Raw genomic sequence first — 245,060 nt, 5'->3', positions numbered from 1 at the left:
ACTAGCCCATGTCCCCATCATCTTTTACCTGGAAAATTAAACCAACCTCATCGTTTTCCCGCTTCCAGTCCTTCTCTCCTACAGTCTCTTTCCCCTGTAATAGTGATCCTTTTAAGGTAAATCATATATGTCACTCTCCTGCTTATAGACTTCCAGTAGCTTTCTATCCCACTTAGAACAAAATCTGAGGTTCTTGCCATGGCCTGTGTAGCCGGAATGAACTGGTCCCTGGTTTCCTCTCTGTCTCTGTTTACTTTCATTCATACCCTGCCCAATGTGCCCCGGCTGCAGAGACTTTCTGGCTGTTTTTCACATGCCCCATTTTTGTCCCCATGTCAGAGAATTCCCCTAGAAATATTTCCATCTGGAATGGTCTTCCCCGGTGGCCTTTCCTGGTCCCCATACTCGGTGCCACTTTCCATTCTGCCACTGCCTATCTATCCCTCTACCTTACATGATTTCCTTCCTAGTTCTGATGATTTCCTAATATTATGTTATTGTATTAGTCTGCTCAGGTGGGCGTAACACAGTAATACCACACACTGCATGGCTTAAACAACGGAAATTAATTTTCTCATGGTTCTGTAAGTTGGAAGTCCAAGGTGCTGTCAGGTTTGGTTTCTGGTGAGGGACTCTCTGGCTTTTAGATGGCCGCCTTCTTTCTTTGTCCTTACATGGCAGAGAGGAAGAGAGGAAGCCAGCTCTTTGGTGTCTTTTCTTATAAAGGGCACAAATCTCATCATAAGGGCCTCACTCTTATGACCTCATTTAACCTTGATTATTTCCTGGAAGGACTCTGTCTTCAAATATTGTCACAGTTGCATTTAGGGCTTCGCTGTAGGAATTTGGAGTGGGACACAGTTCAGTCTACAAGTTACACTTTACTGTTTACTGTCTGTCTCCCCACTAGAATACAGCTCGAATGGAGCAAAGACTGTCTGTTTTGTTTAGCACCATACCCCTAGTACCTATCAGTCCTTGTCCCTTGTTGGCTTTCTGTGAATAATTGTTGAATAAATGGATCAATAAATGAATGGATGGATGAAGTGATCCATGGAAGTAATGTCAGCCGAAATCAGTATCTGGCTGGCTTATAATTTCCTCATGTTTATTTTTTGTGCGACTCTCTATTTTCCTGGGATGATTTTTAGCAGGACTTTAATGAAAGGGGACCTGGGTCCTGACTTAGGACTGCAAGGCCCTCTTCCTGACTGTTTACTCAGTTAAGGGAACCATCATCCAGCTCGGAGGGCATCTTTTCCCAGGGACAACCCTGGCTGCCCAGGAGCTGCCTGACAACCTGCATTCATTATCATTGGAATTCCTTGGCTCATTATACTGCCTGAAGTCATTGAAGACTAAATAAAACTCTTCAGCGACCACAAAAGAATTTAAGGAAAAAAGGGACAACTGGTTCTTGCAAAGAGAGGAGAGGGGGTACCAATTATTTTACAGCATAGGACAATTTGAATAAAGGTGGATATTGAGGGAAATGTTACTTTCCACAAGAGATAGTTTAATAGACAACCCTTTAGGTCTAATGCCTTTGAGATTATTTTTATTTTTATTTTTTGAGACAGAATCTCAGTCTGTTGCCTAGGCTGGAATTCAGTGGCATGATCCCACTTCACCGCAGCCTCGACCTCTGGGGCTCAAGCAAACCTTCTGCCTCAGCCTCCTGAGTAGCTGGGACCACAGATGTGTACCACCACCTCTGGCTAATTTTTATATTTTTTTGTAGAGATGGAGTTTTGCCATGTTGCTCAGACTGGTCTCAAACTCCTGAGCTCAAGTCATCTGTCCACCTTGGCCTCCCAAAGTGCTGGGATTACAGGCAGGAGCCACTGCATCTGGCTGCCTTTGCAATTAATTTTACCGAAGGAAAAATAATCATTTAGTTGCATATGGACAAATTAGTGAATTTTCCTTCTTCTCATCCCAATAAACATGTTTTTTTTTTTTTATATACGTACACTTGGCTGATGCCAAGTTCAGTTCACTTTGTTTCTCTGAGTTCTGTTTATGTAAAGGTTTGCCCTTTTGACATCTTCCTGATCTTTCAGTGGCCTTGTAGCATGCTAATGAGTGGAAGATCTCTCAATGGACTCTCAGTGTGGGAATCTGAATTTTCATGCAAAGCCTGATGTTTTGCAAAATGTCGCTTGTTCAGGTGCCAGATAGACCTTTTTTACAAAGCTAAGCAGTTCACAAAGAGTGCTTTATGCCTGTCTTCTGAGGCCAATGTACTAGGACAAGTTTCATAACCTGTGTAAATGCCTCAGAGTTATGTCACATTAACAAGGGCTTGTGAAAGCTTGTTGATCATTTGTTTGGCTTTAGCAATAATGTTTGTCAAAGAAATTTTAAAAACTAGCTTTATTAATATTGCTTGAAAAAGAAGACAGAATTACACTTTGCGAAGAGGCCATGAAAACAGCCACTTTTTATGGAAGAGTTCAGAGTGCCTCAGAATTGGAATGCTTTCAGTTCATGGAGGGGGGTGGATATGCCACAGAGGAGGGAGACATAGACACTGTACTCTTGTTATTTTGGAGAAGCAACATATGAGACTGTGAGCAATCAGTGAAAGGCAGCAAAAAATTGATTACATGATGCCATGTGGAATCCAAGAGAAAAGGAACACAGATGAAACAAAACAATAAAAACGTTCCTTTTTCTTTCCCAACTATTGTAAAACTGAAGAACATATTTTTTTTTTCCCCTCAAAGCACCAAACACTGAAAAATAAGGAGTGTTGAGAGTGAACAGAGGGATTAGTTTTTAAAAAAAAAGTAATAGGGAAAATTGGAGTAGTTGAGAAAGATTTTATAAGGTGTGGGTTAAGAGAAGATGAGGGTTCATTCATTTATTCAGCAAATGTTTGTTGAGGGTCACTTTTATTCATAGTCCGAGGAGAAACAAAAATAAAATGCATTCTTTACTCCAAAACAGAAAGCCATACATAAAAGATGAAGGAATTATCATTCTGTCATTTAAATCATAAACATAATCTGGATCTAGATAATTGGCATTGCGCTTGCATTGTTTACCATCACCAAAAGATTATCAAAGAAGAGAGGGTTTGGCATGTAACCTAGCCAGAATTCCCAATGTGACATTTTAATCTTACTCATGAATTATTTGCCAGATTTTTGAATTGCGTTAGCATAATAAAAATAACGTATGGGAGAAATGAGTGTCATATGTTGCCAGGACAAAATTAATCGCTGTACTCATTTTACAGAGAATTTTGCTGAGCCCTCCATGTGTTCTCTCAGGTGGGAGATGACAGTAGAGAATGTTGCATGAGGCAGAAGACATTTCTGCAAAGCAAAAGCAGTATGGAGCCGGGCGCGGTGGCTCACGCCTGTAATCCCAGCACTTTGGGAGGCCGAGGAGGGCGGATCACGAGGTCAGGAGATCGAGACCACCCTGGCTAACACAGTGAAACCCCGTCTCTACTAAAAATACAAAAAATTAGCCGGGCGAGATGGCGGGTGCCTGTAGTCCCAGCTACTTGGGAGGCTGAGGCAGGAGAATGGCGTGAACCCCAGGGGGCAGAGCCTGCAGTGAGCCGAGATCGCGCCACTGCACTCTAGCCTAGGCGATAGCAAGACTCCATCTCAAAAAAAAAAAAAGCAATATGGCGCTCATTTATATTTGATCTTAGCCGAAAGGCTGAGAAGCGATATGGCATACATTTATAAACATAGACTGAATTGGTTCAAATGCTGACTCAGCCACATGGAGTAGTTAGTTCAACATTTTTTTTTTTTTTTTTTTTGAGAAGGAGTCTCGCTCTGTCCCCCAGGCTGGAGTGCTGGAGTGCAGTGGCGCGATCTCAGCTCACTGCAAGCTCCGCCTCCCGGGTTCACGCCACGCCATTCTCCTGCCTCAGCCTCTCCGAATAGCTGGGATTACAGGCGCCCGCCACCATGCCCGGCTAATTTTTTATATTTTTAGTAGAGATGGGGTTTCACCGTGGTCTCGATCTCCTGACCTCGTGATCCGCCCGCCTCGGCCTCCCAAAGTGCTGGGATTACAAGCGTGAGCCACCGCGCCCAGCCTACTGTTTTTTTTTTTTTTTTGAGACAGTCTTGCTCTGTCACCCAGGCTGGAGTGCAGTGGCACGATCTTGGCTCACTGCAATCTCCGCCTCCCGGGTTCAAGCGATTCTCCTGCCTCAGCCTCCTGAACAGCTGGGACTATAGGCACCCGCCACCATGCCTGGCTAATTTTTGTATTTTTAGTAGAGACGGGTTTTCACCATGTTGGCCAGGATAGTCTGGACCTCTTGACTTCCTGATCCGCCCGCCTCTGCCTCCCAAAGTGCTGAGATTACAGGCGTGAGCCAAAGTGCCCAGCCTCAACTTTTTTTTTTTTTTTTAGAGACAGGGTCTTACTCTGTCACCCAGGCTGGAGTGCAGTGGCACAATCCTGGCTCACTGCAGCCTCTAACTCCTGGGTTTAAGCAATCCTGTAGCCTCAGGCTCCAGAGGAACTGCCACCACCAGGTGCGCACCACCACACCCAGCTAATTTTGTAATCTTTGTAGAGATGGGGTCTTGCTATGTTGGCCAGGCTGGTTTTGAACTCCTGGGCTCAAGCAATCCTCCTGCATGGGCCTCCTAAAATGCTAAGATTACAGGCGAGAGCCACCACAGCTGGCCACACTGCTGGACTTTTAAGTAAATTTATTTTTTAATATATATTTATAAAATAAAAGTTACATTTGTACTTGAGGAAAATATACAGGAAGCTATGTTGTATTTTTTCTTAAATTCAAGGCAAAGCACAATTCTTTCTATCAAAAGGTCCTAGAAGGCTGGGCACCTGCAATCCTACCACTATGGGAGGCTGAGGCAGGAGGATTGCTTGAAGCCAGGAGTTCAAAACTAACCTGACCAACATAGCAAGACCCCCTCTCTATAAAAAAACATTTAAAAAGTATCTATTTCAAGGATACTAGCAAAAACGTGAAATGATATGCAAAGATTATTATTTAGTGTGGCATTGTCTGTAGTGGCAAAGGATTGAAAAAAAATTAAAATAGATTTGAAACACATAATGTAGTATGTGATTACATGTGAGATCTTTAGCACTATTTTAGTTTCACAAACATCTTTGGTAACTGAGTTGGTTACTGTTTCCAAAAGTCCTGCTCGATTTACTTGCTTTAGGTGAAGATTTTTTGTTTCAAATGTAAAAAATACTAAAATGCTTAAAAATTTACAAATAGCAGCCGGACACGGTGGCTCACGCCTGTAATCCTAGCACTTTGGGAGGCAGGGGTGGGCAGATCGCCTGAGGTCAGGAGTTTGAGACCAGCCTAACTAACATGACGAAACCCCGTCTCTACTAAAAATACAAAATTAGCCTGGCACGATGGTGCATGCCTGTAATCCCAGCTACTCCAGAGGCTGAGGCAGGAGAATCACTTGAACCCGGGAGGTGGAGGTTGCGGCAAGCCGAGATCAGGCCATTGCAAAAAGAGCAAAACTCTGTCTCAAAAAAAAAAAAAAAATTACAAATAGCTGTGGATGCAAGATACTTCAAGCTCTGTATTTTATTTGTTAATAATTTTGCTCTTCTTTCCACTTTAATTTTGAGACTGTCAGGCTTGCCTTTATTTTCTCCACATATGAAAAAGTGGAATTCTAGTAGTCTTCAAACTGTAGGCTCTAATGGCTGCTAACCAGGAAAACGTGCCATTCTTCCCTATAACTGTAAAAAAGACATTACTGTGTTATTTCTTTTTTTCTTTTTCTTTTTTTGAGATGGAGTTTCGCTCTTGTTGCCCAGGCTGGAGTGCAATGGCCCGATCTCAGCTTATCGCAACCTCTGCCTCCCAGGTTCAAGCAATTCTCCTGACCAGCCTCCCGAGTAGCTGGGATTATAGGCATGCACCACCATGCCCGGCTAATTTTTTATTTTTAATAGAGATGGAGTTTCGCCATGTTGGTCAGGCTGGTCTCGAACTCCCAACCTCAGGTGATCCGCCTGCCTCGGCCTCCCAAAGTTCTAGGATTATAGGCATGAGCCACTGTGCCCAGCAGAAGGCATTACTGTATTATTTCTAAAAGAGAAGTCTTGCAAGATCTGAGAACCTCAGTGATTAGAACCATGGCTGGTGAAAGTCACCTTTTAACCTCCACATCATAATTCTGATTGGTTATCTACCTGATAAGGTAAAATCTTTTTTTTTTTTTTTGCTCTGTCGCCCAGGCTGGAGTGCAGTGGCATGATCTCAGCTCACTGCAACCTCTGCCTCCCAGGTTCAAGTGATTCTCCTGCCTCAGTCCCCCGAGTAGCTGGGACTACATGCGTGCACCACCATGCCTGGCTAATTTTTGTATTTTTAGTAGAGACGGGGTTTCACTATGTTGGCCAGGCTGGTCTCGAACTCCTGACCTCAAGTGATTGGCCTGCCTTGGCCTCCCAAAGTGCTGGGATTACAGGTGTGAGCCACTGCACCCGGACAAGATATGATCTTAAGGCTTAAATTTAGATTAACAATTCCATTTTCTGAAAGGTAATTAATTTAGTCTATGATCCTGTAACAGGATAAAAGTGAAAAATAAAGAAGGGTATCCCCATCATCTCCTCCAAACGTGTAACACTGACTCTTAGGATGCTTTATGACATAAGACCTTCGGATTTATGAATTATTGTGTGTACCACATATTATGTATTAGTGAGGCTTAACATCTTTCACAGATGAAAAACTAATGGAATTTCTAATATGTTCTTCCTACAACCCAATGGATCATCTTGCCTGCTTGCTGAAACCACGTTTGAGACTATCAGCATATGAGATAAAACATGCTCTTGAGTGTGCAGTGGGTTCCTTACCTCCCTTGCTAAACAAGTGAGAAAAAGAGAGCCAGCATGGGGACACCCATCTTGAGTTCCCAAGAGGCTGCAGCTGGAGGATGGCTTGAGCCCACGAGTTCTGGGCCTTAGTGTGCTATGGCAATGGGGTGGTCTGCATGAAGGCTGGCTTCAATATTGTGACCTCCTGGGAGCTGGGGACCACCAGATTGCTCAAGAAGGGTGAATCAGCCCAGGTCAGAAAGGAAGCAGGTCAACAAAAACAACAACAACAACAACAAAAAAAAAAAAAAAAAAAAAAGAAAAAGAAATGGATTTTCTTCTAAGCCATGCCACCATGGCAAGCACTGGTAATAAAATCGCCCAACACTAGGAAGAGTTTGAAATCATTCTAGGAGGCCAGCGTGGTGGTGCACGCCTGCAGTCCCAACTACTTGGGAAGCTGAGGGTGGAAGATTGCTTGAGCACAGGAGTTTGAGGCTGCAGTGAGCTGGGATTGCACCACTGTACTCCAGCGTGTGCAAAAGAGTGAGACAGTGCCTCTAAAAAATAACATGAAACAAAAAATAGAATCATTCTAGGGTAGCTGATATGTATTTTCATTTGAAGCTCTGATTGCAAAACCTAATTATTCAAAATTTAGTCTTAGCTTTATTTTCTTGTTTAGCTTAAGTCCTTTAATGCCAGATCTTTGGTGCTGCTGGGTCAATAATTTGGCCTGATCATGTACTAGGTTTAGGTACATAAACCTTATGTACTTAAGTATTGTCAGAAACCAGGTTAGGTCTTTGAGTAGCAGACTGATTGAAAAGGATAGTTCATAGGGGATAGTACACAAAACATAACTATTCAATTTTGAGCAAGTTTGTTGCCAGTGTCCCTTTAATCAAGGATTATAAACTAGGGGCCAGTGCAGTGGCTCACCCCTGTAATCCCAGCACTTTGGGAGGCAAAGGCGGGAGGATCGCTTGAGCTCAAAAGTTCGAGACCAGCCTGGGCAACGTAGGGAGACCTTGTCTCTACAAAAATTTAAAAATTAGCCAAGTGTGGTGGTGCATGCCTATAGTCCCACCTACTCAGGAGGCAGAGGCAGGAGGATCCCTTGAGGCCAAGAGGTCGAGGCTGCAGTGAGCCATGACCATGCCACTTCATTCCAGCCTGGGGAACAGAGTGAGACCGTCTCTCAAATAAGTAAACAAACAAACAAACTAGGGCTGGGCTACAAGCCCCACCTAGTAGCCTCTCAAAGAAAAGAGGTAAAATTTTAAAAAGCAGAAACAAAACAAAACAAAACAAAACCCCAACAAAAGTTTCCATGTCACAACCTTCTTGTAAAGATAAACTACTAATTATTTCCCTGAAACCCTCACCTGGAGACAGGAGGGCTTAGTAGTTAGTAAAGTCCCCATCAGCAATTCTCAATCATTGGAGAATTTATTTAACAAAGAAAATCACTTGCCATGTTTATTTAAAATACAGATTCTTAGGCCCTGTCTTAAGAACCTGGTTGGCCGGGAGCAGTGGCTCATGCCTGTAATCCCAGCACTTTGGGAGGCCAAGGTGGGCGGATCACGAGGTCAGGAGTTCGGGACCAGCCTGACCAACATGGTGAAACCCCATCTCTACTAAAAATACAAAAATTAGCTGGATGTGGTGGCACACGCCTTAATCCCAGCTACTCAGGAGCCTGAGGCAGGAAAATTGTTTGAACCCGGGAAGCGGAGGTTGCAGTGGGCCAAGATCGCGCCACTGTACTCCAGCCTGGGTGACAGAGTGAGACTCCATCTCAAAAAAAAAAGAATCTGGTTTAGGTATGGGATAGCACCGGCTTTAACAGAGACAAGACAGACTTCTCAAAATGCATTGCCATGTTATAGCTGAGCCATTTCCCGTCCCTATTAGCAATTCAGCCTGCTTATACGGAATGATTGTATGATTGTATCACAGAGTTAGCAGCAAGTAAGCTGGAGAGCAAATGAGACTTCAAAGACTACTGATAGGGGACTCAAGATTTAAAACAGATATGGAGATACCTGGACTAGCCCCTACCCTCAAAGAAGTTTGAGCTATGTTGGTCAAGACAGAGAATTATTTTTTTTTGTCGAGACTGGGTCTCACCATGTCACCCAGTCTGGAATGCAGTGGCTATTCACAGGTGCCACAGTGCACTACAGCCTTAAACTCCTGGGCTCAAGCCATCTTCCAGCGTCAGCCTGAGTAGCTACGTGTATACTCAACTAGAAGGCTGACTCGTTCTTATAAAATCTTTTTTATTTTGAAATAATTAATTCTGTTTTTAAGAATCTTCCCTCGTAAACTATTCCAGTACAGTTTTTAAAAGATCATTTTCCCCCCTCTTCTAAGAGAGAGTTTGTTCTAAATATTATCAACGTATTTTCTGGCACTGACCTAATTTTTAACTCCCTCCCCTATCACCTATACTAAATATGAGGGTAATTATGTTATTTTACTCATTGATATAATAAATAGGATTCTGTAATTCATTAAAGAAATGAATTCTGGCCTGGTGTGATGGCTCATGCCTGTAATCCCAGCACTTATGGGAGGCCAAGGAAAGCAGATTACTTGAGGTCAGGGGTTTGAGACCAGCCTGGCCAACATGGCGAAACTCCATCTATACAAAAATACAAAAACTAGCCGGGCATGGTGGCATACGCCTGTAATCCCAGCTACTCAGGAGGCTGAGACAAGAGAATCGCTTGAACCCAGGAGGGAGAGGTTGTGGTGAGCTGAGATTGCACCACTGCACCTCAGCCTGGTCGTCACAGCGAGACTCCATCTCAAAAAAAAGTATTTTATGGCTTTGATCTTCTTAACAGGAGACAGATGCAATAAAAGGAAGTTAACACATACTGGTATCAAGTACTGGACAAGACTTTTTACACACAGTAAAATTCATGCACTGATATAACCACTTTATGAAGTATTCTCTCCACAAAAGAGGAAGAGAGGCTCAAAGACGTTCGCTGACATGTCTAGGATCACATAGCTAGTATGTGGTATAGTAAGAAATGTCGTGTTTGTCTCAGGTTCTTGACACACAGTTCCTAAAACCTTAGGAACTTCCCATGTGATGGGAGTGTCTTGTTACTTTTAAGGAGCCCTTTTTGATCACCCTATCTCTATATGGATATAATTTATGCTGGATAGAGTTTATGCTAATGAGGTTACTTAGGTGGAGCCCCTAGATAGCCTCAGGATGGGGCTGCTCACTACAAAGACCAAGTGATTGATTAGCTGGTTGGAACTTTCAGCCCCACCTACTGACCTTGGGGAAAGAAACGGGGAGAGGGGTCTGAAAAGCAAACTATAAACTCTCTTGGGATCTGATGAGCTTCTAGGTTCCTGAACCTAGTGCTGGGGGAGTGGCATGCCCAGAGGAAGCCTAGAAGGTCTGCAGGCACCCCCTTGCCTCCCACCCCCACCATACCTTGCCTTAGGCAGCTCTTCCAGCTGGCCATTCCTGAGTTGTATCCTTTATGATAAACTGGTAAACATAAGTAAAGTGTTTCCTTTAATTCTGTGAGGCATTCTAGCAAATTATTAAACCTGAGAAGGGAGTCATGGAACCCCTGATTTATAGCTGGTTGGTCAAAAGTACTAGATGCCCAGACTTGCAACTGGCATCTGAAGTAAGCGGAAGCGGTGTTGTGCAACTGAGCCCTTTACTTGTGGGGTCTGATGTCAACTCCAAGTAGACAAGTGTCAGAATTGAACTGAATTGTAGGACACCCAGCTGGTGTCAGAAAATTCGTTGGCGTAAGGAAGAAACACCACACATTTTGGTGACCTAGTGTTCTGTGCTGTATTGGGTATAAGTGTTTGGTTTTTCCTATCTTGTACACAGTAAGTTAAAGAGAGGATTTTGCACTGGTCTTGTTGGCGTGTGCCTGGTAGTCCCAGCTATTTGGGAGGCTGAGGTGGGAAAACTGCTTGAGCCCAGGGGTTCAGAGCAGCCTGAGCAGCCCCATCTCTGGGTAGAGAGAGAGGAAAAAAAAAAAAAGGATTCTGACCTAGGTCTGAATTCAAAGTTCATGCTCTTTCTCTATGTGCTGCTTCCTACTAAAATCTATAAATAACCCTAAAATAGTCAATTATATTAGTCTTTTCTTAAACTATCTTTGGCCAGAACTACTAAAAAGGAGGAAAAGACTTTTATGGCCCTTTTCTGTTCTTGTTCAGATATATATGTTTAAAATGTGTACAACAGGATAATGAAAAAAATAAAGGAATTTCATAATCTGCCACTGATTACATGACAACACTGCTTGTGGACATTTTATTCACTTTAAAATAAATATTGTGCTGTAAACTGTTCAGAAGTGAAATCCATATTACAGTAGGCAAGTATAAGGGATAGACAGCACAGTGTTTTGTTAGAGTAAACCATTCTGAGTCTCAGAAGCATCACCAACAGTCTACATCAGATAGATACTGAGAGTAAACATACTCATAAGAAGAAAAAAGAAATAGATAAAAGTTCTGAGAGAGAAGCAACCTATTATAAATAAGAGTTTCTTGAGATTAACAAGGGTGAGGACAACTTCCATGTGAGCCTCTGCCATGTGCCCAGTTTCTAGTTTAACAACTTGCAGAGAGCAGTTGCTATATAAAAATCTGTTGAAAGGATTTCAGGCATGAGAATTTACATATTTTACATGGTCTCTCATTTACACCTATCAATTTCTTTCATGATCTTTACTTCATTAGCTACTTACATATACTATAATTTACATAATAAATCTATTATTTAAAAACTTTCAATAGGTACAACAATTATGACATTTGATTAGGCTGCACTCTAACTTGCTTGGATGAGATTTATTTTGGAATCACAGTATCCAAGCAAAGAAAAACAATCAATTTATAAGACACAACAAAAATGAAAAAAAGCAAGACAAATGTCTGCCTTAGAAGTTTATCAATAACCTCTTATATACACATATATATTCACAAAGTAGTTGAGAGTCATTTTATACCATCCTTTAGAAGAGGTCCAATGGCTGAGAACTCTATAATGAGACACGGTGGGACAGAAATTATCATGACTTTCAATGATCTTTTCTTTCCCCTAACTTTAATATCCTTTAGTTAGGGAGAGAAAGAAGTCCATTTTCATCTGCTGTATCTAAGATTTTACAGATCACTGGAGATTCAACCTAAAGAAGAACAACAAAGCCATTAAAAAGTTGCTAAGCTGAATACTTTTCAGTACTATTCTGCTGAATGGATACATGTAGTTATATTTGCTAGAGGCATGAGTCCTTGTTTTAGATAAACATCCAACATTATTTCTACAAATTAAGCTTCTTGAAAAACAACTTTTAGTCATCCATAACAGAATATGAGATAGGTGGAGGAAATATTTTTAAACAAGCTGGGGAGGGAAAAGGAACAAAGGACAGGAGTAAGAGAGGAATACATAGCTCTTACACAACAAAAATGATAGAACATTATGGCAAAATAATTAAGTGTATTTAAAACAAAAGGTAAAGAAAAATGTAACCCAAAGATGGAACAGATGTTGAAATTATCAAATGTTATAATAAGTATAATAAACATGATGAAGAAAACATGTATGACCAGATAGGAAATTTCAGTAGAGATAAAAAAGAACCAAGTGGAGGCTGGGTGTGGTGGCTCATGCCTGTAATCCCAGCATTCTGGGAGGCCGAGACGGGCGGATCGTGAGGGTAGAAGATCGAGACCACCCTGGCTAACACGGTGAAACCCTGTCTCTACTAAAAATACAAAAAATTAGCCAGGCGTGGTGGCACATGCCTGTAGTCCCAGCTACTGGGGAGGCTGAAGCAGGAGAATCACTTGAACCCGGGAGGCGGAGATTGCAATAAGCCGAGATTGTGCCACTGCACTCCAGCCTGGGTGACAGAGCGAGACTCTGTCTCAAAAAAAAAAAAAAAAAAAATAAAAAACAACAACAACAAAAGAACCAAGTGGAAATGTTAAGAGGTAAAAAATACATCAGTGATAAAGTCATTCAATGGACTGGACACAGCAGAGGAATTAACAAGTTTGAAGACAGCTTAATACAAATGACCCAAATCGAAACAAAGGAAAAAAAGTGGGAATAAAGGAGTGTCTGAGATTCTGGGACAATTTTATACTAACATGTCTTATTGGAGTATCAGAAATAGAGGAGAAAAAGAATGGAGCAGAATAAATCTTTGAGGAGATAATGTCCAAAAATTTCCCCAAATTGATAAAATATATCAACCCACAAATCCAAGAAGCTCAGTGAACTCCAAGCAAGATAAACACAGAGAAAACCACATTTAGGCATTAGATAATCAAAGGTAGAACCATAAAGTCTTTAAAAGGAAATATAGGAGAATATTTTCATGATTTTGGGGTAGTAAAAATTTCTTAGAACACAAAAAGCATTACCTATTAAAGAGGAATAAATGATAAATTGAATTTCATGAAATAAAAAATTTTCGTTCACCAAAAGACATTAATAAGAAAATGGGCTGGGTGCAGGTGGCTCACACCTGTAATCCCAGCAATTTGGGAGGCCGAGGCAGGCAGATTACTTGAGGTCAGGAGTTCGAGACTAGCCTGGCCAACAAGGTGAAACACTGTCTCTACTAAAAATACAAAAATTAGCCGGACATGGTACCATATGCCTGTAATCCCAGCTACTCAGGAGGCTGAGGCAGGACAATCGCTTGAACCCAGGAGGTGGAGGCTGCGGTGAGCCGAGATCATGCCACTGCACTCCAGCCTGGTGACAAGAGTGAGACTCCATTTCAAAAAAAAAACAAACAACAACCAAAACCCAAAAATCAGCCAGGCATGGTGGTGCATGCTTGTAGTCCTAGCTACTTGGAAGGCTGAGGCACAAGAATTGCTTAAACTTGGGAGGCAGAGGCTGCAGTGAGCCAAGATTGTGCCACTGCATTCCAGCCTGTGTAGTCGCTGATGCCTATAATCCCTGCACTTTGGAAGGCAAAGGTGGGAGGATTGCTTGAGTCCAGGAGTTTGAGACCAGCATGGCCAATATGATGAGACCCTATCTCTATTAAAAAAAAGAAAGAAAGAAAAATGAATAGGCAAGCCACAGACAGAGAAAAAAATATGTGCAATACAAATACAAAGAGTAAATATCCAGACCTCTGTTAAGATGTGTTGAGAAGTGAGGACCTGAAATGTTCTCAACACATAGAAACAATAAATGCTTGTGGTGATGAATATTCTGAATACACTGACTGGATCACTACATATTCTATGGATGTAACAAAGTATCATATGTAACCTGTAAACATATACAAATACTATGTATCAATAGAAGAAAAATCAACTAAACAAAACACCAACAAACAAAAAGTGTTACACTGAGTCAGAGTTCAGGTACAGAAATATTATACACTATATGATTCCATTCATGTGGAATCCAAAAAAGAGACAAAACTAATCTACAATGTCGTAAATCAGAAATGGGTATCTTTGAGCAAGGCTAAGGGGTGTTTACTGGAAGGGAGTACGACAGAACTTTCTGCAGTGACATACCTTGTTTTGGGTGATAGTTACATGGGTGTATAAAATTATCAAAACTTATCACGCTCAACACTTAAGATCTGTGGATTTTATTTCATGTAAATTATATCTCGATAAAAAATGTCAAAAAAAAAAAAAAAACCATGTCAACTATTACACGAGTGGTATGTGGGCCATATTACGCCTTGGAGACTACTGAAGGTCCTTCCTAAACTTGATGCAAAAAATTAAAACATGGCGGCCGGGCATGGTGGCTCACACCTGTAATCCCAGCACTTTGGGAGGCTGAGGTAGGTGGATCACCTGAGGTCAGGAGTTTGAGACCAGCCTGACCAACATGGTGGAACCCCGTCTCTACTAACAATACAAAAATTAGCCAGGTGTGGTGGTGCGTGCCTGTAATCCCAGTTACTCGGGAGGCTGAGGCAGAAGAATCGCTTGAACCTGGGAGGCAGAGGTTGTAGTGAGCCAAGATTATACCATGGCACTCCAGACTCAGCCACAGTGCAAGACTCCATCTCAAAAAAAAAAAAAAGAAAAAAAAAATTAAAACATGGCTCAAAATTGAATTTTTGATTATTTTCTTTTTAACTTACCCCAAGAATATATTGACAGGAGTGAGGCTCTAGCATATATACAGTAACAGCATGAGGCGAATCTGATTCTTTACACCTGAAACAGAGAGAACTTTAAGGTACTGCCCAAATCATTTAAAGTAAGATCACTGTTAATAACTGTACTCTTAAAAATCTCATTCAAGTGGACCCTGTATGATTTAATATAATTTTATCAATAATTTAAATGGTATACTTTCATAATTATTCATAATTATACTGTTTACATAAAACTTTTGTCCACAGGAAGCAGTTAAAAGACAAAGGCATACAGCATGATTTGATGGTCTAACTTACTTTAGTTTTACAGTCACCTGTCTTGGTTTGTCAGTTATATCACAAATATCTCCATTTCCATAAAAATGTGACACCATCCTGAATCAGAGAAACACACAAGTTTTATTAAACTAAAATCTCACTAATAGAATAACTGTAATGGGTAGGGTGAGAAGATGGTTAGAGGGATCAGTTTTGCCTTAGTTAAAAAAAACCTGACTATAAAATATTATTTAAAAAAATATTTTTAGGGTTATCTCACAGAGGCAGTCTCTTGGATTCTATAAAGAGAATATAAGAGAGAGATACTTCATACTGGCTTAGTTAATAATAATTATTTTCAACTTGCATATTATTTATTTGTATACAAATAATTATGGTTAGATTCCTTTAAAAAATTGTTTTAAAGTTATCAATTTCCCTAGCCCACTATATTGTTTTGTGAAACAGTTCTTTGCTTCCGTCCTCCATCAAGCGACTCCCATTAAAATACTGTTCGTTAGGCAGTGTAGTATAGAAGACAAAGCCTAGGCCAAACTGTCAATCTCAAATGAGCGGGATCCAAAGAAAAGCTTCATTTTACCAGTCTAACACTCATGCTTCAACATATATTGTACATGATACCACAAACTGTTTTCACATAAAGCATATACCTACAAGGATAAGAAAAATCAATCTGTTTAGTATAATAATTAAATGTCTATGTTTTAATTTTGCTGACTTTGACTTTGATCAGCCCGAAAAGTCAGTACACTCTGAAAACAATCCAAATCATCTCTTTTAGGAAGGAAAAGGTAATACCCAAGAAGGAACAAGAAAGAATAATTGAAAACATACCGAGTAAGAGTCTGCAAGAAAAGCTAACGTGTAGTTATTCTTGGGGAATGAGATTAACTTACTGGTGTTTTGACAAGATATACTCATATATCCTAAATGAGATGTGAGGTAGTTTTTAAAAAACAGCCTCAGTTCTGACAGAATTCAGCCATTGTTACTAACACCACTGCCACTCTCATTAATGTATCACCCCCACTGTTAAGGGCGGCAGCCCAGGTTTTGCATGCTATTGCCGGCATTCTCCTTTACATAAATTACCTCTTAAATGACACAATAATCATATGAGGCAAATACCACTAGACAAAAGTGAGAGATAAAAAAGATGATGTAATTTATCCAAGGTAGGAAGTGATGAGCCAGCATTTGAATCCAGGTAGTCTGACTCCAGGGACTGTGCTCTGAACTATTAATTACACTGTGTTGCTTCTCCAAGAAAAGAAAACTAACCTAAAAGATATCCCTTGAAAAAAACTAACCAGGGATTTTACTTAAATGTTTGAATTTTTATGTTTTTCAATGTTTTGGGTTTTAGAAACTCTAGTAATTAGCACCAAAGGCAAGTAAAGTGAATCTTTACCTGACTGTCTGGGTACCATCGTCTTGAAGATGATAAGCTCTAGCAGTATTCTTCTTAGCCCATTCAATATGCTCTTCTTGGTTCCATGTCCCGACAACCACAGAGGTTTTCCCACTATCCTTGTCCTAATACGGGAAAAAATATTTGTGATAATGTGTGCTTGATATCATCAAGTAGATATTTATGCTGATGACCTGACCTTCTTGTAAGCTAGTTTTTATCTGCACAGTGGATATCTATATTTAGGTGTAATGATGTCAGTCAAATTCAATGAGTGGAAATTTAAGCACATTATCTTCTTTATTCCTTGTTTCTCTGAATAACATAACTAATTTCTAGTCAGGATAGCTCTAAATGTAGTTATTTTTGGCTCTTCTATCTCTTTTCTCTTCTACAGATCAGTCCCATCAGTTCTTTCCTGGAGATTTTTCAGCTTTAGACTCTTCCTCTACTTTTTCACTGCCAGCAACTCACCCCACAACCAAGAGTTTAATCTCTCACACCTAGATAATACTATCACATACTACTGCAATTCTTAATTACATCTTTGGCCTCTATCTCTTCCTCTGCAGCATAACTTCATCCTACACAATGTTATACTGATCTTTACACTATTCATTTGGTACCATACTTATTTCTCTATTGGAACTGTCTGTCCAGAAACCCCTTTTCCCATTCTGCTTTTATTATTTCTTAAACACTAACTATATACTGTCTTATATGTGGAAATCCTTCCTTCTTTCTTCTTCCTTTTCCTTCGTACCTCCTTGCATTCCTTTGATTTCTTTCTTCATAGTGTATGCCAGACAACCAAGCTGGGCACTAATAGATATCTGGTTAGTAGAATTAAAAACCCCTGGCTGGGCGCAGAGGCTCACACTTGTAATCCCACCATTTTGGGAGGCAGAGGCGGGCGAAATCACCTGAGGTCGGGAGTTCGAGACCGGCCTGACCAACATGGAGAAACTACTTTACTAAAAATACAAATTAGCCGGGCGTGCTGGCGCATGCCTGTAATCCCAGCTACTTGGGAGGCTGAGGCAGGAGAATCGCTTGAACCCGGGAGGCAGAGGTTGCAGTGAGCCAAGATTGCGCCATTGCACTCCAGCCTGAGCAATAAGAGTGAAATTCCATCTCAAACAAAACAAAACAAAACAAAACAAAACAAAACAAAACCCTATGGTGGCAAAGGAGCAAGCAGGGCCAATGCCCAGTGGAGCTTAGTGCCTAATGTAAGAGATAGCTAATAAAATTTGTTTTTAGCAACTAGATTAAGTTCCTGGATAGGCAGAAATTAGAGCAGCAAAGTGAAGTGTTTTAAGAGGTTGGATATGGAGCCAGACTGCCTGGGTTGGAATTCCAGTTTCCCCAGTTACTACCTATTTGACTTTAGGCAAGTTACTGAAACTTTGTTTCTGTTTCCTCATCTTGGAATAACAATAACCACTTCTTAAGGTTGTTATGAATATCAAAAGAATTAATATGTGTAAAGTACATAGTGCCTAGCATACAGTAAGCACCTTATTTGCTAGTTACTATGATTTTTAGTATCTCTCTAAACACCTAACAGAGTTCCCTAGAAAGTTCCGGTTATACAACCTTGGCTAAAATAAGTTTGGTAAAACCTAGTGTTGGCAAGTGTATAGGAATGTAGCCATTGTTTATGGGAGTGTAAACTGGTCTAACTCTGGAAGGCAATTTTCCAGTATGCAGATACTTTGACCAAGGAAGTATGTTGATAGAAATGTCCCTTATGAATATACTTACAAAAGTATACCAACAGAACTATTTAAAAATGTTCACTAAAACATATCACAGCAAAAACTGGAAACAACTTAAAGGTCCATTAGCAGAGGTCTGGTTAAATACACTGTGGTACAGACATAATACTCTGTATCTGCTGAAAAGAATGAAATTGATTGTTGCTGACATGGAGCAATCTCCAAGATACTAAGTGAAAAGAACAAGTGGCAGAGCAGTGCATGATCCCTTCTCTATAAATAAAAAAGTTATACCAATGTCTATATATATATATATGCATTTTTTTTCTTGTGGAGGGCTATGAAAATGTTAACAGTAGTTAAACTTTTTTGAAAAGTGGTATGATGGCAGAGGAGACAGATACTTCTCATTTAAAATTTCTGGCATACATTTCTTTAATTAAGAAACTCATCAGGTATTACAAGGGTTGTAGTTCAATGGTACTTTTTCCTTTTTCTGTATTGTTATTAAAAAAACAAACATCTGCAAAGTAGCAGGAATAAATGGAAAGAATACTTAAATGAAACCTTTCAGGTTTAAGTGAAAAACAAAACAAAACAAAACAAAAAAACCCAACACATCCTAGTCTATGGATGCCTCATTCATTTTGGAAGATTTAAATGTGGAACGTGAATTGACAATCTGTCCCAGTATGATCTGTCTTGGAATTTGAGATCAGTTGAAAACATTATGAGTGGGCAAATATATGCTTTTCTGTTTTGGGTATTATTTTCTCTTTTAGAAAATGAAAACGGCCTTTTAAAGCAGCTAGGTCCACATTCATTAATTAAAGCTTGTCTTCAATACCTAGCAGCCTACTTTACTAAACAAAGTGTAAGTAGGACAAGTAACATAATTGGAACTTGAACCTCAGAATTTAAGCAGGCTGGCTCAAGTATGGGAGAATATGGTGAGTTATAAAATTATAAATAAAAGAATAAGAACTCAAAAAGTATAATCTTAAAACTTATTTTAAACTTAGATGATATGGTATTTTCTTTTTTTAAAATTTTTAAAATTTTTTGTAGAGAGGGGTTTTGCTATGTTGCCCAGGCTGGTCTTGAACTCCTGACCTCAAGTGATCCTCCTGCGTTGGCCTCCCAAAGTGTTTGGATTACAGGTATGAGCCACTATGCCTGGCCCAGGGTGTCCTATTCTTTTGGCTGAGAAACTTGCTGTATTTACCCAATTTTTGTAACCCTAGTGATAATGTATGATCTTATCACTTATTTTCATTCTTTTTTTGTTTGTTTGGCTTTTTGAGGAGTCTAGCTTTTTTTTTTTTTTTTTTTTTTTTTTTTTTTTTTTTTTTTTTTTGAGACGGAGTCTCGCTCTGTCACCCAGGCTGGAGTGCTGTGTTGTGATCTTGGCTCACTGCAACCTCCTCCACCTCCCAGGTTCAAATGATCCTGCCACCTTAGCCTCCTGAGTAGCTAGGATTACAGGCATGCGGCACCGCTCCCGGCTAATTCATTTTCTTAATTTAAAGATGAGTTATAAGAATGATTAATTTCTTGATCAAAGCAAAAGAGATATAGCCACAACAGCTCATTATTCTACTAGGCTCACAGTAATAGAAGCATATGAGTAATTAATAAGCAATATCACTTTAAGGTTACCAATTTGGTTAATACCAACTGTTCTATTTTCCAAAATTTGGAGATACTTTGATTATACTAACCATATTAAAATCATCTCATAATTAAAAGTTATACCATTCCCCCTCTTTTTTTCTACAGCAGATTCTTAAAACTTTAAACCATCTAGTGGTAGAATGACATATAAATGCTATTCTATACCTCATGGTATTGATGCACATGTTTGCCATAGCAGAATTCATATTTCCACCAACCGACACCCTAAAAAAAAGAAAACATATTAGATCAAGTTAAGCACTGGGCCTCTCTCAATAATGCCACATGACAGTAATGGAAATACATGCTATTTTTAAAACCTGAAAAAGCAATAGTATGGTTGAATATTAAAAGAAAACATTACTGAGAAATTAAAGACAAATACAGAGAATATGCACGGTCTTGGTAAAATTTTAAATACAATAAAACAAAAATTCCACTAGTAACTGTATTTCCCACTAGTACTAATAGTCAGGGTCAAAATTTTTAACTTTGTAAAGGGAGATGTTGGCCAGGTGCCGTGGCTCATGCCTGTAATCCCAGTACTTTGGGAGGCTGAGGCAGGATGATTGCTTGAGCCCAGGAGTTTGAGATCAGCCTGGGTAACATAGTGAGACCCTGTCTCTTTTTTTTAAAGGAAGATGTTAATTCAAGTTTGAAATGTGATTGCTACATAACCGAAATGTGGGATATACAATCACATGCTCATTCTAGCAATCAACCAGAATCACATATGATTGCCAGACAAAAGGTCAAATTTTTACCTTGTGAAATAAACAGAACATAAAAGCTATGGATTAGATTACAGAGATGTGGGGGTATAGGACCGCAAAAAGAAAATGTTCTTTGGGGATGAAAGGATCCTGTCGTTTCTCTATAGAAAAATTCTTTTCAGTGCTGCTGATGCCCACTGACCACAGCTGGCAGGTAAAATTGTAAAATAAATATTTAAACTGAAGATTTATTTCTCACCCCATGAAAGCAGTAAGAACCACTAAGAAACTCTTTTATGAGTTGGTCATCTGTCAATTTGGATATGTGGGTTGTCCCAACAGTGAGCACTGGCTGAGAGCCAATAGCAATGGGCTTGTGGATCGCTGGAAATCTCTCTTCTTTAGTTGATTGCAAATCTTCCTAAAATTAAACACACACGTTTAAGGGTTTCCATGCCATACTTAATTTTTTTTTTTTTCAGTTATGGCTTAACTTATTATTTTTAAATGGCAGAAAATTTGAAAAATAAATTGTCCACTTGCTTTTAATACATTTTAAGACAATGGACTTTGCAGCACTTAGCATAGGGAAAGCTCTAGACAAATGTTAGTTTCATCTATCAGGACCATCCTAAACATGAAGGGTTAATTTCCATTTCATATATTTTGTCTCATTATTCTTTTTTTTTTGAGATGGAGTCTTGCTCTGTCACCCAGGCTGGAGTGCACTGGTGCAGTCTCAGCTCACTGCAACCTCCGCTTCCTGGGTTAAAGCAATTCTCCTGCCTCAGCCTCCAAAGTAGCTAGGATTACTAGGATTATAGGAGCCTGCCACCACACCTGGCAAATTTTTTTTTTTTTGTATTTTTTTTTTTTTTTTTAGTACAGACGGGGTTTCACCATGTTGGCCAGGCTGGTCTCATCCTGACCTCAGGTAATCTGCCCACCTCGGACTCCCAAAGTGCTGGGATTATAGGCATGAGCCACCGCGCCCAACCTTGTCTCATTATTCTTAATAAGTACTTTGCTACTTGCTAAGCTCTGTGTCCCTACATTTGGTTTTGGAAAATGTGGTCACTAAGGGTAAAGAAAGAATAACAAACAGGGTAAAGAGAGCTGGGTTCGAATAAATATGAGTATTAGTTACAATTATTAAAATGTAACAGGAGCATGCCTGTAATCCCAGCTACTCGGGAGGCTGAGGCATGAGAATCTCTTGAACCTGGGAGGTGGAAGATGCAGTGAGCTGAGATCACGCCACTACACTCCAGCTTGGGTGACAGAGTGAGACTCTGTCTCAAAACAAAGAAAAAAAAAAGGCAATAAGGGCACAGGGGACAGTAGACTCACAGAGGAAGAGGTGGCTTAAATAGGCTTTGACCAAGAACTGAAATATGAAGACTTCACAAAGAGAAAAACCCTTAATCAATTCTTGAAACATGAAGAATAATTTGTGATTTATGTGTTTATCTGTGTGTTCTGTGACTATGTGTGTATATATGCATATAGACTTGAGGAAGAGGTAAAACCAAAGATGTGGGGGTATGATATTTAAAACTAAAGAGAGAAGCAGGTGCTATATGGTAGAAAACTAAATGCTGAGAGATTTGGACATCATTTTATAGGATTTAGGCAAAGATGTGCTGTGACGATATTTTTAAGTATTACTTCAGCAGTGGCAAGGAAGAAGGAATAGCAGGGACAAATCTAGAGGAAGAGAGTCAAGTTAGGAGTTACAGTAACCCAGGTGAGACATGAAGAGAATCTAAAGTAAGGGAGTGACAGGGCTGGATGTAGAGAAAAGGGTAATTATTATTAAAGAGGTTAAAAAATTAGGATCTGGTGGTTAAATGGGTATTGACTGGCAAAATGATCCTGTCGCTGGGTGCGGTGGCTCATGCCTGTAATCCCAGTACTTTGGGAGGCTGAGGTGGGCGGATCATCTGAGGTCAGGAGTTCGAGACCAGCTTGCCCAAGACCAGAATTTAAAAAGTGAGTGCACCGATTATAAATGAATGAATGATTTATAAAAATTAGATAGTATATGGGTTTCCAATAAATATATGGTGGATACTATGTCTCCTTTTTCACTTGCTGTAGTTACCGTTAACCAACTATGGTTCTTTTGCTTCTATTTCAGCTTGTATGAGTCACTGGATGGTTACTCCAGAAAACAATGACCTTATTCTCTCTTCCTCCCAATATTAGGAAGAACAAGGACTGTCAAGATGCTGTCTTATTTTCTGAAAGGTCTCTGAACTTTACTGTATACCTTTCCCACATACAAAGCCTACTATATTTTGGCATTATTTTAGGTGCTGAGTATTAAAAATGAGGCAAATATCGCCATTACTTCAAAGGAGTGAGGGTCTAATAGACTAAACTAATAACCTGGGAATACATGAGACCTCTATTAAGGTTAATGAAGAAAAACAATAATGCTGCATAGTGAAACCTGCAGCTGAGATAAGGGGAAGAGATGGCAAGAATAGAAGCATGACCCTTTATTACTACTACTTCTGGACAGAACCTCTATTTTCAAGGAAAATTATTCTAATAAGAATAGGATGGTAGTTTATATAGTAGAGCAGAAAATTCATTACATGGTCTCCTAATAGTCCAGTAATCTCTAAATTAACGTAATAGGCAGAACATCAAACCAAAACTCTGATAGCCAGATTTATATTTTTGTTTATAAAAGAAAAAAATTCTTTATCTGTATGGTAAAGGCTGACCCACACTTAAGAGGCAAACCATATGCTAAATATACATTTTCAAAAGAAAAGTTATGTGTAACAGATTTATGAAAAAGTGATTCTGAAATAAAGATTATCAGATTTAACTAACTACTCATCCTACAGTATCACCTAAGATTTTCATATGGCACATGTACCCTAAAGATACTAAGTATCAACATCATTGATCATCAGAGAAAAGCAAATCAAAACTACAATGAGATATCATCTGACCCCAGTTAAAATGGCTTTTATCCAAAAGACAGGCAGTAAGAAATGCTGGCAAGGATGTGGAGAAAGGGAACCCTTGTACACTGTTGGTGGGAATGTAAATTAGTACAAACACTATACAGAACAGTTTAGAGCTTTCTCAAAAAACTAGAAATAGAATTACTGTAAGATCCAGCAATCCCACTGCTAGGTCTATACCCAAAAGAAAGGAAATCAGTATACTGAAGAGATATCTGCACTTCCCTGTTTGTTGCAGCACTGTTCACAATAGCCAACATTTGGGAACAACCTAAGTGTCCATCAAAGATGAATGGATAAAGAAAATGTAGGGTTGTCCAGGTGCAGGGGTTCACACCTGTAATCTTAGCACTTTGGGAGGCTAAGGCAGGAGGAATGCTTGAGCTCAGGAGCTTGAAAGCAGCCTGGCCAACATAGCAAGACCCTTTCTCTACTAAAAAGAATTAAAAAAAGGGTACACATACACAATGGAGTACTATTCAGCAATAAATAAGATCCTGTCGCTGGGTGCGGTGGCTCATGCCTGTAATCCCAATACTTTGGGAGGCTGAGTGGGTGGATCATCTGAGGTCAGGAGTTCGAGACCAGCTTGCCCAACATGGTGAAACCCCATCTCTACTAAAAATACAAAAATTAGCTGGGCGTGGTGATGGGTGCCTGTAATCCCAGCTACTCAGGAGGCTGAGGCAGAGAATCACTTGAACCCAGGAGTTGGAGGTTGAAGTGAGCAGAGATTGCACTGCTGCACTCCAGCCTGGGCAACACAGTGAGACTCCATCTCCAAAAACAAAAAGAATGAGATCCTGTCATTTGCAACAACATGGATGGAATTGGAGATCATTATGTTAAGTGAAATAAGCCAGGCACAGAAAAACAAACATCCCATGTTCTCACTTATTTATGGGATCTAAAAATCAAAACAATTGAATCCATGGAGATAGAGAGTAGAAGGATGGTTACTATAGGCTGGGAAGGGTAGTGGGAGGTTGTGAAGGAGGTGGGGATGGTTAATGGGTACAAAAAAACCTCTTAGAATGAATAAGACCTACTACTTGATAGAACAACAGGGTGACTATAGTCAGTAATACTAAAAGAGTATAATTGGATTGTTTGTAACACAAAGGACAAATGCTCATTCTCCAAGATGTGATTATTATGCATTGCATATCTGTATCAAAATATCTCACGTACCCGGCCACACGGGGTGGCTCATGCCTGTAATCCCAGCACTGTGGAAGGCCGAGGTAAGCAGATCACTTGAGGCCAAGAGTTCAAGAACCGCCTGGGCAACATGGCAAAACCCCGTCTCTACTAAAAAAATATAAGAATTAGCTGGGCATGGTGACACGTGCCTATAGTCCCAGCTACTCAGGAGGCCAAGGCACAAGAACCACTTGAACCCAGGAGATGGAGGTTGCAGTGAGCCAAGATTGCACTGCAGCGAGCCAAGATTGCACCACAGCACTCCAACTTAGGGGAAAGAGTGAAACTCTGTCTCAAAAACAACAACAACAACAAAAGAGTATATGTAAATATCTCATGTACTCCATAAATATATACACCTGCTATACAAAAATTAGAAATTAAAAAAAATGCTGAGTATTTTTATTTTTTTATTTTCATTTTTTGTTGAGGCAGTGTCTCGCTTTGTCGCCCAGGCTGGAGTGCAGTGGTGCAATCTAGGCAACTGCAAGCTCTGCTGCCCAGGTTCGAGCCATTCTTGTGCCTCATCCTCCCGAGTAGCTGGGACTGCAGGTGTGTATCACCATGCCTGGCTAATTTTTTTGTATTTTTAGTAGAGATGGGGTTTTGCCATGTTGGCCAGGCTGGTCTTGAACTCCTGACCTCAAGTGATCTGACTGCCTCGGCCTCCCAAAGTGCTGGGATTATAGGCGTGGGCCATGTGCCTGGCCTAAGCTAAATATTTTTAAAGCATTATCATCTGCAGCTTTAAAAAATTCAATTTTTCTCGACTGGCAGATTAAACATATTATTTAATTAATTAATTATGAGATAGGGTCTCACTGTTTTTACCCAGGTTGAGTGCAACCTTGAATTCCTGGGCTCAAGTGATCCTCCCACTTCAGCCTGCTGCATAGCTGGGACTACAGCTATATGCTATCACGACTTTTATACCACTGGCTGATTTTTTATTTATTTATTTTTTTTTTTGTAGAGACAGGGTTTTAGTTGCCTAGTCTGGTCTTGAACTCCTGGCTTCAAGCAATCCTCCTGCCTCAGCCTCCCAAAGCGTTGGGATTATAGGCATGAGCTACCATGCCCACACTAAACACATTAATTAAAGAGAAGTAAACTGGCATTTTTTCCTTGAAGAGTAATGAAAGCTGGGATTTATGAAGCATTTTGATTGAGCTAACTTTTAAGTATGTGCCAGTATACTTTACTATCAAAAGGAAGACCAGAAGAGAATTCTAGCCCAAATCTTTTAATATAGCATTTCAAATTAAACTGTGGAATTAATCACCTTTTCCTCCTATCAGAATGACAGTGTTGGTCACAACATGCACAAACAGTCCAGTAATATTTTTGCAGAAGTACTCAGGAGGAAGTGAAGAAACAAGGCTTGCAGCCAAGTATTAGTTTCTTCTGCCTTCTGGTTTAATGAAACACCCATAGGTAAAACAACCAGTCTTAGCCATGTAAGTGCTATGATGGAGGACTGAATGAAATACAAGACCACAGAAGAGGAAGTAGTTATCTCTTCCTGGGTTAATCCACTGGAAGTTTTGGCTCATTTCCAAAGGAAGTAACATTGGAATCACAGCTTCAAGCATAAGTGGAAGTTCATGAGCAGAAGGGGTGGGAGGTGACAACACAAGAGAAGAAGAAAACAGTATACTGAAAGTCAAGGAGGGCCGGGTGAGGTGGCGCACGCTTGTAATCCCAGCACTTTGGGAGGCTGAGGAAGGAGAATTGCTTGAACTCGGGAGGCGGAGACTGCAGTAAGCCGAGATCATGCCACTGCACTCCAGCCTGGGTGACAGAGGGAAACTGCGGTACTTTTAAGAAACTCTAAGTTGTTCAAAACAGCTGGGATAAAGGGAATGGTGATGAAAGATGAGGCTGGAATCAGACCACAAAGGGGTTTGTATTACACGAGTGATTATTCTATCCTGAGATGTAGTATGTGTTAACTACCAAGAGATTAAACACATAAGCAAAGGGTAATTTCAGAAAGAGCATTTTATCAGCTGTGTGGGAAGAATTAGAAAGGGGATGTGTTAAGAGACCAGTTTCCGGTTCCAAGAAATAATGAAGTCCTGAACTAATGACAGGATGGATTTGAAAATGAAAAGCCTTTAGAATATAACACTGATACCTTTTAGTGAATGATTAGAGTTAGAGATAAATGAAGAGATACAGGTAAGAAAAATGACTTAGCTTTCTAGTTGGTCAATTGGGTAGAACACAGGAGAAGGCAAGAAAAGGGTCAGCATGAAAGAGAAAAAAATGATGAGTGTGAGATTAAAAATGTATATGGCTATGCCCAGCAGGCAGATGAAAATGGAAGACAATATATTAAAATGGGGAGGCAGTGTAGAGAAGTGGTTAAAAGGGCAGCAGTGAGCTGAAGAATTAATAATGTATTAGGAGACAGAGATGGGTTTTAGTCTATTTTTTCAAGAGGGTTAGCTGGGACAAATACCTAAAGATTAAATTATAATGAGTAGGATGTCAAACTTTAAAATATTATGAAATTATGAATATAAGAGAATATTAAAATACTTTGAGTAGTACTAGAATAAGGAAAAGGATTAAAATCAATGAAAAGAAATGAAATTCAAAAGGTTGGGCCAGTAAAATAAATTACTACCATTATACTACAGAAATCATTAAAATACTGACATATGCTCTGAAATTTTAAAAATGAAGCACCAAAAAGCTATCATTAGACAATTCTCATACCTCTTTATTTCTCCTAAAAGGCACCCTTAGTATTTCTTCCTGCTGCTCCAGCTGCCTCAGGGTGAGGGGCTTAAATGGCGATCCTGGCAGTGATTGACAAAATATGTCATTCACAGGAGATGCTCTGAACCTATTCAGTAGGAACAAAGCATTAAAGCTATGCACAGAACACTTTAAAGCATGTGTGCATTTTATGTTTAAAATATTAAATGCACATCCTACCTATATTTAGGATGACTGCACAAGAGTGGTGTCAAAATGACAACTTCATATTCACAAGTTGTAACTTCAGCTACTGAAAGAATTTCATGCTTAGATTCAGGATGACATATGTACATCACAGTACTTGATCTGGGCCGGTTCTGTTTCAAACTACAAGGTGTACCATTTCCCATTCCCACAGGATAGTATGGTGTCATCTGACCTTCGATATTTTTAGTGGGAATCTTAAAAAAAAAAGAGTATAAGACAGACTTTTCATTAGACATGGAGATGGGACTGGGGGTGGGAGAGGAACTTATTATTCTGAAAGGAAGAAAACTACATTTTACTTATTAACTGAAAGGTAATATTTCTATATTTTAAGTTCTCCTTCTAATATTATTTTGATTCGTAAGTTTTTATTTGAGCAAATATGTATTTTCAGAGCTAGTTTAATACAGCAAAAAGATTATTTAGTGCCAAAATTAACATGTTAAGTAAATGCACATTTATATAAAGGGCTACAAAATAATGATTAATATGAATTATTCTCAACAGTTCTAAAGAAAGAGACTAAGATAAAATATAGAAACTTACTATACTGGGATGCTCAGAGCTTTCTTTTCTAAACTCTCGGTAAATGGCTCTGTTAGAGTTTTAGATTTGATAGCTCTGAAGGCTGATTTGCCAAAAAATACGGTTGTATAGTAAAACACGGTATTCTAAAACAGAAGCTTAAATACAGTACTGACTGGTTCATCAATCTGCTTACTCTTCTTCCCCGTTTTTAATATTAACAGCAATACTATCCAGCATGTAAACTCCTATATAAATATACTCAAGGCCAGCAAAAGACACATTAAAACATTTTCATGGAATGAAGGAATAAAGGACAGAACCTGAAAAGACAAGGATCACTAAGAAGTTAGCTCCTATACTTTTCTCTACATAAACACAAGAAAAATCTACTCTAAGAACTTTAAAAAGGCACTGTTAATAATATGTCCAAACAAGCTCTTTGGAGGCAGGGATCTCATCTTCTATCACTTTAGTACCCTATCAGCACTATGTCCGAAACCAGCAATAAATAAATGTTTTCAGGAAAAAATGTTTTGAGATTTCCTTATATGTATGTGATTTTTAAGCTAGTGTCTGAAATTAGAAAATCCTGGGTTCAAATCCAAGCTTTAAATTTACTAGATTTATGGCTTTGAATAAATTTCAGTTTTTATCATTTGTAAAAGTAGAATAATAATATACAGTCATGCACTGCATAATGATGTTTTGGTCAACAATGGACCTTATATAAGACAATGGCCCCTTAAGATTGTAATGGAGCATATACAGAAATCTGATACATCGTATTTGATATCGGCATTGCGGTAGCAGAAATGACTGATACTCAGTAATGGTACCGCAAACTTGGTTTTCTATGGGAAAAAAATATAAATAAAAATACACATACCATGTAGGTCTGTGTAAGTACACTCTATTATGTTTGCACAATGATAAAATCACCTAACTACATAACTCTTATAATGCACCTCCACTGCTAAGCGATTCATGACTATATATTAAAAGGTTTTTGGGAGAATTAAACATTAGCTTTTGTTACATGTCTGGCAGTGTCTGGCTTATAAACTGGGGCTCAAAAAAGTTTTCTTCCCTTAGCATTTTCTTCCTCTTCCTTTATCATTTTACACTTTGAATTCCATCTTTTGCTGTCTTCCAGAGTCACAGTAAATAACTATTTTAATCTCAAAGGTAGTCTGTAAAATTAAAATCTTTTAAAATAGCAATGTTATGTGTGTCTGTGCTTAGCTTATCAAGTCTCTCCAAAGCTACCCTTTTAAGTTATGGGCATCACTTTTAAATAATTTTCAAGGCCTCTGCCATTTTACTTTACTTCTAAAAAAAGTATCAGTATGATATTAAGCCATTTATGGAAATATCCTCTATTAATAAGTTATTTTAAAAAACTCTATAAAAATTTTTGGGATTTAAAAATTGTGATTAGGTTTCCTGAGGAATTATTCTTTTTAAATGACTCTATGTTACAGAAATCATTTATCCATTCTTTTTGTTAACATTTATGAAGTGCCTATAATATGTCTGACACTCTGCTTTGAACTGTGGGGTAAAGAGATAAAAGACTGTCCCTGCTTTTAAGATTTGCAGTTTGGTAGCTTGTTATTTACATTATAGTTTACCTGTTTTGCCCACAGGAAATGGGGACCAGAACTCTTAATAGTTTCCAGTGTTATATAGAGAGAACCACTGCTAAGCAGAGAAGTGATACAATGCTATTACAGAATCTTTCCCAGATACATCAGTGATAGATTTATTTTTATATAATCTTAAGAGTAAATAGAAAGACCACAGTGTAACTTTTCTCAGAAAAAATGAATATACTGCAAAGATTCTTTGACCCAATCCTTCGAGGTATTTGATAGATGAAGAATAAGAACATAAAGCTATATTCTGTCACTTAGGTTATATAAATTTATACCTCACTAAGTGTTAAGAGTAAAAAAATCAACATCTGTCACTTGCCTCATTTGATTTTTCCTTTTCTTCTGCTTCTCGTTCTGTGGAATAATAAGTGTAAAGAATGAGCAGTGACATATGTGATACAAATTAAGTTTTCAACCACCTTTGTAACCTTACACTTGTTTCTAAAGAAGGTCCAAAACACATACGATTTTTATCTTACTACTTTAAAGGTAGTTTCCTTGAAATGGTTTTTATGAAAGGAAGTCATATTTAATCTTTACCTAGGAAATACTCTATTTCAGGCAGAAAACTGGCCACAATAATTTTCTTTCGAGGTATTTTTATCTCAGTGAAAAATTTAATATTAAATTAATTGACCAGTCTGAATATAGAATAAACATATTCCACAACTTGAGAGATATATCTATTTCTACATATAATAACTTTGCTTAAGCCAAGCAGAAGAGTAACACTATATAAATAAAACACTAACATGCACCTGGCATTGTTTTCACTATTTTCTGCTTTAATAAACATGTTTTTTCCTTACTTATTTTAGTAAAGCTTTTAGGCTGTGCATGGTGGCTCATGCTCATGCATACAATCCCAGTACTTTGGGCGGTTGGGGTAGGGGGATCGCCTGAGCCAGGAGTTTGAGACCTGCCTGGGCAACATGGCGAGATTCCATCTCTACAACAAATACGAAAATTAGTGGGTATGGTGGCATGTGCCTGTGGTCCCAGCTACTTGGGAGGCTGAGGCAGGAGGATCACTTGAGCCCAGGAAGTCCAGGCTGCAATGAGCTGTGTTCGTGCCACTGCACTCCCCCCTGGGTGACAAAGAGAGACTGTCTCAAAAAAAAAAAAAAAGGTGAAAACAAAGACTTCTTTGAAAGTTTTGTAAGGGACAGTTCAGAAACCTATTTCAGTATTTTATTTTATTTTGAGATGGAGTCTCACTCTGTTGCCCAGGCTGGAGTGCAGTGGCGCTATCTCGGCTCACTGCAAGCTCCGCCTCCCGGGTTCACGCCATTCTCCTGCCTCAGCCTCCCAAGTAGCTGGGACTATAGGGGCCTGCCACCACGCCCGGCTAATTTTTTGTATTTTTAGTAGAGATAGGGTTTCACTATGTTAGTCAGGATGGTCTCGATCTCCTGACCTTGTGATCCTCCTGCCTCGGCCTCCCAAAGTGCTGGGATTACAGGTGTGAGCAACCGTGCCCAGCCTATTTCAGTATTTTAAAATTCATACAATGTCCAAAAAAAAAATCTCTTAAATTCCAATTTGAACATATATTTTAAACCAAATTCCAGCATTACTGTCAAATCACTGGGTAGACACCAACCTTTTTCAAACAGAAGGTTCTTGGCCAACATATTCCCAAGGTAGTACTCGTGAATATTTATTTTCTACATTGGAAAGTAAAATAAAAATATACTAAGTATTTTGCAAAGACATTTTTAAGGATACAACTTTAAAACTATCAATCTCATTATTAAAGTTCTCATCTTATAATGTTTCATAATAATATTTTGAAGAAAAACACACCTGACCAGTTTCTTTCTCTTCGTGGTACTGCCGAATGTGTTTTCCATGACATACTTCATAAGTCCAATAAGACTCAATCTAAAAAAGATGGATATATTTCAATACACAAAAGCCACATAACTCAGCTGAATTACTTTCTGACATTTGAAGCAGCTGAGACTTCCCCTAAGATTTCAGAGTAAGCTTTCATTAAATGACACTTATAATTATGCCTCAAAAAAATGTGAAATTTCTGAAGTCTATTCATTATTTTCGCTAGCTCTATGTGAGAATTCTGTGAAGAAAATAGGTCTAGAATACACTTGGGGTCTGTAATAATTACCTGGCTTAGGGATAATTTTCTACATAGCTTAAAAAAGAACAGTTAGCATTTTAAATTAAAATTCTATTATATACTCGGCCCGGTGTACTGGCTTATGCCTGTAATCCCAGCACTTTGGGAGGCCAAGGTGGGCAGATCACTTGAGGCCAGGAGTTCAAGACCAGCTTGGCCAACATGGCAAAACCCCATCTCTACTAAAAAATACAAAAAAATTAGCGGGGTGTGGTAGCACATGCGTGTAATCCTAGCTACTTGGGAGGCTAAGGCAGAAAAAGTGCTTGAACCTGGCAGGCGGAGGTTTCAGTGAGCTGAGATCGTGCCACTGCACTCCAGCCTGGGTGACAGAGTAAGACTCTGTCTCAAAAAAAAAAGAAGAAGAAAACTTTATTTTGAACTGAAAAACATTCAAAACAGCTTGGTAAGTGACATGATTTGTTATTGGCATTATTGGGTATCTGCTGCATATACTAGACAGGAATTTAAATGAAGAAGATATTATTAAGAAATAACTAGCTGGGCACAGTTGCTCATGCCTGTAATTCTAGCACTTTGAAAGGCTGAGGCAGGTGGATGGCTTGAGTTCAGGAGTTTGAGACTAGTCTGGGCAACACTGTGAAAAACCTCATCTTTATAAAAAATACAAAAATTAGCAGGGCATGGTGGTGCTCAGCTACTGGAGAGTCTGAGGTGGGAGAACAGCTTGAGCGTGGGAGGTTGGGGCTGCAGTGAGTCGTGATCATGCCACTATACTCCAGCCTGGGCGACAGAATGAGACCTTTTCTCAAAAAAAAAAAAAAAAAGAAAGAACTTATATTTATACCTAACTTAACATCTGATACAATAGGAACAGAGAACCAAATACTGTATGTTCTCATTTATAAGTGGGAGCTAAAAAATGAGAACACATGGACACAAAGAGGGGAATAACAGACTTGGGGCCTTCTTGAAGGTAGAGAATGGGAGGAGGGAGAGGATTAAAAGAAAAAAAAAACAACCCATCAGGTACTACACTCATTACCTAGGTGACTAAATAATCTGTACACCAAACCCCTGTGACATACAGTTTACCTGTATAACAATCCTATACATGTAACCCTAAACCTAAAATAATAGTTAAAAAAAACCTGATACAACATAATAAAGAAGAAACGGTATTTTCAAAGGTCTGTTGGCTGTTGGTAATCTATTTTCTAGTCATCAAGTAAACATAAAATACATACTCTGTAGGAACAACTGCTTTGTTTAAATAGTGGCTCCAAAAGCTCTCTTGGATTAGGGCCTTTATAATCCTTTTCTTCTTCCTAAGAAAGAATTGGAGTTTAATACTTACAGTTTTTCTAGAATTTCACCCAACTTTGCTGTTTGGGTATTAACTCATTACTCAAATCACAAATGCTTAGAAATAAAAGGGAAAAAAAGTCAAAATGTTTAACAAGATCCTATGGTATGCCATTTCTTTCAAATGAACCCAAGTATAAAATATGGAGCCATAAAATAATCTTCACAGAGTTCATGCTTTCTTAAAAAAAGTTTTTTTAAAATGTATTTTTGTTTTTCATAAGAATGGAAGGAAAAAAGGTTTTTAAGTATCAGTTTCCTGAACAATTCTTATAAACCTATTTCAGAATTTTTAAATGCTTGTACCCAAACAAATTCTTAGCAAGGAAAGCCCTTAGAATAGCTGAATCTTATAGGATATATTGGAAAGTTTTAAGGCACTTTTCAGTTTTCTATGTATTTTTACATTTCAGATTTGAATGCCGTGTGTGTGTGTGTGTGTGTGTCTCAAGGAGACTTAAAATAGTGGTCTTAGATTTCAAATCTGAACAAAACCCAGTAAAGGACTGAGTTTAATATTTCTATTTTCCAGATCATGAAAATATTACTGAATTGGCTTAATACATTTACTGCGCGGAGGAAGTGAGTTTCAAATTTGTTCAAGGTTCCACAGCTAGCTATAGCCTATACCTCAGCCTCCTGGCTCCTAGGCTGGTGTCCTTTCCATTTTACCATGCTGCCTCTCCTGTTTCATCTTGAAAGAAGTCATTGCCTTGAAGGATGGATAAGAGGCAATTAGGGCATTTTAGGAGAAAGAAAAGGGCATGGGCTAAGATAATGAGAAAGCATGGGGTACCTACAGACTTATTTATAAACAATCATTTATTTAAAAAGTCCCATATACATTTAAAAATTGTATCTTGTTTTAAAACCCTAATTTCTATAAAGAAAGCAAGTGTGGAGTTAGATTTTCATTCAAAACATTAATAACTGGTTGCAGCCGAGCGTGGCGTCTCACACCTATAATCCCAGCACTTTGGGAGGCTGAGGTGGGCAGATCATGAGGTCAAGAGATCAAGACCATCCTGGCCAACATGGTGAAACCCCGTCTCTACTAAAAATACAAAAATTAGCTGGGTGTGGTGGCGTGTGCCTGTAATCCCAGCTACTTGGGAGGCTGAGGCAGGAGAATTGCTTGAACCTGGGAGTCGGAGGTTGCAGTGAGCCAAGATCGCGCCACTGCCCTCCAGCCTGGTGATAGAGTGAGACTTTGTCTCAAAAAAAATAAATAAATAAAATTAAAAAAATTGATTGCTAATTTTTCCCAAGATAAACTGCAAAATCAAAGAATTAAGGAATATTAAAAGTGATTAATATTTTTATGCTAAAACAGCATTGAGAAATCTGTTATTCAATTTTACTTCAAAGTATGTAGTTACAATGTTTTACATAAATATTTTTGGTGACAGGATTATCGATATATTTATAAAAACTTACCTCATCCCCACTGGTCACAAGGGGAAGTATGCATTTATATTTTTCTTTATGTGCAGTTGTCATGATGACATAATTATCTTCTTTATACAAAACTCCAGTTGTGGGCTGCAAATAGAACAAAAAACATACATTATGTTCTCCGTGAAATTGTATCACACTGAATAACTTTAGTCCTACCTGGAAGAAAGATTCTTTAAACTAATTTAACATTTCAACAGATGATTATTTTAAAAGGAGGGAAAATATGCTACATACATTAACAAAAATTTTAGATTCGGGGGGTACATGTGCAGGTTTGTTACATGGATATATTGCATGATGATGAAGTCTGAGCTTCTAATATTCCTGTCGCCCAAGTATTGAACATAGTACCCTAGTACTTCATAGGTAGTTTGTCACCCCTCCCTCTCTCCTGTCTTTTGGAATCTCCAGTGTTTATTGTTCTCGTCTTTGAGTGTGTATTCAACGCTTAGCCTCCACTTACAAATGAAAACATCCGGTATTTGGTTTTCAGTTTCTGTCTTAATTCACTTAAGATGATGACCTCCAAGCTGCATCCATGTGGTTGCAAAGGACATGCTTTCATTCTTTTTGGTGGTTTTATCAACATATTTATTAATTACAAAATGAAGATAATAAACTTTATCCTGTGTCATAATAGGAAAATAAATGAACAAAATAATGTTTGGAGTATAAAGAAAAAAGGAGGAATGCAACAGATTGAAGTTAAAATAGTGATTATACTTGGGAGGCTGAGGTGGCAGGACTGCTTTAGCCCAGGAGTTCAAGATCAGCCTGAGCAACGTAGCAAGACCCTGTTACAAAAAAAAAAGAAAAAAAAGAAAAAAGAAAAAAAAGGCACTAAGAGGTGGCAAGGAATGTCCATAGATACACCATCACTGAACACTTATTAAACTTTTGTAAAGGGCCAGAGAGTAAATATTTTAGGCTTCGTGAGCCATATGGTCTCTGTTGCGCCTCTGCCACTCTAGCAACAAAAGTACACAAACAATATGTAAACAAATAGGGATGATGATGTACTAATAATTTTTATTTATAAAAATATGTGGTGGGACAGCACAATGGCTGTAGTTTGCTGACTTCTGGCATATATTGACAAAATTATCCTTAAAGCTTTCTACACTATGAAACCAAACAAATTCACATTGGTTAATATGAGTCAACAGAATTCAAATAAACACTTCAATTAATACAATTGATATTATTTTAGTAAAAACAAATCTCTGCTTCCTGATAGCAAATATGATACTCATTTTACTAAGGCAGAGATTTTTGTTTTACGATACGTGTTCTAAGATAATTCAATTCTCTCTTCACTTTCCTCTTATGGTACTGCGCAACTATGGTACTCTTTGGCTATTTCTGGCAAGGAGAACCTCTTCTTATTAAGGACCTTCGTTCTATTCTCAATTTAATAATAACTTTTTTTTTTTTTTTTTTGAGACAGGGTCTCTCACTAACCCAGGCGGAGTGCAGCGGCATGATCACAGCTCACTGCAGCCTGACCTCCTGGACTCAGGCGATCCTCCTGCCTCAGCCTCCCTAGTAGCTGGGACTACAGGTATGTGCCACCATGCCCCGGTAATTTTTCTGTGGAGATGGGGTTTTATCCTGTTGCCCAGGTGGGTCTCAAACTCCTAGGCTCAAGCCAGCCTCTGTCTCTCAAAGTGTTGGGATTACAGGCGTGAGCCACTGTCCTGGCCTAACAACTCTTAACTATAATAAAACCAGTACTACTTGGCGCCAATGTAATCCTAAACACAAAAGCAAATTACAGCATTTTCCCCAAGACAAAAAAACAAAACAAAGCAGTAAGTACTAGCTTTATTGGTTCTAGGACAGTACTCTTTTAAGTATTTTACATTCATTAACTCATTAATCCTCAAAACAAGTATTATACTCATTTTTACGGAAACAGACACTAAGGCCCAGGGCTTCAACAATTTGTCCAAGGTTAAAAAACCTAGAAGTAGCAGAGGCCAGAGAATTCAAACAGATTGGCTCCATATTCTGTGAGCTTTTAAATATTTTAACATATTTGAATCAGCTTTTACAAACTTCTCCTAGATTACTATGCAGACTTGAATTATGGCCAAGGATACTTGTTTAAAAAGCCACTGTAAGTAAGATGTGCACCTGTAATCTCAGCTACTCAGGAAGCTGAGGTGGGAGAACTGCTTGAGCCCAGCCTGGGCAACTTATAAAAAAAAAAAAAAAAAAGGCCTGGCGCGGTGGCTCACGCCTGTAATCCCAGCACTTTGGGAGGCCGAAACGGGCGGATCAGATAAGAGGGCAGGAGATCCAGACAATCCTGGCTAACACGGTGAAACCCCGTCTCTATTAAAAATACAAAAAAAAATTAGCCGGGCGTGGTGGCGGGCGCCTGTAGTCCCAGCTACTCGGGAGGCTGAGGCAGGAGAATGGTGTGAACCCGGGAGGCAGAGCTTGCAGTGAGCTGAGATGGCACCACTGCACTCCAGCCTGGGCGAAAGAGCGAGACTCCGACTTTAAAAAAAAAAAAAAAAAAAAAAGAGCATTATAGATGATAAGGGAATCAAAGAGATTTGAAAGTAACAGTTGCAAAGCTAAACTTATGATAAAGAATTTTTTAGAAACATTTACTCAATTGTGCCAGTGATTTGCTGTAAGACATAACATTTGTAATTCCTTTCAAAATGGTCTCCAAAATGCTTACAATGTAAAAAGAAACTGTTTGGAACAACAGCAAAAAAGGGAAGACAATTCTTGATATAAATAATTGTCTTTCATTAGTTTAGGAAAGGCTGCTTTCCCAATAAAATAGGCCAAATAGCAATTCTATCTGAAAACTCTTTGCTGAAATAGTGAGTCACTTATTGGGACCATAAGATATATTTTTAGCAAACTTTACTTTTTAGTAACAGGAATTATGGAGAAAAAGTTAATCCTTTATAATTTTTCTAAAAATTTTGATCCACTAAAATCAGGATTCTGATTTTATAAAACAGGTTCTTACTTTAAGAAAACAAAATATAATAAATTCTGAAATGTACAGAATTAGGTACTATAAAAAATTTACTTTATATAACAAGGTATTTTCAGTGGAAAAGGAAATTAGCGATTTGACATAAAGTCAAATTTTATTAGAGATTTGACATAAAGTCAAATTTTAATATAGTGATGCTGATCAGAGGTGCTGGGGTACTTTAAAAGTTAAGGAACGTTAAAAATATCTTGGCGTGAGAGGAACTCCTAATGTTTGACGTGGGTCTGGAGGCATTAGGTTGGTTAGAGGATGAGAGAACTTCTATTCTGGTAGAGGCTATAAAATACACTTGTTGATAGAACCTGTCAATGTATATGACATGCTATAAACCATGGAGTTGGTCAAAGAGTAGTGCTTGGGAAAATCTGAGTAAAATATATTCTATATCAACAACAGAAGTAGACAGAAAATTAGACTGATTTGTGGTTTAATTTGGTGAAATCTATGAACTCTATGAAGTAATGAATAATTAAACATAACGACACAGGTGATACTTCAGAAGGAAAATATATACACAAAAACAAAACTGAGTGCTAAACACCAATAAGCAAAGAATATAATAATTATTAACTAGTTAATGTACACATCAAAAATTCACAAATTTTTTGGCCAGGTGAGGTGGCTCATGCCTGTAATCTCAGCACTTTAAGAGGCTGAGACCGGAAGATAGTTTTGACCAGGAGTTTGAAACCAGCATGAGCAACATAGGGAAACTATCTCTACCAAAACACACAAACAACCCCCATTTTACAGTTTTGGTGCTTAATACTTTTTCTAAGCAAATCTGAAAGCAAGATTGTAAATGATTATATATTGTTTCAATATATCTGAATGGGAAGACGATTTAAAGCGGATAATTTTAAAGCTTAAAAAATTCAGATCTTCTAATCCAGTCTCTTTCAATTTCAGATAGTAGGCAAACAAAGGACCTTATCCTATTTCATACAGCTGCATATTAGTTAGATACAAATGTCCAACCGGCGGCCAGGCACAGTGGCTCATGCCTGCAATCCCAGCACTTTGGGAGGCCGGCGTGGGCGGATCACTTGAGGTCAGGAATTTGAGACCAGCCTGGCCAAAATGGTGAAACCTCATCTCTACTAAAAACACACAAAAAATTAGCCGGGTGTGGTAGCGCACGCCTACAATCCCAGCTACTGGGGAGGCTAGGCAACGAGAATCGCTTGAAGCTGGGAGGTAGAAGTTGCAGCTGAGATGGCGCCATTGTACTCTAGCCTGGGTGACAGAGCGAGACTGTCACAAACACACACAAATGTCCAACCAACTGGCCCATTAAAATAAATGGCAGTGCCAGGTGAGGAGGGCAGTGGTTTCTTTTTTTGAGACAGCCTCTTCTGTCGCCCAGGATAGAGTGCAGTGGCGTGATCTCGGATCACTGCAACTTCTGCCTCCAAGGTTCAAGAGATTCTCCTGCCTCAGCCTCCCAAGTAGCTGGAACTACAGGCACGTGCCACCATGCCTGGCTAATTTTTTTATTTTTGGTAGAGACAGGGTTTCGCCATGTTGCCTAGGCTAGTCTCAAACTCCTGGGTTCAAGTAATCCACCCAGCTCAGCCTCCCAAAGTGTTGGGATTATAGGCGTGAGCCACTGTCCCCAGCCAGTAATTTCAGTTAAATGCACAGGGAAGCCTTAAGATTATGGAAGTATTAAAAAAATCAAAAGACCAATGATAATGACTATTGTGGCTTATTTTTACATAAAGGACATAGGCCTTGTGCCAATTCATAGAACAGTATCTCTAGATTTTTCTCAAAGTAACACAGACTTAAAGAAAAAAAAGGCCAGACGCAATGGTGACCACCTGTAGTCCTTGCTGCTCAGGAGGCTGAGGCAGAAGGATCGCTTGAGCCCAGGAGTTCGAGGTTGTAGTGAGCATAATCATGCCTATAAATACCTACTGCACTCCAGCCTCTAAAAAAAGAATTTTTTTTTTTTTTGAGACAGAGTCTCACTCTGCCACACAGGCTGCAGTGCAGTGGTGCAATCTGGGCTCACTGCAACCTCCACCTCCCGGGTTTAAGTGATTCTCCTGCCTCAGCCTCCTGAGTAGCTGGGAGTACTGGTGTGTACCACCACGCCCAGCTAATTTTTGTGTTTTTAGTAGAGATGGGGTTTCACCATGTTGGTCAGACTTGTCTTGAACTCCTGACCTCATGATCCGCCTGCCTCTGCCTCCCAAAGTGCCGGGATTACAGGTGTGAGCCACCGTGCATGGCCAAAGCATTTTTTTGGAAATAAAATTGTTAGATATGTGAAAAGTTGGTGTAGCGTATGCTAAGACTGAAAGAAAATGTAATGACAATTTGGTAGTGACCTCTAAAAATGCTAGTTTTAGTTGCTCACTTATAGGTCAGTAAGTTTTCAGGGCTGCATATCAGCAAGTTTTTTTTTAAATTAAAAATAAAACACAGGTGCAAGAGTAAAAAGTTTTAATGACATTAATTCTTCAAACATCTGCCATATTCACTCCAAGTGTGCTCTTTGGATACAACAACAGAGATTAAAGTATTCTCATCCAAGCCTGCTAAAGTTATATCTGATTCATAACAAAATTTTACACAGATATTTCAATATATCAATATTTCATGGCATTAATACAAAGAGAAATTTGATGTCCCAGAAAAATATTTACCTAGATAAATTCAGAACATTTGGTTCACACATGTAATCCCAGTACTCTAGGAGGCTGAGGCAGGAGGGTTGCTTGAGCCCAGGAGTTCGAGACTAGCCTGGGCAACATAGTGAGACCCTGCCTCTAAAAAAAAAAAAAATAGCCAGGAGTGGTGGGGTTTCCCTGTAGTCCCAGCTACTGGGAAGCTGAGGAGGAGGATCTCTTGAGCCCAGGAGGTCGAGGCTGCAGCCAGTGGTGCCCGTGCCACTGCACTTCAGGATGGGCAACAGACTGAGACCCTGTCTCAAAAAACAAACAAACAAAAACAAAAAAACCCAACCCAAACCAAACCAAAAAACCCCTAACACTTGCAAATAGAAAGCTATGTGGTTATAACATCCATTAACTTGATACATCTTGTTTTGACATCATAATATCACTTACTGTTTCAATTAAATGATAATAAAAGAATATAATAAAGTATTGCAAGTTGAATGCCTGAAGGTAATTGGAATAAAAAGTTAAAAAAAAGTTTGCTGTTTCCGGGACTTCAATTTGAAGTAAATGAGTTAATTACTACATGGTAAGTGTCAGAAGAGTACAATATTTATTAGCCTGCAGTAGGTACACGTGGACAGGAAGACTTTTCAGCGGTCCACTCCTCCAAGACTGAATTTTCATTTCCGCGAGGTTATAAATATGTTCTTCACTACAGGAAAACTCAACATAGAAGCTCATGTTCTGGGGACTCAACAGTCGTAATACATGAAAACTGTAAAGGATATTCTGCATAAAGGGTCGTTAACATCTCACAGGCCAAAGAGCCCTCTCAGAAACAACTCTGAAAGGAAAAAGTTGCCCTGGAGCTGTGCGTTTGCGTATGTCCGTGTGTGTATACAACCGAGGGAGAACGAATACGAGAGAGGGAACTCGAGTCTGAAGTACTGTGATGTGGGCAGGGTGCCATGTAATACTGAAGAAAAGAAGTCTGTTGGTGGAGTAAGAGCCACAGTTAATTTTCCAAAAGGAAGATGAGTAAGTGCACCTGACGTTATTCTACGAAAGCTGCTTCTGCAGGGTGGGAGTGTTGGGAAGCAAGATCTAGTGCGACAGAATTAAAAATGAGGAGAGCAGGTGATCGCTAGATCCCTAATGCTGAGCAAGGGGGACGCATCCACATAACGTGAGAACGAACGAATGAATGAACGCGGCATAAAAGCAGCTTTGGCTTGGGGAAGGTAAGAGTCTGCAGAGAAGATCTGGGGGAGAAAAAGCAAAGAAAACCGAGGGAAGAGGCCGAATCCTTAGTGTCAGGAGGAGGGGTGGCTGCAGGGTTAGTGAGGGCACTGACCAGAGAGAACTCGGTGCCGGGCCAGTTGACTCGGAAAGGGATGTCATCGCTGAGTTGAGGGAGCGCTCGGCCGCCGCCGGACGCTTCCAGGAGGCCGCAGAGGACCAGTAACACCGGCCCGCCCGGGACCAGACTCCGTACGCCGCCGCCTCCTTCCTCCATCCTCCGCCGCCGCTTTCTCCAGCCACCGCCACAACCTCCTCTGCTCTAGGAGGAGAGGAGGAGGAGGAGGAGGTGGAGGAGGAGGCGGCGGGAGTATAAAGCGCCCGGGTTTCACCGGCCCAACCGCCGCCACGTCTCCTTCCGGAGAGCCCGGCAACGCCGCCTCCGCCCCCTTGAGCCTCTTGTCACCGTTTCCGGGGCAGACGACATATCAACATCCGGGGGTCGCGGAGCCGTCCGCCTACGGGGGCCGGGACGTCGCCTGCGCGTCTCTCGTCTTCGGAGCGCTGCAGCATCGCGGTGGGGATCGAAAGCGGGGGCTTCTGGGACACAACGTCTGGAGACGCGGCCTCGGACCAGCCTTTTCGGTGTGGAAGTGGCATCACGGCAGGCCGGTGAGTCTCGGAGGCGGCAGCCGCTTCCTGAAGCCACTCGCGCTGCTTTCCAGTGGGCAGGCAGAGGTTTGGCGCACACGGAGTGATAGCGGGAAGACAGTGTGAACCGCGGGTGCAGGTCCTTAGATGAGAAAATTCGAAGTAGCGATGAGATGTGAGAAATGGCGGTGTTCCTGACTGACCTGCCTTCTTGCAGCTTTTCTTCTTTTTCTCCGCATTTGGCATTTGTACACTTCATCTTTCCCGCCTGAGGCTTATCGCCACCTCTTCTGCTTTGGACCGGGGCCATCTCGTTACTTAACAGCTTCTGACTAACGCAGGGCAGTTTGTTCAGCGACTGCAACTCTGTGTCAGGGGAAACCTGGGGTGAGGTAGCCCGCCATCTCCCGGTAGGAGAATACCGCGAGCCTCCGAATTTGGCATGGTGGGAGATTCGTGGAATGGGCAGCTAGACATCACAACCCTACATTTTTTACCCTCCATCTCTAGATTGAAGTGTTGGGGTGTTGTTTTATCAAGGAAGCCGGTAAGGTGCCTTATGTGAAGTTTAGCGCCAGATGAGTGTGTGTGTTTATGAACTAAGTCACGTCTGACTGCATCCCCAAATTAGACAAAAAGTTTTGGTTTCACCTACCCCTCTTTAGAAAAAATGCCACTGTCTGTTTTGATCTCCGATATAATGGACATACAGTGTTGGCTTTAGAGAAATTACCATTCCCTTCCTGCGAGGTGGGAAAAGCTCGACAGTCTTGCTAGATCTGTTAAAGACTGGTCGCCCCCACTTCCTCAGATTTGAACCAAATCAAAAAGCAGGAAGGACAGTCCCATATTCGATCTTAAAAAATTTTTTTAAACATCAGGAATCCATAGTATCAAAGAAGATAACTTTGTTCAGAATTGTTATTCGCTAATTATATTTAGCACTTCTTATTAATGCTTAATGTGTTCCAGACTACTGAGATTTTTGTTGTTGTTGTTTGTTTGTTTTGAGACAAAGTGTCGCGCTATCACCCAGGCTGGAGTGCAGAGGCATAATCTCGGCCCACTGCAACCTCCGCCTCCCGAGTTCAAGGGATTCTCCTTTTTCGCAGCCTTCCGAGTGGTTGGGATTACAGGCGTGCGCCACTACACCCTAATTTTTGTATTTTTAGTAGAGACAGGGTTTCACCACGTTAGCCAGGCTGGTCTCGAACTCCTGACCTCGGGTGATCTGCCCTCCTCGGCCTTCCAAAGTGCTGGGATTACAGGCCTGAACCACTGTGCCTGGCCCCACTGGGACTGGTAAAATGCCAAATAAGTGGGTTTCTGTCTTCGGTCACACAGTCTAGCCAGGGAGATTGTACAAACAAATAATTGCAAACTGTTATGGTAGTAATAACAGTCAATTTTTTTTTTTTTTTTTTTTAGCATTTATTCTGTGCTAAGCACTAGTCTTAAGTCATGAAGGAAAAGAGATGTATTTGACTGAATAAAAATGAAAACTTTCTATGAGGTCCTGTTTTAGCATTTAGGGCTATAGTGATTGAATCTGTGTTCAGTAGAGCTGATGTTCAAGTAAGAAGGGAACTTAAATAAGTAAAATAATTTCTAGTATTGCTAAGTGCTGCAAAGAAACTAGGGTTACGTGAAAGAGAATACCTGTAGGATGTGTTGCTTTTAGTACGTGAGTCAGAGGAGACTTCTGTGAGGAAGTGACATTTGACCTGTGACTTGAATGATGAAAAGAAGGGAGCCAGACAAATTTCTAGGCAGAGGCCCTGAGGCAGGAGTGAGCTTGATGTGTTGGAGTGATAGAAAGAAGGCCAGTGTGGCTGCAGTGTAAGAGGAAAGTGGTGGAAGAATTTTGAGAAACAGAAAGAGGCCAGGGAGACACAGCTTTGTAGGCAGGAGAGTGGACAGGACCCGATGTACATTTGTGAAGATCAATGTGGCTGCTGTGTGGATAATTGATTGTAGGGGGTCTTGTGGGTTGAATTGTGTTCCCCAAAAAGATATGTTTAAGTCCTATTCCCTAGAACCTGTGAGTGTGAACTACTTGGGATAGGGTCTTTGCAAATGTAGTTCAAGTAAGGATGAGGTCATACTGAATCAAAGGGGGCCCTAATCCAATGACTGGTATCTTCATTTTTTTATTTTTATTTTTATTTTTTTGAGGCGGAGTCTCGCTCTGTCGCCCATGCTGGAGTGCAGTGCCGTAATCACGGCTCATTGCAAGCTCTGCCTCCCGAGTTCACGCCATTCTCCTACCTTAGCCTCCCAAGTAGCTGGGACTACAGGTTCCCGCCACCTCGCCCGGCTAATTTTTGTATTTTTAGTAGAGACGGGGTTTCATCGTGTTAGCCAGGATGGTCTCGATCTCCTGACCTCATGATCCACCCACCTCGGCCTCCCAAAGTGCTGGGATTACAGGCATGAGCCACCGCGCCCGGCCGACTGGTATCTTTATAAGAAGAGGGAAATTTGGATACACATGGACACACAGGGAGAATGCCATGCCATGAAGGAGGAGGCAGCAAGATTGAAGTATGTGTCTATAAAACAAGGAATGCTAAAGATTGCCAGTAATCACCACAAGCTAGGAAGAGGCAAGGAAGAATCCTTCTCTAGAGCTTTCACAGAGAGAATAGCCCTGCTGACGTCTTAATTTCTGACCTCTAGTTTCTAGAATTGTGAGACAATCAATTTATGTTGTCTAAGCTGCTCAGTTTGTGGTAATTTGTTACAGCACCCTCAGGAAGGTAATAGAGGGTGAAAACCAAAAAGTAGTTGAGACAAGTCTCAACCAGTTTGAAGTTTATTTTGCCAAGGTTAAGGACGTGTCATTGACAAAGACAGCCTCAGGAGGTCCTGACAGCATGTGCCCAAAGTGGTCGGGCTACACTTGGGTTTTATACATTTTAAGGAGCCATCAGACATCAATCAATACAAGTCTTCTATGCTTTATTTACATGTGTGAGAGCTGGAAATATAGCTTCAGGAGCAAAATGAGTTTATTTTAGCAAATTTGTAGGTTGATTCTTAAACATTGAAAACCTATCAACTATTTACCATATTATAATTAGGCAATCATCATTCACTATAAAACTAGTAAGTATGATTGCATCTGCAAAGAAAAAATGTAATTCTACCTCTGCCAATTAAGGTATCCTATTAGCTTCCTAATAATGGCACCATATTTGCTAAAATAAATTCATTTTGCTCCTGAAGCTATATTTCCAGCTCTCACACATGTAATTTAGACTAGTTGCTTTCCAAGTCAGTTGCATACCTGTTTACTGAATTTTCTTTGTATCACGCCTGGGTTAGGTCTAGTGCTTTATCTATTCCGTGTCCTCATTTGTCACAGATTTTTTCCCCACCTTGTTGGGGTATAACTAATTTCAAGCAATTTTTTTTTCAGAAAGGATTAAACAGGTAATTTAATTTGCACAGACTTCATATGTCTGAAAATGCCTTTACCTTGCCTGCTCATTTAATGATAGCTTGGGAATAGACTTAGTCCACAATCATTTTGTTTTCTTCAAAACTCTGAAGACATTCTGTTGCTTTTTAGTGTCTATTGTATCTGATGACAAGTCTAATGCCAGTCTCTTTTCTTTTGCAGGTATCATACTTTTTTCTCTGGAAGATTTTATTAGACTGTTTTCTTTATCATTGGTTCTGTGATATTTTATCAGAGTGTTTCTAGGTGGTGAATCTTTTTTCATTCATCCTTCTTGGCACTCTATGAGTCCTATTTTTCACTTCTGGGAAATTTTCTTCAATTATTTCTTTAATTATGTTCTTGACATTTTCTCTGTTCTATTCAGGATTTAGATAGGTTCTTCCAAATACATTTAGATAGATTCTTCCAAATACAGAGGAAAAGGATAAAAAGAAAAAATATATAATATGAAGGATCAATCCAAGAGGTCCATTTCCTTGACTTTCAGTTCTTTTCACTTTCTTTTTTCAGTGGTTTTTTTTCCCCACAGTTTCTAGTTACTGATTTTTAATGGATGCATTGTTCTCATGACATGAATTTCTTTGAGGATAACACTTATAACTTTTAAATATTTATCTCCCATTCCCGGAAATAGCTCCACTTCTTTCAGGTCAGTTGTTTATTTTCATCCTTTTCTGTTGTGCTTTTCCTTAAAAAAAAAAAACAAATTCTTGGCGGGGCATAGTGGCTCACGCCTGTAATCCCATCACTTTGGGAGATCACCTGAGGTCTGGGAGGTCAAGACCAGCCTGGCCAACATGGTGAAACCCTGTCTCTCTGAAAATAAAAAAATTAGCTGGAAGTCTTGGCAGGCTCCTGTAATCCCAGCTACTCAAGAGGCTGGGGCAGGAGAATCCCTTAAATCTGGGAGGCGGAGGTTGCAGTGAGCCGAGATTGTACCATTGCATTCCAGCCTGGATGACAAAAGTGAAACTTCATCTCAAAAAAAAAAAGAAAAAATTATTGAGCTCTTTTGAAGTGAGCCAGGTACTAGCTGTTGGGTCTAACTTTAGGGTCCTTGAGTGAAGAGCAAGAAACGAGTTACCTCTTTCCTCCTCTCCTTCCACCCTGTACCCAAATAAGGAATGCTTTGTTATAGAACATGAAGATGCTCAAAGGCTTCCAGGGTAGACTGTTAAATTAAAAAGAGCAACAACAACAAAATAGATGTGGTTTTAGCCAGAAACAAATACTGTTGCTGCCAGGCTTTTTGTGTGTAAAGGGCTGTGGTAAAAAGTTTGGCTTGCTGTTTCATATAAATATTATAATAATTATGATTTTAGTCCTACATCCTTCCTCTGCTTGTTTCTAAGATTGGTACCTCTCCAGGCTCTGCTGGCAAGAATGTCTTCTACATTGCTATAGCCTTCTCATGTATGCATGTGTGTTTGTTCTGGACTGCAGTTTTCTCTGCACTGGCTTAATCCTCAGCATAATCCTACCTGCTTTCTCTTCCAGAATGAATGAATGCATTTCAGTGGGATTTTATTAGGAAGCAGAGGAAAATGTATGTGCTTATGCTTAGTTTGCCTTGCATAGAGTGAGTAATCCTTTTTTTTTTTTTTTTTTTTGAGACAGGGTCTCACTTTGTCACCCGCGCTAGAGTGCAGTTGCATGATCACTGCTCACTGACACCCCAACCTCTGGGGCTCAAGCGATCCTCCCATCACCTCAGCCTCCTGAGTAGCTGGGACTACAGGTGTGCACCAGCATGCCTAGCTAATTTTTTTATTTTTTGAATTCTTGGTTTCCCAGCATGTTGGGATTACAGATGTGAGCCATGGCACCCAGCCAGTATTTGTGGAATAAATCAATGCTGTTGAAAAAATTGGGCAAAGCATACTGTTGTTTAAAAAGAAAATTATGGCTGTAGGAGATAGGTAATTAGGTGAATCTGTTAAATTCTGTTTTAAAAAGTCCTATTTTATTTTGTCCTAACTAAAAAAGAATCTCAGCCGGTCGTGGTGGCTCACGCCTGTAATCCCAGCACTTTGGGAGGCTGAGGCAGGCGGATCACCTGAGGTTGGAAGTTCAAGACCAGCCTGACCAACCTGGAGAAACCCTGTCTCTACTGAAAATAGAAAATTAGACAGGCGTGGTGGTGCATACCTGTAATCCCAGCTACTCTGGAGGCTGAAGCAGGAGAATCACTTGAACCTGGGAGGCAGACGTTGCGGTGAGCCAGGATGGCGCCATTGTACTCCAGCCTGGGCAACAAGAGTGAAACTCTGTCTCAAAAAAAAAAAAAAATCTCAAAGGGGTTAAGCCCTACCAATGGAGGTACAAAATGAGATAACTACCATCTCTCCTTTTTTTTTTTTTTTTTGGAGACAGTCTCACTTTGTTGCCTAGGCTAGAGTGCAGTGGCATGGTTTTGGCTCGTTGTAGCCTCAACCTCCTGGGCTAAAGTGATCCTCCCACTTCAGCCTCAGTAGCGGGGACTACAGGTGTGCGCCACCATGCTTGGCTAATTTTTTTTGTATTTTTTGTAAGAGATAGGGTTTTGCCATGTTGCCCAGGCTGGTCTTGAACTCCTGGGCTCAAGTGATTTGCCCCCTCAAGCCTCCCAAAGTGCTGGGATTACAGGTGTGAGCCACTTGCCCGGCTTCCTTTTTTGTTCTTTTTAAAATTATAGGCCTTAGTTTCATTTTGTTCCTATTCAGTGCCTAGCACAGTTCCTGGCATGTTGTAAATATTCAATAAATGATACTACATTTGTTTTACTTAAGCTCTTTGCCTCTCATTTTCATCATCATAGAAAATAAGGATTAAATGAGTTAATATACATAAAGCACTTGGAATAGAATCTAGCATATAGTTAGTGCTACATAAGTGTTAACCATTATTCTCTGACACATGAACACCTTTTTGTTTTTTCTATGAAGCTTTCTCTGATTCTGCTACTTTGAATTGGTAATTTGCCTTTCTGTATTCTGCTTGTATTTTATTTATTTGTTATTAGTTTTAGAGACAGAGTATTGCTGTGTTGCTCAGGCTGAAGTGCAGGGGCATTATGATAGCTCACTGTAGCCTTGAACTTCTGGGCTCAAGAGATCCTTCTGCTTTATCCTCCAGAGTAGCTAGGACTGCAGACGTGTGCCACTATGCCCAGCTAGTTTTTACATTTTTGTAGAGACATGGTCTCACTATATTGCCCAGGCTGGTCTCAAACTACTGACTTCAAGTGATCCCCTTGCTTTGGCCTCCCAAATTGCTGAGATTACAGGTATGAGCACCATACCCATCCCTCTGCTTGTATTTTATATCACATCTTTTATATTAAATAACATAGATTTGTTTGCTTGTGTGTTTCTCCACCAAATATGATTCTTTATAGCTGGGGACTATCTTATTTATTTTGGTGGTCTCAGTGCATAGTCATTGCTTGCCACATATCATTAGTTCACTCATTTGAGCTAGGTCTTAAAGAATGAGGAGGGTGGTGTAATTGGAGCACGAGGGGCAGGGGAGTACATCAGTGGGAAGTGAAATTTGACAAATACACTGATACCAGATTGACCAGATAGTAAGTAGTTGAATGCCAGATTAAAGGATTTGAATTTATTTTATATGCAGCAGGAAGACATTTTTTATTACTGACCTTAGTTCCATATTTTAGGAAAGTAATTCTGAGTGCACAGTAGAGCTTGTATTGGAAAGAGGAAAAGAGATTGGAAACAAGAAGAATATGTAAGAAACTCTGGCTCTTGATGTATGGTAAGGCTCTTTAGTTGAGAATCTTTCAGCATGTAACCTTTTACTATCATGTAACCTTTTAAGCCTTATCACAAAAGGGCTTCAGGGCTTCCTTGGTGACTTCGTTTTGACTTTGTTTAAAGAAAAACTTTAGACAAAATGAATTTATCAGAATTTATCTGTGTGTTAAAGGATTAATGAATGAGGCAGCACCCAAAATTAGAAGTAGTTCAGGGAGCTCTTGTTTTAACAGAGTATGCGGCAGACCTTTGCAGTAATCCCAGCATTTTGGGAGGCTGAGGTAGGCGGATCACTTGAGCTCATGAGTTCAAGACCAGCCTGGGCAACATGGTGAAACTCCGTCTCTACAAAAAATGCAAAAATTAGCCAGGCATGGTGGCACATGCCAGTAGTCCCAGCTACTTGGGAGGCTGAGGTGGGAGGATTGCTTGAGCCTGGGGGGTTGAGGCTGCAGTGAGCTGTGATTGTGCGACTGCACTCCAGTCTGGGCAACAGAGCGAGACCCTGTCTTGAAAAAAAAAAAAATTACTTGATTGTCATAGCTACTTGTTTGTCTTATTTGGGTACAATCTGGCAGAAAGTTGCTCGTTAGAGAATAGTTGTTGGTTTCTGATTAAAATTAAGTTGTGACATCCTATGGATTGGGAGGAAATATTTGCAAGCCATGCATGTGATAAGGGGTTAAAATTCAGAATATAAAAGGAACTCAAATGACTCTATAGAAAGAATACAAATAATCCAGTTAAAAAATGGGCAAGGAACCTGTATAGACATTTCTCAAAAGAAGACATACAGATGGCCAACAGATATATGAAAAAATGCTCAACATTACTAATCATCAGGGAAATGCAAATTAAAACCACAATGAGATATCACCCCAATACGTGTCAGAATGGCTACTATCAAACAGATGAGAGATAAGTGTTGGTGAGGCATGTGGAGAAAGGGGAACGTTTGTACACTGTTAATGGCAATGTAAATTAGTACAGCCATTATGGAAAACAATGGCGGTTCCTCAAAAAACTAAAAATAGAATTACCATATGATCCAGCAATCCAACTTCTGGGTATTTACCTAAAAGATTGGAAATCAGTATGTTGAAGAGATATCTGCACTCCCATGTTCATTGCAGCATTAATCATGATAGCCAAGATACAGAATCAACCTAAGTGTCCTTGGACAGATGAATGGATAAAGAAAAATGTGGTTTACATACGCAGTGGAATACTATTCAGCCTTAAAAATGAAAGAAACTTTGTCATTTGTGACGACATGGATGGATTGGAGAACATTAAGCTAAATGAGATAAGCCAAGTACAGGCAGACTAACAACATATATGCTTACTTATATATTTAATCTAAAACCGTTGAACTAAAAGAAGCAGAGACTAGAACAGTGGTTACCAGGGGTGGGGGGAAGGCATGGGGGAATGGGGAGATGATAGTCAAAGGGGAGGAATTTTTTTCTTTGAGATATGTTGCACAGTGTGGTGAATATAGTGACTAATAATGTACTTTATACTTGCTAAGAGTAAATTTCAAAAGTTTTCACTACAAAAAAAATTTGAGGTCATGGATATGTTAACTAGATTGATTTAATTATTCCACATTGTATTCATAAATCATCACTTTGTACCTCGTAAATATATAACTATAGTCAGTTTATAATTAAAAAATAAAAAGCAAAGATTAAGTTTTGTTTTACTGTTTACATTGGGCTTCAGTTTGCTTACATAGGAACCCAGAGTCCTAGGACCATCTTAGCCAAATGGCCTCCAATTAAAGATTGCTTACACTCTTTTTTTTTTTTTTTTTTTTGAGGCAAGAATCCTGCTCTGTTGCCCATGCTGAAGTTCAGTGGCACCATCTTGGCTCAGTGCAACCTCTGCCTCCTGGGTTCAAGCAATTCTCCTGGCTTAGCCTCCTGAGTAGCTGGGACTACAGGTGCCTGCCACCACACCTGGCTTTTTTTTTGTATTTTTAGTAGAGGCGGAGTTTCACCATATTGGTCAGGCTGGTCTCGAACTCCTGACTTCAGGTGATCCACCCACCTTGGTCTCCCAAAGTGCTGGGATTACAGGCGTGAGCTACCACACCCGGCCAAGATTGCTTACACTTTCTAAAAAATGTTATATTGTTTTAGTAAAACAAAGGGTAAAATTTAGTAAAAAGGCACAAACACATTTTGTGTATATTGTGAAAATACCATCTATTTCCTCCAAAAGCTTATAAATTGATATGAGTATCATAAACCTGTTTATTTTTCTCCTGGACTAAGTATTGTTCAACATTTAATGTGTATTATGTGCAGGGAGGTAATGTGGGACCAGATTTTCTGGTTGGGAAAGCAGATAGTACTGGTTTTAGTACAGTAAGTTTCCATGCTTGTGTAGCACAACTGGAGATGCCTTCATGTAACAGACATATGAAGCGGTTGAGAGAGCAGGCTGGAGATTGGAAGCTATCTAAGTAAAATTGAAGCCTAGGATTTGATGAGTTTGTGTATCTGATAAAGAATAGTGTAAGAGTTGTAATTGGAAACACAATGAAATGTTTTTGTCTTTGGCTTTAGTGACATGGGATGCTTGATCACTAGTGTCTGATGCACCAGAGAAGCATGAAAATTGAAATCTTTGGGTTCAGTGAGGAAGTGGTCATTGGAGACTTGATACTATAATGATTGGGTGGTATGGCAGAGTAAAGTTGAATTGGAAAGGGATTAAGATGAGTTGATAAGGAAGTGAAGCACTGTGTAGTTAAAAAATTTCTGTGAAGAATAAGAAAGCTGGAAGAACACAAGAAGCTGTAGGATTAGTGGTAGTTTTTTCAGTTACAGTGTGTGTACATGTGTGAGCGAACCATTTATAAAGAGAAGGAGGCTCAGTACAATTAAGTAAAACAACCAAGAAAATGAAACTGAAATATAGTATTTTAGAAAGGTAAAATGAACCATAAGAATGAAAAGCCCCTGAAATCCAGTAAAGCTAATTTTCATCATATAAATTTGGCATACAGAAGAAAAATTTTAGTATTTTAGTTGTCTTTGGAAGAGTTAAAATTCTTCGACATAATAGCCACAGGATTACAAAATCTTTGAGTCTGTAATATATGCTTAGAGTGAATTCAAGGTTTTATTTTAGTTTTTTGAGACAGGGTCTTGCTCTGTTGCCCAGCCTGGAGTGCAGTGGTGTGATCATGGCTCACTGCAGCCTCAAACTCCTGGGTTCAGGCGATACGTCTGCCTCAGCCTCCTGAGTAGCTAGGCCTACAGGTGCATGCCACTACACCTGGCTAATTTTTAAATTTTTTATAGAGATGGTGCTCCTCTGTTGCTCTGGCTGGTCTGTAGCTCCTAGCCTGAAGTGATCCTCCCTTCACAGCATCCCTTCACAGCACCCCAGAGTACTATGATGACAGGTGTGAGCTAGTACACTGGCCAAATTCAAGGTTTTAGAAATCCATAAAAATAGATTGCTAAAAGCTGAATAAATTAATAGACAATGCAGTGAGTATTTTTGCTGAAAAAAGATAGGCATAGCAGGAACATTTGATAGTTTTAGTGTGATGTGATGAAAGAGAATTTTAAAGCACATTTATCATCTAATTGCCTGGAAAGAAAGAACCAGGCATGGTAAATTACAAATATGATGCTTACATTGATATTCACAACTACCCAGGATGTAAGGTTATGCAGTTACTCATTGAGAGAGTATTCTCTGAATTTGTAATTTAAAAACAAGATGTATCTATGGAAAAGAGAAATCTAATATAACGAAATGTTGACTGGAAAATGTTTGAAAAATATCTAATAGACCAAATATGGTTCTGGCATGATTGTAATCATTAGGAATCTTGAAGACATACTGAACCCATGATACTCTGAATATGTGATACTCTGAATATGTGATATATTTTAAATAATATTTATTGAGTATATCAGTCACTGTGTAATGTTTTACATATATTAAAAGTAGGCCGGGCACCGTGGCTTACGCCTGTAATCCCAGCACTTTGGGAGGCTGAGGTGGGCGGATCACGAGGTCAGGAGAGCGAGACCATCCTGGCTAACATGGTGAAACCCCGTCTCTACTAAAAATACAAAAAATTAGCCGGGCGCAGTGGTAGGCGCCTGTAGTCCCAGCTGCTCGGGAGGGTGAGGCAGGAGAATGGCGTGAACCCAGGAGGTGGAGCTTGCAGTGAGCCGAGGTAGCGCCACTGCACTCCAGCCTGGGCGAAAGAGCGAGACTCCGTCTCAAAAAAAAAAAGTAAATAGGCACTTTCAAGATGTATAATAATACGCATTTCAGGTACTTGATTAGAAAATTATTTTCCCATTTAAGAGAAATACATATTAATAGACAATGGTCAAACTTTTAAAGTCAGTCACAACGAAATGAGTCATGTTCATGCTTTTAAATATTCAGAGTTGACATCATCATAACCTTTGTTTCCCTAAATGATAACTTTATATATGGAGATAGTGGCATCTAGATGCTTACAGTTCTTGGTAAATTGAAGAGTGAGTGAATGTATTGTTTGGGAGTGGGGAAAAGTATTGTAATAGTGGTCTGGAGTAGGAGTACAAAGACCAATTTCTAAAAATCTGAGATTTAAAAGGAAATTTTAGTTTCTTTTCTAAATGTAGGGTTCACACTTACACTTTTCTTGAATTTCTAAAACTGAACACCTACCTAGTATTTCTACTGTGAGGAATGAGAATCCGAGTTTTGTGTTGTATGTAATTAGGGCAGGAGAGAAAATGTTTTGAAAGTGAGATCTGAGAGCTGTAAAGAGAGACTTGAGCTTTGCTAAGAAAACGAAAATATGTAAGTAATTTGGCACCAGAGTTCTGTATCTTCCTAGCTTGGAGGCTCCAAACCTTAGCTTCTGGTATTAGAATTTAACTTTGCCGTTTCCGTCAGGTTTCTCTCCATCCTAACGAAAATGAATATCCCTTCCCTGGGCTGTTAGAACACGATCTCCCTGTAAATGATGATGGTATATCACGTGTATATTCACAAATCTTCTAGTTTAACTTCTAATGGAAAACCTAGAAAGATGTATAAATGGGGATCCCAAAGTAATCCCTCCCTCTTGATACTTTGTAAGCTAGTTATTAAGTGTTAATGACTTTGGAGAGTCACACACTCCTTTGGACTTTGTAAAATGAAAAACTAGATCTCTGCATTGACTAACATGATTCTGAGCATGTCAATCTTGGATAGGCTCATTATATTTGTGAGAATATATACACATCTGTCAAAATTAACTCGAACATCTTTATGTAACCAGTTACATACTATTTATACACATGAAATTAATCATTAATCTTGTTTACCTTCTGAAAAAACAAGCAGGGTAGTAAGAAAAGTTAAGTTCATAGGGGTTTTTAAAAACATGTTATGGAAGAATCCTGTGCTCCAAAGTCAGAGCAAGCTGGATTTTAGCCATTTGTTAGATGCGTAACTGAGTGCAAGTTACAATGGAAACAAGCTAGAGGAATTATCCAGAAAATGAGGACGTATGCCTCGATATGTAAAGTGCGTAGCACATCCTTATGAGATATTCATTAATAAATTTATCACCCTTTCTGTTTTACAGGACAAGTGAAATGCCTTCTGGAAAACTAATATTTAAAATGTTGGAAGATATTTAAAGTAGTTATGTAGCTGAGTAAATTACTAAGATGTTAATAAATAGGAAAACATGAAAAGGACATGTAGGACACCTTTATGTGAAAAACTTCTGTACTAATTAGTCGTCATGCCTGGGTTTAAGGAGCTTTTAGTAAATATATTACATTTAGTTTTATACTGAAGTTTTTATGGGGAAAGATTCTAGAGAGATTATACGCCCTATTGAGAAAGAAGTAACCTATAATCAGGAATAACCTGAATAGTATGAATCAAAGTTAATTCTGTGTGAGTTAATAACTTGTTTCCTAGTTGAGTAGCAGCATACACCCAACTGATACTCTTCTTTAGGTGACAAGATAAAGAAAAAGTTATGTACAAATAATCAGGTAATGCCACTTCTTAAAAAAATACAATCTATGCATGTAACACAATGGCACTTGTAACCCATAAATTTATACAAATAAAAAATTATAGGCGGGCGCGGTGGCTCACACCTGTAATCCTAGCACTTTGGGAGGCTGAGGCTGGTGGATCACCTGAGGTCAGGAGTTTGAGACCAGCTTGGCCAATATGATGAAACCCTATCTCTACTAAAAATACAAAAATTAGCCGGGCGTGGTGGCACATGCCTGTAATCCCAGCTACCCGGGAGGCTGAGGCAGGAGAATTCCTTGAACCTGGGAGGTGAAGGCTGCAGTGAGCTGAGGTTGGCACCACTGCACTCCAGCCTAGGCAACAGAGCGATACTCCGTCTCAAAAAACAAAACAAAATTATAATTCCAGGAGATGCCTGTTCTTGGCCTCTGCCAGAGGTTACAGTTTCCAGCCTGTGGGATGGCCAGACGCAGGCTGCAAAGAAAAAAAAAAAATTACACACACACACACACACACACACACACACACACACACATATAAATCGAGAGAGTGACAGAGAGACAATTCCAAAAGCTGTTTTAAAAACTAAATTTTCATTATATGCGCCATTAATTTGTAGTATCAGCCCATATTTTTAGTTTTGGTATAAGATTAATACAAAGTGAATGACAGACTACATCATTAGTGATCATGATTTGTATAATGTAATTTATGCTTTAGTGAGTTATTTTCCATATAGTAAAATGCCTTTATTTAAAAAAAGAAAAGGTACAGTACATTATAATTCCAAGGAAATTTCTGTATTTAAAAAATGCCAATTTTTGGCTTAAAACTGAAAGGGTTTCATTTAATACCTGAATAACAAGGAAATTCACAATTAAGGCTGAAATACTGTTCATATTATTGTGTATTTCTAATCATGTTATTTTAAGCTTGTGTATTTTAAACCATGGTTACAGAATTGTATAGGAATATATTGAAGGCATAACCTTATATTTATTGGAATTTTGGTTTAATTCTTTAGAACTTCAAAATAGTATTAGGATATGAAACAGGATTATTGTCACTCTGATAAAAACAAGACTGTACTGAGTCCTTCACTGTATTTTTCTAAAGAACTCACTTCTAGAGAGTAAGTGTTCAATAACATAAAGTTAGGAAATCTTTGTTATTAAAATTTGAATTTTTCTTTCACTGTATCCCAGTCTTTTGAATATATGTGTTTCAGGACATTTCCAGTTAAAATATAAATTTAGATAATATCCTCACTACCTTAAAAATAAGATCTTTAAGTAAACGTATTTCCAAATCATATTGTCATTGGGCACTGAATTAATTCTCTGAAGACTAAAAGCTCTCCTTGTTTAGAAAAGTCAATGATTAGTTCTTTATATGCAACTGAGGTTCTGTTTCCCTTCTAAACGTTCCTTTACTAATTTTTCCAAAGCGAAAAGATGCTCATCTGCTTCTTCTGGCACAAGGTTCCTAATAGAATTTGCAAGTTCAAAAAGATATTCTGTATTTCTTCCACTTGGACCAGCTGCATTAAAAATTTGTTCAGCAATGTCTTCCAGAGGTGCAGGACCAAGATAATTAGGATTATCACATGTTCCAATATATAGCAATACATTGAATGGTTTTGTTGTGAGATCTTTTGGGTAAAAAATGACTGTTGTGGTTCTGTAGCCTCCTTTCTCTCTGAAGTCAAGGTATGCTTTTACTTCTTCTTCCTTTCCTACTGGCAATCTGTAAGCAACACCCCATACACATCCCTGTTGAAAAATGAAAAGAATACACACTGGTATTTATAAGGCTAATTAAAATAGGTGAAGATAGGTTGTGATCTAAGAGAGTATCTCATATATTCTTTTCTGTTTGTTTTTGAGATGAAGTCTTATCTGTTGCCCAGGCTGCAGTGTAGTGGCACGATCTTGGCCCACTGCAACCTCAGCCTTCCGGGTTCAAGCTACTCTCCTGCCTCAGCCTCTCGAGTGACTGGGATTACAGGGATGCACCACCATGCCCAGCTGATTTTTGTATTTTTAGTAGAGAAGGGGTTTTGTCATGTTGGCCAGGCTGGTCTCAAACTCCTGACCTCAACTGATCCACCTGCCTCGGCCTCCCAGTGTGCTGGGATTACAGGCGTAAGCCACCATGCCTGCCTGTATCTTGTATATTTTTAAAAGTGGGCCAGGAGCGGTGGCTCACGCCTGTAATACCGGCACTTTGGGAGGCCGAGGTGAGTGGATCACGAGGTCAGGAGTGTAAGACCAGCCTGGCCAAGATGGTGAAACCCTGTCTTTACTAAAAATACAAAAATTAGTCAGGCACGGTGGCAGGCACTTGTAATCCCAGCTACTCGGGAGGCTGAGGCAGGAGGATTGCTTGAACCCGGGTGGCAGAGGTGGCAGTGAGCCGAGATCACGCCACTGAACTCTAGCCTGGGTGATAGAGTGAGACTGTCTCAAAAAAATAAAAAATAAATAAAAGTCAATACAGTTTTTCTTCACTTAAAGTGCACAGAAGAACATACTAAACAATAAAGGAAATAAGCACTTTAAAATCTCCATTGTGAATAATTTCTTTGTAGCATAGGCACAGCAAGATATTTTATCTTAAAAAAATTTTTTTTTAAATTTGGTCTTTTTCTTTAATAACGGGACTGAAATGAAAAATATGAGCCTTTCACTTGCTCATTAAAAAATTCTAGAAACAAAGTGCCATTTGTTTATTAACTGTTTAATTAGGAGTTATTAGTTACCAAATTGAAGCTCTTTTTTATAAATGCTTTTCATAGTATCAGTTATGAAAGCATTTCCTAATCCACACCATTATTTATCTACCATTACTAAGTGCTTGATTTTTGTTTATTAAAGTCCTTTCCAAAGTTAAACATTTAATTTCACAATATAAAATTCTGAATCTGTACCCCAATAAAATGATTGAAAATATTTAAGAAACTGAGGATTGTTGGTTAAATAAAACTTTCTGGTGCTCCAAACCAGTTTTAAAATCACAGGTGCTACTGAGGTCTACGGGAGGGTGGAGGGTGGGAGGAGGGAGAGGATCTAGAAAAATAACTAATCGATACTAGGCTTAATGTTAATACCTGGGTGATGAAATAATCTGTACAACAAACCCCCATGACACATGTTTACCTATGTAACAAACTTGCACATCCTGCACATGTACTCCTGAACTTAAAAACAAAAATACAAAACACAACACACAGGTGCTATTGATACAATTAAGCAATAAAGAAAATAAGAATTCCTCACTTAGATTTCTGCTGAAAATGAGACTGGTAGCAAAAGTGAAGAGAGCTTTTAGGGGTTCCATTTAATTCTCGGTGGTAGTCTGGCTGTCGGGGGGGGGTATTTCTATTAATGTCAAAGGGGACCACAAAATTCTTAGTTAATAAACTTGTTTTTAAAAAAACCCCACAGCCGGGCATGGTGGCTCATGCCTGTAATCCCAGCACTTTGGGAGGCCAAGGCGGGCGGATCACGAGGTCAGGAGATCGAGACCATCCTGGCTAACACGGTGAAACGCCGTCTCTACTAAAAATACAAAAAATTAGCCGGGCGTGGTGGCGGGCGCTTGTAGTCCCAGCTACTCAGGAGGCTGAGGCAGGAGAATGGCGTGAACCCGGGAGGCGGAGCTTGCAGTGAGCCGAGATCACGCCACTGCACTTCAGCCTGGGCGACAGAGCTAGACTCTGTCTCAAAAAAAAAAACCCCACAAAAACGAAAACTACGTGCCATTTGTCTGTACATTGTTGTCTATCTTGCACTCTGTGTTCTAACTTTTCTTATTGGCCTCATTTTTCACAAACACAAAAAAACCCCACAAATACAGAGAAGAATTCTAAATTTAGGGTAGTTCAAATTATCTGTGATGATTGTTAATCAAATTGAAACAGAAACATCGCAACATTTTATAAAATTAAAATTATACAAAAAAGAATATTTATACCATACCGCAGGATCTTCAACAAGAGTCACAACTCTTCCAGGCTGTTTTAAAAAAGGTAAAAAAAAATTTTTTCTGAATTAATAAAGTTCACTAAGTAGCTGAGCATTAGCAACATTTTTGACATGGAATATTTGAACTATATTTGCTCATAAGCACTATTTCTTAAGCATAGTTTTTTATGTTAAAGCTAAAATGAATTAAGAGAACCTACCTTATCTAGAGACTATGTTGGCCTTTCTAAAAGATTTCCATCAATTTATATGTATTAGGTATATTATGTTCACTTTACATGGATATATTGGAAAACATACCAGTAACTAAAGGTCATCTAAAATGAAAGGCAAATGGAAGCAGTAATTATAAATATTCTGGTTTTTCCCTTAGGAAAAAAGAATGTTATAGTTTTATTTATTTATTTTTATTTTTTGAGACAGAGTTTTGCTCAACAAGCCCAGGCTGGAGTGCAGTGGTGGGATCTTGGCTCACTGCAACCTCCAACTCTCGGGTTCAAGTGATTCTCTCACCTCAGCCTCCTGAGTAGTTGGGATTAGAGGTGCCCACCACCACGCCCAGCTAATTTTTGTATTTTTAGTAGAGACAGGGGTTTCACCATGTTGGCCAGGCTGGTATCGAACTCCTGAGCTTAGGTAATCCACCCGCCTCGGCCTCCCGAAGTGCTGGGATTACAGGCGTGAGCCACCGCGCCCGGCCTGTAGTTTTATTAGGGAAAAAAACATATGACATAAGGGGTGCTTTCCTATATATAGGGAAGTGACTTTCAAATTTAGTGGATCAAAATGACCTAGAGGGCTTGACAAACACATTGTTAGGCCACACCTCCTGAGTTTTTGATTCTGTAGGTCTGGAGCTGTCTAAGAATTTGCATTTGTAACAACTTTCCCGCTGATTTCAGAAATTGTTTTGGGGCTCATACTTTAAGAACCACTGTTACCAAGGGATATTAAGAGGTTTTAAGTGCGAGAGAATGAGTGATTTACACTTCTGAGTTATGAAGTGTTCTTACCTTTCTGTATATGGTAATGGTGCTTCAAGGTAGGCATTCCTTTTACATTCATAAATGAACTTTACTTTCCCCTGTTGAAGGGTCAGCATTAGAACTGACCTATTCGTCTAGTTCTTATATGGGACAATCAGACCACCTGTGTTCTAGGCAATTTTATTTTCCCATTTTGGTTTTAACACAGGTCAGTTAACAATTTTATGGAAAGCTTCACTTTTTACTATTCAACTTGAAGTTGAAATGACATATTATGAAGCCAAAACAAGTTTTATTTGTTCTCCCATTTCAAAGACTGATAAAACAGTCTTTGTTTATAAATGGAAAGCCTTAGAGAAAGTCCAGACTTGGAATGTTCCATAATTTAAGGCACAAAGGTGACACCTATCAGTGCCTGCAAGCTTTTTTTTTTTTTTTTTTTTTTTTTTTTTTTTTTAAATAAACTTCGTCCACAGAGTACCAAAGGCTGTGTGTGTACTGATACCTTAATATCATTCATGGGAATGTTGAGTCATAAGCCACAATTTTACCTACTTGTATGCCCAATGTCAGGCACATAGCGAGCCTAAATCATCCAGGCATTTGTGTCATCTTTGTTGCTATTTCCTTCTAGTCTTTATCTGTTAGTATAGATAATTCGTAATCATGGCACACATGGGATTTTGGATTATGATTTCTCATTTAATTTTCCTGTTAGTCTTCTCATTTTAATAGTTGCATAATATTGTGTCATTGATGAACTAGAAACATTCCTGTGTTCTTGGACATTTAGGTTTCTGACTTGTTTTCTTTTTAAGATAATGCTACAATGAGGATATATATATTGGTGAGGGTCAAGTAGATAATGCCATATTATTTTCAATTTCAAAGTGAATTAGAAGTTATTTATGAATACGTACTGTGTGCTGTGGAGATGATGAAATCTTGATTCTTGGTTCCAGTAGCTTATATTGTCATTCTAGAATGCAAACTAACATGTGAAATAAATAGAGCTAAGATATGGGCTAAGATGTATGGTATTAAGTGCAGTTAGAATTCTGAGTCTTAGGTGCTCAGAAAGACACCTTTTTTTAGCCCCTTTTTTTTTTTTTGAGACGGAGTTTCACTCCTGTTGCTCAGGCTGGAGTGCAGTGGCGCAATCTCGGCTCACCGCAACCTCTGCCTCCCGGGTACAAGCGATTCTCCTGCCTCAGCCTCCAGAGTAGCTAGGACTCTACCAGCGTGCGCCACCATGCCCGGCTAATTTTGTATTTTTAGTAGAGACGGGGTTTCTCCATATTGGTCATGGTGTTGAATTCCCGACCTCGCCTAGGCCTCCTAAAGTGCTGGGATTATAGGCGGGAACCACCACGCCTGGCCAGCCCCTTTCTCCTTTTAAAGAATCACGGACTGTTGTGTTGACTAGGCAATTTCTAATCATCAGTGTATTCTGACAGCATACATATCTCAATGTGTTTTGTAACACACTGTACATTTTGGTCAAGACTAGAGTAGTAAAGTATGTTGTTATAGCCACATATATAAATATTTAATACTTGGTCATTATAATTGGAGCCTGGGCTAAAGGTTTTCTTTTCGGAATGGCAATTTTAAATATTCATATCAAAACTGACAACTCTCAAACTCGTGGCCTCAAGCAGTCCTGGCTCAAACTTCCAAAGTGTTGAGATCAGAGGCATGAGCTGCCGGGCCCAGCCAAAACTGACAACTCAGAAGCCATTTAATTTAGCTTAGTTCTTTAATGTCTTGAATATTGTTTTAGAACATTCTTGGAAATACTTTGGCCATGACATTTCTGTTCATCTATAAATGTGCATTTACCCTAAGCCATTTGCCCCTTTTCAGGTCATTGTGTCCCAATAGGCCAGTATAGTCTACTTAAAAGCCAAGTTCTTAAATGACCAACTCTAGTTGAGATAGAATGGTTTCTAACTCAGGTTTCTTTTCGTGATTTTAATCCCATGTCTCTCTTATGAGCAGGTGCAAACTACTTTAGAGCCTTGATCTTTTCCCCTTTCCATTGACCAATTTCCAAATTATTAGTTACCTCAATCTTAGTTTTCTTTGTGGATTAGTTGTTTTGTAGCCAGTACAAAGCTGATTTGCATAAGCAGTGAGCTGCTGCTAATTCTCTATACCTATATTGAGATTAATGTCTTTGTATGACTGACTGAAAAGTGGATCAATGAACTTACATTTCACATTATGAGAACCATCAAGAAAGTGACATTAAAATAATGCTGGATATAGTAATGAGTTTGGTACTGTGTTACTCATATAACCAGAACTTCATTTAACTTCACTAGTACCTGAAAACCAAAGTGAGTTCCTTAATAACCAGCGAAAATTTTGGAAACTCGTTCTGCAATCCTAGGTGTCAGAAAATAAAACTTTTGAAAGATGTAAAGAAATCCTAGAAGTAACATGCACGTTTAATCGCAAGCCCATGAAAGTCGGCTAGAATGCAGAAATGCCAACAAATTTAATTGCTAAAAAGCTGAATTTGCAACTTGATTTTACCATTTGAACTCTGTGGTGACATGAACATTCATCTTCCCGCCAGTGGGATTTTTTTTTTTTGGCAGAGGTTGCGGAGAAATGGAGTCCCCATCTCCGCACTCAGCCTGGTGCGAGCTCGTGCGCCTGTGCCCGCGCTTCTCGCCGTCTCTAGAAACTAACCGCTGGCATCTTAAGCAGCTTCGGAAGGAGTGCCCGGGCTGGGTTAGAGATGGCGGGCAGGTGGCAGGGAAAATCTACAGAAATAAGTGTTACCCCAAGCCACGTGCTTGGCCCCCATGAAGCACTAAGGTGTGGTTCCCTAGGGTGTGGGTGCTGTGTGTGGAGTTGGGGAGCAGGGGTCCGGGGGCAGTAAGTGTGGGGAGCTGACCGGCGCCTCACCTTGCCGGGGACCCCGCGGTGGTCCGTGCTGCCCTGCCAGAAGCGCCTGCTGTAGTTTGTGATGTATCCGACCAGCTTGTCCTGATAGGGGAAATCCACCTTCCAGATCAGGGACCCGTAACCAAAAACCCACATCTTTTCGCGGCTCCTCTGCCACAGCGGCCGTGAATCCTAGCTGTCGCCGCGCCGCCGGGGACTGAAGCCTCCGGTAAGCGAGTAACCGGCTGCGCGGGGCGCAGGCGCGATGGCCACTTGGGGCGCAAAGCCCCCTGGGAGTTTAGATCCAGAAAGGGTTCCCGAGCGGATCTCAGTCAGCTTTATTTTATTTCCTTGATTAGGGTGTCAAGAGACATTGACCTTCGGTGTAGTAAGCAATGGATTCTTTTGCAGCCTCCGTAAATCACCCAAACCTACCTTTAGTGCGCGTGTGCAGAAAACTACAATACCCACAATGCTTTTTGGAGCTATTTGGCTCTGAAATTGGAACTGGGCTTATTTCTAACGGGGGCGAGGAAGGAGAAAAGAGCTGGAGTCGTCACTCGTGTCCAGATACGGAGGCGGTGTACCAGCACCGCAGGCAGCACCTAGAAACACGTTTTGTTCTGCTTTGGAAATTAGATTTTTGCCTATATAACAGCAGCCGGAGGAATGTAATCCATATTTGGTTTTATGTCCTGAAAAAAAAATGTCTTTTGTCTTTCAAATAAAAGCAGAAAGTTTACAATAGAAGTTTACGCCTGTGAAAGAGTAGCTGTCATTTCAATGGGAATTGTTTATATATTTAAATTTTACACAAATTTATTCATCTTTAGTATTATCAGTGGCTTGTTCAGAAAAGAGCAGGCAAATGTTCTTAACTTGGGGCCCCTGTAAAGGCTATTTGGAAACGAGCTGGGGAACCTGAATTTGTGTACAAAATTTGGGGTATACACTTTTCTAGGGGGAAACTACAGCTTTCATAAGTTTCTCCAAGGGGTCAGGGATCCTAAAATTTTTGAAGATCTGCTCATTTGAGCTCTTGCTGCAAAATATTGTTTAGGAAATTCGCTTCAACTATCGTGGCTGTGTCTCTGTGTGTGTGAAAACAGAAGCCTTACCAAGTGATTGTTCTTTCTTGAAGATTTTTATACCATGGTCTTGAATGCTAAAACACTCAGATTCAAGGGGTATTATTTGTTTTCTTATAAAGAAATCAGCAGCAAGCTGCTACCAAACAAACAAAAAAAACAAGTCTTTTCCTATTTTCTCTAAGTTGTAGTTTCAAATTGCCTGACATGGTTACTAACCCTTCTTTTTTGAAAAATTTTGAATATACAGAAAACTCAGATAAAAAGAGTGTAATGACCAATACCTTTCATCTAGATCCAATAATTACCATTTTGCACAGTTGCTTTACTTCCTTTTTACTTTATTTATACTTTTAAATGGAAAACATTTGAAGTTGCATGTGTTATGACATTTTACTGCCACATACTCTACATGTGTCTTATAAGAATAAGGACATTCATCCTAGAACAAGTTCCCTAAAAAAAAAAGAATAAGGACATTCTCCTAATAACGGTGATGCCGTTATCGCATCTAAGAAAATTAACAGTAGTTATGTAATCAAATACGTATTCCATATCCAAACTGCTTCATAGAGTCACTAACAAGAAATTGTGCCTTTGAGAGAGTCACATGAGAGCTATACTGGACTCTGAGTGGAGGGGAACTTGAAGTGAGCATTGGAGGGAGATGATGATGTGAGCAAGAACTCTGTTAAGAACTTTCTGGGCTATGTAGGAAAACCAGGCTCATCTCTTTATGGTGTTCTCTGTTGGTTTCAGTATGCTCAGTCAGTGGGTCTATTTGGTCAAGCATAGAGAACCTGAGTGTTTAACCTCTTCTGGAAAGGACCAGCAGGTGCAGGAAGACTAGAATGACACCTATCTTTCACTGCTTTTCTGGCCTCTTTGGGTTTAGTTGTTTCCATAGAGGGCTATATATTGAGGCTGAGCATTGCTGGTAGTTGAATGGCCGTCTCTGCATAATGTAGTGTACACTGGGGATTAAGCAGAGGTGCTCTTATCAATGGAGCACCAAAGAGTGTGTTGTGGTGGGGTGTGAACAGGAGCAGAAGCTTACTCCTCAAACATTTCCAGAGGAGGAAAGATAGAACACTTAAAAGTCCCTTCATGTTTTTAGTAGGAACATTCCACAAGGAATTCTAATCTGCCAAACAGAGAAACTTCCTGGTTTAGGCAGCAGCAGAGACTGTGGCATGGCAGTCACTTTCTGTATTGTGGGCCCTTCGTCAGTCATGTGAGAGATACTAGACAGGCCCACCGTGATCTGCTGACCTCTAGGAGTGAAGTGTTGTTTTATTGACTGTAGTATTATCCTTCTACCTTGTTTTGTAGACTGGTCAAACAAATGGATTTTACAGAGGCTTACGTGGACACGTGCTCTACCGTTGGACTTGCTGCCAGGGAAGGCAATGTTAAAGTCTTAAGGAAACTGCTCAAAAAGGGCCGAAGTGTCGATGTTGCTGATAACAGGGGATGGATGCCAATTCATGAAGCAGCTTATCACAACTCTGTAGAATGTTTGCAGATGTTAATTAATGCAGGTAAAGTAAATTCAAGGTATGGAGGCTTTGCCTACAAGCTGGATTAATAAAACATAAAAAAGTATAATATATAACTTATTAACAGTAGTATTTGTTTCCCTTTCTATAGTCATAACATAACTGCCTGAATTTGTTTATTAAGGATAGTAAGATTGCCTGCCTTGGATTCAATCAGTATGATATTCTAGTTAGACATCTTATATGGAAGTGCCTCTGTCTGGTCTCTTTTTATTGACTGAGCTAGGTGATATGGGAGAAGTAGTCTGCTGTTTGAATTTAAGCATGTGGTAGTTACTGGTCATGTTTATTCTTTCTTCCTTTACCAAACAGAAAGAGCAATTGTACTGAAATTGAGGATGTGTTTTGATTGAATTAGTCTTTTTCTTTTTAAACACTTTTTAATACTTTTGGGAATCTTTACAACTACTTAGCATGAGACAAGATGCCTGCCTTCCTGATGCTTTTTCTTGTCAGGGGAAACAGATGACAAATATCTAAACAATTAAACAAGATAATTTAAAGAGGTAAAAGTGTTATGAAGAAAATAAAACAAAGTAGAGATAATAAAACAGATGGGATAGAGAAAAATGGTGTGCTACGCACATCTCTTTACATCTCTACATTCAGTGACTTCATGCTTGGGATCAGCCATGGTAGGAGTATTTACACCACAGAAATAAGCCAGTGCTACAAACCAGTGCTATAAACTGGGCTTTCTTCCCCCTGGACAGCTAGTTATAAAAGTTATCCAGCACACTACTGAGCGAAGGGCATTGACTAAAGGCGAGATTCTGACATTTAGTAGAGAGGGGGTAGGAAGAACACAGATGGTGACTGAGCATTGCTTTGTAATAGTCATTGTGCCACATGCTCAGTTTATCTTCTTTAATATTTATAAAAGTGGTGTTAGAGGCAGTATTATCCTCATTTTATTGGTGAAAAGACCAAAGCTCAGAGAAGTTGACTTGTAAAAGCTTACATAATAAACTAGGGTATTTGATTTGAACCCATTTCTCTTACTCTAAATCCCTTTTTTTTTTCTCTCATACCATGCTTCTGACATTTAATTGAATGAATTTATAGCATTCAGTTAAACTGAGGTTGACTATAATACTCTGCATTGTAACACTCAGAATCAATTTCATTTCATTGATCATGGAAATTCAGACCCTTTTCTCTGCATACTTATCATCACCAGGTATAGGTCCTTAAAATGTAGACTTCTGGGTCCATAGCCCATCAGAACTACTAATTTGTTACCTGCTGGACGGGAAAGGAAATTATCTTGTTTTTGGTAGTGGTAGATTTTTTGTTGTTGTTGTTTTGTTTTTTTCTTTTTTTTGTCTTAACAGGTAAGAGATGGTAAGGCTAAACTCCGTAAATCATAATGCAGGAAATTTGTCATGATTGTTTTTAAAATCACGTGTTCAAGTGTCTAGTGACTATTATAGTTGAGTGTTTGAAGATACTGGAAAAATAGATGTTATTCCTCTAATTTCAAATGCTTAAGATATGTTTTCAGAATCTGTTTGAAGTTAACTATAAAGCTTGAGTTCCCAAACTATTTGTAGTAACAAAGACATGAGTTTGAATACCCTTTTTTAGGCAAAAAACTCGTTTCCAATATACTGTTACATCTCTTCTTCATATCGGAATAGCGTAGTTTATGTTACAAATTTTTTTTCATCTGCTGAGTAAACTTGGGCATGCTTTTGACTAAAGGCATTTGAACTGGCTGTTAAATTCATCTCTACAGTTGCCCTGCCGTATCTACAGGGAGTTGGTTCCAAAATGTCCACGGACACCAAAATTCATGGATGCTCCTCAAGTGCTGCAGTCTGTCCTGAAGATAGGAAAATGTCCTGTACACACATACAAAAAGTCGACTGTCTGTATCTGTGGGTTCCACATCCCACAAATGCTATTATCTTTCATCCCAGTTGGTTGAATCTGCAGGTGCAAAACCCATGCATACAGAGGCCCAACTGTATTTCCTTTTTTTCTGAGACAGAGTTTTGCTCTGTCGCCCAGGTAGGAGTGCAGTGGTGCGATCTCAGCTCACTGCCACCTCCACCTCCCAGATTCAAGCGGTTCTTCTGCCTCAGCCTCCCAAGTAGCTGGGACTACAGGTGCACACCACCAGTGCCTGGCTAACTGTCTCACTTTGTTGCCGAGGCTGGTCTCAAACCCTTGGCTCAAGTGATCCTCCTGCCTTGGCTTCCCAAAGTGCTGGGATTACAGGTGTGACGCACCACACCTGCTGTCTTTTATTATATAATTTTCCTACCTCCCTGAGGTTTATCTAATATTAATACACTGTCAGAGATTCCTAAAAGATAATTAGTGCACCAAAATAAGAAGGTATGTAGGCCTACACAAATAAAATGGAAATATCTAAAATGGTTAGAAGAGTTTTGCTTTACTGTGTCTTCAATTTAGATTTGGAATCCATTCTGAGTACCATACATGGTCTTCTGACTCAGGTTGGAGAAGAGCATTCAAATGTGGTGTAGATTACATAGAAGTTTAATATGCATACGTATTTTTGTATTTCTTATGTATCTCATTTTAGTTTTCTGTTTAACATATTAGCACAGATAACAAATTTGCTTGTCTTCTCTCCTGTATTGGAGGTTGAGTGTAATGGGTGTTGAGATTTTATGAAGCTTGTCGTCCTGGAGGGCAGTAATGATCTTCACTGGCAATTAATGCCATTCAATAGTAAGTCATTTGCTGACTGAAAGTCACTTAAAAATCTTATAATTATTAAGCATATAGCTAAAAAGTACTTTTATTTGGCTAATAAATGATCTAGCTCATAGTATTTTTTATTAGTTCATGTTAAATGAGAAAATATGCACTAATACTGGGCACAGTAACAGATGCTGAAGTTCCTTAGACAAACAAATCACTGTAGCATAGTGATTAAGAGTTACGGTCAGATGGACCTGGATTCTAGTGACTCTACCATTTTATTGGTGTGACTTTGGACAGGTTTTTTAACCTCTAAGAGGTTTAGTTTTTTCATCTGTTAGATAGAAATATTCTGTTGTTCCAGCTCAGGCCAGAAACTGGGCCATCATTAATTCCTTTTTCTCATATTTCTCACTAGTCAGTCAGCAAATTTGTGTATGTGTATGTCTATATTTGTGTGTATGTATACACACACACACACAGTCAGATCACGTCTCACTACCATTAACACCTTTGTCAGAGCCACATCTCTTGTCTGCGTTGCTATAATAGCATCTTAACCGATCTTCTCTATCTGCCATTGCTCCCTCTCCATCCTATGACAGGCCACCCTCAATATATTAGAGGTCTGTTGTATTTTAAAATACAACAGACCAAGTCACTCTTCTGCTCTCTTGAGTGAAAACACTTTTGCGTCGTATTTCATGGTAGAGATGTAATGTAATTTATGTAACCATTCTCCTATTGATAGACATTTTGTTTGTTTCCTAAAGTTTTGCTGTTAAAACTAGTGATTCAGTGAACATCCTTTTGTGTATATCTTTGTCCACATGGTTAAGCATTTCTGTAGTATGGGGTTTTAGAAGTGCAATTACTGTTTGATAAGTTAGAGTTTTCTGGAGAAATAGAACCAGTAGAATATATATAGATAGACAAGAGGGGATTTACTATGGGAATTGGCTAATGTAATTATGGGAGCTGAGAAGTCCCATGATATGCTCTCTGTAAGATGGAGAACCAGGGAAGCTGGTGGTGTAACTCAGCCTGAGTCTGAAGGCCTGAGAACCAGGGGAAGTGATAGTGTAACTCTCAGTTTGAGGCCAAAGGACTGAGAACTGGGGTGTGGGAAGCCACTGGTATAAGTCCTGGAGTTTGAAGGCCTGAGGATCAGGATCTCCAGTATCCAAGGGCAGGAGAAGATGCATGTCCTAGCTCAAGAGAGAATGAATTCTCCCTCTGCCTTTTTTTTTTTTTTTCATTTGCGAGATTAATAGAGTGAAAACAGAGCCCCCATACAACAGGAGGGGACCCAAAGGGGGTTGCCGCTGCCTGCTCAAATGCCTGAGTTTATATCCTGATCATTGTCCCTCCCTCTGTGCTCTCAGGCGATATATGATTTGACTATTTCTTTACCTCGTGCTGTAGCCTAATTTATATTTTAGTGAGCCCTCTTTACTACCTGACTAGTCAGGTGTGAGCTGAGTTACAAGCCCCGTGTTTAAAGGTAGGTGCGGTCACCTTTCCCAGCTAGGCTTAGGAATTCTTAGTCGGCCTAGGAAATCCAGCTAGTCCTGTCTCTCAGTCCCCTCTCTCAACAGTAAAACCCAAGTGCTTTTGGGGAGGTTGGCCGACGACTGCTCTTAAGTGCTTCCTCCTGTATTGGGGCATAGTAGGGGTCGTGCAGTTGAGATTTCCTCAGGAGGAGTGCCTTCGATGTCATTAACATCGGAGCATGGGCTAGCAGGCTGTTCCAGGGGTCCGCAGTAGATCTTAGTCATGGACTGCATCTGGGGTTCCATTTGAAGAACAATTTGTAGTTTTACAGCTTTGATTCTGGAAGAGACAAACTTAACAAGAAGGTTAAAGATATAGGGATTGAAATGTAGGCCTGAAGTGCCAGGGATTATTTCTTCGGCATACTTCACAGGCCCTGACTATCTGCTTGATAGTTTTGAAAAGGCCTGGTCCAGTAAATAATGATTTGGCCATCTGATGGGTGCTATCAATGCCTAAGTGAAAGGTCTAGTGAAGGGTTTTAAGTAATTTCCATTGGTTAGCTGCAGGCAAAAGTATTTTTCCCTCTTCAGTGGCTAGCCATCCTGAGGGGAGGAAGCTATGTCCTCTTGAGGTTCCCCATTCTATTTCTTCTGCTGAGTACTGGGCCTTGGTTTCCTGGAGGGGATTACCCCATACTAGGGGTCCTTCTGTAAGCATTTCTAATGGAAGGTCCTACCTTGCAACTCTTTTGGCTTCAATATCCGCTTGGCGGTTTCCTTCCACTTCTTTTCTTTTCTTTCTGATGACCCCAGCAGTGTAAAACTGCCACCTCTTTATGTACAGCCAAAAATAATCTCCTAATGTCTTCCTGATGTTTGATAGGTGTTCCCTCGGAAGTTAGGAATTCCCTTTCTCTCCATATTGTTGCATGGGCATGGAGAGCTAGGTAAGCATACTTAGAGTCTGTATATATATTTACCCTTTTTCCTTCTCCTAATTCTAGTGTATAACGGCCCCTGCTTTTCCTAGGATGTCTCTCCCTAACAAAGGAGTGGGGCTTTCAGGCATAATTAGAAACGCATGTGAAAAGAGTAAAGTTCGCCAGTCACAACTTAGTGGCTGGGAGAAGTATATAGTGACTGCCTGTCCTAGGATCCCCTCGGATAGTGACAGATCTGGAGGACAGTTGTCCGGGACAGGAGAGTAGGACTGAGACAGCCGTGCCAGTGTCCAGGTGACAGTTAACCTCCTGGCCCTCAATGGTCAAGCGTACCCGGGGCTCTGTGAGGGTGATGGCATGGGCTGGCACTTGCCCTGGGCACCCTCAGTCCTGCTGCTGGATCATCTGGCTAGTGGCTTCTGACTCACAGGATCTTCGTCCCTTGGGGCAGTGGACCTTCCAGTGATTCCCTTGACATAAGGGGCATGGATGAGGGGGCGGCTTATTTCTATTCGGACAATCTTTTTAAAAATGTCCTTGTAAACCATACTGGAAGCAATCCCTATTAGGCATTCAATTTGCCCAGGCTTTCCCTGTTCCAGAGCCTTCAAAGTCCATTTGCCTGAAGGCCATGACTAAAGCGGTGGCCTTTTTCTTATCCCGTTTATCCCATTCTGCCTGCTCCTCCTGATCTCTATTATAAAAAACCGAGGTTGCCAAGTTCAGTAGGGTTTCTAAGTTTTGCTGCGGGCCTAAGGCGGACTTTTGAAGTTTTGTTCTGATGTCTGCAGCTGACTGAGAGATAAACTTATCCTTTAAGATTAGTTGGCCTTCAATAGAGTCAGGCGACAGAGAGGTATGCTTTCTCAATGCTTCCCTTAGTCTCTCCAGAAAGGCGGTAGGATTTTTCTCCCTTTCCCTGTGTTGTAGTGGACATCATTGAATAATTCATAGTCTTCTTCCTAGTTTTTTTTAGCCTTCTAGCACGCAAGTTAGCAAATGTCTGCGGCACCAATCTCCATGTTCTGATTCTGCGTCCCAATGAGGGTGTATGCTGGGAACTGCCTGCTCACCTGTGGGGAATTGTTCTCTTTCCTCTATTGTCATCCTATCATTGACCTGACTGAGATACCAGAGATTGCCAAACTCGGGCTGCAGTTATGGCGGCACTTCTCTCTTTTGTGGTTAGTGTCTGATCTAGCAGTAACATTGTATCTCTCTATGTCAGATCAAAGCATTGTTCTAACGGTTTTAAAACATCAATATAGCCATCAGGGTTATCTGAGAATTTACCTAGGTCTATTTTGATTTGCTTCAAGTCTGACAGGGAAAAAGGTACATACACTGTGGGCCGAATTCTCCAGAATACATCTTAGGGGCGTTTTTGCCTTGGGGGGAATGTCTTCCATCTGAAAAAAGAACATAGGGATGCCAGCATCTCTAGTTGTTTTCCGATGAGCATTAGCCCTAGAGTGTCCTCTGTGGTCCTAGTGCTTATTCCTTTCCAGGATGTGTAACTACCCATGGACCTCTGCTTATCGGATTAGTTACGCTCACCAATGTAGCAGTCCTGCACCCCTTTTCCCGCCTTTCTTGACCACAAAGAAAGGGGTCTGGGCTGCTGGATTCTAGTAGTCCTTTACCAGCATGCCTAACATTGCCTTTGCACTCAAGGGTGAGTTCTAGAGCTGGGCTGGGTTCCTGAGTATTTCATAACAACCCAGCTGCCCCATCAAGATGCATTCCCATAAACAACAATTCTTACGCAAATTTTTTTTTGGAGAGGGTGTAGGTAACCTTTTGAGTTAGGATCGAGATAGAGTTTTTGCCCACTAGGGCCTTTGTCCTTCTTTCCCTTGTAGGAATATGCCCTAATTATCGATCTTAAACTGTTTGTTGCCCCGGATTAAGTCCTTGCGGGTACGAAATATGAGAGATGGATCCTGTTTATCCCATGTGCCTTTTTCTGTGGGTTACTGGGTTAAGGATTTTTGATAGGAAGGCTATGGGTTGTCAGTGGTCTCAGTGTTTTCAGGCTATGACCTTGTTTACACTGACAACAAGGTAGTATTGGAGTGTTACAGGGTCACAGAGAAGACCTTCAATTATCAATTATAGGTTTTAAATTTACCCTGGCTTTTAAAGGAATAGGGCACACTATTTTTTCTTTACTACTTCTATCTCTCTTTTTCTCTCTGTCCCTCTCTTTTCTCTCTTGTCTCTCTCTCTCTGTCTCTTCTCTCCTTGACTTACTTAATTTGCTTTCATCCTGATCTATTATGTTGTCATAGACCCAGTTCCAGTTGTTAAAGTACTGGGTCATGAGTTTCAAGGCCCTGGCCAAGGAGCCAAGGCTTGGAGATTGTATTGCAGAGGGGTAAGCTGGGTAGAAATCAGGGGAGGAGAGCATCTTACACAATGGGAGAGCAATCCTCCTAGCCATTTACAAACTTGGGGCCCTGGCAAGGGTGGTGGGGAATGGGTCTCACATAACTGCCCATGTCAAGAGCTGTATATCTAAACTGGGACACCAGGGACAAGATTCCGTGCGTTCATAGCCTAGATGCCTAAGGACACAGCATAGGGTTTCCTTAGATCCCTTTGGAGATACAACTTGCTCTAATACTTGGGAGAGGAAATGAAGTATGAACCATTAGTACCTAGGAGGCAGGGATCGGAGGAAGTAGATTCAGAAGTAAGGAGAATTTTGGGCTACACTTTCAAGAAAGTTGTGGTCGGGACCCAGGAGGTATGGGTCAGAAGGAAAGGTAGGGGTGCATGCATGGGTGACTGTTGAGTAGAGACTTCGGCTGTGCTACGATCTCAACCGGCTAACGCCGGGAGTTCAGGACGACAGCTTTCTGCCTCTAGTTGGCCCTCAGCCTCCCCAGGAAAATTGAAAGCAGAAGCTGGTTCCAGGCAGACCAACGCTCCCAACCCAGAAGGGTTGGGGGTTGTTAGAAAGCCCTTTCCCAGATAGCCTCGCACCTGAGTCTTAAGTCTTGCAGCCACACTAATCATTTTTAACTGGCTGACAGGTGCCCAGTATTTTGCTCCAATTCTAAGGAAGGATAGGACAGAATAACAGGCGAAAGTGGTCCAATATTACTCACCGCTTTGGAGGTCCCTTCGTGGTCACAAAATGTTACTGGGGGGTCCTTGTTCTTAGAGCTCCCAAGATGGTGGTAGGCTGCTTCCAAGATGGTGGCAAGCCTTTTGTTCTCTGACCTCAGGTTCTTGGCCTCACGGATTCCAAGGAATGGAATCTTGGACCGTGCAGTGAGTGTTACAGCTCTGTTCAGCTCGATTAGGATGAACTCCAGGCACTTAGCCTGTGCAGGAACAATGGTGAGCCTGTAGCCTGACTGGGAGCAGCAATGGGCGCCGCCTCGCTGGATCAGAAATGCAGTGGACACCCTGTCAGATCGGAGGGGTGGAAGTCAACAGCGGGTCTGCGACGATGGCGATCAGCAGTGGTGGACGGTGAGCGAAAGCTCAGTTCGAACTGGAACAAACATGGACCAGAGAGTGTGCAGTTGCAAGATTTAATAGAGTGAAAACAGCATAGGGTTTCCTTAGATCCCTTTGGAGATACAACTTGCTCTAATACTTGGGAGAGGAAATGAAGTATGAACCATTAGTACCTAGGAGGCAGGGATCGGAGGAAGTAGATTCAGAAGTAAGGAGAATTTTGGGCTACACTTTCAAGAAAGTTGTGGTCGGGACCCAGGAGGTATGGGTCAGAAGGAAAGGTAGGGGTGCATGCATGGGTGACTGTTGAGTAGAGACTTCGGCTGTGCTAGGATCTCAACCGGCTAACTCCTCCCACACAATGGGAGGAGACCCAAAGGGGGTTGCCCGCCTTTTTTTTCTTTTAGGTCCTTAAAGGATTACATGATGCCTGCCCACATTGGTGAGGGTGGGTCTTGTTTATTCAGTCTGCTGAATAAACATTACCATTCAGATGGTAATGTCTTCCTGAAACATCTTCATGGATATACCCAGAAATGTTTTAGCAGCTATGTGGGCATCCCTTAACCCAGTCAAGTTGACAGGTAAAATTAACCATCACCATGCCAAGTTAAAATATTGATAGATACCGCTAAATTGTATGCTACGTTAATCAGGATCCTTTCAGTACCGAGCGAAAGAATCCTAGTTCAAGCTAGCTTAAGCAAAGAAAGGGAATATAGTAGCTCAAGTAAATGTAAATCTGAATGATAGGTCTCTTCAGAGATTGCTGGATTCTACTATTAGAATGATGTCATTAGACAGGCAGGATTTCCATTTGGAAGTTCTAGACTTACCTTATTTTTATTTTTTTAATTAAAAAATTTTTTTAAAGAGATGGGGTCTTACTCTGTTGCTCGAGCTGGAGTACAGTGGTGTGATCATGGCTCATTGCAGCCTCCAACTCTTAGGCTTAAGTGATCCTCCCATCTCAGTCTCTGGAATAACTGGGACCACAGACATATGCCATCACATCAGGCTAATTTTTTAGTTTTCTATATTTTGTAAAGATGGGGGGTCTTACTCTGTTGTCCAGGTTGGTCTCGAAACTCCTGGCCTCAAGTGATAATCCTTCCTTGGCCTCCCAAAGTGCTGGGATTACAGGCATGAGCCACTGCATTAGGCCTTGCCTTATCTTTAAAGAGCTCTTTATGTATTCTGGATATTAATCCTTCGGTATTATATGTGTTTCGGGTATTTTGTTGTCACTTTTCTTACGGTGTCTACTTTCTTTGTAATGCCTTTCAACCTCGTCCTCTTCACTGACTTCTTCCATGCATCTTTGTGCATTATGAAGTCTCTCCTGAGGGTTATCTCAGAAGTTTGCACATAATAAAATTCCTTGTATTGTGGAAATTATTTTATATCTAACCTTTTCTTATAATACCTAAATAAAACATAGTAAGATAATATAAATTGTGTAAATGGTGTGGCGATATAATCTTGACATTACACTTGTGATTGGCACATAGTAAATTTGTCATCAAATTCTGGCTCAGCTGTTGAGAAATACTCTGGTCTTAATACTTAACCTATCTCCTCTACTGAAAACCTTGTGGTTTTACTTTACCTGTTAGAGTTTGCAGAAAACAAAAATAACGGTCTACCACCCATCACTACCACTTTTATAAGAAGTAGTAGACAAGTTTATTATTCGTAAGTAAAAAGACACTTTATGTCAGCAAACATAGGGTGTGGTTTCATTGGCAGTGTTTGGGCCAACTCTTGTCATTGCTACGCAGGCGTCAGTGGCTGGCATTGGTTCAACTGAGGTGGCTCTAATTCTCCAAGTATTCCCAGGAAAGAACTCACAAGTTGTGAAAGACCTGAAGTACTCATTGTGTTTGTCGGTTAAGAATGTCTTTAATACCCATACCATTTAAAGTTTCAGTAAGTAGATGAGAAGGAGAACCCACTTTGCCTTCCTTTGAGGGTAAAGAGAAATTAAAGCATTAAAAACAGTGAATAGGATGAGCCATTTCTTTTTCAAGAAGCCCCCCTGTAGAGAAGGGAAGAGAGTGAGAAGGTGGCGGTTGATGGTCCAGTACAAGGTAGGTAAGATCCCTTTGCCAAAACTCATGTATCAGTTTAAGGAAAGTTCTTCGGAACTTTCAAAACTAATTTATAGTGGGTACTGAAAATTTTCTTAAAATGATGCTTTGGAGACTTTACCAAATTTGTAACACCTTTGACAGTACTTGAATTGCATATCTATCTGCATTTATATTTTACAAAAATTCAGACTATATACCTAATTCTATTGAACCCTATTGAGAGTTGGTCCAGCTAATTTATCCTCGTTTCACTGTTATGGAACCTGAGCCTCAGAGAGGTTTAAGTAATTGGCCCGAAGTGTAACCCATATTATTTCTAGCAGAGTCAAAGTTGCAGCCTAAATCCAACTTCAAATGTTATCTTCCTGGTCCAGTGATTTTAAAGTTAGCTTAATATCTTTTTTTCTATAGTTAAAATATTTCAAGATCTCAAGTTAATAGTAAATTGACTTCAGTATTTCTCACCTGTGTGAGAAGTGCCTTTTAATTTTCTTTACTTCATAGATAATCACAGGAGATTTTATTTCCTATTCCCAAGATGAGTGTGTATGCAAGTCATTAAGGGTGGCTTGCACTCAAGAAGTGGGAATTAAACTCTACTTCCTTGATGGAGTAGTCTTTACATAAATTATTTGAAATTCTTCGACATGGGAGATTTATCTCTTCTCTTCCATTAATTTATATATTTAGTCATTTATATCTGCACGAACTCATTGTTACTTATTTTATACCTGTACTTCAGGTTACAATTTAATACAATGTAATTTATTTTGTTGCTCATATTGTTTTGGTCATAGGATGCCCTTTCAGAGTGGCTCCTGTTGTCTCTTTTGCATGCCCCCATTGTTTGTTTTTTTGAGCACGTTTTACCTTTTGGACCTACCGTATGCTCCAGACTCTTTGTATGTTTCCCACCTCAGCCTTAGAATCAGCCATTTTCATAAGAGTGCTGGTTTCTTTTATGGGAGAATGATATCAAAAACCAAGATCTAAGTCCAGGCATGGTGGCTCACGCCTGTAATCTCAGCACTTTGGGAGGCTGAGTCAGGCGGATCACCTGAGGCCAGGAGTTTGAGACCAGCCTGGCCAACATGGCAAAAACACGTCTCTACTACAAAAATACAAAAAATTACCCAGGTGTGGTGGTGCGCCTGTAATCCCAGCTACTCAGGAGGCTGAAGCAGGAGAATCGCTTGAACCTGAGAGGTGGAGGTTGCAGTGAGCCAAGATCATGCCACTGCACTCCATCCTGGGCAACACTGTCTCAAAAAAAAAAGAGAAAACGAAGATCTGAGGACTGGATGTGCTTGTTGCTACTGGACTGTCATTGATTTTAAGCCCTTTCAGCAGACAGATCTAGAACATATATTTATATTATAACCCATGTATATATACATCTATAGTTGTTTCCGTGTCTAGCCATCTGTGTCTATATTAAGCTAAACATGAATTCATACTGATGTCTGGACTCTACTCTAGAACACATGGTTCATTCTAGCCTTCCCTCTTTCCTTATGTGTAACCTTCCTCTCCAACAGTAAGAAACCTGGCCACCAGATCTGCCATCTGTTTATTTATTTGTTTGTTCTTCGTATTCATGTAGAGTGGTTTCAGAATTGTTAATCTCTACTCCTAGAAACAACTTTACCAACTAGACTATAGTGTTTATGTGCAGTTCTTTTTGTCTTTAGTCTTGCAGTTTTCAGTCATAGCATCATTTATCAAAGTTATGTAGACCAGTGTCTTTTTCTCTATCTCTCAGTGTGGTTATGACATATATTTGTAATCCAATTAGATTCTTTTGTCACAGTCTGCATTCTATCCTAGGATCCCCTTTCCTTTTACCTCCTGGTTGATTTTTTTTTTAAGTTGCATATGTTAAGGTTCACTCTTTCTGCTGTAAGCCATAATATTTAAATGGCCAGGATTAAACTTTATCTCTCTTTTTTTTTTGTAAGTGGAGGAGAACATCTTTTCTTTATAAGAGAAAGTTCCTTGGCTTCTGTAATGTAACACTGGTCTAGGTCTCCTACCTTTTAGTGACCATCTTTCTTAGTCTCTTATTGCTTCTGTTGATTCCTTTCTCTGATGGGTACCTTCCTTTCTGCATTTGTACCAGGAGCATATTACTTTACTTTTTCTAACTTTAAGACATGGTTTAATATATAGTAAGTCTAGGCGCGCTTCAATGCTTGTCTTGTTCATTTTTCTAAATTATTTGTTACTCTTACCTGCCCTACTTATAGAGAGAGGAGACAGCCAAATGCTGCCCAGGTCATTGTGCACATGGGGCTTGCCTAAACATGCCCATGGGGGTGAAAAATTCCGTCCCTTAACACGTGCACAGAAAGGGAAATAAATCAATGTGGAGTGGCTCAGAATAAGGGGCTGCCTGTGCACTGGAAGAATGGGGTGAAGCCGCTGGGAATTCTCACCTTATGCAGTGGGGAGGAGCCTGGCCTCTTCAGCTCATGTGTGGTGGTCTGGTATTCAGTCTGTGGAGTGGGAACCTGTTGGCAGGACCCCCTTTTTTAGCTGAGAGCTTTCTTTTAATAAATTCTGCTCTCCTCACCTTTCAGTGTGTCCACATGCCTAATTTGTCCTGGTGTTGACACAAGAACCTGGATTTCAGCTGAACTAAGGAGCAAAAAATCCTGCATCACTACCTTAGCCTTATCAACTTGAGTTACTTTATCAAGTATAAAACAAGCAAACATCTCTACTGGCATTTTTATTAGAATTGTATTAAATTTATTAATTATTTTGGGAAGAATCAGTATCTTTATAATATTGAAATTTCCCATTTAGGAGCCAATCTACTGATGTCAATTATCTATATATATCTTTGTGTTCCTAGGTTTTCATGTCATTTGTATTCACAAAACTTGTCAAGTTAATACATGAAATGAGGGTCATGTCTGACTAATCTCCGACTAATCTCAATAAACTACTTTGAATAAGAGTCAACTTTTGACTAATCTCTGAAACCCTATTTCTGTGATATGTCCTTTTAAAATATGACCACTCTGTCTTGCCGTTTAGTTGTGCGTCTGTGAAGTTTGAGACTGTTTTCTTTGAATATATGTACTTAGAAGCTGTTACTGGGATATTATGGCTTAATCTGCTTGTTTCATCAGTGAGTTACAATTACAAGAATTACTTAAAATAGATAACTAGTTAGGAGCATTTGTTTCAATTCTGACACTTCAAGAAAATGTTTAAGTTTTTTTTTTTATTTTCTGTTTAGTTTCTTCCAGCTCTCAGAAATGTCTTCACCCTTCATGTTAGAGCCCATCCTTCTATAATGGGCATAGAATTTTATTGTGTAAATATTATTTGTATAATTTGAGTGTTACCAGAACCTTGACGTTTTCATAACAAATACATTTCAGAAACTTTAACTCATAAATTCCTTATTATATGTCACTGGTTGTGTTGGAGTGCATTTTATTCTTTTAGAATTGCAGTTTTCATTAACTATTAGACCATAGTCTTAAGTTAGAAAAGGAATATTTAAAACTGCCTCATGGTATTAGTTGAGTACAAGGAAGTAATGCTAAGAGATCAGACCATTTCCCTTATAGAAATTTAAAAATAAAAAAATAAAATTGATGAATATTTCGATAAATTCTGTTTAAGCAAATCTTTAGTGCTGCATCCTCCTCAGATTATTGCTTTTGTTACCTTTCAATTTCTGCCACTCCTCTTCTAAAAATTAGAGAAGAGAAAATGGGAGCGAGTGGACAGGATTTTTCTATTAAGAATACCAAAGAGCTGTTCACAGTGGGATCTCTGTAGAACTTTTTCTTGATTTTCTAGAGTTTTAAATGGTGAAACCTGTCATTTATACATTACTTACATTTTAATAGTTCATTAAATTCCCCTTGGAATCTTTGCTTTTTAAAACCAGGAAATAGAAGTAATACCTTCTAGTTGTTGGGCTTTGATTCTTCCACAGATTCATCTGAAAACTACCTTAAGATGAAGACCTTTGAAGGTTTCTGTGCTTTGCATCTCGCTGCAAGTCAAGGACATTGGAAAATCTTACAGATTCTTTTAGAAGCTGGGGCAGATCCTAATGCAACTACTTTAGAAGAAACAACACCATTGTTTTTAGGTAAGTATGCTATTTGTGGTGCAGATGCAATTTTTCATCATTATTATTTTTTTGTTAAACTAAGCTTTATTTTTCCTTCAGCTGTTGTGCTTCTAGTGTGTTCTTTTGGCAACTATCATACCACTACTTCTTTGATTTTTGAAACTGAAAAGATATTTTTAAAGGTTTTGCTCTTGTTTTCTATTCTTGGGTGGTAGCCTCTGGGACTTTGTTTATTTAAAGTTGCAAAATCTGTTTTGAATTGTAGGCACCATCATTGTTCTCAGTGTAGTTCTGAAGACCAGGTATCACTTACATTGTAGCAATAGTTGCAAGGTTACCTGCGAATGCTTTATGTTTGCTTTTGCCTTTTCTTAGCATTAAAAAATTAAGAAGCTTTTATGGAAGAAATCAGCAGCTAATACTTTAATGCCAGTTAATGTGTTGCCTGTATGGATCACTGTTCAGACCTCTTCCATTACAGACTGTTTTTTAATTCTTTAAGGACGACAGCCAAATTCTAAATGGCTTTCTTCCAATAACCGTCTTTTTTCTTCTTTTCCTCCTTTCTTCTATTTGATTCAATTTGTCTTCAGGGACATTGTGTCCCATAAAGTTTAGTGGAACATGAGAAAATTGAGTCAATGAAGCATTTGGAATAGAATCAGTACATCTGGACTATAGTTTTGGTCCTGCCACATGTGATTTGTATATTTATTTATTTACTATATGTTTCAGTATCCTCACTTATAAAATGAGAGTAATAGTGCCTATCTAGTCTTTGTTATTGGGCTGAGAATGAAATGAGTTGTCTGTAAAAGTACTTTTTTTCCTTGTGGACTTAAAAATATTATTTAAATTTATGTACTTTAGTAAAATTCATTCTTTTTAATATAACAGTTCTGTGAGTTTTGATGTATTCATAAAATTCTGTAATGACAACAATCAACATACAGAACCATTCCATCACTCCTCAAAATTCCATCATGGTGCCAATTTTTAATCAATATTTTCCTCCCTCCCCCCAGCTCCACCCCTGACAGTGACTGATCTGTTCATATATATGAATTAATATACACCATGTAGCCTTTGAGACTGGCTTCCTTTAGCTATCATGATACTTTTGAGATTCATCCATATTGTTGCATGTATCAATAATCCATTTCTTTTTGTTGCTGAATCGTATTCTATTAAACAGATGTGATTAAATAGAAGTTTATCCATTTATCGGTTGGATATTTGAGTTGTTTTCAGTGTTTAGTGGTTATGACTAAATCTACTATAAACATTTGCAGACAGGTTTTGTATCAATATAAGTTTTTATTTTTCTTAGGTTAATATTTAGGATTGGTATGACATATGGTAAATATATGTTTAACTTTGGAAAACAAGTTGGAAGTTTTTTTCTACCAGTTTGCATTTCCTTCAGTAATGTTTGAGACTTTTAGTTGCCCCATATCCTTGCCAACATTTGCTATTGCCAGCTTTTTCTTTTTCTCCCTTATATTTTAGTAATTCTAATGGAGGTTTAGTAGTATCTCACTGTGGTTTTTATTGCATTTTCCTAATTGCCGATGATGTTGAGCATCTATTCATAGGATTATTTTTCATCTTTCCTTTTTTCCTCATTACTTTTGTATTTAGACATTTTGTTTTGAAATAATTTCAGACTTATGGAAATAGTCAATAACAGTACAAAGGGTTCCCATATACTTTTCACCCAGATTTTCTTCTTTTGCCAGGTTTGTCATTTAATTTCCTTCTTTGTATTTTTTTAATCCTTTTGAGATTAAGTTGTAGACATCACGCCCCTTTAGTTCTACTTTAGTGTGAACTCCTAAAAGCAATAAAATTCTGACTACCATATGATGATCATAATCTAATCAGGAAGTTAACATTGATAGAATAGTATTATTTAGTCTACAGCCCTCATTCAATTTTTTCGTGAATTGTCTTTTATAGCAAAAGAAAAAAAGATTTTGGTCCATGACGAATCCAAGATCACTTGTTATATTTAGTTGTTATGTCTCTTCGGCTTCCTTTAATTTGGAACAGTTTTTTAGTCTTTTATGATTTTAACTTTTTTAAGAGTTCAGGTCATTGATTTTGTAGAATATCCTTTGATTTGGGTTTGTCTGATGTTTCTTCTTGATAAGGTTCAAGGTTTGTGTTTCTGGCAGGAATACCACAGAAGTGCCATGGTATCTTAGTGCATCTTACCAGGAATAATATGACACATTACTAGTAATGTTAATTTATGAAAGTACTTTGAATATGTGAAAAGTATTATGCACAAGTTTCATGGAAGCTTTGGTTTAGTGTAGCTTGGGTTTCCTAGAGGAGTGATTGCCTTTTTATATTGTTTCTTTTTTCCCCTGCACCTGCATTTAACCTACTTTGGATATTCTGTACAACTACAGAGAAAGCATTTATTGAGGCTCAGCGATATGCAATCTCCATTCTAGTTGCTTTCTTCAAGAAATCTTCTACGTAGAGGAGTAAAAAAAGTGATTTTACAAGTTTGAGATTTTAAAAGGGAGAATAATTAGTCACCCTTGAATGACAGAAGACTTCATGTGCAGAGTGCTGTATTAACAGTAACAATAACATTTATTAAGCAGAGTGTATACTAAGCCTTGTGTGGGTGTTTTACATGAAGTAGATAATTGGATCTTCACTATGATTCTGAGATTTCTGATGTAGGGTCTTGCTCTTTTGCCGAGGCTGGAGTGCAGTGGCAAAATCATAGCTCACTATAGCCTCAAACTATTGGGCTCAAGCTATCCTCCTGCCTTAGCCTCTTGAGTAGCTGGGACCACATGTACTGTTATTAGTCCCGCTTTTACAGGTGAGAAAACTTTAAAAAGACTGGATTTAGGAAGAGAAGAGCTATCTTTGAATCTTGATCTTGCTGTTGTCTGTGTTTTGGGTAGAAAACTGATGCAGTGAACTACTAAAAACATGTTTATTGACAAAAGGTTTCCTAACCACATACATTTGTGAAACACTATGTGCTATATCCCCCAGTGTAGAAAAACATGAATACATTACATATGTGACTTATTTTTTTTTTTTTTTTTTTTTTGAGACAGGGTCTCGCTCTTTCGCCCAGCCCGGAGTGCAGTGGCGCAATCTCGGCTCACTGCAAGCTCCGCCTCCCGGGTTCACGCCATTCTCCTGCCTCAGCCTCTCCGAGTAGCTGGGACTACAGGCGCCGCCACTGCGCCCGGCTAATTTTTTTTTTGTATTTTTAGTAGAGACGGGGTTTCATCGTGGTCTCGATCTCCTGACCTCGTGATCCGCCCGCCTCGGCCTCCCAAAGTGCTGGGATTACAAGCGTGAGCCACCGCGCCCGGCCAGCATATGTGACTTATTGTGCCCACACAGTCTGAAGTATCCACTGATCTCTTCATGCATTCTCTTTTAGTGTCTTCATCACTGACTCCAGTTAATTATTACTCCCTTGTTTATTTACTTCCCCCTTCACTAGAAAGAATGTTCCATTAAGGCAGGGGTTTTATTCATCTTGTTCGCTGTTGTAACTCCTAAACTCAGTTTAGTGCCTGGTATATGGTAGGTGTTCAGTAAATTATTTGTTAAATAAAAGAATGAAGGATTCTGAGAAGACCTCTCTTTAAACAACATTTGTTCAAACAACAAATGTTTGAAATGTATTTGACTGTACTATTCTTTCACTCTCGTTGTCCAGGCTGGAGTACAATGGCGCAATCTCAGCTCACCGCAACCTCCGCATCCCGGGTTCAAGTGTTTCTCCTGCCTCACCCTCCTGAGTAGCTGGGATTACAAGCCCCCGCCACCATGCCTGGCTAATTTTTGTATTTTTAGTAGAGATGGGGTTTCACCATGTTGGCCAGGCTAATCTCGAACTCCTCATCTTAGGCAATCTGCCTGCCTCAGCCTCTCGAAGTGCTGGGATTACAGGCATGAGCCACTGCGCCCAGCTGTATTCTTTTTCTTTATGGAACATTTAGGAATACCTCCAGGAACATTGAAATTCCATGGGACTATTTGAGAAATGCTATTCTGGCCACATAGTTTACAGTTTCAAATTATTATTATTATTATTATTAGAGTCCCATTTATGAAATTCAGTATTGTGCCTACTTTTACTAGTATTTGGAGAAAATTAGAGATGCAGAGTTTTTAGGGGTTTATATTTCAACATATAGTTAACTTGTACTTTTTTGTGTTAATGAAGCAAGAGATGGGAGATAATTCAAACCAGTAAATAACTTTAAATTGCTTATTTTTAGTAGTAGGATTTATTTTGTTTCTTTGGCAGTGAATTTACCATTTTGTAAATGGTAAATTTGTATTGACTAAGAAATAAATCTTTTGTATTGACTAATACAAAATACCGTGCCCGGCCAATATAGTATTTAAAAAAAGGAAAGTAGGGCCTTAGTGTTTGTAAAAACATAATGTGGAAGGGCCAGGTGTGGTAGCTCACACCTGTAATCTCAGCACTTTGGGAGGCCGAGGCGGGCGGATCACCTGAGGTCAGGGGTTCGAGACCAGCCTGGCTAACATGGTGAAACCCCGTTTCTACTAAAAATACAAAAAATTAGCTGGGTGTGGTGGCACATGCCTGTAATCTGAGCTACTCGGGAGGCTGAGGCTGGAGAATCGCTTGAATCTGGGAGAGCAGACATTGCAGTGAGCCAAGATGGTGCCATTGCACTCCAGCTTGGACAAAAAGAACTCTGTCTCAAAACAAAAACAAAAACAAAAAAACAAAAAACAGTGTGTGGAAGAATGGGCATATATGCATTGGTGTTGTGTGTGGAATAAAAAGGAATGGACATATGACTCTTTAGTTAGATAATATGGGCTTCATTGTCTTCTCTGCATCATGAATAATAGGACAAACTTTAGCACTCTGCCTTGCTCACCTTTACCTTTTTTTATTTTTTGACATAGGGTCTTGCTCTTTTGCCGAGGCTGGAGTGCAGTGGCAAAATCATAGCCCACTACAGCCTCAAACTATTGGGCTCAAGCTATCCTCCTGCCTTAGCCTCTTGAGTAGCTGGGACCACAAGCACACGCCACCACACCCAGCTAATTTTTTTTTAATGTTTAATTTTTGTAGAGTTGGGGTCTTGCTACGTTGCCCAGGCTGGTCTTCAAGCGATCCTCCTCCCTTAGCTTCCCAAAGTGCTAGGATTACAGGCATGAGCCACTGCACTTGGACAATCTTTCTATCTTTTGAATAACCATGTAGTGATTCCTGCTTCAGTCTATAATGGAAGAGTTTTTAAATTAAAACAAAATCTGAAGTATTTCAAGGTTTGTATCAAACTATAAATAATTTCTAGATGAGGAAGAGTAGCTGGACTAGCTGGACTAGTTGGACTTAAAGTGAGAAAGGAAGGCTAACCTGTCTAGAATAGCTTCCTTTCCCATCTGTAGAGTTATCTTCCAAAACTGAAAATTTGGAATATGTTGTTTGAGGTATTTTGTTTCTCTCCCTCAAGGGAAGCTATACTCTATTACATGTTGTAGGACCTGTCCTGATGGCCCGGTTACCACTAGCCTATTGCTAGAGGCTATAGAATATAAACCCAGAGGATCTAGGGGTAGAAAGTGAATATAGAACTATGGAAATCTCCCAGGTGACCGGAAAAGTTGTTGACATGAGAGGTGTGTTGGATCTGATTATGATTGAACGTGAAGCTAAATGGAGGGACTCTGGAAAGTCGACTACTCCACTGTTTGTAATGAGACTATCTTTCCTACACAGAGCTCACCAACATTTTAATAAAGATGAGCTTTAAAAGGGAACTCTTCAACTTAATGGCAGTAGGGATCAAAATGAGAAAACCTCACGAGAAAGGGGAAATTCAGGGAACATCCCATCTTTCTACATGAATAGTGTCCTTCCAGAACATCTTTTTGCTACCATACAGGTTAGAGTTTATTTTTTAACAAGGAGTCTTGCCACCTTATTTCTTTTTTCTACCCTTGTCTTGTCCTTCCCCTGCTCTCTTTCCCTTCCCCTTGCTCCATATACACATAATAAATACTCTAAGGGTAGGTAAAACTGCTTTGGAAATAAAAATATTCTTATTGATAGCTATAATAAATTCTAAGTGAAAAATCCAGCTATTATTTAGGAAATAGATTTCCTTTTTATTTTGTTATGTTTAGAAAACATTGGTAAATTGGAGGCTCAGTTCCAAACCAGTGTGATTTCATAGAACACTCCATGGGAACTGCATGGCATGCACTTTTGGCTTTTGATGGATTGTTTTTCATTTTTTGTTTTTCTGAGTTTGCTTATTCTGTGTAATATTTAATAAGAACAGAATCTTTTATAAATAGTCTTGGGTGAGGCTATTTCAATATTTAACTGTAAAATGTGTCATACTTCAGCTCACATAGCATATCCTTTAACTTTGACTCTGCAGACATATTCCAAAATTGAACAAACCACCATGTGATTTACTTTTCATTAGTGTCTTCATGGATAAGTGATCATTCATAAGGCTATTTTTTGATGTGCTATGAATTTTGTGGTTTCACATTCATATCTCTTAGTATATATTATGTTAATAAAACTCTGCTGTGGAGGTTTTTTTTAGATTTTTCAACTGAAAGATTAATCATCTTCTTCAGGGATTGTCATGTAAGCATTTTTACTTGAGGACATGTTCTTTAAAATATGGGTTTGAGTTTTCTTAGATTAAAAGTATAGAGTTTACTAAAAGTTACCTTTAAAAAGTGTTAATTTTATGTTCTGGTTTTACTTTTGTCTTTTTAGTTTTATGGTTCTTGATACAACTTTATATTATACCTATGTTTTATTTATTTTTATTAATTTTTTTGAGACGGAGTCTCGCTCTGTCTGCCCAGGCTGGAGTGCAGTGGCGTGATCTCGGCTCACTGCAAGCTCCGCATCCCGCGTTCATGCCATTCTCCTGCCTCAGCCTCCCTAGTAGCTGGGACTACAGGTGCCCACGACCACGCCTGGCTAATTTTTTTTTTTGTATTTTTAGTAGAGGTGAGGTTTCACTGTGTTAGCCAGGATGATCTAGATCTCCTGCCCTCGCGATCCACCTGCCTCGGCCTCCCAAAGTGCTGGGATTACAGGCGTGAGCCACCGTGCCCGGCCACCTTTCTATGTTTTAACACAATGTCTTTTAATTACTTTTTTTTTTTTTTTTTTGAGACAGAGTCTCACTATGTCACCCAGGCTGGAGTGCAGTGGTGCGATCTCCGCCCACTGCAACTTCCACCTCCCGGGTTCAAGCAATTCTTGTGCCTCAGCCTCCTGAGTAGCTGAGCTTACAGGTGCCTGCCACCATGCCAGGCTAATTTTTGTACGTTTAGTGGCGATGAGGTTTCACCATATTGGCCAGGCTGGTCTCAAAATCCTGACCTGAAGTGATCCGCCTGCCTCGGCCTCCCAAAGAACTGGGATTACAGCAGTGAGCCACTGCACCTGGCTTTTAATTCCTTAATGTAAGCGATTATGAAACTAGGATGTTTATTATCTTTCTGGTTTTACCTTCATATAATTAAATGTATTTATATGATGTGTTATTTTATTAGTCACATTTGATTAATAGATTTAAACCTCCAGCTTTTAAAGATGAGGAAATCAGTATCCTTATATTGTTCTTACATAACTCTCTTTCTTTCTCCCCCCACTTTTCCAACTTTTGTCAGTTATATTTGCATTGTTAATGGGAATAACATTTTGCATTTTGTTCTGGCATCTTAAATCCGTCATTTAACTTTATTCTTAGTTCCACGGTTAAATAGCTTAGAAGTTTATCACCAGTTATTTTGGCATGTTTTTTCCAGCCTTGTTTGGTTAGCGAAATAATTCCTTTAACACAGTCCTCTAACAGGAGCTATGGCAATACTATTCCTTGAGTTTTTACATGTTCAAAATTTTATAATTTGGCTGGGCGCTGTTGCTCATGCGTGTATTCCCAGCACTTTGAGAGGCTGAGGTGAGAGGATCACTTGAGGCCAGGAGTTCGAGACCAGCCTGGGCAACAGAGCGAGACCACCCCATCTCTACAAAAAAAACAAAACAAAACAAAAAAACAACAAAAAAAACCTAAAAAAATTGAATCATTTAAATTGAATAATGATTCAAACTTGAACAGCAGTTTGATCTGGTACAGAATCCTTGAATTACGTCTCTTTCCTTGGGAACTTTAAAAATGATGATCCGTTCTGTTCTAGAGTTGAAGTCTGAAGCTAGCCTAATTTTCTTCTCTTTTTGTGACAATACTTTTGCATGTCCATTCCTTATCAGTTTTCTCTGACAAAGTGTGTGCCCTTTCAATATGTAGACTTGGATATTTTAAATTTTAGTTAATCTTTCTGGAATTATATCTTTAAATATTTGTCTGTTCTGTTATTATGGTGGTGTTCTTGGGCCAGTGTGTTTACATGTTGGTATCTTATCTGTTTTCAATGTCTATTGTTTTTTCTCTATTTTTCTTTCTCTGTGTTTTTGTTTTACTTTTCCTGTTTCTTTTAAGCCTCTATGTTCCTCTTCAGAAATGTCTATTCTCTCTAGTGTTTCTTTCAATTTCAGTTGGATTTTTTATGATTGTTTTTGCTTTTCCCAGGTATTTTCTTAATTCAGTTTAAATTATATCATTTCTTGTCAGCCATTTTTTTACTGAGCACTTGTATTTCAGTGTTGGTGCTCTTTTCACAGAGACAGTTGCTTCCTTAACTTTTTTAAAATTTACAACTGTAGATTTAGCTACAATTTTCCTTTGGTTTGTGGTAATATTTTTCACATGAGAAGTTTTTGCTTTCTTTTGTTGTTGGTCTATTGTTTTTCTATAACTTTTCTTCCTTTATTCTTGTATCTTTGTATGGATTTGTGCTGGTACCTTTGTGATAATTCATCTTGGGAATATTTGAGATTTTGCTCAATTAGCTGCTTTCAGGAGGTTTATAATAGGAAGGAGGTAGAGGCACATTACATATTATGGAGTTTTCCTTTAGACTCAGGATTTTTGGACATGAATTCATTTAGCTAGTATCTTTCACTAGCCAGTGGGGGTTGGCAGCTGTGGGATTTTTGCAATAGTTTCCCATTTGTGGTAGCAGAGATAGACCACTTTGTGTGATTCTTTTTTTGGATCCAATCCCTCTGATTTTCAGATTTCAGCTGGTCCAGAGAAGTTCCTGCTGCTAGCCTGTGCATTTTTTCCTGGTACTTAGTTGTGTTCCTCAGAGGGAGCCCCTAACCTTTAAGAAATGTTCTTTGCTAGCTTTTTCTTAGATGTGCAGCTGACACATCTGTCCTCTTTCTCCCACAAGTACCCAGGATTGATCTTCGTTCTTTTGGAGTCCCTTTTACGAATTTTGATCCGGAGTTCAAAAATCTAAAACTAGAATTATAGTTTTACTAAAAATGGAGAGTGTGTTTTTATTTTATTTTCCTTGCTGATGTTGGACTAATTGCTTTTGGATGATTTCTAAGAAATGTAAGGGGAAATGCCTATATTGTGCTACAATATTAAAATTGGAAGTCCATATTCATTTTTAAAGTAAAACAAAAATTCTTGATTTCCGTGTTTTTGTAATAATTTGAATTCTAGTATATGGTAGAAATGAATAGACCTAGACAAAATCTCCCTCAACCCCAGTCCATACAATACAATCTCTGTTCTAGTTAGAGCAGTGCCACTCAAAATATCAGTCGATTTATATAAGAAGCTTGAGCCATTATATAAATCAGTATATTGGTTTCTTCATCAAGGAAGTCCTGTCTCAAGGAAAATGTCAGCTAAAATAAAGTGTGCTTAGGGACATAGTTGTTTACATTCTGTTCAAAACTTCTTACCTTGTTGAGGACTGATAACAGTTTGCACATTGACAGCCAGTTTGTGACAATGTTGAGTAGCCCTGCTGTACAGCATGCCATGCCTTTGTGGCTATCAAACTGGATTGTTACATGGTTAATGCAATTATCTTTTCATTCTTCATGATTACTAATGCCATTGGCCAACTAGTGATATGTGATTATCATTGATTAGTATGGCTAAAATGGAAATGTTGCTCCTACATAAATAGGACTCTTTGGGATTAAGGATAGTCTGTCCATACACTTTTTCTTTGATAGGGAACTCCCAGAATATTTTGTTTCTCTAAGCCTTAGTATGGGTCATTCTTACAAGGTGGATCTAGTGAGGAGAATACTGCTGTATGAATGCTTCAAAAAGTTGAATAATTTCTGAAAGTGGTAGAATTACAGTGTTACAGCCCTAGAAGGAAGGTGTAAGTTTAGGGATGTGTTATCTAAATCAAATGTTTCTTGACTCTGCTGCTGGGGAGACATATGGAAAAATAAACAATATATAATAGGATAGTGGAATTTTAGCTTTTTGTCTTTTAATACTTTCATTTGATTGAAGGATGTATTTTTCTGGATATGGTCTCTGATGTCTAATTGGCCATTAGACTTCTCCCTGCCTGTTAGAAACCATGAGAAATGTCAGTGATAACATGGATAATTGGATTGGGATATTCGCCACAACGTTTTTGTTATATCCCTAACATAGTGAGTTTTGCCCAGAAGGTCATGGTTTTTCCCATCAGTATGCATCTTTAAGATTGTTAGCCACTGGGCAGACATGAAGAAATTTATAAAACAGAAATACAACTTTTTAGTATAATTTTTAAAAAATTCTATATATCAATAAAATACTACATTTCAGACTAAAGATTCTAATAATTGTTCTGCTGTCTTGGGTATAAGTAAAGTGTTGGAAAAACATAAACTTGAGGATACATAGAATAAATGGACAACACTGGAAAAAAGAATCCTTTGTTGTAGCAATAACGGAGTTTCTTTTCTAGTGCCACCAGATGTCAGTATGAACACAGGACCAGCGAAATACTGCAGGAGATAAATGTTCTTAAAAATGTTCTTTTTTTGGTTCATGAAAGAGGTGGGGAAAAAAGTTGTACATAAACTAGGTATCCAACGAAAAGATAATTTTACTGTTCAATTGTATAGAAAAATGAAATGCATAATGGAGAACAGAGTACATGTGGAACTCAAAAAAGTAGAGATACAATTAAAAATTCATATATAATTCAAATGTAAAATTGAATATATAGATGATCTCTGCATAGCCAGCCAGCCTGCTGCTATAACTGGAGGAGATGGACAGCCTGTGGTTAAACTGTTCGTTACAGACTTACTGACCATGTTATTTTTTAGAATTATTGTCAAAATCTGAGCCTCAAAATGAAAAACTAGGCTGGGTGTGGTGGCTTATGCCTATAATCTCAACATTTTGGGAGGCTGAAGTGGGAGGATCGCTTGAGCCCATGAGTTCAAGACCATTCCTCTAGTGCCACTGGGTTAGGGTCTCCCCAACCGAGCTGGTCTCGGCAGTGGAGAAGGTGGGAGGCCAAAGTGGGTGGATTATATGAGGTCAGGAGTTCAAGACCAGCCTGGCCAAAATGGAGAAACGCTGTCTCTACTAAAAATACAAAAATTAGCTGGGCGTGGTGTCACATGCCGGTAGTCCCAGCTACTCGGGAGGCTGAGGCAGGAGAATCGCTTGAACCCTGGAGGCAGAGTTTGCTATGAGCTGAAATAGTACCACTGCACTCTAGCTTGGGTGACAGAGTGAGAATCCATCTTAAAAAAAAAAAAAGGAAGTGGAGAAGGTATGGAATTGAGGGAAAGGACACAGATGAAACTCTAAAAAGAAGGAAGCCTGCTTCTTCTCATGAGATATGGAAAAAATAATAAGTAAATCAAATTTCTACACAGAATATAATGTAAAATATCATTGTGTAGTTCATTGCTGTTAGCAACATTGTTTCAATTGGGTAGGGTTAATTTGCTGTTGCTGACATGTATCATTCTCTCTACATCTAGATAGCTCTCAAGGCAGAAGCACTCTTTTTATACTTTGATATCCTTCTGTATCCTTCTCCTTTCATCTGTGTTCCCACTATCTCCATGGAATTCACAGGTACTCAATGTTTATAGATACTTGAGTGGTTGACTCTGTTTTTAGAAAAGACTGGGAAGTCTGTTTTATTTGCTAGGTAGTTTCTAAACATGCTCTTATACTTGGTTTTCTCAGTAGGCTTGAGAAAGTATGTCTGTATAAAGTAATGACCGCCTTTTTGGAAGCAAACCATTCAGCACAGTTACAGGTCTCCTCTTCAGCCCATCCCATTTGGTAATTCCATTTTAATAGACAAAGTGAATGCTCCTCTTCCAAAGTGGAGGCTTTGGTGGTAAATCTGAGCTCTAAATACACTTTTCTAAACCACGATTTCTCAATTAATAACTATTAAATTTGCTTTATTTTGAAATAATTAACAAGGGCTGTGAAAATAATATTTTTCTGCTCATGTGTAAGTTTTACTTTTGTCATTGGGAAATGCTTTTAATAGTTGCAGATAGCAGATTTCTTAATACATTTATGATATTAAAAGTGAAAACATACTGTTGTATCATGAGGTTAAAAAAATGAAAATTTTTCTGTCATCTATATTGTATTTAATAATCAAAACACATTTTTTGACTTTAATTTTTACAAGGTCAGCCTAACTTGTGGAAAACAAACTTACCTTCACTCTCCTTCATGTATCACTGCTGGCAACCTGATAATCTTGAAGTCATGGACTGGCTATAGAATGATTTTTGCTAATAATCACTGATAATGATGTATGAATTTGATATGAAACAGATTTTTTTTCCTTTTATGACCTCCACCCAAAATTATTACTATTATTTTCAGACTTTTTTTAATATGGTAATTTCATTTGTAATTATTATTTTTTTTTAATTTTCAGTTATTTTTTTAAAGCTGTTGTGGGGCCAGGTGCGGTGGCTCATGCCTATAATCCCAGCACTTTGGGAGGCTGAGGCGGCAGGGTGAATCACCTGAGGCCAGGAGTTCGAGACCAGCTTGACCAACATGGTGAAACCTTGTCTGTACTAAAAATGCAAAAATTAGCCAGACATGGTGGTGCACACCTGTAATTCCAGCTGCTTGGGAGGCTGAGGCAGAAGAATTGCATGAAACCCAGGACGGGGAGGTTGCAGTAAGCCGAGTTTGCGCCGCTGCACTCCAGCCTGGGTGACTGCACTCCAGCCTGGGTGACAGAGTGAGACTCCATCTCAGAATAAAACAAACTCTTGTGGGGGCCAAGTTTGTGATGGCTCACGCCTGTAATCCCAGCACTTTGGGAGGCTGAGGCTGGTGGATCACCTGAGGTCAGGAGTTCAGGACCACCCTGGCCAACATGGTGAGACACCATCTCTACAAAAATACCAAAAAGTAGCCGAGCATGATTGCAGATGCCTGTAATCCCAGCTACTTGGGAGGCTGAGGCGGGAGAATTGCTTGAACCTGGGAGGCAGAGGTTGCAGTGAACTGAGATCGCACCATTGCACTCCAGCCTGGGCGACAGAGTGAGACTCGTCTCAAAAAAAGGAAAAAAAAAAACCGTCATGGATACTGTCAGTGTATGTATTTGTGGGGTACCTGAGAGCCACCCCAAATTATATTGACTTTAGGTCATTTATACAAAAATAGCTTGAAGAACTGTTTTTTCCATGGTAAATGCTTTTGAATATTAACTTAGTTATGTTAGATTCCTACCTCAGTGGTTCTGTCACAGCCATTGGTTACATTCCTGAAACCCTTCAGAGTAAGAGTTTCTGTTTTTTTTTGTTGTTTGTTTTGTTTTGTTTTGTTTTTTGAGTTGGTGTCTCACTCTGTCGCCCAAGCTGGAGTGCAGTGCAGCAATCTCGGCTCACTGCAACCCCCACCTCCCAGGTTCAAGTGATTCTCCTGCCTCAGCCTCCCACTACAGGTGCATGCCACCACACCCAGCTAATTTTTTGTATTTTTAGTAGAGACGGGGTTTCACCATGTTAGCCAGGATGGTCTCGATCTCCTGAACTCGTGGTCCACCCGCCTTAGCCTGCCAAAGTGCTGGGATTACAGGCAGGAGCCACCACACTCGGCAGAGAATTTTTTATTGGAGAACTTCTGAGAGTCTTATAGGGGAAATAAGCTTTGGTATAAATTCAATATATAAAACTAGTAGAATATCAATGGCATGTTACTTGTCTTCAGTAATAATGAGCACACTTATCATTTCTTGTTTTACACTTTTAAGGATTTTTATATTCCCATTGTTTCATGTGTATTAGCGTTTTCTAATGTGACTCATTATCCAAATGTGCCTTTCTTATTTTGTGACTGAGAAGTGTTGATTCCTGCTTCCTGCCTCCTACTATAGTAGGAGATACAGAATAACTGTATGATTGAAATGAAAAAAAAATCTTATTCTTCAAATCTTTTTTCCTACTAATCAAAACCACGATGAGATACCATCTCACAGCAGTCAGAATGGCTGGTATTAAAAAGTAAAAAAATAACAGGTGCTGGAGAGGTTGAGGAGAAAAAGGAACATGTATACACTGTTGATGGGAGTGTACATTAATTCAACCATTGTGGAAAGCAGTATGGTGATTCCTCAGACAGCTAAACACAACTGCCATTTGACCCAGCAATCCCGTTACTGGGTATATGCCCAAAGGAATAGAAATCATTCTACTGTAAAGATGCATGCACACGTATGTTCGTTGCAGCACCATTCACAATCGCCAAGACATGAAATCAACTTAAATCTTCTTTCTCACATCCAAGCACGTTAGCCAGACCTTCTTATACACATCTGACTTTCCTTTCTTATAAATACTACTATTTCTCAATTTTAAGTTTCTGAACTTAAAATTTAAAGAAGTCACTCAGTAGCCTCACACCTAACAACATTCACAGTATACCTAATTTGCTAATGGTGTGTGTGTGTGTTTGTACTTATTTTATAAAGCACTTAGTAATTCTATTCTGGCATTCTGTTTTTCATTAACTTCGTGCTTAAGTTCCTCCATAGTTAGTGCCACCTTCATAGCAAAGTTTTGTGCAAAATAATCTGCATCTCTTTAACAACACTTTTTATTTTTTCTGGAATCCCCTTTTAGTTCACATAAGTAAGAACGTTTACATTTTCATTGATGGATGTAAGAAGATTTTGACAATGCTTATGGTTTATAATGGTAAAAAAAAATCTAAGATGAAGAACTTGCTTTTTCATTTTGTCAGTTACTCTTTTTATTTGTGATCAAATGTAGTAATAACAAACCTTTCAGTCCTTTTGAGGTTGCTTTTCCAGACTGGTACTGTTGATTCTGAATTGTCCACCTTATATCCTCCCAGTTTCATTTTAACAAACTAGAGCTAGGCTGTTTCCATTTTCAGAGAGAATAAACGTTTGCTTCTTGGTTCCAGTTCCTCTGTGTCTTTTAACATGCTATTGAAAATAATTTTGTATGTGTTCAGAAAGAATTAGATATATGTTAATGGATTTGGGCTAAGACAATTGTGATAAATGTTTAGGAATAATCAGAGCCTTGTGGTTCTGAGGTGAGTAAGTGATGAGAACATCACCAAAGTGTCCAGTCCTACAAACATGGCTTTTTGCTGACATTAATTTTTCTAACTGCTGTATTACAGCTGTTGAAAATGGACAGATAGATGTGTTAAGGCTGTTGCTTCAACACGGAGCAAATGTTAATGGATCCCATTCTATGTGTGGATGGAACTCCTTGCACCAGGCTTCTTTTCAGGTAACCTCTGAATTTATTATTTCATTTCCATGTAAATTGTGTGTTTTACCCTCTTAAAATGACAGTCCTATGCAGTTTTTGCTTTCTGCTTGCCTGTGATTTATGATGGTTAGTGCAGTACAGAAAAGGCAGTCTAAATGCTAATGATGATTCTGAATAAGCCAACTTCTGTAGTAGCTGTAGAAGCTTTGGGCTATAGGGATTATCTACATTTTAAAAATGTTGATGGCATATTTAAGAAACCATCAGTTATTTGAGATATAAATTGATAAAGAGCAATGGGTTATTTTATTTATAGTAATGTGTTTAGAAATTGTGATGGCTCCTTAGTGCTTTGGTTAGCAAGCTAATTTTGCAGGATTCTATAAGGTTTATAATTCCTAGAGATCAGTGTTTCATGTTTACATTTATTGGGTTAACTAGAACTATAGGATAATCTGATTGTTTGGCCAATTTCTTTCCAACTAATATAGCAGTATACTGTTTTGTTTTTTTCTTCAAGTTATCCTTTAGTGAGAGGATAAAAAAGAAAAAAAAAAACACAATAAGAAAAAAGATACCTTCTATTTTCTTTGTTTTTGTCTTATTTAAAATGTGAATCTGTGCTTTAGGAAAATGCTGAGATCATAAAATTGCTTCTTATAAAAGGAGCAAACAAGGAATGCCAGGATGACTTTGGAATTACACCTTTATTTGTGGCTGCTCAGTATGGCAAGCTAGAAAGCTTGAGCATACTTATTTCATCGGGTAAGATTATCCATTAGCCTTTGTACTGTTAAGATCATGAGCTTTAAACTTTATATTTCCTAGAGGAATAATTCTTGACTCAAATATAAATCAGGTTGTGAAATTTATGGTTTTATGTAAGTGGTAAATAAAAGTAAATACAAATTGATTTATAAACCCGGTTATTAAGTGTCTATTACTAACAATGCAGTGCACAGCTACTAATTTATCTGAGTAGGAACATAATGATTTATCACTAAAGCAGGTTTATTGGCAAGTTGAATGATGGGGCTGTCCTTTCCTGTAGGGGCTTGAGCAGTTTCAACTTTCTAGGGTGTAAGACTAGTTTAGGCTTAATTACCTTATTAGATGACTATTTTGTGTATTAAGGCTTTGAGGGGTATGTTTTGTTAATTTTGTGATTATGTAAATGGATTTATTTCAAAGCAGGTTTACACTTTATTATGTTAATAGTAACATAACCTGCTAAAGGTTTCTCTGTGACAACTCTTCCACATTCAGCCTTGCCAGGTAAGTTGGTGTGTTCAGGTGGCATTCTTACTCTAAGTGACAGTTTTGTGACAAGAAATGTTTATTATGTAGGGGCTTTTAAATCTGTCAACACCAGATATGCTCTTCACAGTGCTAACTTGATGAAGCATGAATCACAGTAGGCTAGGCAATTAAAAAAAAATACCTAGGCTTTTTTTGGCCAGGCACGGTTGCTCATGCCTGTAATCCCAGCACTTTGGGAGGCCAAGGTGGGCAGATCACTTGAGATCAGGAGTTTGAGACCAGCCTGGCCAACATGGCGAAACCTTATCTCTACTGAAAATACAAAAATTAGCTGGGCATGGTGGCATGCGCCTGTAATCCCAACAACTAGGGAAGCTGAGTCACGAGAATTGCTTGAACCTGGGAGGCGGAGGTTGCAGTGAGCCGAGATCGCACCACTGCACTCCAGCCTGGGCAATAGACGGAGACTCTGTCTCCAGAAAAAAAAAAAAGAGAGAAAGAAAGAAAAGCCAGGCTTTTTATAAACTTCCTTTAAATAGAAAACAGATCATACAAAGTTTGTTTGTTTGCTTGTTTATTGATTGATTGAGGCCAGGCCTTGCTCCATCACCCAGGCTAAAGTATAGTGGTATGATCACAGCTTGTTGTAACCTTGAACTCCTGGCCTCCAGTGATTTTCCCCCTTTAGCCTACCAGATAGCTGCGATTACAGGTGCATTTCACCATGCCCAGCTAATTAAAAAACCTTTTTTTTTTTTTTAAGACATGGGGTCTCAATCTCCCAACCTCAAGTGATCCTCCTGCCTCAGCCTCCCAAAGTGCTGGGATTACACTGTAAGCTGCTGTGCCTGCCCGGCAATCCAGTTTATTTAAACAGCAGGGCACATATTTTCTTATTTTTGCTTTCTTTTACAAACCTTCAAACACTTAAGTCAGAGTAGGAAGTAAAAGAAACAAACATTGATTAAGTGCCAATTTAAGGCATCTGTTATAAATAATGAGTCTGTAAATCTTACAGTTAAGAGGAATCCCCAAAATCATCTGTTCAAACATAATTGTTTTTAGATTAAGAATCCAGACCATGAATGTTTAAGTGCCTTGTCAAAGATCTAGACTTCGTTTCCTGGCAGAATCAGGGCTTGAACCTAGGCCTTCTGACTTCTGATCTTCTTTCTACTACATTATACCTTCCAGAGGACTATCCTAATTCAGTTTATGACTTGCAGTCCCATAAGTTTCAATTATTAGTATTTAGTCCGGGATGGTGGCTCATGTCTGTAATCTCAGCGCTTTGGGAGGCCTGAGGTCAGGAGCTTGAGACCAGCCTGGCCAACACGGTGAAACCCTGTCTCTACTGAAAATACAAAAATTAGCCCGGTGTGGTGGCACACACCTGTCCCAGCTACTGGGGAGGCTGAGGCAGGAGAATCGCTTGAACCCATGAGGCAGAGATCGTAGTGACCTGAGATCGCACCACCGCACTCCAGTCTGGGCGACAGAGTGAGACTCTGTCTCAAAAACAAAACAAAACTATACATATATGTATATATGTTTAATTAATATTTAGATTAAATAGACCAGGTGCAGTGGCTCATGCCTGTAATCCCAGCACTTTGGGAGGCCAAGGTGGGTGGATTGCCTGAGCTCAGGAGTTTGCAACCAGCCTGGACAATATGGTGAAACCCGGTCTCTATTAAAATACAAAAAATTAGCCAGGCGTAGTGGTGTGCGCCTGTAGTCCCAGCTACTCAGGAGGCTGAGGCAGGAGAATTGCTTAAACCCGGGAGGTGGAGGCTGCAGTGAGCCTAGATTGCGCCACTGCACTCCAGCCTGAGCAACAGAGTGAGACTCTGTCTTCCAAAAAAAAAAAAAAAAATTTAGATTGAATAGATTAAACTGTACCTTAATGTCTCTTCTCATGTCAGGTCTGTTTTCTTGTCGCCTGGAGCTCTGAGCTCCTGTTTTGGTTTGCTTTGTTCTTTTTATTTCTTCTCTCTGAATTGTTCTGAATAATCAGTTGAAAAGGTATGTAGGTATGTTTATCATGTAACTATACATGTTTCCAACCCCCGTTACTTTCCTTTCAGTGAGTTGTCTGTAATTTTTCCAACTTTTTCACCAGTAGTCTTTAAAGAAATTGGTTCCTTGTTCTTTCTGATACTTCGAAATTGTCACTCAACGCATTAAAAAAAAAGTTAAGGTTTCTTTCTTAGTCTCTTTTCAGTTATAGTGTTTACTTCTTTCTGAAACTGGCAGTGGGTGAAACATCTACCTCAGAAATCATGAAGATTCTAGTTTCTAGTGTTTGGAATTTCTGAAGGATCTATAGACTCTTTAATTTACCATTTGTGTTCTATGTAGTTTTTGTGTACCTAAAACTTTGGTTTATTCAAGGTGCATTTATGGAATATTCTTTTAAATAGAAGACAGTCTTTTCCCTCTTGATGATGATCTTTCCACCGAAGTGTATTCTAGAAATTTAAAAAACTCTCATGGTCATGTAACGACATCATATTTAGCATATTTAATACATTATTTTCCAACAAGAAAAGTTTAGAGATGATTGCTATTTTCAAAATCTTCACAAAAAATGAGGTCAGGTTTTAAAAATCTTTATACAATGGCGTATACATAATTTAATTAGATTTATGATTTTTTTTGAAATTTATGAAATTATTTTTTATAATTTCAACTTTTATTTCAGATTCAGAGGGTATGCATGCAGGTTTGTTACATAGGTGTATTGCGTGATGCTGAGGTTTGGGATATGAATGATCTCATCACTTAGACAGTGGGCATAGTACCCAACAGTTCGCTTTTCAACCCTTGTTCCCTGCCTTCCCTCTCTATTAGTCCCCAGTATCTGTTGTTGCTATCTTCATGTCCTTGAGTACCCAGTGTTTAGCCTCCACTTATAAGTGAGAACATGCAGTATTTGGTTATCATTAATTTGTTAATTCACTTAGAATAGTGGCCTCTAGCTGCATCCATGTTGCTGAAAGGACATGATTTTATTCTTTTCTATGGCTGTGTAGTATTCCATGGTGTACATCTACTGTGTTTTCTTTATCCAATCCACCAGGTATCCATTGATGGACACCTAGGTTGATTCCATGTCTTTGCTAATGTGAATGGTGCTGTGATGAACATGCAAGTGCATGTATATTTTTGGTAGAATGGTATATTTTCTTTTGGATATATACCCAGTGATGGGATTGCTGGGTCGAATGGTAGTTTTGTTTTAAGTTCTTTGAGAAATTTCCAAACTGCTTTCCACTGTGGCTGAACTAATTTGCATTCCCACCAACAATGTATAAGCGTTCCCCTTTGTCTACAACCTCTCTAGCATCTGTTGTTTTTTGACTTTTTAGTAATAGCCTTTCTGACTGGTACAAGATTATATCTCATTGTGGTTTTGATTTGCATTTCTGTGGTGAGTGGTGATGTTGAGCAATTCTTCATGTGTTCGTTGGCTGCTTGTATGTCTTCTTTTGAGAAGTATCTTTTCATGTCTTTTGCCCAATTTTTTTTTTTTTGAAATGGAGTCTCGCTCTGTTGCCCAGGATGGTGTACAGTGGCACTATCTCTGCTCACTGCAACCTCCACCTCCTGGGTTCAAGTGGTTCTCCTGCCTCAGCCTCCCGAGTAGCTGGGACTACAGGCTCATGCCACCATGCCCGGCTAATTTTTTGTATTTTTAGTAGAGACGGGGTTTCACCATGTTAGCCAGGATGGTCTCGATCTCCTCACGTCGTGATCCACCCGCCTTGGCCTCCAAAGTGCTGAGATTACAGGCATGAGCCACTGTGCCCAGTCCTTTTGCCCAATTTTTAATGGGGTTTTGTTTTGCTTGTTGAATTGTTTAAGTTCCTTATAGATTCTAGATATTGGACAAAGTTAAGTTAAAGACCTTTGTCTAATATCCAGAATCTATAAAGATATGTAGTTAGCAAATATTTTCTCCTATTCTGTGGGTTTTCTGTGGATTATTCTGTTTTACAGAAGCTAAAGAGCTTAATTAATCTAAAGAGATTAATTAGGTCCCACTTACCAATTTTTGTTTTTGTTGCAATTGCTTTTGAGAACTTAGTCATAAATTCTTTCTCAGGGCCAATGTTCAGAACGGTGTTTTCTCATTTTTTTTTTTCTAACTAGGATTTTTAGTTTGAGGTCTTACATTTAAACCTTTAATCCATCTTGAGTTGATTTTTGTATATGGTAAAAGATAAGGGTCCAGTTTCATTCTTCTACATATAGCTAGCCAGCTATACTAGCACCATTTATTGAATAAGGAGTCTCTAACTCATTGCTTATTTTTGTCAACTTTGTCAAAGATCAGATGGCTGTAGGTGCGTGGCTGTATTTTTGGATTCTCTATTCTATTCCATTGGTCTGTGTGTCTGTTTTTGTACCAGGACCATGCTGTTTTGGTTACTGTAGCCTTAAAGAATAGTTTGAAATTGGGTAATGTGATGCCTCCACCTTTATTCTTTTTGCTTGGGATTGCTTTGGCTGTTTGTGCCCTTTTTTGGTTCCATATGAATTTAAGAAATTTTTTTTCTAATTCTGTAAAAAATGTGTTGGTAGTTTGGTAGGAATAGCATTGAAGCATAAAAATGACACTAAAGGGACTCAGGGAAAGGATGGGAAAGGGGTGAGGGATAAAAGATCACAGATTGGGCATAGTGTATACTGCTTGGATGATGAGTGCACCAGAATCTCACAAATCACCACTAAAGAACTTTCTCGTGTAACCAAACACTACCTGTTCCCCAATAACTTAGGAAAATAAAAAACAAAAACAAAAAACTCTGACATTTAATGGGAAAAATAAAAAAAGGAATAGTGTTGAATCTATAGATTGCTTTGGGCAGTATGGGTATTTTTAAAAATGATACTGATTTTTGCAATCCATGAGCAGCGCTTTCCATTTGTTTGTGTCATCTATGAATTTTTTTCAGTAGTATTTTGTAGTTCTCCTTGTAGAGATCTTTTACCTCCTTGGTAAGATGTATTCCCAGGTTTTTAATTTTTTTTTTTTTTTTTTTTTGGTGGCTGTTGTAAATGGAGTTGTGTTCTTGATTTGGCTGTCATCTTGAACATTATTGATGTATAGAAATGCTGCTGATTTTATACATTGATTTTGTAACCTTAAATTTTACTGAAGCTGTTTATCAGCTTCAGGAGCCTTTTTGTGGAGTGTTTAGGGTTTTCTTGGTATAGAATCATATTGTCAGAGAAGAGAGATTGTTTGACTTCTTCTTTTCCTATTTGGATGCCTTTTAATTCTTTCTCTTGCCTGATTGTTCTGGCAAGGACTTTCCGTACTATGTTGAATAGGAGTGGTAAGAGTGGGTATCCTTGTCTTCTTCCAGTTCTCAAGGAGAATGCTTCCAGCTTTTGCCTGTTCAGTATGATGTTGGCTGTGGGTTGGTCATAGATGATTCTTATTATTTTAAGATACATTCCTTCAATGCCTAGTTTGTTGAGGGTTTTGTTTTGTTTTGTATTTATCATGATGGGATGTTGGGTTTTATGAAGGCTTTTCTCACATCTGTTGAAATGATCATATAGTTTTTTCTTTTAATTTTCTTTACGTAGTAAATCCCAATTATTCATTGGCATATAGGAATAATCCCAATTGTTCATTTGCATTTGAGAACCAACCTTGCATCTCAACAATGAAGCCTACTTGGTCACGATGCATTAACTTTTTGATGTGTTGCTGGATTCAATTTGCTAGTATTTTGTTGAGGATTTTTGTGTCTATGTTCATCAGAGATATTGGCCTGTACTTTTTTTTCTTCATTGTGTCTTTGCCAGATTTTGGTATTAGGGTGATGCTGGCTTTGTAGAACAAGTTAGGGAGGAGTCTCTCCTCCTTGATTTTTGGGAATGGTTTCAGTAGAATTGGTATCAGTTTTTCTTTGTATGTGTGGTAGAATTCAGCTGTGAATTCATGTGGTCCAGGACTTTTGGTTGGTAGGTTTTTTTTTTTTATTAGGGATTCAGTTTTGGAACTTGATATTGATCTATTTCAATTTCTTTCTGATTCAGTCTTGAGAGATTGTGTAATTTATCCATTTCCTCTAGATTTTCTAGTTTGCGTGCATTGAGGTGTTCGTAATAGTCTCAGAGGATCTTGTGTATTTTTGTAGAATCTATTGTAATGTCAACTTTGTTGTTTCAGATTGTGCTTATTTGGACCTTCGCTCTTTTTTTTATCTAGCTAGCAGTCTATCAATTTTGTTTATCCTTTCAAAGAGCCAACTTTTGGTATCATTGATCCTTTGTATGGATTTTTGGGTCTCAATTTCATTCAGTTCCACTCTAATTTTAATTATATTTTTTCTTCTACTAGCTTTGGGGTTAGTTTGTTCTGGTTTTTCTTATTCCTCGAAGTGTGATATTGGATCATGAATTTGAGATCTTTCTTTCTGAGCTACATGTTTAGCGTTATAAACTTCTTAACACTTTTTGCTGCATTTTAATATGTTTTGTGTCTGTTTTTATTTATTTCAAAGAATTTTTTGATTTCTGCCATAATTTTATTGTTTACTTAAAAGTTATCCAAGAGCAAGTTTGTTTGTTTGTTTGTTTGATTTTGAGACAGAGTCTCGCTCTATCACCAGGCTGGAGTGCAGTGGCACCATCTCAGCTCACTGCAACCTCCGCCTCCCAGGTTCAAGCAATTCTCCTGCCTCAGCCTCCCAAGTAGCTGGGACTGTAGGCACACACCACCACGTCTGGCTAATTTTTTTTTTTTTTTTTTTAGTTTAGTAGAGATGGGGTTTCACCACATCGCCCAGGCTGGTCTTGAACTCCTGAGCTCAGGCAATCTGCCTGTCTTGGCCTCCCAAAATGCTAGGATTACAGGCGTGAGCCACCACGCCCAGCCAAGAGCAAGTTAATTTCTATGAATTGTGTGGTTTTGGAAGATCTTCTTGGTATTGATTTTTATTTTTATTCTACTGTGGTCTGAGAGTATGGTTGGTATTAATTCAGTTTGTTTGTTTGTTTGTTTATTTATTTATTTATTTATTTATTTATTTTTCTGGAGACAGGGTCTTGCTCTGTACCCAGACTGGAGTGCAGTGGCATGATCTTGGCTCACTGCAACCTCCACCTCCTGGTTCAAGCAATTCTCCTGCCTCAGCCTCCTGAGTACCTGGGATTACAGGGGCGCACCACTGTGGCCAGCTAATTTTTTTGTATTTTTAGTAGAGATGGGGTTTCACCATGTTGGCCAATCTGGTCTCAAACTCCTGACCTTCAAGTGATCGCCCGTCTCGGCCTCACAAGTGAATCAGTTTTTTAAATTTATTGAGATGTGCTTTTTGGCCGAGCATGTGGTCCATCTTGGAGTATGTTCTATGTGCTGTTGAGAAGAATATATATTCTGTGGTAGATGAGTGGAGTGTTCTGTAGATGTGTATTAGGTCCAGTTGGTCAAATGTTGAATTTACACCCAGAATTTGGTTTTTAATTTTCTGCCTCAGTGATCTGTCAATGGGATGTTGACATCTCTCAATATTATTACTATCTCTAGAGATCTCTAAGAGCTTGTTTTATGAAACTGGGTACTTCAATGTTGGGTATGTGTATATTTAGGATAGTTAAGTCTTCTCGTTGAATCGAACCCTTTATCATTATGTAATTACCTTCTTTGTCCTTTTGTACTGTTGTTGGATTTTTTATATATAATTTTTTCTTAAATAGAAATGGGGTCTCACTGTGTTGCTGTGAACCTCAAATATCTGAGAGAGATCTCAGTCAATTTAGGAAGTTTATTTTGCCAACGTTAAGGGCATGCGCCTGTGACACAGCCTGAGGAGGTCCTGACAACATATGCCCAAAGTGGTTGGGGCACAACTTGGTTTTACACATTTTATACATGAGACATCAATCTATATATAAGATATACATTGGTTCTGTCTGGAAAAGTGGGATAACTCAAAGTGGGGAGAGTATGTCCAGGTCATAGGTAGGTAGGAGACAAATGGTTGCCTTTTTTTTTTTTTTGAGTTTCTGATTAGCCTTTCCAAAGGAGGCACTCAGATATGCACTTACCCCAGTGAGCAGAGGGATGACTTTGAGTTCTGTCTGTCCTTCGTCTACAGGGAAATTCCTTGTGAGGGAGGTACGTAACTTTTTCTAATCTTGGTAACTATTTTTTAGGAATAGAATAGAAGGCAGGGTTGCACTAAGCAGTTCCCAGCTTGACTTTTTCCTTTGGCTTAGTGATTGTGGGGGTCCCAAGATTTATTTTCCTTTCACATTGCCCTGGCTGGTCTTGAACTCCTGAGCTCAAGTGATCCTCCCACCTTGTAAGAGTTAAAGAAAGAGGAAGGAAACACAAAAGATGGGTTGGCAGTTAAAGACAGGTTTACTTTAGATAAAACCTGAGAAGGGTTTCTGGCTGATTTCAATCAGGAGCGCTTTCTCTTACAGACTAAGTACATGAGTATATATTGGTTTTAGGGTGAGGGGGCTTATCACAAGCTTGGAATGTATATGTGTGGGGGAGAAGTTTATGGTGAGGTTGGAATGTTTCTGGGCGAAGGGGGGATTATCTTGGGGCTGACATCTTTCTAGAAGGAAGGGGGTTATCTCAGGGCTGGCATCTTCCCAGCTGGAGCAGGGCAGCTAGCATGTCTCTGGTCACAGAGGAGTTTGGAATGTTCCTGGTCGGAGATGCTTTTTTTGTTTATGATCATGCTCATCTTAGCCATTTAGGCTGATGCCCTTTGGATTTAGGCAGTTTTTGATTAATGTGAATTGGAAAATAACAGTGCTTGTGCAAGATAGCGATACTCCTGCTCTGTCATTCTTCAGCCTCTCAAAGCTCTGGGCTTATAGGCGTGAGCCACTGTGCCTGGCTCTGTTGTCTGATTTAAAGTCTGTTTTATCTGATAAAAAAATAGTGACCCCTGGTTGGGCATGGTGGCTCACGCCTGTAATCCCAGCACTTTGGGAGGCTGAGGTGGGTGGATCACGAGGTCAAGAGATCAAGACCATCCTGGCCAACATGGTGAAACCCCATCTCTACCTGCTAAAAATACAAAAATTAGCTGGGTGTGGTAGTGGGTGCCTGTAGTCCCAGCTACTCGGGAGGCTGAGGCAGGAGAATTGCTTGAACCCGGGAGGCAGAGGTTGCAGTAAGCCGAGATCGCACCATTGCACTCCAGCCTGGTGACAGAGCGAGACTCAGTCTCAAAATACAATAAATAAAATAAAATAAAAATATATTAAAAAAATTAAAAAATAGTGACCCCTGACCTTTTTTGTTTTCCATTTGCTTGATAGATCTTTTTTCAACCCTTTACTTTGAGTCTATGGGTGTTGTTACATGTGAGATGTGTCTCTTGAAGGCTGCAGATGGATGGGTCTTTTTTCTTTTTTTTTTTTAATCCAAATTGCAGCTCTGTACCTTTTAAGCAGGATGTTTTGTAAAAGGTGAAAAATTTGTATGATCTGAAGAGACCCTTTACATTCAAGGTTAATATTGACATGTGAGGTTTTGATCCTATTATTAAGTTGGTAGATGGTTGCTTTGCAGTTTCTATTGTATGGTTGTATTACGGGGTCTTTGGGCTATGTACTTCAGTGTGTTTTTGTGGTATCAGTGTTGTTCTTTCATTTCCATCTTTAAAAGCCTCTTAAGGATCTCTGCTAAGGCTGATCTAGTGGTAACCAATTATCTTAGCGCTTGCTTGTCTGTAAAATACTTTATTTCTCCTTCATTTGTGAAGCTTAGTTTGGTGGAATATGAAATTCTTGGTTGTAGTGTCCTTTCTTTAAGAGTGCTGAAAGTAGACCCCTGATCTCTCTTGCCTTGTAAGGTTTCTGCTGAGAAGTCCACTGTTCCTTTTGTATGTGATCTGATGTTTTTCTCTAGCTGCCTGTAAGATTTTTTCTTTAGCGTTAACCTTCAACAGTCTGGTGACTGTATGCCATGGTGATGTTCATGTTCACAGGGAGTTCACTGTATTGCTTCTATCTGGATGTCTTCCTCTCTGGCAAGATTAGGGAAATTTTCTTAAATTATGTCCTCAAATATGTTTTCCAGGTCATTTACTTTTTCTCCTTCTCTCTCAAGAATACCAATAATTCATAGATTTGGTTGCTTTACGTTATCAAATATTTCTCAAAGCCTTTTTCATTAAAAGTTTTTTATTTTTATTTTTATCTGACTGTGTTAGTTTGAAAGACTGATCTTCAAGCTCCAAATTTCTTTCTTCTGCTTGGTCTAGTCTGTTAATAAAACTTACAGTTATATTTTGAAATTCCTTAAGTGAGTTTTTCAATTCCAGAAGCTCTGATTGATTCCTTTTTAAGATGTTTATCTTAAGATGCCTTCATTTCCTGAATTGCTTTAGAAGTTTCTTTGTGTTTCTTTTCTTTTTTTTTTTTTTGAGGCGGAGTCTCGCTCTTTCACCCAGGCTGGAGTGCAGTGGCACGATCTCGGCTCACTGCAGGCTCCACCCCCCCGGGGTTCACGCCATTCTCCTGCCTCAGCCTCCCGCCTAGCTGGGACTACAGGCGCCCGCCACCTCGCCTGGCTAATTTTTTGTATTTTTAGTGGAGACGGGGTTTCACCGTGTTACCCAGGATGGTCTCGATCTCCTGACCTCGTGATCCGCCCGCCTCGGCCTCCCAAAGTGCTGGGATTACAGGCGTGAGCCACTGCGCCCGGCCTCTTTGTGTTTATTTTCAACCCTGTCTGGATCTTGTTGAGCTTCCTTGCAATCCTTGCTTTGAATTCTTTATCTGTCATTTCTGAGTTTCCATTTGGGTCAGGAGCCATTGCGGGAACACGACTGTGATCCTTCAGTGGTGTCACTACATTTAGATTTTTCACAAATCCAAAAGTCTTGGGGTAGTTCCTTTTCATCTGGAGACATTCACACTTCTAATTTTTGTAATTATTTTCATGTGGGTGGGATTTTTTCTTTTTCTTTCTTTCACTATAATATTATTGTTTTTCCCTTTCACGTTTATGATTTTAAATATCAACTCAGAAACCTGTTGAAAGACACCCTTTTTCTCTGATTGTAGGCATTATTTATCATGCAGTGGTTAAGAAGAAAGAGATGTAATAGAAAGTATAATCAATACTAGTTTTAAGGCATAGCTCCCATATATGTCATATCTACTGATAATTTTTCATAAATCTTAGCCTGAATCAATTAGTGGCATAATTTAGATTTTATCTTTTTCAGCATTTATCAGAAATATTATCCATGTTTGATAGTTTGCATTTTTTCTTTTTAAATGTTTACTTATTGGGCCCCAGAATGCTTGTTGGAGGAGGGATTGGAATGAAATGTATCCTTCATTGAATAGGATTTTTTTTTAGCTTAAAAATGAATTCTAAGATATGAATCACTTGTTTTCTTGCTGACGTAAAGGCAAGACCTTTTTATTTTTGATAGAGACAGGGTCTTACTATGTTGCCCAGGCTGGTCTCAAACACATGGCCTCAAGCAATCCTTTGGCCACAGCCTCCTAAATTGCTGGGATTCCAGGCATGAGCTACCCTGTCAGTTTAGCGAAGACAATTTAAATGATTACCAAGAAGTTAGCAAAGTAAATATATTTATATAACAACATCCAACATCCAGTGAAGAGGGAAAAACTTACCGTGTTATGAAACCCTTTTATGGTAGTTCCTTTGAAATTTGTGTCGATTTTTTTAAATGTTAGGATTATCTGTTAAATGTTTTATTTTGTGCCGTTAGGTGCAAATGTCAATTGTCAAGCCTTGGACAAAGCTACACCCTTGTTCATTGCTGCTCAAGAGGGACACACAAAATGTGTGGAGCTTTTGCTCTCCAGTGGGGCAGATCCTGATCTTTACTGTAATGAGGACAATTGGCAGTTACCTATTCACGCAGCTGCACAAATGGGCCATACAAAGTAAGTGTTAAAAACAGAAAATAAATGTGGTCTCTTAATTAAAAGCTAATAAAGAATAAATCTGGGCTAGACCCTTCACCTCTAGGCAAAATCTTTGATATTCTCTTCCCTACCAATCTGCTGGGTGAACAGATCTACTCCTAATCTGTCCTTCATGCTGTCTTTTGCTCCTACTGGTCTTGCACTTTCATATTGTGAGGCAGAATTGCTAGAGACTGGGTAGGCTCAGGGACTTTCTCTGGGTGTTGACTCTTCCCATTGATTTCTCTAGTTATGGCTGTATCCACTGCCGCCTCCTCCCTGGTTTTATCCCAGGCATCTTTAAGCATCAGTCTGATGAGGCCATCCATGTTACGTCTCTGACCCCAGAAAGCTTTTGAGTTTGTGAAGTCTGTTGGAGTGTGTGCTAAGTAGTCCTCCCTGTCTTAAACCCTTTGACTGAACTTTTCTTGATCTAACCTCAAATTAGAGAGAGAGTAAATGGGGGTTCCAGGAATCTTAGAAGCTAGTAACTTGGTTATACCTGTGAGAATATGGCTACCTATCATAAATTGGCAGTCAATAATTTTTAGAAATATATGTTTAGAATCTTTAGAGCCATAATTCTACAATAACACCTTTTATAGCTGCTGTTAGTATTATTTAATTTAAAAAGTAATAGTAAAATATTCATTACTTAATTTAGTTTGTTTACATAGCAGGAAAACAGATTCTGCAATTTGGTCATTATGCCACTAGGTGACACAATACTTTACTATTTCATTAATGATATTTGTAAACATGTTTATGTCTTGTGGGAGAGTATAATTTTTCCAGCCTACTTAAAAAAATTAAACACATTTATTGAAGTTAAGAGATATTAGACTATTTTAACAGAATACTTAGATTTAAAAATTTGATATTTTCCCCAATTCTTGATCATTTATTTAAACATAAATGTTAGATATTATACTCTGAGCTTTAAATGATAGCAAAACTCCTGGGCATTTGTTCTTAATTTTGAGAATTCTCATTGTCACTGATGATTTTCTTTATAGCCTACTTCAAAGGTAGCCCCTTTTGTGAATGTAAGTTCTACTTAAATGTTACCTTAGACATACATTACGTGAGGAAAAGTTACAAAGAGAAATATAATGTTATAAAAATACTTCAGAGTAACCCTGTCTGTCTTTTCCCAGAAAGAAGGAATTTCCTGGCTTTATCTATACAGCTTTATTTTTAATTTTAGAAGGGTAGAATAGTCCTTTTTTCTTTCCAGTTGACTGCTAGAGGTAAGTTTACAAATAACCTAAGAACTTTTGTTTTAATTATTTTCTTAGAACTTTCTCTACCTAGGAGCCTGCTTCTTTATAAATCTGACTCCATATTTAATGAGCTGACTTGTTTTTCAGATAATAGAATATTTTAGCACAAATTATAATTTCTTCCTGATGAAAACATTAGTCTTAATTTCATGTCAATTATCATCTTTAAAAATTTTTACTAATTGGAAAAGAAAAACTAATTGGTACTTTAAGAAGGAAAATAGTGCATTTTCTTGATGCTAGTTTATACTTAGTAGAATGATGTTTTAAATAATTTATTAGACCCTAAAATATCTAACATAAAATTTGAATTTTGGGGTTTAAGGTGGTGCTAGTAAGGTAATAAAATTAAAAGAGCACCTTTTCTGTTTACATATAGGAACATTAATTAATTTTGTTTCAGATGTATTTAAAGACCTTCTTATTAAGCAGTAGTAAGTGTAATATTTTGGAGTAAATATATAGCATGTAATAGTTTAATATTGTTGGTAGAAGGTACACCCTAGACAGAAATATTTCTTTAATCAATTGGTAATTCTGAAAAAATTGTGCTATAGAAATGTTGCCTACACTTATGCACTGTAAAAACACTAAATTCTCCTGAATTTGTGTATTTATAGAATCTTGGACTTGTTAATACCACTTACTAACCGGGCCTGTGACACTGGGCTAAACAAAGTAAGCCCTGTTTACTCAGCAGTGTTTGGGGGACATGAAGATTGCCTAGAACTATTACTCCGGAATGGCTACAGCCCAGATGCCCAGGCGTGCCTTGTCTTTGGATTCAGTTCTCCTGTGTGCATGGCTTTCCAAAAGGAGTATGTACATTTGCTATGTGTTTATTTTTTATTCTTTTTCGCTGTATGGAGATGTGTTTTGAAGCGATTTTCTTTCACTGTGAAACTTAGTATCTCTGTTAGTGCTAAATTGCTAGCTTGGAACACAAATAGGAAAAAAACTATGATGCTTCAGTCAAGCTGAAGCACAGATGAGGTGATAATATCAGATTGTTTTCCTTCTTTGGATCTGTATTACATTTTTAGTGTAGCAATTTTAGGGAATACTTACATTTTAAGTAGATGCAGAAATTGGCTGATATTTTTGGTCTTCAAAACAATTCAAGAATTAAAAATGGGACTTTATCAAGTAAGGCAGTGACTGCTTCAGGTCATTTACTGTTTAAAATTTATAAGATATAAGCCTAAAAATAAAACGTTAGTTTTATAGATATTATTGTGTTTTTAATGTATTTGGTGGATAGCATTAAAAAAAATTTTTTTTTGAGACAGAGTCTCACTCTGTGGCCCAGGCTGGAGTGCGGTGGCACCATCTTGACTCATTGCAACCTCTGCATCCCAGGCTCAGGTGATCCTCCCACCTCAGCCTCCAGAGTAGCTGGGTCTATAGGTGTACACCACCACTCCCAGCTAATGTTTTTATTTTTAGTAGAGGTGGGGTTTCTCCATGTTGCCCAGGCTGGTCTTGAACTCCTGGGCTCAAGCAGTTCACTTGCCTCGGCCTCCCAAAATGCTGAGATGACAGGCGTGAGCCACCATGCCTGGCTGTATATTATTTTTTGATGTGAGTCTGAACAGTTAAGTTTTTAAAAGCCCCCAAAGTAATTATTTTTCTAATCTGTCATAATTCTATGAAATAGACTAAGTGAAGAATTACTGCTGCCTTGTTAGTGTCTGGCCAGTAACTTTGTCTATAACACTCTTACAGTTTTAAAACACTAAGAATAAAGCTGTGTGTGAGAACAGCCATACTGAGTAATATCTGATCATCCAATAATGGAATAAATTGTGAAGATAGATGCTATTGTGTTTAATGACACAGAAGAGGTTGCAGGCATACCTCAAATTGTATTGGCCTTCTTGAATTCACTATTATGGATCTCTATTTAATTTAAGTAGTTATCAAGAAATTACTTACTAAGCTTTTCAGCCTTTACTCTCTCTTAACATTTGCCATGTAAAATTAGTAGTTCACTATATTTGTTTCAAGTTTAAGCTTATATGTTTTAGTAGAGACAGGGTTTCACCAGGCTGGTCTCGAACTCCTGGCCTCAAGTGATCTGTCTGCCTCCAGCCTCCCAAAGTGATGGGATTATAGGTGTGAGCCACCCCATCCGGCTTCTTAAACTTCTTAAACTTATACATTTTAGTTTGAATATTTGGGTTTTGGTTAATCTGAGTATCTGGGGCCCACTTTATGCATAACTTTCATGATTTCATAGGATTTTCTTGTGTACCCCATTAAGTTTTGTCTTTTTAAACGGAAGAGCCCTAATTACTTTAGTTGACCTTCAGTGAGGTTGCACTCATGACGTTTAGTTGCCTTTCTCTATCCCAAATCTTAACTTCATCACAGAACTGAACATTTCTTATTAGACCAGAATATAATGATTTTGGATTGTGCGCACATGTGTGTGTGTGTGTTCAATATGACGATGGTCTTTTTTGGCCTTCGTGTTATCTTTTGGATGAACAATGTTTTTGGTCCTTCTGGTCACAGCAGCTAACCTAATGCCTCATCACCTTATAAGTGTAGTTTGAATTAAGCCATATAACGTAGTACCCCTGTTAACTCTGAAACACCTTAAAATTAATGATATTCCTTGGGAGCTGGGCAGTATGTTTCATGTCATCTGTAGATTCAGATAAATGAAATTAGGTTAGAAAGATCTTAAATAGGCTTTTGGATTTTCCAAGATTAGTTGAAATTTTAGGGGGCAGACCCTTTTTTCTCCTTTGATTTCTACAAAATCAGTCAATAACACTAATTGACCATTTTGTTATGTAGAGAGCACTAAATAGATCCTGTTAAACTTATCGAGGAAGCTGAAACATAGACATTATCCTTTGAGAATCTAAAACCTAATGGGAAAAATAGTATTTAGTGGCATTTACTTCACTATCTTCTGCTATTTTTGGCAAAGAAGCGTTTTTAACGTTTTTTTTTTTGTTGTTGTATTTTTTATAGAGACTCATGGAAGGGAAGATTCCTATTTTTTTCTGCTGTGTCTGGGATAACTGCAGATATGAGCTATTATCTCATTCTTGAATAGTGATATAAATGATTTTTTTCTTTTCCTTTCACGAGTACTCCAAAGTTGTATTTTTAAGGAACTCCACAGTTTGGTTTGCTTTTTATGTCTCAGTTACTCTGTAGAATTTTTTTCTGTGTAAACTTCAGTGATGCTAAGAAGTTCTTAACATGCAGTGGAGTAATTCCATTGCAGCCTCTCTCTTTCTCTCTAATGACTACAAAAAACTGTGGTCAAAATTCAAAAAGAAACTACCTGAGGACTCTCAAAGGAACACAAGCAGGTAGATTATGAAAGAGAGTGGTAATTTGGTGAAGTGACCCACATGAAAACAAATTTTCCAGTTTCTTTTTCCTTTTTTTTTGAGACAGTCTCACTCTGTTGCCCAGACTGGAGTACAGTGGCGTGATCTGGGCTCACTGCAACCTCCATCTCCCAGGTTCAAGCGATTCTCCTGTCTCAGCCACCCAAGTAGCTGGGATTGTAGGCATGTGCCACCACACTCAGCTACTTTTTGTATTTTAAAAGAGATGGGGTTTCACCATGTTGGCCAGGCTGGTCTCAAACTTCTGAACTCAAGTGATCTTCCTGCCTCGGACTCCCAAAGTGCTGGCATGAGTGACCGCGCCTGGCCTCCTTTTTCTTTTGCTGTGTTGCCCTGAGGGCCAACCCTGATCTAGAGCTGAGTAGCACCAGTGGCACGAGCAGCTAAAATCAGTAACATTAATTGACCAGTTGTTTAATGTAGAGAGCACTAAATAGATCCTATTAAACTTACTGAGGAAGCTGAAACATAGACACAATAGAAAGCCTGTTTTTCTGGTCAGAGGAATCAGGTAAGTGGAACCCTGTTGGCCAGAGAATGGTAGGGAGTCTTGGAGAAGAGAGAGCTTGGAGAAGCGGATACCCTAGTTCTGCATATGAATTTGCATATTCCTGACTTACCCCAAGCTTTAAACGCACAAGACAGACCCAAATAGTTTTTTATTTTTTGTTTTCGAGACAGGATCTCATTCTGTTGCCCAGGACAGAGTGCAGTGATATGATCATGACTCACTGCAGCCTCGACTTTCCTGGGCTGAGGTAATTATCCTGCCTCAGCCTCTTGAATAGCTGGGACTACAGTTGTGCGCCACCATGCCTGGATTTTTTTTTTTTTTTTGTAGAGACAGCGTTTGCCATGTTGCCTAGGCTGGTCTTGAACTCCGAACTCAAGTGATCTGCCTGCCTTGGCCTCTCAAAGTGCTGGGATTACAGGCGTGAGCCATGGCACCCAGCCAACCCAAAATGTTGAAAGTAAGATTTGAACTATCATCAGAGTCTCAGGCTAGACCCTGAGTGGCACGTTCATGGGTCCAGGCTTAAAGCAGGAAAGCAAAGGCTTTTGAGAACTGAACTGATGTTGGAACCACTGTATAAGGTGAAACAGAAATTGCAGTTTGAACCTAACTAGGTTATATGCTTGCTGAAATAAACAAACCAAAAAGCTAGTGTTCTTCAAAGCATTATAACAAGACCCAGGACTCAGAATTTATACAGCATAATATTCACGATGTCCAGGAGACAACCTAAAATTATTTGACATATGAAGAACTGATAAAACATGACTAAATATTATGGGAAAAAGCAATTAATCCATGCCAGTCCTGAGATGGTCCAGATGTTAGAAATATCAGATAATTGAAAGCAGCTCTTATAGCGGTGCTTCATGAGGCTAATATGCTGGAAAAAATGAAAAGGTAGAAATCTCAGCTGAGAAGTATAAACTATAAAAAAGACTAAAAAATACAATAATCTGCAATGAAAAATTTACTACATGGACTCCATAGCCAAATGAAAGATACAGGAAAAAGTAAATTAACTTGAAAGTAAACCATTAGAAATTATTAACACAGGGGAAGACATGCTCTCTGGAAGCTGGAGTGTGCAGGCTGGCCTGGCACAGCCATGCAGCTTCTGGAGTTTCTGTTGGTTAGAGATTCAGGACTAGCTTGGCGGGCAGTTCAGGCTTGGAGGTTTCTCTTATAGTTGCATTAAATATCAGATGAAGCTACAGTCATTAGCAAGCTTTACAGGAGCCAGAGGATCAACTTCCATAGAGGCTCACTGACATGGATCACTCATGGCTGGGTGTCAGCAGGAAACCTCGGTTTCTCTTTATAAAAGTCTCTCCACAGGATGGCTGGAGTATCCTCATGGCATGGTAGCTGATTCCCTCAGAGGAAGAGGTCCAAGAGAGAACAAGACAGAAGTCATAGTGACCTGGTTCATTGAAATTATGGCTGTCACCTCCACAGATCACATACACAAGCCCTGATTCAATATGGAAAGACCGTACAAAAGCACAAATAGGAGGAGAGGATCATTGGGGGCCATCTTGGAGGCTAGCTATGTCACACATTATCTCTGAAATTGCTATTTTTTAATTTTGAAATTTTCAAACATACATAAACGTAAAGAACTTGGTATAGTGAACTCCCATAGACCCATCATTCATATTCAGTAATGATCAAGGAAATGCCATCATTTTATTTTGTACAAATATCCCTGAGAAACATGCTCTTTCCACCTCCAGCCTTCATCTAAACATCTTATACTAACTTTCTTTAGATTTCAGTATTCAGGCCCTCTCCTTCTCTTCTCTTTCTGGTATGTTTATGGGGTAGAGGTAAGACCAATACAAAGAAAGAAGGCCCTTTATGCTGTGCATCTGGGCTTTTTCAGACATCCTCTGAAACCTAGGCAGAGTCTCCGAAGCCTCAACTCTTACACTCTGTGCACCCATAGGCTTAACACCATGACCATGTGGAAGCCACCATTGTGACTTGTACCCTCTGAAGCAGTGGCCTGAGCTGTACCTGGGCCCCTTTGAGCCATGGGAGGAGTGGCTAGGATGCAGGGACTAGTGTCCCAAGGCTGTGGAGGGCAGTGGGGCACTGGGCCTGGCCCATGAAACCATTCGGTCCTCCTAGGCCTCTGGGCCTGTGATGGGTGAGGCTGCTGGGAAGGTCTCTGAAATGCCTTTGAGGCCTTCCACCACCCTCTGGTGGTTTTGGCTATTAGCACTTGCCTCCTTTTTACTTAATGCAAATTTCTGAAGTCTGCTTGAATTCTTTCTGAAAATAGGCTTTTCTTTTCTACCATTTGCCAGGCTGCAAATTTTCCAAACTTTTATACTCTGCTTCTCCTTTAAATGTAAGTTCCAACATCAGGTCATTTCTTTGCCCATGCATATGAGCATAGGTTCTTACAAGCAGACAGGCTGCTTTGCTGCTTAGAAGTTTCTTCCACCAGGTACCCTAAATCATCACTGTCAAGTTCAAAGTTCTACAGATCCCCAGAGCAGGGGCACAATGCATTCGGGTTCTTTGCTAAGGCATAACAAAAGTGACCTTTGCTCTAGTTCCCAGTAAGTTCTGCTTTTCCAGAGACCTTGTCAGCCCAGCCTTTACTATTCACTATCAGCACTTTGGTGACAACCATTTAACCAGTCTCCAGGGAGTTCCAAACTTTCCCTCATCTTTCTGTCTTCTTCAGAGCCCTCCAAACTCTTCCACTCTCTGCCCATTACCAAGTTCCCAAGTTGCTTCCACATTTTTAGGTATCTTCATAGCAATGCCCCACTCTTCAGTCCCAATTTTCTGTATTAGTTCGTTCTTGCATTGCTATAAAGAAATACCTGAGACTGGGTAATTTGTAAAGAAAAAGGTTTAATTGGTCCACAGGTTGTACAGGAACCATGATGTTGGTGTCTGCTCAGCTTTTGGAGACACCTCAGGAAACATAATCATGACAGAAGGCGAAGTGAGAGCAGGCCACTTCTTACATGGCAGGAGCAGGAGCAAGAGAGTGAGTGTGGGAGGTGCCACACACTTTTAAACAACTAGATCTCACAAGAACTCACTACTGTGAGGACACTACCAAGGGGGATGGTGCTAAACCATTTATGAGAAACCCATCCCCATGATCCAGTCACCTCCCACCAAGCCCCACCTTCAACACTGGGGATTACAATTCATCATGAGATTTGGATGGGAACACAGATCCAAACCATGTCAGTAGATCTAGGGTGGGGCCTGATATTCTGCATTTCTTTCTTCTTTTCTTTTCTTTTCCTTCCTTCCTTCCTTCCTTCCTTCCTTCCTTCCTTCCTTCCTTCCTTCCTTCCTTCCCTCCTTCCTTCCTTCTTTCCTTCTTTTTCTTTCTTCTTTTTTTTTTTTTGTTTTTTGACAGAGTCTGACTCTGTCACCCAGGCTGGAGGGCAGTGATGCCATCTTGGCTCACTGCAATCACCACCTCCTGGGTTTACGCAATTCTCATGCATCAGCCTCCTGAATAGCTGGGATTATGGGTATGTGACACCATACCCGGCTAATTTTTGTATTTTTAGTAGAGATGGGGTTTCACCATGTTGACCAGGCTGGTCTCGAACTCCTAAGCTCAAGTGATCTGCCCACCTTGGCCTCCCAAAAGTGTTGGGATTACAGGCGTGAGCCACTGTGCCCAGCATACTCTGCATTTCTTTCTTTCTTTGTTTTTTTTTTTTTTTTTTTTTTTTGAGACAGAGTCTCGCTCTATTGCCCAGGCTGGAGTGCAGTGGTGCGATCTCGGCTCACTGCAAGCTCTGCCTCCCGGGTTCATGCCATTCTCCCACCTCAGCCTCCCGAGTAGCTGGGACTACAGGTGCCCGCCATCACGCCTGGCTAATTTTGTTTTTGTATTTTTAGTAGAGACAGGGTTTCACCATGTTAGCCAGGATATTCTCGAACTCCTGAGCTCAAGTGATCTGCCCACCTCGGCCTCCCAAAAGTGCTGGGATTACAGGCATGAGCCACCGCGCCTGGCCCATACTCTGCATTTCTAACAAGCTAACAAGATGGTGCCAATGCTGCTGATCCACAGACCACACTGTGAGTAGCAAGATTCTAGAGCTGTGCTGCCCAAATTGGTAGCCACCAGCCACATGTGGCTATTTAAATTAATGAAAATTAAGTAGCATTATAAATTACTTCTTCAGTTTCCCTAGCCACCCTTCAAATGCTCAAGAGTCATGTGTGGCTAGCTACCCTACTGAATAGCACATCATCACAGAAAGGTCCACTGCATGGCAGTGGTATAGAGAATTGACTCATAGTAACTCTCCTACAGCTGCTTTTTAGACCAGAACAATTATTTATTCACAGCAAAAGAAGACCTGGGCAGGGTAAACAGCAACAGGTTACTTATAGTATTTATTTCCCCTTTCTGGAACGGACAACCCAGTGTTCCTAAAGACAATATGGAAGGTTGTTTGGTTAGCTCAGCACTTGAGCAAAAGAGGTTGGATATGTTTACCAGATTGTGAGAATGGATGAATTGCTTTTCTTCACACTAGAAGTATATTTCTCTTAGTAACTAGTATTGGGCATAAGAATCAGGGCTGAGAATGCTGGGGGAAAACGTCCTATTAAGCAACTGCCTTTTGGCTGGGTGCGGTGGCTCACGCCTGTAATCCCAGCACTTTGGGAGGGCAGGGTGGGCGGATCACGAGGTCAGGAGATGGAGACCATCCTGGCTAACATGCTGAAACCCCGTCTCTACTAAAAATACAAAAAATTAGGCGTGGTGGCACGTGCCTGTAGTCCCAACTACTCTGGAGGCTGAAGTGGTAGAATGGCCTGAACCGGGGAGGCAGAGCTTGCAGTGAGCCGAGATCACGCCACTGCACTCCAGCCTGGGCAACACAGCAAGACTCTATCTCAAAAACAAAAACAAAAACAAAAAAGGAGCTGCCTTTTGACTCCTTTTTAAAGACATAATATTTTGTCTGTTTACATATCTGCTTGTTCATTAGAATGTAAGCTCCTTGAGAGCAGGGATTTGCTCTGGATCTGACTCCTATTAGGCATTCAAAATATATCTGTGAATTAATGAATCAATAATTGTATCAGATTAGCCTATTTATTATATGTTAGTCTTCCTCAATGCCTTGTGGAGGGATAAGGATGGAGCATGATTCTTGGGCTTGGATGAGTCACAGATGTATAGTGGCTGTGTGACTTTGGGTATTTCACTTCATTCTGCTAAATCTCATTCCATTATCTTTAAAATAGGGATAGCAATAACACCTAAGCTTGCTTTAGAAAATTATTTTGAGGATCAAATGAGCTAACAGTTGTGAAAATGCTTTGTAATTTATAATTATTATCTTTAAAAAACCCTAGTTTTTTGGGTGAGAGAGTCTTTGGTCTCAATGTTAATATATGTACAGATCACCTTGCACAGGTGTCTGCCTTGTTCTTGCATTCTAGGTTATTACCTGTTTGGAACATCTACTCATATTTTCAAACTGTCCCTCTCTGGGCAACTAGCTTTCGTAATTTACAAATATTTACAAATGTTTAACAAATTTAAAAGTTAAAAACAAATTTAAAGAAATTATCCACACGGAAGTACAGGAGAGAAAAAAGATTGAAGAAAAAAACGAGCGTCCGGGAACCAAGGGACAGTATAAACAGGTCTAATATTCGTGTCATTAAAATCCAGAAGGAGAGGAGATTGGGCACAGAAAAAATATGTAAATTAATAATTGCCAAAACTTCCTATTATTGGATAAAGATATAAATTTACAGATTTAAGAGGCCTGTTAAACCCAAACAGGATAAACTCACAGAAAGGCATGGCCAGAAAAATCAAACTGCTGTAAACCAAATGTAAGGGAGACCTAGTCTCTCCCCAGATCAAAGAAGAAAAAGAAAAAGAAAAGTAAAGGTGAAGCGGTATGGTATACAGTAGTCCTTGGCCACAGACATGAGTTAACAAACTTTGTTTTTTTTTTTTTTTTTTTTCTGCATCTCTTAGAAATTTTGCTCCTTGAAGTCGCCATGTAAGCATAATTACAATTTGTTTTTGTGCTGTCGAAAGGGCATATGAGCGATTTTCTTTCATGTGAGACTTGTAACTGAACCAATATATTCTTAGGTAGATTTTCAGTAAGTAGTCATTGGAAAATGCTATATTTTTAGCCTTTAAAAATAAAGTCAAAACCTCAAAATATCTGTTTTAGGAGGGCGTATTCTCTTAATCTTTTTATTTTTCATTCTAGAATTGGGCAACACCTTATTCTATAAAATAGAACATAGCAAACTTTAAGGTCAAAGAGATGTAGAATTTGATTGTGGGAATTTTATCAAAAATGTCAAGGTTCAAAAAATTTTACCAAAGTAGGATCACAGGTCGGTGTGAAATAATAGTCACTTATCTCAACTAGAGTGGTAATTAAATGGCTTCAAAAGGCAAATGCAGAAAGTTATATAGTTGTAGAAAAACCTGAGTTCTTTATTAGAGAGTTTTCATAAGTGATCACATAGAATAAAGACAACATGAAGCACAGGGGATCATCTTGATAAAATGCAGAATCTTTGTTTTTTTAGACCAATTACCTAACAGGTAAAGGAAAATCTTTCATTATTTCCAAGAAAACTAAATATCACATTTTTATTATCTAATGTCTGGCTGGTTGCTTATACAGTTACTGTATATGTAAAGTGAGACTCATTCATTTTGAGTTTCTGTATGAAGCTTTGCCAATTAAGCAAGAAAATGATCATTTTCCCAGTAGGTTTTACTTTAGTATGTCAAGAGGGTCATATAACCAGTGTCTGAGGGAAAAAAATTGAAGCTGAAAAATATGTTTTTGGTTATTTCTTTCAATAAGTAAGCATCTTAAAATTTGGATTGCCTGCAATCACATGACTAAAATTAATTAATTACAGTCACCAATTATAAAGCAAGGACAGTTGAATATAATGTTAATTTTAAAATAGCTATCATATGTTTTTTTTCCCTTTTTTTTTTTTGATACAATCTCTTGCTGTGTGGCACAGGCTGGAGTGCAGTGGCGTGATATTGGCTCACTGCAACCTCTGCTCTCTGGGTTGAGGCGTTTCTCATGCCTCAGCCTCCCGAGTAGCTGGGATTACAGGCATATGCCACCATGCCCAGCTAATTTTTGTATTTTTAGTAGAGATGGGGTTTTGCCATGTTGGTCAGGCTGGTCTCAAACTCCTGGCCTCAAGTGATCTGTCCGCCTTGGCTTTTTAAAGTGTGGGATTACAGTTGTGAGCCACCACACCTAGCCCTTCGTACTTTTCTTAATGAGACATACACGAATTTCCTGTATCACTTTTACCGGTTATAAGAATTCAAATTTGGTCACAATACTGGTATCAGGTAACTTAGAAGACTCAATTTTCCAAAATTAATTATTTGATACTCTAATTTTTAGGGATTTGGTAATAGATAATAAGTTTAATGGTATAAGTTTAAAAATTTTATTTTTATAGCAAGAGTGTGTTATGATAGTGTTAATTTGGTATGATTGTTGTAATTAACACCTATCTGACTTCAGGTGTTAATGGCTAAAAGACTTTCCTTTTCTCATTTTTATGTTTCCTAGTATTTCTCTGAACTCTATTAATTTAGTATTTGTGGACTTTCTTGCACTATTGACCTGTTGTATTCTAATAAACTTTTATCTACTTTTATAAATAGTACAATTAACACCAAAAGGTGATGAAAATGATAAATAACAGCTTTGGGTTTTCGTTATTATTGTTGTTATTGTGGTTTTGAGATAGAGTTTCACTCTGTTGCCCAGGCTGGAGTGCAGTAGCGCAGTCATTGCTCCCTGTAGCCTCAAACTTATGAGGTCAAGTGATCCTTCTGCCTTGGCCTCCTAAAGTGCCCCAGGTTTTAAGTTTTCTCTTCCTTATTATTTTTTCAGCTAATTCAACTTTTAAGCTCAGTATCAGTGTTCTGAAATGTTTTTGGTAGGTATTCTTTATGAGGATGACCCTTACCTCCTTTCACCACTCCCAGGGATGATGGAAAGGTGTCTCTTCCACTACTGTACAGATCCTGCAACAAAAGCAGTTTTTGTCCTTTGGAGCTAAAAAGTTGGGAGCTATATTGATTTGAAGCCAGTCTTTCAAGAATAATTGAGTAATCCATCTCGAATGAAGAAATATAAGAAAAAGATTCCTCCAAATGGAATGAGAAAGGAAGAGGGAAGTTGAGAAGTTTTAGAACTGTTTGAGCAAATATGAATGCCCTTTATATATGGCCACAGAAGTAGATTGTGGCTTAGCTCACCTGATTTTGTCTGTTTTTCTAGTTGATACTAATCATTGTTATTACATTAGTTTCATAGAATTCATTGTGTTCATTCTAGCCACCATATCGTGTGGGCACATCTGACAAAACTGAATGTCTTCATCTTGTTTTCAGCTAATGGTCAAAAGCCATTCAGTAAAACTCACCATTTGGACTGTTATAATTCACCTAATAAGTTAGTTGGATATTTTGTTTGCTAATTGAACATAAAATGCTGAAGATATTTGCCCATTTCTATTTGTTTAAAATAAATTTTGTTTGCATGTTGAATTTTCTCTTACTGTGCATCTTTTATGTGTGAGCACTGTTTTTCTGCACAGTTTTGAACGTCAAGGAGCAGAGTGGTAGAAAATGTGCAGACCCTCAAAATAAGGTCCAGACATTGGATTTTAATTTTTAAATCTCTCCTCTCAGTATCTGATGTTGTTCACTTTTTATATAATGTACTGTCCCTCTATGTCACAATTAATTCTTGATATTTATGTTACACAAGATAGACTTTTGTTTAAATCTCAGTACTTGGAGAGTTTTCTCAGTTTGATATTAGGGCTACAGAGAGAATTTGTTGAAGTGTTAAGATAAATACATACTAATTTATATTTTAACTAGAGGTTATCCATGCTCAAGGATTTATTGTGTGCTTAGTGACATGTAATAATCAAGGTCATATAGAACCCTGAAGTTGAAGTTGCTTGTATTTCTGTAGTGTGCACATGTATTTGAGACCTTCTTTAATAACCTTCCCAGAAGCTCAGGGCATGCTGACAAAACTCTATGCTTCTCCAGTTTATTTTGTGTTTATTTTATTCTTCAAATAAATGGTAGTTTTTTTGGGAAAAGGTCTATACTGTAGCACTGTGCAGTTTTATAAGCCTCTTGGGATTTGCTCTTGCCCCTTCTAATACAAGGCAATGTGAATAATTGGAAGAGGTTTAGAGCTGATTTTCTAAAGTGTGTTTTGGTAGAATACTAATTCTGTAGATTGTTAATAGATATTATATGGGATTAAAGGGGTTGTATTATTAAATAAGTTTGGGAAGGACAGGATTAAATAATATTGAACATGTTTCTTTTGTGGAGGGCTTTTGAGAATTTTTCTTACTGCAGTGTGCTTCGTGAATTCCTAAAAGAGGAATGGATCTACAAAGATTTGAAAAGTCCAGAAACATAGGATAGAACTTATATTTAAGTACATTTACCATTGTTCTTGTGTTTACAGAGTTTTGGGCATTTTATACTTTTGTTTGCTTTTTTCAGGTTAATGATTGGGCCCATTGTTAATTTTAAAGGTACTTCTTCTGAAAGGTATCTGAAAGTTGAATAAAAATATTGAGCATATATAATTGGAAATGTAACTAACATATTGTTTAAAAATACATTCATCCTATCTTTCTTTCTCGTGCTCACTGTATACTGTATAAGGTTTCTCAGTTTTTTTCACTGGAGAGTATTTTTCATATGGATCATTTTCAGGAACTAAAGTTCCGTGTAACCTACTTTGGAAAACATAGATATGGCTCTAAAATATTCTTCAATTTGACTATATCATGAAGTGTTCAGTTTTCATAATAGTTACAGAAGAGACATTGCAGAAATTTGCTGTGTCATATTCACTGCTAGATTTTGGTTTGATATCATTATCCCAGTTCTGCCAATTACTAGCCCTGTGACTCAGCTTCAGTTTTTGCATCTACAATGGAGATAATAATAGAAGTTAATTAATTTTAAAATGTAGTACTGTAAATTAAATTTTTGTTAATTAAAAAAGTTTTTAAATTTTTTTTAATACCATTATAAATGTAAGGCCAGTCACGGTGGCATACCTTTTGGGAGACAAAAGCAGGAGGATTGCTTGAGGCCAGGAGTTTGAGACCAGCCTGGGCAACGTAGTGAGACTCTGTCTCTACAAAAAAATTTAAAAATTAGCCAGGCATGATGTTATGTACCTGTAGTCCCACCTACTCAGGAGGCTGAAGTGGGTGGATCACTGGAGCCCAGGAGTTCAGTTACAGTGAGCCTTGATTGTGCCACTGCATGCCAGCCTGGGCCACAGAGCAAGACGCTGTCTCTAGAAAAATAAATAAGTTTAAAAGTGGGAGGGAAATTGGCTAAGGTTATTGCTAAGGAAAATGACATCTTAGAGATTCCTAGAGTGAATCATTTAGTTTTAAAGATTGATCACATTGTTTATTGATTTTGTTAAGCAAAGTATTTTGTAGTAAAGATACTTAATTGTACAAAATATCACAATTTGAGTTTTCTGTCAATTATAATTTTTAAAATGACATTTATTTAAGATGAATGTTTTAAATTATAATAATACCTGTTCACAGTTGAAAATTAAAAACTATGCAGGAGGGTGTAAAAAGCAAAAGCCCCACCACATTCTCTAATCTGAATCCACTAGATGTGTAGAAACCATCCACTATTTAATCTGTCATACTTATTCCCCAGCTGTAACTACTATTAACAATTTGTAAGAAGTATCTTATGCCAAAGTCTAACTTCTTCTTTTTTTGTTTTTATTTTTTGTGGTGGAGCTGTGAGTTCTTTGGAATTGTGAACATTCTTTTGAAATATGGAGCCCAGATAAATGAACTTCATTTGGCATACTGCCTGAAGTACGAGAAGTTTTCGATATTTCGCTACTTTTTGAGGAAAGGTTGCTCATTGGGACCATGGAACCATATATATGAATTTGTAAATCATGCAATTAAAGCACAAGCAAAATATAAGGAGTGGTTGCCACATCTTCTGGTTGCTGGATTTGACCCACTGATTCTACTGTGCAATTCTTGGTAAGAAATTCTACCATAGTGGGGCTTACCCTTTTTGAGTGAATATTCTACCTTTAATTTCCTTCAGTTGAGATCCCAGTGTTTGGAGAAGGGTGCATCTGTGTTTTGACTGTGATGGCTGAATTGGGGTGAAGGAGTTGGTGGCTGCTAATAGTGAGATTGAATTTAAGCACAGAGTCCTGGGAAAAGATAAGAGGTGACTGGAAGGAGGTATGAGGGGATAGACGCCAGTGAGCTCTTCTAAGAGGGTTATTTCTTTGACTTCTGGGCATTCCTCATGCTTCTCTTAAAATGCCTGTAACAGAAGAAAGAATGCTTGGAGCTGCTTGGGAGATTTCTGTTGTCTATCCCTCAGCCAACCAGACTGAATACTCCTGCCCTACAGCATCCTGTGTATTTGAAATTTGTCACCTTTAATAAATACTGATTTCTGAAGTATCTGAGAATATAGTTTGTTTACTTCAGGTAGTTTCTCAGAAGGGCAGCCGTCAGTGAGAGATTATACAAACGCCGAGTCAGAATTTTTTGGGGGGGCAAGAAGAAGACTATTAGCCTCCAGCCTTTGCAAAAATTGTTAGTGTCCTAAGACAAGTAATTGTAGTAGCGAGAGGACTCTTTTGGCCTGATAATTCAAGTCAAATGAGAAAATAAAATGGAAGTCTTCAGGAAAATAGAGGACCTGTTATTTTATAGAATTTCAATAAAATATCTAGAAGTCTTCACTTGTGTTTCAATTCTCACCCCACGTGGTGTCTGTCCCTAAGGCACTCATTTTCTTCTTAGACACACTCCTTGTGTTCTTCTACCAAAGCTATTAACTCTGACTGGATATGACTTGCCCAGTACTTTCAGCCTTCATGCTCCTTTCTGGTTTCTAATTTATTTATTTCTTTAACCAAAACATAGAAACTGTCCAATACCTACTGCTGTGGTTTGAATGTGTCCTCAAATTTCAGGTATTGGAAACAATCCTCATATTCATTTGTTGATGATATTTGGAGGGGAGATATTTGGGAGGTAATTAGGATTAGATAAGATCATCAAGATGGTGCCCCAGTGATGGGACTGGTGGGTGGCTTTATAAGAAGAAGAGAGACCGGAGCTGGCATGCTTTTGCTCTCCCACTGAGTGATGACCTCTGCCATGTTATGACACAGCAAGAAGGCCCTCATCAGATGGGCCCCTTGACCTTGGACTTCCCAGTCTCCAGAACTGTAAGAAATAAATGTACTTTCTTTATAAATTACCCAGTTGCAGGTATTGAGTTATAGCAACAGAGAATGGACTAAGACAGAAATTTGGTACTGAGAAGTGGGGCTGTTGCTAATAGCGATTACCTAAGAATATGGAAGTAGCTTTCGAACTAGGTAATGGGTAGAGGCTGGTAAAGTTTGGAAGAACAGTCTAGAAAAAGCCTATATTTCCATAAATGGAGTGTTAGGGGTGATTCTGGTGAGTGCTCATAAGATGAGAAGACTAGGAAAGTCTGAACCTTCTTAGAGATTACTTAAGTGGTTGTGACCAAAATGTTGATAGAAGTATGGATAGCAAAGGCCATTATGACAAGGTGTCTCAGATGAAAATGAGCAATACCCTGTTGGAAACTGGAGTAAAGGCCATCCTTGTTATTAATTAGCAAAGAACTGGGATGAACTGTGTCTATGCCTAAGGACTTTATGGAAGGCTGAATTTAAGAGTGATGAACTAGGATATCTGGTGGGAGAAATAACTAAGTAGCAAAGCATTCAGGCTGCTGCATGGCTACTTTTGGCCACTTATAGTGAGATGTGAGGGCAAAGGAATGACTTAGGACAGAATCTATAATTAGAAGGGAAGAAGAGTAGAATATTTTGGAGAATTCTCAGGCTGGCTGTGTGGAAAAGAATGAAAGAGAATTTTCAGGAGAGGAACCCAAGGTTGTGACTAGCAACCCTTTGCTGAGCAGATTTGTACAAATAGAAGGTATCTTCAAGACAATTAGAAAAAAACCTTGAAGGCATTTCCAGAGATCTTTGAGGCTGCCCCTCCCATCACAGGCCCAGGGCTCTAGGAGGTCAGAATGGTTTTCAGGAGGGTTTGTGGGGTGGTACTAATTCTGCAGGCATGTAGAATGCAAGAGCTGTAGGGGCATGGATTCCTCCACCTAGATTCCAGAGGTTGTTGAAAACAGTCTGGGGGCTCAGGCAGAGACCTGTCCCGGGGGAAGAGCCACTGCAGAGAGCCTTTCTAGAGCAATGCCCAGTGGAAATGTAGGATTAGAGCTGCCACAAAGTTTCTATCAGGGCAATGCCTAGAGGACCCATGGGAGCAGGGCTGCCATTGAGACCTCAGGACTGTAGAGCTACCAGCATGAAGTGCCATCTTGGGAGAGCTGAAGTCTGGGCAAAGCCATAGGGGTGCCCCAGGGGTGGAACTGAGCCTAGCAAAGTCATGGGGTGGAGCTTCCTGAGGTAGTGGAGGCTCAGCCCCCACCCCAGTTTATCCAGGAAGCCTTGACGTGGAGTCAGGGAAGATTATCTTGGAGTCTTAAGATAATCCTCTTGAATTTTGGACTTACCTGGGTCCTATCACTCTTTGCTTCTTGGATATGTCCCCCTTTTGGAATCGGAATGTTTGTCTTACACCTGTCCCACCATTGAATTTTGGAAGTAGATAACTTGTTTGATTTCACAGGCTCACAGCTGGCAGGAATTTAAGGTGAATTATGCCTTGAGTCTCATCCCCCTCAGATACCAAAATCCATGTGTTACTGGAAAGGGGTCCCAATGTAGACCCCAAGAGAGGGTTCTTGGATCTCATGCAAGAAAGAATTCGGGGCAAGTACATAGAGTAAAGTGAAATCATGTTTATTAACAAAGTAAGGGAACAAAAGAATGGCTATTCCATAGGCAGAGCAGCAGCACGGGCTGCTGAGCTGCTTATACTTATTGTTACTTCTTGATTACATGCTAAACAAGGGGTGAATGATTCATGAATGAGTTTTCCAGGAAAGGGGTGGGCAAGTCCCAGGACTGAGGGTTCGCCCCTTTTTAGACTATAGGGTAACTTCCTGAAGTTTCCATGGCATTGGTAAACTGTCATGGGGCTGGTGGGAGTGTCTTCTAGCATGCTAATGTATTATAATTAGCATATAATGAACAATGAGGATGACCAGAGGTCACTTTCATCACCATCTTCGTTTTGATGGGGTTTGGCCAGCTTCTTTACCAAGTGCTGTTTCATCAGCAAGTTCTTTGTGACCTGTATCTTGTGCGGACCTCCTATCTTATCCTGTGACTAAGAATGCCTTAATTTCCTGGGGATGTAGCCCAGTAGGTCTCAGCCTTATTTTACCTAGCCCCTATTCAAGATGAAGTTGCTCTGGTTCATATACCTCTGACACATGGATGCTCGAGTCCCTTATATAAAATAGCATAGTATTTGTGTCTAGTCTATGCACTTCCTCCCATATACTTTGTCATCTCTAGATTACTTATAATACCTAATGCCATATAAATGCTATGTAAATAGTTGTTGTACTGTATTTTTAAATTTGTGTTATTTTTTATTGTTGTATTGTTATTTTTCATTATTGTTGTTAGTATTCTCAATCTACCATTGGTTGACTCTTAGGATGTGGAGGGCTATCTATAGTTCTTTTTTTTTTTTTTTGAGACGGAGTCTCGCTCTGTCGCCCAGGCTGGAGTGCAGTGGTGCGATCTCGGCTCACTGCAAGCTCCGCCTCCTGGGTTCACGTCATTCTCCTGCCTCAGCCTCCGGAGTAGCTGGGACTACAGGCGCCCGCCACCGTGCCCGACTAATTTTTTGTATTTTTAGTAGAGACGGGGTTTCACCGTGGTCTCCATCTCCTGACGTCGTGATCCACCCGCCTCGGCCTCCCAAAGTGCTGGGATTACAGGCGTGAGCCACCGCACCCGGCCCTATAGTTCTATTACTCGATTTTAGTCATCCTTAATCCCTTGCATAACCTGAGGGATTTGTGCCAATTTTTCTTGCTTCTTCCTGCTCCTAAATTAGGAAAAACCTAAGCAGGGGGAAAAAAATCAAACATTGCCTATTTTCCTTTCCTCCCCAGCCAACTAAATGGACTACTTGTAGGGAAAAGGATTTATTTAGCTTTATTCTCTTAGAAGGCTTTGTAATTTATCCCCCCTTTCCCCAATTCTGATACAGCTCCCCCATTTTCCCCCACTTGTGAACAGTTGAGAATTTTTGTCGCAGTAAGCCATTGGGTGTGTGCTGTATTTATCGGATATGTGAAATAGAAAAGAATTAAGAACTAGTAAAGTGGAAACTATTTTGAAGTAAGTTGTAAAGCTTTCGGTATTCTGAATGGAGAATGCCAATTACATGTTTTTTAATCCTGAGGAGTAACTTTGGTTACTTTATATTCATTTGAAAAAATACACTGGAAAATTTAACTTTAGCAATGAAAATGCTTAACATGGTCAAATTTTTGTTCACTGATCTTTTATTGAATGGGTAAAGCCAATGTTTACACTGCATATGATAAATGTTTTGCTTTCTTTGATCAAATTTACATTCAAAGAGCCATTATAAGAAACATTCTATAAAAATTCCAATATGTTGTTAAAGTGGATTTTGATTGTTATTTATATCACATGTAGGTCTGTTGCTTAATCTTTGTCACGTAAATTATAAACGTATTTTCTGGGTATTGCTTGTCTTAAACAGTCTTGAAAATGTATCTGGCTGAATAATTGCCTGTCACAATATTTAAATGCAAGACTTTAAGTCTACCTCTGCCTGTGCACCCCACTGCCATTTAATGGGAGAATAGAACATAAATGTCATTTGTGCATTTAATTGATTAAATGTCACTCGTTTATGATTGTACAACTGTTCTATACAATGTAATGGTCACGATAGTAAAGTAACAATACATTTTTAGTGGCATTATCAGTGTTGGTAAAATAAACTCACCGTTAACTAAAACTGTGCAAACAGATTTACTTGTCATGTATATGTTCAGATAACTGCATAAAAATGACTTTCTATTTGGTCACAGTAAGACCTAAAGTGCATTAAGGCAGAAAAATGAAATCATTAAAAAAGAAATAAAGAACCAGAACCAAGTAACCTTTGGTTTGGGACCCCTAGAAAGTCAAGGAAATTGTTTGTCTTTGAATGTATTTTATCATTTCATTTATCCTCAGTATTTCTGATAAGTTGTGATTTCACTGAGATATGCTGAGAAATAAAATGTTTTTCCAAGACATCTGTGCTACACTTTAAATTCTTCCTTAGATGTTTGCATATTGGAGAATTAAGAATTTGGGAAATAATTTTCATAATCTTTAGTCCATCATTTCAAAGATATTTTGACTCCAAATTACAAGAAGCATCTTTGAGATGATAAGCTTAGATTGTTATTCAGTTTATCTTCTTTCCTTTTATTTCCTTTCCTTCTTTAGTTGTTGTTGCTCAATAATATCTCCAAAGAGGTGACCTTGAGAAGAATTTCTGTTTTGGTAGTAATTACCAGAAGCCCTAGTGACTTTTTTTTCTCCAACCATTGTGATGGTAGGGGGGTGTCTAAATGAATACAGGATAAGTAATCTTGTTAGGATTTAGAGTTCTTTTAAAGGTTTGACTAAATTTTAAAGCTTCTAAAAATATAATACTGAAGTTTTCAAATCATTTCTGGTAATACCAATTTTTCATGTAATACTTTATAGTTTTAAAAGTATATTTACTATGTTATCTCATATTATTTTCACATATAGTTCCCTGAAATGGGCAGCTTATGTATTATTCTCATTTTAAAGAGCAGGAGCTAGAGCTTAAAGAATTCAGGCAACCTGTTCATAAGTAGCAGAAGCAGTATTAAACATCAAGACTTTTCTTAAGCCAGTGCTCTTTCCATTAGGTTTCAAGTGCTTATAAATTTTGGGTTAGCCTCTTTTGAGTGGGTTGGTAGGGAATCTGACATTATTTTGAAAGAACAGAGGAAGGCCTGTTTGGAACCCCTTCTTTCAGTCCTTAAAGACTAGTCTTATTCTGTTATATCGTTTAGGGCTGAATTTATAATGGGGGGAAGGTTCTTAGAGGAGAACAGCTGTGCATCCCTGAGAGTTGGGCAGAAACAAGCCATACTTGTACACTTGTACACTCAGTTTAGGGATAACTTGGGGTGTTTGGGCTTTATACTTTTAGGATTATTAAATTATATGTCTGTAAAGATGGTCAATTTACATTTGGCAAGATAGTCCAAATGGGAGGAAATAATGGCAAATCCGCTGATGTCATTGGTGCTGTCACCCATGAGAAGGAAAGTTCCTACTCTCTCTGAGGTTCCTCTTGTCATCTCTTAGACAGCTACATAGAAAGTCAATTCAGTTAATAGGAACCTGTAGATGATTCGTAGTATCCGCTGATGTTGCTTCTAGTTACATAAATACTTAACATGCCCTGGTTTTCTGTCTGCCCTCCTCATTGAGATTTTGTAAGAAAAGGTATATGGTGTTTGTTTCAAGTACGAACCCTTGGCGTGTTTTGTTTCTAATATCATATTAACATCTTGCTAACGTAGGATTGACTCAGTCAGCATTGACACCCTTATCTTCACTTTGGAGTTTACTAATTGGAAGACACTTGCACCAGCTGTTGAAAGGATGCTCTCTGCTCGTGCCTCAAACGCTTGGATTCTACAGCAACATATTGGTAAGAAAGAATAACTTTTAAACACACTTCACTACTTTTCCTTCTCTTGCTTCTCTAGCTGTGTTGTAATTTTAAGTGATAAGATTCATTGGCAAACACAAATTAGACATAATTTGCATTTTCTTGTGTGAGGAAAAGATGGGGTTGTTAGGGAGATGGCTAGTAATTCCCTTCAGTAAAAATCGTATCTGATTTTATAATCTTAGCCTAAGGAACATATAAAGAAAAGCAGATGTTTACTGATATTTTAATTGTATGATATCCTTTTATTTTTAATAAGGATTATATACACAAAAGTAGGTCCTACAAATCTGCTTATTCTGTATATAGCTTGTGGTCAGAAAAATGCTAAACTTAATTTTTCTCTTTGGAATGTCTGTGGAGTTATGTTCGCTGTGTAATATTTTATCATATCTAAAAGGAAATGTAACCACTCTTTATACCTGTCTTTACTGAATATATACCAGTCTGTTGGTATGGTATAACTGTGGAGATAAGCTGAGTGCACATTCTGTGAACTGGTTGATATTTTAAAAGACTATTCTAGAACAAAATTTCAACTTACCTCACTTAAAAAAATTTTTAACCTAGTTGAAAAAATGAAAGAACACACAGTGGGGGAAGATTTCGCACAAGGAACAAGTTTAAATTGAACATAACATCTGCAAAATATCCCTATTTACTTTTTCAGATTTATTTTGCTTTGACTATATTTTGTTAACCATATTATATGTCTTAAGTTAGGAAAATTGTTTCTTCACTGCTATTTTTACATGAAATGTAACTCTTCATAAAACATTTTGAATAGGTTTTTAACAAGTGAACTTATTCATATGTAGAAATGTGTCTTCTAATTTTTTGGAAAATTACATTTAAGTAAATTTTCTCAATCAAAAACAGACATTCAGGAAAATAGGCGTTTGAACTGAGGTGTATTCAAACTGTTAGAGAGGTTTCTGTTAAAGAAAAATAATTCATTTGGAGTCTTTGAGCCTTCTAGTATAGAATTTCTTTAATGATAATGTTGGAAAACTCACTCTGTGTAACTCTTAATGTTGAGAATTGCATCTGCTTTTACTAATTATGTATCTGCAGCAGTAGAGAACAAATATCTATTCAGAACACATAAACTATGGAACAATGGATTTGAGAACAAAGAGTCAAAAGAGGGAGCATATGCCAAATGGGAAAATTGTTGCTATGTATCAGTTAGTAAGGATATGTGAGAGTTTACCCTGAAGACCTTAACATATGGCAAGTTTGTCCAGATGAAGGTAAAAATTGTCCATGAGTACTACATTACCCTGCAGTAGACAAAATCCATCAAGGGCTTCTTGTTTAATTAAGTACTAGGTAGAGCTTGTGTAGGGTAATAATCATCATCTATTGCGAGATTTTTATTTTGGCTGAAGATTCAAGAAAGCCTTTCACAGAGGCTTTTTCTGAGCTAATGTATCTAATAATTTTCTGGTTTGTTTCTCTAGCCAAGCCCTCTTTTCTTGTTTCCAGTCTCATATATCCAACTATCTTTTGGACATCTCCATTTGCTGTCTCACATCTTGACATATGCAAAATTGAGCTTACTATTTTTCCTACAAATTCTTCTGTTCTGTCTCTGTTTCCTGGTTCAGGAGGTGAGGTGGTTTGGGAGGGCTATTTAACACAGAGCGAGTTAACACTGGAAGCTGTTTGTTATTTCATCCGTAGCGTAGGGGTGATTTTTGCCCCCCGGTAGACATTTCGCAATGTCTGCAGACATTTTTTCGGTTGTCACAATTGTTAGGGATGCTATTGCCATCTAAGGGGTAGAGGCCAGGGATGCTGCCAAGCATCCTGCAATGCACAAGACAGCCTCCTACGATAAAGAATTATCTGGCTACAAATGTCAGTAGCACCGAGGTTGAGAAATCCGGATCCACGGTGACTCTTGTGTTGTCCTATCGTGGGAAGGCTTTTTATCCCTCTCCTTGTTACAACCTGCTTGGGGAAAGCTTGTATTCTTCCTCCTACTTACATTGGTCTCTCAGGGTATTCTTTGGTGCTTCCTCTTCTGCAGATAGTAGGTACGATTACAATGCTGGAATTTTATTAAGACTGGGAGAAAAACTTAGTTGCCTGGCTTTCAGATGGGATTGTGACTCTCTTCCTTTCTATAATTCAGGGCTCTGTTGGGGGCACCCTTTTCTCATCAGTTTTCAGGATACTCAATTTCTGTATGTTGGTCATCGGGACTTCCTCCTTTACTGGGATTTTGAGCTACAGGATCTCTGGTAAGCACAAGCATGATCAGGGTTTTAATACTAATGGGCACGAGCCTAGCAGGACAACTCTCTGATTAACCTCTTTACAAAACTGACCTTCTTGCTTTTACCCCTCTTCCTCCGGTAACTTATCATGATAGTAACAACCGCTGCCTTGTCAATATATTAAAAAATTTTTTTTGAAAAGATACCTCTTGCACCTCTGCCACTGTTAGTAAACTCTTAGATAATTCCTAGCTTCCTAGCTCCACTCAGTATTCAATATCTATCCCTAGGGAAAGATTTTTCTCCCATTTTTTATTTGAGCCCTTTTCAAGTCCTGGAGATGCCATGTACTTGGTCAAAATTATTCTTTCCTCCCCTTTTTCCTCCCTAAGTAAGTAGCAACTTGCCATGGTAGTTTATAAACAAAAGTAACAACGCATTTCTTGCTTCTTATCTTTTAATCATTGAGTCAGATTTGTCTTCAAAAAGTTTCTAGCATCAGAAAGGAAATGTATACCAGGTAAAATTTACTGAGTGGTTGCAGTTTCAGTAACAATCTTTTAATCAAGTACCTCTTACATACCTCTTAGAAACATCAGCCTAACCCCATAGCAATAGATGTCTTACTCAAAAAATTTGCCAACTCCTGGTCAGGTCTAAGTAATTAAATTCTTATGGATAAAAGCACTTGGCTTTAGTTCATCTTGAACCTTTAATGATTAGATATATATAATTCTATCCAGAGTGTTAAATGGATCTGGATCCTACAAGGGATCCTTTAAAGGACCCCAGGAAACTCTCTTGATCTTTTTATTTCAGTGTTTCCCTGCTTTGTTCTGAAAAGGATTTAAAACAGTTTAATACATATATATTATCACAAAACAGTAAAACAGAAATTAAAAGTAGAAGGAAAAGAAAAATGAAAAAAAAAAAAGGTGGGGGATAGATAAAAAATGGAGTCAGGGAAAGCGTAGCAATGGGAATTTGATACTTGTCTATGGATAGGCTGTACGTTTGGCTCTGAGCTCTGTTGTCATTGACACTAGGTGACAGGGTTGATAAAATAAACCCATTCCTCAGAATAGATTTTCTTGGATGCTGTTACAGCTTCCTAGACAATGTCTTGGTAGCTGTGGTTTCTTGGGACTTTCTTTTACATGGACTGTTGTTATCATACCAAAGTACAATTCAGTAAAAGCAGTTCTTAAGTAGTCATTACGGTGTGGTTCAGGTACCTAGACTTCTGTTGCTGTGACTTGACCAAGAGCTAGATTTTAGAATATCTGGAAATGGATGGCCTGTGTGCCTTTTGAGCAGTTCTCTCTAAATATTGTATGTCTCAACTCAGTTTTTAATTTAATTAAATTAATTAATTTATTCATTTATTTTGGGGGACAGGGTCTTGTTCTGTTGCCCAGGCTGGAGTGCAGTGGCATGATCATGGCTCACTGCAGCCTTTACCTCCTGGGCTCAAGCAATCTTCCCACCTCAGCCTCCCGAGTAGCTGGGATCACAGCCATGTGGCACCACGTCCAGCTAATTTTTGTATTTTTTGTTGAGACAGGGTTTCGCCATGTTACCTGGGCTGCTCTTGAACTCCTCCTGGGCTCAAGTGATCCTTCTACCTCAGCCTCCCAAAGTGCTGGTATTATAGGCATGAGACACTGTGCCTATCTTCAGCTTAGTTTTTAATAGTAGTACATAGCAATGAGTTCAAAGTTATACTACCTAAGAAGTATCAGAGTGCAGATATTTTGTATTGCAAATTGGATATAGAACATATTTTTAAGTAACAGTTGATCTTCAAAGTAGAAGCAAAAGAAAAATGAAAAATGAAGTTTGATCTGTGGTAGAGTAAATACTCCAGGGACATTATGAGGATTCCTAGCTAAATATGGTGGGCTAAGCAAGTATCCAGTTAAAGCAAAAATTTCCCTTGAAACTTTGAGCAATGCCCCTAGTTTTGAGCAATGTTCTTTTCTCACATGCCCTTCAAGATAAATCATCTGTGGTAAGTACACCAAGGTAACTACATATGATAATTTATTTTATGAGATTGTTAGATGCAGAAACAAAGCTTAGGGTTAGAAATAGTTGGTCTGTAATCCTTTCTGATAATAATGAACTAACATTCCAGTTGTCTGCTAAAGCCATTTCTAGTTTAGGATAATAAAACCTATTAGTTTTTAAAAGAATATTTGTTTTTCTGTGTTCTTTAGCAAGAACATGTATCTTGCTCAGTTTATAACATATCGTTAAGTCGCTTGTTAAAAAGATGAGAGTTGGAGCACAACCTTATTTGATGCCAAAGAAAAATTTTAACTTTTCTGCTGACTTCAGCCTTATAGTAATGATCTGGTGCAGGTTCTGCATGGACAGCCGACAGAATATAATGGTTAAAGGTTGAAGCTCTAGAATTAAATAGACATGCCTCCATCACTTTCTCTTTTTTTTTCCTTTGACTACCCAAATTTATTCATTTTAAACTTGACATGATTTATCTTTTTTAACTCTTAATATAGCACTGGAACCTCTTTAAAATTTCATGGAAAGAAAGGATTTATGACATATATTTAAAATTTATTGGCTAAAATTAAAAAAAAATTTTAGATCAATTTATTTCAGGCCATTGTAATCTGGTTTATACGGTCCTAGAGGGATAATTGTTGTACCGCAAATCCCTTTTTTTTTTTTCTTACACTTTAAGTTCTGGGATACATGTGCAGAATGTGCAGGTGTGTTACGTAGGTATACACATGCCCTGGTGGTTTGCTGCACCCATCAGCCCATTATCTACATTAGGTATTTCTCCTAATGCTATGCCTGCCTTAGCCCCCCACCTCCCAACAGGCTCCAGTGTGTGATGTTCCCCTCTCTGTGTCCATGTGTTCTCATTGTTCAACTCCCACTTATGAGTGAGAAAATGCAGTGTTTGGTTTTCTGTTCCTGTGTTAGTTTGCTGAGAGCCTCCATCACTTTCTAGCTATGCAGAAGTTACTTATATCCCTGAGCTTTGGTTTCCTCAATTATAAGAAGAGATGGTAATAGTAGCTACCTCATATCATTTTCACAATAGCTCTTGTCATTGTGGCAAAGACCGACCTCAGTTAACTGAGTTCCATTTCATTTTACCTTCCCTGGAACAAAGAAAGACTCGATTTTTCAGCTTTGATTGTTACATGATTGAGGCAAGTGGTCAAAGCATAAACCATTGCATGTAAGCACTCTTTGCTCTCCCTTCCCTTGCTGAAGCAATTTGAAAGCTCATGTTTGAGATGGTGGTTACACAGGATGGGTGACACCTGGGACACTCAAGTGTCATTTTAGAATTGCCTGACTTGCAGAGGATTTTGCATGAGCAAGAAGTAAACCTGTGTTGTATTAAGACGCTGGTTTTTCGGGTGTATTTGTTAGCATAGCATAACCTAGCCTATAGCCAAGTTAACTTATAACCAGATCCTATCCCAGAGTCAGTGACCAAGGAAAGGTCAATAAAAACAACAAATAGGCCAGGTGTGGTGGCTCACACCTGTAATCCCACTTTGAGAGGCCGAGGTGGGAGGATTGTTTGAGGCCAGGAGTTCAAGACCAGTTGGGCAACATGGCAAGACCCCATCTCTACAAAATAAAATAAGAAAATTAGCCAGGCGTGGTGGTGAATGACTGTAGTCTCAGCTACTTGAGAGGCGTAGGCAGGAGGATCGCTTGAGCCCAGGGTATCAAGGCTGCGGTGAGCTGTGTTCATGCCATTGTACTCCAGCCTGGATGACAGAGCCTGATCCTGTCTCTTCAAAGAAATAAAAAGAGCTACAAATAATGGAGCAGTACATACTTTGTAAGAGTATTTATATGGGTGATCTATGGTGCAATAACTCAACTACAGCCCAGCTGCTCCTTATTTTAAACATTAATATGCAAAGCCCTAACTTACAGTTTTTAAAGCACATGTTCAATAAACTAAGTTTGGTGGGAAATGGGGTAATAGTGGGCCTTTTAAAATATATGGGATAAATTGTGCCGTTTGTCTACCATGGGGGCCATGCTCATAGAGTTAATAAAGAATCAGAGCCCATTCTTCACAGTAGTTCTTAACTCTAAATTCATTTCCTCTGGATGTTTTTCACCTGGGTGAGGCAGTATTACTAAGAACTCAATCAGTAATTGCCGGTTATCTTAAAAAACTGGACACATGACCTTTCATTTGTTGAGCAGGAAGCTTTCAACCTCCCAGACACCAGCCATGTGTGGACCTTCACAAGTTTAGCAGATTCATGCCTTGGTTAACATTGCCTACATTCTACCTTATTTCTAGATTTAAGAGCCAGACTGGGATTTTTTTTTTTTTTTTTTAAGTGAGAAATTTATAGTTAAACTAGAAATTTTAACTATAAAATTATAGTTTTAACTATAAAACTATAGGGTTCCAACTGCCCACTTATAATTTTAACTTCACATAGCCTCTTGTTAATCCAAGTTTTTTGGGTTTTGTTTTTGTGGGGAAATTCTTATTAAACTAGATATTAATGGGTTGTACTCACATTTGCTGGGACTTTTTGCTGTTAAAACTATTTTAAAGTTACCAGCATGTCTGTTGGTACGTTAAGAAAGGAGAAATTGGCCAGGCGCTGTGGCTCATGCCTGTAATCCCAGCACTTTGGGAGGCCGAGGCAGGCGGATCACCTGAGGTTGGGAGTTTGAGACCAGCCTGACCAACCTGGAGAAACCCTGTCTCTACTGAAAAATACAAAATTAGCCGGGTGTGGTGGCAAGCACCTGTAATCCCAGCTACTCGCGAGGCTGAGGCAGGAGGATCACTTGATTCTCCTGTGGGAGGTGGATATTGCAGTGAGCTGAGATCGTGCCATTGCACTCCAGCCCGGGCAGCAAGAATGAAACTCTGTCTCTCTCAAAAAATAAATAAATAAATAAATAAATAAGTAAATAAAAAAGGAGAAATTATGGCCGTAGAGTAAACAGAGGTTTTTTTTACATGGTCTAAGTATGAGATCACCAGTATTGGTTTGAAAGTCCATCCCACTCTTTCCACATAACTACTTTATTTATGTAGGATATTTACTAGGTTCCTGTCTGAAATAAGTATTATGAAAAAGCTAGTATTAAATATCATCCAGCTTCCTAGGGAACTGAACAAGATTAGAAGGAAAGGCTTCTTGTAGCTGCTTAGATGACAGCTCCCTTGAACATGAAAAAATTAAAGGTGACCAATATATAAAAGGCTCAAAACCGTGGCTCTGAGGAGGGTGTTGGGGGCAGTGGGTGAAAAATTGTTAGGGGGTTAATGCAGAGTTCATGGTCCTTGGTTTGAAAATGAGATATACTTTTATTTTCTCTATGATTTGTCTTTCTTGATTGGCCTGAATTACAGAATTTAGAACCTTAAAAATTAAAATAACCATCCAGAAGTAGAACTGAACCAATCACGAGAGCTCTCATTTTGCCCAAGTTTCCTGTTGGTTCTCAAGATGATCAAAGGAAGCTATAGAGAGTAGCACTTCAAGAGGCTTCTTCCATGATACTTCAGAAAGGGAAAGGGAGCAGAATCATGTGATAATAAGGCAGCTTTAAAAAGGCTGTTGTAAAGGTAGCACCAGAACCTCACTTCTGCATCCCTCTTGCCTCTTCTATCTGTCATGACTCTTTTTGAGGGAGTTCCCATGTGACAGTTCCATACAGGATCAGCCCAAGGCACTGGATGAAGCCTCTAAGAACAGATCATTTGTATTTACTGGAGATTGTGGAATTTTAGGACCCACCATTTCTTACATAAAGAAGGACTAGGTTGTGTGAAATGTCAGCCAATCCCCTTTCTCCAGGTTAAATGTGTGATCTGCTCTAGAGTGTGTGATTTTGGGGAAAATTCTTTGTAACATGGTTCATGTTTTTTGGATAGAGGTTCATAGTGCAGAATTCATCTAGAGGAGACAAAGAAGTACCAGATGCAGATCGAGAAAGAGTCAGTTGCCATAATCCTCATCCTTTTGTAAGGTGGTCTTTCCATACCACATATATTTCTGTGGACTTGCTTCTTAGAGGATGTTAAGATAATGAGCCACAAAATTGTAGCAGGGAAGGTTAGGAGGTTAAAATATGCTAAGTTAGAAATAAAATTGAAACATAAAAAGACCGTCTTCTATGATGACATTTTTTATTTTCTCTGGTGGGGGAAAGGTGGACAAGTAGCTGCTTTAATTGTAGATGAGAAAGTTCTTCCATTTCTGGAGAAACACTAGTTACAGTTGATAGGTTACCATATATGGTCAGTTCTACTTTGTAATTATCCTCCAAATCCATTCTTCTTATTCCATCTCTTCTGCTACTGCCTTTGTTGATTGCAGTGATCATTTCTGACTTAATTGACTTCAGTATATTCCTGAGTGCTTAGCCTCTATTATTCTCAAAATCACTGTTAAATAAAATGTGTTTGAATTTGCCATGCCCCTTAAAAAAGAGAATGTAAAAGAACTCAATTTCTCCCAGAATAAAGGTCAAACTCTAGCAAGGCATACAAGGGCCCTTCATACTCTGGCCCTTTCCATGCCTCCCCATGCTGTCCCACCATGAGTACTGCATATTAGTACTTATTTTCCTAAATACTACACCTCACAGATGTGCCAACATTTTCTCCAAGACATTAAGATCCTCTAACATTCCTCCCCTGCTCCTTTTAACGTTATTGATTCTTACTTGTGGTAATTCATCTCTAAATAATCTCCTCCTCAGCGTTACGTTTCCTGACACTCTTCTAACCATTTCCTCTCTCTTTTACATATTGGCTACATTAAGGGTCTCATTAGGTTTCCTAACACCTGGTACTTACCTCTCAAACTGCACTGCATTTGCAGATTTTTGAGAGTGCACCCTTTAAAAACAGAAGAGCATTTTTCACATTCTCCTCATCTGATCATAAAAATATCTTCTCAGCTTAACTCCATAAGATGTTTCCTATAAACTGGCGAGAAGACAGTGGGACTACCCAGGATAAACTGGCTCAATCCAAAAGCGTTTGAAGATTGGTTGGTGGAAGGTCAGCTTCTGTCTAGTTGCTTCCATTGACAATACATTTTTAATGAAATGCTCTTTCTCATAATCAGTGAGAACCATGAGAATCATTATGGCTGACTCCTAAAACTGTTCATCTAAATCGAATTCTGATCATCTCCTTTATTCATGAATTAGGAATTATTTACTATCAGGAATAGTAAAAGCAATAATAATGAACTTGGTTTGATGTGATTAGGTAGAGTGGCATAATTGAAGGTGGAAAGGTGGTTAGGATAGAAGCTTTAGCTTTTCATAGTCTGTCCATTTGAGAACTTCTAACCACTAGGTCTGTAGTGTTAGTTAGTTCCAAATGTGGACCACTGGCAGAAGTGTTCAGTGAAGAAAGGCTTTCATGGAAGTATTTTTATAGGTAGGCATGTACAAATGTAGTTATTTATTAATTCCTTAATGAGTGGATTCCTTGATTACATGTCAGCTGTGTATCAGACACTGGTTTAAAATCTGTAAATGATATAGCTAAAGCATCTACATTAAAAAAGTAGAAGAACTCCAAATAACCTAATGATGCATCTTAAAGAACTAGAAAAGCCAGAGTGAACCAAACCCAAAATTACTAGAAGAAAAGAAATGATAAAGATCAGAGCAGAAATAAATGAAATTGAAGCAAAGAAAACAGTACCGAAGTTCAATGAAACAAACAGTTGGTTTCTTGAAAAGATACACAAAACTAACGAACATTTAGCCAGACTAAGAAAAAAAGATCCAAATAAAATCAGAGAAGAAAAAGAAGACATTATAACCGATACCATAGAAATTCAAAGGATCATTAGAAGCTACTATGCCAAGAAATGGGAAAACCTGGAAGAAACGGATAAATTCCTAGACACATACAATCTTCCAAGATTGAACAATGAAGAAGTCCAAAACCTGAACAGACCAATAACAAGTAATAAGATTGAAGCTGTAATAAAAATTTCCCAGCAAAAAAAAGTTCAGGACCTGATGGCTTCATTGCTGAATTTTACCAAATATTTAAAGAAGAACTAATACCAATCCTCCTGAAACTATTCTGAAAAATAGAGGAGGAGGAAATACTTCCAGATGTACTGTATGAGGCCAGTATTACCCTGATACCCAAACCAGACAAAGACACGTCAAAAACAAAACAAAATAAAACAAAACCAAAAAACTACAGGCCAGTATCCCTGATGAATATGGATACTCAACAAAATACTAGCAAACAGAATTCAACAACACATTTAAAAGATTATTTGTCATGACCAAGTGGAATCTATCCTAGGGATGCAAGGGTGGTTCAACATATGCAGATCAATCAGTATGATACATTGTATCAACAAAGTGAAGGACAAAACCCATATGATCATTTCAATTGATGCTGAAAAAATATCGGATAAAATTCAACATCTCTTCATGACAAAACCCTCAAAACACCGGGTATGCCTCAATTCAGTAAACACCATGTATGACAGACCCACAGCTCATATCATAGTGAAAGGGGGAAATACCTGAAGCTTTTCCTCTAAGATCTGGAACATGACAAAGATGGCCACTTTCACCACTATGATTCAACACAGTACTGGAAGTCCTAGTTAGAGCAGTCAGACAAGGGAAAGAAAGAAAGGGCATCCAAATTGGAATGGAAGAAGTCAAAATGTCCTTGTTTGGAGATGATATGATTTTATATTTGGAAAAACCTAAAGACTCCACCAAAAACATATTAGAACTGATTAACAGATTCAATAAATTTTCAGGATACAAAATCAACATACACAAATTGGTAGCATTTCTATATGCCAACAGTGAACAGGCTGGGTGCAGTGGCTCACACCTGTAATCCCAGCACTTTGGGAGGCCGAGGTGGGCAGATCACCTGAGGTCAGGAGTTCGAGACCAGCCTGGCCAATATGGTGAAACCCCATCTCTACTAAAAATACAAAAATTAGCCGGGCGCGGTGGTAGGCTCCTGTAATCTCAGCTACTCAGGAGGTTGAGGCAGGAGAATCACTTGAACCTGGGAGGTGGAGGTTGCAGTGAGCCGAGATCGCACCACTGCACTCCAGCCTGGGCGACAGAGCAAGACTCCCTCTCAAAATAAAAACAAAAAGTGAACAATCTGAAAAAGAAGTAAAAAATTAATCTCATTTACAATAGCAACAAATACAATACCTAGGAATTAGTGTGACCAAAGAAGTGAGAGATCTCTACAATGAAAGCTGTAAAACACTGATGAAAGAAATTAAAGAGGACACACCAAAAGAGGAAATATATTCCATGTTCATTGATTGAAAGAATCCATATTGTTAAAATGGCCATACTACTTAAAGCAATCTACAGATTCAGTGCAATTCCTATCAAAATACCAATGCCATTCTTCACAGAAATAGAAAAAGCAATCCTAAATTCTTTTTTTTTTTTTTGAGACAGAATCTCGTTTTGTCACCCAGGCTGCAGTGCAGTGGCTTAATCTCAGCTCACTGCAACCTCTGCCTCCCAGATTCAAGCAATTCTTCTGCCTCAGCCTCCCAAGTAGCTGGGATTACAGGCATGTGCCACCATGCCTGGCTAAGTTTTTTGTACTTTTAGTAGAGACGAGGTTTCACCATATTGGCCAGGCTGGTCTCAAACTCCTGACCTTGTGATCTACCCACCTTGACCTCCCAAAGTGCTGGGATTACAGGTGTGAGCCACCGCGCCCAGCCAGCAATCCTAAAATTTATATGGACCCACAAAAAACATAATAGCCAAAGCTATCCTGAGCAAAAAGAACAAAACTGGAGGAATCAGATTACCTTACTTCAAATTGTACTACAAAGCTATAGTAACTAAAACAGCCTGGTACTGGCATAAAAACAGACACATAGATCAATGAAACAGAATAGAGAACCCAGAAACAAATACAGAAACCTACAGTGAACTCATTTTCAACAAAGGTGCCAAGAACATACATTGGGGAAAGGACAGTCTCTTTATTAAATGGTGCTGGGAAAACTGGATATCCATATGCAGAAGAATAAAACTAGACCCCTATCTCTGGCCATATACAAAAATCAAATAACGCATTAAAGACTTTAGGACCTCAAACTACTAAAAGAAAACATTGGGGAAACTCTCTAGTACATTGAACTGGGCAAAGGTTTCTTGAGCAATACCCCACAAGCACAGGCAACCAAAACAAAAATGGACATATGGGATCAGATCAAGTTTAAAAGTTTCTGATGCACAGCAAAGGAAACAGTCAACAAAAAGAGACAGCCCACAGAAGGGGAGAAAGTATTTGGAGTTTCCTCAAAAAACTAAAAATAGACCTACTGTATGATCCAGCAGTCCCACTGCTGGGTATATACCCCAAAGAGAGGAAATCAGTATATTGAAGAGATAATGTTTACTGCAGCACTATTCACAGTAGCCAAGATTTAGAAGCAACTAGTGTCCATTAAAAGATCAATGGATAAAGAAACTGTGGTACATATACACAACAGAGTACCATTCAACCATAAAAAAGAATGAGAGCCTATCATTTGCAACAACATGGATAGAACTGGAGGTCATTATAGTAAGTAAAATAAGGCAGGCACAGAAAGACAAACTTTGTATGTTCTCACTTGTGGAGCTAAAAATTAAAGCAGTTGAATTCATGGAGATACAAAGTAGAAGTCTGGGAAAGGTAGTGGGGATTGGGGGTGAGAGGTAGGGATGGTTGGTGAGAGGTGGGGATGGTTAATGGATACAAAAGTATAGTTAGATAGAATGAATAAGATGTATTTGATATCACAGTAGGGTGTGTAAGGTCAACAATTTATTGTACATTTTACAACAATTGAAAGAGTATAATTGGTTAGTTTGTAACACAAAGAAAGGATAAATGCTTGAGGCAATGAATACCCCATTTACCTTGATATGATTATTATGCACTGCATGCCTGTATCAAAATATCTCATGTACCCCATAAATATATACACCTACTATGTACCTACACAATTTAAAAATAAGAATTTTAAAAATAAAAATAAATTCTGTTTTAAAAAGAAGACACACATCCACCCAACAATCATATGAAAAAAAGTTCAGCATCACTGATCATTAGAGAAATCCAAGTCAAAACCACAATGAGATACCATCTCATAGCAGTCAGAATGGTTATTACTAAAAGGTAAAAAATAATAGATGCTGGTGAGGTTGCAGAGAAAAAGAAACACGTATACACTGTTGGTGGAAGTGTAAATGACTTCAACCATTGGGAAGACAGTGTGGCAATTCCTCAAAGACCTAAAAACAGACATACTATTGGATCCAGCAATCCCATAACTGGGTATATACCCATAGGAATAGAAATCATTCTGTCATAAAGACACATGTACACATATGTTCCTTGCAGTGCTATTCACAGTAGCAAAGACATGGAATCAACATAAATGCCCATCAGTGGTAGAGTGCATAAAGAAAATGTGGTACGTACACACCATGGATTACAATGCAGCCATAAAAAAGAGTGAAATCATGTCCTTTGCAGGAACAGAGGTGGAGCTGGAGGCCATTATCCTTAGCAAACTAATGCAGGAACGGAAAACCATATAATACATGTTCCCACTTATAAGTGGGAACAAAATGATGAGAACCTAGGGACACATAGAAGGGAACAGCAGACACTGGCCTATCTGTGGGTGGAAGGAAGGAGAGGACCAGGAAAAAATAACGAGTGAGTACTAGGCTTAATACCTGGGTGACAAAATAATCTGTACAACAAGCCCGCATGAAACAAGTTTACCTACATAACAAACTTAAACATGTACCCTTGAACTTAAAAATTAAATTTAAAAAAATTATGTGAAAGAAAAAATAAAGTGAACATAGTTGTTTGATTAGTACAGTGGCTAAAAGGGAAGGATTCAGGGTTGTGGCAGAGTTTTCTTTTTGAGATGGGAGGAGCTTGATCATGTTTTATAGATCAAGCGGGTCTCAGTTCATGAAACGACATCAAAGATTCAGAGATAAAAGGGATAATTTGTGTAATGAAATTTTGTATAGGCCAGTTGGAGATGAGATTAGCCTCAGGTAGACCCATTTCTTTGAGATGGAGAAGAAAGATGAGGATGGGGTGGACAGAGATAAATTTATAGTTTGGGGATTGGAAGCTCAGAAAAAAAGGCCCATAAGACCAGTTTCTACTGTGAAGTTGGGAGTAAAGTCTTGCTAAGGAGGAGATTGAAGTGAGAGTTGGGTAGGGGACTTGGTGTTTTGGAATGGTTGCTGTGGGAAACCGATTGAGAACCACTGAAAGATTTGCAGAGCAAAACCTGCAGGTCTGGTAGAGGTTGGAAGTGGAACCGGTTCATGTAGTTGTATTTTCCAGCATTGCTTAGTTTTCTTTGTATTGGGGTGCAGAAGGAAAATGGTTAGATTCATCCTGGGTATTGTCAGAACAGGGTTAAAATAATTGAAGTGATGGGCCCATGGAATCCAGTCTAGATGGGAAAAGAAATGAGAAAGGATGGGTCCTGAAGGATGAGATAGGGGAGGAGTTGGGACCTGAAGTCTCCATGATGTTAAAGACTGGGTATGGCAATAAGGGAGAGCAAACTCTGGAAGAATAGAAACTGGTGTCTGTTGGAGTTTAAAGACAGAAGCATGGATCTGAAGTGGTGCACAAGAACTATAAGAATGCTAACATTGCCCCCCAGACCTTGCAACAGGTGTAGCAAGGCATGGAAAATGAGAAGATTGTATTTTCAAAATTGGCCAAGGAAGTAATTTCCTTGCAAGAATCAGGCTTTTGTGAGGAGAAGAGGGGGAGGCAGAATGTTCTATACATAGTTCATGGTAGAATGGGGATTCCCGAGGACTTACCTCTCTTCCCATCCCCCACTTAGCGTACATGGCCCAGTGCCTTGTACCTACATATCCGTAGGGGTTATATCAGGATTTCCCAAAGTCGGGTGCATGGGGTTGACTGTGCCACCACATTTGTGGTGTGCTATAGTGAATTTTTGTTCATGTGTGATTGCATAGTGCACCTATAATGATACTTTGTAATTTTAATGTAACCACTTCTCACAAATTGGTCAAGTGGCTTAAAACAATTTCTGCAAAGAAATAGTATTTTCTGTAGATAATATTAAAAGTGCAAGCACAAGTGAACCAACATAATCATTGTAGAGCTGCATTCTCTTGTTCTTTACCAGGCATGTTATGTGATAAAAATGATGACCACCTGGGTTACCGGATTGATGGTGGGGTGGTGGTGGGGGAAATGAAAAGATGTAGGTCAAAGGGTATAAAGCTGCAGTTATGTAGGATGAGGAAGTTCTAGAGATCGTGAGGACTATAGTTAAAAATATTGTTTTGTGTACTGGTAATTTACCAAGATAGTAAATTTTAGGCAATCTTACCACACACAAACACATAAACACACACACACACACACACACACACACACCAGCAAGGTAACTATATTAGATGATGGGTATATTAATATTTGCTTGACTGTAGTAATCACTTCATTATGGCAGGTGTATCAACATAAGCATACAAAGCATCACATTGTACACTTTAAATATATACAATAAAATAATAAAAATTTTAAAAAGCTAAAAAGAGCTAAAATAAAAATGACTACCACCTAATTGCAACTGACAAGAAATTTAAAATTATCAAGAAAATATTTAAAATATAGTCTCACCTTTACTTTAACAGTGAATATTGTCCTTAACATGTAGTGTGCCTTGAGATAATTAGCTAATGAAAGAACCATACTCAGCAATACACTCTAATCTACACATTTGGAACATGAGGACAAACGCTGTGATTTTTTTTCTCAATGTTTAAGTCCTAGGATGCCCAGTCCATTATTTTTTACAAAATTTACTAAACATAATGATTAAGGCTTAGAACTCTTTGAGTTTTCTTATTCAATAGCAAAAGACAAAAAGTCACAGACCATTGGGGAAACACATGTTCTTCCTGCCACAGTAAAACTGGCTGAAATAATATGAGGACAAAACAAAATGCATTCCTTATTAGCAAATATTGTTAAAGGAGCATAGAAAACATTGCTAAAGCATTATATATTTTTTTTAAAAACCTGCAGATAGAAAGTTTGGTATACTAAGTTGGAAGGAGATTTGTGGTATTTATAACATGTTACAACTTAGGGTATTTGTTAAGATTCTGTTTCAGTGAGAGAATAGACAATTTTTTAAGAGCCGCTAAAGGAAAAATGCACCAGAAAAGAGATACAGTCAGGCATATTAACAACGGGGATACAGTCTGAGAAGTGCTTTGTTAGGCGATTTTGTCATTGTGCAAATATCATAAAGTATTCTTATATAAACTAGATGGTAGAGCCTACTACACACCTGAGGCTACATAGTATAGCCTGTTGCTCCTAGGCCACAAACTTGTACAGCATGTTACTGTGCTGAATACTATAGGCAGTTGTAACACGTTGGTAAGTATTTGTGTTTCTAAACATAGCAAAAGTACAGTAAAAATACAGCATAGGCCGGGTGCAGTGGCTCACACCTGTAATCCCAGCACTTTGGGAGGCTGAGGCGGGTGGATCACCTGAGGTCAGGAGTTCGAGACCAGCCTGGCCAACATGGTGAAATCTTGTCTCTACCAAAAATACAAAAATTAGCTGGGCATGGTGGCGGGTGCCTGTAATCCTAGCAACTCGGGAGGCTGAGGCAGGAGAATTGCTTGAACCTGGGAGGCAAAGTTGCAGTAAGCTGAGATCGTGCCACTGCACTCCAGCCTGGCGACAGAGTGAGACTCCGTCACAAAACAAAACAAACAAACAAAACAGCACAAAAGATAAAAAATGGTAGATCTGTGTAGGGCACTTACTAGGAATGGAAGTTGCAGGACTGGAAATTGCTCTGGGTGATATCAGTGAGTGAGTGGAGAGTGAATGTGAAGGCCTCAGACATTGCTGTATGCTACTGTATACTTTAATGCCATATAGTTAGACCACACTAAATTTATAAAAAAAATTAGTTGATGTTATGACACCTGTGACATCGCTAGATAATAGGAATTTTTCAGCTCCATTATAATCTTATGGGGCCACCATCGTATATGTGGTCCATTGTTCACTAAAACATCCTTACGCAGTGCATGGCTGTATTGGCAACAGTAATGGCTTATTTAACAGAATGATGTGTTTTGGAAAAGCTGTGTAAGAATGACCATTGAAGGAGTGGTGGCTGCCTTTCTCCAAATGTAAGGTAATGGAGATAACATGAAATGAGTTTACTGCATCATTCATAGGCTAGTATAGGAGAAGAGTTGAATCCAGAATTGCACGAAGTAGTGTCACTGTGGATCCTTTCCTAAAACATGACCTTTAAAATATATTAGAGCCTTTGCAGTACTTTATAATGAGGTGGGAGTAACCAGAGTTATTGTTTATACATCCAAAGTTTTGCTCATTATCTGTGATACAATATATAAAAGAACCCTTAATTAAGCTCAAAGATAAATTATGTGATTTTCTTTTACAAAAATACAGCTTTTCCAATTTTCTTGAGCTTTTTCTTTCTTGGTGATAAATAGCTATGCAACCTACTACATATTTTGTAAAACTTCTGTTGATTTAGGGAAGAGATGACATTTTAACTAAGTGAGAAGTAACTGCCTTCTGAAAGGAACCTCCCCTCCATGCCCCGCAACACAGGCTAAAGCTAAGCACTGAAAGAAACTTTTGCTATGTGGAGATGATTTTGAAAATACGTACTAGGAAATATTTCTATTGTTATGTGATTTTCTTGTGAAAAGTAGTATATATCACCTGGAAAAACTCTTTCATTGACGTACTTAAAACACTTGGAAATAGTTCCCCTCTGTTTTGAACTCCATTTAGTAAAAATGTAAAACTTTCTGATTAGCTTATAAACTGATATCAGGAAAAAATAGAAATTTACCAGATGAATTTTGACAATAACTTTTTCATAATTGCTAGATAGGCTAGAATAGAATCCTGATTTAGTTCAGCTAAGCCACAATGTACTTGTCCCATTTAGACCTTGTTTCAGCTACATCCATGTATCAGAATAAACTGGCTTAGAACCAACTCTTGGAATTGCTAGATCACTAAGAATTAAATTAATAAAGCCTAGTCAATCACCTTGTTCTTGTTAAAATATTAATATTTAAAGGAGTCTTATACCTTTAAAAATAAAATTGAAGTATATATCTTATTTTTTATTGGCTTACTTTATTTTATAGTACAAATAATGTTTGGTTAATAGTATACATGTAATTTATATGTAAAATATATATTGGGTTCTGTGGTCAGAGACTTTACTAATTTAGTGTGTAACCAAAACATTTGGAGATCACTAGATTCTGTGGTGCCTAGGATTTGTGTGGTATTTCACTTTATAAGATGCTTTTGCAAATGTGTTCCAACTTGAACCTCATCAACAGCCTTTTGATGCAGGGAAATGTCATTATGCTCATTTTGTAGATGAGGCATTATTCTCATTTTATGGAAGAGGAACTGAAAGTCAGAATATTTAGATGACTTGCCCAAGGTCACACAGCTAGTTAATAGTGGCACTTCAGCACCAGCACAGGTGTTACTACTAGATGGTGCTTTTCCATTTAATCCATTCATTGGCTCTATACTGGTCATTCCTCTATACTGGCCATTCCTATTGTTTTGACTTCGTGTCCTACTCTATTACTTATTTTTCAGAGTCCTCAGGTACTTGCTTTTTGTGTTTTCTCTAGCGGTTTTAGTTATAGTCAGTGAGAGAGACAACACAAGTAAATTAAGAAAAATTGGGAACAAAAGGATGGAAGCCAACCAGAAAGACAATATATTAATAATGAAAATAAAAATGGTAGTAGATGTCTCAGAAGTCAGATAAATACATTTGATGTGCAAAACATTTCAAAGGAACCAGAGAAATGTAGTTCAGGCAGATAGGTTGTTTGAAAATTGGCCTGAGGGCAGGCTAGAGATGAATGTAGAAAATATAGTGGGTGTGTATGATATAGATATAGTTTTGTGCTATAGTAAAGTTGGCATTTATAAGCATAATGAATTAAGAATTGTGACATTTATTTTGATCATTGTGTCTGCTTTTGATTTTAACAAAACTTTATATAACAACATATAGTCTTCTATTTTGATTGTTCTGCCAGTACATATAAAAAATGAACAAAATAGAGGAATTCTATATAGGAATTAAAAGTTAAATATTACTCATCTGCTAATAGATCTATGGATAAGCTAAGTTTAACATACTGAATAAAAATTATTGAGTCAGAAAAGTGACTTAAAAGTGTAGCATGGTTTCAGACATCGTTTTCTAGGTTACAGTCACTGCCATAATCCAAGAACATGGAGATGTATTTAACAAAATTAAAATATAGTTTTAATAGGTTTTCATGAAAGTATGCTTTACATACAGCTTCTGTGGCCTTTTCATATTATAAATTCAAGGCATGGCTTGATCTTCTAGCCTAGTGGCAACACATCTGGAAATACTATGCCTCACTAAAACTTTCATAGGGATTTTCTGTGCTTTGAAATATTGCATATATGGTTATAAAATTCCCTTAGTATTTACTGGCATATTAAACTAAAACGGCACTGACAGGCATATTGTCTGTGTTAATAATCTACACATGAAAGACTCCCTCAGTTCAGCTGAACATAGTTCTTTTTTTTTTTATATACTTTAAGTTTTAGGGTACATGTGCACAATGTGCAGGTTTGTTACATATGTATCCATGTGCCATGTTGTTGTGCTGCACCCATTAACTCGTCATTTAGCATTAGGTATATCTCCTAATGCTGTCCCTCCCCCCTCCCCCCACCCCACAACAGTCCCTGGAGTGTGATGTTCCCCTTCCTGTGTCCATGTGTTCTCATTGTTCAATTCCCACCTATGAGTGAGAACATGTGGTGTTTGGTTTTTTGTCCTTGCGATAGTTTACTGAGAATGATGGTTTCCAGTTTCACCCATGTCCCTACAAAGGACATGAACTCATCATTTTTTATGGCTGCATAGTATTCCATGGTGTGTATGTGCCACATTTTCTTAATCCAGTCTATCGTTGTTGGACATTTGGGTTGGTTCCAAGTCTTTGCTGTTGTGAATAGTGCCGCAATAAACATACGTGTGCATGTGTCTTTATAGCAGCATGATTTATAGTCCTTTGGGTATATACCCAGTAATGGGATGGCTGGGTCAAATGATATTTCTAGTTCTGGATCCCTGAGGAATTGCCACACTGACTTCCACAATGGTTGAACTAGTTTACAGCCCCACCAACAGTGTAAAAGTGTTCCTATTTCTCCACATCCTCTCCAGCACCTGTTGTTTCCTGACTTTTTAATGATCACCATTCTAACTGGTGTGAGATGGTATCTCATTGTGGTTTTGATTTGCATTTCTCTGATGGCCAGTGATGATGAGCATTTTTTCACGTGTTTTTTGGCTGCATAAATGTCTTCTTTTGAGAAGTGTCTGTTCATGTCCTTCGCCCACTCGTTGATGGGGTTGTTTTTTTCTTGTAAATTTGTTTGAGTTCATTGTAGATTCTGGATATTAGCCCTTTGTCAGATGAGTAGGTTTCGAAAATTTTCTCCCATTTTTTAGGTTACCTGTTCACTCTGATGGTAGTTTCTTTTGCTGTGCAGAAGCTCTTTAGTTTAATGAGATCCCATTTGTCAATTTTGGCTTTTGTTGCCATTGCTTTTGATGTTTTAGACATGAAGACCTTGCCCATGCCTATGTCCTGAATGGTATTGCCTAGGTTTTCTTCTAGCGTTTTTATGGTTTTAGATCAAACATGTAAGTCTTTAATCCATCTTGAATTAATTTTTGTATAAAGTGTAAGGAAGGGATCCAGTTTCAGCTTTCTACATATGGCTAGCCAGTTTTCCCAGCACCATTTATTAAATAGGGAATCCTTTCCCCATTGCTTGTTTTTGTCAGGTTTGTCAAAGATCAGATAGTTGTAGATATGTTGCATTATTTCTGAGGGCTCTGTTCTGTTCCATTGATCTATGTCTCTGTTGTGGTACCAGTACCATGCTGTTTTGGTTACTGTAGCCTTGTAGTATAGTTTGAAGTCAGGTAGTGTGATGCCTCCAGCGTTGTTCTTTTGGCTTAGGATTGACTTGGCGATGCAGGCTCTTTTTTGGTTCCATATGAACTTTAAAGTAGTTTTTTCCAATTCTGTGAAGAAAGTCATTGGTAGCTTGATGGGGATGGCATTGAATCTATAAATTACATTGGGCAGTATGGCTATTTTCATGATATTGATTCTTCCAACCCATGAGCATGGAATATTCTTCCATTTGTTTGTATCCTCTTTTATTTCATTGAGCAGTGGTTTGTAGTTCTCCTTGAAGAGGTCCTTCAAGTCCCTTGTAAGTTGGATTCCTAGGTATTTTATTCTCTTTGAAGCAATTGTGAATGGGCGTTCACTCACGATTTGGCTCTCTGTTTGTCTGTTATTGGTATACAAGAATGCTTGTGATTTTTGTACATTGATTTTGTATCTTGAGACTTTGCTGAAGTTGCTTATCAGCTTGAGGAGATTTTGGGCTGAGACGATGGGGTTTTCTAGATATACAATCATGTCATCTGCAAACAGGGACAGTTTGACTTCCTCTTTTCCTAATTGAATACCGTTTATTTCCTTCTCCTGCCTGATTGCCCTGGCCAGAACTTCCAGCACTATGTTGAATAGGAGTGGTGAGAGAGGGCATCCCTGTCTTGTGCCAGTTTTCAAAGGAAATGCTTCCAGTTTTTGCCCATTCAGTATGATACTGGCTGTGGGTTTGTCATAGATAGCTCTTATTATTTTGAGATACGTCCCATCAATACCTAATTTATTGAGAGTTTTTAGCATGAAGGGTTGTTGAATTTTGTCAAAGGCCTTTTCTGCATCTATTGAGATAATCATGTGGTTTTTGTCTTTGATTCTGTTTATATGCTGGATTACATTTATTGATTTGCATATGTTGAACCAGCCTTGCATCCCAGAGATGAAGCCCACTTGATCATGGTGGATAAGCTTTTTGATGTGCTGCTGGATTCGGTTTGCCAGTATTTTATTGAGGATTTTTGCATCAATGTTCATCAAGGATATTGGTCTGAAATTCTCTTTTTTGGTTGTGTCTCTGCCAGGCTTTGGTATCAGGATGATGCTGGCCTCATAAAATGAGTTAGGGAGGATTCCCTCTTTTTCTGTTGATTGGAATAGTTTCAGAAGGAATGATACCAGTTCCTCCTTGTACCTCTGGTAGAATTCAGCTGTGAATCCATCAGGTCCTGGACTCTTTTTGTTTGGTAAGCTATTGATTAATGCCACAATTTCAGAGCCTGTTATTGGTCTATTCAGAGATTCCACTTCTTCCTGGTTTAGTCTTGGGAGGGTGTATTTGTCGAGGAATTTATCCCTTTCTTCTAGATTTTCTAGTTTATTTGCGTAAAAGTGTTTGTAGTATTCTCTGATGGTAGATTGTATTTCTGTGCGATTGGTGGTGATATCCCCTTTATCATTTTTTTATTGCATCTATTTGATTCTTCTCTCTTTTCTTCTTTATTAGTCTTGCTAGCGGTCTATCAATTTTGTTGATCTTTTCAAAAAACCAGCTCCTGGATTCATTGATTTTTTGAAGGGTTTTTTGTGTCTCTATTTCCTTCAGTTCTGCTCTGATTTTAGTTATTTCTAGCCTTCTGCTAGCTTTTGAATGTGTTTGCTCTTGCTTTTCTAGTTCTTTTAATTGTGATGTTAGGGTGTCAATTTTGGATCCTTCCTGCTTTCTCTTGTGGGCATTTAGTGCTATAAATTTCCCTCTACACACTGCTTTGAATGTGTCCCAGAGATTCTGGTATGTTGTGTCTTTGTTCTCGTTGGTTTCAAAGAACATCTTTATTTCTGCCTTCATTTCGTTATGTACCCAGTAGTCATTCAGGAGCAGGTTGTTTAGTTTCCATGTAGTTGAGCGGTTTTGAGTGAGTTTCTTAATCCTGAGTTCTAGTTTGATTGCACTGTGGTCTGAGAGACAGTTTGTTATAATTTCTGTTCTTTTCCATTTTCTGAGGAGAGCTTTACTTCCAACTATGTGGTCAATTTTGGAATAGGTGTGGTGTGGTGCTGAAAGTAATGTATATTCTGTTGATTTGGGGTGGAGAGTTCTATAGATGTCTATTAGGTCTGATTGGTGCAGAGCTGAGTTCAATTTCTGTATATCCTTGTTAACTTTCTGTCTCATTGATCTGTCTAATGTTGACAGTGAGGTGTTAAAATCTCCCATTATTATTGTGTGGGAGTCTAAGTCTCTTTGTAGGTCACTCAGGATTTGCTTTATGAATCTGGGTGCTCCTGTATTGGGTGCATATATATTTAAGATAGTTAGCTCTTCTTGTTGAATTGATCCCTTTACCGTTATGTAATGGCCTTCTTTGTCTCTTTTCATCTTTGTTGGTTTAAAGTCTATTTTATCAGAGACTAGGATCGCAACCCCTGCCTTTTTTTGTTCTCCATTTGCTTGTTAGATCTTCTCCATCCCTTTATTTTGAGTCTATGTGTGTCTCTGCACGTGAGATGTGTTTCCTGAATACAGCACACTGATGGGTCTTGACTCTTTATCCAATTTGCCAGTCTGTGTCTTTTAATTGGAGCATTTAGCCCATTTACATTTAAAGTTAATATTGTTATGTGTGAATTTGGTCCTGTCATTATGATGTTAGCTCGTTATTTTGCTCGTTAGTTGATGCAGTTTCTTCCGAGCCTCAATGGTCTTTACAATTTGGCATGATTTTGCAGTGGCTGGTACCAGTTGTTCCTTTCCACGTTTAGTGCTTCCTTCAGGAGCTCTTTTAGGGCAGGCCTGGTGGTGACAAAATCACTCAGCATTTGGTTGTCTGTAAAGTATTTTATTTCTCCTTCACTTATGAAGCTTAATTTCGCTAGATATGAAATTCTGGATTGAAAATTCTTTTCTTTTAGAATGTTGAATATTGGCCTCCACTCTCTTCTGGCTTGTAGAGTTTCTGCCGAGAGATCAGCTGTTAGTCTGATGGGCTTCCGTTTGTGGGTAACCCGACGTTTCTCTCTGGCCACCCTTAACATTTTTTCCTTCATTTCAACTTTGGTGAATCTGACAATTATGTGTCTTGGAGTTGCTCTTCTCGAGGAGTATCTTGGTGGCGTTCCCTGTATTTCCTGAATCTGAATGTTGGCCTGCCTTGCTAGATTGGGGAAGTTCTCTTGGATAATATCCTGCAGAGTGTTTTCCAAGTTGATTCCATTCTCCCCGTCTCTTTCACATACCCCAATCAGACATAGGTTTGGTCTTTTCACATAGTCCCATATTTCTTGGAGGCTTTGTTCGTTTCTTTTTATTCTTTTTTCTCTGAACTTCCCTTGTCGCTTCATTTCATTCATTTCATCTTCCATCACTGATACCCTTTCTTCCAGTTGATCGCATCAGCTACTGAGGCTTCTGCAGTCTTCACGTACTTCTCGAAACTTGGCTTTCAGCTGCATCAGCTCCTTTAAGCACTTCTCTGCATTGGTTGCTTTAGTTAAACATTCATCTAATTTTTTTTTCAAAGTTTTTAACTTCTTTGCCTTTGGTTTGAATTTCCTCCTGTAGCTCAGAGTAGTTTGATCATCTGAAGCCTTCTTCTTTCAACTCATCAAAGTCATTCCGTGTCCACCTTTGTTCCATTGCTGGTGAGGAACTGCGTTCCTTTGGAGGAGGAGAGGCACTTGGTTTTTAGAGTTTCCAGTTTTTCTGCTCTGTTTCCTCCCCGTCTTTGTAGTTTTTTCTACTTTTGGTCTTTGATGATGGTGATGTACAGATGGGTTTTTGGTGTAGGTGTCCTTTCTGTTTGTTAGTTTTCCTTCTACCAGACAGGACCCTCAGCTGCAGGTCTGTTGGAGTTTGCTAGAGGTCCACTCCAGACCCTGTGTGGCTGGGTGTCAGCAGCGGTGACTGCAGAACAGCGGATTATCGTGAACCGCAAATTCAGCTGTCTGATCGTTCCTCTGGAAGTTTTGTCTCAGAGGAGTACCCGGCCGAGTGAGGTGTCAGTCTGTCCCTACTGGGGGTGCTTCCCAGTTAGGCTGCTCGGGGGTCAGGGTCTCGCTTTAGTAGGCAGTCTGCCCATTCTCAGATCTCCAGCTGCGTGCTGGGAGAACCACTACTCTCTTCAAAGCTGTCAGACAGGGACATTTAAGTCTGCAGAGGTTACTGTGACTTTTTGTTTGTCTGTGCCCTGCCTCCAGAGATGGAGCCTACAGAGGCAGGCAGGCCTCCTTGAGCTGTGGTGGGTTCCACCCAGTTCGAGCTTCCTGGCTGCTTTGTTTACTTAAGCAAGCCCGGGCAATGGTTGGCGCCCCTCCCCCAGCCTCGCTGCCGCCTTGCAGTTTGATCTCAGACTGCTATGCTAGCAATCAGCGAGACTCCATGGGCGTAGGACCCTCTGAGCCAGCTGCGGGGCACAATCTCCTGGTGTGCCGTTTTCCAAGCCCGTTGGAAAAGCGCAGTATTAGAGTGGGGGTGACCCAATTTTCCAGGTGCCGTCTGTCACCCCTTTCTTTGACTAGGAAAGGGAACTCCCTGACCCCTTGCGCTTCCCGAGTGAGGCAATGCCTCGCCCTGCTTTGGCTCGCGCTCAGTGAGCTGCACCAACTGTCCTGCACCCAATGTTTGGCACTCCCTAGTGAGATGAACCCGGTACCTCAGATGGAAATGCAGAAATCACCCGTCTTCTTCGTCGCTCACGCTGGGAGCTGTAGACTGGAGCTGTTCCTATTCGGCCATCTTGGCTCCACGGACATAGTTCTTACCTCTAATTGTTCATTAGGCCAGTGATCTGTTGTGCTCTTAGAAGGAAAACCAAAATGGTGCAATTAAAATTTGAACCAATACCTGAAGTAGCTATACTTTTCCTTTTTTATTATTAAATGGAAAGATATTCTGAAATTTATGATAGTTTCAGTGGTTTAGAAGGTGTTGGAGAATTATATTGAGCTTATCACAGTTTAAAGAACTCTGGACTGGGAGTCAAATCATTGAGATCTAGTTAACAACAGCTATGTTGTTGTGCAACATCTCAGTGGGCAAGTCACTTAAGTTTCTCCTAACAAATGTGAACTGGTCTAGTGTGGCTTGATTACTAATGGTTAAGCTTCTACACACATAATTAGCATAAACAAATGATTTATTTTATTTTATTTTATTTTGAGACGGAGTCTCGCTCTGTCGCCCAGGCTGGAGTGCAGTGGCGCGATCTCGGCTCACTGCAAGCTCTGCCCCCCGGGTTCACGCCATTCTCCTGCCTCAGCCTCTCCGAGTAGCTGGGACTACAGGCGCCCGCCACCACGCCCGGCTAATTTTTTGTATTTTTTTTTTTTAGTAGAGATGGGGTTTCACCGTGCTCTCGATCTCCTGACTTCGTGATCCGCCCGCCTCGGCCTCCCAAAGTGCTGGGATTACAAGCGTGAGCCACCGCGCCCAGCTTAACAAATGATTTATTAAGCTTTAAAGATAGACCTCCAGTGATTTAGTCACATAATCTAGAAAAGCTGGTCAGCACTACATGAAGTTTTAGGGCATCTGGAGGAACTCTTCCCAGTCAGCCCACAGAATTTTAAGCCAGTGTAGTCTGTCCACTCTGAGAAGCTGGAGCATCATTAAGGATTCCTTATCTGCAAGTGAGCAGCTCTCCTCCGGATTGCACAGCTGTCCTTTATCTTCCTTCTGGTTGTGTAGTAAGTGTTCATGTTCCTAAGAATGTGCAGAATGAAGAGATTCAATTTAACAGATGCCTGTTAAACTCTAACTGAATATAAGTAGAAATTCTCTTAACCAACTTCACTTTAAAAACACACACTGGATTAACCAGTCTTGTCATTTTCTCTTTCATTTCCATCTGACTGTGTCCATTGGCATGCTCTGTGTTTGCAGCTGGCCAGTTACACTCTAGAATGCCAGTGTTCCTACCAGCAGAGGTGTGTGCTTACCAAACAGCAGTTATGTTTATTTCTGAAACTTTTTATTTCATTGTGCATATTATTGTAGTTAAGTAATTCCAGATTGCACAAGCTAATGAATTACGAGTGTGAAAAGAGAATCATTGTTTCTGTTAAGGCAAAGGAGAATGCAAAAGACTTGATAAAGATAAGCACAGAACAGAAATAGATATTGAATTAGATGTGGCTACAACAACTGAAAGCAAAAAAACCTGTAAAAATACGGAAGGATTAGGTACTCACCTTGTTTCATACATGCCTTTAAATCCATGCTGTAACTCAAAGAAAGTGAAACTGCGTCCTCATTTATATAGTGGTGAGTAAAAAATACATAAATAAACTGCAAGCCATAGATGTTGTATTCTAGATGTGTTCATGTATCCATTTTAAATTAGAGTGTTTAAAGTATGTATGGTGTTTTGGTCACCTGCTTTAAGCGAGTTTCTATTAACTGACCACTTATTGTTCATGATCCTACTAAGAGGGCTTCTTTATACTTGATAGTTGAACGTAGTCAATCTACTTAAACCTTTGGAAAACTGTGGTGTTTGCAGCTTGGGTGTGCTTTCCATATGTATTCCTGCAACTTCCTCCAGTGGCCCCTTTACCTGTGTCTTCCCATCTTTTATGTGAGAACCATCATTTCTCCTTTAAGTTTACAGAAAAGGGTCAAAGTTAAGTAAGATATGGATATGAAAAAAGTTGGAAATAAATGTGCTATATACTGTAGATACTGTAATCTTATTATTTATAATAGAGAATCTATGACTCATGGTTTAAGAAAATGCCCAGCTTAGACTTAGGTTTTATGTACTAAATCGATAACTTTTGCTTTCTTATTTGGCATTTTGAAACACCAGTTTGAGTGATTTCTTTAATTCTGAATAAACTAAACTAAACCTAAACTAGTAAACTAAAAACAATGATGAGTTAACTTCTGTTGCTTGGAAGATATTGAAGATGTTAGAGAATTAACTGGTCTCAAGCCCTATGGGTATTAGAGTTTAAAGAACCCTATACCTGGAATCAGACTAGCTGGTCTGGTATCAGCTGTGCTCTTGATAGTACTAGTCTTTGATGCTCTGATCCTGGTCTGTTCATCATTGTTAAATTTCACAGGGATTTATAAAAGATTTCTTGAATTAACAGAAGGCTTTAGGTCCGATTCACATAAAAGCAGACATTAACTTCTTTATTTAACACTTTTCATCTTAGAAAATGAAACTGCTATCATATGATTCTTTTTTTTTTTTTAATTTTTTAATTTTTTTTTGAGACGGAGTTTCGCTCTTGTTGCTCAGGCTGGAGTGCAGTGGTGTGATCTCGGCTCACTGCAACCTCCGCCTCCCTGGTTCAAGCAATTATTTTGCCTCAGCCTCCCTAGTAGCTGGGATTACAGGCATGTGCCACCACGCCAAGCTAATTTTGTATTTTTAGTAGAGACGGTGTTTCACCATGTTGGTCAGGCTGGTTTTGAACTCCTGACGTCAGGTGATCTGCCCGCCTCAGCCTCCCAAAGTACTGGGAATACAGGCATGAGCCACCACGCCTGGCCTGTCATACAGTTCTTAATTATGTGCATGTGGGATTGTCCTTTAATTGGTAGTTAGCTTTTGGCTGTAGTGCCTTGTCAGATACACACACACACACACACACACACACACACACACACACGCTTTGGGTTCAGATAGATCTGAGTTTGAATCCTGGCTGTGCTTCTTACTAGCTCTGTGACTTTGGAAAGTTGTTTTTTTAAATCTCTACAGTAGCCTGATAATATATACTTCATGAAGTTAATGCATATAAAAAGAGAATTTGAGTGAAGTACATGGGCTTGTGGCATAGAAGGCACTCAATAAATACTCCCTTTCTCTCAGAGCCAATTAAAAATTTTCATTTTATGTTATGGATAAAAGGGAAAACTTGCAAGCTGTACATCTATTCACTTGATGTGATAGGTCTGGAAACCATTTGTAATGAAATAGATTAAGAGGAAGGTAGCATTTGCTACTGTGAGCTTCTAGCATTTCTAAAGTTGGTTCATCCATTTCTTAAGTGCAGGTATTGACAGATCTTTAGAATTTGAGCATTTAGTGTTTGCGGCCCTGGATACTGACTTTGAATGTGTGGCCAACAAACTGAAGGGAGAGGAGCCAGTTGAAGGCTGTAGAAAAGAATAAATAAGGTTTATTGTGGTCATACTGACTCAAAGTAGTCTTCTTTCAAAGTAATTCTAAGCAATAGATCACTTTTCTTACTAAGAGTTGGGGGAAAAAATGAATTTACCTTTATGTGCTATTACATCTTTCTGTTTAAAAAAGTTTCACCTTGCTTTTTTTGTTTCTTCAGCCACTGTTCCATCCCTGACCCATCTTTGTCGTTTGGAAATTCGGTCCAGTCTAAAATCAGAACGTCTACGGTCTGACACTTATATTAGTCAGTTGCCACTTCCCAGAAGCCTACATAGTTATTTGCTCTATGAAGACGTTCTGAGGACGTATGAGGTTCCAGAACTGGCAGCTATTCAAGATGGATAAATCAGTGAAACTACTTAACACAGCTCATTTTTTTCTCTGAAAAACCATCGAGACAAAAGAGCCACAGAGTACAAGTTTTTATGATTTTATAGTCAAAAGATGATTATTGGTTGTGAGATACGTTAGGTTTTGGGGGGCCAGTAGTTTAATGAGAATGTTTATGTTTACAACTAGCCTTCCCAGTAAAAAAAATATATATATATATTGTAAATCTCACTTATATTGCTTTATTGCAGCTTCATCACCAGTACATTATATGTTGTAATATTTATTTACCTGACCATTTTCTGCTTTATTTTGCTAATAAACTGTGATGTTGCTTCTACTGCTAAACATGGCATATTTCCACCTATGATTCGTGTTTACCTGCCTGGTGCTAGGAGCTCAGAATGGAATGCATAAAGCTTCACTGGAAGTGTATACGACTTTGGTGTAGAATCTGTTGTTATTATCATTATTATTTAGACGTGAATATCTCTTACGTTTATTAAAGAACACGTTTTCCTATTCAGTCGCTTTTTTTTTGTTTGTTTGTTTTTGGAGACAGAGTCTTGCTTTGTCACCCAGGCTGGAGTGCAGTGGCGCAATCTCGGCTTACTGCAACCTCTGCCCCAGGGTAATTCAGTCACTTTTATGAAGAATTGATACTGATTGCCTTTTCACATGTAAACTCACAGGAAAAAATTACTTTAAAAGAATATAGAAAATCAATCATATTGCTGGGTTTTTCCTTCCAGTTTCTTTTCATTCTTTGGCAAAACAAACAAACAAAACCAACCAACCAACCAACCTAATTCTAATCTGCAAGGGCAAGAACAGCCCTAAACTCACGTGCTCAGTTGGGAAAAAAATTGGTTTCAGTTTTGAGATAAATGAGCATGTTAGCACAATTAGGATTTTAATCAGGAGACTGAGAGGGGCATGTCTGTGGCACCATCTTTAAAGAAAGAAAGGGGCCAGGTGTGGTGACTCACGCCTTAATCCCAGCACTTTGGGAGGCCAAGGCAGGCGGATCACGAGGTCAGGAGATTGAGACCATCCTGGCTAACATGGTGAAACCCTGTCTGTACTAAAAATACAAAAAAATTATCTGGGCATGGTGATGGGCGCCTGTAGTCCCAACTACTCTGGAGGCTGAGGCAGGAGTATGGTGTGCACCTGGAGACGGAGCTTGCAGTGAGCCAAGATGGCGCCACTGTACTCCAGCCTGGGAGACAGAGCGAGACTCCGTCTCGAAAGAAAGAAAGAAAGAAAGGAAGGTATTACCGAGTTACTTAGTATTATATATAAAATTCAGGCTCCATCCAGCTCTAGAATCATTGAGCAGCTTTGTTCCTATGAAGCAGTAGTAGCCAGTTCTATTAATATTATGGTGTTTTTCCTTCTTATTATCTAGATAAGCTGTAAAACAGTCCATGAGATGAAGACCTCAGAATCCTAGATTAATGAGGCGCCACCTCATGGGTTTTTACAATTGCTTGATCTAAATCTAGAGTCAGGAAGAACTAAACGCTGGATCAAGTGAGGCGTGAGAAGAGGCTATAGAGACTGGCCTTGAGAAAAAAGTTATGAGAGCATTACTGTCACAGTAGACTACCAGAGATGGGGTCCAAGGAGGCAAAGTCTTCTGTCCTATTGGGATCCTGTGGCTTAAAATAGATGAGAGTGGATCAGCCGTGCCCGTTTCTGATAGGCCTTTGGTGTTTGGCAAAAGCAGTGATGAAGGTGGACCAAACAAGGATGACATCACCAAGACCCAAAGGGATGACTGAGCTGTTACCGCAGACTAGAACTGCCTGTGGGTTGGAGATAAGAGTTTGAATGTGGGTGTACAGGCAGAAATAAGGTTGCATATAGAAAACCAGGTGGAAATTCTGATAATTTCATAAAGAAATTCCAAAACTGTGTATATTGTATAGTATTTTTTAAATGTCATAATCTTTGTTGTCCAAACCCTAAGTCTCTGATTTGTAAGATAGCACCCAGGTTTTTCTTGGGGGAAAGTGTATGTAGAATGTTTAATTTTTTTTAATTTTTAATTTTTATTTATTTCCATAGGTTACTGGGGAACAGGTAGCATTTGGTTACATGAGTAAGTTCTTTAGTGGTGATGTGTGAGATTTTGGTGCACCCATCACCCAAGCAGTGTACACGGTACCCAATGTGTAGTCTTTTTTTTTTTTATATAAGTAGACAGTTTATTTGGGTCAAGTTTAAGGATTATAACCTGGGAGCAAAGACTCAAGTTGCCTGGAATCTACACTTTGATTAGCAGCAGTTGCCAATGTGTAGTCTTTTATCCCTCACCCTCCTCTGACCCTTTCCCTGAGTCCCCAAAGTCCCCTGTGTTATTATTACGCCTTTGCATCCTCATAGCTTAGCTCCCAGTCATGACCGAGAACATACGATGTTTGATTTTCCATTTCTCAGTTACTTCACTTAGAATAATGGTCTCCAATTCCATCCAGGTTGCTGCAGATGTAATTATTTCACTTTTTTTTTTTCTCGAGACGGCGTTTTGCTCTTGTTGCCCAGGCTGAAGTGCAATGGCGCGATCTCGGCTCACCGCAGCCTCCACCTCCCGTGTTAAAGCAATTCTCCTGAGTAGCCAGGATTACAGGCATGCGCCACCATGCCCGCCTAATTTTGTATTTTTAGTAGAGATGGGGTTTCTCCATGTTGGTCGGGCTGGTCTCGAATGCCCGACCTCAGGTGATCCGCCCGCCTCGGCCTCCGAAAGTGCTGGGATTTTGCCAGGTGCGAGCCACCACGCCCGGCCCACTCTTTTTTTTTTTTTAAAAAGATCTTTCTATTCTTTTTTTTTTATTATTATACTTTAAATTCTGGGGTACATGTGCAGAACATGCAGGTTTGTTATGTAACTATAAATGTCCCGTGGTGTTTTGCTGTACCCATCAACCCATCATCTATATTAGGTATTTCTCCTAATGCTATCCCTCCCCTAGCCCCCCACCTCCGATAGGCCCCGGTGTGTGATGTTCCCCTCCTGTTGTCCATGTGTTCTCATTGTTCAACTCCCACTTATGAGTGAGAACATGCGGTGTTTGGTTTTCTGTTCTTTTGTTAGTTTGCTGAGAATGATGGTTTCCAGCTTCATCCATGTCCCTACAAAGGACATGAGCTCATCCTTTTTTATGGCCGCATAGTATTCCATGGTGTGTATGTGTCACATTTTCTTTATCCAGTCTGTCATTGATGAGCACTTGGGTTGGTTCCAAGTCTTTGCTATTGTGAACAGTGCTGCAATAAACATAATGTGTGCGTGTGTCTATATGGTAGCATGATTTATAATCCTTTGGGTATATACCCAGTAATGGAATGGCTGGGTCAAATGGTATTTCTGGTTCTAGATCCTTGAGGAATCGCCACGCTGTCTTCCACAGTAGTTGAGCTAATTTACACTCCCACCAACAGTGTAAAAGTGTTCCTGTTTCTCCACATCCTTTCCAGCATCTGTTGTTTTCTGACTTTTTAATGATAGCTATTCTAACTGGCATGAGATGGTATCTAATTGTGGTTTTGATTTGCATTTCTCTAATGACCAGTGATAATGAACATTTTTTCATATGTTTGTTGGCTGTATAAATGTCTTCTTTTGCAAAGTGTCTGTTCATATCCTTCACCCACTTTTTGATGGGGTTGTTTTTTTCTTAAATTCTTTGTAGATTCTGGATATTAGCCCTTTGTCAGATGGATAAATTGCAAACATTTTCTCCCATTCTGTAGGTTGCCTGTTCACTCTGATGATAGTTTATTTTGCTGTGCAGAAGCTCTTTAGTTTGATTAGATCCCAATTGTCAGTTTTGGCTTTTGTTGCCATTGCTTTTGGTGTTTTAGTCATGAAGTCTTTGCCCATGCCGATGTCCTGAGTGGTATTGCCTAGGTTTTCTTCTAGAGTTTTTATGGTTTTAGGTCTTATTTTTAAGTCTTTAATCCATCTTGAGTTAATTTTTGTATAAGGTGTAAGGAAGGATCCAATTTCAGCTTTTTGCGTATGGCTAGCCAGTTTTCCCAACACTATTTATTAAATAAGGAATCCTTTCCCCATTTCTTGTTTTTGTCAGGTTTGTCAGAGATCGGATGGTTGTAGATGTGTGGTGGTGTTATTTCTGAGGCCTCTGTTCTGTTCCATTGGTCTATATCTCTGTTTTGGTACCAGTACCATGCTGTTTTGATTACTGTAGATTGTAGTATAGTTTGAAGTCAGGTGGAGTGAAGCCTCCAACTTTGTTCTTTTTGCTTAGGGTTGTCTTGGCTATGCGGGTCTTTTTTGGTTCCATATGAAATTTAAAGTAGTTTTTTCCAGTTCTGTGAAGAAAGTCAATAGTAGCTTGATGCGGGTAGCATTGAATCTATAAATTACTTTGGGCAGTATGGCCATTTTCACAATACTGATTCTCCCTATCCATAAGCATGGAATGTTCTTCCATTTGTGTCTTCTTTTATTTCCTTGAGTAGTGGTTTGTAGTTCTCTTTGAAGAGTTCCTTCACATCCCTTGTAAGTTGTATTCCTAGGTATTTTATTCTCTTTGTAGCAATAGTGAATGGGAGTTCACTCATGATTTGGGCTCTGTTTGTCTGTTATTGGTATATAGAAATGCTTGTGAGTTTTATACATTGATTTTGTATCCTGAGACTTTGCTGAAGTTGCTTATCAGCTTAAGGAGATTTAGGGCTGAGACGATGGGGTTTTCTAAATATACAGTCATGTCATCTGCAAACAGAGACAATTTGACTTCGTCTTTTCCTAATTGAATACATTTATTTCTTTCTCTTGCCTGATTGCCCTGACCAGAACTTCCAACACTATGTTGAATAGGAGTGGTGAGAGAGGGCATCCTTGTCTTGTGCCGGTTTCCAAAGCGAATGCTTCCAGTTTTTGCCAATTCAGTATGATATTGGCTGTGGGTTTGTCATAAATACCTAGTTTATTGAGAGTTTTTAGCACGAAGTGCTGTTGAATTTTGTCGAAGGCCTTTTCTGCATCAATTGAGATAATCGTGGTTTTTGCCATTAGTTTTCTTTATGTGATGGATTATGTTTATTGATTTGCATATGTTGAATCAGCCTTGCATCCCAGGGATGAAACCGACTTGATCGTGGTGGATAAGCTTTTTGATGTGCTGCTGGATTTGTTTTGCCAGTATTTTATTGAGGATTTTTGCATCGATATTCATCAGGGTTATTGGCTTAAAATTTTCTTTTTTTGTTGTGTCTCTGCCAGGTTTTGGTATCAGGATGCTGGCCTCATAAAACGAATTAGGGGGGATTCCCTCTCTTTCTCTTGTTTGGAATAGTTTCAGAAGGAATGGTACCAGCTCCTCTTTGTACCTCTGGTAGAATTGGCTGTGAATCTGTCTCGTCCTGGAGTTTTTTTGGTTGGTAGGCTATTAAATAGTGCCTCAATTTCAGAACTTGTGATTGATCTATTCAGGGATTTGACTTCTTCCTGGTTTAGCCTTAGGAGGGTGTATGTGTCCAGGAATTTATCTATTTCTTCTAGATTTTCTAGTTTATTTGCATAGAGGTGTTTATAGTATTCTTTGATGGTATTTTGTATTTCTGTGGGATCAGAGGTGATATCCCCTTTATCATTTTTTATTTCATCTATTTGGTTCATCTGTCTTTTCTTCTTTATTAGTCTGGCTAGCAGTCTATCTATTTTGTTGATCTTTTCAAAAAGCCTGGATTCACTGATTTTTTTTTTAAGGCTTTTTGGTCTCTAGCTCCTTCAGTTTTGCTCTATTCTTAGTTATTTCTTGTCTTCTGCTAGTTTTTGAATTTGTTTACTCTTGCTTCTCTAGTTCTTCTAATTGTGGTGGTAGGGTGTCAATTTTAGATCTTTCCTGCTTTCTCTTGTGGGCATTTAGTGCTGTACATTTCCCTCTACACCCTGCTTTAAATGTGTCCCAGAGATTCTGGTACATTGTGTCTTTGTTCTCATTGGTTTCAAAGAACATCTTTATTTTTGCCTTCATTTCGTTATTTCCCCACTAGTCATTCAGGAGCAGGTTGTTCAGTTTCCATGTAGTTATGTGGTTTTGAGTGAGTTTCTTAGTCCTGAGTTCTAATTTGATTGCACTGTGATCAGACAGACTGTCTGTTATGATTTGTGTTCTTTTGCATTTGCTGAGGCGTGTTTTACTTCCAATTATGTGGTCAATTTTAGAATAAGGGCAATGTGGTGCTGAAAAGAATGTATATCCTGTTGATTTGGGGTGGAGAGTTCTATAGATGTCTATTAGGTCTGCTTGGTCCAGAGCTGAGTTCAAGTCCTGGATGTCCTTGTTAATTTTCTGTCTTGTTGATCTGTCTAGTGTTGACAGTGGAGTGTTGAAGTCTCCCATTATTATTGTGTGGGAGTCTAAGTCTCTTTGTAGGTCTCTAAGAACTTGCTTTACAATCTGGGTGCTCCTTTATTGGGTGCATATATATTTAGGATAGTTAGCTCTTCTTGTTGCATTGATCCCTTTACCATTATGTAATGGCCTTCTTTGTCTCTTTTGATCTTTGTTTAAAGTCTATTTTATCAGAGACTAGAATCGCAACCCCTGCTTTTTTTTGCTTTCTGAATCTGCTTTTGAATATTCCTCCATCCCTTTATTTTGAGCCTGTGTGTGTCTTTGCACGTGAGATGGGTCTCCTGAATACAGCACACCAATGGGTCTTGACTCTTTATCCAGTTTGCCAGTGTTTGTCTTTTAATTGGGGCATTTAGCCCATTTACATTTAAGGTTAATATTGTTATGTGTGCATTTGATCCTGTCATTATGATGCTAGCTGGCTATTTTGCCCATTAGTTGGTGCAGTTTCTTCATAGCATTGATGGTCTTTACAATTTGGTATATTTTTGCAGTGGCTGGTACTGGTTGTTCCTTTCCATGTGTAGTGCTTCCTTCAGGAGCTCTTGAAAGATAGGCGTGGTGGTGGCAAAATATCTCAGCATTCGCTTATCTGTAAAGAATTTTATTTCTCCTTTGCTTATGAAGCTTAGTTTGGCTGGATATGAAATTCTGGGTTGAAAATTATTTTCTTTAAGAATGTTGAATATTGGCCCCCACTCTCTTCTGGCTTGTAGGGTTTCTGCCAACAGATCCCTTGTTAGTCTGATGGGCTTCCCTCTGTGGGTAAACTGACCTTTCTCTCTGACTGCCCTTAACATTTTTTCCTTCATTTCGACCTTGGTGAATCTGATGATTATGTGTCTTGGGGTTGCTCTTCTCAAGGAACATGTTTGTGGCATTCTCTGTATTTCCTGAATTTGAATGTTGGCCTGACTTGCTGGGTTGGAGAAGTTCTTCTGGATAATATCCTGCAGAGTGTTTTCCAACTTGGTTCCATTCTCCCTGTCACTTTCAGGTATACCAATTAATCGTAGATTTGGCACTGTTCATGACTTCAGGTAAAGATGGGTCATATTTGACAGCTTACAGACTAAAATGAGGGTGTTATTAACACACATTCCCCCCTCCCGCCTTTATCCTTCTTGAATTGCTTCACAAACCATTTAAGAACAATTTAACATTCCTGTGTGCAGCTGTTCAGTTTTCTTGTTTTGCTTTCTCTCATTATTTTTCTCTTTAAGGCTGAATTGTCTGTTTATTTTCATTTGTATTTATTATTGTTGTTAAGTGACAAATGGTCATTGAAACATAATACCTTACAGTAAGTAAACTATTTTTTGTTCAATACAATTCTATGGTTTTTATGAGACAAGGAACTGATTCTGCTTAGTATTTCTGTGACATTGGTAGAAAATGTATGGCCCCTATTTGCAACAACACATGAATCATATTGAGAGGAGGCCAATCTGAATTATATTTTTTATGGAAAAATACTTTGAAATAACTTAGGCACGAATTTTAAGTACATTTCTTCTGCAGTTGTTTTAGTGAATGAGATGTATTTAAATTTTAAATAAAGGACATTTATTAACCTGCCACTGTGCTGATAAATTTTTTTTTTAATTCTCATATAGGAATAACAATGATAGCACATTTTAAGTGTTTCATTTAAAAGGAAATATATGATATTCAAGAAACAATAAGCCAGGTACGGTGGCTCATGCCTATAATCCCAGCACTTTGGGAGGCGGAGGTGGGAGAGTTACTTGAGGTCAGGGGTTCAAGACCACCCTGGGCAACATAGTGAAACCCAGTCTGATATGGTTTAGATGTTTGTCCCCTCCAAATCTCAGGTCGAAATGTGATTCTCAGTGTTGGAAGTGGGGCCTGGTGGGAGGTGATTGGATCATGGGGGCAGATCCCTCATGAATGGTTCAGTACCATCCCCTCAGTGTTAAGTGAGTTCTCAGTTAGTTCACTGGAGATCTGGTTCTTTAAGAGTGTGTGGCACTCCCAACCTCTGTCTTGCTCTCACTTTTGCCATGTGACAGACTGGCTCTTTGTTACCTTCTGCCATGATTGTAAACTTCTTGAGGTCTCATCAGAGGCAGATGCCAGAGCTATGCTTTCTTAAAGCCTGCAGAACCTTAAGACAATTAAACCTCATTTCTTTATAAATTACCCAGCCTCAGGTATTTCTTTATAGCAGCACAAGAGTGGCCTAATACACTGACTCTACAAAAAATGAAAAAAAATTAGTCAGGCATGGTGGCACACATCTGGAGTCCTAGCTGCTTGGGAGGCTGGGGCAGGAGGATCCCTTGAGCCCAGGAGTTTGAGGCTGCAGTAAGCTATGATTAAAAAAGAAAAAAGAAAGAAGATATATATATTTTAAAATTCAGAAAAAAATAAGGAAGGGAGGAAGAGAGATGGATCTGCAGTCTTATCCAGACCCATTATTAATGTTAACTTATGTGTTGGAATATTTTTTTCTCATTTAAAAAAAATCTGTACGCAAGTTTGACGGAGAATTTTTTTTTCATAGTTAAACAATGTTTACAATTTTGTATTGCTGATCAATCCCCTTTTTTATCATGTTAGTGATAACTGCAGCCAAGCTCAAGCCAAGAGTTATGGCAAATTCTGAATTGGAAAGAATGAGAAATAATGAGGCATCTCCAGTTGATTATTTTCCTAAGACATCTGCATAGAGCAAACAATCTCTCCCTCCTATCGGTAAAGGAAAGAAGAGAACGGAGGTGAGAGCTTTGTGAACTTGCCCCAATCTGGTCTCAGCTCAGGGTAGTCATGTAATTGCACGTCCTTTGTATTACTCTATTATAACTATGTGTGGTGTGTATTTTTAATGAAGGAATTTAAAATGCAGTTGTTGCAGTAAAGATTTGTGTCTGCATGATTTTTCTGTCTCTTGGCTTCTTGTTCATGCATAGCCCTTAATCGATGGCGCAGAACAGGTGGTAATTGCCATTGGCACACTGAGACTTGTGAATAGCATCTGTTTATGTCTCTCTTTTTTTTTTAATTCAGTTATTTTATTTATTTATTTTTATTTTTTATTTTAATTTTTTTTATTATACTTTAGGTTTTAGGGTACATGTGCACAATGTGCAGGTTTGTTACATATGTATCCATGTGCCATGTTGATTTCCTGCTCCCATTAACTCATCATTTAGCATTAGGTATATCTCCTAATGCCGTCCCTCCCCCCGCCCCCAACCCCACAACAGTCCCCGGAGTGTGATGTTCCCCTTCCTGTGTCCATGAGTTCTCATTGTTCAATTCCCACCTATGAGTGAGAACATGCGGTGTTTGGTTTTCTGTCCTTGTGATAGTTTACTGAGAATGATGTTTTCCAGTTTCATCCATGTCCCTACAAAGGACACGAACTCATCATTTTTTATGGCTGCATAGTATTCCATGGTGTATATGTGCCACATTTTCTTAATCCAGTCTATCGTTGTTGGACATTTGGGTTGGTTCCAAGTCTTTGCTATTGTGAATAGTGCCGCAATAAACATACGTGTGCCTGTGTCTTTATAACAGCATGATTTATAGTCCTTTGGGTATATACCCAGTAATGGGATGGCTGGGTCAAATGGTATTTCTAGTTCTAGATCCCTGAGGAATCGCCACACTGACTTCCACAATGGTTGAACTAGTTTACAGTCCCACCAATGGTGTAAAAGTGTTCCTATTTCTCCACATCCTCTCCAGCACCTGTTGTTTCCTGATTTTTTAATGATGGCCATTCTAACTGGTGTGAGATGGTATCTCACTGTGGTTTTGATTTGCATTTCTCTGATGGCCAGTGATGATGAGCATTTCTTCATGTGTTTTTTGGCTGCATAAATGTCTTCTTTTGAGAAGTGTCTGTTCATGTCCTTTGCCCACTTTTTGATGGGGTTGTTTGTTTTTTCTTGTAAATATGTTTGAGTTCATTGTAGATTCTGGATATTAGCCCTTTGTCAGATGAGTAGGTTGCAAAACTTTTCTCTCATTCTGTAGGTTGCCTGTTCACTCTGATGGTAGTTTCTTTTGCTGTGCAGAAGCTCTTTAGTTTAATTAGATCCCATTTGTCAATTTTGGCTTTTGTTGCCATTGCTTTTGGTGTTTTAGACATGAAGTCCTTGCCCACACCTATGTCCTGAATGGTATTGCCTAGGTTTTCTTGTAGGATTTTAATGGTTTTAGGTGCAACATGTAAGTCTTTAATCCATCTTGAATTAATTTTTGTATAAGGTGTAAGGAAGGGATCCAGTTTCAGCTTTCTACATATGGCTAGCCAGTTTTCCCAGCACCATTTATTAAAAAGGGAATCCTTTCCCCATTTCTTGTTTTTGTCAGGTTTGTCAAAGATCAGATAGTTGTAGATATGCGGCATCATTTCTGAGGGCTCTGTTCTGTTCCATTCATCTATGTCTCTGTTGTGGCACCAGTACCATGCTGTTTTGGTTACTGTAGCCTTGTAGTATAGTTTGAAGTCAGGTAGGGTGATGCCTCCAGCTTTGTTCTTTTGGCTTAGGATTGACTTGGTGATGCGGGCTCTTTTTTGGTTCCATATGAACTTTAAAGTAGTTTTTCCAATTCTGTGAAGAAAGTCATTGGTAGCTTGATGGGGATGGCATTGAATCTATAAATTACCTTGGGCAGTATGGCCATTTTCACGATATTGATTCTTCCTACCCATGAGCATGGAATGTTCTTCCATTTGTTTGTATCCTCTTTTATTTCATTGAGCAGTGGTTTGTAGTTCTCCTTGAAGAGGTCCTTTACATCTCTTGTAAGTTGGATTCCCAGGTATTTTATTCTCTTTGAAGCAATTGTGAATGGGCGTTCACTCATGATTTGGCTCTCTGTTTGTCTGTTATTGGTGTACAGGAATGCTTGTGATTTTTGTACATTGATTTTGTATCCTGAGACTTTGCTGAAGTTGCTAATACAGCTTAAGGAGATTTTGGGCTGAGACAATGGGGTTTTCTAGATATACAATCATGTCATCTGCAAACAGGGACAATTTGACTTCCTCTTTTCCTAATTGAATACCCTTTATTTCCTTCTCCTGCCTGATTGCTCTGGCCAGAACTTCCAGCACTATGTTGAATAGGAGCGGTGAGAGAGGGCATCCCTGTCTTGTGCCAGTTTTCAGAGGGAATGCTTCCAGTTTTTGCCCATTCAGTATGATACTGGCTGTGGGTTTGTCATAGATAGCTCTTATTATTTTGAGATACGTGCCATCAATACCTAATTTATTGAGAGTTTTTAGCATGAAGGGTTGTTGAATTTTGTCAAAGGCCTTTTCTGCATCTATTGAGATAATCATGTGGTTTTTGTCTTTGGTTCTGTTTATATGCTGGATTACATTTATTGATTTGCGTATGTTGAACCAGCCTTGCATCCCAGGAATGAAGCCCACTTGATCATGGTGGATAAGCTTTTTGATGTGCTGCTGGATTCGGTTTGCCAGTATTTTATTGAGGATTTTTGCATCAATGTTCATCAAGGATATTGGTCTGAAATTCTCTTTTTTGGTTATGTCTCTGCCAGGCTTTGGTATCAGGATGATGCTGGCTTCATAAAATGTGTTAGGGAGGATTCCCTCTTTTTCTATTGATTGGAATAGTTTCAGAAGGAATGGTACCAGTTCCTCCTTGTACCTCTGGTAGAATTCAGCTGTGAATCCATCAGGTCCTGGACTCTTTTTGGTTGGTAAGCTATTGATTATTGCCACAATTTCAGAGCCTGTTATTGGTCTATTCAGAGATTCAACTTCTTCCTGATTTAGTCTTGGGAGGGTGTATTTGTCGAGGAATTTATTCATTTCTTCTAGATTTTCTAGTTTATTCGCGTAGAGGTGTTTGTAGTATTCTCTGATGGTAGATTGTATTTCTGTGCGATTGGTGGTGATATCCCCTTTTTCATTTTTTATTGCATCTATTTGATTCTTCTCTCTTTTCTTCTTTATTAGTCTTGCTAGCGGTCTATCAATTTTGTTGATCTTTTCAAAAAACCAGCTCCTGGATTCATTAATTTTTTGAAGAGTTTTTTGTGTCTCTATTTCCTTCAGTTCTGCTCTGATTTTAGTTATTTCTAGCCTTCTGCTAGCTTTTGAATGTGTTTGCTCTTGCTTTTCTAGTTCTTTTAATTGTGATGTTAGGGTGTCAATCTTGGATCTTTCCTGCTTTCTCTTGTGGGCATTTAGTGCTATAAATTTCCCTCTACACACGGCTTTGAATGTGTCCCAGAGATTCTGGTATGTTGTGTCTTTGTTCTCGTTGGTTTCAAAGAACATCTTTATTTCTGCCTTCATTTCGTTATGTACCCAATAGTCATTCAGGAGCAGGTTGTTCAGTTTCCATGTAGTTGAGCGGTTTTGAGTGAGTTTCTTAATCCTGAGTTCTAGTTTGATTGCACTGTGGTCTGAGAGACAGTTTGTTATAATTTCTGTTCTTTTCCATTTGCTGAGGAGAGCTTTACTTCCAACTATGTGGTCAATTTTGGAATAGGTGTGGTGTGGTGCTGAAAAGAATGTATATTCTGTTGATTTGGGGTGGAGAGTTCTGTAGATGTCTATTAGGTCCACTTTGTGTAGAGCTGAGTTCAATTCCTGGATATCCTTGTTAACTTTCTGTCTTGTTGATCTGTCTAGTGTTGACAGTGGGGTGTTAAAATCTCCCATTATTATTGTGTGGGAGTTGAAGTCCCTTTGTAGGTCACTCAGGACTTGCTTTATGAATCTGGATGCTCCTGTGTTGGGTGCATATATATTTAGGATAGTTAGCTCTTCTTGTTGAATTGATCCCTTTACCATTATGTAATGGCCTTCTTTGTCTCTTTTGATCTTTGTTGGTTTAAAGTCTATTTTATCAGAGACTAGGATTGCAACCCCTGCCTTTTTTTGTTTTCCATTTGCTTGATAGATCTTCCTCCATCCCTTTATTTTGAGTCTATGTGTGTCTCTGCATGTGAGATGGGTTTCCTGAATACAGCACACTGATGGGTCCTGACTCCTTATCCAGTTTGCCAGTCTGTGTCTTTTAATTGGAGCATTTAGCCCATTTACATTTAACGTTAATATTATTATGTGTGAATCTGATCCTGTCATTATGATGTTAGTTGGTTATTTTGCTCGTTAGTTGATGCAGTTTCTTCCTAGCCTCGATGGTCTTTACAATTTGGCATGTTTTTGCAGTGGCTGGTACCGGTTGTTCCTTTCCATGTTTAGTGCTTCCTTCAGGAGCTCTTTTAGGGCAGGCCTGGTGGTGACAAAATCACTCAGCTTTTGCTTGTCTGTAAAGTATTTTATTTCTCCTTCACTTATGAAGCTTAGTTTGGCTGCATATGAAATTCTGGGTTGAAAATTCTTTTCTTTAAGAATGTTGAATATCGGCCCCCACTCTCTTCTGGCTTGTAGAGTTTCTGCCTAGAGATCAGCTGTTAGTCTGATGGGCTTCCCTTTGTGGGTAACCCGACCTTTCTCTCTGGCTGCCCTTAACATTTTTTCCTTCATTTCAACTTTGGGGAATCTGACAATTATGTGTCTTGGAGTTGCTCTTCTCGAGGAGTATCTTTGTGGTGTTCTCTGTATTTCCTGAATCTGAATGTTGGCCTGCCTTGCTAGATTGGGGAAGTTCTCCTGGATAATATCTTGCAGAGTGTTTTCCAACTTGGTTCCATTCTCCCCATCATTTTCAGGTACACCAATCAGACGTAGGTTTGGTCTTTTCACATAGTCCCAAATTTCTTGGAGGCTTTGTTCATTTCTTTTTATTCTTTTTTCTCTAAACTTCCCTTCTTCTCTTCATTTCATTCATTTCATCTTCCATCAACGATACCCTTTCTTCCAGTTGATCGCATCTGCTACTGAGGCTTCTGCAATCTTCATGTAGTTCTCGAAACTTGGCTTTCAGCTCCATCAGCTCCTTTAAGCCCTTCTCTCCATTGGTTATTCTAGTTATCCATTCTTCTAATTTTTTTTCAAAGTTTTTAACTTCTTTGCTATTGTTTTGAATTTCCTCTCGTAGCTCAGAGTAGTTTGATCGTCTGAAGCCTTCTTCTCTCAACTCGTCAAAGTCATCCTCCATCCAGCTTTGTTCCGTTGCTGGTGAGGAACTGCGTTCCTTTGGAACAGAGTCAGGCAGGCCTCCTTGAGCTGTGGTGGGCTCCACCCAGTTCGAGCTTCCTGGCTGCTTTGTTTACCTAAGCAAGCCTGGGCAATGGCGGGCACCCCTCCCCCAGCCTCGCTGCCGCCTTGCAGCTTGATCTCAGACTGCTGTGCTAGCAATCAGCGAGACTCCGTGGGCATAGGACCCTCGGAGCCACGTGCAGGACACAGTCTCCTAGTGTGCCGTTTTCCAGGCCCGTTGGAAAAGCACAGTATTGGCGTGGGACTGACCCGATATTCCAGGTGCCGTCTGTTACCCCTTTCTTTGACTAGGAAAGGGAACTCCCTGACCCCTTGCGCTTCCCGAGTGAGGCAATGCCTCGCCCTGCTTCGGCTTGCGCACAGTGCGCTTCACTGACTGTCCTGCACCCACTGTTTGGCACTCCCTAGTGAGATGAAACCGGTACCTCAAGCAGAAATGCAGAAATCACCCGTCTCCTGTGTCGCTCAGGCTGGGAGCTGGAGACTGGAGCTGTTCCTATTCGGCCATCTTGGCTCCACCCCCTGTTTATGTCTCTTTTTACCACTGAATGGTTAGGGTAAACTTCTCCTCACTGCTTTCCTACGTGGATGATAAAAGTCTATCATGAGTCATTATAAGGTGCTAATTTACACTGTTTTTCTAACATGATGGAATAGGTGAAGAAGAAAGTCCATGTGGTGATTAAATATGATTATGATTTGAATTGAGCAATTAAAAAGAAGGCATAATACTTCTGAGGTTATTATGGATTACCGGGTCAAATAATATGTGCCAAAATTACCAATTCCAATTCAGAGTATTTCCTTGAATAGATGGAGTAATTAGTAATGTAGAGTCTGGAGTTTGGTTTTGACACTTAAAAATCATTATTTACTTTTGATTATATTAGATAATAAACCATTCAAACCCTTATAGTCTTCATCTTGTGTGTAATTAGTTTTGTTAAGCCCACTCTTAAATGTTGTGTGACATTTGTTTATGTATGTTGATGTAACCAGCCCTGGAAGTAGACGCTTGATCAGGTTCATATTTGATACTTATACACTTTTTTTCTTGAAGTAGTGCTTTATAGATGTTGGGTACTTCATCCCTTCTAGTGATGTTAGCAGCAATTGGTGATTACTAGCTAGATCTATTAATTCATTATAGTTTTCTTTTTAAAAAATATTTACTATGGAGAATTATGGAATGAACTATGTTCTCATCACTCAGCTTCAATAGTAATCAACTCATGGTGAACCTTATTTCCTTTTTCCCACCATTTCTCTCCCTCCCAGAGACATTTTGAAGAAAATTTTAGACATGTTATCTTTAAATATTTTAGTGTATATTTCTAGAAGTCAAGGAGTTCCCTTTTAAAACATAACTATGATACTATCATCATACCCACCTCCCTAAAAAGATCAGCAATAACTTCATAATACCATCAGATAGCCAGTTAGTATTTGCATGGTTTTCATTGCCCTTTAACTGTTTTTTTAGTAGTTTGTTTGAATCCAGATCCAAAAAAGGTGCCTATGATATGCTCTTTTCTCTTTGAAATGTTTTGGTTGAAGGTGTTAGGTGATTTTTCCATGGGCTGGATTTTGTCTTTTTTTTTTTTTTTAGACGGATTCTCACTCCGTCGCCCAGGCTGGAGTGCAGTGGCGAGGTCTCAGCTCACTGCAAGCTCCGCCTCCCAGGTTCGTGCCATTCTCCTGCCTCAGCCTCCCAAGTAGCTGGGACTGCAGGCGCCTGCCACCACACTCGGCTAATTTTTTGTATTTTTAGTAGAGATGAGGTTTCACCGTGTTAGCTAGGATGGTTTCCTTCTCCTGACCTCGTGGTCCGCCCGCCTGAGCCTGCGAAAGTGCTGGGATGACTGGTGTGAGCCACCACACCCGGCCTGGATTTTGGTGATTGTAGAGCCACACTGTAATTGAGCATGTTCCTTGTTTCTTCTTGTATTATATATTCCTGTGTAATGAATTTCCTCAAAACATAGCAACTTAAAACAATAATTAACATTACCTCACAATTGCTGTGTGAAATTGAAAAGTGGCTTGGCTGAGTGGTTATCCCTCAGGGTTTGTCATGAGGTTGCATTCAAACTATAAGCTGGGGCTGCAGTGATCTAAAAGCTTGATCAGGGCAGAAGGAGCCACTCCAAGATGGCTCACTCACATGGCTGTTGGCTGGAGGCCTTGGTCCCTTACCACATGCACCTCTCCATACAACTGCTTGAGGCTCCTCTCATGTCAGCTGGCTTACTCCAGTGCAAGTGACCTTAGAGCAAGGTGGATGCCACAGTGTCTTATAATCTATTCTTGGAAGTCACACACCATCATTTCTAATCTGTTCTATTCATTTGAAGCAAATCACGAAGTACAGCCCATACTTAAGGAGAGAGGAACTAGGCTTTGCTTTTGGCAGGAAGGAGTATCAAAGAATTTGTGGACAGCTCTTTAAACTACAACACTTACTTCCTGTAAATTAGTAGTCAGATGTAGACATGAATGCAACATACTTTGGGCCCAGTGCAAAATGAAAATGTGGGACCTGTTGTTCAAATTTCCCTTCCTCCCCTCCCTTCCCCTCTTCTTCTCTTTCCTTTCCTTTTTTTTCTTTCTTGCTTTCTCGCTCCCTTCCTTCCTTTCTTGCCATCCCCTCCCTCCCTTACTCCCTCCCTCCCTTCCTTTCTTCCTCCCTCCCTCCCTCCCTCCGTTGGTTTGGCTCTGTATTCCCACTCAAATTTCATCTCAAATTGTAATCCCCACATGTTGTGGGAGGGACCTGGTGGGAGGTGATTGGATCGTGGGGACAGATATTCCCCATGCTGTTCTCGTAAGGTCTTGCAAGCTCTGATGGTTTAAATAAATGTGGCACTTCCGCACTCGTGCTCGCTCTCTCCTGCCACCTTGTGAAGAAGTTGCTTGCCTCTCCTTGCCTTCCACCATGATTGTAACTTTCCTGAGGCCTCCCCAGCCATGTGGAACTGTGAGTCAATTAAACTTCTCTTCTTTATAAATTACCCATTCTCAGGTAGTTCTTTATAGCAGTGTAAGAACGAACTAATTCTTTTTCTTTCACACAGGGTCTTATTCTGTCACTCAGGCTGGAGTGCAGGGGTGTAATCATAGCTCACTGCACTCTTGAGCTCTTGGGCTCAAGGGATCCTCCGCCTCAGCCTCCCAAGTAGCTAGGACTACAGGCATGCACCAGCATGACTGGCTGATTTTTGTATTTTTTGTAGATACAGTGTCTTGCTATGTTGCTCAGGATGGTCTCAAACTCCTGGCCTTAAGTGATCCTCCCACCCTGGCCTCCCAAAGTACTGGGATTACAGGTGTGAGCCACCTTGGCTGGTCAAAACAGGGCAGCAGAACATAAAATGGGACCCTTCTGAGCTCAGAGCCCTGTGAAACAATATATCGCACCTATGAAACCAGTCCTAGATGTAGAGGCTTCCTCGGATTCAGATTCAATATTCATACACTTTCTTTCTTGCAGTACTGTTTCATAGATGTTGGTTACTTCATCTCTCCTAGTGATATTAGCAGCAATTGGTGATCACTAGCTGGATCTATTAATTCATTATAGTTTTCTTTACATATTAGCTGTAATAATTTCAACAAAAGAATTTCTCTTGGTAATTCGGTTACTCTGAGATCTGGTTGTATAGAAAAAAATAGTTATTTTCGTTTATTTGCCAGTTTTCAGAATAATGAATTGGTTCTCTAATATCCTTTAAAGACGGTCGATAGGCTTTTTGTTAACTTTTAAGTTCCGGGGTACACACGCAGGTTTGTTACATAGGTAAACTTGTGTCGTGGGAGTTATGCAGATTATTTCATCCACCCAGGTATTAAGTCTAGTACCCATTAGTTACTTTTCCTGATCCTCTCCCTCCTCCCACCCTCCTTCCTCCAATAGGCCATGGTGTGTGCTGCTCCCCTCTGTGTGTCCATGTGTTCTCATCATTTAGTTTCCACTTACAAGTGAGAAAATGTGCTATTAGGTTTTCTATTCCTGCATTAGTTTGCTAAGGATAATGGCCTCCAGCTTCATCCGTGTCCCTGCAAAGGACATGATCTCATTCTTTTTATGGCTGCATAGTATTCCACGGTGTGTATGTTCCACATTTTCTCTATCCAGTCATCATTGATGGGCATTTAGGTTGATTCCATGTCATTGCTATTGTGAATAGTGCTGCAGTGAACATGTGTGCATGTGTCTTTATAATAGAATGATTTATATTCCTTTGGGTATATACCCAGTGATGGGATTGCTGGGTTGAATGGTATTTCTGTCTTTAGATCTTTAAGGAATCGCCACACTGTCTTCCTCAATGGTTGAACTAATTTACATTCCCACTAACAGTATATAAGTGTTTCTTTTTTTCCACAACCAGCATTAATATAAACATAGATTTTTGATGTTTTCTAATCTATTATGGCTACTCTAATTGATATTGATTGTCCTGTCTTTAATTAGTGTTTAAGTATTCTTTGTTAGCTTTCTTGCGTTCTGGTAATAAGATAGTTCAGGTTTACGTTGTACATTTCCCTCCTCAGACCTGGAATTAGACATTTTTCCAAAGAATTTTGTTTGCTTTTTCAGAAATGTTATTATATGGACTGCAATACATATGACATGCATTGGGGAGCTCATTTCTACTGGTTTGATCATTAATCACTTAGTGGACAGAGCTAAGAAATACAGTCCTGCATCACATAATGATGTGTTGTTCGATAAACTGCATATATAATGGTGGTCCCATAAGATAATACTGTGCTTTTACTGTACTTTTTCTATGTTTATATATACAAATACTTACTCTTGTATTATAATTGCCTACAGTATTCAGTACAGTAACATCCTGTACAGGTTTGTACCCTACGAGCCATAGACTACACCATACAGCTTAGATGTGTAGTAGGCTGGCTATACCATCTATGTTTGTTTAAGTACACTTTATGACATTCACGCAATGACTGAAATTGCCTAAGACACATTTCTCAGAAAGTATTTTATTGTTAAGTGATGCACGGCTGTCTGTGTATATTCATTCTGTTTATAATCTTTATACCAGTACTTCAAATCCAGTACTGTAATTTTTTTTTTTTTTTTGAGATGGAGTTTTGCTCTTGTCGCCCAGGCTGGAGTGCAGTGGCACGATCTTGGCTCGCTGCAACCTCCACCTCCCAGGTTCAGGAGGTTCTCCTGCGTCAGCCTCCCAAGTAGCTGGGATTACAGGCACCCGCCCAGCTAATTTTTGTATTTTTGGTAGAGACAGGGTTTCACCATGTTGGCTAGTCTGGTCTCGAACTCCCGACCTCAGATGATCTGCCTGCCCCAGCCTCCCAAAGTGCTGGGATTACAGTCATGAGCCACCACGTGCAGCCAGTACTGTAAATTTTTTATTCAACTTCATGGATCTTATATCTGTGTACTTCCTGTCTTATATGATGAAAATGCTACTTCTCAATGACACTAACAATTACTCATTTGTTTTATACAAGACTCACACACAATGGTCTCGGAATAACAGCTTCTACCCAGCCTTCAATCATTAAACGGTTTATAATTCTTATTTCCCCTCAACCACCATTTTTTTTTTGTCATTTAAGTATAGCTCACTAGGGCTGTACACTCAGATTGCTGTGTTTTGAAGTCATTTGTATGCACAGGATTGTGTTTCATTTTTGTCTTTTAGGAATTTAAAATTTTATTTTTGCTTTATGATTGTGGGAAATACATGGTTTCAAAGTCAAATTTACAGGAAAAAAGTGTATTCAAAGAAATGTACCTTCTGTCTTCTATCCTCCTCATCCTATTTCTCCCTCTTCCAAAGGAAGCCTGTTCATAGTTTATTTGTTTATTTACTTTAAAGATAAGCATATATTTTCAAAACCCTTCCTTTGATAAGCAGAAAAGTCATGTATACAATTTTATTCATCCTGCTTTTGTCACTAACATATATCCTGGAGATAATGCCGTAATAGTATATAGAGAGCTTATTGCCTTTTATAGCAACATATTACTTCACTGTGCAGATATTCCACAGTTTATTCAACTTTTCCCCTCTTGATGGGAGTTTGAATTATTTCTAGTCTTTTGCTATTACAGATGGTGCTGCAATGAATAGCTTTGTGCTGTTTGTATTTTTGCCAGTATAGCTTTGGGAGATTCCTAGAAGCAGGATTTCTTGCTCAAAAGGTAAATGCATTCTCAGGTTTGCTAGATATTACCAAATTTCCCTCTATGGGCAAATGGTGTATATTAGCAATGTATTAGAGTACCACTAGAGAAAACTGTCAAACATTTTGGATATTGCCAGCCTCTTAGGTGAGAAATGTACTTAAGTATAGTTTTGATTTGCATTTCTCTTATTATGAGCAAGATGGAGCATCTTTTCACATTGATGGGAGAAATTGATCCAATTTTAATTATTTCCATATGTCTCTCCAGTTATCCCAACAATATTTATTAGAAAGCCCATCTTTTCCCTACCAATTGAGCTATTACCATTAATTGACACTAAATTTCTATATGCTCTTTTGTTTTCCATTAGCCTGTCCTGTAATTATGCACTTGTACCAAACTGCTTTAGTTATCGAAGATTTATAATATATTTGATGCTTGGCAAGACCATTTCCTCTTTACTGCTCCCTTGGAATTGTTCTGGCAATTTTTCCTTGTTTATTCTTCCAGGTAAACTTTAAATAGTTCTTCTCACTGCAGTAAAATGCTTTATTGTATTTTCATTGGGCTTGTGCTAAATTTATTACTTTAGAGACAACTAACATCTGTGTGATGTGTCTTCCTATCCAAGAACATCATAGGCTTTTCCTGTTGTTCATATCTATTTTTGCATTTTAGTGACATCTAACCAATATGTGTTAGAAGCAATGACTTAAGAGACTAGGTCACAAAAGGCAATACAGCTTCTGCCCTTCCCACTCTCCACCTTTGGAACTTAGCTGTCATATTGTGAGGAAGTCCAGGCTACATGTAGGTGTTCTGGCCAATAGCCCCAGCTAAGGTTCCAGCCAACAGCCAGTATCAACCAGCAGACATATGAGTTAGCGAGTCTTCAGATGATTACAAGTTTTAACTTTTAAACTACCCCAGCTGACACCAAGTGAAATAGTTTGGCGCTCTCCTTGCCAATTCCTGCCCAGATCACAGATGTTTTAGCAAAATAAATGTTTTAATCTACTAAGTTTGGGTGGTTTTTAAGCAACAATACCAAGTACCCATCACCCAATTCAATCCATAGTCAACCTTGTTTCACCTATATGCCCACCTATTTTCCCAACTATCTTGAATCAGGTTCCAGACTTCACATCATTTTTCCATATACATACATACATACATACATACATACATACATACATACATACATACACAACACTTTTTAAGCAGCATAACCACAATGCCCTTACCACATCTAACAGTTCTTTAATATTGTCAAGTACCCAGTCAATGTTCAACTTTTCATCATTGTCTCACAAATTTTTTCAACAACTTATTTGTCTGGATCAGGATTCAGTTAAATTCTGTGCATTGTAATCAGTTAATGTGTCTTTAAATCTCTTTTTAAAAATCTACACATCTACTAATCTAAATCTAAAAATCTACTAATTTGTACAAGGCTTTAGGAAGTTTGTAAAGGAGGACCAATAGCCTGAAATTACTTAGTAGGAAAGAGCTGTGTATACACAAAGACTATGAAACAAAGAATAATGTGATAGGCTTTGGATGAATAAAGTGTTGTGAGATTTGAGAAAAGGAAGCGAACCCTTTTCTCATTTTCAGACCATAGCGGCTGTGGTGTCCAGAGAGGCCTATATAGTTATCTTAGTCAGTTGATGCTGCTATAACAAAAATGCCATAAACTGAGTAGCTTAGACAACTGTTGGGTGCAGAAAATGATACCTCAAAATATGATGCTGATATAGCAGTGAAGAAGAAATTATTTAGGCAGATAGTGAGGGTGAGGAAGTCCTTGGGAAGGTTTTCCTGTTAATGAAAAGCAGCCCCCAAATCATTTTCTTTTCTAACAAAGAGCAGCCTGTAAAATCAAGCTGGAGACGTAGAAAAGCAGGCTAGAAGCTTGCATGGGTGAATGCCGGCAGCCGTGCCAGCAGGAAAGAGGTTACCTGGGGATAGGCATGCCCAACATTGTGGCTCCATTTTCCCTTCTATTTGCCAGCCACGTGTACAGTAAGGAGTAGACAAGATGGCGCCGGCCAGGTGGAAAGCCCATTTACATAATAAAATTAGGGTGGGGTGGCCAGCTTCCCCTGCAAACTATGTAAAGGTCACACGTGGTCCAACCAATCTGTGGGCCCTATGTAAATCAGAAATCACCCCCTCAAACCTGTCTATAAAATCCGGTGCACTCTGCCGTGGGCTGAAAGTCCCACTCCGGAGCCCCTCTTTCTCCCAGGAGAGAGAGCTATTCTTTTTCTTTTGCCTATTAAACCTCCACTCCTAAACCCACTTCTTGTGTCTGCATACTCCATTTCCTTGGTGCCTAAACCCACTTCTTGTGTCTGCATACTTCATTTCCTTGGTGCAAGATGAGGATCCCCAGCTGTTTACCCCAGACAGTGACGCTGTTTCAGTGCTTTGTCATGCCAAATGCTTTGAAGTAAATAAAATTGAGTGGCCTCAGAAATAAGCCTCAGAGGCTGGGCGCGGTGGCGCTCGCCTGTAATCCTAACACTTTGGGAGGCTGAGGTGGGTGGATCACCTGAGGTCAGGAGTTCAAGACCAGCTTGACCAACATGGTGAAACCTCGTCTCTACTAAAAATACAAAAATTAGCCAGGTGTGGTGGCGTGTGCCTGTAATCCCAGCTGCCTGGGAGGCTGAGGCAGAAGAATCGCTGGAACCCAGGAGGCAGAGGTTGCAGTGAGCCAAGATTCGGCCATTGCACACCAGCCTGGGCAACAGAGTAAGACTCTGTCTTAAAAAAAAAAAAAAAAAAAAAAAGGAAAGAAAAATAAATAAGCCTCAGAACCAAAGTTTCTCTCTGACCTTCCCCTCCCCAAGTGCCCCCCCCCACCCCATCTCCTTTCTTTCCTGAAGCACTGGAAGGGACTCTTTCTGGAATATTCTTATCTGAAAAAAAAAGCTTGTTTCCAAAAGAAAAGCAATTGTCTTAAGACCTCCTTCCTAGGACTCTCGTTAAGTAACCACTGGAGAAGAGACATAACTGAGAGTTGCCACCACAAACAGACTTTTCATCTATTCCCCTGAGGGCAGCTCTTAGAGATTACTTGGGAGGTTTCATCTACATAATAAGACATTTATTCACAAGAACTTCCACCCCTCACCTTTTTATCACCTTCCTCAGAGCTCAGGAGAACTATGTCTCAGGCCATTGTTTTTTGGGCCCATTCATTTCCCTGAAAAGCATTTACTCCTACACCCATCATCTCCCCTTCCCCTGTGGAGAAGGATATATAAGCATCTGAACCTCATTGGGCTATTGGGTAATCACATTCCTGTGATTTTCCCCTGTGCATATTAAATAAATTTTGTGTGCCTCTTTGATCAATCTCTCTTTTGTCAGTCTATTTTCAGCAAAACTTCAGTGGGCAGAGAGGAAGCTTTTCTTCTACCCTACACAAACAAACATTTATTTCTTATAGTTCTAGAGGCCGAAAAGTCCAAGATCAAGGTGCTGGTAGATTCAGTGTCTGATGAGGGCCCTATTTCTGGTTTCCAGACAGGTGCCTTCTTTCTGTATTTTCACATAGGGGGAAGGAGGAGGTGGGGAGGCAGGGAGGGAGAGAGACAAAGAGAAAGAGAGAGAGATTCAAGTGCTGTCATTTTCTGGAGTAAATACCTGAGGTTTGTTGTCTCATGCCAAGAAAATTAAGGACATGGACACACACAAGGAGTGAGTTTAGGAGCGGAGGTTTAACAGGCAAAAGAACGAGAAAGGAGAACAGCTGTCTGTCTTGTGAGAGAGAGGGGCACCCAAGTGGGAATTCTGGCCTGTGGTGGAGTGCACTGGATTTTATAGACAGGACTTGAGGAGGCCGCGTCTGAGTTACATAGGGCCCACAGATTGGTTGGACTAATTGTGACGTTTACATAGCATGCAGGGAAGGCTGGTCACCCCACCCTAATCTTACTATACAAATGGGCTTTCCACTTGGCTGGTGCCATCTTGTCTGCTCCTTACTGTACGCATGGCTGGCAAAGAGAAGGGAACATGGAGCTCCAATTTTGAACATGCCTAGTCCTAGGTAGCCTTTTCGTATTGGCACAACTGCTGGCATTCACCCGTGCAAGCTTCCAGTTTGCCTGTCTATGTCTGCAGCTTAATTTTACAGGCTGCCCTTTGTTAGAAAAGAAAAGGATTTTGGGGCTGCTTTTCATTAAAAGGAAAACCTTACCAAGGACTCCTGTACCCTCAGTATCTGCCTAAATAATTTCTTCTTAACTTGTATATCAATATCTCATGTCTCTTCCTCTTATAAGGACATTTATCTCATCATGAGAGCCCCATCCTTATAGTCTAATTATCTCCCAAAGGCCCCATCTCTAAATATCACAATTGGAGTTAAGGCTTCTATATATGAATTTTGTGGGGAACACAAACATTCAGGTCATAGGAGCATGGCAGAAAACAGACAGAAATAAAGAATGGAAACTTACACCACATTCCCAAGGACTTCATGGATGTTGGGACTAGGAAGCCAAAGAAGTAGAATATCCATTTCTTGTAACTTCCCGTAGAACAACTCCAATTGAGATTATTATTGATCCTTGCACCCAGTATAAGCTTTCATTCTCAGTCTTTAGTTCTCCAGCTGCAAAAGCTCCTAAGATAGTTTGTATAACAAAGTTTTAGAATTACTGAGGAGTCCTTTGAAGTGGAGATTTTACCGTCACAACTGGATGTGAGAGTAGTTTTACTGTAATAAAAGCAACCGTAAATATTTAAGTGTGATTCAGACTGAGGGGGGAACCTCAGCAGAAGAACTTTTTGCCCATTCATTATTAGTGGTACAGTTTTTTGGGCAATACACAATCAGAATTAAGCTTTATTAATTTATTGGTTTCCAAAAAATGCAAATAATACTGGCTTTGGCAGTCTTTTGATTACATCTCCAGAGTATTTATAAACCTAAATGAGATGCTTTTAACTAGTTCAGAGGGCAGTTTATTCATTTTGTCCTATTTTAATTCCCTAAAAACCTACTGTAAGAAATAGGGATATTTATGACCTGTGACTAATACCTAGTAATCACGGTGGACAATGGCTTTTTTTTTTTTTTTCCATTTAAGAGCTACTTGAGGAAGGGGAAAGGCTTTCAATGGTCAGGAGGGCAGTTTTTAAAATCTAATAAACTGCTATTACTGCGTCAGTAATAAAAACGTAATGACTTCTCAGACATAAAAGTTGCATGAAACTTATTTAAAGACAATTTTGGGGTCAAAATAGGAGATTTACGCATGTTATTATCCTGTTGATCAAGGTGAAAGTGCATAATTTGCATATATAAAAAATGTAAGAGGGCATGCTTATTTTATTCTTTTTATATGTAATGAGTCTTGGGAAGAGGTTACATATCAGTGGTGGCTGCAATTATGGAGTAATTATCCTATAGTAATAGTTTTCCATTTTAAATGGGACGAGCTTTGGCAGGGAGATGGGGGGAAAGGGGGTGCAGAACTCTAAAGAGAACTGGGAATCAAATGGTTGTTTCTTTTTAATCCTAGACAATAGCATATCTAGGCTATGGGGAAGTTTGAGTAGTCATATAATCGCCTGATGGGTTCTTCTTGCCCACTGCACAGACAAAACCAATTCACTGAAAGCATGGAATGGCAATAAAGAAGGGCTTTAATTGGCACGAGGCGAGTCACACCAAGCAGAAGATGGAAGTATTACTCAAATCAATCTTGAAAATTTGGAGTCTAGGCTTTTTCAAGGATAGTTTGGTGGGCAGGAGGCTAGGAGAATAGGTGCTGCTGACTGGTTGGGTATGCAATCATAGGGGTGTGGAAAATAGTCCTTGTGAACTGAGTCTACTTCTGAGTGGGGCCACGGGATTGGTTAAGCAGAGAATTGAGGGTCGGCATGCGGTCTTCCGGTAGTCAGAAATGCAGAAGCCTGAAAAGACATCTCAAAAGGCCAATACTATAGTGAACTGGAGAAATTGCAAATGCTGTGACCTCCAGAATAATGGCTAGTAATGGTTTATGCCTATGTCTTAGCAAAATTCAGGTCCTTTTTATCCTCCTAACCTAGTAGCCTTTCATTAGCTTTATAAAGGCAGTTTAGTTTTAGGGAAGATCTATTATTGTTTAAACTATAAATTAAATTTTTCCCAAAGTTAGCTTGGCCTAAGTATAGGAATGAACAAGGGCAATTTGGAGGTTAAAGGCAAGATGGGAGTTAGATTAGGTCTGTTTCGCTGTCATAATTTTCTCATTGTTATACTTTTTGCAAAGGTGGTTTCAGTTAGAACTTCTTTCCGGAATATTCAAGTTTAGACATAAGCAGCTATGGAATCTGAGGCAACCCACTCACTTGCTATCACCGTAATTTTGTCTAAAGGGCAAAATTTGACCCATTAATTTGTTCTGTTCACTTTTCTAACTATATCTACCATCTAAAAAATTAAAATTGCTTAGCCACTTAAAAGTTACTATTTTCTTCTTTATATATCATTCTAAATACTATATTTTTTAAAAAGTTTTTTAAATTAATTATATATATATATATATATATTTTTTTTTTGAGACGGAGTTTCACTCTTTGTTGCCCAGGCTGGAGTGCAGCAGCATGATATAGGCTCACTGCAACCTCCGCCTCCTGAGTTCCAGCTGTTCTCCTATCTCAGCCTCTAGAGTAGCTTGGATTACAGTTGCCTGCCACCACACCCGGCTAATTTTTGTATTTTTAGTAGAGAGGGGATTTCAGCATGCTGGTCAGGCTGGTCTCAAACTCCTGACCTCAGGTGATCCACTCACCTCGGCCTCCCAAAGTGCTGGGATTACAGGCGTGAGTCACCGCACCCAGCCCAGTATTTTATATTTGTATCAGTTATCTATTGCTGCATAACAAATTACCACAGATATAGTGGCTTAAAGCACACACACATTTATTTTCTCACATTTTCTGTGGATTGGGAATCTGGGTATGGATTAGTCAGATCCTCTGCTTTGGGGTCTGTCATGAGTTTGCGATCAAGGTGCTGGCTAGGGCTAGGATCTCATCTGATGGCTTAATCAAAGAAAGACCTGCTTCCAAGTTCCTATGGTTGTTGGCAAGATTTAGTTCCTTGCAGCCTGTTGGATTGAGGGCCTCAGTTTCTTGCTGGCTGTTGGCTTTCAATCTTACTTAGCTGTTGGCCTGAGGTCACACTCCATTTCTTGCCACATACTTGCCCCTAATGTGGCTGCTTGCTTTTTTAAAGTGCACAAGGCGAGAAAGCAATAGAGAGTCTGCTAGCAAGATGAAAGTCACTATTTTAAGTAATCATGGAATAAAACGTTTTTTTTTTTTTTTTTTTTTTTTTTTTTTTTTTTTTTTTTTTTTTGTAATCATGGATCCCCCCCCCCCCCCCCCCCCCCCCCCCCCCCCCCCCCATGGAAACTAACCAACCGTCACCTTTGCCATATCCAATTATTGTTTAGAGCAAGTCAAAGGTCATGACTACACTCAAAGGGATGATATTACACAAGATGTGACTAGAAAGAGGTGAAGACAATTGGGGGCTATTTTAAACTCTGATACAACGCTATTTTATTAATATTAAACAACATGTTCTTTTAGAAAATGTAAGCAGTATGGTTGTTACCAAAAAAAATCCTGCAATCTCATCACCCAGAGATAAAAACTATTAATATTTTGTTGCACATACTTCCAGTCTTTTTTTCTATTTTATATATTATATATATAATATAATATAATAATAATATATATTATTAAAAGTAATAAAATGTGGTCATAACTTGATACGTTGTGATATAATCTGTCTATTTCATTTAATTCATTAAACATTCTTGCAAGGTAGTAAATAATCTTCTATATAATTTTAAATGTCTACATTAATTTATGTTATGATTAGATCATGGTTTACTTAAATCAGAGTTTGGCAAACTTTTCATGTAAAGGTGAGATAGTGAATATGTTAGGCTTTGGGGACATACAAGCTGTTGCATTCTACCCACGTCTGCTATTATATCATGAAATCAGCCATAGACAATATGTCAATGAGCAGGTTGTGGCTGTGTTTCAGTAAAACTTTCTTTATGGACACTAAAATTTGAATTTCATATACTTCTCATGAGTAACAAAACCGTTTTCTTTTGATTTCTTTCAACCATTTAAAAATGTAGAAATGACTCTTAGCTTGCAGGTTGAATGAAAAAAGGTGATGGGGTCAGGTTTGGTCTGTGGGCTGTAGTTTGGTTTATCCTATTAATACAGGAGTTATTAAGAAATAATTTTTAGGAAGCTAGAAAGCATAAAGGTTCTCAGTGGAATTTTCCTTTAATGAAAAGCAACCCCCAAAACATTTCTTTTCTAACAGGAAGGTGGCTTGAAGAGCCAGGTTGGCAAGCTTTAATATGCAAATGCCAGTGATTAGAAACTGGGTCCATCCAACATGGCAATTCCTGCCCTCTTCTCCTTGTCATTACCTGTACCAAGTGTCATGGCCACCTCCAGATAATACCATGTGTACAGGACATCATGGTGACTCGCATTTGCATATTAAAAGGCTAGAGTAGGAAGGCCAGGTTTTTTGCCAGCTATGTAAATGACACACTTGGTCAAACCAATCCCCTGGGTCCTATGCAAATCAGACACCACCTCCCCCAGCCTCCCAAAGTAACCAACTAGTTTTCTGCTGCACACAGGGGTTTTCTCTCTCCACTTGGAGCCCCCCTCCCTCTGTCTTTGTACAGGGGAGCTTTTTCCTTCTTTCTTGCCGATTGAACTCTTCGCTCCTTAAAACCACTCCACATGTGTTCGTGTCGTTTATCTAATTGGCGCGAGACCAAGGACCCTGGTGTTCCTCCAGTCATCGGAGCCGTATTACTATTACTTCTAGATAAATATTAGATAATTCCAAATGTTTGCTATTAGAATGAATGCTGAGATTAACATCCTGGTAGCTAAATCTATGGTCTATTTACAATTATTTACTGAGGAAAAATTCTTGAAAAGTAGAATTATTGGGCTAAATGTTATACACCTAAAAATCTTTAATACATATTAGTAAATTACCCTCTACAAATGTGGTGTCAGAGTTTTATTATTACTCCAATCAGTCTCCCTGAGCATTTGGGGAGCAGAGTTTTTAAGGACAACTTGGTGGGTTGGGGAAGCCAGTTAGTGGGGAGTGCTGATTTGTCAGAGATGAAATCATAGGGAGTCAAAGCTGTCTTATTGAACTTACTCAGTTCCTAGGTGGGGGCCACAAGATCAGATGAGCAAGTTTATTGATCTAGGTGGTGCCAGCTGATCCATCAAGTCCTGGGTCTGCAAAATATCTGAAGCACTGATCTTAGAAGCAGTATAGGGAGGGTCAGAATCTGGTAGCCTCCAGCTATATGACTCCTAAACTATAATTTCTAATCTTGTGGCTAATGTTAGTCCTGTAAAGGCAATCTAGTCCCCAGGCAAGAAGGAGGTCTGCTTTGGGAAAAGGCTGTTATCATCTTTGTTTTAAACTATAAACTATAAATTTCCCCCAAAGTTAGTTCAGCCTACACCCAGGAATGAACAAGGACAGCTTGGAGGTTAGAAGCAAGATGGAGTCTTTTAAATTAGATCTCTCTTACTGTCTCAGTCATAATTTTGCAAAGGCAGTTTCAATCATTTCTCTGTGTCCTCTCCAACGCTGGGTATTATCTTTTTATAAATCTTTGCCAATTTGAGAGGTTAAAAAATGTCAAGGATTTCTCTTTATAAAAAACAATTCATGTAATATTTTAAATTAACATTCTAGAAATTTATTTCAAATCTGTTTTTTTCCTTCAGACTATACATTTAGGTGTCCTAAGATAACTTTTCCAGCTGAAATGAGTTGCATTTCAAAGTTTGCATCGCAAATCAAGGCTGACAGCCACTTGACTATTAAGAATCTTTAATATTATGCTAATGCCTATTACAGGAGATTATTGATTAAAAGACTGCCTGATAAAGACTACTGTTTGAGCTATTGTTGTTATATCATCAGAAAATACAAATTGGCAGTATAGGCATTTTAAGGTAAAGTGTTAATTATGTCTGAGAAGGAAGTGTGCTAATAGTTTTGGGCCATTTTGAGAGATGGACAAAATGGAAATTAAACAATTTTAAATCTGTATTTCTATCCATATTTGTATCCATCTAGGTTTAGTTTTTTGTTTCCTAAAGCTCAGGTATGATCATGTCATTCCTGTTACCATAATCTTTTCTAACTCCTTTCTTGCCAACTGAAGTCCAGATTCCTTAACATGGTATTCAAGATTCAGTAAGATTGACCCTTAATGTATGTTTTTAATCTCATGTAATGCTGCTTTCCCAAGGAAATAATAACAAGTCAATAATAGCAACTAATGTTTATTAAGCCTTAAACTATGTATCAAATATTGGGGGAAGTGCTTTCAATTTGGTACTATAATTCTTACTATTTCAAAGGTGGGAAAATAGGTTTAGCAAATGTAAGTAACTTGCCCAAGATCCAACACTAAGTTGGGTTTACTTTTCTCCTCTCCTGATCTCACTATCCCAAATAATAAAATTAATTTATTCTTTGCTGGTTTAAGGCCCTCAGTTGAGGGCTCTATCTAGCAGAGTCCATCAGGGTCTCAGAGAAAAGACATGTTCTCCCCTCTGCCTTGGAGGAGCTTTAAGAGTCTTACTTGGTCCAGCAGTGCAGTCTGTCTACTTCAAATAACCGTAATGCAGATGAGCTTTAGAACATGCTAATATCCCTCTTTTGGACACTTGGAGAATACTGGAATGCCCAAGATGGGAAATACAGCTCCCTAGAGAATATTTCATTGGATAATAAAATTCTTGAACTGCTTACTTTGAGTTGATGATCTATGGCAGTGTGTGTATATTATTTTTATATTCTATGTTAAAATATAGCAATAATAATTCAGGGCATAAGGGACAGTAATAGATCGTCAAGTACTATTGCCTTTGATGAAATAAGAGTCTCATTGGAAAATGATAGTAAATTAATGACTTAAGCAATAAGCCCAAATCAGTATATCCTGTACAAAAGAAATGGCAGGAACGTCTCCCTTCTCAATAGCTTTTCTCTCTGTGTCTTAGAGGAAATAATTTGGAAGCTGAAGAAAGGCCTAAGCTTGTTGGGGGGAATATTGTGGGTATCCCAATGCTAGGATTCCTGGGTCCCTGCTGTTGCATTTGAAGTAAGCTATGAGCTCTTTTGAGGGTGTCAGCGGAGTGTACCAGGTTGCCAGTGACAATGCATGTCAGCTAAGGAACCACCCTAAGCTCATAAACTGGAGGTTCCTTATTAGGAAGCCCGAATTTAAATAACTGGTGCAGCTTTGCTGGTCCCTTACTCCCCTCCTACCAGCCGGAAGACATTTCCTTAAAAGGAATCGCTTGAGGGGCCTTATCACTTTCGGTCATTTTCTTCCACCGTGGACCACATTAAGGATGTCCATCAAGAAGCTCGTACATGAATAATGTCATCGGTCTGAAATTCCACTTTCCATTAGTCCAGGAGAACCTGGCAAAAGAACTGTGATGGAGTTTATTTTTCTTCCCCAACCCAACTAAGCAAAAGCATGTGAATTATTCATTATTATTTATCACAAAATATAATAAATAGAAGCAAGAAGTTAATTGTATCTAAAGTTTTGCCTTCTTTCCCTCTTTTCATCCCATTCAATGAGAGAAAATCATCCTGGTCAGGTTGGTGGCTTTCTTGGCTTCCTATGTAGCTAAAGCTACTGGCACTGTGTAAAAAGGCACAGCAGCGGCTTTCTCAGGTGCAGATTTTTCCAGGCATGTTCCTCTGCACTGGACCCTTAGGACCTTAATCTTAGATGGTCCTGCTGCTTTGCATTCAGATGCTTTGGCTCCAGCCCTGGATGGTTGCTTATGTGCATGGTCTGTTTGAGCTTTGGTTTGGGTCTTTCCCACGATGCTGCTGCCTCTGACAATATTAGTCTATGGGGAAGGGCTAGACCTGTAGGTGCCCAGGCTCCCAGGTCCTCCCACCTGGCCTGATCCTTGTCCCCTGCACCCTCACTTGTCTAGAAAGAAGGATTCATTAGACTGAATTCAAGGCAATATTAAATGGCAGAGGTGGTTGGGAGGGATACCAAGAATCAGGAGACAATGTTCCCCACTCTCCAGAAGATACAGTTCAGGAAGGATAGATGAGAGGCATACTTAAAATATAACTTAGGATTTAGATAATATGATTCATAGGCCATTATAGGATAGCTGTGAAGATCATTCAAAAAATATTTACTGAGCATCTGCTTGCATAGCACGTTTTTAGAAAACTGACTATGTAGTCTCATACATTATTATTGGGCCTGGTTGGGACAGATTATGTTCTGGTTAGTCCAATATTGGGTTAGCTTATACTGTATGAGGTATATTAGTAAAATTGACTAAAGTATGCTAAACTCTAAAGTCACACTTTTTAATTTTAATTTTTGTAATTTAATGTTTTAATATAACCTATAGATACCTATTGGAAGAAGCTCAAATTAACTGTTTGGATTTCTGTTTGTTGTATTGATTAGGCAATAAATTACACAATAATGAATATGCTTTAATCTTGGATAATTCAGAAAGCATATTGTGGGCTTACACAGCCTCAGGGCAGATCAAATGAGGCTGTAGACAGATTGGAGTGTAGGTGCATTATTCATAGTTAAGGGATCTATGGCAAATATTGTATTGGAAAGGAAGTGAAAGTATCTGGGAACATGGGATTACAAGATACAGAAGAATGAATTTTTCCAAAGCTTACCTTTACGTGACAGAGAACAACACATGATCCAGTACAATTAGAAAAAAAATACTACTTGAAAAGTCCCAGAATGGTACTAAATGTCCACTGTATATAAGGCACTCGACCCAATTGACAAGATGCACAGTAGGTCCTTCAAGAGGAGAGTAGTAACTGTTCAAGGATTTTCAAAGAAGTAAGACAGGCACCCAAGTTAAGCAGGATGCAAAGAAGTAACATTTGAGGGTGGTGGGAGGAGACCTGGGTATTGTGAATTGGAAAGCCTGAAGGTAGGAAAACTATCAGAAAGAAGGGAGCAATTTCAAATCAGTTGGGAAGGATGTCATCTTATTCTGGTTTTCATGAAGCAAATATCTTTACTGGGCCATGCAGAGGTTAAATAAATTTATGTTCAAGGACTTACGTGCTCCATTTGTTTTTCAAGTTCATAGCCATTTTAGAAAACAACATAGTGTGTTAAGTGTTCTGGAGCGTAGATCATGAAATGTCTTGTGTGGTTTGTGGCATGCTGAAAAGTTTGGGAGCCCAAGGTGAGAGGAGGCAGGTGGCAGCTTTCGATGGGTTTGTTCTTTTCTGCCCACGCAGCAAGCCCAGACTTTAGAGCCAGAGGGGACGAGATTCTAGCTCTACTTCCATGATCACTAGCTCTGTGTCCTTGGGAAGGTCATCTCTGAACTACAAACTGGTGACAGTAAAAGAATCTGCCCACTGCTGTTGCTTCGCATCAAAGCTGCGGTCTGATTCCTACTGGATTCATGAAGATAAGCCAAGAAAAAGTCATTTGATCTGCAGCTGCCCATCCCCCAGTTCTCTCCATTGACATGTGTAAGTGAGAGGTGAATGTAGAACAAAGAAACAGAGAAGAGTGGTCCGGGAGTTGACAGGTTGCTTTTCTTTGGCTGCCTTATCCACGTTTCAATTGTTCTTCCTTGGCTCTGTCAGGAAAAGGGAGGGGGGTGGTCTTCGTTCCATGTAGTGCCTCCTATTTGCCAGTGCGAGAGAGCACTATCCCTGCCCCACCTCCACAGTAGCTAAAAGTTATCCTGTGTCCAATGTCTCCATCTTACAAAAGCATTGCAGCAGAAGATAGAATTTTCACGTCGAATCTGCACTCCCAGCAAAAGCAACAACCCTCAGAGTCGCACAGCTGATCAAGGTTGTCTGAATATTCCACTGACAACTTCAATTTAAACATGTTGCTAGTACAACCCTAACCATGTCCTGATACCACTAAATCTCCTTTGACTTTTTATTTTACCACCTCCCAACCTAGTTTAGTATTTTAGTATAAAATATACTGTATTTTCACAAAGTGTTTTTCCCTGGTAAAAACACTTTAATGTATTTTAAAATATACTATGTTGAAAAGTACTTGAATGTTTTTTCCAAGAACAATTTCTTTGTAAAAGTAGGGTGTATGTTATATATGTTTGCATCTGCTTATTCTAGCAAATAGGGTACCAGGGTGGGCAAAGAACTGAGATTGAACTGGAAGAGTGCAAGTTGTGTATCTGAAGTTAGCTCGTTCCCTCTGGTACTTTCTGCTCTGATGATCTGTGTTGTCTTTCTATGTGTGTGTGTGGACTGACAAAAAGTAAAATTTTTCATGTGCCATTATTGAAAAGTGAGGCATCAAAGCCACTGATTTCTTTAATTCAACTAGGCCCTAAAGAAAATGAGTCAGACACACAGACTTGCGGCTCTTCCTACTAACAAAGGAATGAAGGAATTTTTCGTGACGGTATAGACACCAGATTGAATATAGCTTCCCATCACAACTAATTATCATATTTGAGATTAATGGTTACATTCCACAGGAGATAACATTAACATTTTGCAGTCTTGATGTCTTAAGGGGACATACTACAAATAATCTAGCGAGGACAAGTTTCTTTTGGTTACAAAATACTAAGTAGGATGGTTGTGAGATATGGAACAGGTGTAAATCTACCCAAGAGACTATGTCAGACAGGTGGTTTGGATTCCCATCCTTATGAATGTTCCTAGCCTTTATCTTTAGCTATTACATTCTTCTAATGGTTATACTACCATAATCTTGTCTCCATGCTCATGTAATAACACCACTGATTTTAGCAACTGTTTGTAAAAGGGTCCAGAAATTGAAGCAAGTCGCTAGAATTTTGAAAGTCCTTGTCCTAGCTATTTGTTAACATTGTTTTTGTAACCTTGAACATGTCACCCAATTCCTCATTTGTATTTGAGAAACCAGGTTCACAGGGTTTTTTTGAAGACTCAATAATTGTAAATTACATTAAAAAATGACATGTTAATAAATGATGTATATACATGGATGGATGTTTATTTTACAACTCAGTCATATATGGTCATTGTCTTAGTCTGTTACAGTGGCTAGAACAAAATACCATAAACCGGTAACTCATAAACAACAGAAATTTATTTCTTGCAGTTCTAGAGGCTGGAAAGTCCAAGATCAAGACACCAGCAGATTCAGTGTCTGGTGAGGGCCTACTTTCTGGTTCATAGATTGCACCTTTTTGTTGTGTCTGCACATGGTGGAAGGGACAAAGATCCTTTCTCAGGCCTGTTTTGTAAGGGCACTAATCCCATTCATGAGAGCTCTCCTCTCATGACCCGATGATTTCCCAAAGGACCCACCTCCTAATACCCTCAGTTTGGGGGTTAGAATTTCAACATGCAAACTTTAGGGGCACACTAATATTAGGCCACAGTGGTCATTATTTCACAATCTGATTTTCGAGTTTTCTCTGGGCTACGTCTTTCCTTCTTTGTGAACAAAGCTTCACGCTAGGTTTCTAAAATTCTTACTTTCCCCAATTAAAGTTTTGAAACTATATGTAGTTGACTTGAAGGCTAAAAAAAAAAATGCATTTATTTTGAGTGCTGATTTTATTGTCTGATTTACAGACATATTCTTAAATATGTAGGTCCTAAAATTGTCTATTAATCTACTCATTTGCCAAAATCCTTCATATTCCATATTCTAGGGCCCAAACATGGTAAGTTGTAGCCAGCTAAATCTGACTTTTCATCCCAAAATATTGATTGATTGATTGATTGATTGAGATGGAGCCTCACTCTGTCACCCAGGCTGGAGTGCAGTGGCGCGATCTTGGCTCACTGCAACTTCCGCCTCCTGGGTTCGAGCAATTCTCCTGCCTCAGCCTCCTGAGTAGCTGGGACTACAGGCACCCACCACCATGCCTGGCTAATTTTTGTGTTTTTAGAAGAGACGGAGTTTCACCATGGTGGCCAGGCTGGGCTGGAACTCCTGATTTTAGGCGATTCGCCCACCTCGGCCTCCCAAAGTGCTGGGATTATAGGCATAAGGCACCACACCCTGCCTCCAAAATACTCTTGAACTTCTCTTGACTTCCAATTGCTCTACAGTTTTAATTCTAGTCCAGTTGGTCTAAGTTACTTACAGGTCTCCACCGGTGGTTGGCACGTGTGGTCACCTTTTTCTCTTCCTTGGAATGTTTCCTGCTCTCCTTGCCTATCTGAGGCCGTCTCATTCTGCCTAGACCTCCCCCTCTCCAGATGTTCTCTTTCTCTCTTGAATCCCTACTCTTTCCTTCATTCATCCTGCTCTCCTCTTTGTTTTATCTCCAGAATAGATTGAGAGATCCATTACAGGTACAATTCTATTTTCTACTTCTTTGTATCTCCCCAGTTGCTAAACCTACATATAGTTAGTTGGTAGGTATTGTGGAAAAATGGCTTGATTCCATTCTATAATATTGGGAATAATATTTAATATTTATCTAATGAAAGTATTTTCAAGTCATATACAATTACCAAAGGATAACCAAAAGATAAGACAGATTAGTTTTGTTGTTGTTGTTTTGAGATGGAGTCTCACTCTGTCACCCAGGCTGGAGTGCAGTGGCTTGATATCAACTCACTGCAACCTCCACCTCCCAGGTTCAAGCTATTCTCCTGTCTCAGCCTCCAGAGTAGCTAGGATTACAGGCACCTGCCACCATGCCCAGTTAATTTTTGTATTTTTAGTAGAGACCAGATTTTACCATGTTGGTCAGGCTGTTCTCAAACTCCTGACCTCAGGCGATCCACCTGTCTTGGCCTCTGAAAGTGCTGGGATTACAGGCGTCAGTCACTGTGCCTGGGCTAGATTAGCTTCTTAAATGGCTATCACTAATGAAATTAATGTGTAATTTAAATTTTGAAATGCTCACTATCAAAAGAGGCCACAAAACTGCATGTGTTTATTAGTAGTATAAATTTTCTCTTTAGAAGCATCTTTAAGCAGATAAGAAACAAAAAATTGCTAACATAATGTAATTTTTAGTGCTATTTAAAAGTAGAAGTATAGCTATGAAAGGGGAAGATTCTATTTGGGCAGAAAGTTGTAACATTAAACCTGAACTTCCCTTAAGCCATTTGCTTATTTATGAAAATATTTCTTCATGAATTTACCATTTCTTAAATATGTTGTTTTATTCGCTCATTTGTTTTGCACTCACCGAAGGCTAAAACAGACCACAACAAGTAACAAATTAATAAAATGATGATTCCACAGGCAATAAGCCAGGGGGCTGAGATGCCATGAGTTGGGGGAAGAACATTTTAAAGGAAAGGATTAGCAAGCACAAGGCCCTGGAGGTAGAAGAGCTTCAGGAATGGAAAGGACACCAGTGTAATGGTCCATGGAGAGGGAGGGAGGGCAAGGGTAGAAAGAGGAGAGATTGAGGAAGGGGCCAGTGGCTGGATCAAGCAAGGCCTCTTGTGGCACAGAAGGAGTTTAGGTTTTATTTAAAAGGTAACAGATGCCTTTGAAAGGTCTGAAGCAAAGCAGTGATAGGATCTGATTAAGTTTTCAAAAAGATCTCTCAGCCTACTGTGGGAAGAATGAGTTGGAGGGATCAAGAGCAGAAGAAAAGTAGGGAAGGGGAGATGAAGAGGAGTTCATTAACAGGTGCCAATATGAAGTTTGGTAGAAGAAATAAGACCTAGTGTTTGGTAGATCAGTAGGGTACTATAGTTCACAATAATCTATTATCTATTTCAAAGTAGCTTGAAGAGAATAATTTAAATGTTTCTAGCATAAAGGACAAATATATAAGAGGATAGATATCCCAACTACATGGATTTGATCTTTACAAATTATATGACTATATTGACTTATCATATATACCTTGAATATATGTACATCTATTACGTGTCAATAAAATAAAATAAAGAGCTGACGGGAAAGGACCAGTTAAGAGGTTAAGGTCACAGGGGCTTCGGCCAGGGTGTCAGCAGTGAACACGGAGAGAAGTGTATGGTTTTGAGATAAATTTGGAGATGAAACCTACAGAAGTTGGTGATGAATGGGGTGTGGGGATAAGTTAAGAGATGAATCAAGGATGAATCCCATGATTTTTCATCTCTATGTCCCCATTCCTCCAGTTCATTTTTGCTTTTACTAAAAACTAGGTCTTTCAAATCTTGAGGAGAAAGAATAACAAAAGGAATATAGAAAAAAAAATGCATTCATGGCTTTAAAAAATGTTGTGAACCTTACGCAGAATTTTGGGCACTTGGTCTTACAGTGGCTTTTGGCCAAAAGCAATAAAATTATAATGTGCACATTGGGCGCATAGCTGGCCAGATTGTGGGATCATTTGAAGGCGTATACTGAAAAATGTTTCTGTCTCTTGAATCACTTCTGATTGCAATGTAAGTTCCACCAGTCGAACTAATTTTATATGCACAGGAAGCGATACAACTCCACGGGAAATATAAATTTTTCATTGACTAGTGGCCTGTAACTGCTTTGAGTGTAATTACACATTTTTCATTTAAGATCAATTTCACAAAATCGTTTTTATGACCTAAGGCTGCCTTCTTAATAATTGGGTGCAGCTAATTTATTAGGGTGTGCACGTATTGGTATAGGTGTCATTCTTGCCTGGTTTTAATTTAGAAACAAGCTCCACTTGGGTATGGAAAGGACTCTCTGGTTTCATATTTTTTCCCTTATGCGGATCAGTGAGCCCTCCTTTGTTTCTCAGGATATGCTGTTATGGAGAAAGCCTATGACAGCCTGTTCTTAAAACAGCTCAGTAGACACATGAGGATATTTTCCATTTAATTCTAGGGAAGGTGCCCCCCTCAGAACATAAAAATTAAATCTGATCTCTCTCACTTGAAGTAGATGAATAATTCATGGAGTTTAGGCATAATGAGGATTGGCTTTGAGAAATTTTTAGTTGATGTGCAAAGGTTATTATTTTTTTGTCATTAAAGGAAAAGAGCCTATGGAGTGTCTTCTATCCCAAGATTCAAGTGCCATGGAGGCTCCAGTAAGGGAGCATGGGGGTAGGGGACCATCACTTTATGTGGAAGGAAATGTGCTTGTATAGACACTTAATTCAATACGTTTATGTGAGTTTACATCTCCTCAGTGGCTTGTCTCCCTTCAGTAAATATGAGCCAGAGGCCTGACTTCTTTGAGTGGGTGGAGCCTAGTATGAAGGGGTGCATCCTGAAGCTTGGCCTCTTTTTGCTATGTGCACCATTAGTGTTACTGAAACCCAGGGTTTCACTCTAGGTCTTGTTGCTCACTGCACAGAAAGCCAATCACTGAGACAGGGAAGAAGGCTGTATTTGGGTGCTGCAGCCAAGGAGAACAGGAGATGAGTCTCAAATCTGTCTCTCCAACCAATTAAAATTAGGGGCTCATATAGCAGGAGGTAAATGTAAGTACATGTGGAAAAACAGGAACTAGGGAGCAGTAGGGAAGAGGAGATGGTAAACAGGAATCATAATGGATGAGGGGTCTGGCATCTTGTTGTCTGGATATGGTGATCTGGTGAGTTTCAGTTCCTTGATCCTATCTGGAAGGCCTGAGGGTGGAGTTCTTGAGGAAGGATCTCAGATAACACAAATTTAAGTTTCAGTCTTATGGAGGATCAGTTTCTCTGTTTAACCCCAAACCTTTTAGCACCATTTCTATGGAACATTTGGGCTGGTTTCATTAGGAGGAGCCTGGCAGGTGGGATTTAGTTGTCTGGCTATGCTGAGTCAGAAGTCTTCCAGAAGTTGCTGGCAGGGTTGACCAAGGGAAGCTCTGTGTGGACTCAGACCCCACTGTCTATTTCCTTTTAATAGTGATAGCCTGGATTCTTCGATCTTTCTGTAAGACTTACAGATCTTCCTGTTTTCTCAAGGATGCCAACACGGCAACATTTTAGATGCCAAGTATGAAAATGATAACACCTGGCTCCTGCATTCAGAAAAAGGTTGCTATTTAAATAAAAGATGAGACAGCTTCATGTGAGAATCTCACCAGCAGGACAGCTGTCTGTAATGAGTGGGCCACTGCAAAGCTGATGCTCTGGGAGGAAGAGATCACTTCATATTGATTGAAGCATGCAGAGAAGGCCTCTTGACAATGGTACTGTGGGTAGATTTTGAGTGATTTAGGGATTGTGATGAATATTGAGAAAGGGAGAAGAAATCTTAAAAGGCCCATGCTGGGCATGGACATGGCCTGTTGGGTAACAGTGAGGAAAATGGTTTGACAGCAAGGGGGTTTGTACTAGAGAATTAAGCTTAGGGCCAGGTTATGGAGGCCTTCAACACTGGGTGACGCTTCTGGGCTGAAGGCAGTGGGGAGCTTGAAGGCTTCTGGGTAGGGAGAGCAGTATGATCCCACTGGCATTTACGAAGATTAATCCAGAAGCAAGGCTTGCGGTTAACTGGTGATCTAAGATTGCAGGCGTCACACTTATCCATAGGAGAGATCTAAAGGACTTTGGGAAGCACACAGGAAGGAACAGGAAAAGCAGGATTAGCTCATGTGAAGGAGAAGCAGGCAGCTCTTGGTGACTGGCTGTCAGTGAAGGAAAGAGGTGGACACAGGTGCACACTTGCACCCTTTTGTCTATTTTACACATGGTTCTGCTTTCCTCTTCTTAGTGTTTAGTCCTCTGATAAAAAGCAATTTACCACAAGATGTTAGAGCGTTAATATTTTTCTCTTAGGAAGATACAGATGTATATATATTTAGAGACCAGAAACAGTTGACAGGCATGAATACCAATGCATCGGGTTACCAAGCACCAGTACAGGCAAGGAGTAGAGCTATGTTCATGTATTTATGTATATTTATGTATTATGTATATAAATATTTATAACATTATATATATTATATATAAATATATATTATATATATAAACATATCCCATAACCCCTCAAATGTACCACCTGGGTGGGCATCTCTGAGTAAGTGTTGCCTGGGATGCCTGCATGTTACCTGATGGACAACCCTACCACTTGGTCCTGCCACATGCAAACTTAGAGTTAGATGACAAACACATTTAGGAAAAGTCATTGGTCTTTTCTCTTTGTGGATTCCAGTGATGTGCCCCAGTTTCTAAAGCTCTCAAATGAGGAGCCACTTAGAGTAGCAGGTATATTGTCTTTGCGGCATTCCTCTTGAGATGCAAATGGTAGAATAGCATTTATGGCAGAAACTTGGGCAGTGCTACTTTAGAATTGACTATAATTTCCTGTGCTTCCATGCTCTTTGCTGTGGCATAATGGGGCCTGCCTCATGGAGCTTACAGTCCAGTGAGCCTTTCTTATCTTTGATTGGCCCACATAACCATGTGATTACTTGGATATCCCTAGACAATAGATATTTGGCGTTTTGCCCTGAAGCATCCAGGACACATGTGAAAGCTGGGAAAGCAGCACAAATGTTGACAAGTTAGGCAAGAGCTGCTCATCAGAGGACCGTGAACTTCCTGATGGCGTGAATTCATTCACTGTGCACATACATGGTATACATACAGTAGTGAATACTTGTCTTATACACTCATATTGGTGCAGAGTCTGACACACAGTAAATGCTTTAAAATGTTTGTTCAACGAATAAATGAATGTTGTTGAATGCCCTAGTGATTCTTTGCAGATCCTCTGGCCCACTCAGCTGCCTCTATTTTTCTGTGTGAAATAGAAAGAGAGAGAAAGAGACAAGGAAAGAGAGATAGAGAGAAACCAAGACTGAGCCGCATTAGACCATATCCTCAAAGGAATGTGCGTAGGAACAGTGTGTGAATGGGGTCCTGCCAGTCACAGCAGGGAAAAAAGGCCTCCTGGAAGACTGTGTGATCTAGCATCACCAGGAAGGCAGCACTGGACTTGCTTCCTTGGTGTAGTCCATTGGGTCTTTTTGAGGAACCAACTGCAAGATGGACCTTATAATGGCTTTAAATAACTCCTTAACACAATTAAGGTTCCATTCACACTTTGTGGTCAGAGCGCTAGCTGTTCAGGAGAAGGTACTGACCATGATTATGTACCAAGCAAAGGATAGTGTGTCATCACCCAGGGCAGAGACCACACTCGATTGCAATCAAGCTATGTCCTGCATGTGTGGAGTCAGGAAAAGATCGAGATGAGGCTGGTGGTTTAGGTTTGGCTCTTATTGTGAAGAGCCTCATTTTCTCAGGAACCTGGACTGTGTCCAAAAGTAACAGGGAGGGAGTCATTCGAAAATTTTTAAGCAGCATAACTGAAAATCTCTGGTGTATGTTTTAGAGGCAAACCATGGCAGAAATGTGTATGGAATCGGAGGGGAAGAAAATTGAAAGCCGAGAAGCCAGTCAGAATGTCATTACCATGCCCAAGTGAGTAGCGCTATGGGCTACAGGTGATTTTTGAAGATTTTTCTATCTATTGTTGTGTTTGTGGGGATGCAGTTGGGCTCATGATGTAGCTGAATGTTCAAAATGGTGAATTCTTCTGTATTTGCATTATAGTTTAGTAAGTCATGAGATTAATTATGCCCGTTAATGAATCAGCAAGTTAACATTCTGTGATTTTATGATCTGGCAGAATTTCATCTCCTTATATTTCATTCTTTGCCAAGGGAATATCTTGCTTTCCTTCTTGTAGAGGTTGAGTTGGAATCACATAAGAATATAGCAAAACATTATTTGCTGTGAAACGCTACTGGTGCCTTGAAGGAGTTGGTTTATTCATCAAAGCACCTAAACTGCACGCAGGGAGGAAGTTAGCCAGCAGAATTGGGCTCACTGTCATAGAGGGTCATATACGTACAGGTTCTTGAGCTTTGGGCAGATGAAGTGCAAGCCTATTTATTTGTTTAGTCTGTTAGAAAGAGATCCTTTCTTCGCCAGCGCCTATCTTATATTATCGCAGTTACTGGGATTGCTCAGGCATGATGTGAGTTTAATCAGGGCCAAGTGTGTAAAGTAGCTTTTTAAACATGGGCTTGGACTGAAGATTCTTAGAATTGTGTTCTTAGTAAAAGGAGGGGAAAGCCACCACCTCTCTTGTGTGGTTGTTTTCACTAATGAATCTCTGTTTTCTGTGTTATCAGAGTTACAGCTTTTGGAAATGGAAAGAAGTACCTGGGTTTCAAACGGAAAGAAGAGTAGCTGGGTTTCAACACAATGGTGATTAGTAAATGGAACTTTCTTGTTGTTGGCCGAGGGATCAGCTACTAGCCTTGGCTTACTGCTAAAGTGGAGATACTACCTGTAAGAGAAATCTCACCAAGGGGTTTGGTCTAGGCCAGGGGTTAGCAAGCTTTTTCTGAAAAGTGCCAGGTAGTAAACATTTTAGGATTTGTGGGCCATATGGTCTCTGTTGCAACTACTCAACTCTGCCATTGTAGTGAGGAAAGCAGCCACAGACAATACTGAAATGAATCAGCATGGCTGTGATCCAATAAAACTTTATTTACAAAATAGGTGGTGGCAAGATTTGGCCTGTGAGCTTTAGTTTGCTGAGTGTTGGTCTAGGGAATAACTAATGTTAAGAGAAGTGGGTGGAGAGGATTGCATTAGTAAACTATATTTTTTCCCCTCCCTCTCACCTTTTCACCGTGTTTGCCTCTAGGCACCCTCCCACAAATATAACAGAAAATTATAGCACCATCCAAACCCTACAGTTTGTTTTATTTAAGAACTCAATGCCATGCCAAAGGGAATAAAGGAATTGCCCAAAGTTATCAAGAGTATGCCAGCAAATTTCACATTTGTTGATAGACTGGGTTGAGGCTAATGACAGGGTAATGGATGATCACATAAAAATGAACATTTCATATGGTGGTGAATGATTTATATTTTTTATTCTTTTGGTGTACCCAAAAGAAGACTAGTTCTTTTTCACATGGTTGTGAACACTAGAGTTTCTCTGTTTATGTCCCATTAACTTTCCAGCTCTGGTTTTATCATTACCCAGAGGTTTTGACGCTACCCTCCAAACCATTAGGTGTTAGTCTGCTTTTCTGTTTTTTTCCCAAAGCTCAGAAAACTCATTGTAGGGCCAGGCGTGGTGGCTCACGCCTGTAATCCCGACACTTTGGGAGACGGAGGCGGGTGGATCGTCTGAGGTCAGAAGTTCAAGACCAGCCTGGCCAACATGGTGAAACCCCATCTCTACTAAAAATACAAAAATTAGCTTGGCATGGTGGTGCGTGCCTGTAGTCGCAGCTGCTTGGGAGGCTGAGGCAGGAGAATTGCTTGAACCCGGGAGACGGAGGTTGCAGTGAGCTGAGATCATGCTACTGCACTCCAGCCCGGCTGACAGAGCAAGACTCTGTCTCAAAAAAAAAAAAAAAAAAAAAAGAGAGAGAGAGAAAGAAAACTCATTGTATCAGACACCTTTTGTGCACTTGTTCGCATTTTCTCAGCCTCGCCTGTCTCTTGCTCCAACTTTGCAGAACCATGAGCGAATTTCCCCAGGTACAATCTGACATCACCTTATCCCTTGCCCTCTAATCAGCCTTCTTGCTCCCCACCCAGGGCTTTCTAGTTGCATTGCAGCAGGCACCCCAGCCCACTCCTCCACAGCCCACAAGTAGCGAACTTCTAACAAAGGAGAACGGGAGCCAGTGGACATATTCTTTACCTTTCTCCACCATGTGGTATAATCCTGAAATGCTATTCTGTGACTTCTCAAGCAGTCACAGTTAGTGGTGGCCAGCTCAATGACACATCAATTTGTTAGCCCCCACCTGTTCCTCACTCCTACTCCCGGGGGTTGCACTCTTTACTAACATGCTGGCATACAGATTCTGTGATTTGGGATCTTCTTTCTGGGAACCCAAGCTATGTCTGCTCTAGGGAGAAATAGCTTACATACCAAAGGAATTGCAGTCTCCAGTCCCAGGCTGATCTCGCACAATATCATCAGCGTTAGAGCATTAGAAGGAAAAAAGAAAAGCTCCAAGTAGATTGAGGGGCAGAAAAAGAATGAGACATGAGACAGCAGGGCCCAAGGGCACATGTGCAGGAAGGGAGCTTGTGGGTGTCTGACTGGGGAGTAGTGTGTGGAATAGAAGCCTGGATGGGAGGATTTACTAACATGGGGGCACTCACCTGTGACTCTGGACATGATGTTTTGGCAGTAATTTCTGGAATCAACACAGAAAGCCATGGGAACTGCCTCAGCTTCACTCCTCCTAGTACCTCTCCTCTCCCTATTGTTGCTGATTTTACTATTGTCTGGGGGGCCCATTTTGCAGCCTGATGATCTCACATTGCAGGGATTTGCCCAGAATGCAAAGTAGCTGCTAGCTGGTATTTGCTCTGCCTTATTTGTCTGAGTCCATAGGAGGGAAGAATGCTGTACTCTGCTCTATATTTTCTAACACATCCTCCTTTCAGCCCCAGGAAAGATGCATCCCTTCTCTGTGCACAGTCTTGGCCAGCAGCCTCAGGAGGCACTGAGGATGTAACTCATGGAAAGTAAAATGTGGTGCTGTCACAGAGGCTCAGGGTTTCCAGCTGGGTTTGTAGCATCCCAGAAGGTGGCAGGAATTCTGTTCCAAATCTAATCTCAGAGTTCGAACCAGGTCCTAGAAATCCCTTTTGACCAAGCCACAGAAATGGGGGTGAGGAAAACTAAAGGAATGTCATGGCAAAGCAGTATGCCCTCTCCTTGCTCTGATGCCACCCACAGCTAACCCAGTCTTAGCTGAAGTTGTTGTGAATAATTATCACTTTCTTTCCAGTGACGGTCCTTCCAGCTCATTTACCCAGCAGTAGAGATTCAGATTGAGCATTGTCTTTTTTTTTTTTTTAAATCAGCCTCTAGGATTTTTCTATTACTTTTCTTGATCTTATTAGTTTCATGCTTCAGCTGTTCATGCTTGTATAACTGCATCTGCGTTTTCGTCTCCAGTCCCAGGCTGATCTCGCAAAATATCATCAGCGTTAGAGCATTAGAAGGAAAAAAGAAAAGCTCCAAGTAGATTTAGGGGCAGAAAAGAATGAGACATGAGACAACATCTGGGCTCCCAAAAGGCCCTCCTGCTTAAACTTCCTGGTTTGCAAAGAAATTTACAGACCGAGTGTACTCACGTTTTCATTTGCGTGTGTCCCCTAGCCTCCTTCTTAGTTTTGAGACAATAAGAAAGATTTTTCCCAGCTTGGTGTTCTTCCCGATAGGCTTCCAGGAGCAGCCCTGACTTTCCTAGGACTTATTGAAAAGGTATGACTTTTGCTACCTTGAAACCTAGTTGATGAAAACAAACGAAGATGTGCTTAACCTCTCTTGGCAAGTTTTCAATTGCTTTTATTCAGAGACTCAATCTTGAGAGGTCATCAGAAAATTCCACCAGAGAGGAGATAGACTACTACAGATACCCTCTAGTCTCTAAGCACTGTGTCCACATAGTTGTTTTCACTGTACTTGATGATAATTCCTGAGAAAAAGAGAGGATTATGTAAGAGAAAAAAATATTCCTAATCCGTAAACAAGCCAGTGCAAGCAACGATGAAGTCTCCATTTTACCACATATTAACTGTGTTACACTGGCTAGATTGTTTAGCTCTCTGAGGTTTCTTTTGTCAGTTGCAAAACTTTGTTGCTCTGTTGCACGGTAAGAGTTTGTTAAGTTGCTCACACAGAGTGCATAGTAGGTACACAGTAAATGGTTGTTTTTATTAGGTGGCAAGGCACTTTGTGTATCTGTTGTTGCTTTCCTGCTTAGTGTCTGCAAATTTGCAGTCTTGGATTGAATTGCTCAGTCCATCAAAATAGACTTGAAAAGACTGATAATAAATCCTTGAAGAGAAAGAATATGCATAAGTACCATTTGTTCCTATCAAACAAACTTTTTGACCTGCTGAGAAGATCCCCCTCAGACAACATCATCAATTAATTGGGAAAATTATTGGATTAGGAGATATATCATCTAAACACAATCAACCTATTTGTCAATTATGACTATTACATGATACACTGAAGAATAAGAACAGCTGACACTTATTGGTTACTGAGTATGTGCCAAGTGCTTGACCATCAATATTTCCTCAAATCCTCACAGCCATTCTGGTGGGCAGGCACAGCTGTTGCCCGTGTGCTCCTGGGGAGGACACCGAACTGAGACAGAATGGCTTCCTTGCCTAAAGTCACATGGCAGGCAGTTTAGGTGGTAGGTCTTGGCCCTGGTCTCGACTCAGAGCTCTTGCCCAGTGTGTCCTGCTGCCTCTACCCTCTGCGTTTTACCATTGTCACCTGTAACACAAAGCAAACGTGGTGCTTCCTTCACTGCAGTGTCCTCATGGCCACATTGGAGACTGAGGCAAAAGGAAAAATGTGCACCCCTAGAGACAGTGATCAGAATATCCTCTCATTTTTGAAACAAGTGGAAAAAGTTAATAAAACCTCTACAGTAACAACAAAAAAACCCCAAAAGACTATATGTAAAGCCAAACATTGCCCAATTCTTTTTTTTTTTGAGATGGAGTTTCGCTCTTGTTGCCCAAGCTGGAGTGTAACCCCCGCCAGGTTCAAGCGATTCTCCTGCCTCAGCCTCCCGAGTAGCTGGGATTACAGGCACCCGCCACTACGCCCGGCTAATTTTTTGTATTTTTAGTAGAGATGGGGTTTCACCACGTTGACCAGGCTGGTCTTGAACTCCAGACCTCAGGTGATCCACCCGCCTCAGCCTCCCAAAGTGCTGAGATTACAGGAGTGAGCCACCACACCCAGCCACATTGCACAGTTCTTATACCATTGTCAACCTTCATAAACCTGGAGGGGTCAGTAGGGCACGGGGAGGGGTGACACAGGGGTCCCTTGGCCCAGGAAGCTTGAGCTGATTGAGAATAACTGTTCCCATTGCAAAATAACATAGGGTGGTAAAACAAACAAACAGCATGGCCATCTTTATTTAAAATTTTGATTTTTTTCCATCATGGATTTTTTTTTTTGACATTAATTTTTATTTTTTAAAAGATTGCATTTGACCAGGCACAGTGGCTCAGGCCTGTAATCTCAACACTTTGGGAGGCTAAGGCTGGAGGATTACTTGAGTTCAGGAGTTCAAGACCAACTTGGACAACACAGGGATACTCCGTCTCTACAACAAATTTGAAAAGAAAAATTAGCCAGGCATGGTGGCATGTGCTGGTGGTCCCAGCTACTCAGGAGGCTGAAGTGGGAGGACTGCGTGACAGAGTGAGACCCTGTCTCAAACAAACAAACAAGCAAAAGGACTGCATTAAAATTTTCTGTACCTTGATTTTAGAGTTTTTTGATGCTACATTGTTGGGCCTGCAGTGCGAGCCTCCAATGCCCTCACCTTAATCTTGGCTTTGCTTTGTTGCCATGAAAATTTGAGGAGAGAATCGTCTGTTTTAAAAAATACCTGGCTGCAGTGAAGGGAGTGATGAGACTATAAGGGTAGGAACAACAAAAAATGATCACTAAACTGAACTGCAGGGCCAAGGAGAGGAATTTGATTTTCTCTTCTTTTGAGACAGGGTCTTGCTCTGTCACTCAGGCTGTAATACAATGGTGCAATCATAGTTCACCGTAGCCCTGAACTCCTGGGCTCAAGATATTCTCTCACCTCAGCCTCTCAAGTAGCTATGACTGCAGGCGTGCGCCACCACACTCAGTTATTTATTTATTTATTTTCATAGAGACAAGCTTTTAGATTTTCCTCTGTTGCCCAGGGTGGTCTTGAACTCCTGGGCTCAAGTGATCCTCCTGCCTCGGCCTCCCAACTTGCTGGGATTATAGGTGTGAGCCACTGCACCCAACTGTTTTTTGTTTTCTCCTCTGAGAAGAAAAGGGTGGGGGAAAGAAGGAAGATGGATTGGGAAACCAGGGCCACTGATCTGCAGAGAGGCTGTGCTGGATGAGGAGGGGCTGGAACACTCCCTGGTCATGTCAGGGCCATAGACATTGTCGTAATAATGCTACTTACCCTTCCATTTGAAGAGGTGTGTGTTTTTGGGGTATAAAACATCTTTGTCTCATTGAAATTTTCAGTTGAGGCCAGGAGTAGCGGCTCACGCCACACTACTAGGATTACACCTAGCACTTTGGGAGGCTGAGGTGAGAGGATTGCTTGAGCCCAGGACTTCGAGACCCCTGTCTCTACCAAAATTCAAAAAATGAGGCGGGAAGATTGATTGAGCCTGGGAGGTCGAGGGTGCAGTGAGCCATGATTGTGCCACTGCACTCCCACCTTGGTTATGGGAGTGAGACTCTGTCTCAAAAAATAAATAAATAAGAAATCTTTAGTAGATTATGCTAAACCTACATATGTTTTGGGTTGCAGAAATAAACAGGCAGCTGAGTTCATATTTAGTGGATGTTATGAGGAACAGATCGACTTCAGCAGGAGCCTGGAGGCAGAAGGTCCAAGATAACTTGACCTCCTAGGAGTTTATAGAAATCATGGGAAAGTTTTTAGATTTCCATAGAGCAAGTAAGAAGTGGTTTGAGTCAGTCTTATCTAAATCTTGAGGGGCAGGAAAGGCCTCCTACATCTTCTGGTTTCCTGAAAAATCTTCTGGAAGAAATTCAGGCGACTAGGTTCTAGATAGGGTTGTGACTTGATTCTAGCAGGTGCTCCTGGGATTGCAGATTTGCTAAATGTTTTTCTGTTTCTCTTTCTTGTCTTAAGGGGGTAGGATCACTGTCTTATTAATATGTATCATGAGCTTGCAGAACATAGTAAGTAGTCCCACCCTGCTTGCTCCTTTCTTCTTTTACACGACCTCCCTGCCAACTTGGATATGTCCACCTGGGCAGGCAGCAAGAACAGCGCTGCATGCTGTCTAGGCATTTGTGTGTGACTTAAGGGTATCGGTGCACGTCTGTCCTGTCCTGGAGTGTGCTCCTCCCTAACCTGGGCAAGGGAGGTGCTCAGGGAACACAGCATTCTCAGGCATCTGGGGGTCTCTCCACCACTGTTCTAGTTGAAACTCCACTTGGAGAAGAAGGGATAGATGGCCCTCCAGTCCGTCTCCTGTGGAGTTTGTGGCAGAGTGGAAGTGGATAAGTCCTTCCCCTTCCTGGAGTTTGCCTGCTACTCTGGTCTCTGCCCCATAAACCTCACAGGACTATTAGACAAATTTATGAAATTTTTATTGACGAGATGGGGATCTGAGAATGGCAGTTAGGTGTGAGCTTTATCTTACTTAAAGCTGCACAAAGATGGGGAGGTCTTTGCATGCTCAGAACTTTGCTAGGAGAGTGTTCCCTGATCTATATCCCTCTTTCTCGCTAGCCCCCAGTCCCAGATAGCACCCCTGCTTCAGGTCCCCAAGTCAGGCACGCTCATGAGCCACACTCCATGGGGTTCAGGCAGCAATTCTCCTTACTGGGGGCTTCCTGCAGTTGCAATAATGAACAATGTCTCGGAGCTTTTTGCAAGGCCCTGGGATGGCGGTGGGGTGGCCTCTGGTCCTGTGTGTGAAGTTCTATGTGGATCTTTGGAATACGGTTCTGTCTTACTACCAGGAAGCTTCAGTGCCTGATTTTCTTACTCAGCTCCTCACCAAAGTAAGCATTCATTTTTCTTAGAAACAACACAGTTCAGTGTCATAGGAGGAGGGACATTTCCTCCATTTAGCATGGCTATGACTTTGCAGTTTTTAGAATAGGTCCAATTGTTATGGCCCTTTCCTGCTCTCCTGAGCCTGGCTTATTTTAGAAAGAAACCATGTCTACTTTAAACAATATTATTATCAGTGTTGTATGGCATTAATTCTAATTACATTAATTCCACTTATCCTTTTGCCGGTGTGCAAAACCTGCATGGTTTGGGAATGAAGAATATTTTACCATCTTATATACTGTATTAGTCTTTTTTGGGCTGCTGTAATGGAATGCCATAGACTGCATGGTTTATAAAAACAGAAATTTATTTCTCATGGTTCTAGAGGCTGGGAAGTCCAAGATCAAGGCACTGGCATATTTGGTGTTAGGTGAAGGCCTACTTCCTGGTTCACGGATAGATGTCTTCTTGCTGCATTCTCAAATGGTGGAAGGGATGAGGGCTCCCCAGGGCTTCTTTTATAAGGGCACTAATCCCATTTGCAAGTGCTCTACTGTTGTGACTTCATCACCTCCCAAATGCTTCACCTCCAAACACCATCACCTTGGGCACTAGGATTTAACCTATGAATTTCAGAAGGACACAAACATTCAGTCTATAGCACATACCTTATCCAAAATAAAAGTATTTATAAGCACACAAATTTGGTCAACCACTATTTTGGACATGAAGTAGAAAACATAGCTCTAAGTTGATTATTTCTTCTTGGAGAAAATTAAACACATAACAGAATTATAATACAGCCTTGTCTTCCTCAATTGACCCTTTTGCACTTAATACACTTCTATCACACACCATACCCCACTGGGGATATGCTATGTCAGCCAAGACATTTTCCTTTTTGTTCCCCAAATGTGCTGTGTTTATTCCTTCACAGGTGAATAAAATCTCTGCTAACAGCAGAACCTACAAGCATATTTCCTTTACCATCCAGAGAAGATGTACTCCATCTCCCAAAATGATTGGTTTGATTTATGTTGCTTCTCTTGGCATCTACCAGACGTTTCTAACTTCTACCTCAAGACCCCCACCTTTCTTCTGTGAAAAGATGACCATGATAGAATAGCCATAGTAATAAAAACAGTGTTTTCAATGTGCCAGGCATTGGGAGGTGTCCTTGTTAAAAATAAAAGCTCTGGAGTCAGTCTAGTGTTTCAGTTTGGCTCTGCCACTTACAAAGGTGACTTTGAGAAATAGCTTGAACTCTTTAGTTCACTCATCTGTAAAATGGGGATACTTACAGTATTCTCCTCATGGAGTTGATGTGAAGAGCGAGTGAGTTCGTGTATGGAAAGCATTTATCATGGAGGTACATAGTAATTTCTCTGTACAAGTTAGCTATAGTATTATAAATAACCTACCTGAAATCACAGAGCTATGAGTTGGTGGAGAAGTCCTGGAACACCATAGTCACTGCTCAAAATGAAATATAAGTCTTATTACTATTGTTAATGGGAGGACCTTTCCTTTCTTAAGTTTCCATTTGGAGGACACTTCATTAAATGCTCATTTTTCTTGGTTGCCCCTTCCCCTCCACACATGCTTACACTCATTCCTTGCTGGAAGAAGAGGAATGATTCATCTGGTTGCTAAGTTTTGATGAAGGAACTGAGCATGGTGGCTCATGTTCCTCCTGCCTGTTTTGTCACCTGCCTGCAGAGGATTTACATGCTCCTTGGCAGGCCCCTGGGAGTCAGAGGGCATCCTCTAGGTGTCCAGGGCTGCCAGTGCCTGGGTTGATACATGTTCCTTTATCATATCTGGTATTAGTAAGCCCATGTGGCTACATGCCTGAGGCATATCCTTCTACATAGGCCTTATCAGTAATAAAGCTTATATTTTGATATTTATCTGCTTGACACCTACATCTATCTATTAATTGGGTTCTGAACTCAGGCTTGGGAAAGGGAGGTACTATTTATTAACTCTTCAGACCCCACCAGTATCCTTCAAATAGACCGTCAAGCTCTGTTGATTACCTGGTCTTGATTTCTCCTAAATTCAATTCTTCTCTCTGGCCTTTGCGCCATTGCCTTGGTGTAGAATCTTATCAGTATTGCAGTAGTTTTCTAACAGTTCTCATTGCTAATAGAGAATGAGATATATAGAGAATAAAAAGTTTCTATTTCAGCCCATCCCTCTTCACCTCTGCACCTCTGTCTCAGCCCTAGAGTGCAGATATGACACTCCCCTACTCACAATTCTTAAATGCTTCTCTCTGACTCTAGAACAATACATTCCTTAGTGCCGAATACAAGGCCTTCAAGGCATGGCCACCCCTTACCCTTCTTAGTTATATGTATGCCTTAAGCAGCCTCTGTTCCAATTAATTTGAGCTAGTTGTTACATTATTGGACATATCAGATTCTTCTTTACCTGCATGACTTTGCAGATACTGTTTCCTCACTTTAGAATGCTGTTTCCTCCTTCTGTACCTGGCCACCATGAATTCTTAAACTATTAGCTTAAGGGCTGTCTTCTCCAGGAAGCCTTACCTTTCCACTGAGTACATTCTCCTTGTCGGCATCTATGGCACTTACCCCACAGAGGTGCAAATGTCTGCCTTCACCTGTCTGCTCTACTAGTTAATAAGCATCTTTAAACTGAGCACTTAGCTGCAGGGTTTTGTCCTGAGGAGGAGTCGTGCATCTTCCTTGTATCTTCTTGGTTCAAGTTGATGAACAGACAAATCACAGAAGAGGAAAATTAGCAGTTAAATAAACATATAAAAAGCAGCTCAACCTCAAGAGTGATTAGGAAATATTCAAATTAAAACCACAACTGGATGCCATTTCATACTTTTAGGGTTGACAAAAATTAAAAAGCCTGGTAAAACCAAGTGCTGACATAGATGCAGGCAACTGGTCCTGCCATGCACTGTTGATGGTAGTGGCAATTAGAACAATCACTTTGGTGTAATTTTACAACAGCTAGTAAATTTGAAGATGCATGCATGCTATAACCCAACCATTCTACTTCTAGTTATACCCTCTGAACAAATTCTGGCACCAGAAAAGTAAAAGTATGTTCATTGCAGCATTACTTGTAATTATGACCAGTCAAAGGTGTTTAAATATCCATCCACAGAAGAATGAATAATAACTCATGGTGCATTTATGAAGTAGAATATTATATAACAGATGACATAAATAAACTAGAGCTAAAGTTACCAACATGAATAAATTTCACCCACTCACCATGAAGAGTGAAAATGCAAATTGTAAAATGATACTTACAGTATACCATTTATTTAAAGTTTAAATAAGCAGCCAAAACAATATAATACATTGTTTAAGTATACACACATATGTAGTAAAAATCTAAAGGAATGCTTGGGAACAATAAACACCAAGTTCATGTTTATGGCTATTGCTGGGAGGGAGTGGAATGAACATAAGGGATCTTAACTGTGTTTGTAATGTTTTTTCTCAAACCGAGTAGTGAGGTCATGCTCACTCCGTTATCCTCTGTTGCTTGATTATCTCTTGTATCTTGTTTTTCAAATGAGCAAAATCTTTTATCACCAAAAGAAAAATAAAAAAACCCATATTCTTCTCTTTAGTAGCAAGGGCAAGTATCATAACCCCTCTGGGCCTCAGTTTTCCCATCCATAAACTGAGAATAGTAATTCCTTATTCTGTTGGTTATGTTAGGATCAAATGAGAGATTGCAAGCCAAACAGATAGCACAGTATCTAGCACACATATTGAATATCCTGCTAATGTTAGAATTGATGATAATTCTAGAAGGTTCTTTATGTATGCATGTTAAGTTTAAAGTGAAATAATGTTAGTTGTCAATAGCAAATACATTATCAGTTCCTTTCCTGCCTATCCAACTCCCAAAACCTCAACCTGAAAGGTGGGTGATGCATTTAATTTTTCATGTTTAGAGTTTAATTAAGTCTTTCCCTTAGGTTGTGACTGCATAGGTCAATATTGTTTTCAAGGCTGGGTTAATATCCTTGACTTTTTAGATAATTTAGGTAATTGAGATGCTTCAGGCAGAACCTGTCTAAATGCATATTGTGTTGGACACAGAGGCGAGTCCTGACACATTAAATGTTCTCTTTCTCTCTCTCCCTCTCTCTCTCTCTCACACACACACACACACACACACTGCAGTCCATCCTGCACATTGCGTTACTCTTCTTGCTTTAAAGTATTTAAGTGGCTTTTGAGTTCATTGCAAACTCAATCCCCTCAACCCAGATCAGCTCTACTGCCTGGCTTCCTTTTCGGCCTATCTTTGCCCCAGCAAAACCAGGTGATGTGTCTTGTTCCACCTCCACACCTGAGCTGCGACATCACAGCCAAATGTAGAGCCTCCTTGGATTGCGCAGGCCTCCTTGATAGTCTGACTTTCCATGGGCGAGATCAAGGAATCAAGGAACCAAGGAACAGTCCACTATGCATGCTGCAGAAGAGAATAACATGAAAAGCAGTGTAGTAGAAAGAAGGCGCATATCAGAAAGCTGGGGCAGAGTCAGGCAATATGCTGGGCTTTTGTAATACACTTTGTAATAATTCCCTCCTACCATAAAATTGAATAATGGGTATAATATCAGTTTGGAGTATCATGACTTAATGTTCTAATGAATTATTATAAAACTCCATGGGGGATCTAAAAGTCTAGTAAACAAATCTTTTTGCGCTGCAAACCTTGCCCAAATATTCTGAAGCCAGAAATCCAGGTTTTGAATCTCAACACTCTCTCCACACAGAAAGGTTAAGTTACTTGCGACCTTTGGTAAATTACTTTACCTCTGTGACTCTTTAAGGTGAGGGAAATAATAGTGCCTATTTCACAGGTTTATTGTGAAGGTTAAATGAGTTAATATGTGAAATCAAATCGTGCCTAATAATAGAAAGTGTGAAAACTGTTAGCCGTTCTTCCCGGCCTAATTTGGTTGGACTACAAAAGGTTCTTTGTATCTTAATATAAGTTGTTTGTATTTTAGAAGCGCAAGCATAATTTGACTGTTTTAACAGAATTACTGTTAAATAGGCTGAAAGGGACCATGAAGAAGCAATAAGACCAGACAGTAGGCTTTTGAAGGAATCTAGGTGAGAGATAATGGTGGTTCACACAGGGTGCTGACAGGTGAGGTGACAAGAAGTCTATACAACAAAATCTACTAAATAATCTCTCATCCCCCATTGCTTTGTGGTACCCAACTTTATCGCAAATCAAGCGCCTTTGCACGTATGTGCGAGTGTGTATTGTATGCATGCATATGTGTGTGATGTGGGTGCATGCATGTGTGTGTGTCTTTGAGCTCTACTCGATTCATTGCATCTATCTGTTCTGTGAGTACTATAAGATTTTTAATACAAAGACTTTGTGATATGTGTTAGTATCTGGTAGAGTGAGTCCTCCTTTTTTGTTCTTCTTTTTGAAAGTTAACATAGTTATGTTCTTTTATTTCACCGTATACATTTTTTGAGTGACTTTATCACATTCCTCAAAGCAGAAATTGTGTTTCGAATGATACTAAGTCTGTAATTAATTTGAAGAGAAATGTCATCTTTAAGATGTTGTTATCACTTCTATGCATTCATATCCTTTCCTTATGTCCCATAATTAAAATTTTAAATTAGTTCCCATAAAAATCTTTTATGTTCTTTCTTAGGTTGATTCTTAAATGCTTTGTTGTAAAGAGTATGTTATTTTCTATTTGATTAAGGCTGGAATAAAGAAATATTGATTTTCATAAATTGATCCTGTTCTAGTAACCTTGATGAGGTTTCTCATTAGATCCCATAATTTATCTCTATTTTATTGGGTTTTTACATTTTCTGCAATTGATTGTAGTTTGGAACTGAAGTTCATAGTTCACTGCCTGAAAGTTGAAATTCTAATTTTAATAAAAGTGCAAAATTCAAGATCCCTTGTTTTCATAAGGATAAACAAAATGTAGAATTCCAGACCTTAGTGAAACCACAGCTAGGGATAATCAAACTATTTTTCCAATTATAATCACACCAAACCACATTCCCAAACACAGTATCTTTCCTAATGTTAATGATAACATTAGCAGCAATAAAAATACTAATCGTTCAATTTACACATATTTTAGCATAATAATTCAGAACCATAAATGAATATCTCAACCTTTCACATGTTTATTATACCACAAGTAAATGTTATGTTTTTATTTTTTTTCATTATACATACTTGTCTTTGCTTATAATACAAACATCAATGTCATATTGTTTTTCATTTCGTTCACATATCATATACATTCATTTAACACAAGTCAGGATTTATAGTTATACATTAATAGTAAAATTTATCAGATATTTAAATATTTAAATACAAGACTGAAAAAGGATTCTATTTTCAATTTTGTTTTATTTGCATATTTTTTCACATAAAGGAATTCGGGAATCCATCAGTTTTTAGCCAGTTTAGAATTATAACTTCAGGTTTAAAGAAAGATCATTCATTTATATGGACTTACAGGTAAGAATAATTGTGAATTTCTATGAGCAACGCAAATAACAGTTTAGGTAGTCACATCACATTTTATTAAGTATAAATATTCAAATGGGATAGTAATTTAAAACATTTCTAACAGTAGAAACAATTTTTCAGCTTCATAAATTACCAAGGGATGCCATTTCTAGTTGAGGATAGTCCAGTGAAAACATTAGCATACTAGTTTGTTTTTAGACCATACATAAGAACACACACAAATTAATTGACTGTGACATAATATTCTTCTGTTTAGGAGTTTGAAATATTCAAAGAAAAGGAATAAATTGTATGCCAAGGACGTCTCATGAAAAATTAGAAGCAGTATAAGTAGTCAAAACTAAGAAAATAATTACAAAAACTGCAGCATATCAACTATGGAATATTAGGCAGCCATTGAAATTTGAAAACCATATAGCATATTAAAAAGTATCTATGCTGTTGAGTAAAGAAAGAAAATTTATAAAAGCTGAATATAGCCAGGCGTGATGGTGCATGCCTGTATTACCAGCTGCTTGGGAGGCTGAGGTGGGAGAATCCACTCGAACCTGGGAAGTTGAGGTGACAGTGAGTCATGATCACGCCACTGCACTCCAGCCTGGGTGACAAGGCAAGACCCTGTCTCAAAAAAACAAAACGAAAACAAACAAGCAAAAAAGTAAAAAAAAAAAAAAAAAAAAAAAAAAATTGAACAAATACAAGGATCTGAACTGTATGTTTAAAATATAATTGTTGGCCGGGTGCAGCGGCTCACGCCTGTAATCCCAGCACTTTGGGAGGCCGAGGTGGGCGGATCACAAGGTCAGGAGATCAAGACCATCCTGGCTAACACGGTGAAACTCCGTCTCTACTAAAAATACAAAAACAAACGTAGGCGAGCATGATGGTGGGCACCTGTAGTCCCAGCTACTCGGGAGGCTGAGACGGGAGAATGTCGTGAACCTGGGAGGTGGAGCTTGCAATGAGCCGAGATTGTGCCACTGAACCTCAGCCTGGGTGACAGAGCGAGACTCCATCTAAAAAATAAATAAATAAAATAAAATAAATAAATAAATAAATAAATAAATAAATAGAAGTGTCCTTGGCCAAATAAAAAATGAAATTATTAGTTATAGAGTGGTGAGATCATTAGAGAATTCTTCATTCTCTAAATTTACGGGGGGAGTAATAATAATAGTCACAAAAATATCTTGAATATCTGCTTTTGTGCTAGAACCTATACTAAATACTTTATATACATAATTTCTAATCTTAGCAAAAATCGCTGTCAGTGCTTCTCAAGCTTTAGTGAGCATCAGGAGGGCTTGTTAACACACAGATTGCAGGCCTACCTGCCAGACTTTCTGATTCAGTAGGTCTGGGATAGATTTCAGAATTTGAATTTCTAACGAGTTCCCAGGAATTTTGATGCTGTTGGTTAAGGTCCACACTTTGAGAATCTCTGATTTATAACATAGGCATATTCCCCATGTTGTAAATGGGGAAATGAGGAGTCAGCAGTTAAATAACAAAGCTAGTAAGCTATAGAGAGAGGATTTACCACAAGTTTATTTAACTCTGAAGATTGTCCTGTTTTTTTTTGAGATGGAGTCTCTGTCTGTCGCCCAGGCTGGAGTGCAGTGGCACGATCTTGGCTCACTGCAACCTCTGCTGCCCAAGTTCAAACAATTCTCGTGCATCAGCCTCCTGAATAGCTGGGATTACAGGCGTCTGCCACCGTGCCCAGCAAATTTTTGTATTTTTAGTAGAGATGGGGTTTCATCATCTTGTCCAGACTTGTCTTGAACTCCTGACCTCGTGATCCAACTGCCTCGGCATCCCAAAGTGCTGGGATTACAGCGTGAGCCACTGCGCCCAGTCAGTTTGTTGTTTTTACGCTTTCTTTGTCCATGGAATGTGATCTTATTGCTCAGCCACCAAGTGTCTTAGTTATCTTGTTGGCTTCATCCTCCCAGGGTGCTGCACAACAGCTGACCACTCATTAGGAGGCTTCCTAAGATGGCATATGCCTGGGGGAATCAAAGTCTTGCTTTTTGGGTTCCAAAATCTAGAAACTGAGATCTTGCTGGTATTCCTGAGTTAAACTGGACTTAAGGGAAATTCCTCACATGAGCAAAGCTCTCAGTAGGCTGATACATGAAGTCAGGATGCCAGCTTACTAAGAGAAATGTTATTACCACGGGACCAGACGTTCCTGCTTGGCCTGACTGGGCACACTTTTCCTGAAGGTATGTTCCATGCATGAGAAACCAAATTATCAGAAGGCCACTTGGTGACAATGGAATCAAGGCTAAGAGATTTAATAATATAATTTAAATATTTCATGTCATAAGTCCCTGCTGGTGTGTCGCAGTGCATATATTTTTAGAAAAGAGAATCCACAGCAGGTAGATGGGTATCTGAGCTGGACTGATAAAGTGCTTTGGTTATCTCTGGATGCTGCTCAAAGGGGTCTGACAGATTGGCTCTTAGAAGTCCCATCTTTCCTATGTTTTTAAAGACCAATTATATCTTCTTTCTGACTGATTGTGTTTTAGGTGTCTAAGTAGCTTAAATCTGATGAAAGTCAAGGCTGGTATGTCTGGGTGGCATTTTTCTTTTCTTGTTTTTAAAAAAATTATGTCAACAAAAGCTACATTCAAGGCATTTTCTTTTTAAGGTGACTTTGCATATGTCTTTGCTGATCTATTTTTAATTTATAACTGTAGTTAAGCACTCACTGTGCAGTCATTTCTATCTGCAATGGCTTGATTTTTGGATTGTAGAAATAAATTCATGGAGGTATTGGTTTTCTAGGCTTTAAAAACGTGAGTCCCAAAGTGCAGAGAAAGGGTAACATCTGGAGGGCTGTTTAAGACCCTAGACCTGAGAGAGGTGATCAAAGGCAGAGACATTCTTGCTCTCATCAGCAGGGCAAGACTTGGAATAAGAGGCATAAGAGATGCTCTTCAGTGAAAACAGATTCAATGAACACATTCGATTTGTTGGCACACGTGGATGATTGCCCTTGTGGAGGTCCTGGCCAGGGCATGCCCTTCCCAGGCTGTTGTTTCATTCTGTAGGCCAGCAGTTCTGAAAGTGTGGCCCCCTTGAGCAGCAGCAGCAACCACTGGGAGCTTTTTTGGAATACAGATTTATTGGCCCCGCCCAAGACCCACCATATCAGAAACTGTAGGAATGAGCCCCAACTATTTGAGTTTTCCTAAGGCTTCCATGTGAGTCTGATGCTTGCTACAGTTTGAGAACCATGATCCTATACCTTTATGTCTCAGTTGCTTGAAGAAGGAGCTCTCATATATTCTAATATGTTCCATATGTTCCATATGTGCCATCAATAGGCACAGGCAGGGCCCATTGTGCTGATGCATCTCTCACAGAAACCGGAGTTGTGGGTGAGTTCCCTCTTGGATTTGAGCTCTGCAAATTTATGTTTCGAGCTTTCTGACTTTATTGAAGCAATTTTTACTGGCCTGGGGCCAGAATCATCTTGGATACAATTACCTGGGTTGGATATGGTTAGAGGTCTCAGGTAGGCATTTCTTGAAAATGAGTTCTTCCAAATATAGGGAGTCTGGGTCTCCAGGAGTCTGGGACTTCACTTTCTGGGACACTGGCTAACTTTATGCATAAAAATTTTGCACAAAAAATTATTACAAGCACATATATTGGGGAAAGAACAACTTCTTCAATAAATGGTGCTGGGAAAACTGGATATTCATATGCAGAAGAATGAAACTAGACTCCTATCTCTCACAATATACAAAAATCAACTCAAAATGGATTAAAGACCTAAGTGTAAGACCCAAACCATAAAAGCACTAGAAGGAAACATTGGGAAAATGCTTTAAGATATTGGTCTAGGCAAAGATTTTATGGCTACGACCTCAAAAGCACAGGCATCAAAAATAAAAACAGACAAATGTGAATATATTAAACTAAAAAGCTTCTGGGCCGGGTGTGGTGGCTCACACCTGTAATCCCAGCACATTGGGAGGCCAAGGAGGGAAGATCAGGAGGTCAGGAGATCAAGACCATCCTGGCCAACATGGTGAAAACCCATCTCTATTAAAAATACAAAAACTAGCTGGGTATGGTGGTGCGTGCCTGTAGTCCCAGCTACTTGGGAGGCTGAGGCAGGAGAATCACTTGAACCTGGGAGGTGGAGGTTGCAGTGAGCTGAGATCGCACCACTGCACTCCAGCCTGGTGACAGAGTGAGACTCCATCTAAAAAAAAAGCTTCTGTACAGCAAAGGAAACAATAAACAGAGTAAAGAGACAACCCACAGAATAGGAGAAAATATTTGCAAATTTTTGATCCAACAAGGAACTAATATCCAGAATATACAAGGAACTCAAGGAACTCAACAGCAAAAAAATAAATAATTCCATTAAAAAGTGGGCAAAAATCGAAGTAGATATTTCTCAGAATAAAACATACAAATGGCCAATGGCTATATGAAAAAATGTTCAACAACACGAATCATAAGGGAAATGCAAATCAAAACTGCAATGAGGTATCATCTTATCCCAGTTAAAATGGCTATTACAAAAACCAAAAAATAACAAATGCTGATGAGAATATGGAAGAAAAGAAACTATTGGTGGGAATGTAAACCAGTACAACCATTTTGGAAAACAGCGTGGAGGTTTCTCAAAAAGTTAAAAATAGAACTACCATATGATCCCACAATCCCACTACTGGATACTTATGCAAAGGAAAGGAAATTAGTATATTAAAGGGATACCTGTACCTCCATGTTTATTGTAGCACTATGCACAATAGCCAAAATATGGAATCAACCTAAGTGGCCATGAGTGGATGAATACATACTGAAAACATGGTATATATACACAAAGGAATACCATTTATTCATAAAAAAGAATGAAGTCATGTTATTTGTAGCAACATGGATGGAAATGGAGGTCATTATGTTAAGTGAAATAAGTCAGATACAGAAAGACAAATATTGCATGGTCTCACACGTGGGAGGTAAAAATTTTGAACTCATGGAGGTAGAAAGTAGAATGATACTTACCCGAGGTTGGGAAGGGGGTGTGTGTGTGTGAGTGTGTGTGTGTGTGTGTTTGTATGAAGGAGGTGAGAGGGAGACGAAGAGAGATAGGTTTATAGGTAAAAACATACAGTTAGATAGAAAAAATAAGTTATAATGTTTGCTAACAAAGTAGAGCGACTGTAGTTAACAACATTATATTGTATATTTCAAAATAGCTAGAAGAGAAGATTTGAAATGTTCCCAACACAAAGAAATGATAAATGTTCAAGGTGATAAATATCCTAAATACCCGGATTTGACCACTACACATTGTATGCATGTATCAAAATAGCATATGTACCCCCAGAAAGATGTAAAAACATGTATCAATTGAAAAATCAAAAAATGTATGGGCCTGGAACCTGTGTATTTTTGGAACAATGGGTTAAGCTTACAAAGGACAACCTAGAATGACAGGGGCCACAGTGGGGAAGTTTTAATCTGTCTGTAGGCTGAGGCAACTAAGGAGGTTTGTTTTTTCTTTTTCTTTTAGGAATATTTAAAAATTCCCTCTTCCTAGGGGAGGACATTATGTAGGTAACAATTTCACTACTGCTCTTGCAATATGTGTCTGTTCAGAAAGAAGGCTTCACCTCATCAGTTCCCACTTGGGGGAATTTTTAGAGTTTCAATTTCAGGACATTCCAATTTAGAAATTTCTTTAGTTTGTTGTGCTTCCCTTTATGTCTGGAACTGCATTTTTAATATCTTGGCAGATGGTGTGTAAACTCAGAAATTTTATAGCCATAATTTGCTTAGTGTGCTGGTAGGGCATTTCTTCCGAGTGTAGTTTTTTTTTTCTTCTGATTATAGCATAACTGCAAGACTTTCATCAACCAATTTGGAGGAATTTGGGCATATCCTACCCATATTTGTGCATTAAGCAGCAGTTTCTAATTCTTATTTCTTTTAATAGTATTTATTTTTCTTTTAGTGAAACTTTGCAATGTTATCAATAGCTGTTTCATTAAAGGAGAACAAACATTTAGGTTGTGTGTAGAGAATGAATGTATGCCAAATTATGCTCAAAGTCTTTAGGTTATAATGTTTTCCAAATAACGACATAGACGATTTTTATAATAGAGAATAAGGCTGCATGGTTTTAAGTAGGGTCTTTTGGATATGAGAATTTGACTTGGGACCCATGTCCAACCTGGTCAACCTACTGATGAAACACATTAGTGTTCTAAGGTTTGTTTTTTCACAAATTTGAAAAGTTAACTTTCTACAACCCTTGCTGTTATGATCAATCCTTTAAAAACCAAGGATGTGTTAAGTATTCATTATTTACTCAGTATTGTATTTGCTTCAGTGAGGGACACAAGCCGTTTAAGACATGGTTTCTGTCCTGAAGAAGCTCAAAAATCCAGATAAAAGAAGAGAACTAACATGCATAGAGAAATGTAATGCAAGACTATGAATTGGAGAACATTTTTCCCACCACTGGCTTTTTTGAGGGGTAGTTCAATGGAGTACACTCCAGGTTTCTCTTTCCCCATTATTAATTCCACCTTCATGGACTGAACAGTATGCTCAGGACAATTTCATCCTCCTTTCTTCTCTTGGGAGCTAGCTTGTCTACACAGAGCATGGGCCTTCCTCGATGCTTCCCTTCCAACGTGTGTGTTTCACTTGGGTGTGCATCCACCTCTTGCCCTGCTCCAGGGCTCCCTGAGATTGGGGATAAGTCTACCTAGATAAATAAACTAGGGGTTAGTCTTAGCAAAATCACGTAGTAATAAAGTCAATATTTTGACCTTTATGTTTATTCTTCGTTTTAACTCTCAGTTTTTACAGAAACCAAGTTGGGAAGAGACCTGACTAATATATGATACTGAAGTTAACATCCATAGTAAGTCAGGGTGGGCTATGATTGTTTGGGAAAGATCTTGGGAAGATTTGTTGGGATTGAGTCTAGGAGGATGAATAGAATTTAGGTGAAACCCCGTCTCTATTAAAAATTCAAAAAATTAGCCGGGAGTGGTGGCGGGTGCCTGTAGTCCCAGCTACTCGGGAGGCTGCGGCAGGAGAATGGCATGAACCCGGGAGGCGGAGCTTGCAGTGAGCCGAGATTGCGCCACTGCACTCCAGCCTGGGCGACAGAGCGAGACTCTGTCTCAAAAAAAAAAAAAAAAAAAAAAGAAAAGAAAAGAAAATAGAAAGAAGAGAGACTTTTCAGCCTCATTTCCCTCATATTCCTTTAACTTTTAGGCTGATAAAGTGTAGAGAAATAGCACAGTTATTTTCCTATCTCAGATGATTTCATGGGACAAAGGAAAATAAATTGAAAGGAGAATTCCAGATTTTCAGAAGTTGCCAGGTTTATGGAATGAAGCAAAGATATGTTCATGACTGGTCTAATTACAAAAGATTCTCTAAAGTAGTGTCATTTGCCCAATCCCACTAGTCAAACACATCCAAGTCCTTGGAGAAGTGGGTCTGTCTGCCAGAGGGCACTGGTGCCTTCAAGTCCTGCTGATGCGGATGGAGAATCAGATGCCAAACATGGAAAGCATGACCTTCTGATGATACATTTGAAGGAAGCTCTTCCTCATATTGTGTAATTACAGGCAAATCATCTAAGTGTTCTGGGTTTCATTTCTTATCTGTCAGAGGTTGGGATAAAGTGGATGTTCTTAAAGGCCACTGATAGCTCCTGGACAGAGCTTCTGTTAGAGAATTTGTGTACCAACCTGGAACTCTATAAAACCTTGTGGAATTGAACCAAAACAAATAGAAAATGTCTATGATCTTCAAATTCACCCTCCTATTGTGTTTTCAAATGGATCTAAAATACACATTTACATGCCGAAAGGGCATAAAGCCTCTCAAAGATTATTTGAAATCTGAGCTGATTGCAAAAGGATTGATTTCCAGCAAATGTGGCAAAATGAGTAAGAAGAATTCAGGACATCGTTTTATGCCCTCTGATTTTCAATAAAAGATCATTGATTCCAGATCATATTAAGGATTCCTTAGCATGTCACCAATGTTCCTGTGTCTTACTATTTCCTCTGTCTTCCTCCATATCCCCAATCTCCCCTAAATCTATGGCCAAAAAAATGAGCAAATGTTGGAGGAGGCAAGTTGGAGTACTGCTATGTTTACTTTGCTTTATTTATTCTGGATTTAGAGTTAAAACCTTCCAGTAGATGAACTGTATCAAGGGCTTTTTATTTTATATTGTGAAATGTGTTGTTATGCACAGTTCATTCTACTAAAAAACAAAACGTGTAAACCTAAATTAAAATGCATAGTGTGGATCCCTCAGAGGGGGCTTTTGAAACACCAGGCATAAAATGTTGCATAGGTTTCTTGTTAACCAGAAAATTATTTTAGCAAGCGATCCTTCCTGAGGCCTTGGGTAGGAGCTGGCGCGTTGTGAGCCTCCAAAGTTGTGAGGTGGGTGCTTGATATTGCTCACGTTTATCTCACTTGCCAGGAACTTCACATCGCCATCTGTCTCAAGCTTTGCCAGAAGCTACCTGTGGTTTCTGAAGGCCAGAAAGGTCTGGACAACAGGGGGCTTAGGGAAATAATGTGGAAATAAAATATTGTAAATTTTTTTGTTGTTGCTAATGCTCTTCTTGACACATTGTATGAAGTATTGAGCTCTCTCTCAGGTTTCATGCTGTGAGGATGCTTTCATGATGATATTTTAAAAAGACAAAACCAACTTCCTATGGTGGATACAGTCATAACCTGGTATCTAGAAACACAGTTATCAGCCCTTACATTTGAGCTATTTGCTGGTGCTTCAGATGAAGTGAACCACTGGTGAAGAGCTCTCTGTAGGAAGAGGCTGAAATTGTTCACTAAACCTCAGCTCTTCTATAACTGAAAGAAATAAGAGAGCTGAACAGTGATTAGTAGAGTTCAGAAAAACCCTCTTTCGGGCTAAATTTCCAGTAATTGTCTCAATGAATTGGTATGAATACTGACAACTGCCCCTTCTGTCCTCTGTAACTACATTCTTTAAAGAAACATTCTGGAAACCAGATTTTAAAATTGTGGCTATTCAATGAACCGTGGACCACGAAGGCCTTAACTAAGTACGTGAAGGGGAAATGAAAGTTGTCTAGGTAAATGAAGATGTCACACTAAATATGTTGCATATTTATTTCCACTTACAAATCAAAGCCTACAATCCCAAAAAACGAAGCAGTGAGTCTAAATGGTAGTTGGCCAGCAGTTCTAGAAGACAAAGTATAGGCCAGCTACTTTGTTACTTGCTCTGGGACCTTGGCCAAGCTACTTAACTCCTGTTTCCTGATTTCTTTTTCTTTTTTTTTTTTTTTTTTTTTGTGATGGAGTCTCGTTCTGTCGCCCAGGCTGCAGCTGCAGTGCCGTGGCGCAATCTTGGCTCACTGCAACCTCCTCCTCCTAGATTCAAGCATTTCTCCTGCTTCAGCCTCCCGAGTAGCTGTGATTACAGGTGCCCCCCACCACACCCAGCTGATTTTTTTTTTTTTTTTATAGAGACGGGGTTTCACTATGTTGGCCAGGCTGGTCTTGAACTCCTAACCTCAAGTGATCCACCCGTCTCGGCCTCCCAAAGTGCTAGGATTACACGTGTGAGCCACTACTCCCAGCCCTGCTTCCTGCTTTCTAAAATGTAGATGTGTGAGGGTCTTATGACATACCTCATGTTAATTCACCAAGCCTGGTGCTTGGCACATTGTAAGGTTCAACATTTTTACTGTTTTCTTTCCACCCCCTTTCTTGTCCTTCTTCGTGTTGTCTTAGTGTGACAAAGTTAAAAGGAGTAACAAGGTAACATCAGAAACCAAGCCTTTCTGTTAATCTAAAAACAAAAATCACAATATTAAAGATATTTTCCTGGATAATACAAAAAAAATGGAGTCGTTTGATTATGGAGAATCATCACTAAAAAATAAATTTTATTTCCACATGGTGGAAAGATTTCAAGATGTCCTGGTCTGTTCTGTAGAGGCTTTCCTGTCCTTCCTCATGTCCTCCAAGATGTTCCTTAGCCATCTCTTGTATCTTTTATCACTGATTGCTTGCAAAGCATCCAATCGGTTTGCAGTAGAAGTAGTTTTGGGATCTTTGGAAGAGCTGGGCACTGGGAAATGGGGAGTAGAGGCCTTGGAGCCTCCTCCACCTCTGACTTACCGTGGTTCCTTGGGCAGCCTCAATTGAGAAAATTAGTGTAAAGGCACTTTTAAGGATCAAGATCTCTTCCTCCTCCTTTTCTCATTCTTCTCCTTCTAGCCATTGACAGAGACAATGTAAGCCCTTTTCCTTGAAGGGCTTTCGGTTTTATCGTTTGGCTATAGACAGCAGTATTTCATGAGTCCTTGGAAGGCATGTGTGTGGGTCAAGGGTTCCAGGGCCCGCTAGGTGGGGCAGGTACATGAATGAAGAAGGTAGGAGCCTAAGAAGAGAGGGCATGATGGAGACCGGTGAGTTGAGAAAGCACAGCACACCTGGGCTTTATTCTAAACTCTTCTAAATGTGTTTAAATGTGAACTTATAAAAATGGCATCTGCAGCTGGATTCAGCCTCAAATAGCCAGTTGATAGACTCTAGTGTGGACAGCAGGTGGAAAGTCAGGTGAAGCTGAGAAAGCTGCTGACTGGTGTCATCTAGGTGTTGTTTTTTCAGAGGAGGTGGGTCCCAGTCCGAGTTACAGTTTTTTTCTGTTTCTAAACAATTCAGCTTCTTTAGAGTCTCACATCCTGAAAAATCAGCAGAATTTTAACTGCCTCAATTTCTCTGAGTCAGCATTGGATGCTGATATGTTCCCAGTCACACCTTTGGTTTGCTTTGCAATTCAAAATTTGGTTTCCCTGCTGTGGCTAATGCAGTTGGCTTTGGTTATAGTGCAATAAATTCAAATAAACATTTATGACGGTAAGTAATCATATTTTATGCAAACAAATTATTCTTCCTTTAAAGTCACTTTAAAAAATGCGTACTATATCTTTTCTCAGTCAGCACATCAAGCTAATAACAGTTATTGTATCATAAACATTTCCTTCATGACTGTTTATTGTTCCATTTATGTTAAATTTGAAGACTGGTCTCTATTTTGTTTCTCCTCTCCCCCCCTTAAAATTTTATACTAGTACAAGAAATCATCATTAGTTCACATATCACATAATTGTGCCAAAAAATCTAGAGATGGCTACTCCTGAGAGAAGACAGTGTCCATTAAAAAATATATGTAGGTTCCAAATCCAAGGAAACACGAATTACTAGCTAATTAACATTGAATATTTATGACGCAAAATGTCTTCTTAGTCAAAGAATGAATACTTTCTCGCCCATTTTAGGAGTCCATTTTGCTTCCTTATTAAAGAACACCTGGGCTGCTGCTGTGGAATTTAGGCAGGATGTGATGGAGGAGAACTCTCCACAACCCCTCTTTCCTGCCAGTGGAGGAGGAACATAATGAAACAGACTTGTGCCTTGAAGCACTTATTTGAGTACTTATTTGAATGCAGGAAGGTGCCTCTAGGGAAGAGGGTGGGAGATGCTTTTACTTCTTTATTATTTATTTATTTATTTATTTTTGAGACGGAGTCTCGCTCTGTTGCCCAGGCTGGAGTGCAGCAGCGTGATATCGGCTCACTGCAAGCTCCGCCTCCCGGGTTCACGCCATTCTCCTGCCTCAGGCTCCCGAGTAGCTGGGACTACAGGTGCCACCACCACGCCCGGCTATTTTTTTTTTTTTTTGTATTTGTAGTAGAGACGGGGTTTCACCACGTTAGCCAGGATGGTCTCCATCTCCTGACCTCGTGATCCGCCCGCCTCGGCATCCCAAGGTGCTGGGATTACAGGAGTGAGTCACCGCGTCCAGCCGAGATGCTTTTACTTCTAAGGGAAATTATGGGAATAGAGGATTAGGGAAAATGGTGTGAGCCATTGTAGGATGCAGCCCTTCTGCAATGTTCTGTGGGAGAAACCCTAAGCAGATAATCAGCATTTATTGTGTCCTCAGTGACTGGTCCATTCTATGCCATATACAACCGTCTTTACAGAGCTTGCAGTCTGCTGAGGGGAACATCGAAAACTCTCTGAAGCCCCGGGCCGAACCAGGCTCTGCAGACATTGGTGGGGTCCTAGAAGGCTCTTGTTGAGGTCTTATGTCTGAAAAGAAACCCTCAGAAACCCACTTGAGTCTGTCTTGCACTTCACATGAGTGAGTTCAGTCTGCTTACTTCTTGGTGAGAGAACAAAACTGTCTAGAATTTTCACATCCATATTCTCTGGAAGGTTCTAAAGATGATGGCATTTGACTGGGCAAAGCCTTGTACCCAGAATAAGCACCTGGATGTCATTCCCCCAAAGGTTGAGATGGAGGAGGCAAAGTAGGAACAGGAAACAAATATAGACTTGTGGGGGGAGATACAGGTCTAAATCCTAGTTTGGCCACTTACTAGCAGTGTAACCTTGGGCAGATGACTTAATCTCTCTGTACTTTGATTTCATCATCTGCAAAATAGGGTTAATATTACCTCCTTCTTGGGGTTATTGTGAGTATTAAATAAGAGAGCACATATAAAATATCCATCAGAGCACCTGGCATAAAATAGGTACTCAAAAAATAGTAGCTTTATTATTTTTATTATGGTGATTTCCCATCATAGTAACTCTAACATAAAACAGTTAAGCTGATTTGCACGTACACTTAGGTATGCAGTTCGCTCTCGTTATTTAAATGCATTTTTATTCCATATTCAGTTTGAAGTATAGTTCATGTCATGAATATTACTTTGTCTCTAAACTAGAAACATTCAGAAAATTATTGTCAGCAATGTATAATTATAATATTTTTGTCTTACCATTTAAAAAATTACTACTTATAAATATCTAAGTATAATATTTCCCTTTCTACTGAAGGGGAAATATTTTTCATTTATTGCAGTTCTACCTCTGAAAATAAACACCACAATGTAAACATACTAGCAAGGCTGTCTAGAGCTTAAAAATCAGTGAAAATGCATTTATAACTCCAGGGAAAGATAATGAATGCACACTTACAAACCTCTATTTGAGAAGATGTATAAATTAAGGGTAAAGGTGTGAAAAGTAGCCAAAAGGGGGCACTGTCTCAAATTCTTGGTAAAAACAGTGTGTAATCATCATCATTCTCATCAACCTTGCCTGGCTTAATGCACCTTCCTTTGTCTTTATCTTTGGCCTTTGTAGAACAAGGCTTCATTCTGCAAAAATATCTGGGACCTTCAAATTCACAAATGGATTTTCTGCTCAGGGGAGAGCTGCCAATCCGTTAAAAGGTATGTTACAGCTCTAAGAAGCTGCATCCATGTCCTGTAGGATCCATAGTTTCTGGTTCTGGTTCCAGGGTAAGTATCACTTTACCTGTGTGGTTTCCACCCCTTTCTCCATGGCTGGTTTCTGTTCCTGGGGCTGTTCGTCCCTCTGTAATTCCTGTCAACCACTTCTCCTTCTCTATGTTGACATCGGCTCCCTGAACTGCCCTAGTTGTGGTTGTGGTCTTCTTACTCTTTATTTTGCCTATCTGCATTCTCCCACTTTGCAGTTCTGTGTAATTGCTGGGCCGCTGGGTTCTTTGCATCTGTTCCTGGACGCCACTGAAGTCGCATCCTGAGTTGCTTCTCATCTGGGCCTTGGTTTGCTTCATCTTTGGCTGGGCTTCAACAGATCTCTTCACCTGAAAGGAACTCCTTCAAATGAACTGGTCGCCATATGAACTGATGCTATACTTTGAGCGTTGCCGCAGTCGGGTGAATTCAAGCTACAGAGAAGAGGCGATTCACATTTTTTCTTTCTCTCTTGTATTATTCCTCCAGCTCAAGAAGCTGCCAGGTGAGATACCTCACGTGAGTGTGTGTGTGTGTGTGTGTGTGTGTGTGTGTGTGTGTGTGAGCATAAGCTCTATCTTTCCACCTATAGTTGGAAGAAAAGTTTGTTATTTTAAATGTTAGTTGCTGTAGGAGAGCACGCTCAAACTACCATGTGAGATCCATTAGTGGGTAATGAAATCAGCATAATAGGTTTCAGCCAACTAGAATTTTTCCATTAAAAAAAGTAGAATTAAAAAGGAAATATCAGGGTGCAGTTTATTTTTATTGTGTTTTACTTTTTTTTGAGATAGGGTCTCACTTTGTTGCCTAGGCTGGAGTACAATGATGCAAACACAGCTCACTGCAGCCTTGACCTCCTAGGCTCAAACAATCCTCCTACCTCAGCTTCCTGAGTAGCTGAGACCACAGGTGTGCACCACCACACCCGGCTAATTTTTTTTTTTTTTTTTTTTTGTAGAGACTACTTTGTTTTGGGGTCTCACTCTGTTGCCCAGTCTGGAGTGTAGTCGTGTGATCACAGCACACTGCAGCTTTGACCTCCCAGGCTCAAATGATCCTCCCACCTCAGCCTCTGGAGTAGCTGAACTACAGGCATGCACCACCACACCCAGCTAATTTTTTTATTTTTTGTAGAGGTGGGATCTCACTATGTTGCCAAGGCTGGTCTTGAACTCCTGGGCTCAAGTGATCCTCCCACCTCAGGCTCCTGAGTAACTGGGGCCACAGGTGTGTGCCACCATGCCTAGCTAATTTATTATTATTATTATTATTTTTTGTAGAGACGGGATCTCCCTGGGTTCCCCAGGCTGATCTTGAATTTCTGAGCTCAAGCAATCCTTCTGCCTTGGCCTCCCAAAGTGCCAGGATTACAGGGGTGAGCCACCATGCCTGGCCAGAGAGCATTTTAGTAAGGGTAAGAGATCTCTCTCTTTCTCTGTCTCTTAGTCTCTTTCTCATCCATCATGTTTGTATGTGTATATACTGAGTTGCAATGTAAATCTATTTCTTTTTGAGGTTCTCACCAAGAAAGTTTGAAAGCCACTACTCTAGTAGAATTAGAGCAGAATTCCATCCAGGAGGAACGTTTTTCTTTTGTTTTAAAAATTCATATACCTTCTTGGGGTGGTTTTATAGAAATGTTGATTTCTCTGCTTACTACCCCATTCAGCTCCATGCCACCTGCTACTAGGGTGCTTAGGGTAGAGCATGCAAACGAGAAAAATGATTTGCATAATAAAGTTTCCACCACCGTTCTGTGGGCGAGAGAGTTCAGGGTTTGGAGGCTCTGCAAATAAACAAGAGAGGAATGTTGGGGAGAGGCTGCTGGAAGCTGAAGTTTGGGGGTTCAGATGACAGAAGGATGAAAGGACAGACAAACACATAAACAAAGCTGGTGGCATGGAGGTAGGGGAGCAAGGAGAACCCAGATAGTGAGAAATTCTTTAAAAGTTAGGGGGAAAGATGGCCGGGCGCGGTGGCTCACGCCTATAATCCCAGCACTTTGGGAGGCCGAGGCAGGCGGATCACGAGGTCAGGAGACTGAGACCATCCTGGCTAACACGGTGAAACTCCGTCTCTACTAAAAATACAAAAAACAAAAAATTAGCCGGGCATGGTGACAGGCACCTGTAGTCCCAGCTACTCGGGAGGCTGAGGCAGGAGAATGGCCTGAACCCGGGAGGCGGAGCTTGCAGTGAGCCGAGATCGTGCCACTGCCCTCCAGCCTGGGTGGCAGAGCGAGACTCCGTCTCAAAAAAAAAAAAAAAAAAAAAGTTAGGGGGAAAGGAAGGTGGCAGTAGAGGGAAGGGGTGAGGGAGTCCTTGAGAAATGTTGGCACGGATGTATGATAGTCAATTTCAAGTTGTGCATTCCATGCTGCACTCCATTACTTCCAGATCCTCACACAAATGCTTATTTTGCTCATAACCTTGTGTTTGTGATGTTTTGCAGAAAGAGGGCAAAAGACAGTCGCCCCAGAACTCCTAAAATGGAGCTGAGCATGTTGGTTAGGATCCAGAGAATAGCCATGAAGCAGGATTGACCCAGGTATGGAAGCTAGGTAACCCCTTTCTCTCAAATATGCCAGGGGAAATGACATTTGAAAAGATAAGGATAAATTCTGATGTTCCATGTCTCAATGTCCCGTAGCCAAAGACTGCCGGGAACACATACGTTTTAATAGTTGAACAAGGTGGGTCTACTCATTGCAGCTGCAGCGGGGGAGAACTTACATTGTGGGGAGCTGTGGGGCGTCTCAGTGAATGGATTTATGAAGGCTTGCGGGCTTTGGTCTTGTGTTGGGTGATTTTAGGGGAGGTTTTAAGGAAGCGGGCTGTGCTCTAATTGAATGCTGTCAGGCAGCGGAGATAATTCTATGATTGGTTATCTTAACTATCTTATGCATAGGATGGGCAGGCTAGAATGAGGCTGAAACCATAGTTGGTAAAGAAGCAGCAGTTGCCCACATTAGCTCGGAGAGGGGGACGTCTGGTATTTTGTGGGTTGGGCAGTGTTCCTGCTTTGTCTATGTTCACACATGTGGAGTGGTCTTGTTTTTGTCTTGATCCATCATAGGCACAGAGTGGCCTTGTTTGATGCTGACGGTCCGTAAAGTTATTTGTGTTCAACAAAAGAATACACTAAGGTGTGGCTCATAGTACCAGGCCAGTTCCCAGATAATCAGGGTCTGCTTTTCTCCTCACTAGTATGGCTGTTTGAATCATTTTACTTGAATATTAAGAGACAGGGTGAACCCAGGGAGTTGTGAGATTGGGGTCATCAGGATGACAAACACATATGTATATGCATACATATGTGATGTAGTTTATGTATACATAAAGGTTTCCTACATAGTTGTTTAATGTATGCTCTTTAATGTATGTTGTTTAATATACATATTAAGTACCAAGTTCCCTCTGTGAAAGGAAGGCAAATTTACATTTTCCTCATTAACTGAGAGAAATTCCACAATCCCTCTTTTGACTTTCGTTAACTACCTTCAAATTTGCCCATCAAGAAATTAGGGAGCTGGGCACGTGACTCAAAATTTTCTAGTATAATTTGAGTGACAAGGTCAGATGTCTGTGAGGATGGATGGAACTGATTACCTCCACAAATTAGGATGGGATCTTGTAGATATGCAGTTGCAGCATTCTTCGTGTGCTGAGAGCTAGAAACCCTGCGGATGGCCTGAAACACGCAGTTTCCATGAGTCAGGTGGCTGGGCTGGGGAATGGTGCTGGCAATATAATGTTTATGTGGTTAAATTCAGCTGAGCTCCACTTGAAATACAGCTGGCTGGGCTTCAAAGGAAAACAGAACTACAATGAATCATTGCACACTAAAGTGGGTTAATACCATAATATCACTGAGAAATCATTTGTAATAATGGTGAATTATACAACACAACAATATGCTGACTTTAATTCCAGTGCCATATGGCTTTTGGTTTACTTTTATGCCTTTGGGGGATGGGTTGCTGTGGTTTAAGGTTTTTTGCATGAAGAAGATCATAGAAGCAGGATGTTATTTTATTAGGAGAATAGAAATCTCAGTAAAATATAGACCTAGGACATAAAATGGAGTTGGAGGAGGATTAGCAAATGCAAGATGACTTTTATTATTGTGTAGTCAATGAGAGTTGCAGTACATTTACCCCTCCTTTCTGTGGTTCCCGGGGCAGTGGGTGACTTCAGAATGCCTGGCTTCTGCTGTAGGGCTGCAGTATTCAGTGCAAACTTGTCTCTGGGTATGCTGCTTACACATCCCCGCAAAGAAGGTTATGTTCCTTGTTTTTCAGAAAAGAACTCAGGTTGAGCACATCACCCTCCTTAAAGTACACAGGACTAGGCTGGGCGTGGTGGCTCATGCCTGTAATCCCGACACTTTGAGAGGCTGAGGTGGGCGGATTGCTTGAGCCCAGGAGTTCGAGACCAGCCTAAGCAACACGGCCCGTCTCTCCAAAAAAAAAAAAAAAAAAAAAAACCAGAAAAAGCTAGCTAGGTGGGGTGGTGCGCACCTGTAGTTCCAGGAACTTGGTAGGCTGAGGTGGGAGAATCACCTGAGCCTGGGAGGTCGAGGCTGCAGTGAGCTGTGACCACTGGACTCCAGCCTGGGCATTGGTGTGGGACCCTGTCTCAAGGAAAAAAAAAATATGCAGGACTAAAAGCTGTGACTTCTAAGCATCAAACTCGTTTCAAATCACCATAGGTGCAGGTCAGTTGGCATTTCACTCAGAGAAGTGAATTTACCATTGCCCTTCTCTGTAACTCTGTTCCTCACTGTAGCCAAGTGCTCACACCTATGTCACCTGTGAACCCTGGGCCAGCCAGGTGCTGGGATTGATGCCCCCAAAGTCCTGCAATTGGCAGAACTACGTGATCGGTTGTGCATCTGCTGGTGCCTGGCTGGTGACTGTCTAGCTTCTTGGCCCGAGGTCCTACTTCTTGTTGTCTGTTTTCCTGAACCCTGGTCTTTGTTACCCTCTGACCCGGGACACCTGTGCACCCATTAAATCCTGCCTGCCCCTTGCCTTGTGACCCCTGTTCTCTATCCCCAGGTGCTCTGCCCCATGGGGACTTGCCCCAGGTTCTGGACTATGTGCTTTATTATCTCTTTTAGCTGTCCAGATTTGAATAACTTGGTTACTCTTATTTGTTTGTAGATTATAACATAAACACATTTTATTTTTCAAATATAAATTTATATTAAAATGTTGAATATGCTTTTAAACATACATATATTTCCCTGTCACTAGATCCTGAGACATCTTTGATATGACTCAGATATGTCTCTCTGAGAGGGTCATTATTTCTACCAGCAACATGGTTCTGAAGCCTAGATGTCCATTAGAACTCCCTGGGGAGCTTAAAATAATGCCTGGATACTATTGCCCAAACTGATTTAGCTGCTCTAAAGGGTGGGCCTAGGCAACCGCAGGTAATTCTAATATGTTGCCCGAATTGGGGACCACTAAGCTGGCACCATCAGCATTTTTAATGTTAGGTGAGGCATTAAAACATACCTTTTAGGTATCATTGCCAGATTTAGCAAATAAAAATACAAGATGCCGAGGAGAATTTGAATTTCAGATATATGACAAATCATTCTTTAGTATGTGTCCCATGCATTATTTGGGACATTTTTACTAAAAATTATTTGTCACTTATCTGAAATTCAAAATTAACTGGGAATCCTGCATTTTACCTGGCAACTCTACTTTTAAGGAGAATCCCATATTTTGGAGAACTTTTTTCATTTTACTGGTTTGATTGATAATCAAACTAATATGTTCTTTCTCTTCATGCTCCATTGAAAAAGCACCTGAAATCAAGTTTGTGTGTTTATACCTAGGAATTTCTGAAGGAGAAAGACTTATACATCCAAAGAAGCCAACATGTCAGCTGGCAGTGGATTTCTTTGTCTTTCTTGTTTTCTTGTTTTCTTTCTTTCTTTTCTTTCTTTCTTTCTTTCTTTCTTTCTTTCTTTCTTTCTTTCTTTTTCTTTCTTTCTCTTTCCTTCCTTCCTTCCTTCCTTCCTTCCTTCCTTCCTTCCTTCCTTCCTTCCTTTCCTTCCTTCCTTCTTTCCTTCTTTCCCTCCCTCCCTCCCTCCCTTTTCTTTCCTTTCCTTCCTCCCTTCCTCCCTCTCTTTCTGTCTCTCTCTCTTTCTCTTTCTTTCCTTTTTCTTTAGAGACAGAGTCAAGTGCAGTGGCATGATCACAGCTCACTGCAACCTTGAACTCCTGGGCTCAAATGGTTCTCTTCCCTCAGCCTCTTGAATAGCTGGAACTACAGGTGCACACCACCACACCTGGCTAGTTTTTGTATTTTTTGTAAAGATAGTGTCTCACTATATTGCCCAGGCTGGTCTTCAATTCCGAGATCAGGCGATCTTCCTGCCTCAGCCTCCCAAAGTGCTGGGATCACAGGCATGAGCCACCGCTCCTAGCCTAACAGTGGATTTCTAACTGCCCAACTCCTTCCTCCTTTTGTACTCTCTGGTCAGTGGCTTCTTCAGGCAAATTTATAATCATATCATTGCGCTGGTTTCCTCTTTGAAGTAAGTCAGCCCATAAGTCAGTCTTGGCTTGGGACATGAGAAGATTCCAAAGAACTCTTTGGAAGAACCTGGGCAGGTCTAGGAGCAAAGTAACTTGGCTGAACGGGGATGATCAAGTTCTGGGATGTGAAAAAAAAGCATATACTGTATTGGCTTTGTCGAATGGGGGTAATGTGATTATGAACCAAGTTTTCATCAATAATGCATTATTATTTTGAAGACGTTAGAAGTAACAACTGTTTGCAAGGTTTATGACAGTTCTGACATTTTAATGGGTCTTTAAATGGTGTGAATTATTAAAAAGCATACTTCAGATGAGGTCATGGACTCTTTAAGTTTCGAGATCAATAGAAATAGCCTGTGTATGCCAATGTGGTGAAAGCTATGCCAGTAATTTGTGCGGGCAGGTTATCATAATAAAATGGAACAATGAGAATCAGCCTTCTCCTTCTTACCATCCCCTCTCATCCGACATACATCAAGAAGACCAGATATAGCACAAGGATCCAATAATGAAAGTCTCTTCTGTTCCAGTTCTCATATGAAAAATACACATATATGTTGACCTTTCATTAAGTTATTATGCTAAAAATGACAAGAAGGAAAATAAAAATATAAATAAAAAAGAGATAGTATCTTCTGCCTTCCCATCTTTCCCTTAATGATCTGGTTGCTTATTTTCGTATAAATTTTGCGAAAATTGTATTGTTTATTATGCCTCCAAAACATTAAGAGTGTCAGCTAGTGTTTCACAACAACAAGAAAGTCTTTCTTCAAGTTGAATATTGTACAAGACCAATATATAAAAAACACAGATAAAAGCAGAGCTTTTCTTTTGAAGAGGGGCCCGGGATTGAGCTATTTCCGCAGTCCCCCTTGTTTTCATTTGAGGTGTTTCTGTAGAGAACCTCGAGGGTTCTAGGGAGCTCAGTTAAAAACCACTGCTGTAGACCAAGCTTCTGATTTATTTGAATTTTTCATTTAGTCTCAGGTTGTTTGAATAAGTATTTGCTGTTATTATTAAGAAGGTTGCTAATTGGGCAAACTCTTGTTCCTCTGTGGCAGGATTTGTAGAACATGGCAATTTACGATTCTTACTATCAAAATCTTGTTAGCAGAGTGTTCAGTTTTCATTGTATTGTTGCTGATAAGGAGGTGTCTAGAGATTTGCATTTAATGGCTGTGGAAAATGGTGTTTGTCATTCACTGCAACTCATCCTCTTGGGAAAGTTGGAGCCTGTAAGTACTTAGGGTTCTAATAGGTGTACTTTGTTACTGAGAAAGAAGGCAAAGGGCCCTGAGCACAAAGGCACAGTTGGAATATGGGAGAAACACAGAGTTGGCAAAGGCTCTTGGGGGAGTGAAGACCCCGTCTCCTGCTAATGGGGAGGTTCACAGAAGACACTCTCCCAGATACGCTCTGGCTTTTTACCTCTTGGAATTTATGAATCCGGAACTTAAACCTGTGGCATCGTTTCTAGATGGTGTGTGAAAAATCAACGAGCAAGGGGAAAAACATTAAAGAGGCTTTAAAATTTAAGATATTTGTGGCTGAAAATAACAGAAAAGATATCTGAAAGTGGCAATAACAATAGGAATACATATTCTGTTAAAGGACACATTTTTAGGTAGGGCAGTGCTAGAATTGGTTAATTCCATAGTGCAGCACCATCATCTAATATCCGTCTTGCCATCTGTCTGCTCCATCATCTTCAGCATTTGTTCTCTGACTTGTCTTTTTATGGTTGCAAGGTTCCTGATATGTTTAAGGCACAGGCAGGTAGCAATTTTGATGGAAGAGGGATCTTTCTTTCTGTATGTCTCTTTCTGTTCAGTGAGAAAGGCTATTGGCCGAGACCCCCTGGCAGGTTTTTCCACACGTATCATTGGCCAACATGGTAAGACAAACCCAAGCCTAATCAGTCACAGAAAAATAAAATATTTGACTTGGGCCAATCATGATTCACTTCCTTGGGCTAGGTAGAAGCCCAGTCTCCCAGAAGCACTTGTCTCTTCTATGGACATGAAAAAAAAAGAGAAGTCTCCAGTTATAGTGTACTCCATAGGTCTTGGTTATGTGATTCTTTGCCATTGTTTTGGTGACAATTCAGTGATCACCAGTTAGCCCTAGGAGTATTGTAGACATTTAAAAGCCAAGTTACTGTGAACTATTTTTAATTAAAAATAAGAACAATTCTGAAAAATATCTACATTTTACAGTATATATGAAAATTAATTCCTGATGGATTTGGGGTACAAACAAAACAAAATGAAACACCTCTTCATAAATTCTAGAGAAACTAGAAGAAAATAGCAGTTCAGATTAGAGGGAAAATGTGAACTCTCTTAGCTATGCAGTACTAGAAAGCAATGGAAGAAATAACATAGAAGTATTGCTATGTTTGAATGTAAAAAATTAAGAATTTTTGTATACTGAGAAAAGCAAACTTGTATAAATGGACAACTGACTGGAAAAACATTTTAATCAAAGGCTATTAAAGGTTAATATTTCTAATCTGTAATTTTACATCCAAATTTATAAGAAAAGTGCAACTAAAACTAGGAAAATCACAAAATATAGGAGGAGATAATTCACAAAAGTAGAAACAATAATTATAAATGTAAAAAAGCCCATACGATCTCGTTAGGAATCAAAGAAATTTAAATTAAAGCAAACTTGAGATGCAATTTTGTACCTTTTAGCACAACTTTAAATGACTGTAATATAATTATGGTTGTAGTGTAGCTGGTACACTTATTCATTGCTGATAAATTAATAAATCTTTTTGAAAAGAAAATACGATATTATTTAATGAGCGGCACAAAGATGTTCATACTTTTTTTCCCCAGTAATTCAAATATAGAAAGTTTATCTTAGCCAAATAAGAGAAGCGAAATGCTGTATATTCAAAGATATTCACTGCAGTAAAAGTTCTAATAGAAAAAAATCTGCAAACCACTGAAATGTTCAATATTATGGAAATGACTTAAAAATTATGGCATATCCACATGAACAAGTATTATTTAAATGTTAAAAATATCAATTATAAAGACATAACAACAAGGGACATGTTTAAATATGGCAATAGGACAGAATAAGAATTGTAATAGCTTATGATAACAATTATATAAAGCATTTACATGTGGAAGAGAATATACAAAGATGGAAACCATATTAGGATGATGGGTTTTTGGTGATAATTGTATATATTTTTAATGTAATTGAATTAGTGATTTATTCTTAGGCAATAAATCATCCCCAAACTTAATGGCTTCCAACAATAAACACTAATTATTTCTTATAATAGAAATAAATACACATTTATTTCTATGCATTAGAAAATTGGGAGCAGCTTAGTTGGGTGGTCTTGGCCCAAGGTCTTTCATGAGTTTGCAGTCAATAGTCTGAGGCTGTAGTCATCTGAGGCTTGACTGAAACTGGAGGATCTGCTTCTGAGCTCATTTATGTGGCTGTTGGCAGGAGGCCTCAGTTCCTGTCTATGAGGGTCTCTCCATAAGGCTTGAGTGTCTTTGTTACATGGCAGCTGGCTCCTCCCAGAGCGAGTAATGTGAGAGAGAGAGAGAGAGGGTGGAGAGATGGCAATACCTTTTACAACCTAGTCTCCCAGTTATACACCGTCCTTTCCATTTTATTCTATCGGTCAGAAATGTGTCATGGAGTTTAGCCCACATCCAGAGGGAAAGGAATTAGGCTTCCTTTTCTGAAAGGAGGTGTGAACATATTTCACATATCAAAGCATTTGTGGACATATTTAAGTCACCACAGAAGATACGGTTTCTTCTCATTAACAATATGCTGAAACAGAAAAGAGGATAACTCATTTAACATGTAGGAGGTTTGAGTGTTGAATGGTAGAAATATGGAAAAAAAAAAAGTGACCAAATTAAAATGCCAAAAAGAAAAACAAGCAAAAATCCAACCCAGAACTTAGACTGTCCCAGGTGAAAGTAATTATTTCTGTCATTGTGTTAGCCAAAAGTATGGTATTGATGCTTTGCCTCTCACATGAGTTGAGAGGGGCAAGTGGAGGAATGGCATCTTGCCAGCAGATGTCAAGAAATTTCCTTTCTTTCTAACAACATTGCACAGGTTGAGCATAACATTTTCTCAACCATCTCTGAGGGGCCTTTTCTGCTTGAGAAAGCTCTGGTTCTTAGGTGTACATTTCATCTGAATCAATAATTACCTTTGAGTGATCGCAATGCATTTGGAAGTCATTTAAAAAAAATCACAGAATGTGAGCTTTGGTCTATAAATACTAAATATGTATGGAAAAATAAAAAGCAAATGCCAGCTAGTGCTGGGGCTACAATTAGGTATGCCAGAGCATCCTGTTTGAACTTCGAAATATTTTTCTTCATTATATTCAGCTTTTATTTTTTCTTGGAAACTAGTCACTCAGTTTGGCTATTTTTCAGGCTCTGTTATCCTCCTGCCCAGCTTTTGGTTACTCTGTATGTTTCTGGGTCCTCTATTAGAGGGCAAGAGAGAAATGTGATAATGAGGA

At 39.4% G+C, this 245,060-nt stretch overlaps 3 protein-coding genes across 7 annotated transcripts; 1 reads left to right on the top strand and 2 right to left on the bottom strand.

The window, feature by feature from the left end:
- Positions 1 to 11,103: 11,103 nt before the first annotated feature.
- On the bottom strand, positions 11,104 to 42,500 carry ERLEC1 (endoplasmic reticulum lectin 1). The gene is made up of 14 exons (XM_003262371.3): positions 42,059 to 42,500; positions 35,029 to 35,133; positions 33,474 to 33,554; positions 31,932 to 32,009; positions 31,729 to 31,792; positions 30,445 to 30,479; positions 27,913 to 28,136; positions 27,691 to 27,820; positions 21,039 to 21,200; positions 20,232 to 20,291; positions 16,672 to 16,796; positions 15,279 to 15,356; positions 14,964 to 15,039; positions 11,104 to 12,011 (listed from the first exon to the last, which is right to left on the bottom strand). The coding sequence occupies exons 1-14, from the start codon at positions 42,218 to 42,220 to the stop codon at positions 11,940 to 11,942; spliced, it is 1,452 nt and encodes a 483-aa protein (XP_003262419.1). The 5' UTR covers positions 42,221 to 42,500; the 3' UTR covers positions 11,104 to 11,939.
- ASB3 (ankyrin repeat and SOCS box containing 3) lies at positions 42,428 to 236,734 on the top strand. 5 transcript variants are annotated; one of them, XR_004033312.1, is made up of 12 exons: positions 42,428 to 42,615; positions 66,118 to 66,326; positions 80,980 to 81,138; positions 96,675 to 96,787; positions 97,399 to 97,534; positions 109,771 to 109,948; positions 111,873 to 112,070; positions 125,995 to 126,252; positions 132,806 to 132,936; positions 233,834 to 233,922; positions 234,189 to 234,475; positions 236,425 to 236,734. XR_004033312.1 is itself a non-coding variant. In XM_012501166.2 (10 exons), exons 2-10 carry the CDS (start codon positions 66,131 to 66,133, stop codon positions 162,770 to 162,772), a joined length of 1,557 nt encoding a protein of 518 aa, XP_012356620.2. In that variant the 5' UTR covers positions 42,428 to 42,615; positions 66,118 to 66,130; the 3' UTR covers positions 162,773 to 163,279. The 5 variants fall into 5 exon arrangements, 3 of the variants coding, with proteins under 3 accessions (XP_012356620.2, XP_030683434.1, XP_030683433.1); XR_004033311.1 differs by having other exon boundaries at positions 233,834 to 233,991; XM_012501166.2 differs by lacking the exons at positions 233,834 to 233,922; positions 234,189 to 234,475; positions 236,425 to 236,734 and adding an exon at positions 162,585 to 163,279.
- On the bottom strand, positions 56,555 to 63,987 carry CHAC2 (ChaC cation transport regulator homolog 2). Its single transcript, XM_003262379.4, has 3 exons — positions 63,719 to 63,987; positions 59,808 to 59,843; positions 56,555 to 57,599 (listed from the first exon to the last, which is right to left on the bottom strand). The coding sequence occupies exons 1-3, from the start codon at positions 63,851 to 63,853 to the stop codon at positions 57,216 to 57,218; spliced, it is 555 nt and encodes a 184-aa protein (XP_003262427.1). The 5' UTR covers positions 63,854 to 63,987; the 3' UTR covers positions 56,555 to 57,215.
- Positions 236,735 to 245,060: the final 8,326 nt, after the last annotated feature.

The sequence above is a fragment of the Nomascus leucogenys genome, chromosome 14 (assembly GCF_006542625.1).
Source record: "Nomascus leucogenys isolate Asia chromosome 14, Asia_NLE_v1, whole genome shotgun sequence".
In the NCBI taxonomy this organism is placed as follows: domain Eukaryota; kingdom Metazoa; phylum Chordata; class Mammalia; order Primates; family Hylobatidae; genus Nomascus; species Nomascus leucogenys.
The sequence above is the reverse complement of the archived record's forward strand: the minus strand, read 5'-3'. Positions and strand labels throughout refer to the sequence as shown.

Bases quoted from the DNA above. Each gene is read 5' to 3' on its own strand.
- CHAC2 (XM_003262379.4), bottom strand. From the start codon at position 63,853: ATGTGGGTTTTTGGTTACGGGTCCCTGATCTGGAAGGTGGATTTCCCC. The intron at 59,844-63,718 runs GTGAGGCGCCGG...TTTTTAAAACAG, and splicing joins ACCGCGGGGTCCCCGGCAAG to CCTGGAAGAGTTGTGACTCT. The intron at 57,600-59,807 runs GTATGGTATAAA...ATTTTTCAACAG, and splicing joins CTCTTGTTGAAGATCCTGCG to GGATGTGTATGGGGTGTTGC.
- ERLEC1 (XM_003262371.3), bottom strand. From the start codon at position 42,220: ATGGAGGAAGGAGGCGGCGGCGTACGGAGTCTGGTCCCGGGCGGGCCG. The intron at 32,010-33,473 runs GTATGTATTTTA...CATCTTTTTTAG, and splicing joins AAAGCAGTTGTTCCTACAGA to ATTGAGTCTTATTGGACTTA. The intron at 28,137-30,444 runs GCAAGTGACAGA...TTTTTTTTTAAG, and splicing joins AAAAGGAAAAATCAAATGAG to ATTCCCACTAAAAATATCGA.
- ASB3 (XM_012501166.2), top strand. From the start codon at position 66,131: ATGGATTTTACAGAGGCTTACGTGGACACGTGCTCTACCGTTGGACTT. The intron at 66,327-80,979 runs GTAAAGTAAATT...ATTCTTCCACAG, and splicing joins GCAGATGTTAATTAATGCAG to ATTCATCTGAAAACTACCTT. The intron at 132,937-162,584 runs GTAAGAAAGAAT...TTGTTTCTTCAG, and splicing joins GATTCTACAGCAACATATTG to CCACTGTTCCATCCCTGACC.